At 40.5% G+C, this 224,812-nt stretch overlaps 6 protein-coding genes and 1 long non-coding RNA gene across 9 annotated transcripts; 2 read left to right on the top strand and 5 right to left on the bottom strand.

Annotated features, from left to right (window-relative positions):
- Positions 1-1,039: 1,039 nt before the first annotated feature.
- On the bottom strand, positions 1,040-23,365 carry btaf1 (BTAF1 RNA polymerase II, B-TFIID transcription factor-associated). The gene is made up of 38 exons (XM_061836395.1): positions 22,853-23,365; positions 21,877-22,000; positions 21,599-21,713; positions 20,819-20,950; positions 18,572-18,771; positions 17,565-17,698; positions 16,147-16,276; positions 16,007-16,075; positions 13,909-13,998; positions 13,735-13,830; positions 13,420-13,596; positions 13,053-13,193; positions 11,368-11,492; positions 11,005-11,125; positions 10,806-10,910; positions 10,516-10,665; positions 10,149-10,291; positions 9,855-10,029; positions 9,555-9,758; positions 8,410-8,830; positions 8,002-8,186; positions 7,769-7,922; positions 7,500-7,609; positions 7,092-7,293; positions 6,827-6,975; positions 6,553-6,705; positions 5,811-5,932; positions 5,535-5,702; positions 5,362-5,439; positions 5,154-5,283; positions 4,941-5,082; positions 4,737-4,867; positions 4,408-4,530; positions 3,426-3,578; positions 2,998-3,206; positions 2,729-2,888; positions 2,420-2,590; positions 1,040-1,657 (listed from the first exon to the last, which is right to left on the bottom strand). Exons 1-38 carry the CDS (start codon positions 22,864-22,866, stop codon positions 1,508-1,510), a joined length of 5,556 nt encoding a protein of 1,851 aa, XP_061692379.1. The 5' UTR covers positions 22,867-23,365; the 3' UTR covers positions 1,040-1,507.
- A 9,442-nt stretch (positions 23,366-32,807) lies between these two features.
- On the bottom strand, positions 32,808-38,636 carry ccnj (cyclin J). The gene is given in 7 exon segments (XM_061837319.1): positions 32,808-32,933; positions 32,935-33,154; positions 33,351-33,510; positions 36,687-36,986; positions 37,068-37,278; positions 38,056-38,148; positions 38,336-38,636. Coding segments are annotated over 6 exon segments (1,086 nt in total). The 5' UTR covers positions 38,125-38,148; positions 38,336-38,636.
- A 63-nt stretch (positions 38,637-38,699) lies between these two features.
- LOC133509882 (uncharacterized) lies at positions 38,700-48,144 on the top strand. Of its 2 annotated transcripts, none has more exons than XR_009797460.1 (4): positions 38,700-38,919; positions 43,391-43,403; positions 43,676-43,787; positions 47,243-48,144. It is a non-coding gene; the product is annotated as an uncharacterized LOC133509882 (long non-coding RNA). The 2 variants fall into 2 exon arrangements; XR_009797459.1 differs by lacking the exon at positions 47,243-48,144 and adding an exon at positions 45,450-47,236 and having other exon boundaries at positions 38,713-38,919.
- Positions 48,145-50,331: 2,187 nt separating this feature from the next.
- On the top strand, positions 50,332-100,871 carry b3gat2 (beta-1,3-glucuronyltransferase 2 (glucuronosyltransferase S)). Its single transcript, XM_061837060.1, has 4 exons — positions 50,332-51,223; positions 78,907-79,051; positions 89,589-89,737; positions 99,755-100,871. Exons 1-4 carry the CDS (start codon positions 50,696-50,698, stop codon positions 99,839-99,841), a joined length of 909 nt encoding a protein of 302 aa, XP_061693044.1. The 5' UTR covers positions 50,332-50,695; the 3' UTR covers positions 99,842-100,871.
- Positions 100,872-101,438: 567 nt separating this feature from the next.
- On the bottom strand, positions 101,439-170,776 carry LOC133509991 (stromal membrane-associated protein 1-like). Its single transcript, XM_061837621.1, has 10 exons — positions 169,589-170,776; positions 153,545-153,678; positions 152,810-152,895; positions 148,897-148,972; positions 140,899-140,967; positions 121,848-121,908; positions 119,257-119,366; positions 110,025-110,205; positions 108,259-108,446; positions 101,439-104,839 (listed from the first exon to the last, which is right to left on the bottom strand). The coding sequence occupies exons 1-10, from the start codon at positions 169,704-169,706 to the stop codon at positions 104,714-104,716; spliced, it is 1,149 nt and encodes a 382-aa protein (XP_061693605.1). The 5' UTR covers positions 169,707-170,776; the 3' UTR covers positions 101,439-104,713.
- Positions 170,777-171,178: 402 nt separating this feature from the next.
- Positions 171,179-192,848, bottom strand: slc1a4 (solute carrier family 1 member 4). Its single transcript, XM_061837822.1, has 9 exons — positions 192,430-192,848; positions 188,534-189,252; positions 181,859-181,901; positions 180,386-180,451; positions 178,667-178,833; positions 176,882-177,115; positions 175,542-175,736; positions 174,951-175,085; positions 171,179-173,403 (listed from the first exon to the last, which is right to left on the bottom strand). Exons 2-9 carry the CDS (start codon positions 189,040-189,042, stop codon positions 173,163-173,165), a joined length of 1,590 nt encoding a protein of 529 aa, XP_061693806.1. The 5' UTR covers positions 189,043-189,252; positions 192,430-192,848; the 3' UTR covers positions 171,179-173,162.
- A 2,903-nt stretch (positions 192,849-195,751) lies between these two features.
- sertad2b (SERTA domain containing 2b) lies at positions 195,752-216,278 on the bottom strand. Of its 2 annotated transcripts, none has more exons than XM_061837725.1 (2): positions 216,058-216,278; positions 195,752-200,544 (listed from the first exon to the last, which is right to left on the bottom strand). In XM_061837725.1, exon 2 carries the CDS (start codon positions 200,538-200,540, stop codon positions 199,338-199,340), a length of 1,203 nt encoding a protein of 400 aa, XP_061693709.1. In that variant the 5' UTR covers positions 200,541-200,544; positions 216,058-216,278; the 3' UTR covers positions 195,752-199,337. The 2 variants fall into 2 exon arrangements, with proteins under 2 accessions (XP_061693709.1, XP_061693710.1); XM_061837726.1 differs by lacking the exon at positions 216,058-216,278 and adding an exon at positions 214,917-215,110.
- Positions 216,279-224,812: the final 8,534 nt, after the last annotated feature.

Genomic DNA, 224,812 nt, shown 5'->3' with positions numbered 1-224,812 from the left:
GTTTGGCTTTCCTAATCAAATCCAATCAGTTATAATCAAGCAGCTGAACTCCAATGTAGGTGTAGAAGCTCACATTTCATAAGAAAGAGACATTTCAAGTCACAGCAAAGGGTATGGATATATGTAGCTGTGTGATATATATATATTTGGGGGGTCAATGTGGGGTGCTGTGTGTACATTGATGTGGGTGGGAAACAAATGATTTTAGCAAATAGCTGAAGTACAACAAAAACTTTTAAGGGGGTCTGAATACTTTCTGTACCTAGTGTAAATTAAAACTTTTTTCCTCTGTAGGAAACTTTTTTTTCTTGCTCATTTGACCACTTTTTAATTATCATCTTGGCAAAATGTATGCTGGCCCGTCTTCATGTGTCTTATTTCATCTTTATTTTGCATAAGTACTTGGTCTTAAAATCAGTTGAATTATAGCACGTTTCAAACTGATCTCACATAAAACAGAAAATCAATTCCAAGGATCCAATCCAAACTAGATCTATTTTTAGTCTGACTGGTTTTACTTCTCAAATGTGAATTTACTTTTTATATTTGCATTCAAATTGAACATTTGGAGAATGACTTGAAAATATTACAAATACTGACTCATACTTTGGCTGTTTCCTATCTTTTCTGTACTAATGAACAAATGTCATTAAATGGTCTGTATGATGCTGTGGCAACTCCATTTTTTCTGTCCTGTAGCCAAGATTTAACCACTATTAAAGTACCATTTTCAAACGACAAGTATGAGAAATGAAGGTATTATTTCAACTTTTTTTTTCCAGACATACACAACACACTGTTGCTCATTGTAGTTCAAAGGGTTCTTAGAATTTATTCCAATTCCACTTTCATAAACAAAAAGCCACTACTACAGAAATATGTACATGTCCATTCTTTTAAAATACTTGAGACATTTCATTTTCACATTGGCCCCTGAAGAAGGTTTAGTCTGTGTGATGCATCACGAGCAGAGCTTTTCCTCGGGTCATTTTTTCCACTCATTTGTAGGGTCACCTGCATCCAAAGTCTGAATTTAAAAAAATAAAGAAAAAAAGCGCCATCTTGTGGATGAAGAAAGTGAACGGCCCATCTAGTGACACCAAGTTAGTGTGGCATCAAGCTCGTCACTTTTGTGGTCAAATTGCCATAGTTGAACCTGACAACAGACTGGGTTTTATTGTGCTTCTAAGACAGAGTACGAAGTTGGAATAAAATAATGGCACTGCATTGTGAAGAAGCACAGCAACAGCTGCTAATGTAGCCACTGCAGTAACTACATACCCCCTGCAGTAACTACATACACCCATTGAGTTGACTGCTTTGTAAAAGATTTACTGAAAACTGAAAAAAAAAAAAAAAAAGGGTTTGCAAATCAATTGAAGGGCCCTAATATGGAAACTTTGATTCATGAGGTTCTTGCAGCGTTTGTCAAATTCTGACCAGGTCCTGCTTGGCCAGGCGGTGTGATGGCAGGAGCCGTTGGCCATCTATGTGAGGTCATGTGACGCTAATGCAGGGAGTGCATGAAGCTGTCCAGATTGTACTCGCTGTCATACTGTTGCTGGTCCCAGAGCTCTCCCAGGCCATCCAGCACTGATTTCATGGAGGCTTTTCTTGAAGTCGACGTAGACTGTTCACCTCTTTCACCTCTCTCATCCTAAAAGACAAGAAAATGCTTAGTCTCAAAAATGTTTATAAACAACCAACCAGACCTCCCTGCACCCAATAAATAAATAAATGTGGAACCCCTAAAATGAATGCTTATGAATTTAAGGATTCCTATTTAATCGGTGTTTGATCTACAGTTTTCAGTAATGGAAAGCAAAATGTCAACACGAGACCTCAAGTTTAGCTAGCATTCAAATCATGAGGGATATTGCCCTTGGTAAAAATATTTCTTTACAGCAGTGAATAGTGCATTTTTTGTTATAATGTATTGGGCACTGATCGATTACCCCAGTCAGTGAGGTAACACAGCACACTAAGTATTGTTCATACCTACACAAATGCTTCTCATGTTGATCCTGAAAGGATTCGGTTGCATTGTTTTAATCACAGGGTGCCCAAAGGGTCGAAGTTGACATCCCAAAAGAAGACCTCATCCTATCCTGGTCACTGCGCGTGTACACATAAAGGCGGGTTCTTGCATACTATTTACTGTCTGTCTCTTGCTGACTACACAACAGTCGCTGCACCCCCTCCCCCACCTCCGGCCCCCAAATCCCATCCGCCCGCCCCTGTCCTCAACACTGCTGCGACGATACACTCATCACAGAACATAACAGAAGATGAGGGGTAGACGCACATAGGAAATTTCACAAAATCTACATTTAAAGCGGTAAGAAATTGCCTTCAACAAATATGATCACTTGCTATCAAAGTTAAGGTAAAATGCTCGAAGGCAGCCATTTAATCTCACTTTATCAAGAGTGAAGAGGTTGAGGAGCTGGTCTGTCCCCATGCTCTGCAGGCTAGCATTCTCCTGACTGATGATGGTGTTGGCGATATTCATCTTGAACTTTTGCAGGCCCATAATCTTCTCCTCTAGGGTGCCTCGAGTGATGAGCCTGTACACGTTCACAACACGTTTCTGCACGACACAAAACAGCATGAGTGTTTTAGAAAAGAACCGTCCCCTGTCAGTTGATTCATTTTTTTTTTCTTTTTTTCCAGATTTCATCACCAGTGCTGATTATCAAAGCATACAGCGTAGTGCCCTCATGTGTACCTGGCCAATTCTATGCGCGCGGTCCATGGCCTGTAAGTCCCTCATGGGGTTCCAGTCATGTTCCACAAACACCACTGTATCAGCACCAGTTAGGTTGAGACCAAGACCACCAACATGTGTGGTCAGCAATAGCAAATCAATGGACGGGTCATTGTTAAATCTGGAACAAAGGTGAGGTGGGGGCGGGAAGTCAGGCGGTGGGGGCAAAACGGCTTCAAAAGGGCAGTCGAATGGCAGAGTAAGAGTATGAACTAGCACCAAACACACACCGGGAGACGATGGAGTGACGCAGGCCGGCCTGGACGCTACCATCCAGTCTCAAATATGTGACTGTGGGCATTTTGGGTTTCAGGAGGTCATGTTCAACAATATCCAGCATACTCTTCAGCTGGCAGAAAACGAGCACCCGATGCTGAGCCACCACAGCCTCGGTGGTCCCTTCAGAACCTCCGCCACCAAGTCCGCAGTCGAGGAGCAACTGGACCAAGAAGAATGGCAACATGATAAATGTGGTGCAGTTACGTTCTCACATAAGTTAATTGATTAAAACAGAACATAAAACGTGCTATAAGAAATGTCTTGTAGGGATTAAGAGTTTTATGCATTCTTAATGCCGTGTGCTAAAAGTCAAGCTTTCCTCCACAATACTTAGCATCCGACATGAGAGATTTTTGCTGTGAAGCATAAAGTTGATCACCTGTTTTAGTGCAGAGAGTTTCGGAGCGTGCTGAATGTCTCGCAGGTTGGAGTTTTGACCTGACAGCTGATCAGTGATGCGTTTATATTCAGGATGCTGGGGGGTCAACACCAAACTTGGGTGGTTGCACAGCTTCCGCAGATACTGCAGTGCCTGAAAGATTGTATATTTCGATATCAAACGTGTTAAATAGTAGCTAAGAAAGTAAGTGTTTTAGGATCAATGGTTCTCAACTCCTGTCACAGTGAGACAAGCATTTTCTTTTGTCACTATGTACTTTAATACAAGGGAAAAAAAAATAAAAAAACAACTAGCCTTTCAAAACTACTTAAGATTTTTAAACAGGCTTACATAGTTTATGTGCCATTCAGAGCACTCTTAAGAAACAGGATAAACATTACTTGCACAAAAACATGACTACAGTACAACATCACAATTCACATAATACAGCCACAAATTTGGACTCTTGACACACGATGATCTATCTATATGATACAGTATATAAACCACAGCGTATGGTAGGGCTGGGTATTGTTTAAAAAACAACCAAAAAAAAAACATTTGATACATTTTCAATTCTTTACGTTAGAATTTAATTAAATAGGGATTGACACCAGTCGATTAAGATTTACATGCCTATGTAAAAATGTGGTATGACGTCACATCACATTTGAGGAATAAAACATATGAAAATAAAAATGTGCAATCCGGTGCCAACATTGCTGAGCAAATTTGGAAGTGCAGTGGTACCTCGACTTACCAACGTCTTGTGTAACTGAAAATTCAGGTTACGAAACGCCTCCTCGGAAAAATATTGTCTCTCGTTACGACGGAAAATTCAGGAACGAAAAAGAAAAAAATTTTTTCACTATTCACTGCTGTTTTTTACTGTCTAATGGGGACGCCATGCTCTTATGGGTCCTGATGCACTAGTTGAAAATCTGAAAATTAAGTTGGGGAAAAAGAAAAAAAAAAAGCTTACCTGGAAAACATGACCGGTGGCCTTCAGCCTGGGCTTTTCCTCCTGCTCTGCAGAGGCAACAGAGATGCTGTCGTCTATGCTTGCCTTCGCACGAGACTTGGCAAAGTCTTCATAGAGCTGAATCTGAAAGTTTGTATTACAAGTATTTAAGGTAAACCACAAAATAGTTGCATTCAAACTACAGTAAGCTTAGAAATCGGGCGTGTGCATCTTGAATTACTGTGATTAAAAAAAAAAAAAAGTAAAAGTATACTCCTAAAACACAAGATACATACATCCCACTAATGGTGAGAGATGACCATGAAATGCATGAATGCCAAGTGTCAGACCTGCAAAGGACTCAGGTTGCAGTAGTAATCCTGAATTATTTTTGGAGGAAGGTCTTGCAGTACATCCTCTTTCATCCTTCTCAAAAGGAAAGGTAACACTTGCCGATGAAGTGCTTCCATGGCCAGGACCCCTGGAGGGAGAGAACTCAGTTCACATTGGCATCTCGGCAAGCGGGGAAAGAAAGTAGAAAGAAGCTGCCATACCAGCCTCCTGTTCACGCGAGGAACTTTTGGCGTCACGACTGGCAAGGATTGGTTTGCCGTAACGCGCAGCAAACTGGCGCTCAGTCCCTAGGAAGCCCGGCATCAGGAAGTCAAAGAGGGACCAAAGCTCAAGAACGTTATTCTGGGGATAAATGAGGATAGAAAGCCTTGAAAAACAGTCAGTAAATACAAATAAGACAAGACAGACCTCACCTGAATTGGCGTTCCTGACAAGATGACACGAAAGTTGGCAGCCAATTGTTTAATGGCTTTGGAAAGCTTGGTTTTGCCATTTTTGATGATATGACCTTCATCAAGAATGCAGTAATTGAATTTTATATTTCTGCAAAAATACAAATCAAAACACGTTAATTCTATGATGCACTTTGAATTGAAAACATTAAATCAAACAGATACTCACTTAAAGAAGTCAATATCATTACGCACAACATCATAGGACGCAACAACAAGATTATGTTTCTTCACTTGGTGTTGTAACCTGAAAGCCAGATAAAAAGACTCGTTTGGATTTATTGCTGTATGTTTCCATGTATAAAACAACCCACACAAACTCATGTCCTCAATTGGCTTTACCGGATTCGCTCTGTCGGCGGCCCTGTGTAGTGCAGTGGATTAAGGTAGTCTTTAGCGCAGAACTTGCCCACTTCGTCCACCCAGTGACCAGTCAGAGTGGGCGGGCACACCACTAGAGAGGGCAACGGGCTGCAGTCTGCCGCTTTTGTCTTGGCATATTCCTGAGCCCTGAAAACGAATAACCCATTCAGAATGACTAACTCTAGCTAAATCATACAAATGATCAATTACATTTCCATCAGGGGATATATTTCACATTTGGCCTTTCTACACAACCTGAGGTAGTGATCCCCTGCTAGAATGCAGATCGACTGCAGAGTCTTGCCAAGGCCCATGTCATCACACAAGATCCCATGTAGCTTGTACTTGTTGAGGAAGGACAGCCAGTTCACACCGTCCTAAGAGATTAAATTATTGTAATTTCACTCATGGACTGGCACGTCACGTCATCAAGCCGCCAAATTAAACATTGATTAGTGTGTGGATCCATGCATGTAGCGCATGGAGCGTACACAATGTTAAAAAACAAAATCAAAGAATACCTCCGCAAAATTTAAAAAAATTGGGTGAAATTGCCTCAATATCCAGCCACTGCTGGTCCATATCATGGATTTAAAAAAAAAAAAAAAGGCTCCCCCCCCCAAGGAAAGGCATTCAGTGTAAAAACTGTGCCAAAGAATGGATGAACCTAAAGTCACAACAAAAATTGTATACCACCATTATACCAAATTTACATTTTGATTCTAGTGGTCTATAGTCTGGAGGTCTATATAAAATGTATATGGACCAAACAGACAATCAGACTGTGTGTCAAACCAGGTCCTGCAATATTTTGCTACAACAACTGTCTAGCATTGTACATGGTACTTTGGCTTATCATCGATACAAATGATAAAATAACCAACAGTGGCAAAGACATAAAAATGCTGATAATGTAAATAATTAAACTTTTCTGAACAGTGAAGTTGGAAGAGACGAAAGTATGAGAAGGTTTCAGCAGACTAAGAAAAATGCTTACCTGCTGGTACTTCCTTAGCTCTGCCTTTATTGGCACAGGGATGTTGTAATTCTCCAGCTTTCTGCTATCAAGCAGTTGCTCCAAGAAGTGACGCTCTCTGGCCTTCTGACGGACCAGGTCAGCAGACATAGCAGGAGGGTCTGGTATACCTGCCTGGGAAACAAGTATACCTCCTTAGGGTGTGTGCGTGTGTGTGTGTGTGGGGGGGGGGCATGCTTGACTACCAAAAAAAGATGTCAAAGACACTATATCCTTGAATTTTGTGTGGCCCTACCTCCAGCGGCAAGAGGCGAATAAGTGTAGCAAAGCACTGTGTGGCCATGAAACGAATGCTGTCACTGGGATCGCTCATACGGCCTAATACCGGTACGACCAGCAGTACAATGTAGGGCACAATATCCACATCCAACTGTTCCATGACACCTGAAGCATCCGGTCAGTCAAGGACAATCTCACCAAAAATAAAACAAAACACCTTACTTTGAAAGAACCATTTCTTGAGTTGAGGAGACAGTCACATAACTGCATTTGAAGGATACAGGCCAACGCTTCAACGGCTCCCTCCTGTTTTGTGCAGTCATCAATAGCAGCTAACCAGGGTAGTACACACTCAAGAAAAACATCCATTGTCTCCAGCATGGATATCTTACTCAGTACACCCACACACCGGGCTGCCATATGACGCACTGCTGTGTAAGGATGCTGGAGGCAGGTAAACAGATGAGGAAGGTGTTCGAGCAGCTGAAATTGAACCAAAGATGGAAGAAAACAAACATGCTCTTTCAGTGAAATAACTTGAGCATCTCATCTGCAACTTAACATTCTGAGCCTGAAACTGGGTGCCCAAGGAAAGACATCAACATCAATAAACTTGTGAGCAGATTTATTGGAACAGAATTTGTGATGATGTCATTCAAATACAACAGACATTTTGGTTAGAATCATACCAGAGGTTTGAGCTCACAGGACATGGCTCCAGTCATGACTTCAAGGACTTGTAACGAATTTACCAGTTCCTGAGCTGCAGCATCACCTCTCTCCAATTGAATTTGTCTATCTGGAACACAAGGAACACAGGAAAGTCATTCAAGGCAAATACAACAATAAGTCTTACATGACAGCTTTATTGAATTTTTACACACTGTATTCTTCAACAACGGTGACGTTAAAAAAAAAAAAAAAAAGTCAAGATCATGAATGTTGTAAACCAACATACCCATAACATGATTTTCGTTAACTGCGGTTCTCAAAGGCCCCACTGTGTTCTCCCACAGGTATGGCAGAGACTTAGTGAGGTTAACACCAAAGTGCCTTGCAATAGTTGTTAAAGTGTACTCTGCTCCTCGCCTTTGAATGAGACATGGCTTCCTCTAAAAAGACAAAAATAACAGTCCTGTTTAAGTACAATATGTTTTGTTAGCTCAGAATTATAAGCTCATTCCTCCATACCTCATCATTGTCAATGCCAATGGTGCTCCCTGGAGGGAGGTCAGAAGGGGGAGCCTTGGATGATTTAGGAACAGGGCCCCTTTTGCTGGTGATTGCAAAGGCTGCCCTTTGGTGACGGTAAAGAGTCATGATGCCTCTGGTTTTGTTAACCGTATGATGCAGGCAGTCTTTGTCCAAACCACTACCTGAAGTCCATGGAAAAAAAGTAAAATAAATCAGTTAGTAGTATTTGAGATACAACCACGACAACTTTAACACTGGGGTCTATCAGGTCCCAACTGCTTTGACTGGTGCCCGTCAGAAATTAAAAATAACCACACAAAATCTTCCAACGGTCAGATTTATGCAAAGACCTCAACAGGGTAAAAATGGAACATCAGAATTTGTTAAGTTTTCCACTGCAAATACCTTTAGAATTTTCCTGTGAAGGGGGTACAGGACAAGCAGACGACGGTGTAACTGAGGAGTCTGCGCAGACTGAGGCGCAGAGGTTTTTGATAATCTTGGGGTTGGGACATGGTGTGCGTCCACAACACTGCTGCAGCAGCTTGGCTATGAAAGAAGCGGCGTAACCCTGAATGAGCGTGTTCTCCTCCCGCTTGATGGACTCCATCAGAGGTCGGACCAGTGGGTTGAGTTTGTCAGGGAAGACTTGGAGGTTGATCACTGCACAGGCAGTGAACATGTGGACCCGGAGATGCAATTGCTGCCATTCATGGCTCGTTTCTATTACTGTGGCTTGCGCCTGCTGCCGTTTACTCTGCAGTACTTGCCAAGGTTTTGTCTTCACATTCACACCTGCTGTTGATTCTGTGAAGATGGTGGTTAACTAGGGAATAAACCAGAAAACAAGAGTTGTGATAAACTGCCGTGGCTTTTACATAGTCATGGGTCATTGCTGGATGACAAGCCATCTTATCTCATTTTATTCTATTATTTGTGTGAGTGAGGTTTATCAGTGTTTTTGGTGGTTTGCCAAACATTTGTCATATATATGGGGTCCTTGATTTACGATGGTCTCAACAGTGATGTTTCATGGTTGGAGCTGGCATGCAAATACCTAATCTGTCGCCTTTACTGTGTGCAAACCAACCACAGGAGTAAAGGTAGGGAATAGTTTTTTTGGTCTTGTTTTTAACTATAACATTAAGACTGTACTACTCCCTTAGCATTGGTTAGTGATACCATTACCTATTCCAAATTGAAAGTAGATGTAAACAGAGGATCTCGTTTTAGAACATATTGTTCAGAACAAGCCACAGGTTCGAGTGTACCATTGCATCAGTTAGTGGAAGGCTTTTAAAAATGTTACAATTTGTGTCGGTACTGGGAGTGATGTTCCAACACTATTTGGTGAGACCTATTTAGAAAGCAAAGACTACATTGAAAGAACAATTGCCTCCTTCAGATGCCCGCTGTACACCCACGGACAAACTCGATATGGTCACGAGACATGTATTACAAAATGCTGTATGCGCCTAATCATCATGCATTGTCATGGAGCAATCTATCAAATGAAAACATTAATTTTAAATGTGCGTTGGTCGTCATACCAGCTCATTGGCTTGATCAATAGTGAAAACACTACAATTGAGCCGGTCTTGAATGTCTATGTGAGCCTCAGAAAGCAAGGCGATGAGCTGCTTGCATTCATTCTGCATGCGTGTGAAGGGGATGGCAATCTCATCGTAATACAATTGCTCTGAAAGAATGGCGAGAAGACGAGGCTGCACAGTGCTTGACACCATCGGGCAATCCTGTTGGGACAGATGGAAAAGGTAAATCAATAACTGATTTTAAAATGTAGCAAACTGGTGGCTTCATGTACTATGAAATAAAAACAAGTGTGTCACCTTTTGCAGAGCAGCCCACTCAGAGAGTACAAGAGCTACTGCTATTCGCTGCAGTGCTGACTTTGTATTGAGGTGAAAGAGCAACAACTGGCCCAGAGACTCAGCTGGACGGATCTCCTGAGATGCAGCATTGAGGTTAGGGTCACAGATACACCTACACAGAGCTCCAAGTAATCTGGAGCAAAGAGATAAGAGAAACGCTTACATCATGAAAAAATACAAATAAAAATTCATGGAAAAGCCATATTGGCCATGAGAAAAAGAGGTTTGTACAGTAAGAGCATGCCAATTTACTTAGCAGCCATAAGGCGAGCACGGATCACCACATAGTCCCTTGATACTGGGTCATCAGTCACTGTCTCTGCCCCTGCTATATATTCCTGGACCGTTTCTTTTACCTGGTTGGTCCCTTGACGTGCCTTTGAACCACCTTTATCCTATCATCAAAAAAGCAGTCAATGCTATGCTCAATGAAACAACATACTGTATATTTTAGTTATTAATTGGGTAAATACAGACATGAGAGCATGTTCATATTTCAATAAATGTCATTAAATGAAAACGAAAGAATATTTTTGAAATTCTATCTCTAGAAAGTCACTGCTTTAAAAAAAAAATGGACTTATTTTAATTTGGTTATTCTTTAGATGGAAAGAACAACCTTTGAGCGGCCCTTCACTTCAAGCAACATGTTGAGGTCTATGGGAATGTGTGAGGCCTGCATCATGAGACAAAGCCAAGCCCCCATCCATTGACAGCTTGCTGCTACCACATACTGCTGCGGGGCCTGAGAGAGTAGCTCCGTCCACACCTGCGTGCAAATGCAAGAACATCATCCAAAAATAGACATCTGAAACTCAAAACTATAGATAAAAGACAGTAACATAGCCAATAATAATTGGTAAATAACTTGAATCCTCATACACTGGGATTGTGTTCCTGGCAACAAACCTTTTGAATCAGTTCTAGAATTTCCTCATTGCTTTCGAGTATGCAAGACTGGAAGATGTGACGAAGCATATCCTGTACAATAGGGTTAATCCACATTGCACATTTCTGATGGGAAAAATATTAGCTATCAGTCATACGAAATTACAATGACAGTTACAATGAATCAAATAAACAATCAACGCCCTTATCCAAATTTTACCTGGTCAGATTTAGAGAGCAGCGTGAAAAGTGTTTCCAGCGCTGCCCGTCTAACGGATGATATAGTATGTCTCAAGAAGGGCCAAACCCGGGGAACCAGCACTGTTAATGACTGCTGCATACTAGGGGGAGCAAGAAGGTTTATTAATTATAACATATATTCATAAATAATATCTTATCTAACTTAGAATAAGTTCAAAACTTAAAAAAAAAAAAAACCCCTAGAAGACTGCAATTACTTTTCTTGGAATCAAAGTAAAAAATAATAAAAATAAAAACCAAGCCTCAGTCATTGTGATAACTACCATTTAATATGAAAACATTAATATTCATCTATTACTGTGTGAACCTCACTTAGACCGACCTGCACTGTCGAACCTGCGGGTAGGTGAGCAAAGACGATAACAACGTCATGATGCTGTTGGTGGAAGCAGTGAGGTCGTCCAGATCCAAAAGTGCATCCCACAATGTGTTTACGATGAATGGTACCTGAGGTACACACAAAAAAAAAGAAACATCCATAACTGACCTTGATGAGGACAATAATGTGGAAAAGCAATGTTTGATTTAACACTAAACTGTAAAGCATATTCTTAAAAGACAGTACTGTATTTGACTATAGAGCAGTGGTTTTCAAACTTGGGGGAGCGGATTGTTTCACCCCCCCCACCACCACCACCAATTTTAAATTGTCAGCACTAACACCAATCTTTCCTCCCTCTAGATGCCCCAAACAATCGGAAAGGGGATTCATCAGAGAAAATTTGTTTACTCTAGTCCTCAGGAATCTAATCCCTGTACCTTTTGCAGAATATCAGCCTGTCCCTGATTTTTTTCTTGGGAGAGAAGTGGCTTCTTTGCTGCCCTTCTTAACTCCTGGCCATCCTCCAAAAGTCTTCATCTCACTGTGCATCCAGTGCCACTCACTACCCGACATTCCATTGGGTAGGCGCTTCCGATCAATGCAAGTCAAAAGAAGCAGGCATTCAGACAGTTCTTTCCCTCTTGCAATTAAGTCATTAAATTCTCGGTCAGCAAACTCACTATTTTGTGCCTTCCGCTGTTGTTGGTACACATCCTGTTGGTCCGATCACTCTTAGTAATATATACTGTAGACTATTGCATGATTTGTCACTTTAAACTGCTGCCTTTGCACAATTGTCATTACACAGGTCTATAACGAAAACTGGGAATGGGTAAGGGCACTTTGTACAAGCTTAACATAATGTGGGCCATTGATGCACTCTTTACTGCACTAAATGATGAAGACTGCATCTTGCACAACTGCGACTCTAATAAGGAACATCCATCTGTGCATTTTCTTGATCGTTTATCCTCACACGGGTCGCGGGGTGTGCTGGAGGCTATTCCAGCTGTAAACGGGCAGGAGGCGGGGTACACCTAGAACTGGTTGCCAGCCAATTGCAGGGCACATCGAGACCAAGAGCCACACTCACAATCACACCTAGGGGCAATTTAGAGTGTCCAATTAATGTTGCATGTTTTGGGGATGTGGGAGGAAACCGGAGTGCCCGGAGGAAACCCACGCAGGCACAGCATGCGAACTCCACAGAGGCAGGGTCTGGGATTGAACGCAGGACCTCAGAACTGTGAGGCCAACGTTTTCCAGCTGTACCACCATGCCACCCCTTATAAGGAACAGTTCCCATGAATTGAATCTCTATTGCATGGAGGGAAAGGGGGCTAGCAACTGCCGCATTTTTTTTTTTTTCTTTCTTCTTACAATTTTCAGTGCACACACACCACGATTTTGTTGAAAATGTAAAGATTACTTTGGGGGGGGGGGTGTTAGCAACCTAAATGGGGGACATTCCCAAAAAAAGTTTGAAAACCACTGCTATCGAGATATTTTCACATTGCATTTAGTAAAAAGGAATTTCCATTCAATTGTATGTGCTACAAAGGCACTATGAGACAGATGCCCAAAAAACAGGAGAGGGCTTGGCAGAGTACTACTCGATCTGCAGTGGTAAAAACATCCATTTTACTTCCCAGTTGGCCACTAAGAAAAAGGGCCTTAAAACAGACCTTATTGGGTAGTAGCTGTACCAAGCCTTCCACGACAGGGATGAGTGCTGCAGCAGCTACTGCCCTGACATCATCATCAAGGTCCTGAAGACCAACAGTGATGGCAGGGAGCATGCGTGGGAGTAAAACAGAGATCAGGTCCTAAGATACCAAACAACAGAAAAATTATGGTTAGTGCACATCTGTCACTATAAGAACATTGTCCCCTCTATTCAAATGAGATACTTGTGCTACCATGATGTGTTAAATAAACAAATAAATAAATAAATTTCATCTCTACCCACCACACAGCCATGTGTATTCACGAACGTATGGTGATTAAGTCATGCAATTGTCATCTACTACAGCTAAACAGAAAAGATGATACCTGCCGGACAGCAAGAGCATATTTGATTCCTAGCAGGCCAGCATGACGGACCTCCCACTGGTCTTCTTTGAGCAACTTTAGTAGGACGTCAACTGTCATAGACACGCCAGTCTCGTTCATGTAGCGAAGGGCCACACCAAGAGTCTGAGCACATGTCTCCCGGACAGGTGCCACCACCTGGTAAATGATTAACAGATCAAGTAGAAACAAATATCAAACATAAGTCCTTTATAGTGGTGATTTAATTTGCAGCAGAGTCCAAGTACTTATATTGAAAGCTCTTTTAAATTAGTGTGCTGTGCGGTGAAGACCAACCTCATCTGATACAAAATCTCCAAAACGGTCCAGAGCAAAGACACATAGCAAACGGATTACAAGGTCTTGTATCCACTCCTCATGCTGCTGCAACATCTTTACCAACACAAGAGCCCCAATTAGTGCCAAGAAAACCTCTTAAACATTATCAACTCATGAATAATTATTGTATACCTGCTCGGTAGTGCTTCCCACAAGCTTGCCACCTCCAGCACCATGGAACTTGAGGATTTCTCTAAGACCAGTGCCTGCACCATGACGGATCTGTTAAAAAAAAAAAAAAACCACGTAGATTTACTTCACTCTGATCATTATCTATACACAAAAGAAAATAAATTTGCTGACATTTCTGTAAAATTCAGACTACAGACTTATAACTTTATCTGCAAAAACAATGTGCTTTATTTATAGAAGTTTCCTGAATCCAGGTGCTTCTTGTTCATGTCGACTCGTCATGAATTACATTTTTTGATAAGCCTTTTAAATAAAAAAAACATTTGTATGAGTATTCAGATGTAAAGTACAGACCCTGAGAAGGCTGAAAGCGCAACTTAATTCCCCACGGTGCAGCCTTCATGTTGAAGGGAATCAATGCATCCATTGAAAATGCCAATTCAGGCACCAAGTCCATGATTCTGGACCTTATTTTTGTTGTTGCACTGTAAGTATTTTCGCTTCTCATAGTTGTGATGGGACATGTTACTCCCTTTTACGCAGACAGTGTTGTTTCACTGCATAAACCAGTGTTGTTATGAGTGAACAAAATTAAGAAAATGAATCATATCACAATAGGGTTGGGATGTGGATGGTTATATTTTGAAGTTTGCTCTCACAGGTCATTTGTGACATTTCCTCTTTAATTCTTGAACAAATTACAGGGGTACCTCAGTTTTCGAACGACTTTTTCTTACAAATCGGTTTTCGAACGAAAATTTCAAGATTTTTTTGCTTTGGTTTTCTAACTAGAGCCGGTAGTCGTACGCCCTGACCAGCTGACCCACGACGATTTGTTACCGTTTTTTAATGAAACCCCCCCAAAAAAACAGGAAAAACGCAACGCGTGCAACTGCGCGCGACACAACCAGTTGACCCACACACTCGTTTGCACGTGGACGTGTCCCGGTAGTGACTTTTTTTCTTCCAATCAAGCAATATTAACCCCCGATCATGGCTCCAAAGAAGGTAAGTGGGACTGCTGGTACTGAAAAAAGGAAAGTGTAGAGTAAAACTGTCAACTTATAGAAAGATTTGATAGCCGAATACGAATCTAGTGTGTGTCTTTCTGAGCCATTGAAGTATGGCATGGCATAATTGACGATCAGCACCATTCTGAAACACAAGGATGCCCTTAAGGCAAGTGATGTTGCTCAAGGAGCAAGCGTGTTGACCAAGGAGAGGCCACAGATCTTGGAGGAAGTCGAAAAGTTGCTTCTTATTCTGATGAGGCTGAAGGCAGGAACGATGTCTCAAATGCCGACATAAAAGGTATCTGCACTAAATGGAACAAGATAGAACTCCATCACCTTAACAAAACAGAATGTTGCAGAGCACTGCAAAATTTCAATGACATTGTTATGAGCCACTTCAGGAAGGTGCTCAAAAGACGGTAGAAACAGTCTACATTAGATTCTTTGTTAAAAAGGGGCGAGTCACCCCCACCGAAGACATTTGAAACAGTTGTTTTGCATTGCTTTTTTTGTTCCATTAACCCTACCTCTAGTTGCAAGTTAATTTTTTGTACGTTACATACTTTCTGTGCTAATAATTTTTTTTAACCCCTCATTATTGATTGTTTAAAGTTATTCTGCACTTTTGTTAATATAAAAAAGGCTTTAAAATGGCAGGGGGCCAAGTCGCTACAGATATGGCAATGCGCTCCTAGCCAAGCATACATTTTAAGCCAAAAATAAATAATTTGTTAAATTATTGAATTATACAAAGTATTTAAACTATACATGTATTTCTACTATGCAGTTTATTATCAGGAAAAGGTAAAAAAAAAAAAAAAACACGTTAAAAAATATTTTTTAGACTTGGAACGCATTATTTCATTTTCCATTCATTGTAATGGGAAAATGCGCTTCGGTTTTCAAACGTTTCACTTTTCAACCAGGCTTTTGGAACGGATTGTGGTCGAGAACCAAGGCACCACTGTACATTGCTAATTCTGTTGTTTCTTCAACTGGATAAGGACGCTCTTTCAAAACTATTTAAATCCAGTACTATTTATACTATTATACTACGATTTTCAATTATTTTTTTTTTTTTTTACCTCCCAAGAAGGATTAAAGAGGTCATTGCAGAGTTCCTCACTGAAGCTTTCCAAAGGCCACTCTTGTATCTAAAAATAAAGGAGGGACATTAGTATATGATTTATATAATTTTCACTCAATAAATGCCTTGTTTCATTACCTCCTCTGAAAGACTGGCACTATCTAAAACTTTGTTAATTAGGACTTTATGCTCGGTTGCTGGCTGGTCAATAACCATGCTGGTGGTTTTCCTTCGTTTGTCTTCGGGCTCACTTTCAAAACTGTCATTACTAAATAAAAAGAATAGAAAGTTAAACCAATATATATTTAAAAAATTTGACTGTGTTTCAGCTAGCAAGCTTATGTCATACTTTTAACATTTGTAGGCCATCCTTGACAAAATAACATCTAATCAATTTAATAAATAACATTTAGTATTACTTCACATAGAATACTTGAAATTTTGCTCACAAAGAATAATTCATAACTGCATTAGATGTATTTATTTTTCATTATACATAAATCGACGAAAAGGCCCAGCATGGGGGGGGTGTACTTTCTGCAGTTACTGAGGAAGGACAGCTACCAAAGAAATACTTGACAGTTCTACACAGCAGTCACTGAAATACCTCTGTGATCACCATCACCAGTTTGGTGGTGCCACAAAAAAACTGCAACAAATAGCACAGTATAAACTGCCTTACAAAAGTTAGGATACAAGATGTCATCAAAGCGCAATTAACCAAACTGCAAACAAGTTTTATGCTTCAATGTGGGCCAGATGATCCACTAGCCAGTCTTAACGGGATCCTGGGGGGTTTGATTTGTTTGGTGCTTAAGAGGGGACCCGTCATGGCTTCTCCACTATAACATTGCGCAGGCTCATGATGTCTGAGTATCAGAAAGTTCCTGGCCGTGAAGAAAATAGTATTGCTGGTGCATCTCCCTACTCAAACAACCAGGCAGTGAGAGTTATTTTTTTCTTTTTCTTCTCTTACAACCTCAAATGGGCCATCATTGGGACCTGTTTTGAAGACATGGGCAATACCCGTGGAGCTTCAAGGAGTGCAAGATGGCATAGTTAAGAAGGCTGGGATAGCGCACGACTCCAGGGGAATTACTTTGGATGGAACATCTTGTGGTTTGTCACTAAACCATTTTTTATGACACTAATTCTGCAACTCTTCTGACACACACCTAGTACGTATATTATTTTAACAAGTCATATTGATAGTAGTGCCCCCTTACTGTGTCTTGAGGAGCTACATGCTGCAAAAACCTGTAAAAACCCCTTAAGCAATTTTTCTCACCCAAGATTTTTTTTTTTTTTTTTTAAACTCTTTCCCTCTGGATATTCCATCAATTTCTTCAATAGTTGATTAGCATCACTGGACATTCTTAATTATTTTTTGTAACGTGTACATTTTTTTAAGAGTCCTACATAAAGTTTTTGCTATGCTTAGTAGAGTAACACCCACAACTATCTACAATTTACAAGAATATTCAAATCATATTTATTGTATATGAAGAAAGTCAAAACAATGCACTGCTGCAGCTTTCCCATATGCTTTGCCTCACCTTTTCTCATTCAGATCCAAGTCTCTGGATTTTTGTTTTGCAACTATCTTTGCCAGCCTCTTTGCCTTATTCTTCTGGCGGTTGCTCATGCCTGGCCGGAATTCGGAGTCTATCAATTCTGCAGCTTGAATAGGCTTAAGGATAGGATAGATTAGATTTTATTAGTTCATCTCAAAACACACAGTTTTCAAGAGTGCCAAAATGGCGCACCAGTACTTTCAGCATTATCAAATTCACTTGAGCTGTACTCTGAAATGAAATGGCTATTAGGTTAACATTTGCCCATACAAAAAAAAATTGTGTTTTACTGTACCATGGTGACTGATATACTGGACTGCATTGGTTGCATTTGATCTGACATTGACAAAGATTTGACCAAGTAGTAGGAATGCAATAGAAAAATGTGGACAGGCTATCTTGGAAAGTGTGGCATAGAAATAGTAGCTAACGAGGAAGAAGGGACACAAAGAGCATGACACAGTGTGATTTTATAATGATACTGCAAAGCCAATGATCTCATTAAAAGAATATTATGGTCAATTCCATTACATTACGAACTCTCAGCAACTAGAACTATGTTCTGTCACTTTACCCAAGATTAAACATTTTTACTGGAACATTCTGACTGTGAAGCCATTAAAACTTGACTGTATTTTATTATTCTCCTTTACTTTTACATGATTTTCACAACTATTCACCAACCACCCAAATACTTCAAATAGGTAAGTTTCTTTTGGCTTTTCCTGTTAGGGGTTACCACAGCGTGACATCTCAGATGAACGCTCATACTTGTTTGGCACAGTTTTTAGGCCTGATGCACTTTCTGACGCAACCCATCTCAGGGAGTGGAGGCCTCAGTGGGATACGAACCCATGACCCCTGGTTGACCAAACCATTGCTCTAACCACTGAGCTATGGGGCCTCATCAAAATACTTCAAATAATAACAGCTAATGTGAAATATGGGGTCGGGTTAAGCGAAGCTTGGATGCTAAAATGAAGACTTACAAGATTGTCACGGGAGCAGGATCCTACACTGAGCTTGCTTCCATGACGTCTTGACCCACTGGACTGAAACGTATAGTCAAGGTCTTCGTCATTAAACAGCTCCTCCGTGTCCATCCCAATTGCAGCACCTATGTCAAGCCCCAACTTCTTCTGAAGAAGCTTTCTTTGGCAGGCAAGACGTTCCTTGGGGTCCATCTCACCTGAGAATATAGGACAGTTGAGAACCAAGTCAAGTCATTAGTCAAAGCGTCATTCAACAAGTTACACTTTAAAAATATACTTTTTTAATTAAAACACACATTTACACTACAAGTGCCTTTTTGTGAATAAGAGTGCAAACATCAAATGTTTTTGAGGAAAAAAAAGGCTGGGTGAACACCAAAAGCGACAACAAACCAAGTAAAAAAAAGTCATAGGCAAGCTCGCAAAACTTACAACAGTCTCAAACAGGCAAGCAAATGGAAAAAGTCGTTATATAGGGATTGCAAAATATTCCTGATACGGTGAAATTAATAATGCCTTGATATCGTCATGGTCTTGTCTCTGGATAGAATGATGAGCCATTGTGTTTAAAATGTACTTTTGTGCTGTCTATACAAAAGCAAAGCCGCTTAGTCCAGCTGCTAGAGCGCTTCATTTCCTCATTTGAATGGAAAGGTCCCCAACCGGTCACGTAACCTATGTGACTGTGTGTGTATGGCCAAAGCAATAGACTGGCTGACTGACCCATTTGACCGCAGCAAAGAGAAGACTGCATTATTGTAGTTCCTCGCTTCACAATGGACTAGTGAGATAGAGGCAGCTCGCTACAGGAATACCATTTTGGGGGTGTATACAAATGTAAGCAAGGCTGGACAGGGATAGAAATGACAGTAATATATGATGTGTAGATGTCTTTTTCCACAAAAACCTGAGGGGAACAAACTACAGAAGCCTATTGAAAAGGACTTGGCGAGAAAGAGAGGGGTTTTTTTTTTGTTTTCCTGCTTTCACATCTTTGTACCACATGTACCGTCAACCTTATATTGATACTGTGAGCTTTCCGACAACACTGCAGTAATTATGGAACTGAAATGTGAGATGTACCAAAAATTGGAGCGCAGGTTTTCGGCAAAAAATGAAACTAAAAATAAACAATAGCCACGATTTTTTTAAAAATGGGATTTATCCAACAATTTTTAATTTACCAAGCATAACTGAATAAAGAGCCGATTACAGAGTGCAATTACAAAGTCCAACTCAGTGGAAGCAAATGCAGATAACAAACCAAACTAAACCATAACATTGGGCTTGAAGCGCTGGCTTTTCATTTGAAAATCCCTGTTTCTGTAGTGAATTGTCAAAACCAGGTATGACGCCATTGTACTTCTGGACCGTAAGTCAGCTGTGGTCCCAAACATCAAAAAACACGACAGTTGTGATTTTCCTCTCCATGTTTCCACTTCGGTCAGCCCAGCCTCCAGTTGAACCCAAGACGGCAGTTACACTTGTTCATACTATGCAGTATGGTAACATGCTGGAAGCTCTCAAAGTACATTGCCTAATGCATAATATGAACAATCTTTGTGGGAACTGGTTTGACTTTTTTTTTTTTGGACTGAAGGCTGACCTGACTGTAGTCGTTTGTCCATACAGCAGTCACTCACATTTGAAAAATGTACGGGTGTGGTCAGTCATGCTTGCAGATAAAGTCGCGGGTGTGATTAGGGATGGAATTTCAAGACCTTAAAATAACTTACTGGATTAATATAACATACCTGTAAATTAAAAATAAAATAAACAAATACATAACTAAAATGGAAAAAATTTCAAACTCTCAGAAATGATCATTTCCAATTTCAACTGATATTAGTAGAACATGACATACAACTGTATTTAAAATTTTTTCATCCATAAAAATTCTTGATCTGACAAAGTTTATCTGAAGAAAACTTAAATGCACTGGCCTTTCAAGGAATAAACATGAACGGTCTATTCCCGCATTGTTTTGAAGATGGTTTAAGTTCAGTTCAACAAAATCGGCGTTCGTGGCAACATGCTAGCGATACATTGTAACAAACTTTCCTGTCGGGAATCGTGATATATTGGGCAACTTTGTAAATAGGGGTTGTTTTGCTAATATTAATCTTGATTTGAAAAATCTTAAAAACAAGAGACCCTTGTGAGGATAAGCAGCTTGGAAGATGCAAATGTTCAAAACCTGCTGTCTTCACGACATCATTCTCGTGTAAACCTGGCTTGACTTACACATTTTGTCATCCTGCAACTCAAACTCCGCCCCAGCAGATCCAAGAAGAGATGCGCCATGTTTGAGTAGGCGGGAAATGTCAAAATGATAGAAGCTCAGCTTGTCGCAAGCTGGATCCTCTGGTGATGATTCTGTAAGAAAAGAAACAATGTCTTTCATTACAGTAAACTGGTGTGTGTGTTTCTTTCGGTGTCGCCACAGCGCGTCATCTCAGATGAACGCATATATATATATGTTTGGCACAATTTTTATGCCGGATGCCCTTCCTGACGCAACCCTTCTCAGGGAGTGAAGGCCCCAGTGGGATACGAACCCACAACCCCTGGTTTACCAAACCAGTGCTCTAACCACTGAGCTACGGGGCCTCAGTCATTACAGTAAACTGGTAAATGCAAATAACATGTTTGGTCTTCCTAAATTAGTCTTAAAAAATATATATATACATAAAGGGACAAAGGTCCGTTGTGATTGTAAACATAGATAACCTTTAAAACAAATAATTGTAAACATGACTACACTTTAGTATTCCCTATGGTCAATATTGAGCAAAAAAAAAATTTTTTAGATATCATAGCTACCATAAATTTAAGTTGAAAAAACCTGAAGCTGACCAAAACAAGAAAAAAAAAAAACACATTTTTCTTTAAAACCAAAGTGTATTCAATCAAAATAATAGCTGAGATCATATTTACAAAGTGTATTTAAATAATTGTTAGCCTTTAAGTCTAATAAAAAACAAACAAACGTGTGGTGTTCATATGGCCAGCCTTGGTACTCACCTTCTTTAGGATTTGGGGCAGGGTTCCACTCCGGAATATTTTTCACAATAGCCTCGACTGCTTGGCCTGCTGCAATACGAGTGTCCCAGTTGGGACTCCTTAGATAGGTCAAGACCTTAGAATACACAGCAAATTTATATTGACAAATCAAATGTCAGATGAGTATAACAATTACAAAGGGGGAGGGAGGGGTACAAGTGCAATAAATAGCCAAAGTTAGCTTGGTTATTACATTGACACCCACTAGAAAACCTTTTGGGTAAGGCAATCAAGCTTACCTTTGATAATAGATTATTGAGCTCATGTGGGTGGAGTTTCACCACTTCTCCTAGCTGCTGGGCTGCTGCTTTTCTAGTTACTGGAGTTGTTCCAGTGTCAAGCAGGATGAACAAACGATCAAGTCTGGAAATAAATGGATAAGGTCATAAACAATGTATAAAAAAAACAGAACAACAAACAGTGGTGGCAACACAAGTCAATGTAAATTCCTGTACAGGAACACTTCTTGTGGACCTGGAATAAGACAAATTCAAAAACAGAATTTGTGGTCCATAATTTCATACTGTATATTTGTGTATGAAGTTATGGCACAGCAGACCGATGTCAAACCATCAGACAGTTACAGTAGTTTACATAAGCAGTCTATAAATACAGTGAGGTGGATTAGAGAAGTACAGGTTTTACACTCGGGCAAAACTTGTAGATGAAACGGAATTCCATCACAGGAGTTTGCAAGGCAAATGATGGCCACAGTCACACTGAGGACTTGTAACTACAACAAAACACTTCACATATCTTACGTGGCATCGCCAAGCAAATGTATTTTGACAAAACGCCAAGGTACACTGATGCAAATTAAAATGACTCCTCTACACCTGCACTTTTACAATACAAGTGCTCAGTTGTTCAGTGTTTTCCTAACCAACCATGTAATCACACTGTAGTTATTCTGCATCAATCGAAAAAAAAGCAGCTTTGCTTAACACCGCTGCATCATAAAATGAAGCTATTTGAAAGCAGCACCTACAAAGATTTTAGTCATTGGCCTTATTGTAATGTTTACAATGACGAGTGACTCAAGTTTTACTTCAACGGTCAAGTTTGTAAACAGTCTGTTTGGATATCCTAGTTGTCGATACGCTGTCCTTTGCCCAATCAAGCGCCACACCATGTTAAGTATGCTAGTTAGCCAGTTGTTAAGTAAAGTCCGACACATTAATAACTATGTGCAAGCGCAATGTAGGCCGGTCTTACCTTGTTACAGCCATGTTCAGTAGTCCTTTCGCTCTTTCCGTCCAACATTCAAATGGACACTAATAACTCACGAGGATTGCTGTAAAATGGTTCGAATGTGGCGAATAAGAGCCGGCGAACTCCTGAGCTAGATAGCAGCTAGCGTTAGCGAGTGGAGGCCCGGCCGCCTGCTGCGGATGTGGTGACCGACCGACCACCCGCCCCAAGCGTATCCAACCAAGACGCCGAGTTCACAATCAATCCATGGCTTCAAAGTTGTCTGTCTTGCCCCGCTGCTATCTTCTGGCACAAAATAGTACCAAGCACTATACACATATCAACCTAGAGCGTACGTCACCCTTCAGAACACTTCGCAGATAAATATTTACGCCTCACTAAATACAAAGAGTTATTTTGTAGCGCTATGAAGGCAACCCAGTAGACTGTTTTTATATGAGGGGCCATCTTGCATTTATTCCTTCCTCTGTCGTAGACGTTTACTGATTGGCTATTCGTCATCACAGCTAGCCAATCAGTAATCACATCTAAAGGAAACGAATAAAGGAAGAAAAAAACGTGGAGACGTTTTTTTTTTTTAATCTTTGCTGCGTATACATTTTTTATTTCGCGTGGCTGCAGGCGATCTTAAAAATAGGAAGTAGAAAATACATCCCTAAATGCGTATGCATAATAATAATAATAATAATAATATAATAATAATAATGATAACAATAATAATAGGCGGCACGGTGTGTTCTGAGGATCCGGGTTCAATCCCTAACCCTCCTGTGTGGAGTTTGCAATTTCTCCCCTCGCCTTCTCCGGGCATTCCGGTTTCCTCTGACATCCCACCAACATGTAACATTAATTGGACACTCTAAATTGCCCATAGATGTGATTGTGAGTGTGGCTGTCTGTCTTATGTGCCCTGTGATTGGCTGGCGACCACCCGTTGACAGATGGGATAGGCGCCAGCACTCCTGAGACCCTTGTGGGGATAAGCGGCTAATAAAATGGATGATAATAATAATAGTAATAATAATAATAATAATAGGACTGGGGTTCAAATCCCAGCTCTGCGGGCGTGGAGTTTCCATGTTCTCCCCATGCCTTTGTAGCTTTTCTCCAGGCACTCCGGTTTCCTCGAACATCCCCAAAACATGCATTAATTGGAGACTCGAAAATTGCCCCCAGGTGTGACTGTGAGTGTGACTGTTGTCTGTCTCCATGTGCCCTGCGATTTGCTGGCGACCAGTTCAGGGTGTACCCCGGCTACTGCCCGATGACAGCTGGGACAGGCTACAGCACTCCCGCGACCCTCATGAGGATAGCCAGCTATGAAAATGAATGGATGGATAATAATAATCTTGTTCTTTTTCTTTCAGCTTGTCCTGTTAGGGGTTGCCACAGCGTGTCATCTTTCTCCATTTAAGCCTATCTCGTGCATCCTCCTCTCTCACTCCCTCTGTCCTCATGTCTTCCCTCACAACATCCATCAACCTTTTCTTTGGCCTTCCTCTCGCTCTTTTGCCTGGCAGCTCCATCCTCAGCACCCTTCCACCGATGTACTGACTCTCTCGCCTCTGAACATGTCCAAACCATCGAAGTCTGGTTTCTCTAACCTTGTCTCCAAAACATCCACCTTTGGCTGTCCCTCTAATGAGCTCATTTCTAATCCTATCAACCTGTTCATACCAAGTAAGAACCTCAGCATCTTCATTTCTGCTACCTCCAGTTCTGGTTCCTGTTGTTTCTTCAGTGCCACTGTCTCTAATCCGTAGATCATGGCCGGCCTCACCACTGTTTTGTAAATTTTGCTCTTCATCCTGGCGGAAACTCTTCTGTTGCATAGAACACCACCAACTGTTCCACCCCGCTTGGACCCATTTTCTTCACTTTTTTACTACACTCTCCTTTGGTCTGTATAGTTGACCCCAAGTATTTGAAGTCATCCACCCTCGCTACCTCTTCTCCCTGGAGCTTCACTCTTTCTCCTCCACCCCTCTCATTCACGCACATATATTCTGTTTTACTTCGGCTAATCTGCATCCCTCTCCTTTCCAGTGCGTACCTCCATCTTTCTAACTGTTCCCCCGCCTGTTCCCTGCTTTTACTGCAGATCACAATATCATCTGCAAACATCATGGTCCAAGGGGAATCCAGCCGAACTTCGTCTGTCAGCCTATCCATTACTACCGCAGACATGAAGGGGCTCAGCGCGGAACCCTGATACAATGCCACCTCCACCTTAAATTCTTCTGACACACCTACAGCACATATCACCGCTGTTCTGCTGCCCTCATACGTGTCCTGTACTATTCTAACATATTTCTCTGCCACACCAGACTTGCGCATGCAGTACCACAGCTCTTCTCTTGGTACTCTGTCATAGGCTTTCTCTAGATCCACAAAGATACAATGTAGCTCCTTCTGACCTTCTCTGTACTTTTCCACGAGCATCCTCAAGGCAAATAATTCACCTGATGTACTCTTTCTAGGCATGAAACCATACTGTTTCCCGCAGATACTTACATCTGTCCTGAGTCTAGCCTCCACTACTCTTTCCCATAACTTCATTGTGTGGCTCATCATCTTTATTCCTCTATAGTTTTCACAGCTCTGAACATCGCCTTTGTTCTTAAAAATGGGGACTAGCACACTTTTCCTCAATTGTTCTGGCATCTTCTCTCCCGCTAGTATTCTATTGAATAAGTTGGTCAAAAACTTGACAGCCACCTCTCCAAATTGCTTCCATACTTCCACTGGTTTGTCATCAGGACCAAATGTCTTTCCATTTTTCATTCTGTTCAGTGCCTTTTTAACTTCCCCCTTACTAATGATTGCCACTTTCCAGTCATTCACGCTTGCCTCTTCTACTTTACCTTCTCTCCCATTTTCTTCATTCATTAACTTCTCAAAGTACTGTTTCCATGTACTTAGTACACAACTGGCACCAGTCAACACATTTACATCTCTATCCTTAATCACCCTTACCTGCTGCACATCCTTCCCATTTCTATCCCTCTGTCTGGCCAAACTGTGGAGATCCTTTTGTCCTTCTTTCATGTCGAACCTGGTGTACATGTCGTCATATGTGTCTTGTTTAGCCTTCGCTACCTCTACCTTTGCCCTACGACAGATTTCAATGTATTCCTTTCGCCTCTCCTCAGTCCTCTCCGTGTCCCATTTCTTCTTCGCTCATCTCTTCTCTTGGATGACTGCCTGTATTTTGGGGTTCCACCACAAAATCTCCTTCTCCCCTTTCCTACCAGAAGACACCCCAAGTACTCTCCTGCATTCCTCTCTGAATACCTTGGCAGTAGTATTTCAGTTTTGTGGGAGCTCTTCCTGTCCCTCTAGAACCTGTCGGGTAGGAAGCCCGGGCCACAACCGAACCGTAATGGAATTCGTGTGATGAAGGCTCATATATGTTTGGCACAGTTTTACGCCGGATGTCCTTCCTGACGCATCCCTTTGCATTTATCCGGCCTGAGGACCGCCAGACAGGTTTAACAATACTGTGCTGCCCAAGGAGCTGCAGATAGTCAAAAAAGAAGAAGCAATCAAACAAACACCATCAGACCATAAGGTACACAAATCACATACTATGTGTGGGAAAATATAAAGGATATAGGGATGGAAGAGATTCAAAACAAAGGCTCTTACTCTAGTAGTTGAAGGTTGAGTCCACATTCGATGTTTCTTCAACATCAACGATTTGCTAAGCTAAGCTAAGGTATACTAGGCCAATAAGCAAGTTTAAATTCACGTTTCCACTTTCCCAACTTCTTATGAGTACTCACGAGTCTCTTTGTATACGCTACGTAGGTTTTGCAGATCGTGTAATGGATGGATAATAATAATAATACAAGAAAAAACATATGCAGTTATTTTGACGGATTTGTTTTTCTAATGCTATTATTTCCCACTTTTCTTCCATTCATTTCTTCTCCATATTTGTGTTTGATTTCATACGTATTAATACATATCAATTAAATGTGGAAAAGTGAAACTATATAGAGCTGACCGTTGAGCTGAACACTTCTTTAGTGAACTGTACATGAAATATTTGACAGAAGAAAACATGTAAATCCATCCATTCATCCATTAGCTGAGCCGCTTACCCTCACAAGTGTCACGAGAGTACCGGCGCCTTTCCAAACTATCTTTGGGGAAGAGGCGGGGTACACCGTAAACTGGTCACCAGCCAAATGCAGGGCACACAGAAGCAAACAACCATTTGCACTCAGAATCACCCATAAAGGCAATTTATATTTGAAAGAGATTAGAGAGAGAGAGAGAGAGAGAGAGAGAGAGAGAGATGGGTTGATGAATAAGTCTTTAACATTCAAACAAATCAGGATTATTTTCAATAGTATATTTCAAAAGAGGCCCTTTAGTTAGAGTGTCTGCTTCAAATTTCTGAGGACCTCGTTCAAATCCAACCTCCCGTGAGGACCTTACATGTCCCCCCCCCAACCCCCCCCCGTGCCCAAATGGCTTTTCTTCTGGCACTTTGGTTTCCTTTCAAATCCCCAAATTAATTGAAGACTCTAAATTGCCAGGATGTGTGAACATGAGTGTGAATGGTCGCTTGTTTAAATTTGCCCTGCCGGGAGGCAACCAGTTCAGGGTGTACCCCGCCTGCTGCCCCAAAATAGCTGGGATAGGCTCCAGCACTCTCGCAACCCTTGTGAGGATAAGCAGCTCAGAAAATGGATGGACAGATGAATGGATATTTCAACAGTGAAGCAAATTGAAATGCTTATCACAGAAGAAGAAGAAGATCACATAAGCACTCGGCATAGGGCACCAAGAAAATCAAGACATTAATGCTTCTATATGGAATCAAACACCTGTAATTAATAAAATTGGACATTAAACATTATTTAACCTTAGACATTCCCAACAGTTGTGTAGCGTATGTTAAGTAGTGCTTGATTATTTAAACATCTCTACTTTGTATTTCTACATCAAAGAGGTAATCAAGGCCATTTGTTGATCAGCTCCCACTCACTTTTACATGAAAACTCTTCCTTGATTTACAATAAAGTGCAAAATCATAAAAGGAAGTCTGCATTGTATTACCAGAGATAACGATTAGCAGTTGGTGTTTAAGACCCTCATGAACCCAGTCGTCGAGGCTACAGAGAAGTACACTACATAGTTGATTCATGGACAAGAGGGCCACCTTGTGGAACAAAAGGACACCAAATTTGGGTAGAGGGAAGCTTGACGTTCAGACCACCCACAATGGGGACGTCCATAGATTTTGAAGCTATGTAAGTAGGTGACAAAGAATATTAGGTGTTTTTTTTTAATCTGATTTTGAGCACATCTGTATGATATGGATGGATTTCTGAAAAAAAAAAAAAACAACAACCTGAACTATCTGTTGGAAAAATTATGAAAGTCAGCTACTATACATTTGCTTTGCAATAAAAATTGTTTTGCTGAACAAATATCGAGCTTGTTTAGCAATATTAGCAGGAAACAGGTTTCACCAGAAAGAGGAAGAAGCTGGCTGCAGAAGACCAGACAGAGCCAGTTCATTGGAGGCCACTTGGAGGACAACTTCGAGATGACTTCTGCCATACTTACTAATTCTAAAATGCTCACAATGCTATTTCCATTACTTGTCTGTCGTATTACATAATTTGATCAAAACAATAATTCTGCCTACCCTTTTCTGGGGATGTTATAATTGTGAATGCAAACAAAATTAAGGGCCCAGGGAGAACTGCTCCAGAGCATGGTGGAGAATTGACTCCTCCGTAGAAATTGTGTCATCCGCATCGATGACCAATCAGAGGCCAGAGATCTGCATAAACCACGCCCCCTTTTGGCATCCGCCGTTACCTCAGACAACGTTGCATGGTCCAGTATAGCTTTTGTTAGCGTTTTATCGCGTATTTGGGTTCTTTAACAATAGATATGGTTAAGAGGTGTAGTCACGGACTTTGTAATAGTGACGACAGGTATCTCGAAAGGCTAGTTGGTGGAGTTCAATTTGTACCCTTTCCAAAACCGATGACCGAGTACGAAAAATGTCTTCGATGGATCAAACTTTGTGGAAGATCGTATGATCAACTGAATCCATCTAAAATCAACCGGAACAGATATGTTTGCACGAAGGTAAGCCCTATATTTGATTTTCAATACATGTCTCATATAAATGAATTACCAGTTCTTCGCTTGCATAACATAGCTACGTGTGAATGATCGACACACTTGATCTGTGTTGAGCGATATTTTGGGATGATCTGACTGCACAAACGTGTCTCTTTGTTGCCGGCTAGGGAGCTAAGCTAAACCAGACTATGTTTGCACGAAGGTATGCCCTATATTTGATTTTCAATACATGTCTCATATAAATGAATTAGCAGTTCTTCGCTTGCATAATATAGCTACGTGTGAATGATTGACACACTTGATCTGTGTTGAGCGATATTTTGCGATGATCTGACTGCACAAACGTGTCCCTTTGTTGCCGGCTAGGGAGCTAAGCTAAACCGGACTAGCGAGTCCTAAAAGCCTTCGACATGCACCGAGACACCAAGAATGAAGGAAGGATGTTTGAGGACACTAAAGTAGTGATTGTCGTACTCGGTCGGGACTTACGTAGGTTCGGGACTAATTCAAGAATAATCATTGAGGGGAGCGCGTGACGTTACACAAAGAAAACGAGAGAAACAACTCGTAAATCAAGCCTCGCCTTCTTCTTTTCCTTCATACGGTAGTTCACAAACGGCTATACAGATACACATACAGATTCTGCACACAAGTGTGATAGGTAACACGAAAATAGGAAACTGTCAATGACGAATTCGTCTTTGGGTTATAATATATTATATTATGTGGCTTCTCGGTCTTCCTCTGACTCCGGAAAGATCTCACGCTAATATCAATGGTTTCTCTGTCGATAGGCATGTAAATACCATTGAAATACCCCTCGCTGAAATACTTGAAGCCCTGCTGTCTGCTTTTCAACGATATTTCACTGTTAGCTAAGAATGCGAGTGAGAAATCAGCTGGTAAATCAGACAATTTCGCTATAGTCTTTTCTTCCTGTGCCACCATTTTTGCTGTTTGTCTGAGGTTAGCACACGTGGGGTGATGTAACTTCAGGAGGGGTGGTTAAGTGCCCTGTGCGGAGGGGTCAATTGTGGGGTGCAGTGCTATTCCGTTCTCCTTGCATGCAAGCAAACTGGTGAGAAGTGCCTCCTCCTTACTTTAAACGGTTTTAACTAAATGTCACCCAGATTGAACCTGACCCTAGCCCAAAGCCAATGTCAGCTGGGTATTGGGAGAACATGCAAACTTCACACAAGTGAGGGTGCATTTGAACCCGGGTTCTCACACTGTTGCTAACCAGTCAGCAACAGTGACAAGTTTTAAATGTGTCAAACAAAAAAGCACAAGTGGCTCAAAGAATGTATGAGGAAAAATTGACCAAACGGAATTAACTGTGAAGACTTGGGGGGGCATGGGCATCAAACTCAAGGCCCAGCGGCCTGATCTGGCCCGCCACATGATTTTATGAAGTCCACAAAGGCAAACCTTGTGTCAACTTTCATCATTCTCATTAAAATATGTGCCATAGTTTCAAATTGTCATAAATCATGTTGAGATATTGCAAGTATTTTTTATACCATATATCAATAGTTGAAAAACTGATTACCATTGATTTCTGATTCCAATATTAGTTCATATATTTCAAGTGTAAATATGATGAGGGGATTTAAGATTTTTATGGTTTCAGTCATGATGGCCCTCTGAAGTACACCGTAACTACAATGTGGCCCATGACAAAAATGACTTCAACACCCCTGCACCATTGTTTATGCAAGCATTAGTATATATGGTCTTAGTGCTTTTTACCCAAGACAAGGAATCATGGATCAGTTTGCATACCTGTATATCAAAATACTTGAGGGGATTAAGTTATCTTACTTCGAAGAGGCATGGTACTTGAAATGGGTGTTTCCACAAGACAAGACCACCACATTAGTAAGCAAGCAGCATCTTTGTTTCTGACCAACAACTGTTACGTTCTGGAGTGGATGGCTCAATCCCCAGGCCTTAAGTGGTTCAAAACTTGAGGAAATGCAGAGGAATTGCATTAAATGTTGCTTGCTGGACGTGTCACCTTGGCCTATAAGTGAAGAGTTTGTTTTCAAAACGCGACATAGGCATTTTTTCAGATTTACGAAACTCGCACCAAAATTATCCAGCTCCGAATGGTAGTTATCGGGATACTCTGATTTTTGTTAAAAGTGCGACATATCGTTCTATATCAGCCAACGAAGATTGCGTTTTATTTCAGAATGCGACATATCGAGATCTTATTTAGAGCAAAATGCGACATAATTTCATTCAATCAGTGTGCGCTGCTGAAGCAAACAGCATCCAATCAGAATTCGTCTAGAGGGAAGTTCCGGTATCTTCCACATCATCATCCAAAATGGCTGCGCCCACGTTTGAGAGAGATGCTAATGCCGAGTTTGATTTTACAGCTATAAATAAAATCAAAAGAAAGCAGACTCAATGAGTCAGATTTCAAACAGTGAATTTGTGAGTTTGAAACTGATGTGTGTATGAGATCGACTACCTATTTTTTTTCTGCTGGTATCCCTCGCAACCCATATTAACCTTGGTAGACTGGTTTGAAGCAGTTTACTTTAATGATCTCACATCAACTTATAAACAAAATTAATCAACTGAGTGACACAATGCCTGCAGATGTCGGATTGCAGAATCGCATACAGATAGACAAAATTACAATGATGTAAACTCAGCCTTTCCAAGACCTCATACTGAACAGTTTCTAAATAACTGAAAAACACCTTTTTAAAAGAAATTCCCATTTTTTCACCTCCTTTTTCAACATCTGACATTAGTGAGCTAATTTTGAAAATTGTGACTGACCCTTAATCTGATACCTAACTCTCTAAATGTGGTGGTCATGGTCTTAAATATTATTTTAAAATGCTTGAAATGTTGAAAGGCAAATAGTTTTCATGATTGCCTATCAAAAGGAACTGATTTTTAAAAAAAAAAAAATACAGCTGCTCCTGAAGGTTTAAGTCAAAATTTGGATATGTCTCACTTTGCCAAGAATAGAATGTTTGGATACGGCTTATTTTGGAGAAAAAATGAAATTTGTCATCAAAAAAACTTGGTGAATATTAAAGCCAATATTTTTTTGTAGTATGGTGTTTAGTTACTTTTTAGCATCTCTTTCCATCCCCCAATAGTTAGAAACATAAATTGAGTTTATTGTTTTCACTTCAATACCAAGCCCTTTTCTTAAAATGAAAAAAACGGACATGTCTCATTTCGAAAACAAACTCAAGTGTTAACTCACATAACCAACAAGTGAGAGAGATGAGATTTTAAGTGACAAATTTGAGTTCAACAGATTTGTATTTAAAACAATCATTAGTGCATAGCACTGACTGAAATCTGTGTACAGAAGAGCAACAATAACGCTGCATATGAACTTATTTTCCACACTCAACATTTATATAAACAAAGAAATATATAGAGGTACAGAAAAAAAGTCAGTTGTGCTCAGAAATGTTCATTGCCCACAAATGGACAGATATTCTATGCTATTACTACCCCAACTTAGTACTGTTATCAAAAACATGGCTGCAAGGCATTGTGTAATACTTGTATGGTCCTTTGACTTAAATAGAATTTTGGACTGACACAAAATTATGACATTTGTCATGCAGCACTGTGAACTCGACTGGCACTCATACCAGTTACCAAACCAAAATCCAAATAGTGGCTTGCTACAGAAAATTACTACAGGGCATGCATATTCCACATATCTTAAACCTTGCAGCCCATGGTGCGGCATCCATCTTGTCAAGTCCCTTCAAATTAAAAAAGCCCCCCGGCAATCAATGTAATGCCTTTGAGTGCAAAGAAAGATATTTTGTCATTTCTTCCCAATCCCAAAAGTCCGTTATCTGTAAAGGCATGGCGCACAACTCTAGTGCATGCCAATTTGGTAAGTCCTATTAGTAAGGTTTCACTTTGCTTCCAATGAAGCATTGACGACTTGAATACTGCCCTCCAGGGGACCATTTTGGGACCTGCAGGGTGGTGGCAGTATGGGCTAGATATGAGGCAGGCCTGTGGTCCGGGGGTACAACTGGCTGTGTAGCTTGCTGGGTGTATTGCATGCTGGGCCGGTGCAGGTACTGGGCCACAGTGGCTGCCTGGCTCGAACTGTGGTACACTGTCTGACCTTGCTGCTGTGGCTGCGGGCACTTCTGCTTATTGGCCTCTTTGACATCACTATCATGTGCACTAGACAAAAAAAAAAAAAAAAAAAAAAGAAAAGAAAAGGGATGAAGAGGGAAGAGTTTCAAAGTTCATTAGATGAAATATTCAAGATTCGGTGCATCAGTCTCACCTTGAATTAACATGCACGTGTTCCTTTACAACAGTAACATTGCAAGTTTTTAATATTTTTTTTGGTTGAAATTTAATGTCAGATACATACATGAGGAGTTTCTCAACACATGGGACTAACTTCTCCCATGTATAGCCTGTGAGCCTCTGCAATCGGGGGGGCCATGTAGGGGATACATGCAGGATGAGGCGTGAGGCAGCCACGCATGCAGCAGCCACCAGAGAGGGTGCAAAACATAAAAACACGTGATCTAGAAAAAGAGCAAATATAACGTGACATTTAACATGTACAAGTAGGATGTAATTAGTGTTCTAGTTTGAAAGCATTTATTCCCCACAACAATTTAAAAAGATTCCTGGGTGTCTTAAAGCTTTCAGACCATTACTCATCCTACCTGTCAGCACAATGCAGAGTATGGCTTTCGTTACTATGATGACTACCGTAATTTCTCGTGTATAATGCGTCCTAAAGTATAATGTGCACGCAAAAGTTGACCTAAAAAAAAAAACAAGAAAAAAAAAAACAGTAAAAGCCTTCTACCAAGGTACAATATGCTGTATATCCAGTTTGCTGCGATCCATATGCTCAAAATATTAGGAATGTGTATTTCTATTTGTAGTTTTTTTAATGTACTTTTTACTCTTTTTGCAAAGACTTTAAAGCAAAGCAAAGCAAATTTGTTTGTACAGCGCATTTCATCCACGAGGTAACTCAATGTACTTTACATGATTAAAGGCATTTGAAAACAGAGATTAAACATTTAAAATGGCATAAAAACAATAAAAGACAAAATATAAAAAAAGACAAAACCGCATACAGTGAAGGTAATATGATCAAAAAGTGGATATATCCTAAAGAGCATCAGAAAAAAGAACTTTCAACCAGGGTTTAAAGGGGAAATCCACTGGTTTGCATGAACAATGTATCCAAGAGGTCATGTAATATGTACTGTATTTTGACAATGTGATGTTAAATCCTCTCTCATTTAATAGTGTCTTGGGAAGATTTTTATTGACAATTACGAATTTTCAGGGGCGCTGCCATTTTCGTGAGTCACATGACCTACGTGCACAGATGTGACGTGTTGCGTGCCACAACAAAGGCTCGATTACATGGGACACCATTTATGCCCAGTGCTGATTTCTCTGATTTATCCTCATCTAATGAAGAAATAGCAGTATCGGTTGATCTGGAAGACGGAGGAATTACAGTACAAAGTTATTGGAAAGTCAATGCCCGATTAACAGCATGTTTTAGTAAAATAGGTAAAGTTGCCCAAGATCGGATCTTATCTATTCATGACTCCAATCTAAAGGGTATCAACTTAGATGAAAATATACCACAATAATGAAAGTTACAGGTCCATATTGAGATCCTTGCCATAAGACCAATAGTATTTCAGAAAAGTAAGTTTTCCACCCTTCTCCCCGCGCCTGCTTGGGTTTTCTCCAGGCACTCCTGTTTCCTCCCACATTCCAAAGACATGCATCAATTGAATAGAGATGAAAGTGGAGTGAAAAGTCCTGAAAATACAAATCCGAGCACTGCCCCCCTCCCCGGGAAATTTTTGAAAAAATGGATGGCTGTGGTCCATTCTGGCGATATCTGTTAACAAATTCAGACAAAAATTGAAAGTAACATTTCTAAGTCCTGACCAAAAAAAAAAAAATTGGGCAGAAGTTCCCCAAGGGTCAAGCCCAGATTTTTTTGCCCCCCATTCCCCTATCGCTGAATGTCACAAAATCACATTTGTCATTAAAATATGCTTAAAATATGCCATCTTATCTCAAGACAAATAAATTAAGTGAACTATTCAGTAGACAATTAAAATTGTCCTTTTCCCCACATTATACATATTATAGTATATAGAATATAGACAAAAATATATCCTAGAATTTCTACACCGTACAGCAAAACATGTTAAAGAAGTTGATCTGTAGTATTTACTATTAACGTTTAATTTCAACCGTGTTACGTCGCGTTGTACTGATACATGCGCACACACACACACACCACACACACACACACGCACACGCGCGCACACACACACGCACACACAGTCACTCACATTTGAAAAATGTAAGGCTGTGGTCAGTCATGCTCGCAGATAAAGTTCCGGGTGTGATTAGGGATGGCCTTAAAATAACTTACTGGATTAATATAACATAACTGTTAATTAAAAAGAAAAACAAATACATAACTAAAATAGAAAACTAAAACTTCAAAATCAGAAATGATCATTTCCAATTTCAACTGATATTAGTAGAACATGATATAAAACAGTATTTAACATTTTTCATCAACAAAAATTCTTGATCTGACAAACTATCTGAATAAAAGTTAAATGCACTGGCCTGTCAAGGAATAAACACGAACGGTCTGTACTCGCAATGTTTTCAAGATGCTGAAAGTTTACTTCAACATGATCGGCGTTAGTGGCAAGAAGCTAGCGATACATTTGAACAAACATTCCTGTCGGCAATCGTGACGTATTGTTGTGGGGGTGGGGTGGGGCACGCACCACGGGACTGCCGTAAATAGGAGGCCGGCTTGCTAGAACGCGCCTTTATGTGCATGCGCTTGACGTATTGGCAACACTTGACTCAAGCGACGAGGTGGATTTTTTTACGCAGTCACACTGCCTCGCGATCGACGCAATGAGCACCCCTGCCTGTTGTAACTGAATTTCATTTGGCATGGTTCATGATGTTGATGACTTTTGACGTGAAGCAGTTCTGAACACGCGCTTTCGTACATGCTCCGTACGGTTAACTTGCATTTTCTGTTTCTGGGTGAATACCAGTTGTTATGGAGCAGGGTTGTTTAGTTAACGTTTTCCAAATAAACACGTAAATTAATCTCAAGACCATACAAAATAAGCGACGTCTTGAGAGAATTCGAGGCTGTAGGGGCGTTATTGTTACTAGTGTTAGTGCCTCAACATGGCTACGCTTGTGAAAGCAGAACGAACTCAAACGCATGTTCGTTCAATGTTGTCAACTAATATCCGGATTAATTTTAGGCAATTTTTTCTCAATTTCCCAGAGCAATTTTCATGAAAATTTAAAAATCCGGAATTCTGGGAAAATCCAGAGGACTTTCATCACTGATTGAAGATTCTAAATTGCCCTCCGGTGTAAATGTGAGTACAACTGTTGTTTGCATCCATGTGCCCCGTGATTGGCCGGCTGGTATAGGCTCAGGCACTCCCATGACCCTCATGAGGAAAAGCGGCTCAGATAACGGATGGATGGAAGTTTTCCACCACATAAAAAACTGGGGACATCTAGATGCCAGGAACATGAAGGAATGGGCCACTAATGGTCTCTTTTAGTACTCTGATTCAATTGATCAAGTAGTAGCAATTCCATTGTTATATGAAATCAACATCAATAGCAATACTACCCAAATTCTTGATAACTTTACCTTGCAAGGAGACTTCCAGAAAGTAATCAGCATACTTGGTCATGTAGAGTTTAGTTTTCTCTAGACAGGTCATAGGCCAGCCATCGTGGAGATCTCCCTCATGGACTGCAATAGAAAGGTCGTATTCTATAAAATGAGCTGCTGTGGGGAGGAACAGGTTCCACTGGAAAGTTTCTAGCACGAAAAGCTCCATGTGTAGTAGAGCCTGCTTGGTCAAAACTATGTTCATGGAGCTCATGGATCCCAAGCTGTTCAGAGTCTCCAATTTCGGAACCTTGTCTTCCCGTTCCTCAAATTTACCTGCAGGAAGGACAGCGAAGGATTACCACACACAAAACTGCAGAAAGCCCCTTCCTCCACTTGGGCTCAATTAATACTTACTAGCCAAAAGCAGACATGAGAGCGAGACTATGTGAAGCTGCTGCACCGTGACATCGTAGCGGTCCATGAAGAGGTCCAGAAGGTAGACAGCAAGATGTCTAGCCGTGGCACACAGCCGGAAGTGGTTGCTGATGATGGCTATGAGGTCTGCAAAGTATCGCCTCACTTTGAGCTGAGGGGACTGGCCTTTGAAGGAGGGCAGCTTGAGCTCCTGTTTGACAATATTTTGTTTTTGAGAACTGTGTAGTTTGGTCTCATTCTGTCACGACTATGCCTACCTTGGAAAAAACGGACTCAAAAGGGCTCAGTTATCTGATCCCTAAAATTTTGGGTCACATGTATTTGTCACAAACGGTGTTAAAATCTATGGTATTTTTAAAAGATTATTTTGATCATGCATTTATGGTAAAACAGACACTTAATGATTGAATCACTAAATCAACAGCTACAAGTATAGTATCTCAAAGCTAATAGGGTGTAACTGTTTCCTGTTAATAGATCATACCTATGCAAACAAATTTCAATCCGATATGACATTCACAGATTTAGGTACATAATGTTGAAAGGTACAATATGTTCAATTTGAATAGCAGCAAAATGCAAAGTATGGTGCAAATTGAGGGGGCGGGGGGGGGGGGAACTCGAATTGATAGCCCAGGATATGGCATCTCCATTAATGCAGGAACCTTTACTTAACTAAGACTTTGCAGTTATAAAACATAACTCTTCTGAAATGTTGATCTTTTATGACCAGTCACGCTACACTAAAACTAAGCTTGATTGATCTCAAAAACTGTTGACAGCAAGTCATCAACAAACAAACGGTTGACGACAAAAAGCTTCACTCAAGTTGTTGTAATATAGTTGCCGTGTTCAGTATAAGGTTCAAAGTAAATGGCAGAACCAAAACCCAACAGTGCTGAAAACTCTCCACTGAAGTTATGTTAAGTTGTTTCAAATGGAACCGACACCCCGAACGAACACTCACATTGGAGCGCAACGCCTGGTAGATATCGGTAGCCAGTTGTCCTTTCCACCATTGGTCCTCCAACTCCATTTAACACGGGGTCTTTGGAAACGTCTGAAAGTTAGCCAAAGGGAATTACATCACAGCAGGCATTTCATTTCGCCTGTCGAGAAAGTTCACAATGACGTTTGCTTTTGTGGAACACGCTCAGTTCATTTCTTAATGGTTCACTCTACTAACAGCCACTGTAAATTGTTCATTCATTTATTTATTTCAAAATACCAAACAAACGGCTACTCACCTAGTGAGCACATGAATGGAATGTAGTGGGCCGTTTTGGGCGAAGTAAGTTCTAATGTGTTAAACTACCTCAACGCACTCGTCGGAATCTGACAGTGATTGCGGCTTCATCCTGTCCAACCAGCACACGAACCCAGTTGCGGCCTTCAACGCCCCAAGGAAATGTCACCGTCAATTACAAACAGAAACACGCCACAATGGATGGTCTCAAGTATATTTCTACATCGCTAACGATAAAAAAAAAATGTGAATGTCATACCAAATCCAAACATACTATTCGATCACAAAATGGGGTTTTTTTTCCCCCTGGGAAGAAAAAACAGTGACCTTTATTGAACAGGAGTACGTATGTGACGCATTTACAACTGTCTTTGAAAGCAGCACATTGCCCAGTCACGAGCAGACCCAACAGGGCTTTCAGCCAATTAAAGTTAAGTTCATACATTTCATATCCAATCACGGGTACCATTGAGGAGTCGTACTGCTCACAGCTCGCTGTGACTTCTGGGACCTACCGTTGCGCTGGAACGCACACAATTGAGCCAACGTACCAGTTTAAATATCCATTTTGAGCTTTCATTGCAGGTAACTCAGTCTTATAAATTAATGTCCTATTTTATGTCGTAATCTAAGTTTAAAAATCTTCAAAACCAAGTCGTTAATGTATCCAAGTAAGACAATTGTGAAGTCATTGTCATTTGCGATGCAATTTTTTTTTTTCAAGTTTTTTCAATGCATTCAGAGCCGCTTATCCTCACAAAGGTCGCGAGAGTGCTGGAGCCTACCGCAGCTATCTTTCAGCAGGAGGCGGGGTGCACCCCAAACTGCTTGGCAGCCAATTGCAGGGCACAAAGAAACAAACAACAGTCGCACCCACGATCACGATCACACTTATTTTTAAGAAAGAATCTGATTTTCTCTTTGGGAGGTCGAAATGCGCTCAGTACTTTTACAAGATACTAAAAACAGAAATCCACTGGCAGAGAATGTTAGGTTGGCTCGGGAGGAGATCACAGATCTGTGCTTTGAAGTGGAAACTTGGAGAGATTCCCCCCCCCCTCCCCCAGCGCACGCTCTATAACACTAAACTGTGTGGACTTCGATTATATAAATGTTAAAATGTACTTGAGTCATATGAAAACAAGCAGTACCTCCAACTTGTCACCAATACTTGAATGTGTATCTGCAAAGCTCTTTTGAGCTCCGTTTAATTTGAAAAATATTCTGTAGCCATAGTCCATTGGAATCATCTTTATTTGCCATGTAGGTAAAAAAAACACAAGGAATTTGTCTCGGGTAGTTTGAGCAGCTCTAGTCTGACAACAGAGCTATTTGAAAATACCTTTGAGACACAAACATAAAAACACAATTCAGAGAGTCACAGAGCTATGAGATCTTCTCGGTAATGTGGGAATGCTGATACTTTTTTTTTTTTTTTTTTTTACACAATTGTGCTAATGATTAAGAGTCCTCTAGCAATTTGGAGGAGTTTGAAATGATTAGTAGTGCGATGATCTGCAACAGTGTCGATTGTGCAAATGGTGCACATGACTGGCTAGTATTGGTCAACAACAGCAGATTTCAAAATATAGGCAAGACAACTACATTGAATACACGAATACAGTAGTGTGTAATTGGCCCAACAGGGAGAGAGAAATTGGCAGCATGTTACAATGGAATTAATAAATTAAGTTCAAGAACTTAATGGCAAGAAGGAACAAGCGTTTGGTAGCATTACTTTGCATTCTAATGAGGATAAGCAGTGCAGAAAATGGATTGAATGGATGGATGTTTGATTGCGCTTACCAGAGGGAAGGAGCTGGAAGAGGTGGTGACCATTTACTGAGGACTCATAAATAAATATAGTCAGTGTCACACCCAAATTTATTTTGTCGAATTTCCCCTCCATTTCGCTCTTCTCAGGAGCTTTAAAGTAGCAGTTCACAAGAAGCTAATCTCTCTGCCTGGCAGTCTGGCTAATGGTAAGTGTCAGTGTAACTGATGAGGCTGCTGTCCACATTGACCTGTTTACAAACATTAAATGCTAAAGGCGTGTAGGTTGCCCATGAGAAATACCTCATCCACAATAACTTGAAAAAAAAAATAGCCAGGGGAACTCAATCATCAGAATGTGTGGTAGCTTCTGACATGTTAGCCTTCCTCATCAGTCAAACAAATCCCATTTTATTTCATTTGTTTTACAACTGGGGAAAAAAGTGGATCTACTGAATCACTTGTCGCTTGCAGCCAAAGTCATGATCTGTGGTTAAGATGAAGCAATAGTCTTAGTTAAGTCCTGCACAGATGGAATTTTTGCACTACAGAGTTAGCTCATCCACAATAGACAACTGGAGAGGAACATTAGCAAGCCACCCACTGAGGCGCACAGAACATTTTGGCAAGGTTCAGGAGGCCTGAGGACTGTTGTGGAGATCCTTGATAAGCAATGTCTGGACTTTGGAGGAACTCACCATGATTTGAAATATCCATCCATCCATCCATCCATCCATCCATCCATTGTCCAAGCTGCTTATCTTCACAAAGGTCGCAGGAGAGCTGGAACCGATACCAGCTAACTTTGGGCGAAAGGCGGACGACACCCTGAACCAGTCGCCAGTCAGTCGCAGGGCAGATATCGATCCCACGCTGCCTACATCAAAGTCAGGCATGTGTACTACTACACAATCACTGACCTGATATGCAATAGTGATATGACTTTTGACATCTCCTGACATCTCCCTGGTGAGGTGTTCTGGGCATGTCACACCGGGAGGAGACCCTGGGGACGACCCAGGACATCTTGGAGAGACTATGTCTACTAACTGGCCAGGGAACGCCTCGGGATCCCCTTGGATGAAGTGGGTGGGGAGAGCAAAATCTGCGCTTGCCTGCTAAAGCTACTACCTTCATGACCCAACCTCGGATAAGCAAAAGAAAATGTATGTATGGATATAAATTTTGGTTCTTTTCTCTCTGCTCCCTAAAAAGAGCTGTCTCTGTTTCATTTCTTCAATTAATTTATTACCATCCATCAATTATCTGAGCCGCTTATTCTCACAAGGGTGGCGGGGGTCCTGGAGCCTATACGAGTTATCTACGGGGAGGAGGCAGGGTATATGTTTAAAATTAATTACTAATTTTAAAAAAATCATGATACTATCCATCCATCTATTATCTACCACTTTTCCAGGTCGAGTCGCGGGGGAAGTCGCTTCAGCAGGGATACCCAAACTTCCCTTTCCACAGCCACTTCTTCCGACTCTTCTGGAGGGATCTTGAGGCGTTCCCAAGCCACCCGAGAGACATAGTCTCTCCAGGGTGTCCTGGGTCGTCCTCGGGGTCTCTTTCTGGTGGGACATGGCTGGAACACCTCACCAGCCCCAGCCACCTCATGTGGCTCCTCTCAATGCGGAGGAGTAGCGGCTCGACAGTGAGCCCCTACCGGATGGCTGAGCTTCTCAGCCTATCTCTGACGGACACTGTGCAGAGTTTCGGCCACTTGTATCCAGGATCTTGTTCTTTTGGTCACGACCCACAGCTCATGCCCATAGGTGAGGATAGGAACGTATATTGACTGGTAAATTGGGAGCGTCGCCTTTCGACTTAGCTCCCGCTCTACCACAACAGACCGATACAATGTCCGCATCAGTGCAGACACTGCACCGATCCGTCTGTCGATCTACTGCTCCATTCTTCCCTCACTCGTAAACAAGAACCCAAGATACTTGAACTCCTCCACTTGGGGAAAGATCTCATCCCCGACCTGGAGAGGGCACGCCAGCCTTTTCCGACTGAGGACCATAGTCTCAGATTTGGAGTTGCTGATTCTCATGCCAGCCGCTTCACCTTCTGCTGCGAATCGCTACAGTGAGAGCTGGAGATCACAGCTTGATGAAGCCAACAGAACCAAATCATCTGGAAAGAGCAGAGATGTGATGCTGAGGCCACCAAACTGGACACATCATTATATTAAATATGCATAATTTATACTGGTTTACTGACTAACTTGCACGTACTTTTTGAGACCTCTTTTCCATCTTAACTGTTCTTTCTCTCTTATTCTTTCTCACTCGGTCATTGTAGATTCTGTTATTGTACATCATTGTACATGTACATTGAACAGTTACCCCCCAGGTCTAAAGACCTGATGAAACCTTGCGGGCTCACATCCACTGGGGTCTATAAAAAATGGTCTTCTTAGTTGGGTTCCTTATTTGTCAATGTACTCGCAAGTTAATTTGTTCTTTGTCGTTATCTGTTTTTTGTATAATCTATTTAATGACGTGTCTTATGAAGTGGACGGCTGAGTGTCCTCTACTTCCTACTAATAATTACCACTAGATGGGGGAAGAGCAAAAGGAATGAGAAGAACGAACAATAACAATAATAATTGTCCTTCCGTCCATTTTCAGTGTTACTTACCCTAACTAGGGTCGCGGGCTATCTATGGGCAGGGAGCAGGGTACACACGAAACTGGTTGCCGGCCAGTCGCAGGCTACATTAAAAGAAACATTTGCACTCACAACCACACCTATGTGCAATTTAGAGTCTTCCCCCAAACTATCATGCATGTTTTGGAATGTGGGAGCAAATGTGGATAGATTTTTCTCCACTTATCATGATGGGCTTTCGATCTGAAATGGAACAATACCAACAAAATTGACAGTACAGGTCACAATCACATTAGGTGTGATTTGCCGTGATATTTGCAGTCCGTTTCCACTCCAAATAGTGGGGGGCCACTTTGGTTGACTTTGGATCTGTTTTGGAAAAAGAACAATCAAGCCCCGTTCCATTTGGATTTGCGCGGTTTATTTTAATTGAGATGTTTGTATGGGGCATTTTTATTTAGTTTAGGGTGCTAACTCTATTTTATTCGGAATCCAAAGATCCTTGTAAAAAAAAGAAAAGACTTGTGTTTCATGTCTGTGATTAGAATATTTAGTTTCTTTATTGGCACATTGCCCTGTTCTGTTTGTTCTTCTCTTTTCTCTTTTTTCCATCCATCCATCCATCCATCCATCCATCCATCCATCCATCCATCAATCCATCCAGTTCGTCTGAGCAGGTTAGTTCCTTTTTGGAAGCCATTCTGGACCCTAGCTTCCCTTGTGTTAATTGTGAACAGCTTTGCTTAATTTTCTGCCCAGTTTATCAGATTGATTATGTTTAGTGTGGATCTTTGAAAAGTGTCTTGATGAACACAAGTATTGTATTGTGTTGTGTTGCCTTCATTCTTTTGTGTGCCTGTTTCATAATGCTATTTATTCATGAATTCTTTTACACATATCTATATCTCGGCAACATGGTGGAGAACTGGTTACTATGTTTGCGTCACAGTTCTTAGGACCTGGGTTCAAATCCGGCATGACCTGTGTGTTTGTTCTCCCTGTGCCGACGTGGGTGTTCTTCGGCCACTCTGGTTTCTTTCCTCATCTCCAAAACATGCATGGTAGGTTCTAAATTGCCCATATTTGTGAATCTGAATGTGGATGATTGTTTCTATATAGCCTGTGATTAGCTGGCGACCAGTTCAGGGTGTGCCCTGCCTCTCACATGAAGGTAGACAGCACGCCCGTGACCTTTATAAGGTACTGATGGATAGATGGATGGTATGGGAGCTGAATGAATGAATGGATATCAATATCTCTGTCTGCAGATATAAGTGGTGTTCGGATTGTGGAGAACCGAGCAGAAAATACCTTATTGATCACTGCAGCAAACGCATCATGTTTACCTCTCATAGACTCAGAGAGGCTCTACATCAGTCTTGATGCTCTATCTACAGTTATATCTATGGACTTAAACATGCTAACTCCCATGTCGAACTGTTGTGGCACCTCAGATTTTCTGCCCCACATAATCCAAGCAAGGAAGTATTTTCATAATTCATAAAGTGAGGCCACTTGGAAAGTTCAGATTTGAAATACTAAGAAAATACTGGCGTACATTGTAAGACCTTTTTGCCTCATCCATCTTTTATTAACAGAGTTATCGTTTGTTCAATTCCACCATTCATTGGGTAATTTCTTGTAATACTGAAAAAAATGTATTTTTATACACAGTAGCTTACTGTGTATAACTCACAGCACAATATTATTGTGAAATTCAGCTGACGAGAAAAAAAAATCACTACATTCATTAGTTATTGGCATTCGTGTTTTGTAAACGTATTAATGAATGGATGTATGAATGTAATTAATATTAAAATTTCCTGACATGGAGATGTGGATTTTCTTTTAATTAAGTCTTTGAGTAATGACAATATAATTTATGTGAAAGTCATTCAAAATAGGGCTCCAAACAGTTGAAAAAAACCACTAACCGGCTGTCTGTTGTTACCAGCTCTGAGGACCCGGGTTCAAATCCGGCTTCCCGTGTGTGGCGTTTCCATGTTGTCATCATGGCTGCACGTGTTTTTTTTCAGGCACTCTGATTTCCTTCTATATCCCCAAATCATGCATTGTAGGTTGATTAAAGACTCTAAATTGCCCAGAGATATGAATGTGGGTGTGATTGATTGTTTGTCTATACAATGCGCTGCGATTGTTACCCTGCCTCCCGCCCGGAGTTGGCTGGGACAGGCTGCAGCATCCCTGCGATCCTGTTGAGGATAATCGGTGTAGAAAATGGATGGGTGCATGGAAGTTACATTGTATGGTTTTTCTCCTTTCAAATAAAGCAATAACAATCGACTGCATTTTTAGTGGGGTTGTAGCTATTCGCTCTTCATCGAATCAAAATGAGGGGTGCAACGAGTAGTGGAACAGGCGAATTACACTCCTTAACCTTTCTAATCATAATGTCATCACAGCGGTCGATTTCCCCCTCACCCAAGTGACGAAAGGGCTGAAAGAAATGTATTCCGTTACTAATGGTGCTGACAAATGTGCTCTGACTGGGTCACCATTTTAGAGCACAATCAAATTGTTCCACAGAATTGCATTATACTGTGATTTATCGTATAATTCCATTTTCATGTGCATATCAGGTCAGGGTGCCCCACTGAGCTGTATTTCTTGTTGCAGTTGAAAAAACATCACCGTAGTCTCATGCATGCTTTCTTCTTGTTTTCTACCATCATTTATTCATCTATTGTTCTTTTTTCCTGCAGGCGAAAGTCGCACTTGCACTTTCATATTTCCCATCATCTTTAAACTATGTCAGCTGTATCTGAAAAGATGGCAGTGAGCTTTTCACAGCTGCTGCCTCCATGGAAGAGCCCAAATGCACACTCTTATCTCCAACATTGTCATTTAGTCCATGCGAGTTTTGTTTTTTGATTCTTTTATGTTAAACAAAAAGCTCCAAACCTCAGGTTATTGGTTGTTTTTTTGGATACCCTGTGCAAACATAATTTGCATGCTTTGTGTTGATGAAATGTCATAAATTTCTGATCTGGAAAGTTCTCTAAAGTTCTGGTCATTTTATTGAATTTAAAAAAAAAATGAAATGACTTACTTTATATTCGTGAAACAGCATTTACCTACTTGTGATGCTGTGACCAACAACTCTCATGACTTCCCTGACTGCCCTTTCGTGTACTGACATTGAACATGATGTCACATAATTGCCAAACCAGCGAGGCCAAATCAACAGCAATTCCAACTCTCCACTAGTGACAATACCCCCCTCAAGTACTCTGTTAAAGGAAATCCAGGTTGACGGGATTAGGAGCGAACTTGTGTCAGTCCGTGAATGATGCTGCCAATACTCCAAGGGGCTGGCCAAGGTTCTGGCATGTAACTAAATTGTCTCAACTACATGAACTTCTTCCCCAGTTGGAATTGTAAAAAGAGTAGTGCTGTCTTGTCTCACAAAGGAACTAAATTTTGTTTCTTGCTGTTATTTTGAAATGCAGCCCTTCTTTTATTTAATAAATGAGAGAACATTTCATAGTTGTACAGACACTGTATATTTGATAAGAAGGACAGAATTCGCAATGTATGTAGAAATATATACAATGCTCTCATAAAATTATATCAGTATAATAAAAAAAAAAACACATCCATGATACTAACATTTATCTTGAAATTTTGGGGAAAGTATATTTTTCTTAAAAAAAATTGCTATCGTGTTATTCCTAAACACATAATATATTGATAAAGCGTGAGACCAAAGGATTAATATTAAAGATTATAGAATAACAGCTCTGATAAATAGCTGCAGCATTGTGAAATCGTGAAGGAAGAACCGCTATGTAGGGTAGGATTCCTGTATCTGTATTCTGTGATCATAAATTGGAGGGACTGATTGTTTCCATGACGTGCATCCTCGGACTCAAATAGTCTCAAGTGTAAAATGATGCGGTTTAACACACCCTACACCCCAGAATAATCAGTCAGTATAATGTTTAGAGCTATCCTATAATTGGGCCTTTGCTGAGTTAGAACAGTCGGGAAACATATTCTACTGTAACATCTTTCTAAAGTAAAATAAAATGTAATCTGGACGTGTCTGGATCTCTCGGGTTGGTACTAAAACCGAGTGGCTATTGGACACATTATTCAGTAGGACTGAATGAATGTAAACTGGTTCTGATTCTGATGAGGCATCAATGTTGCTTATGTCCAAATGGTAAAAATTTTCATTTTTATTGAACTGTATCATTTTATATTTTGCTTATTAGCATTTCATTTCTCCATATTCATTTTACCCCTAGCAAGCACATTCATAAGTGGTTTCAAATGATCTGTCCAATTTGAAGAACGCCAAACAACATTGCAGAGTGGTTGTAAGAAGCTGTCCTGTCTTTGTATATTAATTAGTGGGACAGAACATTGAAACAAAGTGCATTTAATGCACATTTCATGTAGAGGATGTGTTAAATGCATTAGCTCCTGAAAATAAGATACTTTAAACCAAATTGCTGCTGTTTAGAAGTACTATGATGATTTTTTATTTCAGAACCGGACATTGTGTGTGAACAGATGGAGGAACGTGACATCAAGGTTGATCAAGTGCAACAATTTACTATTGGAATGGAGCCTATAAAACCATTTGCTGTCATCCCATCAGTCTTTTAGAAGTGATTTATCCCTGGGTGAACTCATTAAATGGGTTTCATCCAAATCACTAAGCAGAGGATGGATTTCAGTCTCCAAAAGCCACTTTGATGACAGTGTAACATCCAATAATTTGCAGAGTACAATGTTCTAAAATCATGTTCTTTTCTCTTTCTGACTCTCATTCTGAACCAAATGATAAAAGGTACTAGCAAACAAATGTAAATGCAGAATTGTGTGAATCTTGTGAAATTATGAGTGTGTTTGCATGCAATGACTTTTGTTTGAGTTGGAACTTTGGAATATAATGACAAATATCATAGTATGATATAAAAACATCTACCCTAGGATAAAAACCCTTTAATGTTTATATTATTATTATTTTTTTATTTTTGTACAGTACTTATGCTGAGCTGGGAGCAAACACAGCCCGAAAAACAGTTCATTTATAAGCACTTTTACTGGTTGAAATGTAGACATACTTGAATGTCACTCAAAAACTGGTTGTAATACCTGATAATTTGAGTGGCATTTGTTTAGTCTATAGATGTATGTCTATATTTTTAATGTATTAATACTGTATTCATTTTAATGTGTTTATGATGTAAAATGTGTTTTATGAACAAAAATTGATCATATCTATTGATCTCGCTATATGATTTCTGATCTATGATCATTAGACCAAAGATCAGAAATCATCTAATGTATTTTTATGAGGAAATACAATATTGGGGTGTACATGATATTGCTGCTGAAATATAAAATGACCTGTATCGGGAAATAAAATGTTATTCTTATGTCACAGCACTGGTGTGAACCAATTGTAATGGCTCGGTAATTTTGTTGTGTTTTCCTCTTGACAGATCTCTTTATCAGTACTGTGTGTAGTGTGTATAATTAACCATCAACGATTACCTTCTTGGCTGGAGTGAGAAACTCCTGCAAACTGTGGGAAAGCTCCACCGTGCAACAGTGTTACAGTAATGAATAAAAAGAGACATGGATCTCACATTGGTCCTGTTGTTAAAATACTTAGGTATATGTATTTCTTCGTCAACGAGTTCAGTTGCTTCCTTTGCGGATTCCGTTGACACTCAATGACATGAACCGAACAATGAATTACAGATGTTAAATATGGAATCCAAGTCAACATGGTGAGATTGTCGCTGTAGTTCTAAAATCATTCCAGGGAGACGTTACACAACACATACACAGACATACAGATGCATCGGATTTCCATGATGTGCGGCTGGGGAGGGTGCTGGGCCAAGGAGGAACCCGTTAAATTCTGGTCAGGATATACAGTCGATAAAGACACATGCGCAGGAATTTAATTTAGGTTCGAGTGACTGCCAGCAATGGAACAGTGCACCCCCATGATGACAACTGTATGCAGATCATCCTTCATGAACTAGGAGATTAACCGGCAGGTGGGAAGAAATCTTTATCTTTTCCTAACCTTCGTTTACTGCCTCCACTTTACTAACATTGCTTCTATTTTGTTCGTCATTGCAAAAACAACTTTTGCAGCACTAATGTTTTGCCAGAAACTGTACATCAATGCATCCTATTGCGCACAAGTCAATGTGTGCTTTTTTGGACCAGTCATTGATAACACAAATTATTTATTTTTTCATTATTGAGGTGGTTCATTGATAAAAGGGGAGATTTCAGAAAGAAAAAGAGTGAATCAGTTATATTTATTGTATTATGAACATTACAAAATTCAAAACCATCAACGATGACATTGTAAGAAAAATAGTAGGTGAATCCCTTTGCAGTACCTGAATTTTGGGAAAAAAATATGGCATATCATAAAATGTAATCTGATTTTTGTCAAAATCCCAATAATTCACAAACATTCTGCTTAATCTAAAAACCCAGACAATTTTTTTTTTTTTTCTTTTAATGGGGCGGCACGGTGGGTCACCTGGTAAAGCGTTTGCCTCACAGTTCTGAGGACCCCAGTTCGATCCCGACCCCACCTGTGTGGAGTTTGCATGTTCTCCCCGTACATGTGTGGGTTTTCTCCGGGCACTCCAATTTCCTCCCACATCCTGAAAACATGCAACATTAATTGGACACTCTAAATTGCCCTTAGGTGTGATTGTGAATGCAACTGTTGTCTATCTATGTGCCCCGCGAATGGCTGTACCCCGCCTCCTGCCCATTGACAGCTGGGATAGGCTCCAGCACTCCCCGCAACCCTAGTGAGGATAAGTGGGAAAGAAAATGGATGGATGGATGGATTTTTTAATGACACATGAGACAATATAAACATTCATATGCATAGTTGGAAAAGTACTCAATGTGAACACAAGAGTTGGGAATCCATCCATCTTCTTAGCTGCTCATCCTCACAAGGGTCACAGGAGTACTGGAGCCTATCCCAGCTGTCAACGGGCAGGAGGTGGGGTACACCCTGAACTGGTTTCCAGCCAATCGCAGGGCACATCGAGACAAACAGCCACACTCACAATCACACCTAGGGGCCATTTAGAGTGTCCAATTAATGTTGCATGTTTTCAGAATGTGGGAGGAAACCCACGCAGACACAGGGAGAACATGCAAACTCCACAGAGGCCAGTCTGGGATCGAACCCGGGACCTCAGAACTGTGAGGCCAGCGCTTTCCAGCTGAGGAGGTGGGAATTGATTTTATTAATATCAATGCCGCTGTGTATGGATTCAACTCCTTATCAATTGTCAACAATTCTCGAGTAGTTTTATGGGGTGGGGGTGAGAGCTCCATACAGTTTCAATGATTCCAATGGAATCCGTCCATTATTTGGAGTTGGTTCTAACTCGGAACCTTTTTTTTTTTTTTCCCCCACCCTTAGTGAACACCACTCTGCACTTATTATCCCTCCTTCCCTCCCCCGGTTCTCCTTTCTGTGCCGCCTCCCTCCTTCTCGTCTGCACCTGCTCCTCCCCATCCTGCCTCCCTCTTCTCCTCCTGCTCTCTCCAAGCGATGCTTCTCGGCGACGAGAGCGAGCGCTGCAGACACCCCCTCGCAGGAGCGATCTCCGGGGATTATTTTCGCCCCGCTAGATTCTCGCTATTGGCGGACGAAGGATTCCGGACATGTGGACTTCCCGTGAGAGTCAGGGCCAAGTGGACAGGAAGACAGGGAGCGCGTTGTGAGAGAGAGACGGTAGAAGCAAAGAGACTTCGGGGAAACGGGAGAACCCGGAGCGTGGAGCTCAGCGGATGTTAGTATCCCCACACGGCACAGACTGAACGAGTAACAACATATTCTTTGATTTAAAAAAAAAAAAAAAAGAGAAAGAGAGGGCCGAAGGGTCTCAATCGGCACAGTTTGCGATGAAGTGAGTGGAAGCGCGGTAACTTCGCCATGAAATCAGTGTTCTTCAGCCGCTTCTTCATCCTGCTGCCTTGGGTCCTAATAGTCATCATCATGATTGATATCGACAGCAAAAGGACGATCTGGACTCCGGTCGGTGTTCCGCGCAACAGGGCGCACTGGGCGAACCGAACACCTGGACTCGGTGGTCCTAAGAGCGCCCCTGCTCTGCCGGTCATCTACGCTATCACTCCGACGTACACGCGCCCGGTGCAGAAAGCCGAGCTGACCCGACTGGCGCACGCTTTCCGCCAGGTGCCCCGGTTCCACTGGATCGTGGTGGAGGACTCCACGGGGCGCACGGACCTGGTGAGCCGGTTCTTAGCCCGCTGCGGTGTGCCCTACACGCACTTGCACGTCTTCACGCCGCGCAGGTTCAAGCGCGCCGGGATGCCCCGTGCCACCGAGCAACGGAACCTGGCTCTTGGGTGGCTCAGGCAACACCGGACACGCCGAGACACGGGGGTGGTCTTCTTTGCGGACGATGACAACACTTACAGCCTGGAGCTGTTTGAAGAGGTGATCCTTTTTTACATTTTCATCACTGAATCGAACTGTACTTGTTTTTGGTGGTGCTAGGGGCGGGTGTCCTGATGCGAGTCCCATTAAACTGTCCATCAAAACACCATCATTCTTTCATTTGAAAAAGTAGATTTAGAGGTACTCAGGGATGGTAAAACTTTGTTTTGAAAATCATGCTCAACACATTTTGACATGATCTAATTCATTTGTGCAACGTGATACAGTAAATGGGAATTATTATTATTTTTTTTTTACCTTGATTATATCATGGAAACGAAAAGCAAGAGTGACTTATATCAGGTAGGACACTGAGCTCTAAAATAACAGAAATCATTGAGTGCATCAATGCCTTCTATTGTACTAATTTCCCAGACCCCTTGTGGTACCTGTATTTTGTACATGTACAGTAATATACTGTATTTAAGTGGCATGGCGGAAATATGGTTGGCACATCCTTGAAGTGTGGTTTGATTACACGGCCCCTGTGATTGGGTGGCAATTGGCCAAGTAATTATCCCTCCCTTGTATTGCCCAAAGTCAAATGTAAGAGGCTCCAGCTCACCTGTGATCCAAGCACGATAGAAAATATATGGCTAGGTGGACTTTGCTTTTTTTTAAACTGGCTTGAGAAAAAAAAAAATAAACAAAATGAACAAAACACACACCCATATGGCTTTGGGTGAGGGTAACCAACTGATCATGCTGGGAAGAGAGTCTGTTGGTTCAAGACCTGGAGCGTCCACAGGCCATTCCACCCATGGCTGCATACAAAGAAAACCATCATGATGTTCTTCCTTAATACAAGGCTTTCTTTCAACTGTAATGCTGTATCTCTCTCTCTCTCTCTCTCTCACTACATCCATTATCTCAGCTGCTTATCCTCACAAGGGTCACGGGAGCACTGGAGCCTATCCCAGCATAGAGACAAACACTCACAGTCACACCAAGGGAACATTTAGAGTCTCCAATTAGTGCACGTCTATGATAGGTGGAAGGAAACTAGACTTCCCAGAGAAAACCCACGCAGGCAGTGGGAGAACATGTCTACACCGCTTATCCTCACAAGGGTTGTGGGAGTGCTGGAGCCTATCCCAGCTGTCAACAGGCAGGAGGCAGGGTACACCCTGAACTGGTTGCCAGCCAATCGCAGAGCATATGAAGACGGACAACAGTCGCACTCACAATCACACTTAGGGGCAATTTAGAGTCTCCAATGAAAGCATGTTTATGGGATGTGGGAGGAAACCGGAATGCATGGAGAAACCCACGCAGGCATGGGGCGAACATGCAAACTCCACACAGGCGGGGCCGGGATTCGAACCCCAGTCCTCAGAATTGTGATGTCAACACTAACTATTTGCCCCACCACGCCGCCCCTTATGATAAACGTATTTATGTAAACCATCAAGCAGTGAAGTAGGACAAACGAGCACATGATTCCATATTGTAGAAACATATGCGTATGACTAATGTACATCCAAATCACAAAGTATTATTCCAACTATTGCATGGGCATGATGGGCTAGAACAACAATCAGAGTTAAGCTGTTTAGTTACAGCATCAACACTTGGAGGATAAAGGACTTGATTATACCTGTGTCAGGGTCTACCCGTAGGGAAAAGTCATTTGAAGGAATGTACTCCCCAAATGGGACAAATTCAAAGGAATACAGGGAGAAAGAGTTTTTATGTTGATGGGGGCCCTGATTTCCCCAGGGAGGCTGAAACCATATTTCACCAGGGAAGTCCTTTTTTTAAACCCAGGTATTATGCTCTTAAATCTGCATGACTCTGTCACATCAAATGATGTGGATATGCAAAAAAGAGAAAGTGAGAGTTGTGTGAAAGTTGCAATGAAGATTAAATGAGCACACAGCACACTTCCTGTGCCTAGGTTGCTCTTACCAGTTCATTCAAATAAGACACGTGCACAGGATTTAGTAGTTAAGATTGTGGTTAGTTGAACTGCTGCATCTTGCAAGTGTCAAAGGGTGCCATTGATCTTAAATCACAAAGGTAGTCTCACGTGCAGGTTTCATCTATCCATCTGCATAACCTAATTCTTCAACTAAACCACAATAAAACTGCGATAATTGTTTTGGCCATTAAGAAAGTGGGATTTCTGTTTGTAAATACCTTGACTCACTAACTTTAAAAAGCGAAAATCAAGTCCGAAACCTTGGTGTTCCGATAGATTCCGACCTGACTTTCATCATATATAATCAACTACAAAAATTGCCTTTTACCATCTGAACAACACATTTGGAGTGAAGGCTACATGCGTCAAGCAGACCGGGAAAAGCTCATTCATGCTTTTATCTCAAGTAGACTTGATTATTGTAATGGTCTTCTGACTGGACTCCTTAAAAGGAGCATTAAACAGCTGCAGCTCATTCAGAATGTTTCAGCTCGGATTCTGACCAAAACAAAGAGGTCAGAGCATATAACTCCAATTCTCAAGTCCTTCCACTGACTTCCAGACAGCTTTCGAATAGATTTTAAAGTTCTGTGACTTGTCAGGAGGAGACAACTCTCCAAATATGGATTTCATAGGTTACTGTTTTGTTTGATTTTTTTTAATAATGGTTTAGGTCCTGAATATATGAAAGAAATGTTTAAGATTACAAACCCAGTAGGGCTTTGAGATCGACAGACTCGGGTCAAACAGCTGAGCGCACTCTTTAACGCAAACATGACAAAGCAAAATGTAGTTGTTGGAAAATAGATTAACGGACGGACATGTTACTTTTAGATTAGATATCTGCAATGAATGGACAATGCTGTTCTGTTCTGTTTTGTTTTGGTCCTCTATGCTTCCCCAACAGTTTACCAAGATAAAAAAAACAAAAACAAATTCACACTCAGTGTTTGACATTCTGGAGTCGAGTGTGCTCTGTGTAGAATGTGCCGCTGCAGCTCTCTAAAAAGAGCATCTGTTTTCTTATATCTGATAGAAGCCCGCCCGCCCTCCCTCTTTCATTAGCGGCACTGCTGTGCCACAATGGTCTGTCATAGAGAGACAATGGTCTGTCATGCAGCAGGAATCACCTGGAGCGAACCACAGCCGCCTGCAGGCTGGACCATGCCAAAAAAGAAGAACCGTTGTATTAGAAATCTAATGATATTTGAGTTCCATTTAAACAGCACTTATATTCATATTTTTTAATATTATGATAGAATGTTTTGTCAAAGGATGTTTTCATAAGGAAGGGTTTGAATTACAATACCCAGAAAACGAAATAATTGATGACATTTTTAATTAAATAAGTCTAATGTTGAGCAGAACTCCCACATAACCCACTTTAGTTGTGTGCTGTGCTTGCTTAATATTTATTTCATACAGTTTAATTTTTAAGCATCTAACATTGTCTTTGTCAATTTGCTTCAACTCGGAATTCAGTTAGATACCAGTAGCGTCGCTGAATTAATTATTAATTGATAAAAAATGAAAATGTGTTATCAATGTGTGATCTCTTTACATACCAGAAGATAATTGAGTCTATTCAAGACATTTTCTAGCTTTTTAGGAATGGATGCCCCAACTTAAATCCATTAACATCTGAAGGAATGCACATTTACAAATTATATAGATTTAAAAAACACGTATTGTATATGTACTGAATATCCTGTTACCTGGCATATGAATGAATGGCTGAATGAATATACCATATAAAAACATTATGATTCCCAGTAATCAGGGGTGGCCTGGATGAAAAAAATGCTCATGATTTTCGTTTGTCTTATGTTCCCTTTAGATCGAGGGTCATATATGATTTTCACTTTTGATATTTTTGGTAATGCTACGTAATTTATCCAGCCCTGATGAAATATACCCATCCATCCATTTTCTGAGCCGCTTGTCCTCACAAGGGTCACGAGAGGGGTGGAGCCTATCCCAGCTGTCATCGGGCAGCAGCCAGGGTATACCCTAAACTGATTGTCACCCAATCACAAGCCACAGGGAACAGTCGCACTCACAATTTAGAGTCTCCTGGGATTTGGGAGCCCAGAGAAAAGCCACGCAGGCACGGGAAAACATGAAAACTCTACACAGGCGAGGCCGGGATCGAACCCTGGACCTCAGAACTGTGAGGCCAATGCCTTACGGCTGCATCACCATGCCACCCCTTTGAAACATGGATCTATATTTTACCGTTGTTTAGTAATAGGCCAATTATATAAAATTATTTTGACAAGTAGCTTTCATACGGAATGGATGTACAGTTGCCCAACTATATTGAAAATGTGGCCGGGACAAAATCTAATTTCAATCTCACTTCTGACACCACCCTGACGCTGACTGCTTTGTTGTTAATTACACATGAAAGGGACTGCCCAATCTGTTTTGCCCCGAGACGACAGCAGAATAATGAGCTAAATGTGTTACAAACAACTCATTCTTCCTTCTAAGGAAAAAAACATTGGTAGGTAGCAAATGTTTAACAAGGCTCCTTACTCTCTGACTGGAGAGAAATCAGGTGGAAAGGCAATTTGCATCAGGACAAGCTGAAAGAGGTGTAATTTTGAGTTCGTCAATGGTGGCAAGGTCATTGTTTTGCATGCTTTATTATGCCCATTATACTGTATGTTCCTTTGTCTCCCAAGAGACAATGCGAAGTAAAAAGAAAAAAAAGTGTGCCTGACTGCTAATATGAAATCATAAATGCGATTATAGCTTAATTCCTCTTTCAGACACTGTATTTCCTGGTTGGTTTCATGGGTAGTTTCCGTAGTGCTTAAGATCAATGCTACAGTACCTGTATGTGAGTTTTCATGTTCTCACTCTGCTTGCATGGGGTTTATTTTTAAGCCTAGCTAACTCCATCAGTCCAAAAACATTAACTGCTGGCCCTATGTCATAGGTGTTGTGAATATTTGGCACAAGTTATCCCTTCACTGTTATATTAGAACTCAGAGGCACACGGTGGGGGGTCTTGATGCCCTTTTCTGATGCCCTAACTCTAGTCAAAAATCACAGAACTACATTTATAACTGACAACTGAATTGTATTGATTGATTTCCAACACTCTCATATTATTATTTCGTAGTATGTCTCAGCTGAGCAGCCTCAATTCATTCAAGGGTTAGTTTTTTTGTGGTCCAATCAGAATTCAGCTTCAGCAAATGTTGCCAAATGAATGTAATCTTCCAAGAGTCTTCGGACTCGAGATTGCTGGCCGATGCCATATACACAATCGAAATCCATCCGTGTCCCAAATCATGCTGGTGGAACACTGTTGCCTGGCGCCGTTTTATACAATTTCAAACAATGGCATTGTAATTAACTAGCCCGGTAATCTCTCGACGCAGTAGAATGTAGTAATGGAAGTTAAACAGAGTTTCACATGACCTGTTGTGGTCACCAGTCTCTGCAGCCAATAGAAACATTTTCAACTGTAAGTTTTCCCCAATCAAATACATTCATAAAGTGGGGTCTTTCGCAGTGTGTGAACTTTATCATTTGTCAACAGGCTGGGGGGTCATTCAGTTGGGGTGGGGTGCTCTGATAGAACTTGTTTCCAGGGGTGGGTCGATCTCGGGATTGGGTTTCTTAATGAAGGCCCAAGTCCAAAATGCATCACCTGCCGCTGTTAGAACTCGAGTGTCTTTGTTCGATTCAGTGGTTATTTGATACAATTGTGAGTTAGTTATTACAAGGCCTATTCGTATCACTATTCATTCAGTTAGCTAGACAGCTCCCCACACCCTGAAAAATCATTTTCCCGAGACATGAGAATTCACAGAACAGTTCGGTGTCATTATTTAAATTCTCAACTGTTATATATATTGTGGCACGGTGGAGCAGCTGTAGTGTAGTGTTGGCCTCACAGTTCTGAGGACAGGGTTCAAATCCCAGTCCCGCTTGTGAGGAGTTTGCAAGTTCTCCCTGTGCCTGAGTGGGTTTTCACCGGGCGATCCGCTTTCCTCCCACATTCCAAAAACATGAACTAATTGGAGACTCTAAATTGCCCCTAAATGTGATTGTGAATGCGACTGTTGTCTGTTTCTATGTGCCCTGCGATTGGCTGGCAACCAGTTCAGCGTGTACCCTGCCACCTGCCCGATGAGAGTTGGGATTGGCTCCAGCACTCCCACGACCCTCGTGAGGACAAGAGGCTCAGACAATGGACGTATATATATTTTGTGTTAATCAGGCTATGTAATATGTTGGAATACAAAGTATTGTGGGTGACTATCAGAAATTTTGTGCTCAAAATGTAGTGTTGAATTATGTGTGCCACCGTGTTAAATAAACAGTCAACTTTGCCTTCGGTGTCTCTCTAATGACACAACAACAAGTGAGGAGGGGCATTGCGGATGAGCCCGCAGCCCCGTTTGTCGGCCGAAAGTCAAGTTAAGTTTATCTGTAGAGCTTTAATCACAAAAGAATCTTAAAGAACCTGGTTAGCTTGTGAGGGAGCTGGACTAGACTGTTGGGAATAAATTACCACAATTAACTGGAACAAATACTGGGTCGTTAATGTAGGTACAGTCAATTGTTCTGATTGTGTTTCGGCCAGCATATAAGGCCCTGACAGCTCGTCCTTGATATTACAGCATGTTGATTAATAATGGGGATGACAAATCTGGTGATCCGTGCTTTTTAGCCGTTTGTGCACGTTACCCGTTTGAGTCTTGTTTCAGACGTGTGTGGTTGTTCCTAAAAAGCTGACTGTGGGAACGGAGGAGCTTTCAGATGACAGCAGCATAGCAGAACCGTTTGATGCAGCTGCAGCAGGCTGTCATCTAGGCAAGACTTTCGTCAGGCCGTTTTTGAATAATTTAACTCCACCAAGCCCAGACAGCTTTCGAGCACACGGCGTGTATTTTAGGGACCAGGTGTGATGCTGAATACACTCAGCAGAGATGAAACTGGCCACAGTTTATTTTTTGATGGAGATTCCTTGCAATGAGGCCATTAAAAAGGCTTGAGCTCTGTCAGTTAAAACACGTTCCGAGTGTTACAACGTATTCATCAGTTTTGATTAAATCAGCTGTTCAATGAGACGAGTAATAAACAACAGCTAGATTTATGGCTAATTGCTAGTTGTTGTTTTTTATTCAAACCGTCATTTAAGCGGGTAGGGAAAATTGCTGAGTTTACTACAGTCACTCAGTACATTTCTGCATCAGTTGTGTGTCTGTCAAGAGGACATTCTCTCCATTTATTTTACACTTGTCTATATAATCCGGTGTGACGGTCTGAGTGCTCCCCCGTGCTGAAAAGTCTCCTTTCGATGAATGCGCATGCGTGACTAACAGGGGAACACTCGGTACTTAATAGACGCTTACTGGGAAATGTCCCAGTCTTGTAGTTTTCCTTCTTTCACATTAAGGGAGCTAACATACGTTATAACCTAACCTTAAAACAAAAGTTGATAAAAAAAAAAGATATAGACATAACTGTATATGTACATTTGCTCTGTTCATCTTTCTGAGATGTCCATAGAGAACATGAATACTCGGCGACAAGTTGACGATTGGCACATGTTGAAGCATGGACAGGGATGTTTCAGAATGGCCGGAAGTTGACAAAATATACAGGCATGCGCATTACTCACAAAGAGACTTTGCAGAACCTGGAGCGCTCAGACTGTCACACTGGGTTTACAGGCTATTGGAGCTTCGGCCAAGCTATCATCTGCCTCTGCACTGCCCGACCATTTTTATAAAACAAGATAATTAACTTTGATTAAACATTGGGGTGATAGAAGATGGATTAGCACATCTGCCTCACAGTTCTGAGGTTGAGGGTTCAAATCTGGGCTCCAGCGTTGCTTTGCGGGATTTCCATATTCTCCGCGTGCTTGGATAGGTTTTCCAAAAACGTGCATGTTAAGTTCATTTAAAACTCTAAGTTGCCTTTCGGTGTAAATATGAGTGTAAATAACCATTTATGTATTTTTTTTCTCTCCAAATTTTAAAACCAGAATTTATTAAACTCAGAATTGACCCCTCCATAGAAATTGCATGGGCTGCGTCGCTGACCAATCAGAGGCCAGAGATGTGCCTAAACCACGCCCCTTGTTGTCATCCGCCATAACCTCAGACAGAGTCGCATGATTCAGTAGAGCTTTTGTTTGCGTTTTATCACGTCTTAGGGATCCTTAACAATAGATACGGTTAAGAGGTGTAGTCACGGCCTTTGTAATAGTGACGTATCCTGATAGGCTAGTTGGTGGAGTTCAATTTGTACCCTTTCCAAAATCGATGACCGAGTACGAAAAATGTCTTCGGTGGATCAAACTTTGTGGAAGACCGCATAATCAACTGAATCCATCTAGAATCAACCGGAACAGAAGACCGGGTACGAAAAATGTCTTCGATGGATCAAACTTTGTGGAAGACCGCATGATCAACTGAATCCATCTAAAATCAACCCGAACAGATATGCTTGCACGAAGGTAAGCCCTATTTTTGATTTTCAATACATCTCATATAAATGAATTAGCAGTTCTTTGCTTGCATAACATAGCTACGTGTGAATGATTGACACACTTGATCTGTGTTGAGCGATACTTTGCGATTACCTGACTGCACAAACGTGTCTCTTTGTTGGCGGCTAGCGAGCTAAGCTAAACCGGACTAGCGAGTCCTAAAAGCCTTCGACGTGCACCGAGACACCAAGATGAAGGAAGGATGTTTGAGGGCACTAAAGTAGTGATTGTCGTACTCGGTCTGGACTTACGTAGGTTCGGCACTAATTCAAGAATAATCATTGAGGGGAGCGCGTGACGTTACACAAAAAAAAACCGAGAGAAACAACTCGTAAATCAAGCCTCGCCTTCTTCTTTTCCTTCATACGGCGGTTCACGAATGGCTATACAGATACACATTATACAGATTCTGCACACAAGTGTGATAGGTAACACGAAAATAGGAAACTGTCAATGAGGAATTCGTCTTTGGGTTATAATATATTATATTATGTGGCTTCTCGGTCTTCCTCTGACTCCGAAAAGATCTCGCGCTAATATCAATGGTTTCTCCATCGATATCCATGGAAATACCATTGAAATACCCCTCGCTGAAATACTTGAAGCCCTGCTGTCTGCTCTTCAACGATATTTCACTATTCGGTAAGAATGCGAGTGAAAAAATCAGCTGGTAAATCGGACAATTTCGCTCTCGACTTTTCTTCCTACAACGCCATTTTGTCTAATGTTTGTCTGAGGTTAGCAACAGTGGGGTGACGTGAATTCAGGAGGCGTGGTTAAGTGCTCTGTACGGAGGGGTCAATTGAAATTGAAATTGAAAACAGAATTGAAAAACAGAGACGTCCATGGCCAGGTCTTGACCAGCCTCATATGTTTGAAATAGGACACAAAGAGAAACTAAGGGGGATCAAGCAACCGGAGGGGATATGAGAAATTCAATTTTCTCAAGTTCCTATGAGCAATTATCATAATTACATAGTGTAGAGGGAGAAGTGAAAGTGGGGGTTGTAATGTCAGAGAAGCAAAGTGGAAAGGAGACGAAACTCACTGGCGGAAATCATCCATAGTTAGGCGGGCGGTAGGATAAGAATAGAGAAGAGAGGATGGTGACAGCAAGGCAGAAAGCTTTTTAAGGGCCGATGTAAATATAAAAAGTGTTATGCATCAGCTCCTTGCTCATTTCCATGGGCTTTTTTTCCCCCTCCTCTGGCAGTTTAAGTAGACATGCTGGCTGTGTTATGAGCTCCCTCAATCTATCATTTTGTGCCCCCTTCTCCACTGCGAACAGAAATGACTTAGATTGATTGAAACTTTATTATTAAATAAAAACATTGCTAATAGATTTGGTAAAAAAGCCATGGGAGATAACAAACAAACGCCACACAGGCGGGGCCAGGATTTCAACCCTGGTCCAAATTACAGTTAGGGGAAATTAAATATTTGAAAATCAAAGGACAGCTAAAACCGCATACAGTGCAAGAAATATCATTGAAAAGTGGAAGTATTTCAAACGCATGAGAAAAAAAGAATTTTTCACCTGGATTTGGACACATTCTCACTTGGAGCTAAGAATACCTCTTATTCCATTTGTGTGCAGCATACCAGCTAAATGCTGCTTCACCATCTTTGCTTTGGACTCTGCGCTCCACTATTTGACCTAAGTCAGTTAATCTCAGAGCCCTACAGAGTTTGTATTCCGTAAGCATTTCTTTTATGTATTCAGGACCTAAACCATTTAGTGATTTATAGACCAGTAGCAGAACTTTAAAATCTAGTCTAAAGTTGACTGGAAGCCAGTGTGAAGCCTTTCGAATTGGAGTTGTATGCTCTGACCACTTTGTTTTGGTCAGAACGCGAGCTGCTACATTCTGAATGAGGTACAGCTGTTTCATACTCTTTTTGGGGAGCCCCGTCAGAAGACCATAACAAGTTTACGTGAGATAAAAGCATGGATGAGCTTTGTTCTCGTCTGCATGACATATACAAGCCTTCCCTCTATATATGTTCTTCAGATGGTAAAACGCAGTTATTGTGATTGATTTGATATAACTGTCAAAGTCAGGTTGGAATCTATCAGAACACCAAGGTTTCAGACATGGTCTTTGTTTTTTTTAAAGATAGTGAGTCAAGGTATTTACAAACAGCAATTCTCTTCTCTTGATTGCCAAAAACAATTATCTCAGTTTTGTTGGAGTTGAAGAAAAATTTGGCACATGCAGTTATTTATCTGCTATAGACAGTGGCACGATACCTCAGTTGAACGGTAGTCATCTGGAAACCGTGGTAAATATACAGTGACTGTCATCTTCATAGCCAAAATTAAACATACACAAGATAGATGCATCTTTATCTTTTTGGTCAATTTGACATTTGGCAGCTTTAGTTGTATAAAACATACACATTTCAATATTTTCCACATATTTGTTCTGGTTGTTTAGCAGTATACTGAGATCACAGTAAAATACACTTTTAAAACTGTCCCTTTTAAAACTTGGATCCTAACTTAAAGCTCCACTGACATGAAAAGCATGATTTCTAGTACGTTTTTAATAAAAAAAAAAAAAAAAGGCTGCCGGAATGGACCTATCCATTTTTTCACCACAAAACATATGATTTTGATGTTTGTGGCTTTTCGTAACTCCCGCTATGAAAATCCTCTCGAGGGATTTGTTCTGGAGAAGAAGCAGGAGCAAACTCAGGTAGCCTCGTGTGTTTATACTAGTTTTACCTGCGGGAAGGTAGTTCTTTGTTCCTTTGTGTTAGCCAAAATGCCAACTCGTTGTATTGTTGGATATTGTTCAAACACTCGGGAGGATGGATTTACTCTTCATATGTTTCCAAAAGACCCGGTTCGTCATGAAAAATGGATTGCACAGGTGCAAACAACGAGAGCTTCGTGGGTTCCAAATAAATAACAGTTGGGCGGGGGACGTAATCCTCTCAGAACATAACAAAAGATGCACATAGGTAAGTCACGGGTGCTAAATGTGTTGACTTGCGCATCAGCGCAGCGTCTGCTGGTCACGGCTTCGGCGCTGCGTCCGCCAACACCGGCTTTGGCTGGGGTGGCTCATCACGGCACCGAGCTGGAGTGGCTCAGCGCAGCGCCGAGCCGACCCACTTTACGTTGTTGTCGTCGCCTGCAGCTGAGTGCATCGGTGGCATCAATTATCGCTGCAGCCGTCGGTGGCGTTGTTCATCCATCTGATTGTGCGGCTGAGTATGGTACATACTGTTGGGGAGTCTGTTGTTAGAAGTGATCCGCATATCATGTAAATATGGCTCGAAACGATAGTGTAATATTGCCCTGGTCACTTCACTCGATTGTGAGATGTTCTCTTCTTCAAAATGAGATCCCGTATCAGAAGGGACGTCGAAAAAAAATCAGAAAATGTCTGTTGTTCCTCCCCCCGTAGCAGGTGCCACTACATGCTTTCAATGGCGAATGTCCCAGTGTGACATCTCCTGATGGCAGCCAATATGGCTACCACTTCCACTTTGAGTGAGACTTCCACAACTTTGTGCATGGATGACACGCTCTCCGCTCATATTTATTTTTTCATATAGACATTGACGTGAAAAATGTTATATGTATTTTTCATTACAATATCTATTTTAGAATGTTTGTAGGCATGTCACTGGGGCTTTAACATACCTGTAATAGAATGAGAACCTTTGATTGTTCAAAAGTTGCTTGAGTGATTCTGAAGTATTTCTCTTCGTACTGATTGTTCTCTCTTTTATGATCTGTGTCATGATCCTGCCGCTCCAGCCCAGGCTGTGCGGGTGCCTGCGCGGTTGCGCTGATTGGGAGGCGCACACCTGCGCCTCATGCGGGCTGATTATCCTGTGTATTTATATGACCCCGATGACGACTGATCCGCGCCAGATCGTTGAGCTTCATGCCCCGTTCGAGTACTTCCGTATCACTGATCGTCAACCTGTGTGTACCAACCTGCGCCTGTTCTCCGACCGACCCTGTAAGCCTGATTCCCTTGACACTTCTGCCTTCCTTGATCGATCTCCCGTGTACCGAGTCCTGCCTGCCCACTCACCTGCTCTCTTCGCCCGATGTCCCAACTACCGCTGCTGCACCTGACTGCGTGCCCGATCCGCGACCACTGAATAATAATCCTTTCTCCACAAACTACCTTGCATCTTCCGAGTCCTGCATTTGGGTCCAATCCCGTTCCGATGGGTCGTTACAATCTGTCTAAATCCAGAATGATTTCTAAGGAAAGATTTTCCATTCATCAGGTTGCTGAAACATTTTTTTTATGACAAAATTGACATAGAGGAGAATATGTTTGATTCTAAGGCATCCTCTTCCTATGAAAAGGGTTATGTTGACCCCACTATTGTCTCTAGACCACCAGCAAACACACTACTTTGCCAAAATGGAGAGTTATTGTAGTCAGTCTTCTCTTTTAAACAACTGGGTAGACTTAATGATGCTAACGTCATTCAAATGGTTCCAGATACACTGTCAGCAATGTCCAAGATATAAAATCCGTATTTGACTGCTTCATAACAGCGTTAATTAAAAGCAATTTACTGGCGATAACTTCACAGGGGAGGTGTATGAATGGTTACAGTTGGAAAGATGTGGATGTGACGCACTTGCAAGCCTACATTGGGTTGCTCATTTTTGCAAGTGTGTACAAGTCAAAGGGTGAAATACCAGCTGGCCTGGAGGCTGCTGACACTAGAAGAACAATATTTCTAGCCATGTCTCTCAACATATTCCGTGGTTTTACTTGTGTACTACGCCTTGATGACAGACAAACTATACCAGGCAAAATACCTGTCACACATGTTGTGTACAGAACTTAGAATGAGGTAAAGCGATTCCTGATACAATGCACAATTATATATTTTCACAAGTTAAAGTACAAGGTATGTTATATGTTGCTTGATGATGATGATGATGTTGCATTACATCTAAAATCCTTTGAAAACCGATCCCCCGCAACCCACCCCACCACCTGGAGTCAAATTGACTCACAACAAAATGTATCTTACATTTCTTCTTGACAGAAAAAAAAACATTTTTACAAACACTTTAGAGGGCACAAACATGTCCCATTATGATAAGATTAACAATTAATTCATACATTTTAGGTAGTCTGCATTTTTCGACAACTGTGGAACAGGTATTCTGGATGCACATTTTATAATTAACAAACGGACATTAAGCGCCTGACACAAGTTGGGCAACAATTTGAAATGTAATCACTTTCTGGAGATTTAAATGGCTGAGCACAAAGTGGCACCAATGTTAGATGTTAACAAATTCGAAGGTATCGTTAATTTAATGAAAAATCTGAGTATAATAAGGAAGTTGTTTGTCAAATCATTATGTATTTTAACAAATACATTGTGTGATAGAGTAGCGACCATTCCAGGGTGTCATTTGCCTCTACCCTACGTCAACTAGGATAGACTGCAGCAACCAGTGACCCTGAACAGGATAAGCAATATAGAAAATGGACAGATGGATGGACGATAATAAACACATTGTTGAACTCAGCTGCTGTTGATAATGTTAGGGCCAGTGAGCATATTTACATAGAAATTTAAAAATGGTGGCACGGTGATTGTGAACCCAGCATGCAATTCTCGACAAAGATACTGATGTGCTGGACCGCAAGGTCGGCACATAGAATGAGCTGCCAAACTGTTGTGCCGTCCCTGACACCAGTTTGGCATGGTTGCTACCTCTATTGCTGGCTTATCAGCATCACATTAACTTTCCATCTGTGTAGTTTCTACAAAATGGACAAAGAGACATGCAGCAGGAAAGCTGCAGAGGAACAGCTGAGTTAAAAACTGCAAGTTAATCTACATTCCTCATTTTTGTAATGCAAATGAGAGAACATGTGGCAGTTTACTAATGTCAATGCCTGTACTTCATAACACCAATCAGTGTTATTTGGGGTCATTGAAATGCACCCTCAAAAAGTGTTCCTTATCTTCTTCTTTCTGAAAAACTTCCAATTTCTCCACAAAATCTCATTTTAAATGGAGCTTGCACCCTGTGAAGCATGCACAGTGGGAGCAGACAGTAGGAAATCACCTTCATCTATTTTGTTTCAAATCATAAACCCATGAAGCATTCAACCTTCACACAAACAATGCACCATTGCATTCCAGTTTCATAGCTCATCCCCATCCTCAGCGCCACTTAATTTGATTCATTCATTTTCTCCTCGCTCAGTTCTTCCCACATCAGTCCTCCGACTGCCTCATCCATGCATATTAATAAAACAAAGACAAAAATACACCAATAAAATCACACCCAATTCTCATTGTGGTACACAAACAGCAGTGATGCCTCTTTCTTCTGGTTGGAGGTAGGAATCGATGGTTTAATTTCATAGAACAAACGATTACACCTATGCACAATTCCTTTCTCACCTACGGTATTTGATTGCTGGTAAGATGTCAGATTTGATAAACTGATGGACCTGACCTGCTCTGAGATGTTGCCTCCTGGTTGTGGGTCCAATGAACGTTATTACTGACTCTCTTTTGTCTACCTGTACGTCACATGTGTTTATTGACTGAGCTGGTGTCATTTGGTGGCACTCACTGCTTGTCATTTAATGTGCAGGAGAGATGACTGATTTGTTATTGCCGAGCAGGGTTTGCCCCCAGGTGGAGTGATAATGAGACGGGAGCTACTGAGAATTTCTAATGCGCATCGTCCGCTCCCAGCTGTAAAAGCTAAATTGCAGTGTAGCAGAAGCCTTCAGGGATTCGTCAGTGATGTTAAAACGCACATCAGTGAGGCTGGGATGCGGTCATCTCTCACAATTGAAAGTGGACAGAGTGGTCGTAAAGTATGAGTCATTTCATTCATTCATTTCTATTATCATTCTGAAAATATAACGAGCGGGAATAAACTTTCCTGTCTCCTGTTAACTCTTTAACAGAAACTGAAATTCTGATATTTTGTAATAAATTGAGTTCCCATCTGTTCAACCCATCAGATGTTTTCCAACACAATTATTACATATCTGTATCACGTAGTACAGTCGGCAGACACGGAGAGATCTTCTTCCCAATTGATGATTGGCAGTTGTATTTATTTAGTACACAGAAATAATTTATAAACTCTTGAAAAACTTGTTTTACTTTGCGGGAGAAGCTTTACTATTTGCTTGATAAACTTTGGCAGTTCGAAACTACTCTGAAGTGTTGGTATCATTTTTTTAAATGCTACTTTTTATTTATTGTATTGAAATTCAATAAATTCCTGCTTGTTATTTGGAATTCTTGGAATAGTTCATTGCATGTCCTAAAAGCATTATTAAATAGTTGTTGTAGGCGACCAATTCCATGTTGTTCCCAGTTGCTAAAATGTGTGTTAATAATTTGAAATCTGGATGATGAGAGATTGGGGAGCACATACTGGGGGGTAATTGAGATACTGTTGATTCTAGATTTTGCCACCAAGCCATTGAGGTGGATGCCACTATTGGATTATTAAAACATTTATGGCGTTTAAGACTTGTGGAAATAAATGGAAGTTTTGGGAGTTCAATGTTGTTGCAGTCTATTTGTTCCAATTCTCGCCAAGAATCACACTTCTCATTGGAACGCAACCATTTGGTAGAATATTGTAATTGGTTAGCTAAATAATAGTGTTTAATGTTGAGAACATTTAGGCCTCCCTCTGGTTTGCCTTTCCGTAAATAGACTATTTCTTGTTTTTAAACATTTTACTACAGCTGAATCTCAGATTTGAAATCATTTAATTGTGGTCTTAAATGGAAGAATTGAAAATAAACAATTTATTTGCAGTAAGCTTTTCTCATTTTTATTATAGCTATTCTTCCCAGTAATGATATAGGCCAGTTATTTTGGCATTTTAACAGATACGATTATTTCCAAAAATGGTGCATAATTTAGATTGTATCTCTGTGAGATTTGATGAGATATTGATATCTAAGTAGTTATTAGTTCCTATATGAAGAGGGTAATCTTGGATTTAATCTGCAGGAGTCCATGAGTTTTCTGTTATCGGGAGCATTGTTGATTTTGTCCAGTCAATCGAGTGGTCTAATATTTGTGAAAATGTCTTAAGGTGGAAGACTGGCTGAATAGAATGCCTGGATTCCTGTAAATAAAGAAGAATATCATCAGCATACAGATTGATTTTGTGGTCTGTGACTAGTGAGGAGATACCTTTAATATTAACACTCTGATGAAACGCAATTGCAAGCGGTTCATACAATATTGCAAATAGCATTGGTGAGAGTGGACATTAACCTTGTCTGGTTCCTCTTTGTAATGTAAAGCTTTGTGAAATAATCCTGTTCGTGGTGATTGTTGCTTTTAGGGAATTTTGTAATGCTGCTCTCCAATGGGTGAATGAATCTCCAAAACCAAATTTGCAAAGAAATTCATATAGAAAAGCTCAGTTCAATTTATGAAAAAGGCTTCTTTCCATCAAGTGACATCATAATTACGTCTCGTTTTTTACACTTTGACATGCTCATTAAATTTGTCCGATATTAATTGTAGAACATCTACGTTTAATGAAGCCTGTCTCGTCAGAGTGAACTATCGACAGGAATACCTTTTCAAGTCTCTCTGCGAGGGCTTTCGAGATAATCTCGAGGTCTACATTCATCAATGGTAAGGGATGATAATTAGAAAAGTGGGGTCTTTACCTGGCTTTAGTAATAACTTAAATGAAGCTCTGTTCATATGGTTACTAATTTGACCTTTATTGTTTACCTACTTTGAAAAAAAAAAAAGAGGAGTAAGTATTGGCCAAAAATATATAATGAATTCAACAGGAATTCCATCCCAGCCAGGGGCCCATCCTAATTGCATATATTTTTTAATGAGTTATAAATTCTATGATGGTTAATCGAGCATCAAGGCTGTCTCTAACTTGTACATTTAATTGAGGAATGTTTAGATCCTTATTAAAAGTCTCCCTTACTTTTTGATATGGGTTGTTGAAAGATGTGTATAAACTACTATAAAAATTTTAAAACAAAAAAGTCCTTTGTTTTTCTGGTGGTGACTGTGTACAGTTGCCATTTGTATCTTCAATAGCTGTAATTAATGACTTTATTGCACTGAAGTTGATTATTATTGTGCTCAAAGTTAGTGTACCTGAACTGTTGTTGTAGAAAATCTGCTCTTTTGGATAGGATGGTGTCTAATTCATGTTTGGCTTTTTGAAGTTCATTTCCAAGTCTATCTGTTGGATTACTTGCAGACGCTTCTGTGAGGTGTCTAATTTTTTTCCTCAATTCCATTTTAGAGTTTTTGTTCTTGTTTTTTTTTCCTTTTGGAAGAATATGATATTATTCTACCTTTCAAAACAACTTTTCTGGTTTCCCACAACAGAGATGAGGATAAAATTGGAAAGTCCTTGAATTTCAGAAAGTCATCCCATTCCGTCCTTACAAAAGAATGAAAATTTGGGTCCTTCAACAGGGATGTGTTGATGTGCCATGTTGATGAGGGTGCCAAATTTAATTCAACTTTTAGATCAAGAGAAATTGGTGCGTGATCGCTGATAATGATTGGATGTCTTTTGGGAGTCATGCTTTGAACTGATGAGTTTTTGGGAAAGAAAGAAATCTAATCCTGAGAAAGACTGGTGAACCTTTTGGAATTTCATTTCTCATGCAAAAGAAGGTTGTATCATCTTTATTTGGCGCGTATACACTGACAACTGTATAAAGCATATTGAATATTGTAACCTGTGTAATTATATATTGACTTTCTGGATCCAGTAAAGTACTATTTATTGTAAAATGTAATCTTTTTATGGACGAGTGTTGAGACTCCTCTTTGTTTGCCATTGTCAAAGGCTGAAGAAAACAGAGTATAATTAGAATCAATGAGGCATTTTTCTTCTGATTTAGTGAGGTGCGATTCTTGTAATCGGAGTAATTCTGGTTTGAATTTAGTGATATAATCTATCATCCTAATTCTCTTTGCCTGTTCATTTACTCTACTGCTGTGCAAACTAGTTCACTGTGTGCTATTTGGAACCTTGAAATTAAATATGGTGGCACCATCATAAACTGAAGCGCTCCTGTAGTCATTAATAGAAAACACAACCTGACATCTGCTCTAAAGCTTGGGAAACACGAAAAGATTTTCTTTATCTTTAAATTTTTTTAAATGTGAAACTACACACGTGACAATTAAACAACACCTAATGTGTATTAGTCATGCTGTTATTGGGAGCTGGCTAACTGTCCAACAGAGCCTAGCTCACATTTAACAATCTGTGCACCAACAATCAAGATCATTGTCCTCCAAACCAGACCTTTTGTGCGGTCGATCATAACTAAACTCTCTCTCTTGCCAACTCTTCTCCTTGTCATTTCTCCTTGTCGTCAAAGACAAGGAGGACACATTACACAGACACTCAATGTGAGGCATCCGACCTCCATTTCTGAAGTCTGGCAAGAGCGTAAGATTCAGTTTGCTTCATTATTAGCTTTCGTTCTAATCCACGGAACACCATGGAGTCCATGGGTTGGCCATGTTAGGTCTTGAGATTCAGTGCATAATTGTTGCCTGTAAATATCGAACATGTTAGATTGTCGGCTATCAGCCTAGATCGTTTCTTAACCGATTGACCCGCCTCACACATAACAAGGTTGCAGGATCCTATCAATTGACAACAAATGAAAGAAGTCTATGGAATTACACCACAGAGCGCAGAGGCAGTTAGTACGAAATTTTTTGTGTAGTGCCATTTTATCTAAAACTGTTTTGTCCAAAGCTGCTCATCTGAGGAAGCTGTATTTTTTGATAGTTTTAGTAATACAATACCATAGACTTGTCATATGTTTTCCCAACCCTGTTTTGTCAGATGTTCCAATTTGATAAACATGACACACATTTTCCTGACACCTGATAACTATTAAATCATGCCTGATACCTGATGCTGTAATCCATAAACCTGCAACATGTGTTCCTGCTTTTAATCTGAATTCTGACAGCTGAGGATCCCCTGAAATGTACAGCTGAACCATGATGAGAACTAACACACCACCACTGAGCTACTGAGAACTACAGCGAACTAACTCAATTTTTGTTTTTTTTTGCATTCTTAAATTTTTGAATTTTGCCAAAAATATACATTTTGTACTTATCATGATTGTATTGGATATTTTTAAATGAATTCATATGACTTGCACCTGTATCCGCAACAGAGGTATTGTCATGGTCTTCAGTTTTTAGGTTAAATCCCTGCCAATATCATCTAAGACAAGAAACAAAAAAGTGGCCAAGTCGAAACATCTGTTCAATCTTTCAATATTTCATTCAACATGAAAACTAGTGCTTCGTACATACAAACATCAAAACTGTAAAACTGAGAAGTATTACTGCTAAACAATCCGCTTAAAACCAAACATAGTCGGTTCATACATCAAAGAAGCTATTAGAAAATTACACTGCAAGAATTACCCCCAAAATGACAATTTGAGATCAGTGATTTCAGTATTCACTTCACATTCAGACACGTCACATTAATAATTAATAGAAAATGATTTGTCGCTCACCAAAAGTAACTAATGAGCACACATTTTATACTTAATGATTAGAGTCTTCTTCTTTTCCTTTCGGCTTGTCCCGTTAGGGGTCGCCACAGCGTGTCATCTTTTGCCATCTTAGCCTATCTCCTGCATCTTCCTCTCTAACCCCAACTGCCCTCATGTCTTCCCTCACCACATCCATAAACCTTCTCTTTGGTCTTCCTCTCGCTCTTTTGCCTGGGAGCTCCATCCTCAGCATCCTTCTACCAATATACTCACTCTCTCGCCTCTGAACATGTCCAAACCATCGAAGTCTGCTCTCTCGAATCTTGTCTCCAAAACATCCAGCTTTGGCTGTCCCTCTAATGAGCTCATTTCTAATCCTATCCAACCTGGTCACTCCGAGCGAGAACCTCAACATCTTCATTTCTGCCACCTCCAGTTCAGATTCCTGTTGTTTCTTCAGTGCCACTGTCTCTAATCCGTACATCATGGCCGGCCTCACCACTGTTTTGTAAACTTTGCCCTTCATCCTAGCAGACACTCTTCTGTCACATAACACACCAGACACCTTTCGCCAGCTGTTCCAACCTGCTTGGACCCGTTTCTTCACTTCCTGACCACACTCTCCATTGCTCTGTATTGTTGACCCCAAGTATTTGAAGTCGTCGACCCTCGCTATCTCTTCTCCCTGGAGCTTCACTCCTCCTCAACCGCCGCTCACAATCATGCACATATATTCTGTTTTACTTCGGCTAATCTTCATTCCTCTCCTTTCCAGTGCGTGCCTCCATCTTTCCAATTGTTCCTCTGCATGCTCCCTGCTTTCACTGCACATGACAAAATCATCTGCGAACATCATGGTCCAAGGGGATTCCAGTCTAACCTCATCTGTCAGCCTATCCATTACCACTGCAAACAGGAAGGGGCTCAGAGCTGATCCCTGATGCAGTCCCACCTCCACCTTAAATTCCTCTGTCACACCTAAGGCACACCTCACCATTGTTCTGCTGCCATCATACATGTCCTGTACTATTTTAACATACTTCTCTGCCACACCAGACTTACGCATGCAGTACCACAGTTCCTCTCTTGGTACTCTGTCATAGGCTTTCTCTAGATCCACAAAGACGCAATGTAGCTCCTTCTGACCTTCTCTGTACTTTTCCACGAGCATCCTCAAGGCAAATAATGCATCTGTGGTACTCTTTCTAGGCATGAAACCATACTGTTGCTCGCAGATACTTACTTCTGTCCTGAGTCTAGCCTCCACTACTCTTTCCCATAACTTCATTGTGTGGCTCATCAACTTTATTCCTCTATAGTTCCCACAGCTCTGAACATCCCCTTTGTTCTTAAAAATGGGAACTAGAACACTTTTCCTCCATTCTTCAGGCATCTTTTCGCCCGCTAGTATTCTGTTGAATAAGTTGGTCAAAAACTCCACAGCCATCTCTCCAAATTCTTCCATACCTCTACCGGTATGTCATCAGGACCAACTGCCTTTCCAGTTTTCATCCTTTGTAGTGCCTTTCTGACTTCCCCCTTAGTAATCATTTCCACTTCCTGGTCCTTCACTCTTGCCTCTTCAACTCTTCCTTCTCTCTCATTTTCTTCATTCATCAACTTCTCAAAGTATTCTTTCCATCTATTTAGTACACTACCGGCACCAGTCAACACATTTCCATCTCTATCCTTAATCACCCTGACCTGCTGCACATCCTTCCCATCTCTATCCCTCTGTCTGGCCAACCTGTAGAGATCCTTTTCTCCTTCTTTCGTGTCCAACCTGGTGTACATGTCTTCATATGCCTCTTGTTTAGCCTTTGCCACCTCTACCTTTGCCCTACGTCGCATCTCGATGTACTCCTTTCGCCTCTCCTCAGTCCTCTCAGTATCCCACTTCTTCTTCGCTAATCTCTTTCCTTGTATGACTCCCTGTATTTTGGGGTTCCACCACCAAGTCTCCTTCTCCCCTTTCCTACCAGATGACACACCAAGTACTCTCCTGCCTGTCTCTCTGATCACCTTGGCTGTCGTCGTCCAGTCTTCCGGGAGCTTCGGTTGTCCATCGAGAGCCTGTCTCACCTCTTTCCGGAAGGCTGCACAACATTCTTCCTTTTTCAGCTTCCACCACATGGTTCTCTGCTCTACCTTTGTCTTCTTAATCTTCCTACCCACCACCAGAATCATCCTACATACTACCATCCTATGCTGTCGAGCTACACTCTCCCCTACCACTACTTTACAGTCAGTAACCTCCTTCAGATTACATCGTCTGCACAAAATATAATCTACCTGCGTGGTTCTACCTCCGCTCTTGTAGGTCACTATATATTCCTCCCTCTTCTGGAAATAAGTGTTCACTACAGCCATCTCCATCCTTTTTGCAAAGTCCACCACCATCTGCCCTTCAAAGTTCCTTTCCTGGATGCCGTACTTACCCATCACTTCTTCATCGCCCCTGTTTCCTTTACCAATATGTCCATTACAATCTGCACCAATCACAACTCTCTCGCTGTCTGGATGCTCAGAACTACTTCATCTAGTTCCTTCCAGAATTTCTCTTTCAACTCTAGGTCACATCCTACCTGTGGTGCATAGCCGCTAACCACATTATACATAACACCCTCAATTTCAAATTTTAGTCTCATCACTCGATCTGATACTCTTTTCACCTCCAAGACATTCTTAGCCAGCTCTTCCTTTAAAATAACCCCTACTCCATTTCTCTTCCCATCTACTCCGTGGTAGAATAATTTAAACCCTGCTCCCAAACTTCTAGCCTTACTACCTTTCCACCTGCTCTCTTGGATGCACAGAATATCAACCTTTCTCCTAATCATCATGTCAACCAACTCCTGTGCTTTTCCTGTCATAGTCCCAACATTCAAAGTCCCTACACTCAGTTGTAGGCTCTGTGCATTCCTCTTTTTCTTCTGACGCTGGATCCGGTTTCCTCCTCTTCTTTGTCTTCGACCCACAGTAGCTGAATTTCCACCGACACCCTGCAGGTTAGCAGTGCCGGGGGCGGGCGTTGTTAACCCGGGCCACGACCGATCCGGTATGGGATTCTTTAGATGAACGCTCATATTTGTTTGGCACAGTTTTTACGCCGGATGCCCTTCCTGACGCAACCCTCTGCATTTATCCGGGCTTGGGACCGGCCTACAGATTGCACTGGTTTGTGCCCCCATAGGGCTGCATTATACTTAATGATTAGAGTAAATAATGGAAAGACCTGGGCCTGAGTGTTCATATCAAAATAGTTACTTAAAGTAGTCGAGTTACTGCATTCCCTAGCTCGACAAAATGCGTGCTACCTTGCCGTCCTTGAAGCCTGCGAGTTTGTTGATGATAAACGTGATGAAAGGGCTGCTGCTCGCTCATCTCTTCAGAGATGTTTGTGTTCTCAGATTGAGTCTGGATTTACTGGTCTGCCCCCTGAACAAATACAATTAAAAGGAAATCTTCAATGGCAAATGTATCGTTATTCTTCTTTTTTTTCCAACCCAGAGAACAGCTATCTCGCAAAAGAAGTATTTTGTTTTAAAAACAGAGGAGGGCTCTTTAAAAAAAAAAAAAAAAAAAGTACTTAGAGGTCACTACAATCTTGTGTGTAGTGTAGGTGTGGAGAATGCTACAACCTTGTAATTGGCCCTTTGTGGGCCAGTCAGAGATCTGAAATTATCATTCATCAAGGGGGTTGCACTGACTCCATTTAAACTCCCACATGTGTGTTTTTAGACTCAATCACAGTACCCTGTTAGCGCTGTACACTTTCCTTTACATCCTTTACCGTCCTGTCGCTGAATTTCTGGAAACAATTTAATTACAGAAATGCTCTCCGCAATATTTTTTTCTCCCTCTGTCAACAGCATTTATGATGCAACAAACGCAATCCTTCTACTCAACATTATTAGAGCCGCATACATGACATTATGGAGTAAAATCATGTTGCCCAAGTGCTTGGCTTCGAAACATGGAACAGAAATTTACCATTGTATTAAATGAGCAAAATATTGTGTCATGCTGTAAATTCAGCATTGCATATTCAAAGATAATTTTCTTTGTACTTTTTTTTTTTTGGATGATCATTATTTTAAAGAAGGTATCCAAGTACTGTTTTACAAAAATGGATGGGTTTTGATGAAAGGCATTGGTAATACAGTGCTTCACATCGTGGACTTGCATGTAACTGACGTGGAATGTCGGTTGTCTTTCAAATTTTGGCAATCATAGCATTTTGTATTTTTTAAGTTTGTCTCCAACCATGAAGTCAAATGCGCAACACTGGCATGCACAGTCCATTTGCCTGGCGATTGGCTGGCAACCAGTTTAGACTGTACCCCGCCTCCTGCCCAATAACAGCTGGGATAGGCTGTAGCACTCCTGTAACCCTTGTGAGGATAAGCGGCTAAGAAAATGGATGGGATGTGATGGATGGACGGCATACACAGTTAACCAATTGGCAGTGAGTTTTCATCATGGCTGCCACAGAACACCAAACTGTACGACTGTACTGTACTCCAATTTTGCACAAATTAAAAAGTAAAGCCTGGTCCCTAATTTCTCTGATTTAATCTCGTGATTCCTTTGTTTACACATTGATGTGCATTTGTCCGTAAGTCAGTCAATGACAATTTGGCCTCGTCGTGTTTCCACATCATGTTGTGTGAGCAGGAATGTTGGTGATGTAACTCTTTCAGTTTGGGTGCAGCATTTTTATAAACTTTGCTTTACACCTCACACTTAAAAGAACATGCAGTCGTCAGTCAGACATAGTGTCGCCACGTCTTGGGCGTGAATTGCCCTGTGCTGAAATGATCTCTGATTTTATTGTGTTGACAGGTATTGTCGTTTCTTAGTAGTTATTTATTTTCACTAATCATTTTATGAATTTTCCATTAAGGGTTAGTATAACAGGATGGAGTATATTTTCACCCAACCCGTCGTTTTTTTAATATGAACATAGGCTTAGCTTAAATGTGTGTTGTAAAACATTGCTGCGAGAGCGATAATGTCCTGATGGTGCTGTGTGTAAAACATTTGCCACAGTGTAGAACAATGCACCATCTGTTGAAGTACCGTTATCTTACACCTATCCTCCCATTTTATTGAACGTCGTCCCCTTTATCGGACTGCGGCGATGTATAAAGCATACAGCGGATGCGGTGTAACAACATCTCACTGGGAAGGACTTCATAACTAATTGTGTGCATCCAATGAGTGGTTCAGGGCAGTTGTGCTCACTGTGACACTGTTTTAGTCCCTAAATCCCTGACTGTAGGATGTGTAGGCTGCAACAAGATAGTAAATACTGTGACCTCATAGCACATCATTAAATTCAAAGTGGAACAAAGTAAACAACAGACAGCCAGGGAAAACGTTGACATGCATTTTTCATGCTTTCTTCTTCTGTTGAGCACAAAAAAAAAAGTGTGCGTTCCTTCCACTTCCACAGTTGCAGTGAAGTGACGATTTTTGTCAATTGCTTAACTGACTTTGACATGTCAAGGGACAACCTACCCATTCCTGTGGTTGATGTACCCAAGCCTGACGGTGCGCAACAGTGATACAGTAAACATCAGTAATACATCACAACTTGAAATGCAACCCTAAAAACTATCCATTCAGCCATGCATTTTCTGAGCTGCTTATCCTCACAAGGGTCACGGGAATGCTCTAGTCTATCCCAGCCGTCATCGGGCGGGAGCCGGGGTACACCCTGAACTGGCTGCCAGCTAATCCCAGTCATTTTAAACTAAAATGGATGCATTTTGCGGTTCACTGAAGATAAAATTTTCCACTGTGGTGTCAATATGGACGTGAATGGTTATTTGTCTTTATGTGCCCTGCTATTGACTGACGACCAGTCCAGGGGTGACCAAGCCTCTTGCTCAAATCAGTATGGAAGCGTGCCAGTTCACTCGTGACCTGAAAAGAAAGAATGGATGCCTACTGGGAGCCAGGATCTTTAAAAGAAAATTGCACAGAATTTCACTAACTAAATAGTTCCCAGAAACAATTCATGAGGAACATAATGTATTTTTCAGGTAAAAAAATAAATAAATAAATAAAAAATATAGTGGCGAGGCTTTTTCCCCCACATAAAACATACAATATCATTATTTCATTTTTCTTTGGAAAACTAGAAAGTGGAAAAATAATGTACAAGGAAAATCACTCGAAAATTGAAAACCCTTTGAAGGGAAAAAAAGAGACTTCAAATAGAAAGGCACTGAGATGGAATAATCAAATGCATTTGTCTAGTTTGTGACAGCTGAGATCAAACATTAGTATTTAGAATATCAGGCTCAGTCTTGAATTTTTACCACTCGAGTGCATACTGCATGTGTGCACACTGCTGGAGTGCATTGGAAATGTAATGTGTCCTACTAGACTATAGTGTGCTTTGGGCACATGTATTCAATGCAGTACCTCATCAGCAGTCAAACCAGGACCACTAAGCCAAATAACAACCATGCGCTGGGATCATCTCCAAATGAACGGCGGCCTCTCTTTCTTATGATTCCGAGCCTTCTTTTCATCCTCGATTCCACAAGGTGGAAGTGCTCGAGTCCTTTGAGAATGACCTGAGCGAACGGAAGCCAGGCAGCAGCTACAGAGAAACCAGGGAAGGAGGTTTTTGTCTGATAAGGTTCAACTCAAGTGGGCCCCAGTGAGAAGAGGGAAAGAGCTTCAAAGCAGTTTCCATTGCTGTAGCTCAAGACTGTGGACCTGGGGGCCTGGGTAGGATACGGGTGTTATGGTGCAGAACAAAAAAAAAATAAAATAAAATAAAATCAGGAAATAGAAAATGGAAATCGAGGAGGAGAAATGGGTGGTTGTGTGTGCGTGTGGAGTGGTGGTGGTGCTATGGGTGAGGGGTGGGGGGCAGGACAATTTGTTGGACTATTCCATTCATTTATTATCTGAGCCACTTATCCTCACAAGTCACAGGTTCACTGGAGCCTATCCCAGCTGTCAATGGGCAGGAGGCAGGGTACACCCTGAACTGGTTGCCAGCCACATGGAGATATACAACAATCATACTCACAACCACAGCTAGGGGCAACTTAGATTCTCCAATTAATGTTGCCCGTTTTTGGGATGTGGGAAGAAACCAGAGTGCCTGGAGAAAACCCACGCAGGCACGGGGAGAACATGATATAATAGCAGGTGTTCAGTTTCTTAAAAATTCAGCTTTTTCCAAAGATAATAGAAGCTATAAAGTCCTCAAAGCTCTTTTACTTGCTCAGTTACACCTGATGATACAGGATCAGGGAAAGATCGTATTCGTCAAGGATGCTTCAAAAACACTGACTCGAAAACTAGCATTGAGCTGTATTATTTTAACAGATTCAGCAACTTGAGTCGCATCATTTCATGAAAATCACAACCAGGGCTAAGAGGGCAAAATAACAATTTTAACAAAAATTTTGTCTCACTAGACATTCTTTGGCATGGTTCCCTTATAAGAACATTGCTACATTAATTTTTTTTGTGTGTGTGTTTTTTTTTTTTTAAATATGAATCATTCTGGGTACATTTGAACTCGACCTATCATTTGAATTGTATACGTGTTGAACAGCGTGTCGTGTTATCTTGTCATGTTCTTTACATGTTACCACAAAAGCTGAATTATATTAGGAGACGTGGAATCTTCAAACTGATTTTCAGCTTTACATTGAATTATCTTTTTTCTTTTCTTTTCTAGATGCGGAACACTCGAGGTGTGTCTGTGTGGCCAGTGGGGTTTGTGGGCGGCAGAGCATATGAGCGGCCACTAGTGTCGGGGGGCAGAGTTGTAGGCTGGTACACTGGCTGGAGACCAGATCGTACCTTTGCCACTGACATGGCAGGTAAGAAGCCAAAGGCATTTTATTTTCCATCTTTGTGATTGTCTGATTATAACACAGAGATTTTTGTAATTTACCTTGATTAAAGAGCTTTATTAGTTGACCATTTTGATGGGAAGCAGCGTTATAATGAGGTTTTGATCATTCCCATGTGGACCGAGGAGCACCGACTTTAGACTTCTGTAATATTGGTGCTGTGGTTGACTAGCAACCAGTTCTGCGTGTACCCCTGCTGTCTGCCCAATGCTATCTGGGATAGACCCCAGCGCTCCCGCGACCCTTGTGAGAATAAGCAGCTCATAAAATTTATGCATAATGTTGGTGGACTCGTACAACTCATGTTGTGATAGCATTAGCACACAGGTGTCGAACTCATCTGCCCCGCCACATGATTTTATGTGGCCTCGAAAGGCAAATCATGTGTGTCTACGTTAATTATTTTCATTAAAATCTGTACTAAAATTTCAAATTCTCAAATTGAATGATTTCCAGATATGATGTGGCAGTTAAAGATTTTTATGATTTCAGTCATAACAGCCAACTGAGGGAAAATGTGGCCTGTGAAAAAAACTAGTTTGACATCCCTACATTAGTGTCTGTGCTAATTTTACCTTCCAGAGGTTTGAACCATGTATGTGAAGACTCAGATTATCAAATTGTTTAATCCAAATGGTTACACATAAAAAAATTTGCCTCCACTTATAATAATTTCAATTTCCTTGAAATTGAAGAAATGGATACACAAGAGACTTTCCTACTAAATAAATCATTTATGCCTGAAAACTAAATTTGTATGCAATCGGAATGGTTTGTTACTCTGTCTTTTATCTCTGAATATCCATCCATTCATCCATCAATTTTCTGAGCCGCTTATCCTCACAAAGGTCGCGGGAGTGCTGGAGCCAATCCCGGCTGTCATTGGCCAGGAGGCGGGGTACACCCTGAACTGGTCGCCAGCCAATCGCAGGGCACATAGAAACAAACAACCATCCGCACTCACAATCACACTTAGGGGCAATTTAGAGTGTCCTATTAATGTTCCACGTTTTGGGGATGTGGGAGGAAACCGGAGTGCCTGAAGAAAACTCACCAAGGCATGGGGAGAACTCCGCGCAGGTGGGGATGGGATTTGAACCCCGGTCCTCAGAACTGTGAAGCTAATGCTCTAACCAGTTGCACCACTGTGCCGCCTACCTCAAAATAATCTGGAAAAAAAAAAACCAGTCCCCCCCCCCGTGTTTAGTTTAAAAAAATAACATTCAGTTTCAAGTAATTTTACCTCAATCAACTTGTCATGATTACTGCTGTTGCTTTCTGACATAACAAAAGTAAAAACATTTAGAGCTGATTCAAAGCAAATATTACCAACAAACAATACAAACATTGCATCAGCCTTATTTTTATTAATAAAATCTAGTACGACAAAAACAATGCTGAAAATCTCTGATAATGTAGTGTCTGTGTCATCTCGGAATGTGTCATATCACAATGTGCTTGTAGGTGACCAGATAGCATTTGTCTGTCGAAATAAAGAGTGCACACTATTAAAACCTCACTAAACCTCACTAAAAATCACTGACATCTTATCTCTACTGAAGGCTTTGTCACTCGTGTGGTCAACAAATCAAAGTCATCATCAACGAGCTCCTTTTTCTTGGTTCATTTATTGCGTTTGTGAAAGATGCCAAGGCTGTCCAAACAAGAAAGAACCAAGTCTGAAAGCTTATTTGACTTTTTAACAGTCATATCAAATATCAAATCAATTACTAAAATGGCTTTCTACCAGCTAATGAACACATCCAGATAGAAGGCTTGCATGTAGCAAGTAGACCAGAAATTCGCCCATGCTTTATCTCACATACAGCAGGTTTGACTATTGTAATGGTCTTCTGAGTGGACCCAGTCACACAAGTATAAACAGTAACAATAGAATCACACTCAGAAATTGTTCAATTAGAAGGTGACTGTCAGAGTGCATGTGCAGACAGTAGTTTAGCAAGACTCAAATTTGAACAGATTGGAAGTTCACCCGTGTCCCAGAAAGACATTCTTGTCAATTTGGCGGTTCCAGTGTACTTCTTTTAAAAATTCGTACTGTATTCCACTCTCGCATGTACTTTCTGCTGGTAGCCAGGAACAAAAGCATAATTAGTGTTGACTGCATGAATGCTTTCAAAACACACATGTACACAGAGGCAATTACACTGCGGCAGACCACACATGCGCTCGCATTATCTCAGATATGCACATGTCTGCCCCCGGGATTATTGTTAATTAAACCCTCCTAAGAAGAGTGAGCATCTCTTCTTCATTCTACTACTTTGCTCCACCACAACATTCTCTGCCAGTCTGTTCATCACTTTTGCCTAATCTCCTTTTACATACTCACATTCATACACACACACACACACACACACACACGCACACACACAACTTGATTGTCTTCCTTACACTTACAATGCTCTAAATAATTTCACCATCCCTAGCTTCAACGCTGTGGCATCATAATAGAGCGTTTATTTTTGCTTGAATTGTGCAAGAACAACAAAGGATGTGCTGAGCCAGTGGACCAAACTTTATTCACTTTTAAATGATTATTCATAAGAATGACAATGGGGTGACTGTAGACCCATGAGTGGGTGCCAGCGCATGTCGTAATACTTTTGTGTTGCACACTGTTGCATTGTTATCACAGCACTAAAGCTGCACGTCTACAAAGTGACCTCATTGAGCCATACACAAAGGAGCCGGACCAATTTTGTGTGCGCCTGTGTCAGTGTGTGTACATATAATGCATATGAACGCATGCGTGCACACTCAATTCCATCATGAATCTTTTTTGAACGACACGGCTGCCAGCACTTGAATTGATGCGATCAGCCTCGGCTATGCGTTCCAGAGAAGTGACAAGCGTGCGATTGTCTCAACGCACATCGGAGCAGTATCTCTTGGAAAAATGGGGCAACTGTGCACCTATGCACACAAACCAAACAACAACACACACACAAACGCAACACGAAGCGGCCAAGCTGCGCTCGCTGCCTGAGAAGGGGACACGGAAGCATTTAACCCTGAGCGACCTTGTCGTTTAGATGCCGCCTGCGATCCGAGCAGAATGGAGACTTTCTGCAGGAGAACTTGCAACATCCTCTCACTGAGTTGTGTAATAAACTATTAACGCACAGTTTATGTGGGTGAGGTCAAGTACGTATAAAGGCTCGAGGGTTGGGTCCCTGTCAGTACTGTTAGTACTCGAGAGACAATCCTTGAGCAATTTTCAACAAGCTTCATGAGTTGTTGTCTTATGCTGAAGAATGAATTTTATTTATTTACAGATGTCAAAATTCAAATATGTTGGAAACAATTATTTTCACACCGTTTGACCAGCCATGCACACATGGATGACAACTAAATTAGGGCCACATTAAATTCCAGCGATGTCCTGTGTTAATAATATGCTATCAATTATAATTCGCTAACCTTCTCCCCCCAAATCAATCTGAAAAATCAGGAAAACCCTTCTACTTATGTATATTGTGCACCATCCATTTCCTGTTTCCATGCTCTAAATTATAGGTTTTTCAAATAAATATTCCTCTCTGCATATTGAAATATTTCAGTTCAGCCTGTATAAACTACCCTTAAGTCAAATTGAGTCAATTCTATCTAGCAGAGTTTTCAGATGACTACAGTTGAATTTGAGGAACTGTGTCACTATCTAAAACAGGGGTCAGGAACCTATGGCTCGCGAGCCATACCTGGCTCTTTTGGTGGTTGCATGTGGCTCGCGGAGCCCTCATAACGACATACTGCACATGTGATTTCTGTCATGCAGAGAAGGTTCGTCCGAGTGGGGTTGCCGTAGTTCGGTGTGGGAGGCAACGCAAATGATGCAGAGAAAGTTTGGCCTTGTGGGGTTGCCGTAGTTTTTGCGTGGTAGTCACTGTCCACAGGTGCAGAAGGTTCTAACGCCGATTGTGTCGGAACAACTAATTATGTAACCTCTTTTGACAAAGGTCGCGCAAAGAAAAAAAACAGGAGTACCACCGAAGTTTTCAACAAGAATGGACAGCCTTTGTGGAGATGGGGGGTTCTGCTGTGTCTTTAAATTCACAGATGGGGAGTACGCCAAAGCATTCGTACTCGACGTTGCCAATCAACATTTTGACAACTTCACATAAAGACAAGATAATCAAACGAATTAAAGACATGCCTTTGTCAGCGAGAACTGTTCACCGTTGTACCAGCATGATGATAAATCAAATTTATTTACGTTCACGATTAACGGATGGACGTCTCAAAGCCTGCGTGAAGCTTAATTTGACGATGTATGAACTCCAAAATCATCAGCAAAACCAGGCAGCACCAGAAGTCGCATTAATGGTAAGAAGTACTTTTGTCCTATGATAGGTGAGAAGAGATGGCCAAGGTGGACGACATCAAATACTTGGGGTCAACTATACAGAGCAATGGAGAGTGTGGTAAGGAAGTGAAGAAACGGGTCCAAGCGGGGTGCAACAGTTGGCGGAAGGTGTCTGGTGTTCTATGTGAGTTTCCGCCAGGATGAAGGGAAAAAAAAAAAGTGGTGAGGCAGGCCATGATGTACGGATTAGAGAAGGTGGCCCTGAATAAACAACAGGAAGCAGAACTTGAGTTAGCAGAAATGAAGATGTTGAGGTTCTCGCTTAGTGTGCACAGGTTGGATAGGATTAGAAATGAGCTCATGAGAGGGGCAGCCAAAGTTGGATGTTTTGGAGACAAGGTGAGAGAGAGCAGACTTCAATGGTTTGGACATATTCAGAGGCAAGAGAGTGAGTATATTGGTAGAAGGGTGCTGAGGATGGAGCTGCCAGGCAAAAGAGGAAGAGGAAGACCAGAGAAAAGGTTGATGGATGTTGTGAGGGAGGACAAGAGGACAGTGGGTGTTAAGAGAGGAAGATGCACGAGAGAGGCTTGGATGGAAAAAGATGACACGCTGTGGCGACCCCTAATGGGACAAGCTGAAAGAAGAAGAAGAAAAAGATGCTTCTTTTGAAATTACATTTTAAAATATTTGGCCTTTATGGCTCTCTCAGTCAAAAAGGTTCCCGACCACTGATCTAAAACAAATAACTGGATGAACCGAAGCTTTCTTCATTTGAATAATGAGAAATTTCAGATGTTTTTTGAAGGCAGTAAAGAAAATAAATTTGTCTTTTAATGTGTCGTATCATATCAATCACTCGACTGGAACATCCTTCTACCCGCTGAACACGTATAAAGAGTGAAGGCTTGCAAGTTCAATCAGACCAGAACCTCATCCATGCTTTTATCTTAAGTAGATTTGACCATTGTCATAACATTCTGACTGGACTCCACTAAAAATGAGCATTAAACAACTGCAGCTTGGGTTTTGACCAGAACAAAGAGTTGAGAACACATTAGTCAAGTTCTAAAGCCTCTACTTTGGCTCCCAGTCAGCCATAGTATAGACCTTAAAGTTCTCCTAATTGTCTATAAATCAGTAAATGGTCCAGGTCATGAAGACATAAAAGAAATGCTAATGGATTAAAAACCCAGTCGGGGTTTGAGTGTCTCCCCCCCACTCCAAAAAAAAAAAAAAAAAAAAAACCCACATGGTGAGATAACATTAAATATCAAAGTTATCCATACATTTTCTACACTGCTTATCCTCACAAGGGTCATAGGTGTGGTAGAATCTATGCCAACTAACTGCAGGCAATTGGCAGGGGCACACCGTGAACCGGTCACCAGTCAATTGTGCGCCACAAAGAAACAAACAGATTTTCACTCACATTCATACCTACGGACAATTTAGTGTTTTGAATTAACCTACAATTTTTTCCCTACCATTTTTTGATACAGTAACAGTATTTGTGTCGAGCTGTTCATGGAAGGAAGCACAGTAAATACTGCCTCGATTTGCCTACGACTGCATGAACAATGTTACCATGACCAAGCACACAGTGTGGTATTCAGATAAAATTTGAAACATTTGAAATACTTTCATAGTTTTTTTTCCCCACATCTATTTACAACAACTTTGTACTGTAATAATTTGGTACTGTACAGTAATGTGACTGCAAAAATGTGCTTCAGTGTAACTGACATTCGGCTGTAAAGGACAATAATCCCCGTTCGTCCATTATATTGAGGTTCCACTGTACTTGTGATTTTTTTTTCCCCGCTTTATACAGTATTTTGGATCTTACTTTTGGAGTTTCTCCTCCCTTTTTTTCAACAACACAATGATCTTGTTCAAAAAAAAGAAAGAAAAAAAGAACACTACGTAGTTTCGTACCTTGACCGTAACCAACCCTGTAACTGAATTTCCTCGTATATAAATCAATTTCTCCTGATGAAATGAATGGAAATGCCATCAATGCGTTCCAGCCCCCTAAAGAAAATGTTCCAAAAATTAAAATACTGTATAAATATAATAACACATTAAAGCATAATAAAAGCAAAAAATGCTTTGGTAAGTCTGACTTCAACATGGATACCATTTGAATCATTCAAAAGGATTCATAACATTGAAGCCAGCCTATGTTGAGTTTTGCTGAATTTTAACGGTAATGAAGTGTTTTTCACCTTTTTAAAATCAATACCACCAGCATACTCTTCAACTGACCATCTTGCCATAGCGTTGTATCACATGGCGATCGAGTACTTCCCTCCAGGTCCACGGCTACCACACAAACTCAAACAAATGAAATAATACAGAACATGCTGCGTGACTTCCCTTGAGTTTGTCCAGTATATGATGTAAATGACACACCTGCCAGCTGCGCTTGGCTAGTTTTAGTAGTATTGACTTACCATGACCAGTTCATGTGTAAATAATGGTTCAACTGCTTAATTAAAACATCAAAAGCAATTTCAAAACGTAGGTCAACATTTTCTCCATAATGGCATTGCTTTTTCTCTTCTCTTTCCGTAATTATTTGTCATTTTAACAGTCATCCTCATCATGCTTTTCACATTTTGAAATAGCGATGCCTAACAACTGATCAACAGGACCTTGCTGCTGGCTTCAACCTTGGAACTTCCCCGAGGGAAGTGGCCACTGAGCTGAGTGTCACAAAGGGTCAACACAGATATGGAGAAACTGGAAGAGTCACAGAGAGGCATACAATATGCCTCTCTGTGACTCTTCTAATCTGAAACAGAATTAATATTACCTTTTAGCTCCTTATTAAGAACAGCCTGGTCTGTTAAAAGTGAGGACGTGCATTCTCAGGACCAGAGTTGAAGTTCACCTGTGAAGGTTGAAGTGCATTTTAGGTTCATCCTTCTTCTTTAAATTCAATCTTTAAATTTTTTTTTTCTGGCCACACACACTCAAAACACACAGATACATTACCGTAATTTCCAGCCTACGATCTGTGACTTTTTTCACATGCTTTCAACCCTGCGGTTCATGCGGTGATGTGGCGCAAGCGTTAGCGCGGCGCTAGTGTTAGCGCACCAGGTTATAAGGCTCAGTACACAGAAAGAGTTTAACGCGAGTGCCGCGCTAAAGTTAAACTCTTTCTGTGTACCAAGGCTTATAACCAGGTGCGCTCTGTATGCGGGAATTACAGTAGCTTAGATGACATTCTCAGCTAAATGTTCGGATTCTCTAAAAGAATTTCTGCTCCGATAGACTGCAGCTACTGATGTGTGTCTGGGGCTGTTTTGTCTCCAATTCTGTTTTTTTTTTTCTTTTTTTTTCCCAGGCATAGATGTGGGCAACAACAGAACGTACAGTGCAGGGGTTGTTTATATATGACAACTGATCGGACTTAAAATTGAGGAAACCTAACCTATGGGGGATGCGATACTGAAAGTATTTGCATGGCCACAGTTTCTCTCTGCGAGATGCACGCTGACACATATCTCAGAGGACTGCTGTCTGCACGGCCTACGTTTCATTAATTCAACATCACCGCAGTCAACAACATTCTGCTCAGACAGGAGGGGAAGGAAAAGTGGGGAGGGGTCAGAATGCTGAATTACTCAAGGTGAATTCCCCAACTAAAGCCTTGATTGTAGAGTTGTGCTCCCCGGTAATAATTTCCATAAACAATTATTCAGTAATGATGTATAAAGCTCGCAAGCGGACTGCAGCAGATTCCGAAAGGATCGGAGCAATTCTGTTCGGCCAACTACAGCCACACTTTCATTTGTCACGTTGTGTCCATGTTTTGATCACCTTAATGGAAATCTTATTTTGATTCATGTTAGGCAATTCATTCAATTATGTAGATGTCAGATGCCATGGTCATCAAATAATACACAAGTATCACCAAGAGTGGTATGATTATTACTATTATTATTGTTTGAATATTTTCACATGAGGATTGTACGTCGAGGTGGACATGTTGTATGCCATTCTCGGCTTGACATGACAGTTGGGACTAAAAAGCAAAGTGAAAAGATAGGGATAACTAAAAGGAACAAGAGAATAGATTATTATTATTACCAATTATGTTTGTGAGTACGTGTATTATTGGCAAACAAAGGCTGATAGAAAACTACAGTTGCTGGTTTACTTTCAAACTCAGCTTGTAGCAAATGTGAGTGACGTCACTCTGTTATTGCAACATCTATGATCCCAGTGCTCTCATACTGGTCAATGGAGACTTCAAGATGGTTCTTCTCGGATCAACTAAAAACTTTAAACAACATGTGCTATAATTGAGTATTCAATCAACCCAATCTTGGGGGAAGGTGGGAGGAAGCCAGAACACCGGGAGAAAACCTACACAAACACAGGGAGAATATTTGAATTCCCCAATCGGGATTCAAACCAAGAACAAAACTGTGAGCAGGAGATGCCAATCACTAATCCATCATGCTCGAGTTGAAGCTGTAGTCGAAAGAAAAAGAGAAGCTGATTGATCTTGCCACTTAATTAGCTTCCATAATAGAGTTTGAGTGAAAGAAAATGCAGATTGCAAGAAAGTGCAAGAGATATTAAAAATGTGTATACGCTTGAAAATGTACAGTCACGAAGAAGACGTACTCTCTGGAGTTTTGTCAACTCCCTAAACAAAAAGAACGCTATAAACAAGTCGATCTCACTGAGCTGTGAGCCAATTAGCTACATTAGTCAGCTTTCATCGAGGTCTGACGAGTACAGATTTTTATAACTTCAAAACAACTCGTGGCAGTCAGATATCCACAGGCCTAAGTCTGGAATTTTGAATTTTAAGAGCCCCGGTCAATAAAAATGCTTTTCATATGCTTATAAATGTCCTGGCAAACGTAAACTAAGTAAACTAATCGTGTCATCATCCATACAGGCTTCAGTCCAAATTAAAAAATATAATATAAATAAACGTGTCAAGGGTGAGAAAGAGAAAGCATATCAAGCATCTGGAGAGATACAAAAAAAATATTTTTCAGGTTGAAAAATGTCCATTCTTTTTTACTTACTGGTAATACATTTATAATTGTGTACTTTTACTTAAGTAAGGGAGTGCTCTGATTTTAGTCTATTTGTTTGTAGTCTCTATATTAGTCCGCTATATTACCAAGGGATAACCTTTTAGTATACCCATGTATATTTTTTGGGGGGGAGGGGGGTTTCTGACACCATATAATTCAGCAATATCCATCCATTCCATCATCATCAAAAAACAAAACAAACAAACCAAAATATATAGAGATATAGATATTTCGATGCAATGCATAATCATTATTCATTCACACATTTTTGGCAGAAAATCAAGGTGGAGTTGGAAGATCATCAGGGAATCGCGCATTGTCATCGGCGGGAAGCGTACTTTTACTTCGTTACTATATTTAAGGAGATTTTTCGGGTCTCTGTAACTGAGTATTTATTTTTCTGGCAATATTTTATTTTTACTCCTTACCTAACACGCGTCTGTACTTTCTACTCATTTTTAAAAACACAAGCTCATTACTTTTAAAACCTTTTACAGTTAGCGTACAAAGTGGAACGCAGAAACAAACGGAACAAAGTTCACATAAACTTTCTCCTCATCATTATACCGCGGTCGCCATCCAGCACAGTCATGACACCTTTTTGGCTTCTGTTTTGGCACTTCCACGAACACCCGTACAACTAAAATATGTACTCATTTGCGAAAAGTACACACTAATTTTGCAACACTTCACTGGTATTTGTCTTACATGAAACAAGCAGACACACTCATACAAGCAATTAATAGATAAACTGTGTTGTACTAGATTACTTTATGATTCCAAAGTAATTTGAAAAGTCAAATAATGAACCCCCCCACACTCCCCTCAATATTATTGCAGCCCATTCGTTGTAAATGCTCCCCTCTGCATTGTCATCAGTCTTCTGAAGCTTTCTGAATTACGCAGAGGAATTGCACAGCCCTGTGGTAAATTAATTTCTTATCAGCCATATCATAGTCATTAGATACAAGAATGCATGCCTTCATTACCTGATGTGATTATAATAACCTCATAATAGGCTTTTAATGCATGCCGGCTAACGTCCTGACGACTCCCTCTGCCCTTTTCCCCAACTTGTTGTCCCTCTCTCGCCCTCCCTTTCCCACAGGTTTCGCTGTGAACCTCCAGGTGATCCTGGCAAATCCGAGGGCACAATTCAAGAGACGGGGATCCCAGCCCGGAATGCAGGAGTCCGACTTTCTTAAGCAGATTACAAAGTTGACGGAATTGGAGCCCAAGGCCAACAACTGCACTCGGGTTAGTGTGAAGGCCCCAGTGGCTGTATCGAGAGGGAATGCAAGTACTTTCGGCAATCTAACAATGCTTGAATGTTACTTCATAATGAAATTTAGCATCATGTTGTGGGGTAGTTTTGCTCCAGGAGGTACTGCTGCACATCACAAATAGATGGCAGCATGGGAATCGAACATTATGTGGAAATACTAAAACAATAGTTCACAACATCAGACAGGAAGTTAAAGCTTAAGCGCAAATGGGTCTTCCAAATGGACGAGGATCGTAAAGATTCTGCCAAACTTGTTACAAAGTGACTTCGGGAGAAGTAGAAGTCTTTTTTTTTTTGGAGAGGGCAGTGTAAAGCCCTGATCTCAGTCCCGCTGCACATTTATGGTCTGACCTGAAAAACAATTTATGAGGAAGGTGGCCTACAAACTTGGCTTGGTTCAACCACGTCTGTCCTTCCTGACAGAATGGGCCAAAATTCTTGGCGAGTGAGAAGCTTGCGATCAGGTAAAGATCCAAAATGTTTGACCCAGGTCATGCTGTTTAAAGGCCGTGGGACTGAATATGACTAAAATGTATGTCGTCTGACTTACATGAAAAATAATAATAAAAAAAATAAATACTGGCATTTAGGAAATGCATATACTTTTGGATAAAGTGTGTGTGTTTCTTTCGGCTTGTCCCTTTCGGGGTCGCCACAGCGTATCATCTCAGATGAACGCATATATATGTTTGGGATAATTTTTACGCCGGATGCCCTTCCTGACGCAACCCTTCTCAGGGAGTGGAGGCCCCAGTGGGATATGAACCCACAACCCCTGGTTTACCAAACCAGTGCTCTAACCACTGAGCTTCGGGGCCTCCCTATACTTTTGGATAAAGTAAACTCAGATTTTAATTTATACTCACAATCTATACTGTATCATGCTTGTAATCTTCTGGTTTCAACTTGAAGACCCTTTTCTCTCTCTCTCTCTCTCTCTCTCTATCTATCTATCTATCTATCTATCTATCTGTGTGCATGTATGCATGTGCCTGTGTGTAGGTAAGAAATAATAAAATCAAAAGAAACGTCATGAACTTGCAACGGATATTTTTTCCCCACGACTGTATTGACAGCGTGAGTCATGCTTAAAGCCGGTGGCCTATTCTAAACTTAGACACGCAGCTTGAATAGACTGGAAATGTTTTTTATGTGATGCAGTCAATTGTAGTTGTGTGCTTAGACAGCTTAGATCGATGCTGTTCATCTTAAATCACCGCAGTCTCTTTTGGCACTCGGTTTTATGAAGCCACTCATCCTCTTGACAACCATCACAGAGGTGCCTTCAAAGACCTGCTGAGAAATGGATTCTATTACCTCCTTCCAAGGGAGTCATCAACGAAAAGTATTACAGTCCACTGTTTCCAGCCGGAACAGGTTTTCCTTATTTATCACCTCCCACCCCCTCTTCTTGTGGCACTGTTGGCGTTTGTGATGTTTACTGAAGGAAATATGAAATGGGGACCAAAAATGAAACACAACCTTGCAGCTACTCTGATTAAAAAAAATTTCAAATTTCAAGTTATTTCATGCCAAATGATTCTTATTTATTCATCTAATGATCCTCACATGACTTATTAGCCAGGTCACAATTCAGATGTAACAGACGGCATTCAAACACTACACACCTGCTCCTTAAAACAACAACACATGCATTAGGTCTTACGGAAGCATTATTAACTAACACAAGGGGACCCAGAGTTTTTTACCCCAAGATCTACTTTTCAAGCAGCCAGCCTCTCTCGAGCTACTGATGGAGGGGGAGGGATGATGATGATGATGTTCCCAAACCGTTTTAAGGTTAATGTTATGTTGCCTCCTATATTTAAAATACAGAATTAGCTTTTTGTGCACTGTGTTGTCTGTGCTTTCATCCTGGATCAGGCTGTGCCAAGGTGGTATTTTAAAATGACACACCATCTCATCCTGCACTTTCTACTTTGGCTTCAGACCAGACCTTTCCCACTCGGAAAAGAGAAAATATCATCCAATTTAACCACTTTTTCTTCGATTATTCACATATTCCGACAGTCATTGAATTTTAAAACAACAGCATTTTTTAACTTTCTCCATTGATATCAAAAGTAAACATAAGCAGCATGACTAGCTCATCTTTGCTCTACGTTGCCCAGACTGTGTTGCTAACTTAATTGCTGGACACTGTCATTATAAAACACATTGATGGGCTGCGTAAGTACTGTAACATTTGTAATTATAAGTGTACGTCTTTAAGAGCGGTGGGGTGGGGGGGGGGCGTGGGGTAAGGTAAACTAGGAAACTAAGAAAAAGAGTGTGGCAGAGCAGCAGTCCTTGTTAGAGAAAGTTCCGTGTGCTGCCTAAAAGAAACCAGTGGCTTCTTCTTTTCATTTTTTTATGTATGTATGTGAATTGTGCCATTGAATGTAATAACCAGTCATCCCTCACTCATTGAATCACATTGTAAAATGCCACAAACTAAATAGTTGTATTTATATTATATTTTCAATTTGCATTGTATTTTTTTTACTGTTCTGTGAAGAGAATGCATCAGCAGTGTACAATTGTGTATGCGCACAGTTTAGAGGGAACATTGGCTTTTTTTTTTTTTTTTTTTGCAAACCATCCCGCGATCAGTCAATCGCGATCGACGCATTGAGCACCCGTGAACAAACATATCTATGATGTGTAATTTAATATGAGTTACTCCCCAACACTGAACATTAGTGTGTTTAATCAATATTTGAACAGTAAGTTAAGAACGACTCGGGCAATTATGCTGCAAGGCTGACGACGTTTAGGTTACTTGTAAATGCTCAGCTCTCCACAAATGGATGCCACAGTACCGCGGCAACTATATTGTACTTAATGTCCAGCCACACTATTAGGTACACCTAACATACATTTGAATCCATCCGCAAACCAAGCTGAAAACATCAAGAACACTTCTCAGATGGAATATGCCATTCCACTCCACTGGGATGCACAACCACAAAAATGTGAACGTCATTATTAATTAATAGTCCTGTATCATTAAATTGTGCACCATGTATCTAATCTTTTGGCTGCTCATTGCACAGTCATGCTTGGATTCAACTCATTCCAGCACAAAAAAAAAGAGGATCCAAACATTGGTGTCTTTGTAGAGTACTGAATGTAACCTTACATGTAACGTTCATAATTATCATTGATTTCACTGATTGGTTGGGAGGGATCACTGAGTTCAACTGTGGGTGACATCCATTTTGTCTTTTCAGCACGACTTTCTACACGTTCGTGGAGTGTGTTTCTGCAGGCCTTTGTAATTGTTTGGGAGTGGGTGATAGTGAAGCTTTCTGCATGTTAATGGACCTTGCACAGTGTAGTCATGCTTCTGGAAATAAAAACTCACCTTTTATATAGACTATTACTTATTTTCTTGAGAATACATTACATAGTGACAACCTTATTCTGAATTGTACCTGTTTTTGATTATGTTGCTATTCAAACTCAATATTCCCAATGCTCAAATTAGTTTAAGTTAAATCACAAACAACTATTTGTACTTTGTTTGGCCAAGGTCATAACTGATATATTATTGTCGTGAAAGTTGCTAGCCACCAAAAAGTAGACGCTTCATTTCTAACCATGTGATGACTCCATTTTCTACCATGAGCTCTAGATTTCGACTGCATAATTTACATTTTCCTCACTTTGCAATGCATTTTTTTTTTTGCCAAATGAACGATAATGAAATTCTTAGTGATCAGTTGTTGCATTAATAGAGGCTTAATATATGTATGAAGCATTTAATTGCTGTGTTGCAAAGGTCCCATTTTTATGTAGCTTTCAAGTCTCGTGATGTCATCAGATGAATAAATATTGAACCATCTATGAGTGCTTTCAAGCTTGCTGAAGCATTTAAAAACCTCAGGGTAGAGCCCACCCAAGTCCGTTGTAAAAAAAAAAAAAAAAAAATCCAGCGGTAGTTTTATTTTATGCGGCGATGAAAACGGCACGATTGAAACTATTTGTCCTTCTAGCGAGTGTGTGTGTGTGTGTGTGTGTGTATATGTGTGTGTGTGTGCGCGTGTGGCATTGCAGTATCTCCCTGGAGGATTATTGGTTAACGTCTCCCGCAGGGAAGAGGATAAAGATTCAGACCTGCTGGCTCATCATTTACAGTCGAGTGCTGCTACAGCTGCCGCTGACAGCTCTGTGTTGGAACTATCAGCACAATTATCGGCCCCATTACCTTTAATGGGGAAAATATGAATGCTGGCCTTTAACAGGCTGTGACATCATCAGTCATTTCACTGGCAGGGTTGAAGTTATGAGATTAATTTGAGAATGAAGAAATATGTCACCGAGTGACATCGTGACTCACTCGGTAAAGGCTCATTCCAGTCACAATGACACACCACTCAGTCCATTAATTAGCCTGGGGTTGCATTCACAGTCCAACATACCGGCTCTTTCTGCCCCGTGTTAATCAGTGTTCTTGGGTCCAAGCGTCTCAACTGCTGGTTTTGGGTTCTATTTTCATGTCTGGTGACAGCGGGTAACGTCAAACTGCACAGACCACGTTCTGATAATTTCACAGACAAGCACAAGCCAGTCTGTTTTTTTTTTTTTAATGGGGTAATGTGCCGCTGCGGGAGTGAAAACAGCTGATTCAATCGATCGATGTCCGATCCCTTTAAATGTGGCGCACTCACAGTCTCTGGTGGAAGACGACAATGCGTAATTGCAGCAATCCGTGTACAACTGGAGCTTTGTTACTGAACGTGGCTGCTGCGGCAACGGACAATGCGAGTGGGTACCCTTATTAAATACAGAATGAGCTGGTGAGAAACACAAATGACTTTAATATGTGTCTATTAATGCATCATATTTTCCTATCCCCATCCGCATTTGTCTGTGTGCCCTCCCGCCAACAATAGCTATGATGATTTCTCCAGTGATTCAGTTTCTTTCCAGTTGTTCACATATGAATAGAATATATCTGACACCCACAACACGTTGGCGGACTTTGGAATCTGTCTGTCTGCACCAGCGGTGTCAAACTCATTTTTATCACGGGCCACATTGTAGTTATGCTTTCCCTCAGAGGGCTGTTACAACTGATACCATAAAAATCTTTCATTGCCTCAACATACTGTATTTCCACATCAAATTGATGGACTAGTTTTTTTTTTTTTTAATCAGAAATCGAGGGAAATGGGTTATTCAACTATTGTTGATGTTTGGTGACACAAAGGAGCTTGCACTATCTCAATGTTGGCGGTACAGTAGCGCAGCCACTTCACAGTTCTGAGGCCCGGGGTTCAATCCCGACCCTCCCCGTGTGGAGTTTGCATGTTCTCCCGTGCCTGTATGGCTTTTCTCCGACCACTCCGGTTTCCTCCCACATCGCAAAAACAGGCATTAATTGGACACTCTAAATTGCCCCTAGGTGTGATTGTGAGTGTGATTGTTGTCTGTCTCCGTGTGCCATGCGATCGGCTTGCAAGTAGTTCAGGATGTACCCCGCATCCTGCCCAATGATAAGCTGGGTTTGGCTCCAGCACTCCCCGCGACCCTTATGAGGATAAGCGGCTCAGAAAATGGATGGATGGATAGATATCCCAATGTTTTCATTTATCCTATGACCATTTGAAATGTTTGTCCAGATTATAACAACAACCTTCAAAGTTGACACACATGACTTGCCTTCACGGGCCGCATAAAGTATTTGGGAGGGCCAGATGCTGGACCTTGAGTTTTACACCTGTGGCCTATGCCCTGATCGTGGGGCCCCAAAATTGCGTTTGACCAGCTGTGCCAATATTTTTAGTTTAGAGCGACTTTCCGGCACCAAATAATCATTGCGCCGGTTACGTGTCAACGGTCACACCGTCGTTTCACCGGAACCCCCAGCTTGGCGTGGACTGATCTGCTAAATTGGCGAAAACACATAGCAAGTCTTCCACTTGCACAAATATAAGGATATGGCGGGTTTTGTGCCCCAGTCCAAATGCGTCTGCGATTAAAATCGAGCCCTACCCCGGTAGGTGCAATGAGTTCAACACTTGGTAGTCTTTTTTAGTCCTTGTTGCATCTCAGCTGATGCTTTTGGGTGGGCAAAGGTCGAGTATCAAAATTGGTGGTGTGAATGATAAAAACCTTTGTTTATTTGGTCAGACCAGAGAAAAAATATACGCTGTTTGTACCTTGAACACACTGATATTTTACTTTTCCACTGTCCAGTAAAGGCTTGGCATTGACTAACCGGTACTTTTTCCCCACTTAGAAAAAGAGAGGGTAAATTGACAAAAAAAAAAAAAAAAAGGAAGAAAGCAAGCCACGCTCTGAGTATCAATTGTAAGAATTGCTTCCAAACATCTTGTATTCACGTCTTGTTGTCTGAGAGGTCAGCAAAAAAAAAAAAGACATCTCCCCCCTGAGTGCGGAGATTAATAGTGCAAAGGTGCAGCAACATGGTTAGAAATGTAAGCGTGTGTATTTTTAATTTGAGTCATTTTCAGGTGTGTATTTTCAAATTTGAGCAGGGGAAGACTGGATATTTGCAGTTCCATCTATTTTCACCTACAGCCTCAAAAATGCTGTTCAAGAAGTAGTAGAAGCACTTCAGAGCTTTACGGGAAATTTTAAAGTAATGTAATTGCCCTCAGGTTGCTGCAGTTTGAAAAGTCTCCTTTATAAGCGAGAGCAACAATTATGGCTTTCTTTTCAATGCACCAAACTTGGCTGCATATTCTGAGTAGCTATTGTGAAAGCTAGCTAGCGTTTAACACATTTGCAATGATGATCCCCACTCCTGGAGCGGTAACTGGTACTCTAATTCTGTTTTAGCTCGTTCAGTATGCACCGACTATCAAACAATGTAAACTTGCGTCATAAGTATCTAAATCTGCATTTAAAAAATGACAAAAGCACTACAAATCCCTTGACTTGTCGACTTTAAGAACTTTGACACTCCATTGTGTGAGAAACAACAAGTGAGTCAGGTAAACAGACAAAATAAAGAAGATGAGGAAGAACTGATCAAACCTGAAGAATACCAGAGTGAATTGTGCTCTGCAACCGACTGGTGACCGGTCGACGCTGAAGTCCACGATGTCTGGACTCATCTGGGATAGGTTCCAGTTGCCTGCAACCCTAAACGGGATAAGTGGAATAGGAAATGGATGAGTGACTAGGGAGACAAAAGCACGGGGCTGAAAAATGACACTTGGGTCTATTTAATTTGAATTGACTCTCAGGCTTTGGATAAATTGGGTTTTATTCCATTATTGTAGCTCTAATGCATCTGTGGCAAACAGCAGATGTGGTATGCTTACCTACGTTTTTCTACATATTGATTGTATGCCATTTGATCCATTTGTTTACAAAATGACTCTTGGTGCTTTTTAGCTTTGGGGTTAAAAAAAAAAAAAGGCCAAGACATGTAAAAGTACAATTAAAATAAGTTACATTTCTTTTAAGTCCACAATTGTAAATAAATTGGAGACATTTTATCCCAATGTGTTATTTTATGCTAACACAACACTTACAAATGGTCAGTGGTAACAGACTTACTTTACATGTAGATGTACATGTGATTACACTCACCTATATCACCATACAGTTGCGAAGATTGCACTCTTATAGCTTAGTGGCTAGTAAAATACTGCACATACGGAGTACACAGTCAATTAAGAGGAAAACGGACAAGTGTTATCTTCTTTTCCTTTCGGCTTTTCCCATCATCTTTTTCCATCTTAGCCTATCTTCTGCATCTTCCTCTCTAACCCCAACTGCCATCATGTCTTCCCTCACCACATCCATAAACCTGTTATAACCGAGTTTAATTGTTCTTAAAAGCTATACATAAAAAAAAACCCAGCTTGCATTCCATGTAAATGCTTGTAAATAAATATCTGTCCCTTATTTTGTCCTCACTTCTCTTCAGAGTAGCATGACAACCTTTGTTTGGATTTTTGGATGCATTTATTTAAAATATAGTAGCATTGCAACTACATTTTCCCATTTAATGGGGTCAAAATGATTTCTATATTTCAGCATGTTTTGGGTACAACTAATCACTTAAGACGTTGCACAGATCAGTTAATTTGGTAATTTTCCAGTTTCTTTTCTTTGCAAACCTCTAATTCTAATGGGGAGACATCTCTCCCCCCATCTCTCTGGATGTTATTAAGGGGAATAAACCATCCAGGTAAAGCTTTTTGCCTCCAAGTTGCCTCAGGGAAGAAGAGAAGAGAGAGTATTAAAAAAAGAGGGAGGGAGCACGCAAAAGCCAGAGGAGAAAAAGTCAGACATGTCAAATGTGAAAAAAGGAGCAGGATATTGCAGGGCAACACAAAGGCCACTTTTAGTGCGTGATTAGTGCAGGTGGGTGCATGCACGCACGCACATACACAAAGTCCCCACAGCTCCCGCACAGTTCTTAGCGGATGTTGCATTAGTCTCGTTAAGAATGCAAAGTGGGCCAATTAGTGGCACAGTGGGCAGGAAGTGACATATTCCAAGTGAAGAGGCCATCGCACACACTCGTGGTATTTGCAGCCTCCTGTAAATCAAACCCCTGTGAACCTCGGGAGTGCAACGTGTTGATTTGGAGTCACAAATGCCCTACACATTTGAATTTATAACTTCATTACCTTTAAATAAATGGCATGCTCATATAACGACTTGGTGCATTTGTTGCAAGCATCGAGCCATGCATGCGTGGATGGAACATTGTCCGCAAAATGTTCGCAGGGCTGCAGCAATGTGTGTTTGTTTTGCTCAGAGACATTTCCTGATGTGTCAGACTGTAGAATCAACCAGAAAGAAGCAAAACACAAAGGAATAAGAGTGCAGCAGTTGCCTTAAAACTACATTTCGACGGAAAATGTAGTTGGAGTTAATTCCTCCCCAAATCCTAATTTCAGACACAGTCGGATACTTTGGCCACACAGGCAATTTTTCAATGCACCCAATGCAATCACTCAAGCATATATTTGATCCGCATCTTATTTTGACCTGCCAAAGTGCAGGTGAAGGCAAGATACAGTATATAGGCGTCTTGGAAGAATGACAATCCAAATCGGGTCACGGGTTGTGAAACAGTTCTGTTGCCTGCATGCAAGAACCAAGGACTCAATTCCCATTCAGTGACTCTGTGAATATGAGTGTGAAAGGTCCGTCTCCATATGGGCCCTGTGATTGAGCGGTGACCAGCGCCTGGCGTAATAATCAACATTTCTGTCACTGGGGAACGGCTTCAGCTCCCCTGAACAGGATAAGCGGGATGGAAAATGGATGGAAATCCAAATTGTCCCACAGGGCAAGTTTAAAAAAAAAAAAAAAGTGTTATTTAAATCAGGCCTTCATGGGTTGAATTTGGTTACGCTATCAAATTAAATCCTTATACAGGTATTTTTAAAAAACATTTTGAGACTTAATTGTCGTGTAAATTCGAAAAAAGGTAAACATAAAATCAAAAGCATGTACCAAACAATACTGTATTTTCCGCACAATAAGGCGCACCCAAAAGCCTTTAATTTTCCTCAAAAGCTGACAGTATACCTTATAATCAGGTGGGCCTTATATATGGATCGATATTGAGCCTTTAGCGCAGCCCATCTAATGGATGCATATCGTAACCCTAGCCTCTACTGTAGCGTCTATTCTATGCGCCTTATAATGCAGTGCACCTCATATATGAAAAAAAGTTTTAAATTAGGCCAGTCATTGAAGGTGTCCCTTATAGTGCGGAAAATACAGTACTTTTTGTTTATCATCACTGATATCCCTGTGGAAAAATAGAACTCAGATTTTTTCTCACACAAAAACGTGATAAACAATGAAAAGTATTAACTGAGTGCCATCAGACATCTGCTTTTCTTTGGCGTCTCCACTCTTACTTTTCAGCCTTTGAGCCCTTTTTCCATTGGGTTTTCTGGTTGAATTACAAATTATTTCTGCTAAAACGGTCAAGTATCCGGTGTCTAATACTGTATTGAACCAAGACTGCATTTTTTCCTCAGGTGCTGGTCTGGCACACGCGCACCGAGAAACCACACCTTGGAAATGAGTCCAAACATCCTAAGGACACAGTTGTCATCGAGGTGTGAGATACGAAGAGAAGTGTATTTAAAACTTCTGGATTACGACCACATGGCCGGCAACATAAAGCTCACTCTGCGAAATGAATAACAAGCTAACACCGAGGAAGTCGAGAACTGTCAAGATGAACAGCGAGACCTGGACAGCATTGAACAATTTGGATCCTTCAGGGTTGACAAAGGGGGTTGGAGCCAATCCCGGGTGACCCTTGTCTTGACTGATCACCTTATCAACTACTGAGCAGCAATGGAAATTTTGAAGCGTCAACCACTACACCAACAATGACTGCAAACTGTACATTTCTTCCCTACTTTGTTGTAAAAGCAAAAATAAAAATCCGCATTGTGTTTGAGTCCAAATGTGATTTTTATTTTGAAGCATGGGTGGAGGTGTGTCTCTAATGTAACCCAAAACAATCAAGACTTGTAGTCTGTTTAAAAGTACGTGCCAACATTGTCTGACATGATTATTGTAACATTTCAAGACTTCTGAATGAATTCTCTTTCAGTTCTGTTTGAGCAATGTTTTTTTCTTCATCTGTTCCAACAAAGAGACAAAAACGTGCTTCGGGAGATGCCCATAAAGTGAAATGGAGTTCAGCATTTAGGCTGGATTCAGGCTCAACCAGATGATGGCCTAAAGAACATAGTAACAACAATGTCAAGTTGAATTGAAGTACATAAAGTATGCCCTTCTGGGTAACATTACTTTGATAAATGCAACACTGGAATGGAAGCAGGAGTCAGAACATTCCGATTGTCAGTGAAGGATGTAAAATGTCAAATACTCACCACTTATAAGAGGGGGGAGACACATTTTCTAGTAATAGAAGCAAAGAGAGAATGATTTTGGGTAGGAATCCTGTAAATTGCGAAGTGAAGTGGTCCAGGCAGTGAGCCTTGAGGTCCCCTGAAGAGGTCATGGAATACACACATATGACTGCTTTACAACGCAGCAACCAGGGAAGTATTCAATCAAATACTTGTTTTGATACGTAATACTCACACCATATATACTTTGATAACTTGGCTAGTCCTGTAAGACACCGATATAAACAGAAGCTGTGATCTTTTTACATCTCAATTTGTGAATGTAAAACAAAGTAAATTGATTGTTTTGAAGCTTTATGACATGCAAGAATATCATACCTGTTCACTACATAAATCAGAAATCAGATTTCTTATCACCTTCAACGTCTTACAAAAAAGAAAAATGAAATTCTTCCAGATATGGTGTCTTTATTCATCATCATGAATAAATATTTTATGTGGTAACAATATTGTGCCGCCCAAGTTATTATTTGTAACAATCATTTCCCTCTAAATGATCCCAATGTTTAACGATGTGGGCATGCGTTCCCTCTCGTTGTGAATGTTGTGTCATGCGATTTGAGAGCTGTCCGAATAAGAAAGCATAAATAATGCAGACAGACAGAAAACTCCGCTAAATTGAGAGCTGCAGTTAGAAGGCGTCAAATCACATCTCATTGTACAAATGTTTACTATAAATACTGCATCACAGGAAAGAATAAAGTTGTGTATAGTAAAGAAGGCACAATTACATCAAGGATTTAACATCCTTTATTCCAAATGTTCTGTTGGTAGATGCTGGAACCAATACAAATAAAATACAATTCTCTAACGACAAAGACTACTTATACAGCAGAAAGAGAGCACGGATACATTTATGGTAATAAAGCAGATACATGTTTTGTATTATAAATAACCCGAGAGAACATGTCATGTGTTGATGTCTCATCCACAATAAGCACATTTAGTTTGCTTAACAGTGAATATTTATTGCGTGGTGGAGGGGCCGTGTTACAACTGAACATGATTTTGTGCATTGGTGTAGCAGTGAATCTTTATTTTTGTGTGTGTCTGTGTTTGTGTGTGTGTGTTTACATTTGTACTGTTGCTTTTACGCTCAGTGTGAACTCAACAGCATCAATGGGACCAATCAAGCATTTTCATACAGGTCACCGCTGTCTCATTGGTCACGCAGGTTTGTATACTTGACACTAATTGTGCCTCTCTTTCACGACAAACGACGACGACAAACAATAAAAATGCGATGGCAGAACACTTGGTTAAGATTCAGCTATGGACTTACTTCATGTTCCATTTTTATGGACGGGAGGAGATTTTCTGGATGGCATACAGTTGAAAGTGAATACACGTTTAACTAATCTGTACCCTGACGACAATCTTGGGAGACAGAACCACAATACACTGAGATACAGTGCTCGTTCCGTAGTGTTTAAAGTGCAATGACACGAATCGCTGTGATTCTACGGTACTTTAAGTTTGCCTTAAGGAACGCAGGAGAAGGCCCCAAACAAAAGGAATGATTTGACCGGCTCAGAGCCCAGTAGGAAGTGGCCCTGGATTTTCGGTTCTTTAAAGGAAACAAGCAACATGGCTACATAAAACTCAGAGGAGATCCAACAGTATACTGTAAGGGCCCGATTTAATAAGGTCCCAAAGAGGACTGAGGGCTTTACACTTTAGATAACGCTATTGGTTTTCACTACTTAAAATTTGGAAGAGCACCTCAAGTGCAAAGTAACCTTGGAGTGATGGAATTGGAAGTGTTAGTGGAAGCCAAACAAATAGAATTAGAGAAAACAAATCTACCTCAACAATTTGGGAGGAACCAGCAACTGCATAAAATTCAAGTTTTGCTTGATTGAACTTGTCCTAAGTATTTGGCAACACCCTTACAACTCCAGACAGCCCACGCGTAAAAATGGCAAGCATCACCAGACATTTGCCACAATGTGCTGAAATGACTCAATTTGGTTCTAGATGATATGGCATGACTCCTCCTTGTGACTGGTTCCTAGTCAGATGGTAGATGGGATAGAAACTCAGATTGCAGAATAGATATGTCATAATTTTTCATTGTGGCAACATTTTTTCTCTCCGTCCTCCACATCCCCTCTCCTTTTTCTTGCATCTGCTCATCGTGGTAACACACGGGGTTGCCTTTGAGATGTGCTTTTTAACGATGCAAAATCAGACATTGCTTTGTCTCGGGTTTGATTCTTCACAGTGGATGCGCCAAATTAATAGAATTTATTTGTTTATACTCCTCACAAAATGCACAGGTAATCCGAGGTGTGCCCACTTAGTGGATCAGTTTCCACATTTGTTTGCATAAGCAATCAAATTTACAGCTGTATTTGTTGGTGTGAGGAATCAAAAAAGTTTGCTCCCATATTTCCACGTGAAAACATGAAGTCTATCAGCCTCTAAGTGAGCAGTAGTAATGGAGTTGAATGCATATACTGTATGCCGGCTTTAGTTTAGTTTATTTTGGGAAGTGAACCCAATCAAAATATCTATCAATGTCTACTAATGGCTAAGCAGGGACCCTTGACATATTTGGAGTGAATTATATAATTTATAGGGAAAAACAGTGACACATATTTTCATAGTGTAATTGTATTTTGGAATTGGCCAAGAAATTATCACATTTTCACATTGCACAACTGGCTCTCAAGACTAATACCAAGGATGGGACTTATACACCAACTGGAAAGGAGAAAAATACAGTGGAACCTCAAGTCCAAAACAGAACAGCAAATGGGGAAAAAAGAAAATAACAAATTGTTGTGTTTTGCACTTAAGGGCCACCGGAGAAACTTTTGATGTGGATACCACTAAAGGGAAAGTTCACTCACAACAACACTTTCCAGGATCATAGTTGCCATTCGATTCTACAGTACTCCAAAGTAAGAAGTAGAGGAAAATTAATTATACATGGTAGAAACGGCCAGTCTGGTCAAAGCTAACTACTACTAATACAGAATTAAAAGACAAACAGTACAGTGTGTATTTGCCTCACAGTAATAAAGGTGGAGAGGCAGGGAGGACTGAGCCATGTCACAGTATGTCAACACAAATCCTTTGAGGTGGACACTGCATTCTTCTTTTTGTATGACTGTCGGTTTATTGTTGACTTTGACATCGTATGTTTAGCGACACGGATGTGCGTACTGAATGACTGATTACGATAACAGACCAAAGACAGACCAGGCTGCTGCTTTCCCAAATTGTGCACTCAACACATCTCACATTTGACGTCGTGGTTCACACGTGTGTACTTCTTTTTGGTCACGTCCATTGCTGCTTTTATTCTCTCTTATGTGATGTCACCTCTGATTAGACCTCCACGTTTTACATATCTTTTCCAGATTTTTCTTCTTTTCTCTATAAATTAATTTCAAAATGATACAACTGGGAGGGGGGGGGGGAACAGTCAGGGGGACCTTCCTGGAGCAACTTAATGTTTTGGCTTTACAATAGGAGCATCCTGGTCCATCATTGTGGAGCTATTCAATTTGAACTCATTATAGAACAGAGAGTTTGTGAGCTGAATGACTGACGTGACCATTGGCTATGGCTTTGAAGTCGCCACAAATACAGTGGCGGTCAGAATACGACGTGCCCACGAGGCTCTGGTGCCTCTGGAGAGAAAGTTAGAGGGCAAGTGTGGGAGGAAGAGACCATACACAGCAGGGAGTGAAGACCAACCACCACAACGGGATCATATCTACTGTACATACTCATTGACTATTAACCACCTAATCATTTTATGTATGATATTATACAACTGTAATATTACTACAGCGGCTACTCGATCCAGCAGTGTCCTCTATTGTTTGCTGTGCTGTAATTGTACCTACACTTCACACAACACCAACAGGAAATCAAAAAGAGATCCAATGAAGAGAAAACATGATGGCTGCCAGTGCTACCCCCCACGCCCCTAGTGTATTGTCTTGGCTTTGTAAAGGAACCTTGGGGATCCTATGGAGGCGGGTTGTTAAATAGGTGCCACAGGCAGCACTGCTAATTTTCTGGGTTGCCCACTCGTTACTTCCACAGCTGAGTGCTGAGGGTCTGTCCTGAAGCTGTTGGAGCTGTGGACCAACTGGCTGCAGGGGCGCCTGATGGTGGGGCACCTCCATTTGTGGCCATGCCTGACATCTGCCGGGATAACTGAGGGAGGAAAGGAAAGGAGAGACATGAGAGTGGAAGAATTCATAACTGAAATCAGATATATTTAGACCAGAAAGTCGTGACAAAAAAACCTCCTACTTTTCCTACATTTTTCTCCTTGATTATTACTCTCAAAGCATTTTTATGACTGCTGCTCACCTGTCGACACTTCCCCTCAAGCTCGCCCCCCCTATTCAGCACCTCATCTGCTCCCCTTTGCTTGCCCTCGGTCTTCCATTTTGTCTTATCTATTATGAATGTGCCTTGGTGCTGCGCCGCTGTCTTATCTGGTCATCTGAGATTTTTGTGCAGGTACGTGTGTATGCACGGTCACGGGTGCGTGCGCAAACGCACACGCACACACGCACGCACGCACGCACGCACACACACACACACCACACACACACACACACACACACACACTCACACTCACACTCACACACACACACACACACACACACACACACACACACACACACACGAAGCCAATGCCATCTCAGATGTGGACCGGCTTTCAGTCACTATACCTCGACTCCACTCTATAACACTCAGTACTAATCACAAAGACGCATGGATTGACATTCTAATGGTAGTATGAAAGGCCTGCATGCACCTGGAATGAGACAGTGGAGCACCGTGTCAAGGGCGTTTTCTAACGATTTAGCTATCTTAAATTCATTTGACAGGAAGCATCTTACATTCTGTGTGTCAATGATGTTATCTAAGGTCTTGAACAATATTGATAAACGACAGATGAGTCAGCTAGAAAAAGAAACAGTGACAGCAACTAAAGAAGAGATGTGGAGGAGAAGAGTGATAAAAATGACATTTACTGCGTCAGAGGGCATTAAACGTCATCCACGATGCCCCAAAAAGTCCCCCTTTTTGCTTACACATTTACACATTCAGGTGTTTGAGCCATGAATTGACCAATATATTTCTTCGTTCAATCATAATGTGGATTTAAGAGACTGAAGAGTCACAGAAAGGCATAGAAGTAGACGTCCTTTTCGAAGGGACTCTATCGCGGCTCGCTTTCTGTGTGCGTGTGATACTAAAACCTTACTGAACTTAAACATCTTACTATTTTCAATCAAGACAGTTTTGACCTTTTCCCCACTACATTTTCAGCAAGAAGAAAAGGCTTGATATAACTAGCATACAACATGTTCTTTTAATAATCTTATCAGGTCAATTTATACATCCTGCTTTGCCATATTAGTTCACTGAGTTTAGGGACAAAATGTCTTCTTTATAATATTTTGGTTTTAATTTCTGGTGTATTTGGAATTTTTTTTTGTGCCATTTCTAGTAAGAAGAGACTCATTCAAAAAAAAAAGAAAAAAAAAATTAAAATTACCTTTGCATTTGGTACGAATAATATTGCTCATACACTGCAAAGTGCATAATAGATTAATTTATACATCAAATATATCTGTAATAATTTGAAAATCTGACCTCTTCTAATACTAATACTTAAATACAAAAGCTTGCACCATTTATAGACAAGTCATGTTTTTATGACCTTGGTTAATTACACAAGCGTAAACAGCTCTCGTGTAATGCAACGTAGTTGTACACACAATAAAAATATATATATTTGTAGTGTTTACATATCACAATCTAAGATGAAGGCAGAATATTTGATTCAGCTCTTGTTCAGCATTGGGTATTAATACATTGCCAGGTCATAATCTTGTACCTGGTTGTTGGATGAGGTGTGTCAATAAATTTTCAGACTCGTGTTACAAAAGATATTTCAAATGCAAACTACAAGTTTTCCTCTTCAACATAACCCCCTGGAGTCAAATTTACTTTCCCAGCATTATCTCCGGTAGTCACTTGTGAAAGGATTCTTCCAGGATTCTACACAGCTCCGTAGTCCTGCCATCCTGATGTTGTCCACATTTTCAGAACTGGTCCCCTTGATGACCCTCTTGAGCTTGGGGGAGAGAAATAAAATTCATATGGAGCCGTTTCTAGTGAAGAAGGGAGGCCCCTCCAGCACTGCTACGTTCTTCACGGCCAGTAACTGTCGGATGCTCAGTGAATCCGAATCTGCTAGTCCATGGTCTGGTTGATCGTCTGTCACTGTAGCAACAGCTTGCAGTGCATGAGGTCCCTCACATTGAGAAATGCCATCAACATATCTTGACGTTGGACTTCAAATATCTTGATTTTCATTGGTCTGACTTACAGTGAAGGCTCTGCCATTTGGTCTTCGGGTGGTACTCGAAGATCCATGAGCCCTCATCCCTAGCATGTCTAGTCTTACAGTTGCGTCATTACTCTCTGCCTCAATCTAACAGGATGTTTGTACCCTAATCAAGGCATGTGGAATTAGATTGAATGGTGGCAACGAATTCAGGTCACTGTTATAGACTCCAGGTGATTATACTGAAAGGGAGAAGTCGTGGTGTGTAGTTTATAACCTTTGTGACATCGGTCCAGGAATTTCTCTTACACATGGCGTATTGTATACAGTTACACTCCCCTAAAAAAAACTATTGGACCAGAGAGTGCGGAAAGAGTAAGGCGTGTGCTTATTTTTGCTGTGAATTGAAAACATTTGTGTTTGACATCCAAACATAAAGAGCATGGTGTATTTCTGTAAAGTTCTTAGCCACCGAGGTCATAGTAATCCACAAAGGTTGATTCAAAGCGACTAGGCTGTTCTTAATTGTTGAAGAGATTACACCTTTAAAAGGCGTAAATTACGCTTACTTCTAACACGTTCTCTGTTTCGTCTGTTAAGTGTTCTTAATCTTTCTCACTACCACCAAAGTCGTTTTACACACCATCCTCCCCTTTTATCAAAATAAACCCTCCCCAACTATGATGTTACAGTCATTAATCTCCTTCACATTACATCGTTACCACATGATGAAATCTAATGCATCTCCGCTCCTGTAGGTCGCCCCCATGTTCCTGGCTCTTCTGGAAGAAACTGTTTGCTACAGCCATTTCCATCCAAGCCCACCAGCAACTGTCTCTTGAACTTCCTTTCCTGGATACTAAATTTACAACTTCTTCATCACTCCTATTTCCATCAACATTTCCATTAAAAACTATACCAATAACAAAAATCTTTCTCTCCTTTGTCTTCAGCCCACAGTAGCTGATTTTCCACTTGCATCCTATCAGTGAACAGCGGCAAAGGCAGTCGCTATTAACTCGTCCCGCGACCGATCCAGCCTGACATTCTGTGGATGAATGCTTTTTTTTTTTTTTTTTTGCCGACGCTTTAAGCCGGATGCCCTTCCAGACGCAACATTTATCCAGCTTGACATTTCTATGGGCTTGGGACTTGCCTACCGTTTGCAGTGGCCTGCGGTCCCCGTAGGGAGACTCATTCCTGAATCTAAATGACTAATTAATTTTAAATCATTTCTAGTGAGATTTACAATATATTGTATTACCTGGCCCACACTCAACTGTCCTTGCTGAACTGTGGGGATGTTCTGTCCTTGTCTGGCTGACATCACGCTCTGCTGCATGTCCATGTAGCTGCCGTTATGTAGAGTCATGCCTGACATCGTGGCCCCTCCTCCCATTATGGTGCTGTTGAAGCCCTGCTGTGTTATTTGAGGCTGGGACATATGTAGTCCTATAGCACAAAGACACCAACCAATATTTGGAACATTCGCCCATTTTCACTGTGATCCTCATCAGCGTTTATTTAGATTCCAGACGATGGCGGCACCTGAAAGCCCTTTATCCTTTTTTCCATTTAGGAGATAAGTCAGTGTAATCACACCAATATAATTGACGTGCAAATGTAAAAGCAGCATAAATCTACTGCTTGCTCCCCTTAACGAATACGTCAGTGGTTTCCACACACTTTTTGTATAAACACTCGCATGAGCATGCACACCCCCCCCCACACACACACGCATATGCAGTCACACATGGAAACATACACTAACATTTTTTTTCACATGAGGAGGATGTGACGTCGGACACCAGAAAATGGATCTTAGTGCCTTTCATCAAGCTGATCTTTCATCTGCCTTCACTCTGATCTGTTATGATGGTGATTGTTTCCATGGACTGCGAGGGTGTGTGCATTAGGCTGACACTAGGTATGCAGCTCCGTTATCTAGGATGATCTACAATTTGTGTACAAGAACATCTTAATGGTTTTCATTCATCCAACTGTGCAGTCTGACATAGTTAAAGCCCCACTGGCACGAAAAGCATACTTTTTAGTATGTTTTTAATTAAAAAAAAAAAAAAAACGCAGCAGGAATGGACCCATCCATTTTTTTCACCACACAATATGATTTTGAAAATCCTCTCGAGGGATTTGTTGTGGAGGAGAAGCAGGATGTACCGTTATCAGCAGGAGTGCACTCAGGCGGTCTCATGTGTTTATACTAGTTTTACCTGGTGGAGGGTAGCTCTTTTTTTCCTTCGTGTTAGCCGAAATGCCGGCTCGGGAGGATGTATTTACTCGTCATACTTTTCAAAAAGACCCGGTTGGTTGTGAAAAATGGATTGCACAGGTGCAAAGGACGAGCGCTTCGTGGGTTCCAAATGACAGGTAGGTGTGTTTTGAGCTACTAAAAAAACCCAAAACAATAGTTTGGGGGGTGGGGGTGGGGTCGAAATCCTCTCAGAATGTAACAAAAAATCCTGTACGTAAGTCAGGGGTGCTGGTTCAGCCGCCAGGGTGCCTCATACATACTGTCGGGGAGTCTCTTGTTAGTTAGAAGTGATCCGCATATCATCTAAATATGGCTCGAAATGATAGGGTAATATTGCCCTAGTCACTTCACTCGATTGTGAGATGTTCTCTTCTTGGAAAAGATCTTCCATGTCCCATAGCCGGTGCCACTATGTGTTTTCAGTGGCGAATGTCCCCGTGTAACATCTGCTGATCATGTTGCAGGCAATATGGCAACCACATGGATGTCGAATGAGACTTCCGCAACTTTGCGCATGGATGACACGCTCTCTGCTCATATGTATTTTTTCGTAAATACATTGAAGTGTATAATGTTATATGTATTTTTCATTACAATATCTATTTTCCAACATATATAGGGATGTCAGTGGGGCTTTAAGTCACAATCTTTAAAAATTCAACGTGACAAATTTGATTATCCCCTCTGCCAAGCATCAATTGATTGAAGTGTTGAGTTTGTGCACGTGTGTGCACACGTGCACATGTTTTGCATATTACCCTGTCCAGTAGCAGGCTGCTGCTGCTGACTGCCCACTGAGCTGGCGGCGTAGAGAGACAGGATAGAGTCTTTAGATAAGAGCTTTTTCTCCTCTGCCCTTGTGGTGGTACAGGTGGAGGTAGAAGAGGAAGATGAAGAAGGGGAGTGATCTGATGGCTGAGGTGCTTTCCTGGAATCAGGCTGTTGGGGTGAAGAGAAAAAGGCTTTCCATTAGAAATGCATGAGGCTTGCACATTTCCTCCCCTTCCAATGCTTTATTAGCTGTGCCTGAGCTGAATAGAATTCTTATTATCATGTGCCATAGGCTTTAAGTTTAAATTTCTGAGACGGTTTACAGCATATGTTTCCAGAATTGTTCAATTGAGTTCTAAGCTGCATTTCGTGTATTCAAATCAATTAGCACTGTAAATTGTACCTTTTTTTTGCCCATGTGCTTTATTTCAACATTATTACTGGTGCTCCTAAGAATGTGTCACAAAAAGAGGGATACTGACTAAAATAATACTAATGAGAGCGACAACAAAACAAGAGATTTCATCTAAGAATACATCTGATTTAGACTACATCCAAGGTTAAACTGCGTAAAACTGTGTGTGCATGCGTGCGTATGTGCATAGGTGCATGTATGAGTGAAGTGAGGCGAAGTAGAGGCGGGTGTGGATACAATAAGAGGAGGGAGTGTGAGAAATAGTGGCCACTGAGAAACACACACGCGCACACACACACACACACACACACACACACACACACACACACGCACGCACGCACACACGGACGCACACACACACACACACACCACACACACACACACACACACACGCACGCACACACGGACGCACACACACACACACACATTAAGAAGCACACACTCCAGTTTCAAAGTATGTTGTGCTCAACTACTTAGCAGGCAGTACTGCACTCCTCTGCCTCACTCAGCTGACTCTCTTTGACTAGAAAAGGGAAGACAGAAGCAAGCCAAGAGCTAGAGGGAGTAGGGTAAAAGGAATATGGAGAAAGCGAATCTGGGAAAAGGGGAAAAAACTTGGGAAAAGGACAACTTGGGGGGTGATGGAGGAAGCACAAGGGGAAAAAAAAGCAGAGGAGGGAGAGGAAAAAGATCGGGCAAGGAGGGAAAATGATGGGGAGAGACAAGTGGGTAATGGTGAGAGCGATGAGCAAAAGATAAAGTACAAAAGGTTGAGAAGGGTGGAGAATAACAGTTTGAATCAAAAGGAGGACACATCGGGGCAGTGCTTCCATGAAGCATGTAAAAAGATGGATAGCGATGGGCTGTAGCTATAAGCACAGGCACAATTCTTTGAAGAGATGCCAGTGATGGTGTTTCTTCACCAAAGCACGATGCTATTAATAGCTGCAGAACATACAGTAAGCGCCCAGCATCCTCGGCCCTAAATTAAGGGGAACATTGAAGGGAAATTATCTTCACCCAATGTCAGCCCATAGAACATGACTCAACCAGCGAGCAAAGCCTTTGTGTTCCAAACATACTTCACACGTCGGAAACACACGTTCAGATTACTTCAAATTCTCATTTACATAAAGACGTTAAGCTTCATTCTTTCTTGGAAAAAAATATTTGTAGCGTGGAGGCTGCGTCTCACAAATCCCTGGGGCTCGTGTAGTCGGACCCCGAATGGAAAACATTGAGTGATAAAAACTGTGTGGCGGAATGACGAGTTTAATTAAGTTTGCATTAAGATATGGCAACCGTTTGGCGTGCATATCTTGAATTATGACAGTTCATTCGGATTTTGGTTTGAAAACTGGTGCGCTTTACCAGCCTGGAAGCCAAACTAATACACATCCTCAAGATTAACAGGTCCTGCTGATAGGTCTGGTCCCCTTCCTTTTCAAAAGGTTTTCTAGCCCCCTAAAGCATGTTACAACCAATTATGACCAAAGTTATGCTCTTACAGCACACTGCTTATTTTTACGCAGCAATTTCACCATTACTATATCGGTTATAATTCATTTTGATGTTTGGGAGAGCATAGTCCCCTTTCTCCGGAGATGAAGTAGCTACAAAAACCGTCCAGCCGAGCTTTTAAATCATGTGGGACTTCATGACTGCAGTCAGAATGTGTTCTACTCTTCCACTAGGGCCTCCTTTTTGTTAGATCCTGCACACACTACTGTATATTATATGGTGATCGGCCAGACTTGCAGTCATTGTTCAGGCAATCATTGACCAGTCTACAACTCAAGCACGAACATTTGATGGGTCATAAAATATTCATTTGCTATTTACTCATTTTCTACCACTTATATTTTCAGAGTTATGGGTCACCTGGATCTAATTCCAGCATAATTAGGGTGGGCGGCATGATACACATTGCACTTGTTGCCAATTAATCTCAGGAAATAAAAGGAGTTCACAGCAGAAAGATTTGGAGAGCGACAAACAAGGATCCTGTTAGTGACCTTAAGAGCAACCTCCATCGGGCATGAGTGAAGGTGTCACAGAATACTGATTGCAAAAGATTTAATGAACAAAAGTACAGAGACTGCATAAGAAGATGCAAACCACACACATAAACAGACTTACAGTGCCGTGAAAAAGTATTTGTCCACTTACTCATAGCTGTTTTTAGGATATCTATTACACACAAAGGTTTCAAATGATCAACCAATTTTAATATCACTCAGAGACAACCCAATGAAAAACAAAATGCAGTTTTCAAATGACAATTACACTTACAAAGGCACAAAAAAAAAAATCCAAACCTTTCTGACGCTTTGTAAAAAAGAGAGTGAAATCACAAACCTTGTTAAATCACAAAGTCACTGTGACTAACTAAACAAATTTGGGAAAGGTGAGTTCAATTTCACAAGACGCACCCAAACCTGATTATTGCCATACTCGTTGAATCAAGAACTCACTTCAACAAAATCTACCAGAGAACGCGACGTAAGCTACAAGATCTCAAGAACCAATGCAACATGCCATGATCTAAAGCAGGGGTGCTCAATCCGTCGATCGCGATCGACTCGCGAGACAGCAATCAACAGCGGAAGCGCCACCGGAGCATTGTCCCGGGTTCGTCACATCATCATTAATAAGAAGTCCTTCCAAGACGGAGAGATGGTAAAAGAGGCATAGCTGACTCGTTGTTCCAATCTTTTAAAAATAATGTGGAAATATTATCATCAATAAAATATCTGCAGCTGTAAAGAAGTACAGTTACACAGTGCTGTGAAGCCATGGCTGATGTGTGGAAGGACATCGGAGATTGCGGGTGTTTCTCACTGCAGTTGGACACAGCCCAGGTGTGCAGTTTCATTCATATGGCGTTTAGTGATCATTAACGTGTTCTCAGATAGTTGCAAACAATGTTTATGGTTCACTATGTTGTGTTGTGCAATATTGGCTCATGAGGTTATGCAAGGCACACCAACATACATTTACACATAAAGAATCCTCAAAATACTTTAAAATAAATATGTTTTGCATTTTTGTAGTGGGTAGATCTAAAAAAAATTCTAAAAAAAAAAAAAAAAAAAAAAAAGCCACCCCCGGACGTTTGCGAGAGGCTGGCTGCTTGAAAAGTCGATCTTGTGGTAAAAAAGTCTGAGCACCCCCTGATCTAAAGAAATTCAAGAAGAAATGAGAAAAAAGTGATGGAAATCCATCAGTTTGGAAGAGGTAACAGCCATTTCCAAAGCGTTGGGTCTCCAGCGAACCACTGTCAGAGCCATTATCCACAAATGTAGATAACTGGGAACAGTGGCAAACCTTGCAAGGAGCGAATGGCCAACTAAAATTATTCCACTTGCCTCATTCAACCCCTGAGCTTCAAAAGAAACAAAGTAATGAAAGAAATAGTCCCAAAAGCCCCACTCTGCATTGGTTGACCAGAAAATGGAGCGAGGTGGCGCATTGTTCATTTTCATGAGTCAAGATTAAATAATGAGGTGGAAGCTATCTATGTTATTTGTGTATTTTACCAAGGACACGTAGGACTGTTTTAAATGTGCAACATTCAAAACATCCATGTCTCCTTTAAGAGACCTGTTGAGGCAAACGGGAAATACACCCAAACCGTAACCATTTGAACTTGAACAGACAGAATGAGGCCAGCCAGGTTAAAAATGCTCACAGCATTAATCACAATTTTCTCAATTTAAAATGCATAGGCTATGGTACTGTATATTTGCCAATCTGACATCGTATGTCGGTGGACAAGAGGAAAAATTCACTCCTACACACACGCGCGCACACACACCCCCACATAGCGTGTGATATGTTGGGGGCTCCTAGCAGCACATTGTGTAATAGAAAGCACTCCACAAAAAGGCTCCACTCTTTTCAACCAATGCTCTGTTGTACGGTGAATTTCCATCTCTGACAGCTTTGTCCTCACTGTCGCTAGTCACGCACATGTGGATGCGCATATATACACAAACACATACACACCAACCTTTGTCCTCTATGGGTTTCCGTCACTGCTTGAAGGACCCATATACAGCCCTGTGTGAGACCATCTGTGTCTTTAAAACTCTAGTAAAATTGTTTGTGTGGATATGTAAAAAACGAAAGAAACCTAAAAAAAGAGTAACAGGAGAAAAAGGACAGAAAGGGTGGGGGCTAGGGGAAAATCAATCCCTATTCACCAGTTCATTTCATCACTTGTCTTCCCCATTCTATTTTTTCATGCAACAGCCCCTCTTCAGCAATTAACCAATCTTTTTCCTCATCCCTATCTCACCCCAGTGCTTTTCCATTTTTCGTCACGCTTTGAATCCTGTTTGACACTGAAATTGAGCACCTGAATAGGTCAACTGGCAATTTACGTCAGGTTCTTGTCATTACCAAAATACTGACCAATCTTGGCTTTCTTCACATTTACTCGTATTGCTCTTGAGCCTCAAGATCAGCTTTGTTTGAGTTAATGTTTGTCATCTTATCTGTTAGAAAAAACAAAGACACTGCCAGGGGAAATGCACAACTTACGATTTTATTACAGCTACAAAGTGGCTGTTACGGTTTCATGGTTTTAATTAGTGTAGCCACACCAAGGAGTTTTAACAGCAATAAAAATGGATTATTAATGGCTGAATTCAACGTAAATTGCCTTGTTTAGGGGGCAATTGTTTGACATTTTGCTGATTTTATGGTCTGCTGCCTTCAGAATTCATTGCATTTTAATAATTAATACTTAATCCACAACTCAAAGTGTGAAATGAAAACAAAATGAAACTGCCAGCAGAGTCAAAAAATACTCTTCAGTTGCTCAAGAAAAAAGAAAGAATGAAAAATTTGTATATTTCCCAGAGGAGGTTTTTAGTGGAAAATTGATGCCCACCTCCTGAATTTTTAAATGCCTAGTCTAATCGTTTAAACTGTAAATATACCGCAAACCAAGACTCAAAACCTTGTCATAACATTACCCTTAAAAATAAACAACTTGGATTATTTCATTAATATTTTAAAAAAATGCACCATAATTGCACATTTATTCAACATTTAAAAATTCCAACTGTCAAGCAATAGTGACACCTCTGCAGTTTGTTAGCTAAAACAGCCACTCAACAGCGCAAAAGCATGCATGTGGCCAAGACTCCAGCAAACTTCCAACAACAATCCAGGCTAAATTCATCTCCTGTGTGACATAAAAAGATACAGTATATTGCCAAAAATATTGACTTAACTGCCTTGACTCTCATATGAATTTAAGTGACATCCATCTCTAATTTCACCTGGTTTAATATAACCTTGGTCTACCCCATGGGGATAAAAGTACATTTCAAAAGGTCAAGGCAGAGAAAATTACTGGAACCAAAGGTCCGGACGATCGTCGAGTGATATCATGAAATATATTTAAGTAGCTTGCCTAGTCAGCTACATCTGCTTGTCATGACTAAGGACTATCATTTTGTTTGCGATTATGTTTTGTTTAACGATTGTGGTTTTCTAAAATACCTGACAGTTCCAATCATTCACTGCCATTGATGGCTATTGAATTCCAATATCCATGTTAACATTGTTAACTTGAATCCCATTAAAAAATAAACAAACGTCTTCCACCTGGAAATTCCAATTTTCTTTAAAGATTTGTACTCATCTTACAAATTCCAACTGTGTTTTCTCATTTTCAAAAGTAGTGCTATGAATTTCAAAACAAAAGGAAGTAGGTAAATACAAAGCGAAAGTTATAGATGTTCAAATAAATTCCCTAACTTAAGGGGGGGGGTGATTTTCCCCCTTTTCTGTTTGGCATATTGACAACAGTGAAGTCTCAAAGAATTGTACATATTTTAATTAAACAAACCTTAACAACTGAGCCATTGAGAGGTTTTGTTAGTACAGAACCTTTATGTTCTGTTGCATATTGGCGCTTCCCCATCGACTCACTTCCAAGCTAGTCTCTTTCTCTCTTCCCTGCTGTTTCTCCTCATTGCCGTCAGGGCTACGCACAGTCAGTGATCTCCACCAGAGATCTGATTTGATTGGCTGAAGGGGGTGTCTGAACCCTCATGTGATTGTTCAGTACTGCAATGCTGCAGCTGTTAAAATTGGTGTTCTATCAGGTTCAGGGCAGGAATCTTTGCAGGCCAGTCAGGTTCATCCATAACTAATTCTATCATCCATCTTTAACCCCCTGAAAACATCCCAATCCAACCCCCCCACAAAAATGCCAATGGTAAACCTTCATTGAACCAATCTCCATCCCCCCTAAACAAAACTGTTCTCCGAAACCATATTATTGACAAATAAGTTTTGGGATAACATAATACTCCATCAGCATCCCCCCCAAGGACAAAAGTTTTATATTCCATCAGCACTGACTCCCCGCGACAAACTTTATGTATTTATTATTATTATTTTTTTTTTTAACGGAGACTAAGCCTCCCCAAATGTCAAAACCCACCGATAGCCCTGCTGGGAATTACATGCATCCACCTACTTTGCGTTTTTAATTTGGAACAGCACAACCGAATAATTGCTCAGGGTGAGTGAAGCAGAAATTATTATTGCATGCTGAAACAACGTATACACAAAGAAATGCAAAGTTGGAATGTTGCCATTGCTGCTCTGGCATGACCCCTTCTTGTGACGGGCTCCAAATCAGCCCTTGGATCATGGCCTGTGGCGCCATCTTGTGCCATTCAAGTGTATTCAGAAAGAGCACAAAAATACCCCCCAAAAAATTTTCAAATTTTACCAAAATACTGAATCTTGATAGATACCAAAATACTTAAACCTGAATATCTCCAATACACTGTAGGTGATTTTTTTGTAATAGTATAGTCTACCTTTAGAAAGTCATTCAGTGTATGAGTTTGTCATTTTTAGTGCTATGACTGTCCCAAATTTATGTCTTGAACTGGAACATGAAGAACATTACCACTCTATCTGCAAATACAATTTTTGAGAACTTCAAACTGATATTATATACTTAAGATGGTCTGATAACCAAGTTCAAGCCCTGAAGAGATGTATTGACTTCTCATGATCTTTTTGCGGGTATTTTTTCACGTCAACTACAGTTGACCTTTTCGATTTAAAGACCACTCGTGTCACATTCCCCTCACTAGTATGTTTGTGCATAGCATTGATGCATACTTTCCACTCACTGTTCCAAAACATCAACTGCAACATGCTGATTGAAAACTTTGATCTGACTGTGGGGGGGAATGTGAGCGGGAATGGATGTTTGTTGACATGTGCCCTGCAAATTACCGGCAACCAATCGAGGGTTTACGCGACCTTCCTCCCAAACTCCACTGATGCATAAGGCTGCAGCTGACCCGGGCGGCGCTATAATAATAAGACAGAAAATAAATGAACAAAAATCTAAAAAGCCTCAATCTAAAATTAGAGTCAGTCTTAAACACACAAAGACATGTAGGAAATACATTCGCAAGAGAAAAAGAGAAGAAATACAAAATCTCTCCCTCCCACAAGGCTGTAATCACAATTTAGTAATTTGCTATTCACAAATAGGCAAGCACCCCCAGATGCCAGTTAATGGCTGCAAGAATCACCAAGCTACAGCTTCCCCTTTTTTCATGCACCTGACTAATCACAGCCATAAAGTAAAATCCGCCTGCTAAATCCCTAAGCCAGGGGTGGCCTTTTTGCCCCAAGATCTACCTTTCAAGCAGCCAATCTCCGACAAGATGCCGACGGTGGGGGATGCGGGAGTGGGTGTGTGGGGGAGGGGGCAGGGGAATCCAGGGCAAGGGAAACCTCAATCCATGTAAGATTTTCATCATAGGAGGCTTGTAGCCATGCTTCAGCTGGTCCCTCCCTCACCTAGGACCTGTTTTTCATGGGTGACCCGAGCAGGGGCGTGTAGCCCCCGACAACTTAGCTTGTAGGATCATTGGGACACAGAAACCCCTCCAGCACGATAAGGTGCCAGCTTCCACGAGGGGCTTCATTACATTTCTTTTGACAAAAAGCTCCATTTCTCTGCTTGTGAGTTACAAATTGCCGTGTCTGCTGAAACCAACCTGTTTTTTGTACTGCTGATTACAAAAAAAGAAAACAATTGAAACTTCCGCCCCCTTGTGGACACATTATAAGGAGTCTTCAAGGATTTGGCAAATACACGAAGTGAGAGGGTATTATTGTCATTGTTGTTTTCAGATTTATGTACATTGGGGGAGGAGCTAATGTTAGCACATTGTTGGTAAAAAGTGTGATTGCTAGCCCGTGTGGCTGTGGTGTTTTCTATCATACCTGTGTACTAGAAGGTCATGAGGCTCAGAAATATTTTTGGGGGTATTTTTTATTGATGACAATTATGCACAACCATCTACCTCCAGTGCTCATATATAACTTATTATTGCAGAAACGTCCCCTTCCCTCACCTCCATTTGAGCAATGTAATATTTGTGATTTTATTGATTGTCTGTTTCTTTAATGCTATATATTATTTGCTGTTGTTATTGTGATTTTTTTTACTCTCCTTATCCCATTGCCTGGACTGACTTAGTAAGATAGGCCTTTTCAAGGACATGGTTATATTGATTTTACAAAATAAAAAGTCAGGTAAATAGCTGTGATACAATCTGCTGTGTGTGTGTGTTTGTGTGTTTGCATTTTCACAAAACATGCATTATTGACGAGATGTTGCATTTTTTGACCATGCCATAGTGTCTTTGAATGCCATTACTTCAGCACTCTCAGTAGATTTTGTTTCAAGCAGCCAGCAGACATGGACAACCGGATGATGAAAGATTGTGCGTCTGTGTGTATATTACCTTAGCCTGTTGTGTGTTGTTGCATGAAGGAAGAGGGTTGGAGACCATTGGTCCAAAGATGTCCAATTCATCATTGATTGTTGAACCTTTACTGTGACCATCTGGATCATCTAAAAGAGAGAAGAGGATTGTTATTTTTGCTGAAAATTAGTTGGTCCTTTTGACAAAAAGGCAAGTTTTTGTGATTTTAAAAGAAAATCTATATTTTCCTTTCGCAAAAATGGATTTCAATTTAAAAACAAATTTAAGTCCTGATTTTGTGTGTGTGTGTGTTAACCCATTCATGGGTAGGGTGGCATTTTTTTGCTTTATTGAGATAAAAGTCTACTAACAGGCCACAACCAAGGAAATAACACTTCTTTTTCATTTATGGTTCAGTTACATGATAACTACTAATTTTTAATCTCGTCCCAAAAATGGGACGCTGCCCGTGAGAGGGTGCTTGGGTTTTCTTAGTAGATCGTCCCAAAAAACAGAATCAGAATCAGATTAAAACACTTAAATTTTTTTATATACTGAAGGATATAATGCGTGAAAATCATGACGTCCCAAAAATGGGATGCTGCCCCCAAATGGGTTAAATACAATGAGGTGACTACCTCCAGACGAAGATGGGAGATGTAAAGGTAGTCAAATATTATTTGTAAGCAGTAGATAATGACCATCATCTCCAAGTGGAGAAAATGTGTGAAATTAGCCCTAGCAGGACATTGATCTAAAATGGAATAAAAGACCAAAGTGTTGTGACCGGGTTGTCAACGAACATAATAAAAACTTGTTGGCAAGTAAGGTACTATGCTGCTTTCTTTCTGTTCTGCAGGACAAAATGGCTCATGTTCCCCGCAACAAAGCGCAGAACAACAAGACCGCCACAATAACTGCATTTATATGTTCATACTTCTATTTATCAGACCAATTGTTTTTGAATCATTTGTGGAGAACGTGCCCTAATCAAACAGATTCTAATCTGAAAAGACTCAGCTACTCTAAAATCAAAATGTGCATCAACAAAGTACAATTTCATTGAATTGAAGTAATACTTAAAATGTTATACACACATGTTATAATATATATGAAAACTAACAGACAAAAAGAACGAATAACACGTGTATGTGAAGCAACCACAGCCTCCAAGAACACAGGTATGATGGAAAATACCACAGCCACACAGACTAACAATTAACATCACACAAAAACAATTTGAAGCTGTGGACAAGAAATCCCTGAATAAGTTCCTGAGGTCTGCAGAAGAAGTGGTTGACGTCACTGATAGGGAGCATTCCATTAAAAGCATATTGATCAGCACAAATATTAGTGAGGAATCAGAGACGCAGCAGCAGAGAAGGCAGGGAGGAGAGTTAGCGCATTTAAAGACAGCAACGCAAATAAAACCAGGGTTTGTGTGTGTGACACTTTACACTTCATAAAAAGTTAATTTGTGTCTTTATGGTTTGTGTATAAGATTAGAACTCACTCATGAATTGTCTGTAATTGCGGAGTTGGATAGTTACACAAGGTAAAGCACTCCCATTATTCCAGTAATTGTCCTGCACTTAAGATACACAGAAAATGAAGGCTATGCTTTATCCAGATCAATCTGTAAAACTAAAAGTCAAGGCTTTAAAAATAATTTTAAAATATATAATTTTCAAAAATTTATGTGAAAGAATTGTTTCAAAATGTCTTTAGGTCAGAGTGATTACCTAAACTAACATGATTGCTGGGCTTGTAGAAAAAAAGCCACCCACACACACAATTTATAATGGAGAATTTGTTTGTTGTGATGAACATTGTTTCTGTCGTATTCCGTGCGGGTCAAGTGACAAGGACTGTGTCTGACGAGAACCCAACACTGATTAGAGTTTATTAGACCTCACAAAAAAAAAGTCATAAAATATACACATCAGTGTTTTGATCGGGCAATTTGAGCCGTTCTGAAAGATCGCAGTAATTTCAAGTTTAAACTGCAGGACTCAAATCAACTATAAAATTTAGAACAGTAGTTATAACTTAACTGGGGAATGGTAAAATAGATTTGTTAGCCAATTATTTTTTTGCCACATTATTGTGCAATTTTCTAGTCAAATTGTATGCATTTGCAACAAGAAACTAAATTTAGCCACGCTAGCAAAAATTTTTGCCTTAACTTTATAAACTACAACAACAATCATTTTAAGGTGCAAAAAAAATTCAGTAAACATTTCAAACAATTTGCCATTTGAGCAAACCATTTTGTGTCCCACAAAGATTTGTGGGGAAAAAAAATACATACCAGGTCATCAAAAATCATCACGTCTTGCTGCCTCTCAATGCAATATGTATTTAATATACAATATATTACGTATGGAGAAGTTGTCCACATAACAAAATCTCTCTCCTTAACTCATTTATCATGACTGCATTCAACTGTTGAATAATGTCAGAAATTAATCGACTACAAATGACAGCAACATTAATCTAGAATTGTAAAGACTTTTTACATATGGGGTTCAATTTGCATAAATCACGCATTAGACAGAAACTCAACACACCGTCACATTATGGAATGGAAATGTTCTTATGAAAGCGTGAGAGGATTTCTCATGTCTTACCCAGGCCCAAAAGGTCCACAGCAGCCTCTTTACTTTTCTTGGGACTGGCTCTGGACTCCGACTGTGTAAAAATAACAATAACAAATAGCTTATCAACGTATGGCTTACAATGCCAATTGCACTGTGGCAATATAGTTTGATTTTTAGATGGGATAAAGAATTGACTGTACCACAAACCCGTAGGGCGAAGAAAGACTGGCAGATTCAGTGACAAAAGGTATCAAAATATATGAACAAGGAAGGCAATAGGGAGTGCAATGTTGCAGATATCAAAGAGAAAACTGATGTGGGAGACCGTAACAAGTGTGACTGCACGGGATTTAAGACGTCTACAATGCTGATAAATAATTCTGCCTCCCAAAAAAAAAAAAAAAAAAAAAAAAAAAAAAAAAAAATCGATGGGCCACATTAAACTCAATATCGTTCCAATTCCAGACGATGAAAACAATTACAGTACCTATGGCTAATCAGTAATGCATTGGCTGTGAAATATGCGCAGGGATAGCAGAAACAACGGCGCTGCCCTGAATCACAGTAGGAAGCCACTTGGTCAACTGTGGAAAATTGTTCTGGAAGCTCAAAATAGATGATAATTATATTAAATAGCCCAACGCAAAACTGAAAACACCAAATGACAGCATCTTAAGCAGGAAACAATTTTCAGTGGTTGTTTTTTTTTTTTATTGGTTGCTGTGTGCCAACATATCTGTTGTACTGCAAGTCAGTAAAGTTGTTACATTGCCTAAAGTAAATTAGATACATAACTATAGCATCCTATTGGTCAACGTTTCAGTTCACATAACGGCTGCTGTCTAGATTCATTTGGCTTGGCAAACACTCTCCGTCAGCAATTTGTTTGGTTGGGATATGAAGTAAAACTAAAAGACGCTTAATATGTCTATAAAATATCCCCCCCTCCCCCACACACACATACACACACTTGTTTTGTTGGACAGCTACTTAACTTAAATTATTTAAAAAATATACAACAGGTAATAAAACTACAACTACAGCAGTATTGCAAACGTTTTTTTAATTTAATTGTTGTTTCGACAGAAGTTAAAGTATTTTTTACTGTAAACCAGTCATGTCTAACTGGGGTGACGAACATGCTGAAATCAAGAATTAAAAACAGAGATGTAAAACATATGGACTGCGGACCAGAAAAGACCCATCAAGGAGTCCGAGCTGGTCAGTGGAAATGACACAACCACTGCTATTTTTCAATAATTCAATAATTTTCAATAAGTTGTTGCAACTTTTGTCAATTGGAGGATGCAGTAACAACACTTATACGACAGTGATGCACCTGTGAAGCCCAAAAAGTTCGTAAATTGGTTGGAATCTTTTATCTATTTATTTATTTTTCCAATGCAGTACCACAACTTTCTGTTTATATTTGCAAAGGATGCATAACTGAATGGTGCATGCTCACTGATTCATAATACTGTTTAAAATGATTTTTGGTTAAAAATAGACTGCTCATGATGTGAATATTTTATAAAAGTACTTGTAATAATATGCACAGAAACAAAAGGGACATTTTTGACTAATTGTTATTCATGTTTTTTTATACATAAAAACCAAATAAAAAGCAACACTAAACAAAAACGCAAATACCTCTCTGTAGGTACATAAAGAACATTACTTCCAGAGGAAAGGTGCATAGAGGTGAAGTGGAAGTAATCTTCCAATGGGAACCCAATAGTGCTATTTAACAAAGATATTGTTCCTAAATGTAACCTTTAACCAGAGTTGTCGTGAGGCCGAAACAAGATGCAAACAAGAAAATTCTGGATTCATTTATGTAAAGTTTAATTTCCTGCCGTTTGACCCGGGGAATTTGCATAGCTCTCTGTATCCGACAAGACCACACTAATGTCTTGTTAGTAAAACACCAGTTTTACCACCCCACAAAGAGTTTTTGAGGAACAAACCTCTTGTAATTAGTTATTTAGGATGACATTGAGTGATGTCGCCAGGAGAAAGTCAGCGAGGGACTGCGAGAAACTGTCAGGATCATTTCTTTTCGAAGTGGGAAGGAGGAATTGGACAGGAGGCGAGAAATCGATAGCGCTGGAGTCTCAGTTGATGATGAGGCGCTGGATACTTGCTTTAAATCCCTGAAATACCTTCCGTCACGTCTGATTGTTGTCACATCCACACTAGACAAACACCTTCACAAATCTGTCACACTTAACTAGGTGGGGTATTTTTATGCCTGACATACACGATGTGAGTATCAGACATTTTCAAATACAGTATTAAGATACATTTTTGTTTTGTTTCATTGTCAGCCAACGTAGAAGGATCCAGAGATAGTGTAGAATAATTACGATTGGGGAAAGCATCCAGATATGCTAATGTGGGTCATGAATATTCATAAAGCACATGAAAGTGGACCCAAGTTCCACAGCGTTCGTGTGGCATCTGAATTCCATTAAAGTATGAGATGAGTATGCTTTTTTTTTCATTAAAAAGAACAAAATCTCTCAAAGCACGTAGACCTTTCACCCCCTATTTCCTCTGTGAAATCTATGAATGAACAGATGTTATCTAGAATAATTAAAATGTGTTGAAATTATTTATAGTGTTATTACATTTGTAATGCATAGTATGTCCATGCATCCATTCATCTTCTCAGCCGCTTATCCTCACAAGGGTCACGGAATTGCTAGAGCCTATCCCAACTGTCAACGGGCCTGAACTGGTTGCCAGCCAATCGCAGGGCACACGGAGATGAACAGTCGCACTAACAACCACACCGAGGGGCAATTTAGAGTGTCTAATCAATGTTGCATGTTTTTGGGATGCGGGAGGAAACTGGAGAGCCGGGAGAAACCCAAGCAGGCACGGGGAGGACATGCAAACGCCACACAGGTAGGGCTTCTGGTCTGCAGTTAGGTGGGATATGCTTCAGCATCCCTGCGACCATAGTGAGGATAAGGGGTAGAGAAACAGCTGGATGCATGGTTAAATTGAACAGCGATTATTTCACACAAGGTAAGAAGAACTGCATTGAGTTTTGGCGATTTGTCCATGCGTCACATTCTCTGTAACACTATAATTTTTTTGGGGCACAAATTATAATCTGTTTGGCAATTTTTTTTAACAAAACTATCACCGAGAAAACGGTAAAAATGACAGCTCACACATAAAACTGCAATACATACAGAACAATACCAAGTCAAAAGGAAAACAGCAGACTAGGCATGCGCACTCTGACAGCAGCTGAAGACCTTCAATAAGGGAACGTGGATGTAAGGGCATGGAAATTATAATTTTAAAAAATACAGTTATTTGGTTTTCATTATGAAAGTCAAAGGGTACAATTTCCCCGACTATAATAAGCTGCTCTCCAAATTGCTGTCACCACCTCCCAGGCGTAATGTTTATTCAATTATTTAGAGTCTAGTTGTCATGCCTGATTAAAATCTGAAAATAGCAGATTCCATCAGATTTTTCTCTACACAACACATTAAAATTGTGCCACTTGAGTGAGAAAGAATTGTGTCACTTGAAAAACGCAGTGCAAATCCAGTGCTAATTTAGTGTAATGAGTATCCAACCCACAAATAAATAAGTGGAAATAAAAGATAAAAAGCATCAAAGGGGAATTTACATTGCATGGTTCAAGTGACACCTTTCTTCAAGTATTACTTTGGTCTCAAGTGGCACAATTTGGATATGCATCATAGCGGTGGGGTGCGGAGGGTCTTGGGGGGACATGTAATCGGATATTCTGAGGCAGGAATCAGGCCTCTTCCAAATGTGGATAAATAAAAAGGGTTAGAGGGATTAATTTGGAATTGGGTACTTGGACGAAATGAAGCCTTGTACTAGCCAGAGGTGCAATCAAATAAGGGCTTTACAGCATATGGGCGAAAAGCAGGCAATTGTAAAACTGAGAAAAGATAGAAACTCAATTACTGGTAGCAACATTGGATAAAAATTGGGCATAGCAAATTCCATCATTTGGAATGCCCTGAAGATCAACTGTAAACCACGGGTGTCCTGAATAATAGACAAAACATTTTTTTCAGAGCTTGAAAGAAAGCCCCCCTAAAATAATAGGGTTTTGTTACAAATAATGCGATAGTCTACACTTTTGCGACTGTGTGTAAAACGTACATTAAAACAGAATATCACGATTAGCAAATGCTTTTCAGTCTACACTCAAATGAATACACTACAAAAACAAGATCATTAAAGTATTGACTCGGGACTCGAGGGCAAAGAGTTGAGACTTGTGATTTCCAATGAATTGGCCCGAACATAATTTGACAGCCGAGCCAAATCAGAACCAGGTGCTTAGATTTCAAAGATTAGAAAAAATAATAATAATTAAAAAGAAAGATTAAAAAGTAAAGTTAATACTTAGATTTATTTTTACTGGGAATAGTGTTGTATTGTTGATATATATATTTTTTGACAGTCCATCAAAGTCTAGGGTTAGTTTTATTGTGCAAATTCTCAGAAAAGCAGGAATTTCACATATCCACAGTACAAAAAAAAAGCATTACTAATTAATTACTTGGTAAAACATAAATTACTGTAACATCAACATGAACGTGTTAAATAGGCAGATGGACATAAAAATGACGTTAAATACCTAAACATCAACACAATATTCTCAGTACACTTCTCGAAAGAATATGAATTGATAGATACAGTACATGGATGTTAATTAGTGCTGTTGCAGAAAAGTCACACCGAGATCATTTTCGGCCTCAATAGCATGTCTTTGATTAGGTACACATTGTTAAATGATTTTTACTAAAATAGGGTACCACAGTTTTTTCTTCCACAACAAAAAAAAAAAATATTGTACGCAATAAATATATTGACAGCTTCAGCCTCACTGAGTAACATGGTCGGTAATGCGTACAGTACAAAACAAAGGTCTGATTGTCAGAGGAAAACAATGACTCAGGGAACAGCAAACAACAATGAGAGGGAGCAAGAAAAACAAATAGCGAAAGGACAGGAGTAGGAGATGAGGGCTTCCAATCGGCTGGCGGGGAGAGCAAGTGGCCAAGAGGGGATGATACAAAAGGGTCAGAAAATACAGGACAAATAAGAGTGAGAGGGGGGAAAAAATGAGGGCATTTGAGGGACATCCAACAAAGAGCGCATCAAACGAGTAAGTAGCCATTGTCCACATTGGATATTCTGCAAGGGCACACAAGTGAGTGAATATCTTATACAATTTTACTTAGTGTAATTTAAGATAGCACCACCACTGCATGGAAATCCGTGTAAATTGCAGTATTTGAATAGATGCTATTGAAAATTCTGTTTGGAAAATACCATATTCTCATGCTGGAGAGCTTTTATAAATGCTGCATAATCCATTAAAAGGGATTGCCACTACACTCCATTAACAGCAATATTATGCCATCCTAATCGCTGTGAAATGAGGCTTATGGCATGTCTTTTCATGAACAGTTCAGCGAGACACTGTAACTTGGCCGTTCTGTACAGTCTTGTATGTTTTCCCTGTATTTGTATGTTCAGTTAATTGATGACTCAACTGCTCATATGTGAATGATGAGTGGTTTGAGGAGTCCAACATTAAAGAATAATTTTTTTTTGTCCATTAAATAAATTAATGGTTGTACAAAAGTACAACATTTTACCACTTGTTTTTGTCTGACTTGTTTTTCTGGATCATTTTAATCTTATGTTAAAAATAATGGAGCTCTCCAAAAAGATCAGTTTCTCTCATTGTCCTATTAAAAAGCATGTCTGAGTAAAAGGAGCATTAATGTTTTATTCCAAATTTCAAATGCAAATGCGTATATCAACATTGTAGTGTCAAACACTACAATCTGTGATTTATTAAATTATATTCGTACCTCTTCATACTCAGCAAACAAAATAAGAACCTCCTCTGACCCTGGGTATGGACAAATTACTGTATGCAAAGTCAGCATTTAAAAAGGAAAAAAAATAAAGCAGTGGTTACAATAAGTATTCAACGTCACCATTTTTCCTTACTAAATACGGTGTACTTCAAAAGGTGCTATTGACCTAAAAATTTCATATGAAGAGTTCAGGCGCAAAGACAGCTAAATGTCAAAGAAAGAAAAAAAAAAATCAAGATAGCAGGCAGCAAGATGTGGGGCTCCATCATTCTGCTGGGGGATGCCCACATGGGCAATGACAGTGAGACCTGGAAGGGCATGACTGGGACGAACGCCCTCCACCGATCGGAAACCGAGCAGTTTTCTGTTATTGGACTTCTGTGCTCATCACGGATTGTCCATAACGAACACAATGTTCAAGCAAAAAGGTGTCCACGTGTGAACTTGGCACCAGGACAACCTCGACCTCAGTTGGATCGACTTTGTGGTCGTGTCATCAGACTTGCGGCTGCACGTCTTTGACACTCGGGTGAAGAGAGGGGTGGAGCTGTCAACTGATCACTACCTGGTGGTGGGTTGGCTCTGATGGTAGGGGAAGATGCCAGTCTGACGTGGCAGACCCAAACATATCATGAGTGTCTGCTGGTGACGGTTCCATTGGAAATGAATGGGCACTTTTTTGGCATAAAAATGGAATTGTGGGTAATGTGAAAATGTTGCGGCTTAGATCCAAAAATGTCAAAATTGGAACCGATTGAATCGGATGTAAAATGGCTTGGGTGAAGCCAGCCAAAAAAACGAGGTGCAATAATAATGAGATTAAAAATAACGTTATAATAACATCTGCGTGAATACAATTAATGTAGTGGTACAAAGGCTTGACTTTGGTGCGTAGGACCGATTTCCGTTCGGTGATGGTGTTTATATCTCCCTTGCGACTGACTGTCAACCAGTTCACGGTGTAGTCCGCCTTTCGCCTGAAGCCTGCTGGGATAGGCTCCAGCTCTCCAGATGCCCTTGTGTGGATAAGCGGCTTCCACAATGGATGGATGAATACAATTAATGCACTCCAAAAACACTTCCTTTGTGTTTTTAGTGTTTGAGCATGTTTCTCCTTTATTCAAATCATTTGAAAGCACTTTGTAAAAACTACAGTCATACACAATGTATAAAATATTCAGTGTCATAAGCACGGCATTATCATTTTGTAAAGGTGAAATGTGTTGTACAGGCCTTTTATTTAATGTTATTAGATTTGTGCAGGTTTATAAAGAGTCACAATGTTTTGATGTGTTTGCTGTGTAGATAAGATTGGTGATTGATCATTTTCTTACTGATATGTAAGCGAGTCCCTGTGTTGACAGCAATATTACAGTTATGATCAGTAGTGGTGAGGTTAGAAACTCTAGTGAGCGGATCACCGTTATTTGCCGACACCTGTCGTACTAACACCAGCAAAGAAATAACTAAAAATGTCATTGGCTAGATGTGTCAATAATAACAACGATAGAGAGTTGGAGTGGAGTTTGAGACAAAAACAAAATGGTGTGGCTGAGAAGGAAAGAAAAGGTCTATAGAAACAAAGAAAGACAATGGTGATGCAGGGTTATTGGACAAGAATGTTGCTTCTGAAGTTACAGTCATGAGAGTTGGAGGGAGTGAGAAATGGGCGTTGAGGGTGGGAGGACATAAACAATGAGGATGACACGAAAAAATGAAAGAAGTTCGATGGCAAGTGGAGATGACAAGAGGGAACAGGAGATGGAAGAAAATAATGACAAAAGTAATGCTGATGAAATTAAGGTATGAAAAAAAAAAACATGTGGATTGCTGTAGTTCTGTACCTTTCACCACAGTATGTTACTCAGCTGGCTATACAAATACACACACACACACACACACACCACACACACACACACACACACACACACACATAAATTTTAGTTGCCACGTGATGCAAGTGTATATTTTAACCTACCTGTATTTACAATGAAGTATAAACATCAAATTTGTTGAAATGTCAGAATAAACTTTTCCATGACGAAATAGTGGAATGCGAATTAATCTGTTCATGGTCATATCCAATGTGACCATGTCTTCAACCTCCATGCTCACTCACTGCTGCTTCCTCTAACCCATCTCCATGACTACTTGTGGACTAAACTGAGATTCAAACTAAGAACTACCTTGCTGTGCAGCAGCTGTTCTCACCACATGCTTGACGGTGCTATCAGGGGTCCAAAAGGGTGAAAGGTAAAGTGTCTGTGGGAAACTGTGAGAGCAAATGTGCAGCCATAGGACAAAGGTTATAGGACAATACAAAATAATGTCAAATAATCACAAAAATAATCAGGAAACTCAGGGGTGCTTCTTTAAAAAAAACTGTTGGTAATATCAAATCTATCATACTGTTCAGTCAGTGATTCGCTTGCTTTGATTCACCACCATCTCTCATCCTTCATTTGCCCCACCTCTCTCTCGCTCTCATTATCTTCCTTTCTTTCTCTTCTAATGTCTGTAGCTCTTTCCAGACACTAAATCACTGTCATCCCATTAGATTGCTAGCATATGTTGTCTTTTTCTTTGAGCTCATGAATAAATTACCAAAGAGAACAAGATGCTGCTCCAGTTCATGGAAGGCACTCGGCTTGTTAGCTATACAAATCAGAGTGATTTTGAATGAGGTTGTTGGCATTGTGAATCTTTGATCATTCAATACACGGGGATGACACGAGTGTTTTATCACTAAGGCATGACTTGACATGGCAGTCAAAAAAAAAAAAAAATGGTTAACAGTACCAGAGTTCAATGGCAAACATATCTATGGCTGGTCAGTGTTAGATTCATGGTGCAACGGGCATCCAGGCAACCAGGAATCTGTGACTTATAACGTTACACCGCCCACCAAAGCAGTGCTCTTTGAGGTCTAGCAGTCAGAAGGATCGATAGCTTAGCCACAAGGAGGCTAATCAATAAAATGGATTTGTTCTGCTAAAAGGAGAACAATTCCGGCCTCCCAAGAAAAGAAACACATGCACAACACTGACAAGTCATAAATACACACTTGCATCCGCCCCCAACAGGTATAGTCCCCTGTTGTTAGGGAGCAGAGCATACATGCCATTGAGACTGTTATAGCCCCCGTTACTTAAAAAGAAGGAAACATGTCCTGAGCTGGTTGGCATTTATAGGTATGGTTTTGTAATGAAAAGGATACAGAGAGAGATGATAGCTTGAGCTTGTCTTGGACTGGTTTAAGCCTGTAAGTCAGTCTGATAATTAAAATACCTCTACATCCTGCAAAATATTTGTGATGTGTACAGTGATGGGGGGAAAAAAAAGGGAATGCCATCATTAAAGATATTTTCATAACAGTACCTGAAAAATTGGAAATCTAACATAAAGAAGTGGCCTGTTTAGTAATTATATTGTTTTAACATTGTCCAAATTGTATATCATCTCGCTGGTGAACAGTACGTCACGTAGTAACGATATCGAATCGCAGTAGCTCAGTCTCAAGTCTCACTCTGTCTTTAAAACAACTTGGAACAAAATGCTACACGTCAATAACTAACTTGACAAAAGACGAGAAATGCCTAGGCACTTGAAACAAATGCAAAAGAACAATATTCACACAGTTCTTTACCAATGCTCCTTCCACTTCTACTCCAATTCCAACTATGAAGTCACTTTTATTGATGTGCATTTCCAGTGTAACTAGCAATAATCTTGTATAAGTCCATGCTACAAACATCAGCATGGGAGGCCATCAGCCATGAAGCAAAATGGGGCTAGAAAGAGGATTTCATTCCATTCATTGGGGGAAACCTGATTTTTCCCAATAATAAGAATAAAGATAAAGTTCTCTTCTGTTCTGTTCAGTTCTACTATGGCTAAGGTCTGATGCAGAGAAGTCAATATGTGTTCATATAATTTCACTGGAATTTACTCTCATATTTACAAATACAGAACTTGCATAACAGATACATAGAGTCATGACATAGGCTTGAACGAACTTTGGTTATAATTTGATCTGATCAAGTGAGCTCAAAGTGGTTGCGACTAACACTGATTTACAGTGGAGGAAATAATTAGTTGATCCCTCACTGATTTTGTTAGATCACCCACTGACAAAGTCATGAGCGGCCCATAATTTGAATGGTAGGGGTATGTTAACAGTGAGCAGGAGAGTATCAAATGAGAAAACTCAAAAACTTGTTGGAAAAAAAAAAAAAAAGGTGGAAATGTACTATATTTCATTGAGTGCAGTACTTGATCCCCTACCAACAACAAAAACTCTCACTTTAGGAAAGAAATCTTAATCTAAACGTGTTACCTGTATGAAAGATGTCGTATCACTTGTTACTTGTATTAAGACTCTTGTCCACACAATCAATCAATCACTGAATTAGACACCAACCTCTTCATCGTGTGCAAGACCAAAGAAGTTTGAGGACATCAGGGACAAGATAGTAGACTTGCACAAGGCTGAAATAGGCTACAAGACCATTGGCAAGAGGCTACGTGAGAAAGTAGGAACTGGTTGTGCAATAATTGGAAAATTAAATGACTGTCAATCTCCCTCAGTTAACACCTCTTCACAAGATGTCACTTCATGGGGGAATCAATGATCATGAGGATGGTTATGCATCAGCCCAGAACAACACAGGAGGAGCTAGTTAATGAGCGCAAGGAAGCTGAGACCACAGTCACCAAGAAATCTGACTCACCTTATTTGGAGCAAAAGGAATTCACTGACACCAAGAACACTATCCCCCACGGTCAACAATGGAGGTGGAAGCATTATGCTTTACGGGTGTTTCTCTGCAAAGGGGACAGGTCAAAGGAAATACAGATGGAGTGTTGTACATTGAAACCCTGGATGACAACATCCTTCTCTCAGACAGAAAACTTAAAATGGGTCGTGGAATGGGCTTCCAGCATGACGACTCAAAGCACGCAGGCAAGGAAATGAAAGAGTGGCTAAAGAATAAGCACATTAAGGTCATGGAGTGGCCCAGCCAGTCTGAGTAAGGAGCTGAAACTTCAAGTTGCCAAGGCATACACTTGGCACTTAAGGATTTGGAATCTGCAAAGAAGAATGTGTCAGAATGGTTTTTTCCCCTAAATTATTGATATTCTGTCTCTTCCATTTAAAATATTCCTCCCATCAAAATCATAAAACGTTAACCTCTTTGTCAAGGGGGGCGATGCAGCGCTGATTTTTTTTATGTTCACACTTTTTTTTTTTTTTTTTACACGAGACTAGTACACAATTTGCACGCGGTAACTGGTCCATGTACAAAGTATAACACTGACAGTAAACTGAACAAATCAAAATATAGAATGAAAGCTGCCAAACTTCTTCCGACTTCTATACAGAGAGTAGACTGAGCCAGTGAGGATATAGTACTAAACCAGTTCCGTATCACTCAAGCTGCTTGTTTCCCAGTCATGTGGCGAATTGAGCGACAGCAGTGAGAGCAGCACCAGTAAACAAAAAAAGTGCACCGAAATTGAAAAAGCTCATCAGAGATTTTGCAAAATGTGTCACAATCATTATTCGGTGTGTTGGATGGGCTGCTGTAGCCTTCAGCACTTGTTGTGACACTAGCAGATTGAACAGGTGAAGAAAGAAAGCAGCAGCGGGAAGATGGAGGAACAGCCACAGAAAGCAGGCTTGTCAAACCGAGGGACAAAGTGAGCAGCAAAGTGCAACTGCCGCCTGCCGGTAAGCAGGTTTGTTAAAAAAAAATTGATCAATAAGGGACTTTGAGTTTATAGCAAATTTTCATTTTTGGACGAGGAGCAAGGGTGCATAGGTTGCATGATAATGTTTTGAATATTTAGGTTAAAGGAGTGTTGAAAGTGTGCATAGTAGTTTCATTTCATAATAAACACCCATTGCAGTAGTTTTGTCAGTTTTAAAGCAAATGATTTCAAAAAGTCTCACGGGTAAATAAGTAAAAGTTTTGCAATTATCAACAAAGTATTGTGCTGTACATTGTAATACAAGAATAAAGTATCTTATTATTAGAAAATATACCTCGAGCAGATTGAATAAGAATAAGACCGTGTTGAATGCTTTTAAGCATTTAGAGCTATAGTTGCTTTGTTTATAAAGCAGATCTGTAGCTTTTTAAATAAGAAAGCAGATTTTAACCTGACAACATATCTCTTATAGCAGAGATATTTAGAAAATATCATACAGTACACAGGAATGCTGATTTTAATAAAGGATAGAATAATCCATTGAACAGAGGAAATAAGATATGTTACATTTCTGGTAATTAGGATGGTGATGACACATTAAGCTACATTGTGCTTGAAATAGAATGTAATTAAGGAGGTTGAACTACATGTTGATTAATATTAATTTTGGGTTCCACTATTATTTGATAAGCTTTTATTTTTTGTCATGTAACCCTAAGACTAGAGCTAAACAGATATTACTTTATCTTATGATTATTATAACGATATAAGAGGAAGGGAAAGTATTGGTAGGATAGTTGAATTTCATACTATAGCATTTCACTCGTTTCGGATGCGGCACATTTTCCAGTATTTGTATATTTATTTATTGAAAGTTTCCAATTTAACACTTTATACTGTAAACTGTTATATCCCACTCTCCTTATGTCAAATTCAGCTAGTCCGTTGCAGTAGGAGTTGAGAGAGAAGAGGGACTACATTGCCAACATATAAACAGTACCTGAGCGTAATAATTAGTTGTGCAAACGATCCCATTCCCCCAACTCTTTGAAGTGGGGGGGAGGGGTAAAAAAGGGAGCTGACTTCTAATTAGGAGCCATTTTGTTTTTTCTAGTCTTTTTATCTGTTCCACAAATACCAAGCATTGGGCCGACCCCTGCTGTTTATCAAGCAATTGAGTTAGAGGACAAAAGGCAATGTCATCAATTAACGCGTGACTGTGTCTACTGCAACTGGTGTTGCTCCTATAATAGTTCACAACAAGAATTGATGGTAGTTTGGGGTTTATTTTTGCAGTTCATTTATTTAGTATTATCAGAATAATATAGCAACAAAATGGATCTGCGATTGGCTGGAGACTAGCTCAGGGTGTATTCGCCTGTCGCCCAGAAATAACCGGGATGAGCTCCAGGATGCCTGCAACCCAAGTCAGGATAAGCGGAATGGAAAATAGATGGGTGCATAAATAAAACATATCATGTATGAAAAAATACATATAGCTAATACAATAAAAGGTAAAAGGTATTAATTCGATTGGCCTATAAAGAGTCGACTTTACCACTCTGCATCAATGTTCAATGCTTGAAGTTGGCTAACCACTAATCACATGTTTTTGGCATCTTGCCTGCAAACAGCCCTCTTTACAGGGGACTTCCGATTCGCCAGTTAGCTGAACTCTAAGGTTACGTGGAGGAGTAAAATGTCTGGCCTCCAAAGTGACAAAGTCTATATACATATTTAGAATCAGGACAAAACTCGTGACAGACTGAACAGCCACTCATGAAAACTGTCGCCAAACCACACACACATTTCTGAATTGTTGTGCCAGCGAGAGATTTTTTTTCTAAAAAAAAAAATAATAAAATTGCAAAACCAAAATAGCCTTTAAATAGTCTATGAGTTAAATAGTGGAGGTCAGAGTCCATAGCACACAAATTAAATAAGCTGCGAATTGAAGTGATGTCAGCTCCAAGTGAGAATACAGTATGTTTAAATTCAGGTTTTAAAGTCTTATTTTGTTTTCCCCACCATGCTTTTTAGAGGATTTCCCCTTTTAAATGATATTGCTTGCATTGTACACTCTTTTAATTGTATTTTTATTATGTTTTTAAATGTATACATGCTTTTTTTCCCTGTTTTTTTCTGTTTTTAATCATGTAAAGCACATTGATTTATGTCGTTTATGAAATAACATTGCTTTGCTTCTCTCAAAAATTACTGAAAAAAACCTGGGGCATTCTACATGTTTCAATAAATGTCTTGCTACAGCTGCAAAAGCCTTTTACTGTTGCACTCTACCATGCATCAATTTTCTATTGGGCTTGTCCTCATTTGTGTCACGGGTGAGCTCATTCCTCTCCAGCAGGACTGGTTTCCACGCAGCAGCAGATTAAGGATTCTCAAGACCCAAAACTTCAATTAAATGGACTGAGGCAAATACAAATCCTTCCGAATTTAAAGTTTTTCGGGATCTCCATATAACATTTCAGGAGCCTCAAGTGTATGCATCCAATATCTTGGTAATCAGGCATCAGGATATGGAGTCTTCTTTCAAAATTAAACTGCACAGCAAACCATGACCATGCTCAAAATGCACTTCACTTAAAACTTGTATCTATTGGATATTACCTGCCAAGATGAAGAAATATCAGTAAACAATCATTATTCAATCTGTATTCTAACAAAAAGCAAGCCTTCAGTTGCAGACTTTGTGTAACAGGTAATTTGCTGAAAGTCATAATGTGGTTTGTTTTTCCATAAATTGACACCATTTCATTTTTAAATGCTATTTCATGTTTGTAAGTTATTTTTATGTAGGTAAATATACATTGGGGAAGTAAGTATCTCAGAATGGAAAGTAGAAATGGCTCATATTAGTTATCCCCCTGTTCGTCAATCTAAAAACTATTCTCTTGGAATTTGTTTAAGCAATATGCAACATCATTGAGGTCATGGTCTATTAGATCCTCCTTCAGACTTTGATTTATTTTTTTCAGTTTTAATAATAAGAAACATAAATCAAAGTGCTAAATATACAGCCGCAAAGAGGAAAGGAAATTAATGGGAAGAGAGAAAAGGAAATTTTATCCATTCTCTGAAGCTCAGATTATTGAATATTGCATGTGTGCTCAGAGTAAAATTATCAAAAGTAATTTAATATTTTGCTCATAAATCTAACATTTGTGAACAACACTTGCAATTATATGCAGAACAATTATACAAATTTTACTCAATAGAGTCTAGTCAAAATGGACTTGACAAAGATGCCGCTCAACAACACTATTTGGCCACGAAAAAATGTTGTGCCATAATTATAAAATGACTATCCATATTTCATCCATCCATTCGCCCATTTTGGATATTGTTTATAGTCATGAGAGTTGCCAGTGTGCTGGAGACAAAATAATGGACTGGTCGCCAGCCACTTGCATTAAAAATAATATATAACACCGAGCAGGAAAAAAAAAAAACGTTTTCAGGCGTTTCGTAAAAATATAAACTAACGCTATAGAGCTAGAATAAGGAATGAAGGCTTTGGAGCACAGGACAGTGTTATTGGGTGCATAGTTGGGTTGCCAAAGGTTTTGTTTCTATTCCCTGTAGCATCTGATCATGCAAAAGCTCATATCAAGATAAAACAGTCACAGAGCACACAGGAGCACCCACAAAATGGACAACTGCATTCCTCCCTCGTTGCTTCCCTAACCATAGAAATATGCCTATGACCCAGAAACACACACATTTGAACACATTTGCTACACTTGCTTATAATATGGAAGACACGAAGGGGTGTGAATACTTTCTGGGGGCACTGTAATTGTGCAAGATTCTCATTAAGCGGTCTCGCATCATAATTTACGGGTCAAAATTTGCATTTTGCGCATCAGAAAAAAAAAAAAACACTGAAAAGCAAAACTGCAAATCAGGTCTACCGTGAAGATGGTTGAGAAGACGGAAATAGGCAGTCGCTACCGTATAGCGCTCGTGCACGTGACGTCACCATTTTCACCACGCCATATTGCCGGTCAAATAGGGATGCTCGACATTGTGGGAAACATTGAATCGGAGAAGAATATTTACAATACCCGGGACTTGTTGGTTGTTACAACAGATGAAACAGATATTCCAAGAGATCATTCTATGGAATACCAGCCAAAAATACCAGAAAACATCAATGGATTTCGGCAATTAAACGTGATGGATGGTGCCCAACCAAATACACACGACTGTGTAGCGATCACTTCATTTCAGGTAGGAGTTATTCTTCTCAATCTCAAATTACCAAAAAGTATTTATAATGCGATGTTGGCTCATTTGACAACAATGAGTATTAAAAAAAAAAAAAAAAAATTGGAGGTTAAGCGTGGACGCAATCGCTCCCGTGTACGGAGACGACAACTCCCTGTCCTCTTTTTTTCCCCAAACATAGGTAATGAATGTGAGTTTGTGTAAAACCAGGGGTCATTTATTTAAATATTGGTATTTGTATTGAAGACTGGCTGAAAAAAAAAAATCGATGGAGGCAAAGGTTAACGTGTGGCCGAACACTCTTCCGCGTTCACAAGCAGTCAACCTGTCACTATGTGGGATTTAGTCCTGTTTGAGAACATATCCAGCAACGAAGCATTTGTACACATCCAGCCTTTTATACGCTTTCATACTTTTCCGTCTAAATCTCGACAATTTACTCATCAGATACATGTGTATATCCAGTTGTCCAAGAAAAGTGGAAGCAAATTAACAGTCCAATTTCTTATCGGCGAAAACATCGACTTTGGCATTAAATACAGGTCCTCTAATTTATCCACATACCTTCATTTATTTTCACCTATAAATGTCTAACGGTATCGGACAAGACTCTGGGCGTCGTGCTATAAGACGTATTTTCACGTCGTCTCCAACTGACTTAGCATTGAACAATGCTTTGTTAGACGGGCAATATAGTGAGGTAAACAAAAGTTACGTGATTTTATGATGTAGGTGCAAGAGCTCTATACGACAACGCGCCTAGGCCACTGATGCATGGACGCAGAAGTGACACGCTCAATTGATTAGCGAGAAGACAGTGGTTCAGCACAAGAGCTCCTAGAACAGGAAATAAACAAAACTGTTGTTGAAGAACGTTTTTTTCCACATGCACTTCAGCATTAAAGGTAGAGTATCACGGTACCATGGTATAGATTGATGAAATTTTTAAAAAGTTGTTATATGGACATATATTGACAGAGTTTTACAGTTCTGAAAACGTAAATGTTGACTATCTGCATCTTGCAAGGCTTACAGATAATCACAGAGACTTAAAACAAATAAAAAAAAAGCTTCTCTGTGAGAGAGTGTTTACGAGACATTTCCCTAGAGTATCTAGTTTACGCAGCACAGCAGCAGAGTACACGAGTACTCACAAACAAATACTGTTGTTGCATATATATTCATGTCATGCATTGAAGACACGCAAAGAATAAATTCTCTCTTTGCTACCCTTGACTATAATTTACATTGTATAGGTAGTATAAAAATTGCTCCACAACCTTCTCTATTCCTCTTGAAAGATGTTCTAATGATTATTTATGTCTTTATGACAATGTTCATCAACATGATTAACCTGAAAATTAAAAGAAAAATAAACAAATCATGACTGAAATTACTGTAAGAGCTGCTGGACTTGTTTTTTTCCAAGTGACACTCAGGTTATGAGAGCTGTTTCAACATCGACTGGTCGCTGGTGACCAATAGTTTTTCCAGTGCTATAATCAAAACTGCAGGTGGTGGGAAGGTTTTGCAATAACCACTACTCACTGACAATGGTCAGTTCATACACAAAATTTACGCAGAACATAAATGGGAAAAACAGCAAAAGGACATTTGCTGGGTCGCTCAGTGTTGCTGTTGCTGGGACAGCAAGGTCACTTTTGCACAGTTTGGTCAAATGGGGAAACCTGTGTTTATTCAGGGCCAACCACAGCAGCAGTTGTTGTACTCTGGGAATTTGCATTATTTGGAAATAATCGCGGACCTCTTCACATGCGGTGGAATAATTCTCCTTTCATTTAGATAGCGTGCAACAAAAAAAGGCTTCAAAATCTTGCTTGAGCTTCATTTTTTTCCCCTCCCTTTACTAACTAATTTATTGCAGCACACTCGTTCGTCTGTTGTTGCAAGGGCTCTCCTTCCTCCTCAAGACAAAAGCACACAATTGACAGCTCGTCGACATTGCCCTCTAAACATCATTTTGGGATAGTAACGTTGACTAGTATATAGAACCCCAACTACAAATTGATATGGACATTTGCTTCTCATCAGTTAATATTGGATTAGTTGAATAAATATGTCAAACTTATTGCTCAGTTTTTATGAATAGAGATGCTGGAAAGCAAATCTATTGCTTTTTATACCAAATTGGGCAGAACAATAAACCTGAGTAAGGTCAGTTTTTCTTACTAAATACCTGACTTGAATGAACAATTGAATGTTCTGTAGACTTAAGACTGTTGAACAACTGCTGAAGTAGTAAAGGTAACAATAGGGAAGAATTTCACCTCCAGAGCTTCAAAAATTAGTGTCATCAGTTCCCAAACCAGTCACTCACATTACAAAAATGTACGGGTGTGGTCAGTCATGCCCGCAGATATAAAGTTACGGGTGTGGTCCACCAGTTATGCCCGCAGATAAAAAGTTGCGGGTGTGATTAGTGATGGAATCTCAAGACCTTAAAATAACTTACTGATTTGTTATACCCGAATATGTAGTTGTTACCTAATACCATTATCCTAATTTATTGACACCGCACAGACTGAGACAGACTTTTAAAACAGGTCAATAGACATTAAATTTCAAAACTAAATACACGTACAATCAAATCATTTTATTTCATCATGGTGTATTGTTATAACCTCGTGTAATTTACGGCACTATTTATTGTCAATCTATTAATGAAAGCTAGCAGTCGATCTAAAGCAAAAGGTTAAAAGCAAATGTGAAAGTGGCTTTTTTGCAACATGTTGAGGGCATCAATTTCACAATGAGAGAAATTTTTTTAAAAAAGGATTCAAGTGATCAGTTTGAATAGAAAACACTACGTATGTCTTTGCAGTATATTCACTTGAATATAGGTTGAAAAGGATTTGCAAATCACTGCATTCTGATTTTGTTTCATTGGAATTGAGATTCCCATGTTTATACTTACAATTATGTGAAATGATCCTCCCTAAAAATGGATGTAGCATTTTATATGAATCCCTCAATGGTAAAATTGGTCACCTGAAACTGGGAATCTACATTTTAGTCATAAATTGCTTGTAGGTCTGAATGTGAGTCTAAATGGTTGTTTATATGAGGCCTGTGTTTGGCTGGCGACCAGTTCAGGGTGTACCCCGTCTCCGGCCCAGAGTCAGATGGGATAGGGTCCAGCATACCCGTGAACCGAGTGAGGATTAAGTGGTACATAAAATGGATGGATTGATGATAAACAGTACCTTCATGTGGAGTCGATCAGCTTTGTCGAAGTCTTTTTTCTTCTCATCTTTCTTCTTTTCACGTTCCACCTGCAGGAGAAGAAACATTTCCTTCAGGTATAAAAAAAAACAAACTGGACATCTGATTTTTATTCGTGTGTTCTCAACATATAGAAAAGTATCTGTATCAGGTTGACCATTTTTTTTTCCAATTGCAGTTTTCTTCAGTTTGAAGTTACTGTTAAGTACTCTCAAATCAACTTATTTTTCAACTATTCGTCACACTCTTTTATATACAGATTAATTCTTTTGCGAAGAGGGCCAAATTCTTGCTTGTGCAGTGAAATATCGCCCTGATATTGAAAGGCTTCAGAGCTGTTGATAAAATATTAGAACACTAATATGCAAGCTTCTGGGACATCCATTATGTGATGTAAGACGTCTTAAAAGAATCCTTTGTTCCTGTGGTAACAAGTTCTGGTTACTGGTTTTGGGTCACAGTTTGTTCTATGGCCTGCTCTGGGTTATCATGTTTTTTTTTTTTTTTATCTTATTTATCTTATCTTTTAGTTTGTATATTATGTTTCACCAGGTATTGTCATGTTGGCCATTTTAATTGCCTGCTGCCCGAAAGCCATTCAACTGTTTCTCGTTTTGGTGACTGCTGTCATACTTATAACTAAACTCTTTGTTATTGTTTTGTTTTTGTTTGATTGTAAGTTTTACAGTATTTGCAAGATCACTTTATTTTCTTATTGGATTCTGTTCCTCATTACTGGCATGCCTGTGACCACTGGGGTAATTTATTTTCCTTCCTTCCTGTTGCTGAAAATCACCTTGCGTTATTGTCTACAGTACATGCCTGTATCGAGCAATACAGTCATGTTTAGTTTGTTACAATACAGTTTGGAAGATAAAGTGACAAACTGTGGTGTTTCTATGAGGACTATGAAAACAAGACATTGAGCCATTAAACAATTTGAGAAAACTATATAATGGTGTGATTTCTTTGGAAGCTGATCGATTTATTGACAACATTTGATTTAATTAGAGACACACTTGTGGATGTATTTTTGTATTTTGTATGTATTTATGTATTTTAACCAGATACACCTTAAATACACTGCTTTGAGTTTTGGCTCAGTGCCTGTAGATTGCCATTTATCCTGGTGGACGAGAGGCTAGACTCCCTCCGGCTTTGTGTGTGTGTGGGTGGGAGGGGGTGGGGGGATCATAACTATTGTCTGCGCCTTTCCACGTCATTTTGAAAGCAAACCATGTGTGTTGTCTTTCATAATTCTTGGTAAAATCTGTCAAAATCTGAAATACGTAAAAATGTCACAAGCAATAAGTACCATTAATATAGTGCCAGCTCCTCTTTATGAAATTACCAAACTTTTTTTTTTTTTTTTACAGTAATTTGAACAATAGTTGAACAAACGTCTATCCTTGACTTCTGATTTCTAGTTATGTGCCTTAATTTCTTTATGTCTGTGTATTAATATGGGTTAGGGTTAGGTTAGGGGTTGATTAAACATTTATGGTTTCATAATCCTAACACCCCTCTGAGGGAAACTGTACCAATAATGTGGCCTCTGACAAAATGAGTTCGAGACCCCTGAATTCTAGACCATTTAAAAGTAGCACATTATTGAGAAAATGTCTGAATGCATATGTGAGGCCACCGCAGGTGTTAATCCTCGTGAGGTTTTGCTCAAAATACAGCTTCATGCGTGACTGCAAACCTCTGAAGAATCCTACATCGAGAGGTTCTTGGGACTCCAAAGACTCCACAAGCTTCAAATAGCTGCTTCCTGCAAATCACTGTTTTTTTTTTTTTTGACAGCTGCTTTCAATATGATTTGTTTGACAGAAACTTTTACTTCATACACATTTATCCCTGACAAAAAATTGCTTGGAGTCCCTGACTTTTTTTGAACAATGCTATGACAACGGATTTTCTTGAAATGTCCAATGTTTTTCATTGCCTTTGCAAGCCACTGGAGTTTTCCACAGTATTAATGGGTAATCAGCAGAAAGATTCTCTTTTCCCCTTTTTCCCTTTTAAAACTGTGACTTGCTTAATAATGTGGAAGTAATTTTATTTTAATTGCGCTCAGCTGGGAAACTAATTATCAAATCCAAGTTGGATCAATAGTCATTAATCTCTACACATGAGAAAAAAAACATACTGAATGTAATGGGGAAAAAACATTTTTGTTCCACATAAATCATGTACAAATAGTATTTAAAATATTTTTGATCAATGTACCTTATTTTGTTGCGCTGCTTGGCATGTAATAAAAATCATTTGATATTCATGACTGTCATGCAAACTTGAATGTGCATAAAATTTTTGCATACAAGACATAGATCTTGAGCTATTTAATTTTAAACTATCTATCCATCTATATGATTAATAGTGAATAGTAGTGCAGTCTAATGGCTGTCTTTTTATATTCCATAAAAATCTTCTACTGTACAGTATATGGTTGGGTTAGTTCAGACAGAAAAGCAGAAGCCCAGTATATAAATTAGACATGGTCATGTGAAAAACGGCAGCCTGTCGAATTGATTCATAATCTGACTAGAGACACAGCTAAAATGGTTATCTTCAAAGAAAAGACGACAAACGGCAATTGTCAGTTTTGTTTTTGTTTTTTTATTATTTATTTATTTTAAACAATCATGACAACAGTCAGCATAAAAGAAAAAAAATTACAGTTCCTACAGCCAAATGAATTTATGTTAGTACAGTATTCTGAAGTTTGTTCAAAAGGACTTTACAATAGAGGATGCAATTTACTTATATGTTGGTGCCGCAATTACAGCCAAGACTTTTGCTTTATTTGGAGCCCATAAGAACGTTTTTACTCAAGCCATTTGATCATCACTAAAGCAGAGGACATCATCATCCACAACTTATGTACATAATTCAACTGAATATAGACACTGTCCCCCACTGTAGAAAATGTATACAGTGTGTTTTGTTTGAAAAAACAAACTAGTATTGTAACAACACTTTTGTCATGGTCTGTCTCTGCAGTTCCTTTTATAAAACTTTAGTGGTGCTCTTTCTCCCCCCCCCTCTCTCTCTCTCTCGCCCCCCCGGCAATCAACTTACATCACTACCTGCAAACCAGTTCCCAATCAGCACTCTACAGTGCTTGCATTTAAGTCTGCCAGATGCAGGAAGTCAACGCCAGTGTATCGACGTTCATCCGTAGTACAGAGGCTGTCTTTCGCTCACTTGCACATAAGAAACTCCAGTCACGATTGTACCCACCGAACTCTTCTACCTGCTCAAGCCACCGCTTCCTGTATGTTCCTTGTCCCGACTGTCCACCTTCACGCCTTGGAGATATCCCGGACCACTCATCTACTTCCTTTGCCTCTATTTGGTGTTGTGTTAGACCAACCATCATACAATCACCATCCGTAACGACTCTCCTTCAAATTATCAACAGTATCAGTAAGCTACACAGTAACAAGAGTTAAGTAAATGGTATAATGTATATTCTCCTAAAAACCTCTGGTGCATGGTCCTTCTTTTGGCTTCTAAAAAGACAGAAAAAAGCTAAAGAAAAAGTTCAGTTAGGCGTTTGATACAGATCTGAATTAGGTTCTCAGGGGGGGGAAGTGTCATGCATGGAAAAAAAACAAGACTAAGATTGGAGGAAAAAGATAATAGAAAGAAAAAAAACAACTGTTGCCAAAAAAAAGAATTTTAAAATTGCAGGCATGAAGCAAATGAGGTTTTTCACTGCTACAGTGAAGTGCTGTGTTTCCTTTTGTTGAAAACCAAGGTTATAGTGAGCATCTCCGTAGCAAAGATGAAAGGGCTTTGGAAGACGCTCCAGAACACGCACACAAGTTACAAACGTTACAGATGAATGCTATTGACCGCCCACTAACCCGTGGGACAGACAGAGGGCAAAACCTGAATTACAATAAGGACTGTGACAGTTTGGCTTAAGACACAGAGGACACTTTGTTTTAAAAGTATACATCATCCCAAAATGTTATCACCATTATGTTATTCTGATTATTTGTATTATTAATGTTTTATGTTTGATAAGTTTTTGTACAGTACTTCGTTACAGCTCAGTTTTTTTTTAATGTGGTTTCAAAATAAAGTTGAATACAATCTACAGTAAACAAAGAAATCAACTAGATTTTTTTCTTTACAACCTTAGCTCAAGTATTTATTTTTTAGAATGCTTTTGTCAGGGCCAAACCTATGTCAAAATTTGGTCAAGTTTATATTTTTTTCAATATTATCAATCGGTATATTACAATATATTGTATATATTATTAGATAGTCCCCACATGGGTCTGGTGTGTTTGCAAATGAATATCCATAATAAAAAAAAAAGTTTAAAATGGCTGTGTTAAACGATGCAAAAATAATGGCTTAAGAATTATTTTTTTTCTTCTTCACCAAATCCAAACATACACAATGTATGGTGTGTTATTGTGTGTGCAATTTATATGTGGGATGTAAATGATGAGCATACTCCATCTCACAACAAACCAGTAAATGTAATCCTTCACTAAATCATTGCGCACCTATCGTGGATTCAGAACATCGGAGATCAAAAATATACATATATTTATAATGGTGCGAATTCGCCATATCATGGGATTTCTTTACACATCCATTTAATTCTCAAGGATGGTAGAACAAGCATTTTCTAGCCTGAAACAACTGCAAAATTAAAAAAAATTCATTGAAACTCATATTCTAATGAATAAAATATCTGTACATTACAGTCCTCAAATTCAGTCGTGCTGAGGGCTGAGATTATCTAGTTGTGTTTGACCACATTGCTTCACCGAACATGTTTTCTAATAATACTTGAACATTAAGGGGAATCTTGAACATAAGGCTTAGTTTATGGCTGCAGTGGTACACTTTTACATCAATAACTTTCCAAAACACTGAGAGGGAACAACACCCAAGTGAAATATGCCAAACTCTAATGAAGAATAATGTGCCAATCGTGGTGCATAGTGCAATGTTACATGCAAACTCCCTTTTGTGTAGAGAGGGTGGATTCAATTGCCGGCCAAGACTACAATACCGAGTCGCTGCTTCTCCCAAGCACAGATGAAAAAAAAAAAATAAATAAATAAAAATGATTTGTTGCTCCAACCATCTATCGATCTTGTGCACCTTTTATCCCCACTAGGGTCACGTGTGCTGGAGCCTAGCCAAACTGACTTTGAGCAAGAGGCGCGGTATACCCTGAAATTGGTCACCATCCAATCATGCTCCAACTGCAGGTTAGTAAATTATGTTTTGAGGCGTTATCAATCAATATTTCTGCATTGACAAAGTTTGCAATAACAAAAGGAACTGTTCCTCAATTCTGCACACCATGGACAATATTCAGGGTTAAACGCAACCAGAATAAAAAAAACTGGATGTGGATACTACAAATAAATTCAGAACCCAAAGCATGTCGCTAAACTGGCAACCGTACACAAATTGTTTAACTTAAAGAAATCTCTCGCTTTCACACCAAAGGTATGGCTGGCAGTTATTCCAGCCTGCCGCCCCTCATCTTTTTTCTATTGCCACAGTAGTGGTTAAAGTGATAATGACTTGTTTTAAATAATTAAATTGCATATAAAAGCACAGTATATAAGTGGGTGGCAAAAACAGATCTGAGATTACAATCTGGCTGCTGGCAATGCTTAAGAGAAAGCCAAAGAAAATAGAGGGAGGCAAAAAAAAAAAAAAAAGTGAAGAATGGGGGAAACAAAACCGAAAATACAGCATGAAGGACATATCCTGAGAGCTCAAATAAACATAGGATGAAAAGGATACCTACTAAAGAATACTTTGAATTGAGGAAATGTGAATAAAGTTTGTGTATTTATGGTTGACGTTTTAGGAGCATTTTGATATTATACTGTTTAATGTGTGTAGCTTCCTTGTAGTGTAATAGTGGGTACGGGTATGAGTGGTAAAGTGGCCCCATCTCCAGTGTATACCACAAACTGTGGCTGTATTTGATGTTCGCTACTGAGTTATTGTTATACTATTGGGTTCAAAATAGAGGTACAATTTTATAAATATGCGTGTATGCATCTATGTCATAATAATGACAATTTTTCTTCCCTACGATTTGTCTGGCAATCAATTAAAGGTGTTTCCCGCCTCCTGCCCGAAGACAACTGAGATAGACTCCAGCACTCCCCGCAAGCCTTGTGAGGATAAGCGGCTAAGAAAATGGATGGATGCATTCTCCATCCGCATTGAATTTGGCAACACAAAATTTCCCAAAAATGCCAGTTTTTTTCAAAATGCTGAGTCTGGTCAGAAGGGTCACTTCAACCTGATTACAACACACCAAGAATTTTAAAATATCAGGTGATAGTTCCAGAGAAATTGAGTTTCATGAGCCGGGGAAAAGTAATTCCTTTTGGGGAAGTTGAACTACCACTCAACAACCTTCAAATGGTGTTGCTTTGCCTGATTACTTGACTTAACTAATAGGAATAACATACACGAGAAGAGAAGTGTGGGCAGTGGTCATGTACTTTAATGTATATACAGTATATATTATTGTTTTTTTTTAATGTATGTGTTATTATAGGGTAGTGTTCACTTCCCCATTTGATGACATTGCAAATGTGACAGGGAATTGGTCTCCCTTTATGTGGCGTCCCCTCGTCTAAGCACCAGTTCTCTGTGACTCAGAACACAGTAAGTGGTACCGTAAAATTAACAGGTAGAATATGCAAGCTGTATTGTAGTTATAACTAAATTATATAATATTACACACAACAAAAGCTTTTTAAATGCAAATTATTAAAACAGCTTCAATTCTTAACCACAGTGGAAAAGGCTTGGTTGCCAATCTGTTCCTGTGTTCGTCAAACTCTTCTGATATGTGAATACATGTACTGTAAATGCAATGAATTCAACACTGATTTTTTTTTTTTAAGGCATGCGGATTCTCACAAATCTCCTGTAGAGTATTTTTAAGTAGTTCTATTGTATATCACTGCATAGGTGATATGAGTTCACATGCAATATCTGCAGCCTCTATACTGTAATTCTCAAAAGTGTGTACACATTTATATGAAATACGGTACTGGTTCTGTAAACCAGTTTTTCCTAAAATCTGTCAAATCATTTACCTAAGTATACTGTAATTGATTTAACTTTGGAACAGAACCAAGAGTTACTTGACAGCAGTCAAAATTTAAAAGCCATACTTTACACCGAAGTGTAAAAACATTCATGAAAAAGAATGATCAAGATAATGAACGCAACAATTAATTGCAACAAAGAAGCATTGAAAAACCTTTTGCGAGGATAATGGGAAAGGCTGCTCTACATCAACTCATGCAACAGTTTTCATCATACATATTAACCAGAAAAGCTTCATTGTTTGGATGAGTGAGAGGATGCTGGAAGCCAGCCAAGACCCCCACGCAAAAGTCAGGTATTGTCAAGGAAAATGCTAGCAAATACAGTGATGCTTCGGTTCTCGACCACAATCCATTCCAGAAAACAGTTCGAAAAGTAAATTGTTCAAAAACCGAATCAATGTTTCCCATTACTATAAATGGAAAAAGAAATAATGCGTTCAAAGCCTAAAAAAATTGGGCTTTGTAAAGCATTTTTTTTTAGCTTTTCCTGATAATAAACTGCATAGTAGAAATACATGTATAGTTTAAATACTTCATATAAAAAATAATTTAAGAAATATATTTATTTTTTTTCTTAAAATGTATGCTTTAGTTTTAGTTTAGTAGAGTAGAGTTTGTTTTTCCCACATAAGAACAAGTGGTGGGACTGTGATGTGTAACTATGTGAAGGATATGCCAGGTGTGTGTTATTACCCCCCCCCCCCCCCACACAAAAAAAAAAAAACGGCTGTTTGATATTTAAGATTTGGGGCAAATATGGGAACATGCATGCTGTGTACTGGAGTGGACTCATCTCATGGCAGCTGTACGCAAATTTTGTCAACAATAACAAATACAATTTTCCATACTCACCAGAGCTGTAGCCAGAGCTTCCTTGTCGCAGTATTTTTTCCTCTCATATTTGTCACGGATGAATATCTCCACAGCCCTGACAATTTTAGTTCAGGACTGAAAACGTTGTTCAGGTTTTTTTTTTCCCCCCTCTTTCTTTTTTAAAATACAATCAATAGTATGAAGAAGAAATTCAACACTGAAAAATGATCTCAAATTTCCTACCAGTTTCTACTATTTAATGGTTTATGTAGGATGTAGTTTAGTGAATATTTCAAAAATGTACTGTAGACTTGAGGATGACAATGAACCCTCCATTGCTTCTGATGTTGGTCAATGTGGATATCTTAAAATAATTATTGACGATACCCAAAAATTAAGAATCCAACTAATAGCACCAGGAGAACTTTCAAAGCACAGGCGATCTGATCATTTTCCTAGAAAATTGGTCCCAACTTCCCACCAACTGAAGCTTCTTATTTCTGATCCTCTCCAGTGACTTCATGACATTGAAGGTTAAAACCACTGGCGTGTAGCCCTTGTTTTCCGAGGAAATGGGAGACTGGATTTCAAATTGATTTCTTTACTAGTGCCTCTGGCACTATGTGGGTCCACCGAGAGCTTCAAGTGTCAATGCCAAGCCGAGGTGCTCCACAGCAAATTCGGCGCCAGAAGGGCCTTAAGCTTTGTTGGCGTGGAAAGTGTTAGTGGGATCAAAGCATGAATTTGTTCAAAACACACAATAATTATTCGTACTCATTTGTAAATGACAGCACATGAATGTAAATTTTCCTTTCCTGTAAATTAATGACATTTTATAACTGCTCAAGTTTTATTTGTAATTTCTGGAAATTGATTACCTCGCTTTTGTGTGTGTGTAATGTTTGTGTCTATGGTACAATTCTTATGCTGTATCCACGGTACCCTTCGGGCTAAACATTTTTGCTCTGTACACTCATGTACTCATGTTATTCTTCTCCAGAGAGGGAAAAAAAAAGGCATTTGAGAATTTCCCCAGAAAATGACATTAACAGCTAAAAGTTGGCTTAGCTGTATTTTGGGGTCTAAACACGCTCAACATCTGTATTCTAATGAATAACATGTAACATTACACTTTCTGTTCAATAGATGAGAGGAATCCATTCAGTTCAATTTTACACTTTGTCTTGGGTCCCTGTTTGCCCCAGTATCACCAACATTATTGATTCAACTTATGAACGCTGCAATTTTTTTATCTGCTCAACATGCAGGATTCTTTACTATAATGTTTAGCAGCACAATGTACAAAGCTAAAGTGTGTACTGTATACAATATTTATGATATGCGCAATTTAAAAATAAACTTTGCCATAGTAGTGTTTTCTTGAATGTTCCAGCTCAGCCGTGAGGCCACCTTCCCGGTTGGACAAGCCCAGAACTTAAGTCACTTCAACTGGTTGCTCTTGATGTGGAGTAGCAGCTCTACTCTGAGGGTGCGCTCACACTTCACAGGTTTAATTAAAATGAACTGGGATGCAATCACTCTGATAGCGTGGTTTGAATGAGCATGCATGAACACGACTCTCCAAACCCTGCCACTTACCCAAACGCATCATAAAGTTCAAGAATATAAAAGTAGCAATATAAATCCTCTATAGATGGGCCCGTGTTCAAATCACGAGCGACAGTAGAGGGATGAGAGGTGCCAAGTGTAAGTTGGCATTCTTCTATAGCTACAAAAAAAGTCTGACAGTTAAAATAAAAATATAATATAAACAAATCAAAAATGTGTATGCAACCTAGCGGCCAGCAGTATTACCCTTGGTGCTAAGCACACCGCTAAGTTTGTTTTTCATCACACATCATCAATGTTCCCTCAAATTTTCTCTTTTGTTTTATTTTGGCTTTGCAACACATTTTTCAGACCAGACCTTTCTCGCTCAAAAAAGAGAAAACCTCGTCCGGTTCCACCACTTACATCTTAAAATAAGACTACTTTTTTTCTTTTTTTTTTTTTACTTTCACCACGAGGGTAAAGATAAGTAGTGTGTCTCGCTCGTCTACGCTCCACCATGTGCAGACCGCTTTGTTAACTCAATGCCGATGGTGGGTGGCGCATAAGGACGCCGTCATTGTAAACGTCGGTTGATGGGCTGTGTAAGTACGTATGAGAATCAGATGCAGCCAGTCACTCCTCACTCATTGACTTGTCATCACAAGACATTGTCCATATGCTTGTCCTATGTTAACATTGTCTTTGTGAATCGGGACCAAATATCCTATATCCTTTTCAGCTTTGGTCCACACCGGAAAAACGAATTGCGAGTGTGAGCACACCCACAGTCCCTGCGCTATGACCAAGTTCCTCACCATATCTCGGAGGGAGAGCCCAGGCACCCAGGAAACCAATTTCAGCAGCTTGTTTCCGTGACCTTGTCCTTTCGGTCAGTAGCCCAGAGCTTGGCCAATAAATTGAGAACCTTTAAGCTCAACTTTTACTGCAAACATGGTCAATCTCACACTTCAACTTTCCACCCCCCATGAACATGACTCACTCACGATTGACTCCTAAAACGGAGGGCTCCGTGGATCCTTTTCCGACTGAGAACCACAGCCTCAGATTTGGATGTGCAGATTCTCATCCCTGCAGCGACACACTCAGCAATGAAACACAAGAGCAAACTCTGAAGGTCACAGCGGGACCATATCATTTGCAAATAACAGAGGTGAGATCCTCAGGCCACTCTCCACACCTTCACATTCTTGGGATATAAACTAACTGCTCGCAAAAATGTGCTCAAACTGTCCAGTGCCTAAATGACCGGCTTTATGAACAGGTTTTGACTCACACGCTCCTGATGAACCTCGCACATTTTCCAAGTCTGTCAAATATGCTGAGTGTTTGGGGCAAATCAATCATACACTATTCTCGTGTGATTGCCACATGACAGAACTATGGAATGAAAGAGGACAGTGATAGTAGAGATGCAAGATTTAGTCTATTGCCGTCCAGTGTTTCTGATGGAGTTTGGTTTATTTTATTGTCTCTAATGTGGTCAAATAAATTCAAACTGCCATTTGCTCTATTGGGTGGATTGGAAAATTTATGTATTAAGCAAAAATGAAACAGAAAAAAAATCAGTTCATGAGAATGCAAATTTATAAGCAGAGGCAAGTAATTATTGTGAGAAATTGTTTCCCTCATCCTACAAACTGTGGCTCCTATTTTTGCCTGATGTGGAGTTTGTTAGAAATCTTAAATTATAATTTAAAACAACACATGCACATAATCATTACATGCAATGGTGATAACTTAATTTTCCAATACTTTAGACACCACTCTTTTAATTAAAAAATAATAATAATTAATATTACGTATTCATATCCTGAAACTGTGATTAGTGTAAATTATGTACAAATTCACACACACAAATGTTTGTACTTGCTGACAAACACACATGCTGGATGAATGAAATGGAACTTTGTCATTTCCACCCAAAGAAACCAAAATGGAGCAAATAACAGTAGTATACAGAAAAGGTGCACACACATTCAATCTGTAGCTCTCCGAATGCTGGATTTGCTATCACCTCATTTCAGCGCTACTAAACTTCAACAGAGTGCAAAATGACGGCCATGTGCACCAACCTGCCAGATGCAAGATATTGTATGTTACTAGAGCGCCATGATTACTTATTTCAGTCTGATGATGGAAATATAGAAATTTGCTGCTGTCTTAACCTCACAAACGTCCCATCTTGTAAAGCAGAAAGGCCAAATTTGTGACAGTGTTACACACAGTCTGTGCTAGCAGTGAATTAACTGTAACAGTAATAACATTTTACTCTACGATGCGCATAAAGTTGCTAAAGGAACAGGATTCATATGCAGTATAATTGTTTTTCAAGTCTGAATATGTAAAGGCCAAGCACTAGCTGTTTGCATGAGGAGGATACTGGTCAGTCTGTGGCCGACAGAAGTTCTCTGGGAGGTGGGCTTCATAAAGCTGTCTGGCCTGACCGTTACCCATGTCCACCATACTCTGAGAAGAAGAAAAAACAATAATAGAATATCACGTAAAAAAGACATCAGAGTGACAACAAAAGAAGAGTTAAATACGCTTTGAACTTCTATTTCAAGGTCATATTGGGACGAATATAAATGTGCTGATGACTAGAGCAGAGAGCAAGCCAGAATAATCCCTCATCTATAATTAATTAATCATGAAACTCGGCAATTAACATGCAGAGGGTGTTACTGTCCTCTGACCCAACAGATATGTTGGGACCGTTCAGAGACACAAATACACATACAATCCACCTACTAAACAAAACAATTGGATGTATTAATTACAATGAATAAATGAAGAGATCTTCAGATATCATTTATATGCACATTCTTTACTTGATGTATGATCAAATCAACGTGATATCCTGGTTATATACACAAGCTCCTTTCATTTTCATATCAACTGTCATTTCAGTGTGACATTAAAATGTATAAATGTGACACTATGCACACATTACCTTAACATTCACCATTAACTTGTGTTTAAACTCAAAGATTTGTCTTTGCTATATTAGTTTTACTATTAAATGATTAGCCCGGAAATAAAATTGCATTTGTCGTGTAGATGGACCCCAAGAGGTAGATAAGCGTCAACTGTGTAACTTGTGGGTTGGTGTGTGTACCTGAATCTGCTCTGTGGTCCACTGGTCCAGATTGACAGATTTGACTCTGGAAATGTGGACGCCCAGGTTGCGGTGGATGCCAGCACAGCGGATGCACATGAACACCCCGAGATTCCATGAGGCCCACCGAGGACCTTTACGAGAAAGAGGGACAAGAAAAAAATGTTGCCTTAAAGACAAACTTTGTACTAGTTAGTGTAAAAGGTTTTTCTGTGTTAATCTCGTAACTAACATGAGTGGAACTGTAATACAGAAGGTAAATCCATCCCAAATGAGATATTACACACTTGTAATGTCCCCATTTTCGTAATCTCTCCCAAGTTACAGTATACCAGGTCAAAGTCCTCCAGAAACGTAAGAAATATGTCTTTTCCTGTTTGGTGTAATGTGTCATTTTAGTGTGGGCTGATATTTCTCTTTTGCTAAATAACATTGTATTTATGGCAAAATATAGCTTACAACTTAAAACAATGGTCTATGTTGCACTGGGTCCCGTCACTTGCCTTGTATCAATGCATCATCCCATAATACAGTAAGTACTGTATACTGATCTGGCTTTCTTTTTTTAAGGAGAGGGGGAGTGGGATGCACTGAAGCCGCAATAGGTGAACCACCAAGTAAAGAGGGACTTACTGTAATTGATTTTTACAACTGTAAACAGAAGAAGCTTTGATTGCTTCATCATTTCTCCCGATATTGTACGCACTCACGGTGTCACATCAAAATTAAATGATCACGCCACAGCAAACAGAATAGCAGAAGTAGCAAAGATTATAAAACAAATATGTGACTCAAAATTGAGACAAGGAATGCACTTTAAACACCATTTACCTGCTCCCAGCATGCTTTGCGCCGCTCCCAGCCTGTTTTGCAGCACTAAAGAACTTCTTAGTGTCGGAAAACATGCTTGGAGGACATAAATAGTGTTTAAAGTGCATGTTTAATGTCAATTATTTCTCGAGTCGTTCTTTTATTTATTAATTGCTAGTTATGCTATTCTGTTTGCTGTGGTGTGATAAATATAGTTTCAATGTGACAAGTGAATGTGTACAACATCGTCAGTAAAGACCTGCCTACAAGGCAGTGTGTGGGGCAATGTAACCTTCTTCTTCTGCGAATATGCTGGGCCGCAAACAGTGAACAGGTACACTGTACATAAAAAACTGTATCCAATATACAAAAGGTTTCATACAAATACATTGAACAAAACATACCACATGTACATGTTGTATTATAAAAGAAAATACTCAGAGGAATTCAATACTGTACTATTGTCATCATGGCAGGTGCATTTGATAAAATGGCACTAACTAACTACGGCAATGCCAACCCAATCCCCACATGCTGCTCGATCTCGGACGCTAAGCAGTGTCGGTCCTAGTGAGAACTTGGATGGGGCAATGTCTAGGAAAACATGGTGCTGAGGTTGGGCAGTGGGCCAATCATCCACTCCTGTAAAAAAAAAAAATTACACCTCACTAAAACCTGAAATGTGGCATAATGTGCTTTGTGGCATTGAAAGCTCAAAATAACTAATTATGGAAAATGTATCTATCAACTGTTATTTATGTAAATGTGAAAATAAAAGAATTTTAGAAGCTCCAGTGTGTCTCAATTTCTCATAGCTGTTATTCTTGAGTCTACAAAATAGACACAATCAACAGCGCCTCTACAGGTTGCACTTGATTTTGCTCAAATTGCTTTTTTATGTGAATTATCATTAATTCCACATCCATCTATCCAGCCATCCAATTTCTATAGCATTTATCCTAAACAGAGAGAGCGAGAGAAAATTAAGAACATACTGTATGGCTATTAGGCCTAATATGTATGGATCAAAGTCTGTTCGAAGGTGCTGAACAACCAAGATGAAGTTACATAACAGTCTTACCAGAGAAGATGAAACAATGCCATGAGAATGCTGCACAGCTCTAGCAAGTCCAGGACCTCCAGGCAGATTCAAGATGGATTTTTATTCTTGTTGACATACATTCAGGAGAGGAGGATGGACATTTTAAATTATCCCACAAGACACAGCTGCACGAGCCTGAAGCTTTGAATATTTAAAGTCATGTCTCAAATTTTCTCTTGAAACTACAGATGTATGTTATGTATGTATGTTATCAATTTAAAAAGTACATTATCCAGCATACTAAATAAGCACTGTTTGTACCTAGCAGTAAAGTTTAACTGACTTTTGAGGTGTGCAATTTATTTGTGAATTATCAATTGAAAAATAATCTGATTAAAAAAAAAAATATATATATATATATATATATATTTTTTTTTTTTTTTTTTTTTTTTCTTGGGAGGCGTGGTGGATGACTGGTTAGCACACCTGCCTCACAGTTCTGAGGATCTGGGTTCAAATCCTGGCACCACCTGTGTGGACTTTAAATGTTCTCTTCGTGCCTGCGTAGGTGTTAAATGGCTACTCCGGTTCTCTCCCACAACCCAAAAGCATGCACGCTTGGTTAATTGAAAACTAAATCAGGAGTGCTCAATGTGTCGATCGCGATCAACCGGAGTCTTGGTCGATCCCAGGACGGCATGCCAACAAAAAAAGACGTCAGCCAATGTTCCCACTAAACTGCACGCGTGCGCAATTGTGCACCACTGATGCAGTCTCTTCACAGATATTCTGTGTTCCCCGCAAAAAAAAATAATAATCCAATGCAAATTGAAAGTATAACATACATCTACACAGTAAGTGCCATTTTACAATGTGATTCAATGAGGGAGGGACAATTCACATACGTGCTGTAAAAAATGAAAAGAACAAGCCACTGGTATCTGTTAGGCAGCATACCCAACTTTCTCTAACAATGACTGCTGTTCCGTCACACTCACTTTTTCCTAGTTTACCTTACACCCCCCGCTCTTAAAAACATACTCATTATTACAAATACTAGTACTTACGCAGCCCATCAATGTTTTATAATGACAGTGTCCACCACCGTCACTTTAGTTAGCAACCCAGTCTGGGCAACGTAGAGGTTAAAAGTGGTTAAACTGGACAAGATTTTCTCTTTCCCAAATGGGAAAGGTCTGGTCTGAAGCCAAAGTAGAAAGTGCAGGATGAGATGGTGTGTCATTCTAAAATTCCACCTTGGCACAGCCTGATCCAGGATGAAAGCACTGACAATACAGTGCAGAAAAAGCTGATTTTGTATTTTAAATATAGGAGACAACATAACATTAACCTTAAAACTGTTTGGGAGTATCATCATCATCATCATCATCATCATCCCCCCCTTCCTGTCGTCAGTAGCTCGTGAAAGGCTGGTTGCTTGAAAAGTAGATCTTGGGGTAAAAAAGTCTGGGAACCCCTGCTCTAAATTGTCCGTAGGTATGACTGAAAGTGTGAATGTTTTTTTCGGTTGTTTTTTGATTGGTGTTTGCAAATGGCTGACGATCAGTGTATCCTGCCGATCGCCCAAAGATAGCTGGCTCGTGACCCATGTGAGGATATGCGGTTTGGAAAATGGATGGATGGTATACAATCCAATGCAGAAATGTATTGGGAACAGTACTGTGACATGTTTAACTTTTTTTTTTTTTTTTTTATTTAATGAGTACACTGTGTCGCTGCTGCAATCCCGCCTGTACACAAGCTTGAAAACACAGGGAAACTGTCATGTTTTCCTATGTTTTGTTTTGTTTTTGTTTCCTGTCCAAAATTTGGAGGGAGCCATCTCTGCTTGATTTCAGACTGCCGGATGCTGTACAACATCTGACATCATAAAAACTGTTAACATTTGACCATCGCTGCACTAAACTGGGTGTCGATTTTAACTGTTATAGTGGTACTGTGCAGTGGCGACGTGATGGCGCATTACCAGAAACAGTTTAACGTTGCACCTGAAACCATCAAGGAAAAAGAACTACAAATTAGCGCTACAAGCTTCTCGGGGGGGGGGACCTTTACTGTTCAAAAATGCACCTTAGTGAACTAAACTGAACTGGACCTACATGTGGAATTGAATATTATATAAACACATTTGTTTTCATTTTAATTGACTCTTACTCACACTACTGTAAATTATTAATTTAGTGAACTGGAGATAGCTTCTGACATGCACTTATCTGAAAGAAACTGTTTTGTTCAAGCTTTCGTTCATGTTGTTTTTTTAATATGTTCAATGTGTTCAGATGATATGCTCCAGTAAAGTAAACAAGTTCAAATAATTGAGTACTTGGAGTTCTTATGCTAATGTTCTGGCCGAGAAATTTGCCAATTTCAAATAGAAACAGATACTTAAGGTAAATGAGTAAGTAAGTAAGTAAGTAAGTTTTCTTTCGGCTTGTCCCGTTTTGAGTCGCCACAGGGTAACATCTCAGATGAACACTCATATTTGTTTGGCACAGTTTTTACGCCAGTCAGATGCTCTTCCTGACGCAACCCCTCTTGGGGAGCAGGGGCCCCTGTGAGATACGAACTGACAACCCCTGGTTTCCCAAACCAATGCTCTAACCACTGAGGTATGGGGCCTCCGACTTAAGGAAAATGAGTCATTAATTTAAATAGAAATGGTACAGATTAGGAATGCACAACACAGACAAATGTCACTTTGTCATTTAACAAATTGCTTTTTTAGAATGGTCAGCGAAGCAGCGAAGTGCTTAAACTGCCGTGTGGAGCAAAATGTGAACGTTAGTACTGCCGACGTGCAATAGCCCTCAGGTGATCCGGTCTCTCCTTCCCTTATTTGCAAATGTTTAAAAGGTCCCTCCCATTCCAATCATCATCATCATCACCATCATCATAATTAGCAAAGGGTAGTTAAATGAGAGACAAACGACTTGAATGGCTTTGTGGCTAAAGACCGTCAGCACTGTATTCCAGGACAATCAGATTAAAAGACTGACAAATTGAGGGGACTTTTATAGATCCAGGATTCAGCATATTGGTCCAACAGGGCCTGCTGAAAGAGAGCAGAACTGTGCGCAGAGCAGTGGGCTTGCCGGTCTCGGGTAAGAGCATCAGTATGTTAATTCAGTGGCACTAATACGCTTGACGGCCTAAAGGGGCATTAAAGCAGGGATGACTGAGTGTTAAGCCTAAATCAACAAGCTGAGCCCTCGTAAGCAGGAGTCTATCTGTTGGATATCTGGCTTTACTTTAGTTTGCACTCTCAAAAAAAAAAAAAAAAAAAAAAACACCACATGCATGAAATTGTCCCTGTCAACGAATCTTTAAAATGATCACTGAAATGTTTGACAGTCAAATCAAAACACAGAATACCATTAACCTTGTAATCAGATGGAGCATTGTATCAGAAAAAGTTGGATTTCGCTCTTAAAACTACAGAAGAGCCATAAACTATGTATTTTCTTTCCTACTACTAATGTGTCAGACCATTTCATGGATTTTCATACTGATAAATGTTTTTCCTCACACCCTTGAGCATGTCTTATTTCTCAGAGGGAAAAAAAAGGTTATAAATGAGCACTACACCCCATGTTTTTGTGCTTTTAGTGATGTCTAATAAAATAAACACGGCAAAGTGGCAACAAGAATCATGAGTTCTGGTTCTGGTTGTGCGTGGATAATTACAGCCAGGCCCAAAGTTAGAATTCCTGTTACTGATGAGATGGACTCATTTGTCAGGTCTGACAAGTCAACATCTGCTGTGAAGCGGCAATCAATGGGCCGGACCAGGAGGGATAGCACTACAACGTTTTATGAAATGAAAAATAACGGTGAAATGTTCTGCCAGACTGTGAAATGTTTAATTAAATGTGTTCCTCTAGCATTAAACAGGGCCACAATTAAGTGTTAACAGAAGGCACTTTTATCATTTATTAATTAATGTTGAAAAGGGTTCTAGTTTTTCTAAAACATTATTTAAGAAAATGTGACCCAACCATAAACTACATGAAAGTACACAACAGAGCCAGTTGGGGAGTGGAGCATACAATGGTCAAGATTGTAGCAAGTACCATCTATCCATTCATCTATTTTCTAAGCCGCTTATTCTCACAAGGGTCGCAGGAGTGCTGGAGCCAATCCCACTATCATCGGGCAGGAGGCAAGGTACATCCTGAAATGGTTGCCAGTCACTCCCAGAGCACATAGAGACAAACAGCCTCGCACACATCACACCTAAGAGCAATTTAGAATTTCCAATTAGTGCTTTTTTTGTTGTTGCTGTTTTGGGGGGGATGTGGGAGGAAACCGGAGTGCCCGGAGAAAACCCAGGCAGGCAGGGGGAGAACATGTAAACTCCACACAAGCGGGCCCGGGATTTGAACCCCGGTCCTCAGAACTGTGAGGCTAATGCTCTACAGCTCTGTCACCATGCCGCTGCACCAAGTACCAACTGGTTTAACTTGGGCATAGAATAACATTTGCATTTATCTTAAAATACTTTGCTTGCTGAAATGAGACCTTGTGAGGTACACGGATGTTTTGCACTGCTTTTTCTGTGAATCATGCAGATTATCTGTCCATCTTTTGGACTAATCATTGTCCAGAGCAGCGGATATTTTTAAACATTTTTCTCTGTATTTGGGACATTGTTCAGATACAGATATGTTGTTTTCCGTAAAGGCTGAGCTTTCAGAAAACTTCCTTCAACCAGGGTGGAGACTTTCTAAAATCCGCCCTCAACAGCTTTGCGCCATTGTTTCTTTGTATTTGGGACAGACTTTTTTTCAAACCTTTCAAACTACTTGGTATAAATTATCAGAGTAACCCCCCCCCCCCCCAGAAATAGCTTCACTAGTATGAGTAAAAAAAAAACAAAAAAAGGATTAACCTCATAAAAAAAAAAAAAAAACAATCTGTTAGGTGCACTAGTATGAATAACTCAGTTAAGTACCTCTCACTATTAGGGAAGCATGTAAACACAGGAAGTAATTACTATCGCTGTGCTCTGACAGTATATACATGCACATAAACAAGGTGAGTGCTGACATAATTCAACAAATTGAGCTCTGTTCGTACAGTGCACTTTCATGCAGGTAAATTTGTGCAAATCAACCAGCGACAAAACAAAGCCATACACTCTCGCTGACGGTAAAATTGTCAACTGATGTAAACCAACTCATACATTAGTATGAGTGCACACAGGAGACAAACTAGACACAGACACAAACCCACATGGCACTCAGACAAATGCATAGAGTAATTGCACATACGACATCACAAACAAAGCCATCAGAGCTGAGAACCACAAAGACACACACCCCGGAGCCTTGATGCAGGACAGTGGAGCTCTACTACAACATGGAGGAGGGAGGCAGCCAGCAGAGCATGAAATTAAAGCCCCGACACCGTGTGTTAGTGTACGAGCATGTTTGTAATGAGCTATGACACTGTTCTGAAGCAACCAATCAGAAACTAGAAGTGTTCGACTGAATAATGTGGCAATGAACACACGTAGACCTACCCTATAACCCTAAACCTAACTAGCAAAAACCTTCTTCATAGTTGCTCATCTGACACCGCCGCCAAGAGTGTTACGTGCAGAACACAAATAGTTTCGTTTGGTGAATTTCTTATAGTAAGTGAGGGCAACAGAAGACACAAATTTTACCAGTTTCATTGTCATGAAGTTATGAAATTCAAAAGCCAGTTATCAGATTATTATTAAGTAATTGTATGGTTAAACAAGAGTGTACAAACAGCATACCTATGTACATCAATTTATTCATTTGATATTTCAGATTTTTTTTTTCGGCTCTGGATTTCGCATTATTCCGGTGCATCACTACTGGTTACACAACGGATTGGTCACCGGTCAATCCCAGGACGCAACAATTCACACTCACAATCACATTTCGGTATGTAGAATGTACCTGTAAAAAGCCCACAAACACAAGAAGAACACACAAACACCACAATCAAAGGTCTGAGGTGAGATTAAAACACAGAACTTTTAACTATGAGGCCTATCCAAATGTCACACCGTGCTGTTTAGTTTTGGATTATAATACTTTAATCAAGACAGTTCCCACTGACACACACATTATAGACCAAAAGCAAAATATCTGTGAAAACAAAATCTCTATGTAGGCCCAATACGAATGAGGTCACTAAAAACCATCATCTTGTTTTTTGTGACCTCCCACACCGAGAGGAAGGACGTTTGATAAAATTGTGAATCCATTTAGACTTCCCGAATAAATACCTCAAAAGAAAAAAAAAAAAAACCACACACACACACACATTTGGAACTCTAACACATCCTCTTTTCAAGCCCAGTGAGAGAGAGATGAGTCATCCTTGTAACAACAGAGATGTGTCAACAAAAGTGCTGCAGTTCAAGTCAAGACTCATATTTGTAGACCTCCGGTAAACATGCTGTCCTTGCTCATTTTCAAATGTATAATCCCGCAAAGATTTAGGTTTGAACACACTAATGTAGAGGAGCACAGTATTGTGCTCATTTTTTTCCATAAATTGCGATTAAAAAAAAAAATCCCAGACATAATTGTCAATGCAATTCATTTCCTTTGCCACTGCTCTACAAAGCATCTGAGAAAGTCAGCTCTGCGAAAAGTAGTCCTATTTTGCTTCAAAATAAAATCCACTTACTCTCCACAAATAATGCCACAGTATTCAGTAGTGTAAAACAAGTCTCATGGATGTTAAAGGCAATGCTGCCCTCTTCTGGACTTTTAGTGTATTGTCAGTGCCACCATCTACAGCCAAAACCACATTTATGAGCTTAGACGATAGGAGACAAACAATACATCTCCCCTACTACATTGTGGAATGGGGTTTGCTTGCCACATTTTCTTGGTCATTAAATCAGTCAGTTAGGACCTGTAAACACAATTGTCCTATAGAAATGGAGGGAAAAAAAGCAAAACAGAACAGAAGAAAGAAATTGAGCCAAAAAAAAAAAAAAAAAAAATCAATACAGTAGTGCTAAGAGCTGTGCAGCCTCGATTGTTCGGTAACATAATGCCACAGACTGGATGCAATCTAAATGCTGACCTGTGGGTCATGTTACTCTAAGATGAAGCAATTAAATTTACTGGATTACCCACAGTAACGTTAAAACAGGCTAACTCAATGCTGCCCCGACAAAAGGAGTCTCATATACTGTAGTCAGAAGTCGCCAGACGATCAAGAGATTTCATTTTCCTTTGCCATGGGTCTGACAGTCATCTACACACAAAGGAAGACAACTGTTAAACATTTTTTGCGTATTGCACTTCATCCATTTGGGGAAAAAAAAAATCCTCATTTAATTCACCCATTATGTCATTCACCACATATTAATTAGGCTTTACATGATCAGGATTTTTGGGGCCGATCACAGAGTTTAAAAAAAAAAATGATAACTGATCACAAGATGGAGCAATGAGTCCATTGAAATGACCTGTTCATTTACTGTCTTTACTTGTGTACTTAATTGTGCCAAAATACATATTTACAATAAATAATGTCTTTGTTCATCTATGAGTGAGGCCTAGTGACAGCCAGAACAAATGAATGGTCTTCTACTAGATGGCAGTAAGTACATACAGTAATTCATGGATCTAATTTTTGGAACATTTTTGGTTAGTGTATTCAATCGTCGTTCCCCATTTTCTTATATTACACTTGGTGCACTCCAGTGTTGTCATTCCCACGAAAAGAACTGTATCCGGTCGCATTTGTGTTGGCAAGATAACGCCCAATGATTGTAAATGGTGGTATTGGAATCCAAGATTAGATTACAGTAGTCTGACATAGAGCAAATTTGTCTTGTAGTCTGATCCGCATTACATGTTGTCTCTCCCATGCCGCCGACATGTTCTTTATAAATAACTTTATTGACCATCAGATATATACAGTACTACTCCTAAAGACAAAAAAATACTACTACGTAATAAAAAACTATCTTTTGGATTCAGATATACTGTGCACGATGGTGATGCAAAGTAAATATATTTTGCAGAGTCCAACAATGACGGCGAATTATGATATTAAAGCCATCAACCAATCAGCATAAAATGCTAATTAGCAGCCGATAGCAATATCACCGATCAGATGGGTGTTAAGTCTAATCCTAATTATCATGACATTGTGATTTCTGAAACCTGATATATATTTATATTGATATACATCCTCCTTCACCCTCACTGAATATTTGAATCAGTACATTTCATTTTAAAAGTTAAAGTAGTTGGCCTTTTGTCGTCAGTGTGCGTGTTGTGGTTTCGTGGTTATTTGCCGCTGGCAGAGTTGATGCAAGCAAGAAAAGCGCATGATTTGTATAAAATGGATTATTTTCACACACAGCTACACTTAGCGTGCCCGTGAAGTCAAAATTTAACCTTAGACACTTCTGTTCATTATGAAGTAGGTGTGCATGTATATGACGCTGCCAAGGAGAAACTGAAGACGGGTGCTTGCCAAGATTTGCTGTGCCAGCACAGAAGCTCAAGTCCCACCTTAAGTACTAAGCGGTGTGCCATTTGATGACATTGATGAAAGGATTAACCACAACCAAAGGTGAAATAAAGTCTGTTTGAAACAGTGACTGGATTAACTGAGGTGCCATTGAAGAGAACAGAAAGGAACAATTAATCAGTAAAATCAATCAGGAGTCTCCCTGTCTCTCTCGTAGTTAGTGTGTGGAAAGAAGAGCCACCACAATGCAGAAGGAAAAAAAATAAATCTCAACATATCAGGGATGGACACCAGAAGGGATGAGTTGATTTATTGAAATTTCTGTCAATAAAATGCTACTTCTTTTTGTCAAGCTTTCACCCATGCATATATATATATATATATATATATATATATATATACACACACACACACACACACACCACACACACACACACCACACACACACACACACACACACACACACACACACACAGTCTGCCTTATATACAAATTTCCCAGTACCAGGAGCATCTTGTTCTTATCTATCTATTCGTTTTTCAATGAGCTACATGTTAAGGCACTGACCATTAACAATTTTAAATAAAATCTGCACACATTGAGTATTCTGATCCACTATGCTGAATGGCACATCCTCATCCTGCCAAAACGTGAGGTATTATTTTTGCTGTGCATACCTTTATAGTAGCGGCACAGTGGACGACTGATTAGAGAGTCTCTCTCAGTTCTGAGGACCCTGCCTGCGTGGGTTTTTCCCCCACGGACTCCGGTTTCCTCCCACATACCAAAAACTTGCATGGTATGTTAAATGAGTCCTCTGAAAGCAAGTAGGTGTGAACGCCTGCGCAAATTATCTATATGTGACCTGTCATTGACTGGCATCCAGTCCAGGGCGTACCCCACCTCCTGCCCAAAGATAGGTGGGATAAACTCCAGAACTTCCGCAACCCTTCTGAGGATAAGCAGCTCAGACAATGGATGGATGGACGGATATTTCTAATAGTGGCAGTAGCAGTATGTTCAATTCCTTCCTTAAATGTGCCTCATTTCTTTTTTTTTTTTTTTTTATTCCCCCCCCCTGGGGCCTTCAACTTGAGCTGGGTCCATATCCAGCTGCACCTGATGCCTACTTCAAACTAAGATCGGCTGGCTGATCTCCTGGATATTTTTTGCTCCTATCGGAACACAGAGTGCACAGCACTTTGCCGGGAATGCCCACTTTTTGTATATGTTCGGTTAGACATGTTGATACCGTTTTCGGTCCCATCTGCACGGTTACACTTTTTTCAAGCCATGCCCGTCTAAAACAGTTTTTGATTCCAGCATCCTTGTCAATTGCCCTCGCTCGATCTTTTTCTAACACTTTTGCCATCGTAAAACTTTGAAGACACCGTCACTCAGTTCGCGCGAAATCCCACGCGCCATTACTTGGCTAACTAAGAAGTTACACTGCGATTTCTGAGAACCGAGAACACATGTACATGGCAATGGTGAAAGTCGATTAACCACTAACACGATTAGATCGTTACACTGTGTATGTATATATATATATATATATATATATATATATATATATATGTGTGTTATACTCTGTTGTCCAATCGAGTATTCTGCCGCAAACAAGTTTTAATGTTTATGTCGCAAAATGCAAATATTTACACTACCGAGCAAGTTAGAACGGCATATGATAGTCGTGCTTGTGCTAGCACTAAGCTGAACTTGCACCTCGGAGCCCACCACCAAGCGGCAGGCGCACAATACCCTACACCTACCCCCCCACCCCTCTGAAATTTTATCAAGGGATTTGCACTTATCTCAAGAATGGTCATTTTGGTCTGAAAAAGTTGGAATCCGCTGATCGGCGGAAAATTCTCATCCCTGCTCGTGAACAAGGCCCCAAAATACTTGAACACCTCCACTTGGGGCAGGATCTCATCCCCCACCTTGAGAAAGCATGTAACCCTTTTCCGACTGAGGACCATAATCTCAGATTCGGAGGTGTCGATTGTCCCCCAAGCCGCTTCACACTCAGTTGTGAACCGCTCCAGTGAGAGTTGGTGATCACAGCTTGATGAAGCCAACACAACTACAAACTCAACTGCAAATCGCAAAGATATAATACTGAAGCCACCAAACTGGGGTGTGCCAAGAGATTCTGTCCATAAAAATTATGAACAGAATCAGTGACAAAAGGCAGCCTTGGCGGAGTCCAACTCTCACCAGAAATGCGTCCAATTTGCGATGCAGACCAAACTTTGACACCGGTCGTACAGGGACAGCCCGTGTCAGGGGGTTCAGTACCTCATATTCCTAAATGACTGCCCCTCTCTTCACCCTATTGTCCAAGACATGCGTCCGCAAGTCCGATGACACAATCACAAAGTCGATCATCGAACTGCAACTTGGAGTGTCCTGCTGCCAAGTGCATGCGTGGACACCCTTTTGCTTGAACATGGTGTTCTTTATGGACAACCCGTGATGAGCAGAGTAGTCCAATAGCAGAACACCGCTTGGGTTATGGACGGGGTGGGCGTTCTTCCCAATCAAACCCTTGCAGGTCTCAGTGTCATTGCCCATGTGAGAATTGAAGTTCCCCAGCAGAACAATGGCATTCCCAGCGGGCACGCTCTCCACCACTACCTCTAAGGGCTCCAAAAGGTGTGGGTACCCCGAACTGCTGTTTGGTGCATAGGCTTAAATGTAAATCAGGACCCGTTTCCCCACCAGAAGGAGGAGGGAGGCTACCATCTTCTCCACCGGACTGAACCCCAACATACAGGCGCCGAGCCAGGGGGCAATAAGTACACCCACACCTCCACGGCACTTCTCACCGTATGCAAATCCAGAGAGAAAGAGAGTCCAACACCTCTCAAGAGGAGTGATACCAGAGCCCCAGAAGTGTGTGGAGACAAACCCGACTACATCTAGTCGGAACTTCTCGAGCTCACACACAGTCTTGGGCTCCTTCCCTGCTAGAGAGGTTACATTCCACATACCCCTATTTTTTTTTCCCAATTATTATGTAAAATGTATTACTTCTTAGAAGCAGCCAGGGTGCACACTCAACAGATGCTACAGTGAAGAAAATGAGTATTTGAACACCCTCCTATATTGCAAGTTCTCCCACGTAGAAATCATGGAGGGGTCTGAAATTTTCATCGTAGGTGCATGTCCACTGTCAGAGAGATAATCTAAACAGAAAAATCCACAAATCACAATGTATGATTTTTTTCCGATTTATTTGTGTGACCTGGCTGCAATTAAGTATTTGAACACCTGTCTATCATATATAATTCTGAACTTCAAAGACCTGTTCGTCCACCTTGAAAAGTACACCTCCACTCCGTCTATCATCCTGAATCAGATGCACCTGTGTGAGGTCGTTAGCTGCATAAAGACACCTGTCCACCCCATACAATCAGTCAGACTCAAACTTGTAACATGGCCAAGACCAAAGAGCTGTCCAAAGACACCAGAGACAAAATTGTACAACTCCACACGGCTGGAAAAGGCTATGGAGAAATTGCCAAGCGGCTTGGTGAAAAAAGGTCCATTGTTGGAGTAATCATTAGAAAATGGAAGAAGCTAAACATGACAATCAATCTCAATCTGAGTGGAGCCCCATGCAAGATATCACCTTGTGGCGTCTAAATGATCCTTGGAAAGGTGACAAATCAGCCCAGGACTACACGACAAGACTTGGTCAATGACCTGAAAAGAGCTGGGACCACCGTTTCCAAGGTGACTGTTGGTAATACACTAAGACATCATGGTTTGAAATCATGCATGGCATGGAAGGTTCCCCTGCTTAAACCAGCACATGTTAAGGCCCGTTTTAAGTTTGGCAATGACCATTTGGATGATACAGAGGAGTCAAAGGAGAAAGCTTTGTGGTCAGATGAGACCAAAATTGAACTTTTTGGTCATAATTCCACTAACCTTGTTTGGAGGAAGATAAATGATGAGTTCCATCCCAAGAACACCATCTCTACTGTGAATAATGTGTTGGCAGCATCATGCTTTGGGGATGTTTTTCTGCACATGGGACAGGACGACTGCACTGTATTACGGAGAGTCAGAGCATTGAAGATGGGTCGTGGCTGGGTCTTTCAACATGACCATGACCCGAGGGACACAGCCAGGAAAACCAAGATTAGGATTTTTCTTTTTAGATTATCTCTCTCACAGTAGACATCCACCTACGATGAAAGTTTCAGACCCCTCCATGATTTCTAAATGGGAGAACTTGCAATATAGCAGAGTGTTCAAATACTTATTTTCTTCACTGTATGTAACTTTTGTTTTTGTTGTATGGGATAATATTGAGTGGGCTATATCTACAATGCATCATCCTTTGATCATGTCAATTGGCATACTTGATAAAAAGATTTTTGAAATAATACTGCAAGACCGGAAGATGTTCTGTTGAAAAAAACAAATAATTTATTTCTGAATACTTTGTATTGCATTCTGACCCAAAATATGTAGAGGTAATAAGATGGTTTTATGATCAACAGCACTGTTAGGCGTTTGTCAGTTACTGTTAAACTTGTTCAGTCAGAGCCAATTAATTGATAAAATGAATTAAAAATAACGTTTGTCAAATGTGGAGATCTGGTTAAATATATTTTTCCACAAAAACAAAGTGGACTTATCGCATTTTTCAAAATCCTGTAGCTCTTTACATGCACAAACGAGAAAAACTGTTGTGATGATCATTACCCTTCAATTAATCACATGGACAATGAAAAAAATTTTCCAATGTCATTTGTCTTCAAAGAGCTGACATTTTCATACATGTAATAACATTATAGAATGTACATATAACTTCAAATAAATCCCATCATCATGTTTTCCGCTTGCCTAAACATCTGCTTAGGTTATATCAACAACAGCGATTACAAAGAAAATAATGCATTGTTTTGATTGGTGCTGCCAGTTATTTTATGATTTGCAGTCCTGAAGTACTGCCCAGGATTTGTAAACTGGTATTTTCATGACCTAATTTCACCACATGAGAGGAGGTAGATCAGCAAAATTTGTGTAAGATCGCAAGGACGTTTTCCCACTCATAAACACAGCAGCCAAGGACGCGAAACAGATACGTCACCGCCCATCGTTGTCAAGATGACGGTGCTTTTAGAGACCCAAAGCGGAAACGCTAAACTATCCATTTCAAAATAAAACATTCTTCCAATGACGATTGATGATGATTCAAATCAATCCTTTAATCGATATATAGACATAATAAACGACACGTGTTGTGCTAAGTTACCTGATGGTAACATCTGAGAACAACTCTGTTTGTTTAAGGTACACTACTGGTGCTCAACGCTTTTACTTTTAAGATACAGTATTTAGCGGAAATTGGATAATAAATGGGGTTGTGAACCAGTACACATTTTAGTAATTTAACATTTAAAAATAATCCTACCTTCCAATTAGTATTTACCACTACGGTTACACCACATAACATAAATGAATCGATGACGGACAAATCAATTCTATTGTCATGCAAACATTTAACAATAAGGAGGGGAAACAGGAGGAGTATATCGAAAACGATAGTGTTTTTGGCTTCAGTGGCCAGTTATGAAGCAAGCAAACACAAGCAATTGGAGATTTCACACGGACATTTTTTATCTGAGCGGCAAAAAAAAAAAAAAAAAAAAAAAAAAACATGCACACTTTACCTTTCGCCTCACAGTCAGCACAATACTTGTTCTCGTCCTCTCTCAGCAGTTTCGACAGAATGGCCTGATGCTGCTCATTCAGTTTCTGGGATTTTTCTCTTTCAGAGCGCGTCGTCATGTCTGCCCAAGTGCTAATGTCAGTCCTTGAATGTGGACAGGCGAGGCATATGAGAGAGACAACAGGTTTCTCCTAAAAGGCTCGTGTCATGCCCGTCAAGCTCAGCCTCACTGCTTCTGCACTGCTAACAAACGGCAGCATCCCTGCTGCGTTCAGGATCGTGGGATATTTTAAAAACCCAGGTGGACGCACAACCATTCGGCTCCGGGTTTGAATTAAATGAGAGACCGCAGCAATGTTCGGGTTTATTTTCATAAAGTAAAAAAAAAAAAGTACACTAAAGAGATTACAACAATGATATAGTGATATCTAGCAGGTGATAAGGTCAGGTTTAAAGATGCTGGTTAAGGTAACTGGTTACTGCACACCTGTGCTACGGACAAGTCAAATAAAAGGACACGACTGTAAATCGTGCAACGTCTCAGAAATATATACACGACTCACGAAAAAAAAAAAGCTCGGGTTATTGAGTTTATGTTTCAAATTTCAGGATGAACCTAAAAGACATTACAGGTTAACTTAAATTTGACCTTCTCTAAATGTCTCAGTGCACATGTCCAACTATTCAGTGTTTCAGTCCTTTTCTCTGACGAAGCTGAAATGCAAAATTCACAACATCCCCTCAGGAACATCTTGTTCGAAGACTCGTAATATAATGTACTGTTAATGAATCGTGAGGCGGTCTCATGATGTCAAAATGGGAACTGCTTGACGAAGAGGACAGGTTAAACATCGTTTTGAATTCAACCCAAAAATGTGTTGATCGATTCATGGTTCAAATATCTAATTTTGCATTTGTCAATAAATTACTTTGAAGTCATCTCTCTGACTCTCACAACCCCTGTCGGTTGCATCTTTGAATGGCATATCCCTGACATTGTTTGCTGTGAGGCAGCATTTTTCTGCGGTCAATTAGTTTTAGAGGGAATTGCTTTCATAGCATTTCATAGCATTCGAAACAGCTGTAGAAAACATTGGAAATTCTTGCATGATCTATCCATCCATTTGGCAGGGCGGTGGTGGAGGTTGTTTGTCGATGTGTCCTGCAATTAACTGACAACCAGTCGAGGACGGAAAGTACAACACCTCTCACCCAAAGTCAGCTGGGATAGGACAAGTTCACCCTTTGCACATCCTGTTGTCAATCAGAATCAGCTTTATTGGCCACGTGTGTAAAAACACACAAGGAATTTTTCTCATTGGAGGTTTGATGTCAGGTAAACGGACGTACCGTAATTAGTAGAGAAATGTCCAACAAATATCAAAAAACATAGTTTTATATGACTATGCATTGTGTGGGTATCTCAGGTCTGACCCTCCCGTGACGTTCACCTGGTGTTTGCGTGGATGTTCTCTGTCTGGGTGCTTCCAAGGAGGAACCTTAGGCACATTTTCTATCAGTACGCATGTGAGTCCAGCCCAGCCCAGTTCAGTTCAGAAGCACTACATTGAGTGATAAGAAACAGCCAATTGGGGCTCCAAATTGGGTTACAGTGAAATATAACTTTACTTCTTTATTGCAGTGACAAACAGCAGAATGACTCCAATGTTAAAAGAGAGCCACACATCGTACTGTAGGACAGGCGAGGAAATTCTGTCACTATTTATTTAAACACAAGTAAATGTAGTTTCTAACAGAAGAAGTACACGAGCGCAGGATTTCATTTTTACAAAGTACCGTATCGTAGATCATAATACATATAACCAGTCATAGGAATGTATCCCACATCAGCTATATTAGGGGGAAAAAAAGATACAAAATTCACAAAACAAAAGTGGTTAAGACTGAACAGTCAAGTGAAATGATTTGACACATTTTATAGCGTACAAATTCAAAATCTTAAACACACCTTAAAGACATCACAGTGAGCATCTTCAACATGCCAGCAAAATGAGAGTCCTCGCTCACACCAAATCATCAACGGCAGCAATATCAAGTGGAACTCAGCAAAACTAGCTGACAAACTGTCCTCAAGGGACTAGTACCGCTTGACACCATCAGAGGGCAGCAGGTGATTATTGTGACATCACTTTAGTGTCATCGTGTCTCTTGTTGGAGAGAAAAAAAAAATTGAAAATGGAATGTTTTATGTTCATTTGCTGAATATTTAGTTTAAGGGATTTCATAATCTTTATGGAAAAAGTAAAGCTCCCTTGGCTAACATCATCGTTTAGCCACAAATAGAAGAATAGAAGCAAGAAATAAAACATGCAAAACGCTCAACCCCATATGCTGTTCAGAATGTACTATTTTTCATGTTAAAAAAAAAAAATAAAATAAAATAACAGGAGCCTTACTGTGCCAATCTGAAAATACTACGCATATTTAGCAATGAAACATGTTTTAGAGCAATCAGGGGTTTTTAGTACATAAAATAGATTTTATTTTAACTTGCAAAGTGACCCAAAAAAAAAAAATTCTCACACATTCATGGGTAATGCAACTGTCTTTTGTTGTTGTTTTTATAATATTATTTTTTCTTTTAGAAATTGTATTTTAGTCACAAACAGAGCAAAAACCTAACAAAAGACAATATAAAGGCAGTAGATGACAAACATTGCTTGATTTCCTTTGTACCATCTTAAAAAAAGAAAAAGCGCCAGACAGCATTTTCTTTGTAGAAAACAAAAAAGTAAATTTTAACATGTAGAAATCGTACACTTCATTATTTCACAACGAAATCTTACCAAAAGTGCCTCAGACGCCAATGAAATACTGAAGACAGAAAACTAACGAAAATAATATAGTCAAATTATTTGTTATTGTGGTGACTGTAGTATTGGGATTAGAGATTGGGATTATTTAAAATACTTGGCGATAAATAGTTTGTTCATTCACTGCGTCAACATATTGAGCTTCCCTAAATGGGACAATGTAGGACTGGGTGAAGAATTCACATGGAAAAACTGGTTCCACAGGTTAATGTTTGACATGTGGGTTAGCAAACAAATGTGTACATCTGTGAAGAGCACAAACAGCAAAACCCCCTCACTCGTAGTTTATGTTCACATTTCATTTTGACATAAACCACGCTTTGAGACGTTTTTCTTTACATATGTTAAAAGTACCTCTCTCAAATATGTGCTGTGGTATAACTGTAATATGGCACATGACAAATGGTTGTCAAGTTCTTACTTGAGGTCTGTAGACGGTCTAAATAAAACAAAGTAAGGTACATGAGGAACGAAAAAAGTATCACATTGATGGGAATGTCTGCGGGACATAGTGAAAATCAAACTTTTTAGAACTTGGTGAACATTAGCAGCTCCACGTGTACTCACAAGCGCTACACAAACTTTGTTTTTCCCCATGTGAGTGCCAACTCGTGGCCTTACCATCTTCAACAACCCACATGAGTGTTCCAACAGCAGCGACATCAACAGTGTACAAAGGTCAACAGGTCTGACAAGGAATACAAAAAAATAAAAAATAAAATAAAATAAACTTGCACGAGTTCACAGGACTGACTCGACGGCTTCCGGTACAACTTCTGATGCTTTGGTTTTGTGCACAACAAGAGGTGAGGTCTCCTCCTGCGCCTGGACGTTGGCCAGTGTCTCCACCCGCACCTCAGAAAGCTCCCCTCGCTCCTCCATCTGCTCCTGCTGCTTTTTCATCTCCTGCTGGTTGATGTGATGGAGGATTCCAGCACCCAGAGCATCGCCTTCCACATTGACCACGGTGGTTGTGCGATCCCTGTCCAGAAATGAGACAAAGTAAACGCATTACTTCCCAAAACACAATAAAAGTATCCATTTCGTAGAGTTACACCACACTGAGTTGAGGGTACATACAGTCTTCATCTACAGTCCCGCAGCTTATTGTCACGGAAACATTTTAGACCTTGTGTTTGAAAGGTTTTCCATTCACACTTCTATCTTGTCAAAACAATCCCCAACCACATGGACTTCGGGGAGATGAAAAAAACGTGATGGCAACAAGTTTGTCTTTGTCTGTTTATCTGTGAGATGTGAATAAAGACTTTTGGTAAATAATGTTTAATGCAGTCACTCACATTTGAAAAATGTATGGGTGTGGTCAGTCATGCCCGCAGATATAAAGTTACGGGTGTGATTGGGCATGGAATCTCAAGGCCTTAAAATAACTTACTGAGTTGTTATACCCGAGTATGTAGTTGTTGCCTAATACCATAATCACAATTTATTGACACTGCACAGACTGAAACAGACATGTTTAAAGAGGCCAACAGACATTCAATTTCAATATTAAATATAGACCGTTCACATTTAGATATATGGACAAACTAGTCTAACATTAGAACTTAGATCAAGTCAAAGTAAATCACAATCTCATACTTATTATAGTTATATACTGAAACATTACCTGTGTTATATTCCAGAAGTGTTTTCAGTGGAACCGAATTTCCTTTGGCGAGGCTCATGATGCTGCGGACTTTCAACGTAAATGCGCTCGCAGTACGTGAAGAAGCTCGGAATATGTGCCTTTGGCATAACTTCCGAACATGCTCAGTACGGTAAACTTGCATTTCCTGTTTCCGGGTGAATACTGATTTTTTAGGATCAGGCTTGTTTTATTACCAATGTTTATGAAATAAACACGTAAATTAATGTCAAGACTACACAAAATAAGCGACGTCTTTCAATATCTATGTATTTCTACTCAAACAAATTTCACGCACGTGATTTTTCGTGCTTGACTGTGCAGATTTGCGAGTGCGATGGCATACGTGCCTGTCAAATCACAGTTACTGTGTAATGGATACAATGCTGTGGAGGAGAAAGCTCTCGTTCACCATATACTGTAATTATAGCAAACATTACACACCCTATTTCTTGCCTTGCTGAAATTAGCCCATTTGGGAGAATCATCTTGTAAGTGACCTTGCTTCATAAACTGCTGGGCTGTATGTATCACTATGTCATAATGGTGGAACTGTAGGATCGAATGGGCAAGCAAGGATCTCCAAGCAATGCTGGTTTGAGGAAAACAGTCACCCATTTGTACTTGTAGAGACAGAACTTTATAAACTACCACTGGGTCAATGAGGTTCATCGACCAGAAAATATCCACATCCATCACATCAACAACTTGACTAAGCTATCAAGAACTGTACGTGGCAGTTATCAGAATCTTCCTCAAATCTGCCTGTCCGACAAAACACAATATGGTGTGTTTCAGAGAACCAGCTCCAGACATCAACCGCCCGTCATGTGTATTCTCACGTTGAAGTTGATGTGAGTTCACAAACAAACTTTACTCACACAATCCAGTCAACAGCCAGCATGAGAGACAGATCATTGGTCGGCAGCCCGATGGCCTCCAGGATGATGGCAATGGTGATGATGCCGCCAGCTGGGATTCCCGCAGCCCCGACGCTGGAGGCCGTGGCCGTCACCCTGGACAGTACAGAAAGAAAAATGTCGCAAAATCCTACGACTCAAGTATGAAAAGTATGCAGATAGGTAAACAGAGTACAGTACAGGGTTCAATCTTCATCCCTCCACTATGTGGCAGATTTTTGTGGGAGGTTGTAAAGCTATTTTGTTTCAAATGTTTTTATTTTATTGGGCCTTGGTAACATGGATTTTCACCTTTACATTATTGGTAGGTAGACGTCCAAAAGATTTTTTGAATTTCTTTTGTTCTGACCTCCATAGTAACCGGGTGCACGTTTAACGGCCATCTCTGGCTTCCTCCCCCTGCTGCCGAATCTACGAGCAATTTCATTCAATATCCCCTTCCTTCAACTTGCTCTGGAAATTGCTTGTGGGAGATAATGTGAGGACAATTAAGAAGTTATCAATTCACGCTATTGCCGGCAGGACATTTTGAAGTCCGTGCAGCGCACTCACAGTATCGTGAAGATCTGCCCGGCGTTGAGCTCGTGGTTGTTGAGCTGAGCGATGAAGACGGCCGCTATGCACTGGAATATGGCCGCCCCGTCCATGTTCACCGTGGCGCCGATGGGGAGAATGAAGCGGCTGATGCGCTTGTCCACGCCGTTGTTCTCCTCCACGCACTTTATCATGGAGGGAAGAGTCGCCGAGCTATGAGAGATTTTACATCAGATGTAAAAACCTCAATTTTTTGGGGGTTTGGTTGCCTTTTTTATCACTATCAATAAAATGTACAGAACTTATAGGCTATGACAAGGTTGACCTTTTGGGTCACACAAAGACACTTAACAACAACATTTGGATGGAGGCAATATCCATCCATCAAGCCATTATCTGAGCCGCTTATCCTCACAAGAGTTGTGGGATGGAGAACATATGATGAAATTAGAGTGCAGTATTTGTCTTTAGTTTAACCTTTCATAGAGGTATCAGTGCTGATGGGGGAGGAATGTGGTCGTAATAAATCCAAAGCAGAAACAACCAAACTCATCAACTGCACTTTATTGTTTCCGTTCTACTAAAAACAACTACTTACTTTTCACTTACATGAACATTAATAAGTACAATATTTAAAGCGGCGGGCACGGTGGACCAGCTGGTAAAGCGTTAGCCTCACAGTTCTGAGGTCCCAGGTTTGATCCCGGACCCGTCTGTGTGGAGTTTGCATGTTTGCAGAAAATGGATGGATGGATACTTAAACACACATCCGCATCCCAAAAACATGCAACATTAATTGGACGCTATAAATTGCCCCTAGGTGTGATTGTGAGTGTAACTGTTGTCTGTCTCTGTGTTCTCTCTGAATGGCTGGAAACCAGTTCAGAGTGTACCCCGTCTCCTGCCCAATGACAGCTGGGATAAGCTCCAGCGCTCCCACGACCCTTGTGAGGATAAGCAGCGAAGAAAATAGATGAATGTAACTTACTTAGAGAAAAAATGCAAACAAGATCATGGTCAAGTCTACTGCAAGTCATTGAATTTCAAGGGTCAAGTATACACATTTTTAAGAATGATTTTTTATAATAGATCATCATTTTGAACAAAAATAAGACATTTAAAACCGTATTCACTTTTTTTTCTTGCCCAAAGTGAAGCCAGCTCACTGAGCTTCTCTTGGAAATTAATAGGGCACAACAATTTACCACTAAAACAATGTTCTTCGTTCAGCAAATACATACATATGACATTCTATTCAATAAATCATGTGCTTCACTATTTTGTATTTGAAAATTTTAGCATTACAAATTTACAATTTACAATTGACAATACAGTTTTGTTAGGAAGTACAGATATACCTGGAACAAGTGGCGAAGGCAGTCGTGAAGGGCGTAATGAGGCCTGAAAGGAAACTGAAGGGGTTCTTGCGCGTGAAGCCGAAGTAGATGAGCGGCAGGACGATGCCCCCATGGATTACGTGCCCCAGGATGGAAGCAAAAATGTATTTTCCCAGACTTGTGACCAGGAGCACCACATCCTCCATCTCCACAATCTTACTGCCCACCAGGAATACAATGCCAAAAGGGATATACCTGGACATTGGGAACAAAGTGGGGCATGATTTCAGTTTCTGAAAATATATCTATCGAGGTCTTTATTTCAGCTTTGACTTTATGTAAAGCTAAAACAAATAAATCAAATACAGTGAAGTGTCAAGTGTTCAAAGACCGAGTTGTTCAACTTCAGAAACTTATCTTCCCATTTGGAAGTAATGTCAATGAGTTTAAAGTGTATGGAATGTGTAATTTCTAACGCAAATAATCTTTTCTAGATGAAAATATATGTTCAATTGTTCCATAAAATGCTTATCCTGTTTGATGTTTTTACCCCCAAAAATATAATGGTTTATGAATTAAAGTCTGCGAGTTTCTCTTACCTGCAAAACGACTAATTTGGTGGGCGGACCTCTGACGTTGACAAAATTTGGGATGGGCTGTTTTAGAACGATGATAAGCTGGGCGGGTCCCAGCGCACCGGCGCTGATTAGGAGACGCACACCTGCGCCTCATCCTCGTTGATTAACCCCTGTATTTATAGGACCCAGGGGTCGACTGGTCTTCGCCAGATCGTCGCAACTCATGCCCCGTTCCTGCACTCCCAGATTCTTGATCGTGAACCCTGGTGTATCGACCTGTCCTCCGACCGACCGACCCCATAAGCTTGACATCTTCGATACTCCTGCCTTCTCTGATCGATCTCTCGTGTACAAACCCTGCCTGCCCTCGGACCTGCTCTCTACGCCCGACATCCTGACTACCGCTGCTCCACTTGACTGTCTGCCTGATCCCCGACTTTGGACCGAATAAACACTTTTCCCAAACTGCCTCTGCATCTCCGGAGTCCTGCATTTGGGTCCTCCTCCGTACCGATGGGTCATGACATCACAACGTTCTAGGTCACGCCCCTGATCGTTTTTTTTTTTTTGCGACGTTTACAGGTGTGACGGGATGAGCGCTCCCCCATGCTGAACAGTCTCCTTGTGATTAATGCGCATACGTTACTAACAGGGGAAATCTGGCTACGTAGCAGACGCATACTGGGAAATCTCCCGGTCTCATAGTTCCCCTTCTTCTACATAGAGGGAGCTAACATACATTATATCCTAACCCTAACATAATCTTAAAACTTGATAGAAATGATATACATATGTATGTACGTTCGCTGCGTTGGTCTTTCTGAGACGTCCATAGTGAACATAAACACTCGGCGACAAGTTGTCAAATGGCACATGTTGAAGCATGGATGGGGATGATTCAGGCTGGCTGGAAGTTTACAAAATATACATGAATGCGCATTAATCACAAGGGGACTTTTGAGCACCAGGAGCACTCAGACCGTCACATCGGCGTCCAATATGTGACTGTATTAATCCAAGTGAGCAGCGGCTCGATATGGATCTTCTCAATATGGATTTTGCTTTGGATGGATGTTCATACACCGAGAATTGGGCCAAAAACCGAGTTGTGTTTTGTGTCGATTTTTGGGTCAAAAACCGATTTGTGCAACTACCGAAATGTTTGAATTCCGAGGTTCCACAGTACCACCACTTTGGTATGTTAAAAGCCTCTTGTGCAAGCACTCACCACATGATCCAGGACACCAGCACCATGGTGGCCTCATTGAAAGCGTTGAAGAATCGGATGAGCTCCTCGCCCTCGTCGCCAAGCTTCCTCAGTGCCACACCGAACACCATCGCGAATAACACTAAACCTAAGATGTTCATGCCGTCGTTTTCCGTCCCAAAGGGTACCTAAAGATACAACGTGGGGAGATTATGGAGTGGGACCTGTGAATCTGTCTCACCCAAAACTACGCTCATACAGTGGAAATAAAAAGTGAAGACAACCACAACAAAATACCAGGCAACATTTACTGTAAAGTGGTAGTAATACGTGTGGACACTAAAAACAAAGAATGGATTGGTGGGGACTCGCTGTTGCTTTTACTTTTTTTACGCTGTTGAAAACTGTTATTATACTTGTATGTCTTACATGGGAATAAATTATGCAAATGTATTTGATGTATTAATTTTCCATTCTTCAGTACGGACGATAGGTTTAACATGGAACAGCCTCCACTACAGTTTTCAGTCTGTATTCATAATAATAATACATTTCAGACTGTATTAGGGATATTTTGGGTTTTTTTTTTTTTTTTTAACGAGGACTTAAGAGTCAGTGCGTCGGTGCATGGTCAGGGCAGATTATTCAGTAGACTGGATAATGGTTAACAAAAAAAAGTGCAGTGACAAATCCCGGGTTGTGTCAACACCCACTGATGGTCCTGTCCCATAGCTGTGTGTGAGGGGGTCAGATGTGCATGCATGCATGTGTGTATGTGTGAAACAAGGACAATGTTTACATTGTGTGAAGCACTGGACTACGCAGCAGACACGCTAACAGTGGTGCCTCCTGAACCAGACGGTAAAGGTTCATTCCACCTGCACTGACGTGAGTAGCCACACAGTCTTCCCATCTTTGAGTCACTTCAGCTTTGATGAACACAAGCTGAAGCCATACAATGAACTGCCGACATATTCGCAATTAAGCATTTGTGAATTTGCATTTTTACAGTTTTTTTTGTAGTTTTTGGACTCAAACGAAAGCAATAAAGATAATAATTTGGTGCCATCTCATGGAATCTTGGGCTTGTTGTGAAACTTAATTCATTGGTTTTATTGGAGACTTTTTTCGCTGGAGGTCCTTGAATGCACCTTTGTGCAAACATACAGAAAGTAAAAATGATTATTTTATTTGCTGGTATTTCCTAACATTTATTATCACCAAGAGAACAGTTGAAAGACTTATAGCTTGTGCAAAATGCTCGCACACACATTTGTTTTCTCCTGCATGATATCACGTCAGATTCTGTTAATGCTGTTTAGGAGTCAATGTGGAAGAAAATTTAAATCTTTTTGGGGAAAAAATGTGAGATTAGTAAACAAAAACAATAATAACACGTGAATAAGCAGAGGATCAGGGAAAAAAATACAGAAAATTATTCATACTGTATCAGTCAATGAGAGGATGCAGGACGATGCTTTAAATCTTTTTGGAGAAAATTAATAATTTGTTTGCTTTGTTTTATAGATCGAAAGTATAATGAACAGATTTTACTTTTGATCTTGATCTTTTCTAGTCTTTTTCTAGTTTTATAACAACCCATTCAACAACATATCAGCAATATACACGCACACACAAAACCTTCACGCATTCACTTTTGAAACTTACTACTTGCAAATGTTTAAATGTGTTCATGTAAGTGTAAGAAAGTGTGGCGTTTTTTTAAGGGGGTCTTATTACCTTTTGATAGATGGTGGTCCCATTGGTGTCATTGCCCGAAGCAACCATCTTGTAGTCGGTGGAATACTGCATCACAAAGAGGAAGGCTGTCATAATTTTTTTCATGTAATATAGTCAAGAAATGTAGTCATTAACGTGATTACTTACTGGCTTGATTTGCCACATAAACTTGCATATTGAAACGGAAAGTCGTGAACACGTTTTTGTTGTTGCCTTCAGAATCAGACTAAAATTTGTCAAAACCTTTTGGTTATTGGCTGAAGTGTAATATTTCTATCTTTTCATTCTGGTAACGTTTAAATCATGTGATGTGTACAGGAAACTGCATTGCATGTTTTTTTACACGCTGTGTAAAGAAACACCTTTTTGTAAATTTGTAAGCTCTGTCATTGTGTATTCTACGTTGAAAAATATCAGTGGAAAAGACACTTTGGCTTTCATGTGCAACCAAAGGAACTGCAAAGCTTCTGTTTAATACTTGTAATAACTTTAATGCAAAAAATGATAATTTTTTTTCCATCCACCCATTTTCTTTCCTCAGTTATCCTGAGTGGGGTCACGGGCTTTTTATAATTGTGTGTTTATAGAGCGAAGAAAGCCTACAATAACGCTTCTTTTTATGATTGCTTGAATAACAACCGTTCGCTCAAAGTTGCCTTTGTCTACATCTTGTATGGAATGGCTGAAATTGAGGCTTCTTGCCCATTTGGGCCTTTTCAATTGTAACAATGCTGTTCTTTCATCCTTGCAAAACTCCATACAAAGGATGACGCACGAAAAAAATGCATATCTTACAGCCCAAAGACTCTTGTGCTGGTGCAGCTACAGTCCAACAAATAGCCTTCAAATGACATGTGACGGGGTTTTTTTGTTTTTTATTTTTGTTTTTTTTGCAGTAGCAGCATTTCATCGTTGTACCTCTTTGTTTGCTAGGTTTATTCCCCAATTGGATGTGCGTTGAGATGTGGACGGTGTGGAGGGAATTGCACCCACTGACCTGGCTGCATTTTGAAACTCATAATCCTCTCCATGCAAGGAATCACATTTATGATTCACTATCCCAGTCACTACCAGTTTATTTGTGGGACTTTATGCACTGATATGCACGTATGAACCATCTCGCTCCCCATCTTCCACCACTTTAGGTGAAATAAAGACCATATATGGTTTCTATTTTATAGTCGTATCGAGCAGACAATAATTCTAGGAAGTGGGCCGGGTTCAGAAGCAATGAGGCGAGGTGGGTTGCTAGGCTGGCTCCAATGGAATGATTTTGCCATGGAAACGGCTGGTGGGGACAAGCCAAAGAGTCCTCATTAAGAGGCGTTATGAGACTCGGCACACCGGTAAGGATTTACAGCAACTTTAAATGAACATAAAGTGGTATCCGTGGTGTCAGACACATGAATTCTGCTGAATAATCCATACATGACATGGGCATAGAGAGCAGAGTGGATGAAGTGCGGCACTCACGGAGCGGAAAGCGGCAGCCACCAAATTGGATGGGAATAAATTCCTGTAAAAGACAAAGAAATGAGCCTTACAAAAAATGCCAGCTTTAATGCAAACTCCACTAACTCAATATTGAAAGAACCTTCTACACACTCCATGTTTTTAACAACTAATGCAAACTTTTCATTGAAAGTTTGATTCCAACTCATTGGCTCTTTTCCAGGGATGGTTCATCGGGTCCACTGCTCCTCACATTACCTGACAAAGTCATTTTTCTGGCACTGTTCTGGTGCAACATTTTGACAATGCATCACTCAAAGGTTTACTCATGACTTGAGCTTGTTATTTAAGTAAACAGATTGGGATTTTAAACAACAAATTATTCAATATAAATGTTACCTTTTTCCCACAGCACCAAGGAAATTCAAACAAATAGAGCTCTAGAAAGTCACTCATTAGTGTGTTACACTTAACCGTGTTAAGCAGTTAATAAATGTTTAAAAACAGTAACACATTTATGTTTGCTCATCCATGTTGTACCAGTACTACATTTTACTTGTACTTCACTACTTTATGGGTTCAGAATGACTTTGTCTTATGGCTACATCCACACAGAGGTGCATGAAGTAAAAAAACAAAACAAAAAGTTTATAAAAATAAACTTGAAACTTTTGTACTTGACAACGTGCAATCGGAGAAACCAGAATCACCGTTAATGTAACCCAAACTGCTTTTCCTTAGGCAGAAAAAAAGGCTTGCTTTTTTTTTCTCACGCCACTTATTCAATTGTAAATCTACACGCTTGCACCCTTTACACCTCCGGGTATTTAATGCAAGTCGCTTCAGTGGGGTTACTTGATGTATCTCAATGCAGCTGGCTCAGAGCCCCATCAATCCTAAAATGGTTCACTTTGGCTTTTTCCATCTCATTCTTCTAGTCCAACATTGCTCTTGGGCTCCCTCCCAGTCACCACACTGAGTCTACTTTCATTGTTATCAGTCATGCAAACAGAGGATTACTGGAAGCTGTGGGCCCTTCCCACGTATTAGTGCGGAGGTCGCACTATGTTGTGCACTTTTTCCCACATGTATTCCCACACATAGTATGTCTGAGGGATCCAGCACATCAAATCTGGACAACCCTTCAGTTGGTTTACATTTCACATCCATTGTAAAACTGCTGAGAAGTGATCGGTTTGAATATTATTTTCCTTAGTTTTCAATTCCAAATCCTACTTTCATAGCAATATGTTTCTGTTTCCAGCACATGACTAAGGCAAAAAAAAAAGTGCATTACCTCAGGGAAATTCCCCCCCCCCCCCCCCCATCCACACAGCCTTAAATGCTGAGTGGGTTAACCCATATGAACTGATTGCTAGCCAATCGAGGATCCCGTAAACGATACACTCACGACCTCAGATTCACACCTATGGACAATTAAGAGTCTGCAAGTGATCTAAGAAGGTTTTTTTATTAATATGGGAGGAGGTTAGAGTACAAAGAAGAAGAAAAGTGCAATGCGCTAACGCCGCACGGGAGTTGAGAACCCAGAACCTCAGAACTACAAGCCAGACATGCTAGCCACCACCTATGTGTTAACATGTAAATCTTTATACGGTATACATTTTACTTCCCATCCACAAGTAAATAGAATACTGTAGTTGTTTGAGCAATTCTGTAAAGACCATAACTCATATTTTTTCATGCTCTATATTCAAGTACATTTATACGGAAGTGCAAAACTTTTTGGGGGGGTTGTCGCAGCAATACGGTTCCGTAAATACTCTTCCGTACATCCATCCAGCCATCTTCTTAGCCGCTTATCCTCAACAAAGGTCACAGGGAGTGCTTGAGCCTATCCCACATGTCAATGGGCAGGAGGCGGGGTACATCCTGAACTGGTTGCCAACCAATCGCGGGGCACATCGAGACAAACATCTGCACTCACGATCACACCTAGGGACAATTTAGAGTGTCCAATTAATGTTGCATGTTTTTGGAATGTGGGAGGAAACTGGAGTGCCCGGAGAAAACCCACGCAGGCACGGGAGAACATGCAAACTCCACACAGGCGGGCCCGGGATCAAACCCGGGACCTCAGAACTGTGAGGCCAATGCTTTCCAGCTGATCCACCGTGCCGCCCCTTCCATACATTTTGATGAATATTAATTAGTGGTGCACTATTAATGTTTTCAAGGTATAATTTGAGAAACTGGAATGGTAGTCGAGTCTGCCGCCAAACTGTTTATCTCTACTGTGTTCCAAATTAATTTAAAGGATTCAATTGCTACTACCGTTTGATCTGGGTGAGAAAAGTTGCCACCCAGGGTGGCCTTCTCATTGGGCAGCATTGCTAGATGGGCCGTATTTTCCCCATGTCTATGAGGCCAATATTTGGATTGACCACACTTTAAAATGAATGTGCATTTTTCATATATATATATATATATATATATATATATATATATATATATATATATATATATATATATTATTACATGTATAAAGTTCAACGTAACGGATCGCTTGTATAACAGTGATACTGTATGTAACTCAGAATCATTCCCAAGACTGCATGAAAAAGATCCACAGCAGTGTAAAGTTGCAGTTTTGGCCTCTTCAAAAGTGTCAATGTGTCGATGTCTTTCCCATCACCGGCACGGAAAAAATAACACTAAAACAACAAAGTTTGTGAAGGATGCTTGCACATCCTTGCACCACAAATGGACTATCTTAGCGTAGCATAGAATGCAGATTCACTAAAGCATGATGTTGCACATTCAATGTTTGAGAAAGATAAGGAGTCAAAACTGCCGTGGAGATAAGTCAGAACTGCTGACTGGATGAGCACTCGTTGGAAGTAAACAGTGCAGCAACACATGAAGCCTTGTTCTCAAGATAGTCTTCGACAACAGCTGTCACCTAACTCTCATACGGTGGGCCAGCTTCTCAGCCGTGGAGGCGTACTACATACAGGAAAGTTGCTTCCAACCTCTCTCTCTCTCTCTTTCAGTCACACCATCTTCCCAGTAATCAGCACCACCTCGGCTGCACGCCTCTTGTCAATCACCATCATGATCACCTGCATTTAAGCCTGCTAGATCCAAGACTCCACAGCTATAGTACGAACATTCACCCGTGATACAATGTAAGATACACCAGTCCTTGCAATTCTCCACAAACTTCTTCAGCCTCCGCCTGCTTCTGGGTCCAGTCAAAATGAATGCCATCGCATTGAACACTGAATACTCTTGCCTCCTTGGACCCACCAATCCCGAAGACACTTAGACAAGCATTTACCCTCTAAGGCGCCCAAATGGGAAGCCAGGAATGAAATCATTACACTATTTCGCACAACAAGTCTCCCTCCTTTTTTCCAAAATGCAGTCCGGCCACCCTACTGTAAGTATTCCTTCGGAGCCCGGAGCCTCTGATCCATCCCGCCTCCCGTACAAAGAGTCTCATGTTGCTCCGCCAGAACCCTACTCAAGGGAGTCGGATGCAAGCGGCCAACTCCTGCTAAACTGCTCCCTACTTTTCAGTTTGCAACCGTTAAGCTACCCCAACGAGAAATCTAAAGTTGCGTTCACAGATCAAGGGGCTGACGGAGAAGGAAAATCAGTCCCTGGACCTGGCACTTCGCTGTGTTGCCGAACGCAACGGCACATTCTAGAGCTCATTCCTTCCATGGATGGAATACGACAACAACTCCCTCACAAGGTCCACCGGTAGTATGTCTCCATTGGTGGCCTGCTATGGTTTCCACCCTTCATTATTTAGGGAACAGGAGCGTGCATTGGCGGTTCCTGTGGTAAGGGATCACCAAAAGAGGCCCATTCCATTTGGAATGACCAGTGATCCATCGGAGTCAGATAGTTCTGCAACAGAACCTATTATGGACATTAGAAAATGGAGACAAACGAGAATAAATGTCAAAGTAGACAACTAAGTCCTCTTTGATTACGGTCGTGATATCTATCCAGGTATTGTGACAGAGAAAGAAGTCAACAGGTTATTGTTAAAAGCACAGGTAAGAAGTTGATAAGACTGGAGCTGGCCAAATCACAAAGATGCGTAGCTTCTGGTGTCCAGTAGAAAACATCACATAAAATGGAGAAGCCCAAAGAGCACAACGAAGGAGTCCTGGAGGTAGGGAAAAAAAGGAACTCAAGCACAAACTCAGACAACCGGAATGTTCATGTTTGTATTTGATGACGGTATTTTTGAGAGGGAATGTAACATTTTTGTGAGGTTCCAGAACCGAAGATATACATTTGTTGTTCCTCTGTCTTTATAAAAAAAAAAAAAAAAACAATATTAGTCACCCGTAGTCCTAGTTAGAGGCAAAAGGGGTATATCTACTGTAACATAGCCCCAAAACAGGTGTAATAAACCAAAGTCAGTTAATAAATAAAATAATTTTTAAAAATTAATAATAATCAATCACCATTGACAGTGACCCAGTAGTCTCTGTTATCCATCTATTTTTCCCCCAGAAAAATCAGAAAACCTTTGAAACTGTCCCTGATTACATCAGTTTAAGGTTGTCTATTTTGGGGTACACTTATATTTATTCTTTTGCCTTTTTGAAGTTCATTTTTCAGATCATTGATGGTTTTTTTTTTCTCTTTAACAGAACAAGTGTGTGCATATGTGAACAATCCATTTTATTTTAAACATGAGCATCTCCAGTTAATGTATATGTATGAGTCAATGTTTTCACCAGCTACAAATTATTTGGTATGGTAAAAAAAAAAGAGCTGAAACTAAAATGGAACATCATTTATTCATTCATTCATTCATTCATTTTAATTATTAATACATACATACTGTTATGTGAAATGCACGCTTGCATGTTTTGTAGTCCAACTTCCTCTCACATTCTATCAACATGCATGTTGTCATGTCATTAAAGACGCAAAAATTGCAGGTGTCAAACTCAAGGCACGGGGGAGAGATTTGGCCTGCCATGTCATTTTATGTGGCCCACAAGAGCAAATTATACTTCATCAACTTACTCGATTCTTGCTCAAATATGGACCAAACTTACTGAACCTTACAATAGTGCAAGTATTTTATGTTCCCCAACCCCATTTTATAATAACTTGTACAATGGCTGAATAGGTTACTTCATGTACTCTATGTGTGAATCCCTCGCACTCTGCTTCTTTCTGTCTTTCCCTACAGTGCACGTGTATGGCATTAATTAGTCTGATTTAGGTTCTATTCAGGACAAGAAAGGGAACCATTTTTCTTTAAAAACTGTGAACTGTCATTGTTTTTCCCCCATGGATACAAGTTCTAACAGAAGGTTGAGCCAGTGGTTGATGTAAATTGATTTTTTTTTTCACATTTTCAGTTGATGAGAATTGTTTTCTTGGTGCCAGAGAAATAAGAAGGCTATACTTGTATACTGAATATTTAGTAGATTGTCTTCCAGTAAAGAAAACTGTGAAGATAGAGCGGGTTGGTACTCTATATAACAATTTCCTTCCTTTGACGGTATCCTATTGACTCTTACTCATGTGTCAAATGATTTTGTCAAATACTGTAAAGGCAAAGCAGGCTGTGCTGACCTGCTCGTCGATTGAGTCACTGTGCACTTACACCTTCGTAATAGTTCAAGTATCCTGAAATCATTTTGTGCAAGTACCAGAAAAACTTTGTTTTTGTAGTTAGATTTTTCATGCATCTGTATTTTACTCCAGTGTTTATTTTTCTTACATTTTACATTTACCGCCTGCATTTGAAAACATGTCTGTACATTCTACTCCTTAAATTGTAGTCATTTTAACTTTTTATTTTTGTACTTTCTACCTATTGTATGTACAGAGTGTGGTGCTGGTGGATATATTCGGGAACCTATCCTCCATTCGTCACTGAAAAACTCTTATTAGCTGTTTTTGCAACAACAAAAAAAATCATCTTTTGGGGCCAAGGAACCGTGTCGAAGTGAGTTGAAGAGCTTTATTGAGAAAAAAAAACAGTCATTTGCCATCTTGTGACCTCTCTTTTGGGGGGACATTGATTACTTGATGGAGGGCACCATGTCTATCCCACCTGATTTTGCAAATATTGTATTTTTGCCACCCATGCCTGACAGCGTTTTGTAGCCACATTTTAAAAAAATGGCTCAATAGTTTTATTATAAAGGTTTATTTTTTTATGTGATAATGTGAAGTTTTCACCTTAAGTCAATGTTGTTTACTGTCGCAGCAATACTGTTGAACCCATATGGTCCGAATCGTGATGCTAACAGTAACCATTTACCCCACTGCGCCAAACCCTTATCATATTTATTTGATTTTGTAAATTGCACCCAACTGTCACTATTTATAGTTTCTGTTCAACCCCAAGTAAATTACAGATGTTTGAATTTGCTATCCCTGACATTTTTCTAGTCATATCTTACAAAAAAGGCCGGGTGCTTGCACCACTTGGTGGCCACACGTGCATGTGTCTGATTGCTGTTAATCATAGTTTCACGTAACAATGTGTAACTTCAAATATCTTTTCACATTGCAATGCAAAATGAATATATAAACGTTTCACATATTTATGTAACACTGTTGCAGCAGCACGCTTGAAAATCTACAGCGAGACAGACCAAAAGAAAGTCCAAAAAAACTCATAACAATGCAATGAACTTGCAATGAATGTCCGACCAAGTAGTTTAGGGCTACGAGGGCACGTACCTGGCCAGGTCCAGAAAGGAGTCGGTGGTCTCCTTATTGGTGCTGACGCGCTCCAGACCCAGGCTGTTAGTGTTGAGGGCTCCCGCACCCACGCCCGGTTTGACGATAAACGCCAAGGCCACGCCAATCCCGGAGGCGATGAGGGTGGTGACCAGGAAGTAGGCGACCGCGATGCCCCCAAGCTTGCCCAGCGAGCGGGTGTCCAAGCTGGCTGCGCCGGACACGAGGCTGCACACCACCAGGGGAAGGATTATCATCTTCAGCATCCGCAGGAGCATCTCGCCCGGGAAGGCGAAGTAGCTCATCTGCGCCCTGTTCAGGTTCATGCCGCGAACCCCCATTCCCAGCCCGACCCCCACCACCACCCCCGACACCGTCATGATCACCAGCAGGTTGCGCCTCAGAAACTCCAGCAGCTTCTCCTGCGTGCTTTTGGTGGCTCCTCTCTCCCGGAGGCGCTCAGCGGATCCGGGCATGGCGTGGCCGTTGATTTCGCTCTTTCTCTCCATCTCGTTGTCCCCCCCCTCTCTGGACACAGCAGCGTGGGAAGCTCCTCGTGTGTGCTCTCCGATTGAGGACGCTCAGGATTCAACAGCGCCGGCGTGGGGGGAAATAATGTCGGGGGCGGGGAAGCCAATGGAGACGCCGGGAACATGCGCACTATGAAGACCGCCGCACGCTCCTCATGATGCAAGAGTAGCCGGGTATTGCTCGAGATGCTGCAAGTGGGATCGATACACGCAACAATAACAACTTAGGAGAACATTTCTTTTTATTAAAAAAATATATAGTACACACACACACACACACACACATATATATATATATATATATATATATATATATGCCACGGCTCGGGAATGTAGGCGTAATTGTGGGTTAACAGCTTCTTGGGATTTCGAGACAGTCGACAGTCCCCCTGTGATTTATATTTACTGTATTAGAACTGCATGGGCACGACAGCACAGGGAAAATATGAGGCCCATACTGGAGATGCTGCACCTGCCCAAGGAAGAGCACAATTGCACTTGCCCTAAGACCGGTAGTGGGCACTGAAGAGCAATTAACAGTCAACAGAGCGTCATGTAGTCCATTCATCAATTTTCTGGACCGCTTATCTTCACAAGAGTACTGGAGCCAATCCCAGCCGTCTTCGGGCAAGAGGTGGGGTAGACCCTGAACTGGTAGCCACCCAATCGCAGGGCACACGGAAATGGACAACAGTCGCACTCACAATCGCATATACGTGCAATTTAGAGTGTCCAATGACTGTTCTTTTCCTTTCACCCTAGTACATGTTTGGTATGGTTGGGGTGTCTGCCTCACTCTTGTGATGTTCAGTATTTCTATCTTTGCTTCTGGCTTCTTATGGGGTGTTTGCATGTCCTCCCTGCGCCTGTGTGGGGTTTCTCTAAGTATTCTGTCTTCCTCACATATTGTAAATACAACATATTTTCTGTTTGGTTCATTTAAAGTCCCTGTAAAGTCAGACTACAAGTTGTCTTTCACAATTATCCCACATTAGACTACTTACTGCCATTAACTCTTGCCGTATCTCGGTCAGACTGGCAAAGGTGGACAACATTAATTCCGATAGCAGCATATGCTGTCTTTTATAATCACTGGGCATTATATGGTCAAACGCTGCTGGAGAGGTAGAAACGGAAAACGTCTCACCGGTCAATCCAATCAGTTACATCTGTTACCATTGCACTAACAACAGCGTGGATAATGCGAATGTATTTAGTGTGTTGGGGAAAAGAATCATCATCAGATGGTATGACATTATTTAAGTACAAAAAACAAGGAACAACATAGCAACAAGCACAAAGAACAAGAAATATTTCTGTTCATAGGAACTATTCCTTTTAAGAGTCGTGCAAGATCTAAAATCTTCTTCATCCAGAACAGGTAAGAGCTCATTGTGTTGACTTCCCACATCGTGTTAAGGTTGTACAGAGCGCCCTTACCAGACCAATGCAATGTCAATTGTGCAAAGGGAGCAGTTTAAAGTGAATAAAATACAATACAAATATAAAATAAAAATAAATATAACACACACACACACACATATATATATATATTACTAATACTGATTGGACCAGCAGGATGTGAATGAGTGTCCTAACATGGCACAAGGCAGAAAAATAGTAGGTTTGCCAATCAAGAATTTAATGACTTGATTGCCATGGGAAAAAACTGTTCGAATGCCAGCTACTTTTGACTTTCATCGATCTGTAGCGCCTTCCTTATGGCCCCGTCACACCATGACGTTCTGGTCAACGTTCTCTGAACATTTCAATCGTTCTATTTTTCAGCGTTCTCAAATGAGGTTGACACATCTGGCGTGTGATTAACGTGTGTCTAACGCATGATTAAGGTGTGTCTAACGCACGAGAAACGTGTAACAGCGACCAAATAAGATACACCTAAAAACCATAAGCGTGTAATAACGTGTCACTGGGGCGCGACGAGCGATTTGTCAATGTTAGACGAGCGTGTTGAGTGTGTGACTAAACGGGTGAATAACGCCAGAATAGCGTTTTGCTGGCATGTAATTTTTACAGTGGAACGGGAACGAAAACGTGGGAAATTTCATACACACTTCAGTTGTTCTTGTGAGTTTGAACAGTCAGCATCATGCCGCCTAGACGAAAAAGAGTGATGACTGGGACGAGAAGTGCCTGTCCCGATGCTCCTGGCTATGCTGTGATAACGGGTGTTGGCAATGTCCTGTAATGGTGGAAGAGGGCAACCAATTCTGCACTTCTTACAACTCTCTATAGTGTCTCTTTGTCCACAACTGAGCAGCCTGCATACTTTGACAGTATGTTAAAATGCTTTCTACACCACAGCGTTAAAAGACTATCACCAGTCCGTGACAGAGGTTGTTTCTTGTTAAAGTCCTGAGGAAGTAAAGATGTTGCCTGGCCTTCTTGACAATGGCTGTGGTATTTGTTGTCCAGGAGATGGTAACTGTGATGTATATGTCATGTTTATTTTGAGGATTTCATCCATCCAATTTTCTGAGGCACTTATCCTCAAACAGAACTGGTCGGCAGCCAATCGCAGGGCACATGGAGACAGACAACAGTCGCACTCACAATCACACCTAGGGGCAATTTAGAGTCTCCAATTAATGCATGTTTTTGGGATGTAGAAATCGGAGTGCCCGGAGAAACAAAGATAACATGCAAACTCTACACAGGCCGGGCCAGGATCGAACCCGGGTCCTCAGAAATGTGAATCCAACGCTTTACCAACTGAGCCACCGTGAACAATTTAATAATGTTGTGGTTGCAATACTTTTAGAGGCAAATAAAATGAAACAAAATCTGTAATTCTCAACTTCTCTCTCAGGCTATCTTTTGATGCGAAACCCAAATGTCTTCAGTATGCAGCAAAAAAAAAAAAAAAAAAAAAAAGCTTGCCGTTGCAAAACATGACTGTGATAAGCCCAGTCAGCCACAAGGTGGCGCTTGATTGACACTGCAATTTAACAGCTACGCACCCCTTCGTGAATTCTGTTTATGATCTATTATCTGGATTGATTACTTGCCTTGAGAAGCAGTGCCTTCTGTTATAGCTTCATTTTTTTTGTCATTTGCACGCTGTTTATCCAATGCATTTGAATATATATATATATATATATCAGGCGGGTAGTAATCCATAAATAATCATAGTTGTACGATTGTTCTTTTTGTGTGGTTTTATGATTTAAAAAGCGGTATTGAGTGGTGAATATTTGACAGCATTTTCAAATGGACATGTTTCATAATCGTGGTAACGTTTGAGATAGAAATTGCCAGAAATACGAATGACAGGTAATGAGGTTCATGTTTTCCAGACGTTTGGTCTCTCTGTCGAGTGGCCGCTGTGGCCACGTCCTCGCCTACCTTTCTGTCTGTCTTCTGCGTTGTCCTCGCTGACCTGAGCCGGGCTGTTGCTATGTTGAGCTGCTAAACTATCCCTCCTTCCCTCTGCCAATGGAGACAGACCCCCCCCCCCTCACAGCTGTGTGGCCTAAATGCTGGAAATAACCGGCAGCCCTGCGGATCAGAAGTCATGACTGTCGAACGGTGGCAAATGTTGGTGCTGTGCCACAGTAAACGACAAGAGAAAGCAAACACGGTGGAAGACATGCTGGAAGGTTGAGCACTTCCCCCCGCAGACACAGCGAGTGTCTTATTCAGACCCAGTTCAGACAAACAGCCGGTGCACCGCAGACGTGAAAATCTCACATCCGCCTCACAGTTCTTAGGTTGGGGGGGGGCGGGATCGAATGTAGACTCCGCCTCCCTGTGCCTGCTTAGGTCTTCGTCTGTACCCCGTTGGGTTCCTCATACATCAACCCCGCCCCCCCAAAAACTGCATGTCAAATTCAGTGAAGACTAAAGCGTCTTTAAGTGTGAATGTGAGTTTGAATGCCTCAAAGTCAGCACTTGCACTCACACTTGCAGTCTTGCACTCACACTCTGACTTGGATAAGCGGAATGGAAGATGGATGGATAGTACAGTACTCAATGTTAGCGATATGACAAGGTGTATCACTAAAATACTGCTTTTTGACAAAAATCCCTCAAGGGGGATACAGTACTTTACTTTGGTTTGGAACATCACATCAAAATATAAACATAAACATCAAATAAGTGGTTCCTCTGTTGATAATGTAAATTTTTGCTTTGTCTCGTCATATGTGTAGAAGTACTTCATGCGGTCTGTAATTGGTAACTGCACTTTCACTTGATTATTGCATTTCTCACTAAAAGACTGACAGCCCTCAATGATGTAATATCAATAAATATACATTTTAAAAAGTCTCTTAAAACAAAAGTCTGAGCAAATACAAACCAGTGGAAAGCGACACCAAAATTGACAAATTATTTTCTCCAAAGATCACCGTTCGGCTCGGAAACTTCAAGGTATTTCATTCAATGCGAATGGCAGTTTTGCAAAAATACCATGTTAACATTTCCTGCTACGGTCACCTGGGCGTGGTCGGGAGACGCAGGGGAGGCATCTTCTCCGGGGCGAGGTCGTCCCCCCTCGGGGTTAACTCTTCCTTCTCTCGTTGCACAGCTGAGCTGGGTGGTGGGAACAATAAAGCTACGAAGCGCTGATTTGCTGATCCTCAGCACATTCGACATCAACCTGTTCTCCTTAATCGCTACGCTGCTACTCTTCCCCGGTCACCATTACCAAACTTTTCACTCTTTTCACCTGCACATGCTTTTTCCCCCGCTTCTCATCCTCCCGCTGCACACGCTTGCGCAGTCCCGTCTCATCCACGTCGACGCAGGCCGGGACAGGTAAGAGTTTCAACCCTCAGGAATCCACAGGTAGCAAGACAGGGAAAGTCACGCAGGGATGTCATTAGGGCAGAATGCAAAGCATCAGCAGGGGTTTGCAGATAAAAAGCAGAAAGCGCCAAGGCAGAACTGGCGGTCAAGGACGGACGACTGTGGCGATTGCCAGGCGAGCTACGAGGCAGGAAGATGGCAGGTACGGGGCTCGAAAGATCAATTCAAGGAAGCGTGTTGGATTGTCTTGCATGAGAGCGTGAAGAGCAATCTGACAATGAGCGAGTCAGTAGGAGAGGCTTAAATTGTGTCCTACCTAATGAGGAGCGAGTGGCTGGCTCGCTGGCTGGCAGAGAGAGCAGTCGTGGGTTAGTAGATAGATCATTAATGGGAGAGCACACAGGAAGATTAGTTTACCTGTAGATGACTTTCAGTATCTAGAGCAGTGGTTCCCAAAGTGGGGTCCACGGACCCCCAGGGGGCGAAAAACATCTTTCTAGGGGGTCCATGATGTGAAGACAAAAAAGCGAAATCGTCTGGAAGCTAATCATGATGTAAGATTTTCCCTTTCCAGTGGTCAACCACGTTTTGATTTATTGGGCAAAAATAAAAAGCAAGAGCACGCGAGCCACTAAAATGGAGTATTTCTTTGTACCGGAATGCCATAACTGCGTCCAGCAATACATTATTGGCAAAATTTGAGGTTGGGGGTCTGGGAGCTTTTTGAACAACTCACTGGGGGTCGGGCCCAGGTTGACTTTGGGAACCACTAATATAGTGTGCTTTTGTTTAGGTTGAGGAACCATATACTGAAACTGAAACGTCTAAAAGGAATGTTCTCCTCATACCCCAAAAACACGCACGTAAGGTTGAGGATTTTTAATTGCCCGTAGGTATGAATGCCAGTGCGAATGGTTGTCTCTGAGTAAATACTGTAAGACGGTTGCAGCCTTTGGCTTGGCTTTAGCTCAGCGTGGCCACTCTGCCTACAAAACTATAGGCTCAAATACGTGTGACGCACAAAGTTGTGTACTGTATTTTTAAGCAATATTACAATACAATACAGCAATATTTGAATATTTAAAGCACTATGTTTAAAACACTGGGAAGTGTTTTGAGATCATGGTTGGACCCCTGTGGTTCGTGCAGGACAGGGACTGTGCCGGACCGTGAATAGCAAAAATCCGGGTGCAATGGACGTTTCCGACCTGTCAATGACTCGTACAACAATAGCCAATCACATAGCTGCATTGTCTTGACCCCTGGCTTGTCACACCCCTCTCGCCGTATTGTCCAACGAGCAATGCTGGTTGTCAGTAGCGTGAGCTTGGAAAAGTTAATGTTACGAAGAAAATGGTCCTCAAGAGGCGCTTGGGGAACGTGTAATTCTGATGAAAGTTGAGACCTCTCTGTAGAACTCTCTTGGACAAGTCTGACGCATTTGGAAAAAAACACATTGCTATATTATCTGGAATACGCGATAGAGAATCGACTTCAAAACATGTTCTGTTCAATTGCCATTTTAAAAGCTTGTGGGACATGGCTAAGGGGGTGGAGATTTAGATGGCCATCAGAAAGGTCCATTGACACCTGTTACGATTGCATTGGGTAAAAAAAAAGTAAACCCCCCCTAACATTGCTGAATAATCGCGGATAAACTGTCAATAATATATTTTGGGATTGATCCCCCGCTACCACAAAAAAAAAAAAGTGAAAATAAAATACAACATTGAAATACAGATTGGAAAAAGCGAATAGGTGACTCTGTGGGTGCAGAACTGCAAGTATGCAGGGTCCTCTATATATGTATTTACACCATACTTTAAAACAGGGGCATTACTAGGTTTTGACGTTTGGGGTGCAGCCCTAAACTTAATTGTCACAGAGAAGTCCAATATTTATTTAGGCGGTCTGGGACAACGGACCTTCACTGTTAACACACGAGTGGCAAGCTTGGTCACTTTTCAAAGGAAAGCACAAGTCATGTTTTACTCTTTATTTTGTGTGTGTGTGTTTGTGTGTATATAAAACTACAAAAGTAAGACTTTCAAATTCATAGTCAGCAGTCAGTTTATCTAATATATTTTTTCTCCTTTACAGGGGGCGGGCAAGAGCTAGAGAGCGAGAGAGAAGGGGTGGGGGAGTTTTGTGTTCTATTGAATAGAACAAGGCACAACTCGAAGGTCTGTGAAAAATTCAGCCTTTGGAGGAACTCAGCCTTGACTCTGGTAAGTCTATCCCAGGAAGTAGTGCTGTGTCGCATGCTCGAGCAGCGCAGAACAAATTCAGTGAGAAAAACTGATCCGTGAAGTCCCAGGAGCTCATTTGTCGTCCATACTATGTACATACGTTTTGGCATCGAAGCTTCTATGACAAGTTTTAGAATCTTGATATCTGGAGGTTGCAGATTTTTTTTTTTTTTTTTGCATACTGCTATATAAACCAGTTCAACGGAAAAATCTGTGAACAAAAGAGTAGGAAACACGTACAAAAAGGAACAAAAGAGACCCATGAATACAAAAGCAATACCACTCTTAATTCCACACAGATACATTCTTATCTGAAGCAGAGTACATTCCAACTGCACAGTTTGTACACATTTACAATACAAAGGTTCACTTCAGATTAAAATAAATATATTTACAAAGGCCAGGGAATAAAAATAAAAATAAATAACTTCATAGACAGAAGGGGGGAAAAACACCAAAAATAGGGACAGAAACCTAATGTAGTTGTCTGTAAAAACGAGAAGCGGTGCTGACGGTTTACATACTGCAGGAGGTCAAAGACAGACTGGCAAAGTCATGCTCCACCAATTGAACACCTGTCACTTTTGGCTAACACGGTAAAATGAGTACAGCGTCTCAGCACCCACTACAAACCCTTGAACACAGTAGCTCCTTAGATTGCCTTGATTTTTTTTTTTTAATAAGAACAATAATAACCATTTATTTGTAGTGCACAATTAAAAGTAGTTGGACCAGAGTTACCTGAAGGCTAATTTGCATTTGCCATTTTCATACTGTATATCAGTATCAACCATGCTCGGGTGTGAAAAGCACCCACAACATTAGCAATATTATCCATCTATTTTCCGAGACGCTTATCCTCACGAGGGTGCCGGAGCCTATCCCAGCTGTCATCGGGCAGGAGGTGGGCCTCAGAACTGTGACCCTCTAACCAGTTGTGCTACCGTCCCGCCATTAACAATATTAAAGCAGAACTTATCCGTGTGGGTTTTTTAGTAAATACTCCTGCAAATTATGATGAGGTTGAATGTCTACTTTGCTGTTTTGCACAAGTGAAATTCTGTGTTCTGCCACAGAACTCTAAAAATGTCAGGTCGTTGGAGGCTCACTGGGGAAACCACAGACAAATACTTCTTTAAGTACTGAGCAGGGATGAGAACAAGACAAATGGATGCGTTGTGGAAATTGTGAGTACTATCGCATGATGGTATACTGTATATGAGCTTCAAGCAGACCGATGTAAAATGGATTGCTTGTATACAAATTGCAGCGTCTCAGGTGTGAAATTAAACAAGTAAATCTTGTGGAGCCGCCTGTTTTTGAAAAGACTGGTGCGTGCAGTAAATCTTTATTCTTTGTGACCTTTTATAAAGGCTGCTGTGAACTCTTTTAAAGCGTAAAAAAATCTTTCTCTGACTCGTGTTATGTAAAGGGCGGACTTTCCCCGGCGAAGGCCGCATCCAAACTCTGGTGGAACTGCTCTCGTCGTGGGCGTCATTTGGTCAAGTACGCCCAAAACAAGCAGACGAATCCCGCTTGAAAAGGTGGTCTCGGTTTTGTTTGGAAAATTGGAGTTTAGTCACGTAAAACTAAAGTAAATGCAGTTGGGACTTCATGCATGTTCATTTGTTCGAGGATGACCATAACAATGTGAATGCTCAGCGAACCAGAGAAAATACCAAAGTACACAGCCTGAGGAAAAGTGCTGTACTACATTTTGTTTTTGCTACACACTTATGATAAACAGACATTTACCGTATTTCAATATATGACACTGACATTGGCAAAGTTGTAATCATACATTTTTGAGACAAAACTAATGCTTTACAGCCAGGATTGCACGAGTGCTGAGTCTAACATTCTGACATCGCTTGAAAATAATTACTGGACAGATTTAGCCCTCCAGGAGTTGTGTATGTTTTTAAACATTCAGGGTGTTTGGGGTGAACCTCAAAATGGCGCTGCACAATAAAACCCTGAGATTTCGAGAGCACGGGCTTCTATTCTGAACACAACAGTTGGCGCAAATAAACTTTGTGTAATACTGTACGCTGTGCTGTAATTTGTCGGTCACGCTACTTTCCAAATCGCTTGAAAAAGCAAACAAACAAAAGAAGGCTGATCTAGAAATACACTTCGTACAATTTTAAGGAAATCATTGAGCCACAATAGTGCCGCAATCCGTTTGCGTGCAATATGTGATAGCAGATTTGTTTACAGTTGTTGTGCATGTCTCTGTTTCTGTTGGACTTTATAGAGTTCATCCCCACCTGACCGGAGCACAAAATAATGCAACTTTTTCTAATGTAAACACAACAAACCATGCTGTATAGCTGATCAGAATTCTACTGCAAACCCCAGAATATACCCCCCCATCAAAAAAAAAAAAAGCCGGTATGAAAGAACATCCTGCAACCAATCTGCGCCAGCAAGCTAGTAAACCCAAACCTGAATTAAGATCGTCATCACGTGACCGCTCTGAAGAGTGTCCGAAATATAACCAAAGAGCGGTTACATCATCGAGCAAATATGGATTGAACTGCCTTGCATTTTTGAAAAAAAGAACGCATATGTAATAAAAGACAATGAAATTATTATTATTTGATCAGGAGGCAATCCCTCACTGAATGAACAATAAATTTAATAAGTTAAAAAAATATTATGGAGGAAAAACTCGGAGGAAACAAAAACAAAACAAGAACTGAATGAGTGGTCATGTTTTGGAAGGCACTCATCTGCTAAAAGACACATTCAGTGTGCACATGCGTCTGTGATATAATTCGATCCATACACACGCATGTCAATTTTTGTACCAGTTAGGATCCTCCTAGGATTGGAAAAATAACAATAAAATAAAACAATCTGCGACACATTGAAGGCTATGGCTTAGGTCAGTGTTACAGATTAGAAATAGGATTACGTTCATATTAGAAAATTCATTTGTTGGAGGCCCTCACCAGTATAGAAATGTAAACTGATGTGTCTTTGCTTCCCAATAATTTCATTTCTGCGTTTGGAAAGGTGAGGACAGTCCGTGCACAGTGTTGAAGTAGTACAAGTAGTAGTAGGAGTATTAGTAGTAGTAGTAACAGTTGTCATAATAAGTATGACAACTGAAAATTACAATTGCAAACTTGGAAAACATAAAATGAAAAACAACAAGCAGAAAAACAAATCCCAGATCTGTGGAAAATATGAATTTCAGTCTCCGGTCTGGATTGAATTGTTTGTTTTAAAAGTTGGGGGCACTGCTTGTCATGAACCGACCAGCACTTCCATGATGTGATCAAGTTCCGTCAGATCAATTTTGAAAGGCTGATTGGCTGAAACTTGGGGGGTGGGGCCACCGTACGGAGACGCGAGCGATTTGAGGAGGTCGTCCGTCGTCACGACCGGGGACACTTTGGCGAGGCCCAGGCCGGCCGTCACGCCGACCGTCCCCGCGGTCACGCAGGGGTCAAAATCGTACATGGACGTGTCTATGTCGGCGAACAGGACGTCATCCAGCGCCAGGTCTGTGAGAAACCCGGAGGGCGTGGAAGGGGAGGGATGAGAAGGGTAAATGTCCACCGGGGCGACAGGGGGCACTGCGGGGAGAGAGTCCGTCGATCGAAACTCGGCACAGCAGCCTTCCGCTACCAAGACGCAAGCCGCTTCGCTTTTACAGCCCGAAGTCGCGCAGTCTTTTGCTGCGCCTACAGGTGCAGGGGACAAGGCCGCTAAGTGGGGGGGCTGGGGGAGTGTCAAGGGAGCAAGGGAGGTAGTTACTGTCATGGAATTGGCTGCTGCTGTCCTAGTTATGGCTGTAGGAGGACGTAAATCCATGCCACTCACATCAGTGGACGAGGCAGGCGAAGAGATAGCGGCGGACGTATGACTTTGTAACGGGGGTGGCGACAGAGGAGGAGTGGGCGGCGACGAAGCGCAAAAGGAGGAATCCGCACCGTCGTCCTCCAGCAAAGAAGCCGGAGTGAGGCAGGCATCCAGCAGGGGCGGGCAGGTGGGAGGCACCAGCGGATGTGGCGAAGGTGGAGGAATGATCACTGGCACGAGCAGAGCGGAAGGCGGCGATACCTGGGCCGTCACCGCGGCTGACAGAACCCCAAAGGAGGGCGGGGCCTCGCGGAAGCCCTCGTCCATCGGGTCATCGGGCGGCGGCGAAGGTGGCAGAAGCAACGGCCGCAAGGAGCCCTCCTGCTTCAGTTCATCCTGGATGCGCCGCAGCATGTTGTTAATGAGGACGCGACGTTCCAGGCTGGGCTCGCTCAGGGGCCGCTGGCTGTACAGCTTCATGAGGGAGATGTTAAAGATGGTCTGCCTCTGGAGGGTGTACGACACCTTAGACAGGCCCTCGTGGACCAGGCCTAATCCTCCTCCCGCCACCGATGCCTCCAGCGTTTTGCCTTCCAGCATCTCTTCATCCTCATCCAGTTTTCGCTTGGCACCTTTACTGAACATAAATCTGGAAAGCAAAGACAAAAGCGTTAATATCAAAATAGAAAACGTTTCGCAGTGCAAATATCTGGAGGACCTCCCCCACCTGCCAAGCGTGAAATCAAGAGTCCAACGGTACCTTGATTATATTAAATAGATTTTCTTCATCAAAATTGAGGCACATCAATGAATTGATCAATTTGAAAGTCAATTACTAATTTAAAACCACTGTTTCACTTGGGTGGCACAGTGGCTCAGCTGGTAAAGCGTTGGCCTCATAGTTCTGAGGTTCCGGGTTCAATCCTGGACCTGCCTGTGTGGAGTTTGCAGTTTCTCCCCGAGCCTGCGTGGGTTTTCTCTGGATACTTCGGTTTCCTCCCACATCCCAAAAACAACATTAATTGGACTTTCTAAATTACCCCTACGTGTGATTGTGAGTGTAGCTGTTTGTCTCTCTGTGCCCTGCGATTTGCTGGCAACCAGTTCATAGTGTCCCCCACCTCCTGACTGTTGACAGCCTGGATAGGCTCCAGCACTCCCTGCGACCCTTGTGAGGATAAGTGGCAAAGAAAATGGATGGATGGATATTTCACTCAAAATTGTCCAAATCTTTCATTTCAGCCTCTCAACACTCAAATTTTTTCCTGATTTCTGTAGTCTCTCTGACCGATTGTATTTGTGTTTCATTAGAATAAAACATTTGCAAACATCTGCTTTTATTTTGGGGAAAAAATGATTAATAACCTTGCTTTTTTTCTGACACGTCACAATGTTTTGATATTGTATTATTACCATGGTTATGTATTGAGAATCAAACACCGATTGGAACCGGGACTCACATTCCAGCTCTCTCAGAATCATTCAAATAATTTTTTTTAAAAAATCTGCTCCCAGGTTTGATGCCTGCAGTCCACCGAGCCAAAAGCAGAAAGTGAAAAAAACCCAATGAAGTCGACGCAAAAACCAACAAATAAGAACGCGCACAAAATACTTCCGCCAAAACACGCAGCTTGGTCAGCCAGAGAAGCTCAAGACGAAGCGGGCCTCCAGCGTGACTTGTGAGGGGACACTAACAGACAAAGGTTAGAACACAGGTAAACAGGTAATGCTTTCACAAAAAAAAACACAAAGAATCTACACTCAGTACAAATATTTCACCAAACAAGTCCGTAAATTGAAAAAAATAAGATTGATTTAATTGTAGTACTAACAGGGGTTACGTTCCTATTGCGTGGAGCGGTTCTGCGCGTCAGTTGACACGAATGACGTCTCATTTAAAAAGATGAATAGGGAAAGATGTTTTAAGCTAATTACTCCAATGCTGAGGTCACACAGCAACATGCTGTGGAGTCTGCTCATTTGGAAGCAACAGGTGAGACTCAGCACTTATCACATGGTTTACTCTTAATTTATTTTCTTGTATGACTGCATCAGCAAACAATACACAAAGAAAAGTACAGAATTTGATCCAAAGTGACTCAAATGGCTCTGTTCAAGTTATGGTTGTACCTCAGACAACAGTCGCACTCACAATCACACGTAGGGGGGGATTTAGAGTCTTCAATGAATGCATGTTTTTTGGGATGTTGGAGGAAAACGGAGTGCCTGGAGAAAACCCACGCAGGCACTGGGAGAACACGCAAACTCCACACAGGCGGGGCCACAATTCGAACCCCAGTCGTTAGAGCAGTGATGACAACGCTCAAACCAGTGGTGCCACCATGCCACCTGAACATGAATGTATGGTTGTTAAATAGCATCAATTAAAAGAAATGTACAGTGTTCTATTAAAATCCAAATCTTTTTTTTTTTGGGGGGGGGGTTGGGCTGAGGTTCATAAACGTTGCACAAAAACAGAACCCCTCCTCCCAACAACATGGCGAGTACCCACTACCACAAATAGATTTGGGTACTGAGAGAAACGCCGAAGTATGCACTGGATTACAAACTCCGCTCGGATATAGCAGCCAGAGCGCCCGCCCACCCGGCCTGGTGGAGTAAGAAGTTGTCACTATAAAAACGGTTATATATGTCTGAAACTTATTTTTGAACTTGTTTTTTTTCTACAGTATTTGATACAATAAAATACATTTGCATCTGAATAGTAAGATGCAGTGGCGTTGATATTGAGTAGATGATACAAGATGTAAGTAATTGTACAAAAAAGAAAAAAGTGGCATTGCTGCACCGCCAACAGAAGCCATGATCTAGTTTCAGGAAGGAGTTTTTTTTAGGCAGCAGGTTTATTACAACAGCAGATTTAATAAAGCATGCATTTATACCAAAGAGCAGATGAAAAAGGAACATCTTTGGTACAGACTGTGGCCCAACACACACACACACACACACACACACACACACACACACACACACACGCAGGTTATGTAATGGCAGTGTTCCCTGCTGTAGAAAAGATCATAGGCCACATTTTAAGTCAAACCCCTTCCACCACCACCCCCCCACCCCCTGCTAAGCAAATACAGGACAGAGCTGCTCAGTGTGCAAGACATACCAACACACAATAATACATAGCCACAGTATATTCATAAGTGCAACTTTTCATGCAGTTTGAGATACTTTGTCTGACTGGCGCACTACTGGCCAAAAGGAGGGAAAAAATGGAGACAAACAAGAGCGAAAGAGCAAAAACAGGCATCACTGCAGTACGTTTGATTCTAATCCAGGCTGACAGGCTCATAGAGCCAGCCGCTATACATACACACACAGGCATCCACGCAAGCAAACACACACACAGGAAGTGTGAGCTGCAGGCCCAGTCACCATGACTGGTTGGTTGCCATGACAAACAGAGTCAGATGGGAATTCACCCAAAGAGATGACAAAGAATGAGATGGTGGGGTGGGAAGGGGAGGAGGGTGGGGTTTCTTAGGGTTATGAAGGAAGAGAAGGAGGTGGAAGAGGAGGAGGAAGAGAAGGTGGAGTCAAAGGTAGTGAGCAACATTTCAAAAGAGCAACTGTCAAGCAAATGAGACGAAAAAATACGCATTTCGACTCACTGTGCTGTTGCTGTAGTCAACAATAAGGTGGTGGAACACATTTTAAGACAATGGTTTTAAGAAAATTTAAGCTTTTTTCACTCATTAAACACAACTTGACCCAAAAGAGAAGGCTCCCCAATTAATTTTGTCTAGCCAAATGTCAACTTTGTATTGAAATATTATTCAAGATATATACTTGTTTAATAGACCATGGTTGCCTCTAGTGTAGATAAGGTGACGGATAAATGAGCTCTTTGTACATTGCAATGCAGTTCTACACAACAAACAACAAACAAATGAACTACTACCTTCCAATATTGTCAATTAAAACCAAGCATTATTGTCTTTGTGTCAGAAAAATGTTATGTTAAAGTATTTCTGTTAATTCTTTGGACGGGGTGCTTCTTTGATGACACAAATCTTCCAAAATGAACCGTTGCGTTGCGTGGCATAATAAAAAGATGTTATCATATGACTTAAACTCTCCAAATACTTTACAAGACCTCAGTTAAGAACATATTAAGTAGCAGATATTGATCTCGCTGCAGTTTTGCTTTTAGAACACCTGTTCCAAATGAAGAGCTACCGTCATGAATGATGTCACACTAAAAATCTGGTATATTGTGCAAAACCTAAGTGGACCTCCCGGGTCTTTGGATCAGCAAGTATTTCATCATGCAGTACATTTGCTTTTTAAGAGGAATAAACAATAACAATGGAAAGTGATTGATTCATCATTGAGCCTCTTTAGGGTGGTTTGTTCTTTGTGATAGCGTTGGTGAAAGCTACAAGGGTTAGCAGCTACGAATGGGACTTCTTTACTGTTTGCATGTATATTGCTCATAACGGGGTTCTAGTTCCAAAATGGTGAATCAGAGGTACATAAAGAGCGTAACAGAATAAGCGACAGATTTTCTAAGGAGTTTGCTTGTGTAATTGAGTGCTGAACAAGCTGCGCATGTGTGCCTGTCTGACTCATGTCAGGGTGTTTGAACTCAAACTCCAACACAGTGTGCGGGGCTGAGCTGACATACCAGAGGTGCCCCACCCCTTACATTCCACTTCAATGTCCTCCTCTTCCCTTTCCTTTGCCCCACCTCTCCTCTTATTTGCAGTGTTTTTGATTCTTCCTCATCCAATCCCTTTTCATCATCTCACCCACACACATTCCCATTCACAAGTTCAGAACCCAGCTAAACTTAATAATCCTATATATGAAGACTCTTTTGTGGATCCATTATCTCTAGAAGGTGGAAGCACTCCAACAGGGATGGGCCAATCTGAACCAAGCCCTTAATCATTACAATGTATCATCTGATTTCTATCTTCTTCTTCTTCTTTTCCTTGCGGCTTGTCCCGTTAGGGGTCTCCACAGCGTGTCATCTTTTTCCATTGTAGTCTATCTCCTGCATCTTCCTCTCTAACCCCAACTGCCATCATGTCTTCCCTCACAACATCCATCAACCTTCTCTTTGGTCTTCCTCTCGCTCTTTTGCCTGGCAGCTCCAGCTTCAGCACCCTTCTCCCAATATACCCACCCTCTCGCCTCTGAACATGTCCAAACCATCGAACTCTGCTCTCTCAAACCTTGTCTCCAAAACATCCAACTTTGGCTGTCCCTCTAATGAGCTCATTTCTAATCCTATCCAACCTGCTCACTCCGAGCGAGAACCTCAACATCTTCATTTCTGCTACCTCCAGTTCTGCTTCCTGTTGTTTCTTCAGTGCCACCGTCTCTCATCCGTACATCATGGCCGGCCTCACCACTGTTTTATAAACTTTGCCCTTCATCCTAGCAGAGACTCTTCTGTCACATAACATACCAGACACCTTCTGCCACCTGTTCCAACCTGCTTGGACCCCTAAATATTTGAAGTTGTCCACCCGTGCTATCTCTTCTCCCTGTAGCCCCACTCTTCCCTGTCCACTTTTCTCATTCACGCACATATATTCTGTTTTACTTCGGCTAATCTTCATCCCTCTCCTTTCCAGTGCATGTCTCCATCGTTCTAATTGTTCATCTGCATGCTCCCTGTTTTCACTGCAGATCACAATATCATCTGCAAACATCATGGTCCAAGGGGATTCCAGTCTAACCTCATCTGTCAGCCTATCTTTTACCACAGCGAACAGTAAGGGGCTCAGAGCTGATCCCTGATGCAATCCCATCTCCACCTTAAATTCTTGATTTCTAATATAGTATCTTATATTGAATCAAATGTATCACAACCACATCCTGGGGTTATTGATTTAATTTTCATGAAGTATCAATGAGAAAAATAGAACCACTAAAATTGGTATGTAATGATGAGAAAGATCCATCATAACAAACTACCATGAACTGTTTCAAAGCTGTTTCAGACAATTTGGCAATTCAGTATAACCAACCAGCCTCAGAACCGCAGACCACGTGTAACCACACCAGCCCAGGACCTCCACATCCAGCATGTTCACCTCCAAGATTGTTTGAGATGACCTGCCCCGAGAGCTCCAGGAGCAACTGGTTTGCATAACCAAAGAATTTCTGCACAAACTGTCAGAAACCGTCGCAGGAAAGCTCATCTGCAAGCTCGTTGTCCTCATCTCAGTCTCTACCTGACTGCTGTTCGTTGTCATAACTGACCTGAGTGGGCAAATGCTCAAATTCAACAGCATCTGGCACAATTGAAGAGGTGTTCTCTTCACGGATGAATCCTGGTTTTCAATATTCAGGGCAGATGACAGGCAGGATGTGTGGCTCAGGGGTTTTCTGTCACAGTTGTGGATCGAGAGGTGCGGTTATGGTACGGGCAGGTGTATCTCATGGGCAAAGAATAAAGGTGCATTTTATTGAATGCAAAAAGATAGGGAGACGGGATCCTAAGGGCCAATGTTGTGCCATTCATCAACAACTGTCACCTCATGTTGCAGCATGATAATGGACTCCCCCCTTCGTTGCAAGGATCTGTACACAAGCACTGGAAGCTGAAAACATACCAGTTCTTGCAAGGCCACCACATGCCTCGGACATGTCACCCATTGAGCATGTTTGGGATCCTCTGGACGGCCATACACGGGCAGCGTGTTCCACTTCCTGCCAATATCTAACAATTTCACACAGCCAGTGAAGAGGAGTCGCCCAAAATTCCACAGGCAACTATTAACAACCTGATCAACTCTATGCAAATGAAATGTGTTGCACACCGTCAGGGAAATGGTTGTCACAGCAGATACTGATGTGTTTTCTGACGCCCCCAGACCTCCACAATAAAGCAAAACTGCACATTTCAGAGTGGCCTTTTATTGTGGCCAGCCTAATGCACACGTGCAATAATCATGTTGTCTAATCGGCATCATGACATGCCACACTTGTTAGGTGGGATGGATTTTGAAATGAGGACAAAGGAGAAATGTTCATGAACTAAAATTTGGACAGTTGTTTTTTTTTTTTACAATATTTAAAGGAAATTGCATTTTTTGTGTATGTAGAAAAAGTTTTTAGATCTTTGAGTCCAGCTTGTGAAAAATTGGAGCAAAAACTAAATCATTGCGTTTACATTTTTGTTCAGTGTAAGTTATAGATTGCTCATTTCTCAACCGATTTTCATTAGGTTTCCGGTTTGGTCAACTCCATAGTGTATGGTTATCAATCTACAACATTAGAACAACAAGAGCGATAAAAAGAAATGTTGCGGTAAATTGGCTAACAGAGGAATTCATCTTTCAAATGACAATGGGACTTACCACTTTCAGTTTTGTTTTTCTGGAAAGAAAAAGGAAAAGGTTTCCCTGGATTAAAAAAAAAAACTGAATAAGAAGGGCCCCATGTTAGTATGGAAAAGGGCTCTTCTTAAATGAGTGGATGTAGTCTTCCTCTTCTTTCCCACCATAAAGTTGATAAGTAATAAACATAAAGGTATTTTTGCACGTTTTAGTTCTTTAGAATACATTTTCACTCATATCTATATTGCACAAAATTTTAACCAGCCACTGAATAAAGAAAAGAACAAGTAAACGTAATTGTAAAGCTGGAATGGACTAGGTGCATTTAGATTCATTTCAAAGGGAAACATCACCTTGGTTGAAGAACAATTTGGGTTAAAAATGGGGTCATAGAACGAATTAAGAGCATAACCTGTAGTTTTTCCATATTTAATGTTCAAACTGATGAAGATTTTTATTTTTTTTTAAATATCAAGTCATCAAGTTGATTTAAAAAAAGTGCTTGTCATGACTGAGTAAAAGAGAAACGCCCCCAATTGGCTCAGTTGTTGACAAGCAACGATGGGATGAGTGTCATCACTTTGTAAGTAACTTTCTGAGCAAATGGGCCAAAAGTTCAAGAACAATGTTTCTCAATGTACAACTGAAAGGAATTTGGGGATTTCATCATGTACGGTCCACACTTTGCTGCGTTTTTATGTTTTTATATCTCAAAAGTATTTTCTATCAAATTCTGTCGTCATACTCGAGCAGCTACTGGAGACACATTATTTGTGTGTTTTTGAAATACTTAGCAAATAAAGATAATTATGATTCTGAATCTAAAACTATTAAACCATGGACACTGTAGCCTCTGGGCTATAGAGGAGAAGGGCCATCCATATTGTTACCAGCGGCAAGTTCAAAAGCCAGTATCTGTGATGTGATGTCCCCGGAATGGGTATCTTGCACATTGGTGAAGGCACCGTTAATTGCGGAAAGGTACATCCAGGTTTTGGGACAACATATGCTGCTGCCTTTTTGAGGGACGTCCCTGCTTACAGTATGTCAGAGATACAATGCCAAAAGCAAGAACTACAACAGCATGGCTTTGGCATAAAGAGTGCAAGTACGAGACTGGCCTGCAAGCAATCTGGACCTATGTGGCGCATTAAAAAGCGCAAAATACCATGTCGGAGACCCCAGACTGTTGAGCAATTGAAGTTATACATCAAGCAAGAATAGCAAAGAATTCACAGTTTGTGTCCCAATTCCCAAATGCTAATTGAGAGTTGTGAAATGGAAAGATGATGTAGTTGTCGTAAACATGCCCGTTTCATCTTTTCTAGAATATGTGAGTCAATATTTTGCGACAAGTCAATAAAGTTTTGGCATTAAATATTGTCTTTGTTATGTATTCAGTTGAATATGGTAGAAAATAATTGCCAAATTATGGTATTCTGTTTTTATTTATTTTACACAACAGGGGAACTTCATTAGAGTAGGGGTTTGTATATGTCGATTTTTTTTTTCTGATGCTTGTTAGCAAACTATTCCAGTTGTGGCAATAATAGTCAAATATTAAAGGGATAATTTACAAGTGGAATATATACTTTTTGATTCCTTACATACAAAGAATTGGCTTGCTGGAGGCAGCACGGTTAAAGCATCTGCCTCACAGTTCTAAGGACCATGGTTCAAATCCCAGACCCATCTGTGTGGAGTTTGCATGTTCTCCACGTGCCTGCATCGGTTTTCTCAAGGTACTCCGGAACCCGTAGGTGTAGATGTAAGCGCAAGTGGTTGTGTGTTTACAGTATATGTGCCCTGCGATTGGCTGGCAACAGATTCAGGGCGTGCGGTGCTTCATGCCTAAAGATAGCTGACATGGGCTCAATCTCTCTCGCAATCCTTGTGAGGATAAGTGGCACAGAAAATGGATGGATGGATGGATGGATGGATGGCTTTCGGGAGTGCCCACCAACAACAAATTCTATGATCTGCCTCCAGACACCACTCTACAATAGAGCTTGTGCGCCTACATCACCGAAGTCACGTGACTGGCCATATTGACGGTCTAGCAAAACATTCTTCAATGTTAATCGGTTGGAGACGGCACGAAAATACATCTTATAGCACGACGCCCAGAGTTTTGTCTGATACCGTTAAACATTTAGAAGGTGATAATAAACAAAGGTATGTGGAAAAATTCGAGACGCTTGGCATAGAGGACCCATATTTAATGCCGAAGTCGATGTTTTCCCCAATAAGAAAGTGGACTGTTAACCCGCTTCCGCTTGTCTTGGACAACTGGATCTGCACATGTATCTGGTGAGTAAGTCGTCAAGATTTACACGGAAGAGTTTGAAAGCGTATAAAATTGTGGACGCATACAAATACTTCATTGCTGGAACTGTTCTCAATCAAGAATAAATCCCACATAGTGATGGAGCCACTCAGATTTTTTCAATACATATACGAATATTTAAATAAATGACCTCTGGTTTTACACAAACTCGTTTTCATTAACTGTGATTGGTAAAAAAAGAGTGAGTCGGCTCCAGGAACCGTGTTGCAGCCACACGTTAAACTTTGGTAAACTTCTCCGTGACAGACGTTTTTTTTTTTTCAATATGCAATGTTCTCAAATGAGTCCAATGCATATTTAAAAAAAGAAAATAAACCCCTGGGTTAGGCTTCAGACCCCGTACACAGAAGCGTGTTCCAGCCACACGTAAACCTTCGTAAACATCACTGTGACCGATGATATTCTTTTTTTTAAATACGCATTGGACTCATTTAAGAATAATGCATATTTAAAAAAAAAAAGTCTGTCAGGGGGAGGTTTACCGACGTTTAACGTGTGGCTGCAACACGCTTCCATGTATGTTGGAGACGACTCCCTGTCTTTTTTTTTTTAGCGCATTTTTCTCAAATGAGCCAACATGGCATTATGAATATTTCTTGGGAATTTGAGATTGAGAGAATCATTCCTACCTGAAATGAAGTGATGGTTTTGCAGGCGTGTGCGTATTTTGGGTGGGCACCATCCATCTCATTTAATTGCTGAAATCCATCGACCTTTTCTCATCTTTTCAGATGGTATTCCATAGAATGATCTCTTTGAATGTCTGTCTTGTCTGTTGTAACAGCCAACACCACAACAAGTCTCCGGCATTGTGAATATTCTGCTCCGGTTCAATGTCCCCCAAACTGTCGAGCAGCTCTTTTTGACCGGAAATATGGCACAGTGAAAATGGTGACGTCACGTGCACGAGCTCTATAAATACTATAAAGTTAAACACTATTACCTTCTTCCCCAGCCTTAGCTTTTAAATCTTTTCATCTGGCCATGAAGCTGAGCAGGCTAAAAAAAAAAAAACACCAACAAAGAAATGTTCTGAACAGCTATAGCACACCTGATTTACTAAACTAATGCTGTCAGGATTGCGGAGTGTGGATTTGGTGGAGGAAAACTCTTCTTGGCATGGATTGTGGCAAAATGTTGTACTACACTGAGGACACGCAAGTCTTGTGAAGAACATTGTAATTAACATACCAGTCTGTTCAGATCGGCTTGATCGGTATCAGCCGATAAATAGCACATTATGGTGATTGGCTGATCAGCTTTAATGTCATAATTCGCCAATCCGATCAATGAAGTCATTGATTGGCTCCATAAGAGACATTTACTCTGCATCCCCGTTGTACACAGTATATTTCAATCCATAAGATATTTTATTCTTAATTTTGTTGCGTTTCTTTCTATGTCTTTTACGATCACTGAGCTTTGTCAAATCAAACAGTAATGGATACACTCGTGACCACGGAAACAACAACTACAATGGATCGCGTATGTATTGTATTGCTCAAAAAAGAGCAATACGGGGAAAAAACTGTGTGGTGGTGGTCACCGGTGCTCGGGAGAAGACATTTGTTGAAGGACCCCTTGAACTACGTTCACATTCTTTTAATACGATATGGGTCACAAGCAGCCAACAAAACGTTATGTGGCCTGGGAAGCTAGTGCTACCACTAAGGGTTGTACGTAGACATGCCAGCGTTCTGTTGAATATTGCTCTAAGGTTTCGGTGTGTGTGAAGTAATTTGATTACAATGAAGTCATTTTATTACAGTAAGTTAGCACATTATTTCTGTTATATAATGTTGGTTTGACTTGATCACAATACATGACCTGACTAGAGAATATTTTTTCAAGATACTCAGTATACAACATGCAATTATATTCAGTAAACGAACAAGTCATTTAAATAGAGAAATTGCTCCATCTTGTGATTCGATAGGTAATCGGTTATTGTTATTGATCGTTGTTCAGTGATTGGTGATCGGCCTCAAAAATCCTGACTGTTTGAAGCCTAATTTTAAAATATTTAAGTTTCCATTAAAAAAAAAAAAATACGTAAGTCTTAACAAAGGAGCTTGTTCCTTCAGGTGGATACTTTTAACTTAAATGTATAACCAATAGAGCCAAACAGAAGATACAGTAAATAAATGTCATGCACACAGACATGCACAGTGTGAGTGTTGAAACGTCATTCATATACAATACATACCTAAGTGTGGCCAGCCAGAGTGAGCGTGTATGAATGCATTGTGCAGTAGTGCAGCGCAAGTGGATGGACTCTGCAGTGATATTATGATCCTGTAACCGGATACCCTGGTTTCCGTGCCTGTGCTACACATCCACCCCTCCCCCTCGCATATACCAGGCTATTTTAGGTTCTCTGGATTCACAAAGTAAAGACAGACAAGCACAAATACTGTAAGACACTGGTGCAGGTGGATGGCTGTGGCAAAACATAAAACATTGCGCGACAGCACTCATGACTTCGTTCAAACTGCGCAGCTCTGCACTCAGACATGCAGCTCAATACACGAAGACGAAACTAAGCGTGCGTTTGCCTGTGTGAATGAGACACAATGTGGTCCTCATAAACACATTCCAGAAAAAAACAGGAGGATGAGCTTCTTGTAGTTGTCTCCAGAACAGACACAATCCACCCATAGTGTTTCCTCATGAAATACAGTACAGTGCTGCCTTGATTTATGAGTTTAACTCGTTCCGTGACCACACTCCTTAGTCAAAACACTCAGATCTCAAACCATCTTTCTCATGGACACTAATGGAAATTCTATTAATCTGCATCTCTTTAAAAAAAAAAATACAAATTTTAAATCAGTTTTTTGATCAGAGAATAGTACTTAAATGATAAAGTCATTGTGCGGCTTATTCTCATATGTCAGGTTTGCCCACCAGGCGGCATTATAAGAGATCTACAACTGTATAATGTGTAAAATGCAAAAATGTGTCACTTTTTGCAGAGAATAAAGAATAAATATCTATGCGTAATGCTATGTTTTCTGTCGACATATGCTGCTACACAGTCCTCTCGATTAACAGGTTATAACACCCAAACGTTAAGCTACTCATAAGCCCCTTTTTACACTGCGTTATCATTAAGATAGCAGAATTTCCTAAATCTGGTTGTTTTGAATATGGATTAAATTCTTTGTTTTATGTTTAGTTTGACCGTAAACCTCAACTGAGAGTGGAAAGAAACAGAAGCAAGCACTTCGTTCTTGATTTATGATTTGTTCACCATTCAGTTAACAATCTAGCTTATGCACCTTGATTTTTTGTTAAAACAAAAAATAAGTTGAAAGATGGCCCATGTCTTGAAAAACTCCTAAATCGGCTCATTTGTGAATTGAGAGGCCACTGTATGTGCATTTTTGATTACTAAAAATTACAAATATGTACTCAGGATTAGGTTACACACCCATCAAAACAACTATATTGACAGAGCCTTTTCCTGAACAATATTTGTGTTCACCTGTGACTGTGTGTGTGTTTGTGTCCGCGTGTCTGTCTGTAAGTATGTGCGTGCACACGTGTGTGCATGTGTGTGTGCGTTTGTTTCTCCCTCTCATCACGATAGCATTCACATGACAGCGGTCAGCTGCGTATCAGACACTACAGTGTCTTGCATAATGACAGGCTTGGTTACAAAGCACTACAGTTTCTACTAGACAACCTGAAGAATCCCATTCATGTGGAGATAGCGGACAGAGAGTGAGTGAATATAAAATGAATTCAGGTACAAATGGGGGGTCAATTTAGATTAAAACGATTGTGTGATTTATACTCAAGATAATACAACTATATCCTATGAATTTTAGACACATTTCGAAATTGCCGGCACAGTGAGTGGGGAGCACGTCCGCCTTACAGTTCTGCAGTGAGGAAGGAGTATGAATTTGGGCTTGGATACGCCTGCATGGAGTTTGCATGTGATCCCTTGCTTCTGTGGGTTTTGTTCAGGTACTTGGGCTTCCTCTCTCGTTCCAAAAATATGCATGCGAGGTTTACTGAAGTCTGTTGTTTTGATGTGCCTTGTGATTGCCTGGTGACCTGTTCAGGGTGTACCTCATCTCTCGCCCAAAGTTAGGACAGGCTCCAACACACCCAAGATTATAATATGCATAAAGGGTATACAAAATGTATGGATGGATAGATGGACAGACAGATAGACGGATTTCAAGATTGATGTCTGTTGACAGCAACAAGGATTGGAGGGTATTCAAAGAACCACATTCACTACATGTATCTAGTAATTGTCTTCATTTTCTGGTTCAAGCAGAATGTGCATGGAGCACCATGAGTACTGAGTATTAACACTGAACAATGAAAACGGTGACATTCATTCACAATAATTGTAGCGCAGTTAATAAAGGGTTTCTCACCATGAACACACGTTATGTGTACTGTGTAATGAAAAAAAACCCCGAATTGAGCAGATTTAGGTCAGCAGACATGTCTGCATGCTGTGGAGCACTCCTCTCTTTCTTGCTAGCCTCTGGTGGGAGAAGCACAGCTTGACACTTCAAGCAAGTGCCCCAGGAACTACTCAAATCTACATCTTCAATCTCTCTAGGTGCCTCATTACTGTAGTATGCTTAACTTATTACTACTGTATATTAGCCTTACTAGTAAAAGTAATGTACCTAGTGCCTGCCTCTTTACTGCAGAATACCTCCATTACTAATCAACCATCAGTCTTTTTAATACCGCTCGATGACGACACTATTACTGCATTATACTGCCTTATATTTACTATTGCAGAACAGCTTTCTCAGTACTACATTATTTCTGCTGTACACCTGTCTCATTACAAGTTTATTTCCCTTATAATGCCTGTCTCACTACAGTGTTATAACAACCATAATATTATGATATAACACTTTTTAAGTGCTCTCGACCTGCCTTACTACTGCCATATATAATACTTAATTACTGCTGTATACCTCCATAATTAGTGCATTACCCATACCATCTCATGACAGTATACCTGTCTTATTACTGCAGAACATTTTAACTGATGTATATATAGGACCTCATTTTACACTAGCACGTCACCAAACAAAAATTTCACAAAAAGTATAACTAAAATAATAATGATCTCATTGCAATTTAACCATATATTGACTTAGTGTGAAATACAGCCCTGTTTATTCGAACATAAAGCTCATATACTTGTAAGGAGCATTGACTTATTCTGTTGGATAAATGGCAACAGGTGGATGGATACACAGGTTGATTTTGCTATCTAATGAAAGAGCATTTAATTACAGTGCCTGTCAGTGTACATTATTGACACAGATAACTAATAATCTTTTTTTTTTAATTAAGGAAAATTACCTGCGACACCTCAATGATCTCTCACGGCACACTAATGGGCCACGGCACCGTGGTTGGGAATCGTTACTTTAAAGACTTGTTGATGGAAAAATAACAATATCCTGTCAGTTAAAAAAGGAATTTTTAAAGGCTGTGTTCTAGTCTTGTTAAGTCTTCACTATTTTCCAACACTCTTCCTTGTTTTAGTGAGGAAAGGTTGTTGTCCACCCGCTCTGCCCTCCTCCAAATACTTTTAAGAAGCAGAATATCGTTGCAACTTTGTAAGAGTAAACTGCTGAAACTTCTCCAAGATACAAGCTTTGATCTTCAGTTACTCAGAGAGGCTATGAAGTGAAAACGGTCACTTCTTTGATCACGACAGTAAAGTATTTCCTACAATATTACATGCATGTAAGTTGCAAGTGGATATTATAGCACGTCCTGATGCTCTTCCAATTTCATTTGACGTGAGCGCCACGGAGACGTGCAACTCCATCGACTTTCCTGTAGCACCCCCAAATGTCCAAGTTGTCATCAGTTTCCAAACACGCCGAAACTCGGGGGTCTGATGCGATTCACCTCCAGACAACACCGACTACCTTTGGCGCGACTGAAATTATTTGATTTGACGCTTGATAATCAGCCATTCTGTCAGGCTGCCTTGCTGTGTTGTAGCCCAAGTCACAAAACAGCGATCCCCCCCCCCCCCCCCCCCCATTGACTGAGACAGTCCCACTGAATAGTGTTAAAACACTCCGCTACGGCACTTTTGCTAGCCAACAACGCTAGAAGAAGTTTAACTGCGTGCGCTGAGGAAAGCTAATGGTCGGTAACGTGAACGTGTCGCCGGTGCCGAAACACAAACGGTTCGCTGAGTAGAAAAGTTGCGATAAACTGGAAAGTGGCGGCGGCTGGCTCCCCTGTCTTCGCTCGAGACGTAAGGACGATTTCATGGGAGGGAGAGAGAAAAACGTCTTGTCTATCAGAAAAGAATTCATAGAACAACTTTTCTTTGCTCGCGGCTCCAAATCAGTCAGCACACTAACCAACACGACAACATTTGAGCACAAATACCGGAGTGTGTGGAACACGGCGCTTCTGTACCATTAGCTTGGCGTCTATTTGTCATATAGCGCGTTTGAAGTGAGAACAAGTGTCTTACCAGGTTCAGGTCCGCCGGAGTTTTGAAGAAAAACATGGGGGGGTATTTAAAGAGTCCACTCGACAAGGGGGGAAATAACAAGGCGTCCTCGCTGCTGGAGATTGTGTGACACAATGGCGCTGATAGGAGGCAGCAGAAAATGCCTCGCTGGTAGGAACGCTGATGCGTTCACGGATCCTCGGACCGGCGGACACCTTTCGAGAAGCCGAGACACGCGCTAATTTGTGACGTTTCTGCCCAGGGGACTCAGGCGTGAGTGGAAAGAGGCGGACAACAAGACCTGGGATACACACGGATTAGCAATAAATTCACACAAATGTTAACCAGGCACGGTTCGTGGAGATTTAAAAAATAAAGGCCTGGGACCAATAGGCACGCACCTTCTGCATTGTTTACATAACCTGTGCATGATCAATATGTGATCTCATGTGATGTGCAAAATGGTTTTCTTTACATTTTCCATTTGTCCAATTTCATCATTTGCCACCTTTGCTTTCCTCAGTCTTGATTTTTTTTTTTTTTTAATGAGCCCATTACTCGGGCAAATAAAACTACCTCTGTTTACATTTCTTTTTGACTACTGCTTGATGTCGAAACATTTTACACAACCGAGATCCTTGTAGTGTTGTCGAAAGCCAGTGGCTAACAAGACTCGTAGGAGGAGGACGAGAAGGCAGAGCAGGAACAGCTGCCAAGCATGTGACGCCATTACATTTCCCCCGCCCCACTCCTTACTACAACTAACAAGATGGTCTGGGGGTTATTGATGCGGTCGCCGTGGTGCCAATATTAGCAGATGTCAGGTGAGCAGTTAACTTCCAGATAGCCAGCCAGTCGCTTGCTTGCACAGACAAAACAGCGGCGGGCCCTGGTGGTCCCCACAAGACGGCCAACCGAAAGTGTGCACGCGCTACCCCCCACTGCACGCTCACCGTTCAACTGTTAAACTCGCAGAAACAATGCCCATCTCCTTATTTGTCCAGACAGACTGTCTACTCTCACGACAGACTTTGACCAAGACTGTTGTCACAAGGATTTCCAGTATTTATTGAGCAGGATATTTACAACGCACTCATCCATTCATGTTACGTAAATTCCGTCTGAATGATAATTATTCCATGGAATCTTTTGTATGAGGAAAAAAAAAAGCATTTGTTTTTAATCACTTTTAACAGAATTTTTATTCGTAGAGTATTAACTAGTATTCAAATGTGAACAGTAGGGTTTGTCTTTGATATGATTATTTGATTTTTAAAAAGTGTGCCACGGTGTTTGGCCATTAGCATTGATATGGGGAACATGCAAACATGAAACATGCAAAGTGAGACCGAACATTTGTACAAAGCGCTACGGACATTTTGCAAACTGTGCAGCTCATGCTTTTAAAGAGGGTTAAAAGAAAATGTTGATGAAGCAACACAACAAAGCCACATTATCATTGTATTACGTTCCAAGTTCCTTCAATGGCACGCAACCCATCGCCGCAAATATTTGGAAGTTGCATAGCAGCTCCAGTAATCTCTGAGATCTGACAGTATAAAAATGTTTTTCATTCCTTCCTCAGGACTTAATTTTAGTCACAGGTTATGTTCATAACATGCAGGTCAGTTATGACCCCCCCAATGTGACAGGTATCTGCTTTTGTCATGTCAATGTGAACTCTACGATTCAGATGTTGTCATATATCTTTCATATGTGGATATAAATTGGATATACACGCAATATGTATGGACCCTCAAGGGTCGTCATCTGACCCAGAGGTCAATTTCTGACAAAATGGCAACGAAAACAGTCAGTGGCAAAAGAAGATGCTTCTGAACTGATTCAATATTAGAAAATGTTGACTCCATCGCACAAAATCCTTCAAATTGCCACAAGTGCATCATGTCAAGATCATCACAACGACTTGTGTTTGTGAACATGCGTGATGTGAATTCCTGTTTTGTACGACAGCATCTGATGTCACCGACGCGTTCCAGCTACAGTAGAAGTGTTCAAAATAATAGGAACGACGACAAAAATATTGGAGTTAACAACAAATCTGAATTTCAGTGTAGACGTGGCCTAATGGTAAACTAATTTTCTTTCTTATTTACCTGTAACTTCACAATGCGGAGCATGGCAGTCTTGGTAAACAGATATATGCTACTTGATTAAACCCATAAGCGAAATTTGAGACTACAATGAGGATATTATCATTTAAATGTTTAGGAATGAAAAATATGAAATAATTACCCATGCATTCATTTTCTACACAAGTATTTCCCAATCTCTATTCAGCATAGGATCACGCTATTTTTCAAAATAAAAGTCTCATGGCACACCGCCAAACAAAAACGGACGAAAAATGTATACACTGAATAATGTTGATGTTCTCAATTTCATTCAATTTATTTGTCTCCGCCTCGGTTTTACGAACAACTTGGTTGATGAATGATTTGCTTTATGAGGAATTCATTCAAAGGAAAATTGCCTCAGGGTGCATACTACTTTCAGTTTACAAGCAGTCTTGGCGCACGCTTGTGGAAAGCCCAGAATTTTGTGCCATTTCTCGTGCCACAAAAAAATCATTAGCTCAGTGTTTAAGGTGCCTCCTGTATGATTTTTTTTTTCCTCAAAATGATCCCCACATGCATGACAAAAGCTTCTGCTGCATTGTGGCATATGGCAGTGACCACAGTGAACATAAATATGACCCAAAAAAAACAAAAACAAAGACACTGCACAGTGTTCTGGTGGACTTGCTGCCATTTAATTGTTCTGCACATCACTATTAACTTCGCTGACATAGATGAATCAGGTGTAGAAGAACCACTGACCTCCAAACAGCGGGTGTTGCACTTTTTTTAAAACAACATTCTTTACTACGTAGCCCCCTGTGTGGAGTCTCCATGAACTTCCCGTGCTTGCGTAGGTGTTCTCCGGGCACTCCGGTTTCCTCCCACATCCCAAAAATCATGTAACATTAATTGGGCACTCTAAATTTCCCCTCGGTGTGATTGTGAGTGTCTGTTGTCTGTCTCTATTTGCCCTGCGATTGGCTAGCATCCAGCTCAGATGGGATAGGTTTCAGCACTCCCCGCGGCCCTTCTCCTTTCTCAATAGAATTAGAAACAAGTTTCTTTTTTCCCCAGGTCCCCTTTAGGGACTCCATACTTTACAGACGCTTTTTTTTTTTTTTTTTGCAAAGCTGATTCCCAAAATAGGGAACAGCTGCACTGTGTGGTGTTCTGAGAAGATCTGAAAAGTGACAAATCAGTAAGACACGCGTGATTATCACACGTTAAGGTTAACGTAGATTGATTTTAGCAACAAAATATAACATACTTTGCCCAATGGTTGACAGTTATTATACTGTATTTTCACAACTAGAAGGTAACAGTAGTGATTTTTTTTTTTTGCATACTTGAATATCACTATCCAACTTCAAGTATTGAAACTGTAAAGTTACAAATATCAAGGTTGACTCTGGAAAGGACTACCGAGGTCCTCATTTTAAGATGAAAGCCAAATTCAGAAATACATTGAAGAAAATTAGTATTTGAACACCTTACTATATTGGGGTTTAGCACACAAATAAATCGTTGAAAAAAATCATACATTGTGATTTCTGGATTTTGCTTTTCAGATTATCTCTCTCACAGTGGACATGCACCTACGATGAAAATTTCAGACCTTTGCATGATTTCTAAGTGGGAGAACTTACAATATAGCAGGGCGTTCAAATACTTATTTTCTTCACAGTAAATCGGAATACGCTTTAGTCTATCAATAACCTACACAATTGCAGTAGTCAAGTCATAATTACAGTAAATATTTTACTGGAAAACCCCTCCAGGCCAGAAATATAAAACAATGACATGAAAAACAATAAGTAAGCAGTAACTGAACGTGCTTTCTCATGCCGCGTGGCGATGTATTTTTATGCCGCTGCACGAACTGGTTCATTGTGCACCGTTTGTAAAACCGAGACCTCGTACTTCGGGAACGCTTTATTTCTCGTTCCATTACTTCTAATGCTCTTTTATATACAAACAAATAAGAAGTCAACCAGTATCCTGCAATGGTTTCTATTGGTCTTGTAAGACATATTTTTAATGTGGGATATTTTTGATTAATTACCCATTCTAATAAACCTTGGTCGCTGGTAAAAGATTTAAGGAAGCAAATTTTCTCAGACAATAGTTTCAATATCATTACAGTACCAAATAACTAACTCCTGAGATGAGATTTTATTACAGTGTTCATCCCTCTGGACTTCAAGTCAAGTCATGAATGCTGAACAGCGAGGAGGAATGGCTCTAAATAAAGATTTCAGGTCAAAAACAGGAAATGGCTCAGTGAGCAGGGAGGGCAGGGCCATAGCAACACCGACTGGAGCGCTGTACCCACAACAAGCCCCCCCTCCCCCTTTAGCTTAATTTCGCTGCCTCTTCTTTCATTTGCCCTCTTGGTGAGAAATACGCTTGCTCCTCTTTCTTGGTTTTTCTCTTTTCCATATCTAGGCCCAAAAGTTTATGTTTACATTGGACATTTATAGAATTTTTCCCTTTTACGCCACCACAATGGATTTGAATTAAAATTGTGAAGATGTGACTGATGTGTTGACTTTCATCTTTAATTCCAGGTTTTCACAAAATTTACCAATTAATGGGTACAGTCAGTTTATGTGTGTACCTCAATTTTTCAATACACAATTGATATAATTGTGAATATGTTTTTAAAAATTGCACTTAACTGGAGCTGATGGACTTGGACTTTGTTTTCTTGTTTCTGAGTCTAGCTTCCTTCACTTTCATCTTCAGTGAGTGGAAAGCACTCTTTATTGTAAGATCGAGCCATTGACTACCAAACTGCTCATTTTCTATTGCTTATCCTATTTTGGTTTTGAGTGAGCCGGGGCCACGCAAAAATCACAGATGGCTTTTATCCCAGCGGAGTACACCCTGGACTGGTCATCAGCCCATCACAGGGCACAAAGTGACAGACAATCATTTACATTGACATTTTTGTCAATGTTCAATTCAGAATCTAAGTTCAAATGTTCGGCTAGTCTGTCCATATATCTAAATGCAAACATGTCATTTTCCGCGTGGTACATGTTATCTTAAGTTGAAAATCTTTCCCCTCTACATGTTTTAGGAAGATATAGATCATCTACTGCTAGCTTTCATCAATGTCTTGACAAAGATACCCCCGTAAATTACTCTAGATTATAACTATACATCACGATTGCCGAAAGGAATGTTTGTTACAATGTATCTCTAATTTGTTGCCACGAACGCTGATTTTGTTGAACTCAACTTGAACCATCTTAAAAACATTGCGGTTATAGACCGTTCATGTTTATCTCTGACAAGCCAGTGCATTTCACTTTTCTTCAGATAAAGTTTGTCAGCGCAAGAATTTTTTTTTATGAAAAGTTTTAAATATCCTTTTATATCATGTTCTACTAATATCAGTTGAAATTGGAGAAATGATCATTTCTGAGTTTGAAATTTTTGTTTTCTATTTTAGTTATGTATTTGTTTATTTTATTTTTAATTTACAGTTATGTTATATTAATCCAATAAGTTATTTTAAAGTCTTGAGATTCCATCCCTAATCACACCCACAACTTTATCTATTGTCTATTATTATTGTATCTATTTATCTTATTTAGCATGACTGACCACACAAGCACAATTTTCAAATGTGATTGACTGGTGTTGGAATATAAGCCTCACCTAGACAAGACCCACACAAGCATATGTAGAACATGCAAACTCCACATAGAGGCTAAGACTCTATGTGGGCTCATCACGCGCTACTCTGCCATTGCTGCGGTTGGGGTAATTGAAATACATTCCTTTTCTTTGTCTTCAAAATATCTTGATTTTCCCTAGTTTAATGTTTATTTGTGTCCTCCTTCGCCATCAGCACTCTGATGACACATTTTGACCAGAGTATATAGCCCCATATAAATAATAATTGATCTTGTTATATTCATCACCTCTGCAAGATCACACAGATTTTTGGGGACAGCGCTTTTAAATTTGCAGAACAGTGTCGCAGTTACCCTTAAAAGGGACACCGTATATTCCATCTTAATGGAGCTCACACTCCTCACTCTCCCTGATAAGGTCAGGAATTCCGGAAGTGAGGTTCCATTGGAAAGTCAAATCTCTACACCAGGAGGAGCGGTGTGATTTGCGTCCTGGCTGCGGAACAGCACACGTGCTCCACACCCTCAGCAGAATCCTGAAGAGTGCATGATGGGAAATCAGTCTAATTGAGCTTTGTGGATTTGGAGAAAGCATTCCCGTGTGTTCCTCTGGGAGTCCTGCTTCAGGAGTATCGGGTAGATGAGGTGGCCTCTCGGAGGTATTAGGAGCAAGTCCCAACAGGATGACCCGCAATGGATGGATGGATGGATGGATGGATGCATTGATTTCTAAACTTAATGTTAGATGTCTTCAACAACCAAAGACAGACTGATGAGAGAGACGTGATGTAAATACCTTCTGCGCACATCTCTGCAAGATAGACAAACACTGTGAAAACTTTGCACCAGATGTGAAAAGTCACACACACATAAAAACAATTATTTCCAAGTGTATCAAGATTGTTTATCATAAATATTTTTGCATGTTCTCTGTGTGCCTGCGTGGATTTTCTACAGGGACTCCGATTTCCTCCCACATCCCCAAAACATGCATTCATTGGAGACTCTAAATTGCGCCAAGGTGTGATTGTGGGTGCGACTGTTGTCTGTCTCCATGTGCCCTGCGAGTGGCTGGCAACCATTCCAGGCAGTACCCCGCTTCCTGCTCGATGACAGCTGGGATAGGCTCCAGCACTCCCGTGACCCTTGTGAGGATGAGCAGCTCAGAAAATGGATAGATATTGTATGTATTTAAATGTTTTTGTTCACTTTGAAGCAACATTCAAAACTTCATTTTGATAGATTCAGGGAGTATGTGTGAAGACGACCGGATAATCATATGCTATAAAACAGGGAGTGTCACAGCTCAACATTGAGCGAGAGGTTGGGGGTGGAAAGAAGAAGGAGGGGCTGGGAGTCCAGCTGGGGTGAAGAACAAGGGGACTTTGGGGGCTGTCCCCCAAAGCACCCATCTGTTTTTATTGCCACTCTCTCTATCACTGTTTTTCCTCTCATATCTGTATTCTCAATTGATACACTGTATCATACACACAGTAAATAATAAAATAAACAAAAAACAGTGGATCCTCTGAGTTTGAACATAACCTTTCTTTGCAGGATACAGAATAGAAAAAACAGCTTTCAAACTTTTTCAACTGAAAGTACAAATGTGAATGAAGAATTCGCCTTGAAACTGTTGCTCTGATTCAGGAAAAAAAATAGCACTTTGTATCAATACATTACATTTGATTTCATTTAACAGCTTCTAAGAACCACATGCACACACAGCATATGTGATTACAAATAAAATGCTAAAAATGGAACTCGCACCTAATGCATTCCACGCTCACTCGTTCACAAAACTGGAAAGCGCCGGTCAGCCATCCTCGCCCGAGACAATTCTAGCTTCCCTTTTTCCCAATAAAGTAACACTTCGTAGATCCTTGTAAAATATGTTGACTCACACACTTAAAAAAAAAAAAAAGAGGAAGTAGAAGTCAGTAAACCTCCTGCGGTGTTTCCACATTAGTCATATCTGCTCACAAACTATAAAGTTTCCTGCAACTGTTGTACCATGAACACAACACACAAACACTCGTGCACACATACAGCCCAAACTAGTGTTTGGCCCTGTAACCACCCGTTTTGGGTGGTTAGGACTTCACTAACAATGAACAGGAGCATATCAAGTAGATTTTATCATTTTTAGTGAATTTGTTGGCTTTTTAAAACTACAGGTGAAAAAAGTTGATTATTTTTCACTGACATATTAAGGTGGAATTTTTTTTTATATTATGAGATGTTATCAGGGAACTAAAAACACACACACTACCGATGACCTGTACTTGTGGACATCAGCCACTCATTACATTCTCGTATACATGATACATAAGATATGTGTCTGTGACTCTCCAGAAAGAAGAACAATTTTCAATCAGGATTGTTAAGAGACAAATATGAAAGAAGAAAAAAAGCAGGTGGCACGAGGGCGCAAATGGTTAGAGCGTTGGCCTCACAGTTCTAAGGACCGGCAACCAGGTCAGGGTGTAGCCTGCCTCCTGCCCGAAGACAGCTGGGATAGGCTCCCGCACCCCCGTAACTCTGGTGAGGATAAGCGAATCAGAAAATAGATGGATGGATGGATGGATGGATGGATGGATTGATGGAAGAAGAATGAAGTCAAATCTGGAAGTCAGTGGACTCCTATTAAATTGATCTTCTTCTTCTTCTTCTTCTTTTCCTTTCGGCTTGTCTGGTTAGGGGTCGCCACAGCGTGTCATCTTTTTCCATCTTAGCCTATCTCCTGCATCTTCCTCTCTAACCCCAACTGCCCACATCTCTTCCCTCAACTCATCCATAAACCTTCACTTTGGTCTTCCTCTCACTCTTTCACCTGGCAGCTCCATCCTCAGCACCCTTCTACCAATGTACTCACTTCTCTCGCCTCTGAACATGTCCAAACCATCGAAGTCTGCTCTCTCGAATCTTGTCTCCAAAACTTCCAACATTGGCTGTCCCTCTAATGAGCTCATTCCTAATCCTATCCAACCTGCTCTCTCTGAGCGAGAACCTCAACATCTTCATTTCTGCTACCTTCAGTTTTGCTTCCTG

Source organism: Syngnathoides biaculeatus, chromosome 12, assembly GCF_019802595.1.
Source record: "Syngnathoides biaculeatus isolate LvHL_M chromosome 12, ASM1980259v1, whole genome shotgun sequence".
In the NCBI taxonomy this organism is placed as follows: domain Eukaryota; kingdom Metazoa; phylum Chordata; class Actinopteri; order Syngnathiformes; family Syngnathidae; genus Syngnathoides; species Syngnathoides biaculeatus.
The sequence above is the reverse complement of the archived record's forward strand: the minus strand, read 5'-3'. Positions and strand labels throughout refer to the sequence as shown.

Coding starts and splice junctions, on each gene's coding strand:
- btaf1 (XM_061836395.1), bottom strand. Junction 7,610..7,768: donor TAACGAAAATCATGTTATGG/GTATGTTGGTTT, acceptor CTTGTGTTCCAG/ATAGACAAATTCAATTGGAG. Junction 5,933..6,552: donor AGCTAAGGAAGTACCAGCAG/GTAAGCATTTTT, acceptor TTAATCTCTTAG/GACGGTGTGAACTGGCTGTC.
- b3gat2 (XM_061837060.1), top strand. CDS start 50,696: ATGAAATCAGTGTTCTTCAGCCGCTTCTTCATCCTGCTGCCTTGGGTC. Junction 51,224..78,906: donor GCCTGGAGCTGTTTGAAGAG/GTGATCCTTTTT, acceptor TTTCTTTTCTAG/ATGCGGAACACTCGAGGTGT. Junction 89,738..99,754: donor AGGCCAACAACTGCACTCGG/GTTAGTGTGAAG, acceptor TTTTTTCCTCAG/GTGCTGGTCTGGCACACGCG.
- LOC133509991 (XM_061837621.1), bottom strand. CDS start 169,706: ATGACGACGCGCTCTGAAAGAGAAAAATCCCAGAAACTGAATGAGCAG. Junction 152,896..153,544: donor GGACCACAGAGCAGATTCAG/GTACACACACCA, acceptor TCTTCTTCTCAG/AGTATGGTGGACATGGGTAA. Junction 121,909..140,898: donor CTGATCGACTCCACATGAAG/GTACTGTTTATC, acceptor ATTTTTACACAG/TCGGAGTCCAGAGCCAGTCC.
- slc1a4 (XM_061837822.1), bottom strand. CDS start 189,042: ATGGAGAGAAAGAGCGAAATCAACGGCCACGCCATGCCCGGATCCGCT. Junction 181,902..188,533: donor TCCTTTCTGGACCTGGCCAG/GTACGTGCCCTC, acceptor TGTCTTTTACAG/GAATTTATTCCCATCCAATT. Junction 177,116..178,666: donor CTGGTGTCCTGGATCATGTG/GTGAGTGCTTGC, acceptor CCCAATGTCCAG/GTATATCCCTTTTGGCATTG.
- sertad2b (XM_061837725.1), bottom strand. CDS start 200,540: ATGTTCAGTAAAGGTGCCAAGCGAAAACTGGATGAGGATGAAGAGATG.